The sequence below is a fragment of the Hippoglossus stenolepis genome, chromosome 20 (assembly GCF_022539355.2).
Source record: "Hippoglossus stenolepis isolate QCI-W04-F060 chromosome 20, HSTE1.2, whole genome shotgun sequence".
Taxonomy (NCBI): domain Eukaryota; kingdom Metazoa; phylum Chordata; class Actinopteri; order Pleuronectiformes; family Pleuronectidae; genus Hippoglossus; species Hippoglossus stenolepis.
In genome coordinates, this window is record NC_061502.1 from 8,266,663 (window position 1) to 8,555,020 (window position 288,358).

Here is a 288,358-nt window from a genome sequence, read left to right on the forward strand (position 1 = left end):
CCTTTGAGCGGGAGATGGGTGGTCACTGTGGGAATAACTTGGATTTCCCTTTGAAAAACTGCGGGGACAGAGGTGTCAAGTACAAGCGAGCCAAGAGAAACAAGGAGAGGCTTTGTGTTTCAGCACTAAGCACATAATACAGGATGTGGTATTCCATTCTATCCTTTTCTAGTCTTTATTACGCTGGAGACTGATAGTGCACAGCGGAGAATGTATTTGACACTCGAGTAAAATATTCCTTTTCTTTATTTTTTCATTAGTTGCAGGTATGGCACAAAAAATGGGTGACAAATTCAAAGAAATACAGTGAAAAAAGAAGCCTGATCATACTTTATATAAATATAGAGCAGAAAACAGAGAAGAGTGACAGGTCATCATCGTTACAGGTTGTCAGCACAGAACAAGATAGATAACATCACTGAAACACAGCCTCCTCCACGACCTCCGTATGACAGCAGCCAATCTCGTAATTTCCAGGGGACAAGAGCATGTGTGTGTGTGTGTGTGTGTGTGTGTGTGTGTGTGTGCAGGGGTCAAACATTCAAATGCACTGATGGTTATTAACCTGACATGGAAAGAAGGGGAGTCTGTGTGAGCGTACGTGTTGCTCCGGCCTGGCCTGTGACTCCTGATCAGAGCAGGTGAGAGAGAAGGTGAGGACAGACGGACGAGCGAGAAGAGGTGAGATTCACTCCTACACCAGAAAGAGGCCGTTACCAAGGGAGGTGGCAGTCCCCCCCCTCTAATAAAGTTGTCAGGCGGAGCAGCCTTGGCATCACACGGCTTCTGTCAGTGTAAAACCAGATCTCTGGGGCACGTCTACCTTTTTGTTGGTCTTTAGCGCGGCTGCAGTCGGCCTCCTGTCAACAAGTCACTCACCAGCGCCAAGCCTTTGTGCGGGAGTGAAAGAAATTCACCAAATATTCAGAAACCGCAATTTAAGTTTCACGTTTACGGTGGCATTTTCTTCCCTGTTTGAGTCTTTTATAGCAACATTTAAACTGCCAAAGTCTCTTTGACTGTCGGCTCTGCCAGCGCAGGTCAAACCACAGTGCTGCTCCGCCTGTTGGGCGCCCGTCTGAGCTGAATCGATACCAAGAGAGCTGGGTATGGATAGTCGTAATTAGGACGACCAGCTGCAATCATGAATGTTTTCTTCTCTCTTTTTCGCGGGGGTGATGAATGGCACGATGTGACAAAGCCCTTCTCATAGGTCGAACAGAAAATGAGAACAAATCCGCTCAGAAGGAAATGTGGGGACTGTTCCTTTAAGAGACCCCCGAAGCACTCGGCACCGAGCGGTTAAATGCGAAAATGTGACGATTGCAGCTAAACGTCGTTAAAAACACTGTTCAATGAAATATAATTGGAAACTGCTTGAGTTCAGCTGCACAACTGAACAGAGCTTCACTTTCTTGCTTTTTCAACAATGAGGCAATGTTTTGATTTTAATTCTCCTTTCTCAAATAGCAACTGGCCATGCTTGTACTCGCGGGGATACTTTTCATCAAATTTACGAAAGAACGTGGGAATATTGTTCAGGCATATTGCATGTTACATTAATTAAGTTCAATCTACAGCCTGCACTAACTCCGACAGACCTCAGCCTTTAAATCCTTCAGCACCTCCATTATAATGGTGTTATTGTAAGCACTGGGTACATTCATGCACAACCGCATAATTCATTCATGAAGTTATCGATGCACAAAGGAAATCATCTTTTGCTTTTTTAAAACAGAATCTAATATGAAACAGCATTGAAAACGAGGCCTTGTTTGTTTCCTCAGTGTTCCAGGACCTCACAGTATCCAACGCTGTTGTTTTCTTTCCAGTTTGATGAATGTGAATATTTACGTGACACAAAGGAAGCAGGTCAAATGTTTTCAGTGCTGCAAGGTGAAACTGCATTCAAAGAGGAAAACACCATCTCTGTCTGTGTACCCTGCCCAGCATATACTGCCTCCCTCCTCCCATCCACCAAATGGTTATTGCCTCTTCCCATGCAATAAAGATTGATTTGTGTTGTTTGTTTTCAGCAGCGCTACAAAGGAAAAAAGGCAATTTCTAGCTTACACTGGGACCATTAAAATGTATAGCAGTGCGATACTACCAACTCGAACCCCATATTTCTTAAGGTTCTGTGTTTGCTGAGAGCACAGCTTTACTTTTTTACTTTTTTTGTGTTTTTATAATTCCAGTGAAATTTTCAGGGCTGCACTTTCTGTTGGTTTCACCCGATTACATCATACTGGAAGATGACCTGAAACTTTGTCCACCTCGTGTACAGTTACTCACATATGAGGGTATAAATATAATAGGATCAAAACTTTATCACAATGTACAACTTCACAAATGAAAACATAGATAAATTAATCGTGACGTCAACAGTAAATCTGTATAGTTTGGTCTGAGGCATGTTGAGGAATTGAGGATTTATAGAAAATGTATCAGCAGTTATAGTGAGAAGTATCTGGTTATAAAAGCGACGCTCTGCTGGTTGGATGCAGGGCTGGCAGATAAAACAACAACAATAATCATTGTGATATAATTGTCATCAATAGCAATAAAACAAAGTATATATGGATATAATGTGTATGTTCTGTGTGAGCACAGTGAGGAGGTATGACACAGATTGACCTCAGAAAGACGAGTTTAAAACCACAACCGTCACTCAGGAACCGTCTTTACACTATATGAGAAAATAATGAATTCTTAATAAAAGGAAAGATTTGACTTTTATTGTAATGATTATCGATATTGAACAATCTGAAAATTGTATCTCACTAACATTTTTGGAAATATAGTCCAGCCCTAATTGGACTTTATTAGTCAGCTATTTAAGCCAGTGGTTGTAAGGCAGCCACTTAGTGTGGATATGACCTCAATGCTCCGCCTGCTCTTATACTTTAATAATCTGTATTAAATCAAAGCAGTGTTTATGACTAGTCAGTGGTACTGGATTGCAGTACTGACAGAATAAACTATCAATTTATAGAAAAAATCTATAATAAATAGAGATTTTGCCATTTTATTTTATCATGAAAGGTCTACAAGAGGAAAACAGAAAAAAAGGTCATTTTATTTTTTATAACATCTATAAAAAAATATGGCACTATCACCACATCGGTTTGAGCACTTAAGTTTTATGCTCCTACACGTGTAAAACTTTCTGTGGCTGCTGTAAGAAACATCTGATCGGCTATTTACTGTCTGTACTGGTGGGGAAAACCTCACGTCTGGAAAAAAAAGATTCGGAGCACATTCAGCCCTAAACCAATCAAAACGCTACTTCCACAGCTACAGAAGTACAGCGAACACTGCGAGAAAGCAAACTGTCACATTTACATATTCAAAAACTGTTAATCCCCTCCAATTGTACTTCGAAGGAGCTTAGAAGACTGTTATCAATAAACAGGGCAGAGTGTGTAAGCCACTCACCGGGCTCACGTCCCTCGTATGCACTACAGGGCAGAGGCTGACACGACAGAAACCTAACTCAACGATACGGTGGGAGCTGTTTTACCATCAACACAAATAATTATGCATTTCACCGTCTAATTTCAGTTGCGACTCTGGGAAAATGAGACAATATTTCCTTCACACAGATGAAGATTTTGCAGATGTGTATGAATGTACCCCATTTTTAATACACCACAAAGTTAGGATGAGATGAGGTCTTTCATCTTTTCGGAAACCGACATAATTACGACCTACAAAAAAATGATCTTTTTAGTATGTTAATTGAAAGGGAAGTTTTGCATACTTTTAAACTCCGTTGTTATAAAGCAATAGTTTGATATTTTCTGAAATACTTGTTCATTATCGAGATTTAAAGGTGCTGGGAAATATGTTTTGTGAACTTTGAAAAGAGCCAAGCGAGCTCACCTCCTGGTTCTAGCTCAGTGCAAAAGGGAGTAGTTTGACATTTAGAGACATACACTTATTAACTGGCTTATCCAGAATAAGATCAAATATCTTTTATATCCTTACATTTAATATGAATCTACCAGTAGCCAGTTAGCCTGGCTTAGCAGGAAGTCTCAATGCAGCTAACGGAGAATGAAAAAATCATATATCTCAGTTATTTAATTTGTACAAAAAATGTACAACCATTTGTGGTTTTACACACATTAGTTACTATTGCACGACTATTTCTTGGCCACAAGCAGTGACTTCCTGACATCGTTTTGTGACAACCAATATGAAACTTGTTTTTAGTCTTTAGTTTTTGCACAGATTAAACAAAAGATATATAAAGTGTTAACTAGTGAACAGTCAAGGAGCTGCTGAGAGTTTACTGTCCTAAGATAAGCTTAGCTAACTAATGGACAGATATGTGACGGTACTGATGTTTTCATCTAATTCTACTAACGGTGGAAATGAATGACTCCCCTGGGATTAATAAATCTGAATCAAACACAAGGCAGTTATGTGAAAAATGAAACCGTGTTCCCTCAGACCACTGACAACAATACCAAATACCATAGCTTTTTTTTAATGTCATGTAAATTCTTACAATTTGTTTAAAAGTAAATTTCTCATCATATCATCTGCTGCTTTTCTGCTCACGTCATGAATAAGAGACCAAGTGCTCAGGGTGGCTGTAACAGAAACAGTTCCCAAAACCGTCTTCAGAAACTCCAGACTTAGTAACACTGACAACTACACGGGGCACTTTGGCACTTTTAATCATACTATACTACAGAAGGATATAGCGATAGAGCTAATGGATGATTTTATCTGAACTTCTATTTTTGGAAGTTGTGTCAAAGTCTGTGTCAAGGGTCGGATGGACGTCCGGTTCTCGATGTGTCCGAAACAGCCTGGGAGAGTCTGAAAGTTCTCATCATCGAAAGCACATCCCCGCAAAAATAACATATGTTTTAGTAAAACATTACATCTAGTAAGACCGTAAGAAAAAAAAGAACAACTGTCCCCAGAACTCCATTTACATTCATTTTGATCTGGGCCTCATGGAAATCAAAATACGGAAATGAAAAAAAAGAAAACGTCTGAAATTATCTAATAAAAGAAAAGAAAAAGAGAAATGGACAGCATATAATACCAACATCTCTGTAATAATATCGTACAGACCATAATGCTATGGTACGGATGCCCTGAAATGTTCATCATTCTGCTCTGTTTTGCTTCGCATATTTATCTTCTTTACATGTATCAGTTTCTTTTCACACTTATTTGTACACAGCTTTATGCTCACACATGTACGTGACCCACTTGGACCGACCCAGGCTTCCACTGAAGAGGCTACATACGCTGAGCAACCACAACACCATGAACCTTTAAACCCCCCCCCCCCGTCACGTTTCATGAAGATCTCATCCACTGACTGGCTTCCCTTCGTGTCTCCTTGCATTGTGGTCGCACTATAAATATGAATTTAACGAGGAACAAATGGAACAACTCGCCGTTAAGTGTGGATTTGTTTCCGAAGTGTGGTGAAGCCTGAAGTTGTGAAAGTAGGTCACGCATGTGCGGAGAAATATGAAATGGATTTTATATGTCGAGACCTTGAACTGTTGTGCTTCCTGTACTCCAACATAAAACATTTATCATAAACCTTTGAATAGAGCTTCTTTAACATTTACAAGTTATACAGTTACCAAATTGGTTCTTATGCTTCCATCGGCTTTGATACTTCAGCAATGCAAAGGGAGACAACAAGAAGAGAAAGGAAGTTAAGTCATCTTCAACGGAAAAAATAAGAAACAAGACACAAGTCCTCAAAACATTTGTCATAACCAACAATGAACGGAATTTTTCATTTTCTTATTTTCTCTTTTTTACAATACATTTTTTAAAAACCCCGCTGGTTAAGGTTATGGTCTCAGGTAGATCTTCCACAGTCAATCTTCACAGTTTGTGTAAAAGCAGAGAAACATTCTCGCTAGAGTAATAAAATATCATGACTATTATTATGGTCATTATTATCTTTTATTCTCATATTGTTCCATATAAATGGTGGAGCACAGGGGCGAGGCCAATCCCCCTAATGCAGAGCCTGCAGTCCAAAGGTTCCTACTCCCCTCCCTGTACAACACAATGTTTTATTCAGCAGTTGTTCTTTTCTTTTGTTCAAAAAAAACAAAGAGAGGGAGAATTATGGGAAGAGAGTTGGGAATTAATTCAACAAAGTGTCTTTATCCTCCTGCCTGATCTTAAACTATCCTTATGCAAAAAAGATCCAGGGCCTCACTCTCACCGTTGCCGCTGCTTTTGATCCAAACTGTTTCCAAACCTGTGCTCGGGGTCTGCCAGCACCGCCCGGGCGGCTGCCCCCACATTGAACTACGCGTAGGCATAGGCTTGGGCGCATGCACGCACACAGACACACACTCGCATACAAACACACACACACACACACTGGCAACTGTCCCATCGTCAGCAGTAAGATCCAGGTGTTGCGCGACCCCCCCGTATTCCCTCTGAACGCGTGTGTCCTCCCATCAGCACTTGTGGGGCAAAAGAAACATGTAGAAAATAGCCCATCAGAGGAAACATGAACAGAGATGTGTTCGATGTTGGTTAACGCCCAGGCTCACGATTCGGTTTGTAATCTGAAGGCACTTTGTTTCATGGCAGAAAGTAAAGTGGCTTCGGCTCCACAGGTGGACCGCTGACTGAATATCGGAGTCAGGCCTGACTAATCTGACCTTTCTCTGCCTGTTCCTCCTCTTCCTCCCTCCGCCCCTCTTTCCGCCCCTTCCTCTTATTTCAACTCACAAGCTCGAACCTTCTTCTGCCCTCCAGTCCAGCTGTCTACACCTTCGCTGATTCTTCCTTCGTTTATTGTTCTGCCACCATTCCGTCGGTTGGCCACTTGGACTCGTGAGCACAGTGTTAAAAGATACATAGGCAGCTACAGGGGGAGTAAGCAGACAGAACTAAAAAGTTGCCGGAGTCCTTGTTTATCTACAGTACAGCACCAAGCAGATAAGGAAATGCCAGGATGTGATGTGAGGCTGGGCTTGAGTGAAAAACAAGTGTCGGGGGGGATTGGCATCTGGTGCAAGAAAATGAAGATAAAGATACACAGAGAAAGGTCTGACTCCGTGTATTCGTAAGCAGGGAAATGTTATTTCCATTTGAAAAAGTCAGCAGAGTCTATATTCCGCCTCCCTCCAAAGATATTTTCATGACTTCATAAAATAGTTCTTGTGCTTTACAAACTGTCCTCCCTCGACGCTTGAGAAGTCTTTCACCAAAGTCCAGGCTTCACTCGCGGCCCGCCTGTCTTTGTGCTCGTAAAGACGTCCCGAGTCCTGCACCGAGGAGTGTTTTCTGTAAAAGAGGTCTCTTTAAAAAAATTAGCGCAACTTCTTTATTAATTTTTGTGTAACGTTTTCATCACAATTTTTTTTCTCTTTTATTGATTTGGGTCCCTCCGCGGTCCGTCAGAGGACCCCTGCTGCTTTCAGGATGCATGAATCTTTGGTGATTGGATGCCGAGGATAGCTCACAGACGGTGGGTCTGAATATTTGCCTCTGAGGTGACGGAGAGGAGGGTCACCTCTGACCTTCGAGGAGGGTCATCACCAGGGTGATGCATAGCAGCCATATATGGGAGGATGTTGACGGAGCCTCAGCGCTGAGATCTAAAATTGGTAAAAGAGCAGATATGAAAGTTATCTGTTGTTCATCAACGCTCCAAAGAGAACGACAACACAAAAATGCTTCCAGACACAAAAACAGAACAAATGGACATAAACAAACCAGGTACATTGGAACAAAGAGTCCCCATTGTGGCAAATGTATGTATTCGCTTTCTTGCCAAGATTGATCCTTCAATATTTTGCCAGCTCCCGATTAGCTTAGCTTAGCATAAAGCCTAACATTTGGGAAGCAGCTTGCCTGGTTCTGGTAGAAAAACAGAAACTCTGGTGAATAAATGACAAGTTGTGATTTTACGTGGTGATTTTGAGCCAGACTTTTTTTTGGCCTAATACGACGATTTACTGGCCTGTAGGAAGTTTGTTTTAGTTGCTTGTCAATCATTGGTACTAGACAAAAACATATTCCAGCAAACAAACACCCCCTAAAGCCACATTTCTGTAAAAACTCGACAAACTAAATTAAAAGTGTTAATTTGTGTGCTTTAGGGCAGTAGATCCCAAACCAGCGGTTGGAAGGCCCCAGGGGATTGAGGAAGATGGTTTTCAGAAACCAAATCCAATTAAAAAAAAATTCTAAGGGGCATATTTCAACAATAATTAAGAAATTAAGAAATACTGGTTTCTCTGACTCCATGTGACAGCATCAGCTACAGCAGCTCAGTTTACAGCACCACAGGAACATGTGTGCAACATGTGCACATTGGTGAATTTTATTGTGAACTCACTCAAATCAAATCAATATCTATATATATATATATGCATGATCCTTTTTGGGGTCATGTGCTCAAAACTTTGGGAACCTCTGCTTCAGGTGTTTACCGGCAGAGCCAGGCTAATGTTTCTCCCTGTTTTCAGTCTATATGCTGAGCTAAGCTAAGTGCCTCCCAGCTCCAGGTTCACTTTCAACCCATATTGATCTTCCTATAAATCAATGTTTTCATAAATGTCAAATTATTCCTTTAAGGACCCTGTGATGTCAGAGTGCTATTTGACTCAACATATTCACATGTCAGGTAAAAAAACAATAAAAAAAGTCCATGGAGAGAACAGATATTTATCGCCAATCAGCAGACACAAGCGTTGAATGTGTGTCATGTCTCTGTGGCAGAGTTGACAGGAAATAACACCTCAGCTTGGAAAGTCGTGACAACAGCCTGTTCTGTGTCGTCGAGGAATCGGACAGCGTAGGTTCCTGTGCACCGGCTGGTAATTGACTGAATTTATTGTCACCAGGAAAAAGTCAAAAATAAGATTATGTTTGGACACCAAATTTGTAAACACAGGGAGGGGGTGAGTAAGCAAACTGTTGAAACAAATTTACAGAATTTACAGAAGGAAGACAATGCACGATATCTGTCTCATATATTTGATTGTATATTATTGTTTATAAATAATAACTGAAGATTAACATTTAGTTTAATGTAACCTGTATGACCAGATCCTAAAACACTTTCTCTGAATCATTCTTCTTGAATAACATCCTCCGTCAGTTCAGCCTTCAAGAGATATTCCTCAAATTTTCCCTCCGACTACACCCATTACAATGAATTACTGCTGTTGCTTTGACTCAATGATCCAGATGAGAAATAACTACAATAATAATCTTGGGATAAATACAAAGCTTCTTCTCTTGCAGAGCTAGATAACCGACTCTGAGTCTCTTCTAGATGCCTGCTTATTTCCCACTAATGTCATGACAAATGGAAAAAGATTACCCTGCTTCATCGCTGCTATGTGAAAGGGACGTGTAAGTCTGAGAAGCTTCTGGAAATAATATTCCTCCAATCATATGTAATATGAAATAAATCGCAGGAACAGCTTCGGCAATTTGCTGTGTCCTGTTGTCTCTTTTTACATTTTGTTTGTTCCTACAGCGCAATTACAGTGCTCCACTCAGCCGGCGTGGCTATCACTCATGTGATTACAACACTGTCGCTATGACAACCCCCCCTCGACAAGGTGGTTCAATGGCGGCCACCCTCTTAGATTACGTCCCCTCTCGTAAATCTGGAGCTCGTCAAGCGAGGTGGAGCAGGGGTCCGAGGAGAGGTCAGAGGAGGTGGGCGTGTGGTGCTACTCACTGGGCGGAGGGTCTCGACACTCCCCTTCCTCCAGCGTGACGTCATCGATGGCGATGTCTCCTTCGATACCCGGTCCCCGGACACCTTCCAGGACCACCTGGAGAGAGAGAAAAAACAATATTATTTTTTCCTGCACGGCCTTGATCGTGCACAAAAACAGGAAAATTAATGCCACTGCAAGGCAAACTCTAAAAGTAAGCACACGGTGTAATTAAGCTAAATTGCCCCTTATAAAAAGTAACAGCAGGTGGTGAGTGTTTGTTTCAGTTTTTTATGTCATAAGATTTAAAAGTAAAAAAGCTTGTGGTGAAGTGAGAGTGGGAACAGGAACAAAAAATACACACAAGTGCAGCTGAGGCTATAATTACTTTCCACAAGTGCAGCAGTAAAAATGATGGAGAATATTGCAGTTCTATTTCCGCTACTCACAGAGATTAGGCTTCCTGATGGCAAAGTGTGAGTGATATTGCTTTCTCAATAGCCATGGATCCTGTCCGCCTCTTTGCTTACATTTGGATTTGTGAAGCGCTACATCAACACGCAACCCCCGAGGAAACTAACGGTTCACCGTACACACCCAGAGAGAGAGGAAGATAACAGGGCAACAGTAAGAATGCTGCTTATTGGTCTCACCTGGAAGGACGCTGTCGGGTGGATGCTTACTTTGGCCTGCTTCCAACGGTCACCTTGGTTACCACTTAGCAACCACACGGGACCCTCGGAGGTCGTTTGGCCCTTCTGCTTTAGGAAGGCGTTCAGGGTTCCTGCATGGACAGAAGAGAAACATAGAGGTTACACACACACACACACACACACACACAGACGTACACACAGTCACATGGACCTGTACCGAGCCTTTAGAGAAACCTTGATACCGATTGCGTACTGTAGTGCGTTATAGACTATTTCTGAGGTAATTACCTTAAACCTGGCGCCCTCGTTCCTCCCCACCGTGCTCTAAACAACAACACACTGCTTTTCAGCTAAAGTAGGTCAACAGTACTTCAGGTAACCAGCCTGTTGTCACCACCTTTCAGCATTGTTTGGTCTGTGTGCACGAGTGAAACAGAGTTGTGTGGTCAAAACACTACAGTTCATATTCTACCGCACTTGCAGTATGGCTGCTGACAGGTACTGTATGATAATAACCCTGAAGTGTTTACTCTACAGCTTCCTGCAAATGGCATGTGACCAGCTCTGATAAGGTGCTGAAACGTTGCTTGTAGAGCAATATTTTTTACATCACTTTTAATCAGATAAAGAAGCCGTATTCCTCCATGGTTCATGTGAATCAGAAAATTTGCTTGACTAGTGCAGGGCCTGTTGTAAACCTGCCTGTTTGGAATGGGCTGTTTTCAATATTTAGCATGTCGCGCCAATGACATGAACAGTTTTCGAGATATGTAAGTCACAGATTAAGAGACATTTCTAGAATTATAAGATGGATTCGTTCACGTAAGTTATTTTGCATTTGCCCTCATCATCATCAAACTGTTCTCTGGTGAATAGTGAAACTGAAGAGTAACACACAAACACACACACCCTCACACACACATCAGTGTGAGTGTTGCTCTTGTGTTTATCCGTAACAAATAAAATACACACGGATGAATTGTGGTTTTTATGCTCGCCCACCACTCCTTTAGGGCTCTTTCTTAAATCTTCTGTCAAGGTTTACCTGTGTTTTTGGACACAAAATAAAATCTTAAAGTATAAAGACAGTCTGCAGTGCAAAGAAAGGTGAGAAACTCTGGCTCTGAGTGTAGAGATACTTAAAAAGTTATATAAGATGGTAAAGAATCACCCACACATGGGAGGGAGGAGTCCATTGTGAATTCCAGGGTGAACCTGTGAGTGAGATTGGATCTAGACTTCTAAGCTTCATATTGACCTCTGTCCTCAGCATTTCAATTTCATGTTTTAAGAGCAGAGTCGACCAGATGCAAACGTTAACCACAGGTCATATGAATGATCCAAAATAATTATCACTAATGGACAATTTGTTATGAGAATACCGTATCCATGGAGAATTTTCTAATAGTTTCAAACTCTTTCTGTGCGGTCCAGCTTCCTTTTTCATCCACCTGCATTTCATCTGAAGCTGCACAGGAGAAACTGCTGAATGTTCCTGTTGAACTCTGAACTCTGAATTAGAACTTTCAACTGAATTCATGTAAAACTCTAACAATGAAACAGAAATACAGTCTCTTATTGAGAAGGAAGAGACACCAGGACTGAGTTCCAGCTTCTCCTCTTGTCTGGCTCCAGACTTTGATATGATGTCAGATGATGACACAGAGTGTAACCACTTCCCTCTCCTCCTCTCCAACCACACAATCTGCTCGTTTCTCTATTTGCAATGCAGCGAGACTGTTGTGTGCCAGTGCGTGAGACGGCAGTTTCTTAGCGGTGTGCCAGGAGGAGCAGCATCCAAAGACTCAAATCAGGTTAGCGTTGACACCGTGGAGAAGCTCAGCAGGACCACCGCCCTGAAGTCAAGTGAAATTCGAGTATGGAGAGCGGCACCTTTGCGCTGACACAACTGATGAGCAAAAAACAGCAGCGTCGAGGAGTGTCACCTCGCCCCTGATGCATCTTTGCCACAGCGAGGTGCCTCATTACTGTACAGCCCCCTTCTAAAAAACATCTCTGTGAGGAATGGAGGGAAAGCCGTACTGTATGTCCTTGTTCATATTATCAGCAGAGTGTACACTTTTTCCCAACGACAGCCCAATATCCAGTGAGAGATGAGCTCTTGTACAGAACATGACCTGCGGTTTCATCTCCCGTCGAAGTGTTTAGGATGTCGGAGGATTCTTGCTGAGCTGGCTGGCTTACATTTTCTTTGAACTCATTGCGATGTAGGTGGTTATGCCGGTGTCATCAGATCCCGAGCAAAGTCATGCGCTGGATATTCATCTGGAGTATCTCTGTCTTTTTTTTTTTTACAGAAATACCTGTGGCAGACACTTGTGAAATTTAAAAAGATCTGAGAACAGAAAGATGTGAGTCTAGTGAAAAGGGAGAAGCAGCTCCTAGAAGTTTTCAATTATGGAGTGAGGACGAGCGAGTTGGGGATTGAGGTGCGGTACCACCCTCCTCGCTAATGAAAGGAGGACTCCATTGCTTCTCAGAAGGTCAGACTTAAAACAGACTTGCTTTGCTTTGTGCTTCGCTGGAGACTTAATCCTATAAACAAATGCGACACGGGCTCCAAAGGCAAACTTTGATGTGCGCTTCAGTAATTAAGTGTGACCTTGTCTCAGGTATCCCCCCGCTAGCTAACGACAAAGGAGTTTCTTTGAGCCTGTGCCACTGTTTTCATCAGTGTGTAGGCGAGACTCCTTATCGACTGATTTTGGCCTTTAGCGCTGCCGTGTCACAACTTGACTGTGACTAACCTCAACAGCAAAGTCCCAAAGAGCATCCAACTCCTAGTGTTTCAGGATGGAGCAGCATGCCTCGAAATAACAAAACGCCTTCAACTGCAGATACAACAAAGTTTTGAAAAAAAAAAAGCATTGTGGGGCCGCATAGTCTAAGTGAACATATGTTATATGGACCGTTTGCCAATACGCGTTCATTCTCTGGGTAGAGACTATCACAATCCAACATTCCTGAGCTCAGGGGCAAATTCTCTCACGGCTGGAGAGGCAGAATACTAAATGGAGCGTAGCTATAGAGGATCTGAGCTGGGTTTCAAGTCCTTGACATTTAGCCCATTCATCATAACACGCCACAGTCTGGGCATGGGCTTCACCACAGATGGGGAGGGCAGGGAAGAGAGGGTCTGGCCGGCGATCAATTTGAGCAAATTGGAAATGTCATGGCCTACTCAACCTCGGCAGGGAGCCGGAGGAGCTCTCATCTCCCCGCTGAGTCGCCCTCTGACACCTCTATCCTTACATTTTCTCCACCTCTCCAGATGTTTGGGTCCTTCTCTCCCACCTGGATTCTTACACTCAGCCTTTCCACCGAGGACAGCGGAAAAGTAGCCAGTCTAAATTTCAGCCCTAATGGGGGCTGGTTGTCAACATAAGCCCAAATGGTGAGTTCACCTACATTATGAAAAGCAGATTCTTACCACTGGTTTTGTAGCTGGGCAGATCATTGGGTTATTTGAGTCATGTGCCACAACCTAAGTACAATGGAGCTGGTGTGTGGAGCCCCAAGTTGAGGAAAAAAAATTGGTGTCTGTTTACTCACCGGGTGAAGTGTGTTAAAAATTCTCTCCTCCCAAAAAAGTACTTTTGCATAAAAATCTCTGTAATAAAGAAAGATATTTCCACAGGCTGCAGTTTATCTCTCATTACTGAAGGGAACCATCTGTAAGCCTTTTTATATTATTAATGCAAATAAGAGTCAATAAATAAACCCCAAAAGGAATAAAAACATTGGGATTACAAAAAATTCACAAAAAAAGAAAATATATTTCAAAAAGAATGAATAAGTCAGTGCTCTACAAACAAGAGGGACAGAGGAGGAGAGGAAGCTGAGTGGGCTGGAGATGGAGCAGCAGGTCCAGCAGAAGCTCAGAGTGGAGCAGGTGGTGGGTGGAGACGCTGCTGATACCATCGATGTCTCACTAGAATACGAAGGTAAACGCAGCCAAATGCTCACTGTAAACATTTTATCAGAAGGGTGCAGTTGCCAGGCTGTCGTGATTTTACAGTCTCATGCAGTTTAAGTGTCAAGTTTAATGAGCACAAAAGCGCTACTACTTGTTCCCTCTGTGTTTATTCACAGTTCTCAGTACTCGCTTGTTCTTACTTCGCCATTTTATTTTTGTGAACTACATCATGTTTTTTATCAAAGTAGTATTTCGTGGGTGTGTAAGCAGGATTACGCAATAGCAACCGAATGGATGAAACTTAGTGGAAGGATGCAGTATGGGTCAGGGAAGAATCTATAACATTTTGGTGCAGATCCAGATCAGGGGGTGGATCCAGGATTATTTTTCAATATCTTTAACATTGCAAGATATGTGGCGTGTCCTGAAATTTGCCAGAGAATAATAAATGGATCTTGATGACAAAAGGGGTTTTCCAAACATGTTAAATATTGGATTTGAACCTGTGTCTTCAGTGGCTTTATGTATCTTCCATGGCTAGGTGTTGGATTTGAACATTTCTGACTTTGCATGTCAACCTCAAATGCCACACAAACTGGGCTTGAAGGCTGTTGTGCCTACTGTATAATGCCCGCGCTTGCTTTGCATGTGAACGGATCACAGAGGACGGGTCAGTGGGCTTGTTTAAGACGCAAATGTCAACAGTGATGGTCCTTAAAACAAACCCCTTACTTCTGAGAGAGGCGTCCATAGGAGAGACAAAAGGAGACATTTGCTGGCCTGGTCAATAACAGGTAACAAACAGTCCAAAAGACGATACTACAACACACATTGATGCACTGACCTAAGACTCATTGCTGCTGCACGGTGAGTGACTGGCTTTAAAGGACAGCGTGAGAGATGAAAGGGTTTCACAGGCTTTGGAGTGGATAGATCTGGGTTCCATTAATAATATCTGCAGATGAATGACTCAATTAGTCTGGAAACCAGTCCAATCAGTGAGCTCATGTTCATTTGCTCTTGCGTGTGGGTCTGGCCCCCCCCTCCTGTTTAAACCGATTCCCATCTGTCCTAAAAACCTGTCGGGGCAATCACAACCATTGATCTATAATGAGGCATGATTGATTCGATGACTGACAGAGGAGCACCCAATAGGAGAGCCACCGGAGCGTAGCTGTCGCTGATATGGAAAGGTCAGGTAATTCCGCCATGCAGACTGGATTTATTGAACTGGATGGTATATTTTCTCCAAAGGAAAAACAAACAGCATGCAGAGAGAGCAAAGTAGAGGATGTCATTTTATGTATAAATCTCCACTGAGACAGAATGTGGGGAGAGGTTTGGCAACGCCAGGGTATGAACAAAGTCGGCCAGATTTCCTAAACGTTTATGTCATCTGGAGACTGACGGGATCATAAAAGAGGACAAACTCGAACTTGAACCTTCTTGACAGAGAAATCCCCACTAGTGGCTCTCAGCGTCGTGTGAAGCTGCTGTTTTTGTGCTTAAGATCCAATCTTGCTCATCACTCCCACATTCACAATCTCCACAAACAGTTTGCACTCAGAGCAGGAGAGCTTGTGGTCGACTGATTGGTTCCCTTGTGAATGAAAGTTAAGAGTCAGGACGTGCGCCACAGAGTAGCTCCTTCAGTCACTCTGCCACCTTCAAACAGGCCATGCAAGTTGGTTATCTCCATTCAGAGGGGACTGTGAGAGCTAATGCCCTGGTTTAGTGTGCACACCTTTCTAAGTGTTTGTTGTAAAAATGAGATATAATTTGCATGAGCCATTTGACAGCTGCATTTAACAAAATTTCGGCATGAAAGTGTAAAAGTCCCCACAGCACTCGCAGCAGAGATAAAACTGTCTGGAAATGACTGAAATTCGGTTGCTCACAGAAAAAAGTGCCGCTGCTTTTTTGTCTTCTTCTTTTCACAGCGTGACTCCTGTGTTTCTGTCTCACAAACAACTACTCTTCAGAAACACAGAGGAGAAGAGCCCACTGGGACACACACACTGTAGGTGGCGGACAGCAATTTCAAGAATCTCATCTCTCGGTTTATATATTTCAAAGACACTGTGATGTCCCGCGAATGCTTGATGATGGACTCTTCTCTTGGAAAATAAAATTTGTTGTGGTGCTTCCTCATTGACGGTTTAGTTCGGCGCAGATAAGAACGCATCCCCTTCATTTAGCAAAGCAATTTGAGCTTCACTAGAATATGCTTTTTCTGCTTAAGCAGCCAAAAGCTACAGAACAGTGACAGATTCTTTAAAGAATGAGAGTAATTACTCAATCCTCATCTATTTCCATGAACTAGTGAGCAATGAATTTAATTAAGCAGATCCTTTCTGTTGATTTCTTCAAAGCCCAGGTTTTCTTTGTTACACAAGCTGTGGACAAGGGAGCAAATAAGAAATGTGACGTACCTATGTGTTTTCCATACATGTGGTAGAAGAAGCTGAAGCAGTAGGCAGGTGGGTTGGTGATACCGTAGGGGTTTTTAGGTGCTACGTTGAAGAACGGGCTTACGAGTCGCGCCTGCTCCCCTTCCTTCCGCGGCCTCGACGTCTCAATGTACATGTAGAAACCTGGAAACACAGACATACATGAACACAGGAGGTTACTGGAAGCAAGATTTACACGAGAGTTCATCTTCACACATACAGCAAAACGAACAATTGAGATTCTATGGGATGGAACTTCCTTCACCTTAAACTGGATCTACCATTTGGAGCACAAATGTTATACAGACAGGAGGTACATTTTTTCCAGTGCCATATTTCCTACATGAAATTAACCTGGTAATTACCCATGGTACAAATGAGCAAATATTACAAAATAAGTTGCAGGTTGAAATAAAACTACAATAAACAATTGGAATTACCGTTTGTATGTCGGTTGTATGTCTTTGCCAACAAAACCATGTTTTGTGAGGCCACTGTGACCTTTGACCTCTGACCACCAAAATCCAATCTGTGAGACTAAGTGAACATTTTTACATTAAATTTGAAGACATTTCCTCAAGGCATTCTGGAGATATCGTGTTCAAAAGAATGGGACAGCCACAGAAGAGAAAACATAATGCCTCTACCCAGTGGCTATGGTCGGTGCCGAGGCATAAAAACAAGTATTTAAGCTAATTGCCATATATATCCACTGTAAATACTTATATATGCAGTACAGTTATACATCTGATTATGCCTTATGAAAATCTTTTAGGACGTTGGACAGAGTCATTGTGCCTGACTGGTTAACTGCACCAACTAAAAAATGAGAAAGCTTTTGCCTGGCTGTGTTCACAATCCCATAACTACAGTACTTTCTCGCCGCCTCCTGATACACCAACAATTGTTTTGCCACTGTAAACACGGGGGAAAAGCATTCGTGGTCATGCTCAGCTGCTTTCTCAGCCAGTCTGTGATAGCATGATGGAAATGAAACCTTCCATATCAGAGATAAGGAGCGTGGCTTACTATGAGGGACAGTTCTCTTTTTACTAATAGCAATAACCAGGGGGCAAATCGGGCCGATAACAATGGGGTTACATTCATGCTCCCTCGGTCTGACAGGCCTGAACAGCGGCGGCGATGGCGGCGAGTCAAACAGTCCTCTGATTGTGTCGGAGCCACAGAATCTGAAGCCAATCTCTTCCCTGCCACAGGCACAGGGAAGGTAGCTAGTGAGCGGCTCCACGCCCCTCCAGCCAAAATCAAATGGAATATCTCCCTCATGTTGAATCTCATATCAGATAATTATACGCAAAGAGGAATGGGGCCGGTAATGAAATGCTGGACATTTTGAAACCATTAGGTGATTAAAGCCAATGCATTATTTACTGCTTCAGCTGCTGCTGGTGCCACAGCACCATAACAGACACTCACATTCCACCACAGATATAACTTCTATCATCAGGGTTTCACATGACTTCTGTTTTGTTAATTTGCTATTTAAGTTCTTAAATATCTGCACATCTGAGTCAAATATTAAAAACCAAATATTGTGCAAATTTGATTAGCCTGAAAATCAAAGGTCACGGCTGCTCATTGATTTATTGTAATGCATCAAGTTTAAATTCTCTATAATTCAGTAAAACACTTTCCATCTTATTGTTATATTTCAAAAAGCGACACCATTAGTGTCATGTTTGCAAACGCAGGTACGACATGGAATGCTGCTAATTTTATATCTTGCCAAATCATTTAGCAATTACATGATAATCACACTGCTGTGGCTGTGAACTGTGGGGCTTCCAGTATTTTACGCATTGGATTGTACATGAAACAGTGTGTAGTCAGTGTGTGTGTGTGGTGAGTAGCAGCACACTGCAGATATAGTGTGCTGTACATTTAAATGTGTGCATTCTACCAACTTACTCCCAGTCCAGTGAGCAGGTGCAGTGTTTGCAGAGCCACACGGACATAATTGATTACACTTAAACCAACTGTTTCACTTCCTATTGGTGCATCGGCTATAGAGATAAATTCCCAGCTGAGAGATGTACGAGGGCAACTTGCTCACTGCTGGATGACTATTGAAGATGTTGGTGATTTGTATCTAATTTGTTATTTTATGCATCTGTGGCCAATATTACATGTATGTTGTGAATTTTTTTCTCTACGCGTATGATACATATTCACGGTTTAAATAGTTTTCATATATATTCCAGCTCATTTGACAAATAATTTGACTGTTATTAACACAATGTGCTCCTCACCATGGCATCACAAGTGCAAAGCTATATGAAGGAATGATTTGGCTCATCCAAGGAATGAATCAGCTCTCCCTGGTGCTACGTGTTTCAAGCTTTCTGTTCTATCACTGAACATGTGTGTTTTACAGTTACAACACAGGACGATCCGGGCCCAACATGCATTATACTGTATATTGATAATGGATAACAAAAGCTGGGTTCTCATTCCTCGTCAGCTACCTCAAGTTTTGTTGGCTGAAATAAGAGCTGATGCTAAAAGATTTGATCAACTAGGTAATTATTGGTAACTCTGTGATCTGTCATTTATCTAAAATGGGTTTGATAGGATGATTGACAGGGGAGCGCCCAATGGGAGAGCTGCTGGAGCAATTTTTCTTTACTCTAACCCAAACATATATTTTCTCTAAAAGATGAGCAGCGTTCTCATTTTGCTGTCACTCTGCACTACGTAACAGGTTCGTGCTCTGATTGGTTGTAGGAAATGGAATTGAATTGAGAGGATCCAGACCCAAGCCAGGTGCCAATAACACATTAAATGGGTCTAAATGTGCACTCGATAGCTAAATACATGATATGGACACTGAACAGGGCAGTGACAGTAATAAATGTTGTAAAGTAGTAAGCTAATGATAAGCTCTTTAGCCTTGGAAGTGGAGCTTTGTAAACTACAGCCACGCTGTAACTGGACAATTATTAATCAGGGGAGACGTTCAATAAATGGTCACTTATACCTCTTTTACACCAAAAGGCAATTGACTCCTTTCCCATTGCCAGTAGCGAAAATGTCTGTTTTCTTCCTCTGGTCATGCTCAACGTCACAGCCGCACCGACGACTGAGTTGCTCTCTCACCTCGCCGTCTTGCCAAATTAGCGCTTTCACCCGTATGTCACATTCCCATTAGTCCCAATCGGTGCCGATTAAAACACGTGTAGGTGGCAGAGTCATTTGACCGGCGAGTCAATGCCGAATCCATTCCCATTGCAGGCAAAAAGCCAGATGTGAGTGCAGGCTTTAAACTTAAAAAGGAATACTCACCCTGCTTGGAATCACTGCGATCACCACTAGGCCCGGTGTTGGGTGTGTACTTGGTGTCACGGGTGGCAGCGCTGTGCCGTGTCCAATCGAAATCATCGTTCTTGTCCTGGGTGAACATGCAGATGGGCTCCTCCTCAAAGCTGCAGTGGAACTCTCCTGGTGAGCGACAGAGCAGAACTGGGCTCTTACATTCACATCGCTACAAAAAGAAGTTATACACTTGGCTAGAGGCTACAGTATAGTATGTGAGCAGTGTGACACCTACTGTAAATTTATGAGCTTTTACTTGTGTGTCTGTGCGCGCGCGTACGTGTGTCACAGGGGGATATGCAACAGCCAAGACCCAATTACGCCACACGATGTGGAGAGCAGAATTTCTAAATTAAGATTTGACCTCTTGCTGACTGTGGAGACGTCACGGAGCGTGCTCGAGTTTTCCCTGACGACGGCACGCAGTTTGGTTCAGTTCAGAGAGGAAGTCTCTGCACCGTGGAAACACACTCAACTGCAGTGTGTGATTTTCAAAACTGTTATTTAGAGTTGTACCATGACAGTCCACTACTGGTGGATGGTATTCAATATACTCACACTTACTACCTACGTAAACTACATTACACTAAATACAAATCTCATGTAAAGGAGGTTTGTTTAAAGGTATTAAATGGTTTTCTAGATTGTAGAAGTACTATTAAACCGTTTTCAGACATGAACTCCAGAGAATGTCGGCACGATTGCGCCCGGACGTTATTCAGAATTTACCTTTTACATTTAAAGAACATAGAGAGGTTCTTTGGTCAGACGCCTTCCCAACAACACGGATATCTCCGGAGTGTTCAGGTGGGTGTGGCGCAGCAGGCAGAGACAAGACGTAACGTATTAATTCTGCTGTGGAGATCACGTGTTTTTGTTTACAGCAAGCGTCTGCACAGAAGCTCTCAAATCTCATTGTTTTATCCAATTTGACATCTTTATCGATGTCTTCTACATGTATGGCTCCTCTTTTTCATCCTGACATATTTGTATCCCTTTTGTTTTTTGTTTTTTCAGTCTTGTAACGTGTTAGCTATATGGTGATATTTGGCCATGATCCAGACATTTTACTATGGGGCTGTTAGGGGAAACTCTGGAGAATGTCTGCAACAACAGTCCATCTAACTTCAGTAGAATATCTGGAGTGCGATGCATGTCTGAAAGCAGCTTTACTTGCACGGAACACAATCTGTTGAACTTTTGCGCACGATCAAAAGTAAAAACGTGTTGATTGTCCTTGGATGTTTTGTAGCATCTCAATACTCGGACTCTATGTAATCAGGTTTTAGAATCAACTGCACCTCCCTGCTTCTCTGTCACTCTCCATCCTCTCTGCAGTGGGTTAACAGGTTTGGAGTGCCCCCTCACTCCCCTTCACTTTCCCTTCCTCCCGCTCTGCTCTCCACGCCCCCTTTGACAGCAATTTTTAAACCAGTGGAGAGTGCAGACAGGGAATGAAAGTGTGGGGTTGGACACCCCTCACGGAAAAAAAGAGTAATTGTTACTCCAGCATGAGGTGATGATGGGTCACATGTAGGGGAATGTGTAACAGTGAATACACTAATGAAGAGTTGGAAATAGCACGTGTGGGGAACCAGCCCACTCACTTTAATTAAGGGGTAGAGGGAGGATCAACAGTGTCAAAACTTCTATTTAATTCATGTAACAATCAAAGAAAAACACCTTAAAGAGGACATGGTGCTGCTGAGCAGTGTCCTCAAAGAGATAGTAAAAAAAAAGAGGATTTAGATTCAGGATGCAGGCGTGTGTTCTGATAAATATTCATTGATTTATTAAAACGTAGCTGGGAGCAGTTTGGAGTGGTGACCTTGAGAGGAGCAGCTTTTACTCAGGTAATGGAGGTAACGTAGACGGAGTTGAAGAGTGGGTGGATGGGCCGAGGGATGGAAGAGGGCAGCTGTGCTGCGAGGCAGGGAGAGGAAGACAAAGAGATGGAAAGTGAGAGCAAGAGGGAGAGAGGAGGTGGTGATGGAGAGTGAGGGAAGGGGCTGGGTTGCAGATACTCTTGACTCTTCCCCTCATAGGCACGCAGATTTAAATGGAGGTCTAGCTCCTGGCGCTAGACACCGACGCCCCCATCCACTGTGAGCTAAACTAAATGTTTTCGCCTTGTGAGCACGGGAGAGATGGGAGGATAGACCGAGGAAGGAGGGAGGGAGGAGGTGTGCAGGTAAGATAGTTTCCTTCAGGGATTTAGATAATGATGTTGGTGATTAGGATGTTTGTTATGATGTTGGCAAATGTTTGTGTGCGAACACGCAACAAAATACATATCTATATAAATAAATAAAGCACAATACACAACAGCACACTGCGGCACAGCAAATAGTGATTAAGTTGGATTCTCAAGGTGTGAATTTATAAAGTTTCAAAAATGAAGTGCATTCATAATGGGGCTAAACATTAGCACAGTGCGTGCAAATTAACTCAGGCACAAACACTACATATCTCATGCAAATGAAGTGTCCAAGTGTTTGCAAGGTGTTCTGCAGAGATTTAAAGCTCTCAACATGTCAGATAGCCTAGTTCAGGTTTACTGTCACTTCTTAAAGGGAAGTATTATTTATCATACATTATTTAGCTCTACTCAAGAGAGAGCTTCCAGTGCAGCGTGACATGTTGAGAGTCAGATCTCTACGGGACGTATAGTAACTTTGGGTTTTCCCACTGTTCTCACAGACGCTCTGTGGCGAGAGATGCAAAGAGCGATGCACGTTACTTACTCAGATGAGGGTTGATGGGAGCTGTGAAAAGAGAAAAGGCCAGGAACAGTCATTAGTACAGAATACATTATTTGTGCAGCTGTTAAAAATGTAAAGCACTCAAACTGTCACATTAAAAGAAAGGCACACTTTGTCTCTTTTGTGCACTCTACAGGTTTCTACGCAAGCATTAAGCTGCCGGTAACGTTTCCTCCGGCTGTCAGCGACTGTTTGTCGTGGGGCTGAAGAAAAGTCCACGTGGATAAAACTTTTCACCATCATAAAAACAAAATGAAAGAGGCCCACGGGAGGCACAGAAATATTGTCCTGTGATATTAAAACACTGCAAGCATATTCAAGTGTGTGCGCTCCATCTTTATTAAGCTCTATTGCTTTCACTGATTGCAAACGAACGGCGGACGTGACTGAAACAGGAAGCATTCGCCTGACAAACACAATGCAGGGATTATTTAGGCGAGAGAAAGAGAGATGTCTGGATTTGAAGAGGAAAAAGGTGACAGCAATCCTTCTCATCCTGATATTAAATGTAAAAGACGGAGGGATTAGGACGACCAGCCTGACCACATTAATACGATTATAGCGCAACTGCTTATCATCGCCGCCATTTACCAGCACTGCTGATGTTCCTGTCCAAGGTGACTTCCACTTAGACCACTAAGCCTCTTTCATACTTCGATTTAGAAGCCACTAAATCATACAAATGTGTAATAATCACAAGTGTGTCAGCTAATCACTTTCCTGTGAGATCCATGATTCGTCCTATGTTTTCTATGGACACACAGATGAGGCGTCTCTTTGCATTCTGCCCACCTAACCGTGGCTCAACGCTTCCCTTATTGATAATTTAAGAGGCTACTGCTGCAGCAAACACAGAAAGGTCAAGGGTATCACAGAGAGTTGCAACAAGCCAGTTAGCCGGCACTTCACTTTTTGCAGAGTAAATACCATTTAACCTGCCAAGAAGATTCATGGGCATTTTCATGATCGATTGCTGACCGGCTGAATAGATGCGATACATCGGCCTTTACTACAAAACTATGTTGCTTTGTGATTTATGAAACCTCGCTGTTCATGGGGGGAATTGATTTTAATCTAACAAATTAAAGTGAGTAATAACAAATCATTCCCACAAAGCCAAACGTGAACTTAAAAGCGTGGAAGTACTGCAAGGCGGCTGGAATTGTTCTTAAACTGAAACTCAGGTGGGTTCATTGTGTTGTTGTGTGCCTCATGGAAATGCATGTCCACTCGTTCACTCCCAGTGATGAGAAACGAAAAGATAAACACAATATAAGGCACCGGGGGGAACAGAGGGGAGAACAAACCGTTGCATTTCCAATTGAATCGTGTAAAACATTCAGTGAACTGCGACGCCGCAGCTGAATCCTCGCTGTGAGTGGAAGGCACCCGTGTGGAAAGAACAGCCTGTGCAGCCTCATTGCATAACAAACTTTAATTATCTGTTATGTTAGTGATTGTGAAAATACCTGCATCCCAACAGTCAGTGCTTCCCAGTGAATCTACACTGGGCTGCACACTGTTGCAACAAAAGAGTCTGCAGAGAGAGGCAGGAAATCATCCGGGCTGTTGCAGAGAAAATGTTTCAGATGACAACTCGCAGCCTCAGGCCTGTGAAACGGATGCTGAGTTTTCCGACAAAACTATTCTCTCAGCACCCCCTTCCCTCGCTCCCCCTCTACCTCCCATTTTCTGCGACTCTCCTCTCCACCTCCTCCCCCAATCCCGCCCCCTCCTCCTCTCTCCCCTTCTTCTTTCTTTTAAGACTTTGGTTTAGAAAATATGTTTCGTTGTCAGTTTGTTACCTGCAGCTTGCCTCGACTGAATCACTGCGCCCGAGTCCAGATGAATGTGTCTCCTCAAGCAGTGTCTCTACCCCCCACTGAAGAAATCACGCTGAGCACAGAGCAGGGCCCAGAGGCTACTTGACTACTGCTGTGCACGCACACTCTTTCTCTATCACACACATATACGCAGAAACAGAAAATGTAACTTCCAATTTGGATGACTGTACTGGGTACAGGAAAACAAACAAGGAATAAGATAACTTGAGACTGACATCTGTTGTTGACTCAACCATTTTGTAATCTTTTCAGATATTTTACAGCCTCGTCTCGTAGCCCCTGAAAACATGAGTGGACCTTGAATGCTCTCCTTAAAATGCAGTGTTGTTCAAGCATAGATGAGAAGCCCTCCAGCAAAGGCTTTAAAAACTTCTCTTCTTAATGCTGCAGTTCTCTGTTTTACCCCAACAGTTCAAAAATCCTTAAAATAAGGATCAAGGATGAAATGTAATTTTGATAGTTCTCAAGACAAACAGCCCCAGCAATTATTGAGTGAAGCGAGCTCTTCTGTTGCACCAGGTCATGTTCTCAACCCGCGCATTAGGTGCACGTCTGTCCGACTCCTGGTTTCTACTTTTTCCAGCTGACAGGACTAAACAAACTGCCAGTTGATGCATGTGTGCTTTCCATCCAAATCACCTACTTTTGATTGAAACACAAAGTGAGCTCAGTGACCGTCAAAGGACAGTGGTCCGTGGAGGCCGCTCTGGATACAAACACTGACTTCATCTTGGCAGGGTTCCCTGCCCACTGGCCTGCGGCTGTATTACAAAGCAGCAGACGATTCCTCGGCTGAAGCCAAGTGTCCTCATACACAACAGCAGCTCGCCTTCTTCTTCTTCTTCTTTTTTATATTTAACCAACCTCATATAATCCACACTCTCAGATATTCCCATCCATCATATTTAGAGGGGTCTGGGTGGGGGCCATGACGCCCAGAGAAAGCCCCGTGATGGCTGCACAGCTCCCACCATCAGTTGGAATAATAAGAACGTGGGCAAATGTAATTCAGCAATCTTCCCCTCACGTCTCCCTGACAATAGCACGGGCGTCATCACACTCTTGTGCCCTTCAATCAAATTCTTGTTCAGAGGCTGCTCTGCCCTGGTCCTGCAGTAACACACACACATACACACATGCACGCACGCACGCACGCACGCACGCACGCACGCACGCACACACGCACGCACGCACGCACGCACGCACGCACGCACGCACGCACGCACGCAGACAGACAGACAGTCAGTCAGACAGTCCTTGAACAGATATTTCTTATGTGTTATCCTGTTCTTACATCAGCGAGCCTGTGCCATCTTCAACTGAATCCTTAATGGAGTTACACATGGATGGACTCTGCTGTGGTTTAGATGTTTAGCATAGAAATGAGACACAAAAATGTGGCGAAAAAATCCCAGGGTGAGAAATGCAAATAAATAAAGAAGAAATTATTAATGCAATCATAAAAAAAAAATGGAAACCACGAAGGTTGTGCCATATTATATAACTCATGAGAATACGTGTCTCTTCTCCCTGAAGAAAATGTGTCATATCGTGATTTTAATGATACCGCAATGTGTTGATGTATTTATCTCATGATTATGTAGAGCAGAAATGAGAATGCCCCAAAGCAAAAAAAGAAGGTTGCTGCCAACTCTGTCACCGAAGACGGAAACAAACTTCTCTGGTGATGAAGTGGTTTGGGAATAAAAGGTCACAAACTGATATAATATGTAAGCAGTGTAAGATGGTGAAAGAGGCAACTCAACAGACCTACAGTATCATCTCAAGAATCTGAGTGTGAGGCGATACTGAGAGTACAGCTGGTCTGAGCAAGGTCTGAACAACCAACAAGTTAAAACTCTAATCACACAGCATAACCACATGTTGCCAGGTGGTACTTCATGTGACAGGGAAAGAGTTGAAAAGGAAGAATTCAGATAACCTTCACATGAATGAAAACATGTCTGGACAGCTTTTGTGAGCATCTTTAAAAAACAGATAGCAGACTACACCTAAAATCATGTATTTATGCTGTATGTTGCAATAAATATGTTTTATTTTTAATCATTTATTATGTTAATATTTCATGAATTGATTTACTATTTCATGATATTACATTAAAGGAATCTACCGACCAGGCATCTGTTCTTTGTATTTTGTGCTAGAGACAGCTGCTATCTATCAGCTGTTAGAAGTTACTGCTCCTAAACTAGCTGTCCCCAACCAATTAATGAACAAGCACTTGCTCAGACAGGAATTGGACAGCACCACCAATGGCAGAATAATAACACCCTGACGCCTTCGCTACAGCAGAGAGTAGAAAACACAAGGAGCTGAAGATTTTTGTATTAAGATTAATGTATAAAATGTAATTAATGTGAGATTTAGTGGGATTTGGCCTCAAGACAGGTGTCTCACATATGTCACTATGTGCTGCGTGAAAATGGAATATTAAGAAACAAGCAGTGGTTTACTGTGCCACGATGACAGCAGACAGGAGGCTCCAACAATAAATACTCCTTGAGAGAGAGAGAGAGAGAGAGAGAGAGAGAGAGAGAGAGAGAGAGAGAGAGAGAGAGAGAGAGAGAGAGAGAGAGAGAGAGAGAGAGAGAGAGAGGTGTTATGAGGAACGCCAAACAGATGCTGAGTTTGTCACTGCAGCAAAATTTTAAAGTGTCTTTGGGGCTTGGTGACACAACCATCCTTTATCCTACAGCTGGGGACATTATAACTCTTTTGTGCTTTTTTTTTCTTCTTCCCAGAAAAGCTGCTACCATCGGCTTTATGTGCATCGCAATAATCTTTCCATCCCTTGTGATAAGAAAAACGCGCTACTACTTAGATTCTCACCGTAGGACAATAATGTTAACCCTAACAGCTCCCAAACAAGGTAGTCATCATATTCATTAAGTTTGACTGTTATTTCCATACACACACCTTCCTTTTCATAGTCATGGGATCAGGAGACTATGGCTGTGTCTCAATTCAGGGGCCATCTCCTTCCCTGCGTTTAAAGACCGACTGTGTCACAGCGGCGTGACAAGGCTGTACCATTTCAAAAGCGCTTTTAAATGACAAATGCGTCCTTCCATACCGGAGAAAGAAGGCTCCAACCTATCCCAGGATTCAATATAGAGAGATAAAGAATATCAAGACTATAATTATATAACAACTGGACTATGTGTAGTATAATGATAAAATTGCTAAAGTTTATACTCTCCTCTGTGTGTAGGTGTATTGTGTATTTTTTCAGCAGAGTACAAAATAAAATCATTTGGTTGCAGTTTTCAGATAAAAGGAGTTTTCACAAGAAAATGTTTTTTTAAAGTGTGTCTGAGGTGAAAAACTCAGAAAACTCAGACAAAACCTCAGACAAGCTCTTGTCCTTGGAGTGAAAACATGCCAGCTGGGTTGCTCCAAACCAAGCTGGGATTTATGGCATGTACCTACCTGTGATCACTGGTGCCTGTCTGCTGTCTGCACAGGTACAACTTTGGTTTGAGACACACTGACAAGTAGCTGACATACATACTAAATGTATACAGTATACATAAATCATCCCAGTACACTTTTTTTAGTGTTTCCTGTGCCGTTGCATTGAGAAATGTATTTTTTTCTTGTCTGCATGCTGTTTGTCACGTTTCCATGATGAAAATACTTAAATCCTATTTAGGGACGCTTTCACACCTTCCGTGTCACTTCAGATTATTTTCCAGATTAAAATAACAGGTGTGAATGGTGCCTTGGACCAACGGACCAAAATGTAGGTGGTCCAGTCCAGTTTAAACTGAATCATTGTTCGGTTCGTTTGCAGGAAGTTTAGACAGCATTAAAAAAAACAGAAGGAGAAAGAATGCCTGCAGAATTGCTTGGAGTCTTCGCCTCCAATGATACAATATCTAAATGATGAGGACGTTGGTTTTGCTGGTAGTAAAACCATAATGATGATAATGAAATTAACAAAGTGAAGCTGTCCATTCATTTCCTCCTTGGATTCACTCAAACAGCAGATCCTTTTCCCCCAAAAAATATTATATAACCAAAGGAAGGATGAGACAAAAACATATTGATGAATTATTTCAATTCATCAACTAGGGAAACCATAAAGCCATCGTGTACACAACTTGAGTACAAACAGCCCACAGGTCCCTGTTCCACAGTGAAAGTGAAGTGATGCTGGACTGTTTCATACATCAGTCTTATGGGACAGAGTGGATTGGGCTCAGACCCACATTAGCCTGCTGCAGTGACACTGTGCTGTGCGTGGGAGAACAGAGCAGCCCTAGAGTGATAATTAGTCCAGTCTCTCGTCGGGCAGGAGATTCGCACATCAGCACTGGCTCCCTTCTTTCCTCTTTTTATTTTTTTTTCACTTTGTTCATCTGTATTTCCGTTTGCTTCTCAGTCCCAACTTGGCTGCTTCCATCTCTCCGTCTGTGCCTCTCTGTCTTAATTAACCCAAATTCTCTTCACTTCACTTTGATTGGATTCAATTCGATTCAATTCGGCTGCTCTATCACAGGCCACACAGTATCATGAACCGTAATAACAAAAAGAAAAATAGGAGAGAAACTTCATGTGTACGTTTCTCTTCCTCTCTTTCCCAATTCTCTTTTCACCACTCATGATGAGCTGCAGTGAAACTGAATTATTCACAACTGCAGCAGCAGCAGCAGCAGCAGCAGCAGCAGCACTCAGGACGAGCTCAGCAGTCAGTGATAGACAGAAAACAGTCAGCTGGTTTGTTTCTCAAAATGCACATCTCAAGTACCTGTGCATCTGTTCACTGGCACTGCTCAGCCAAGTGAGGGGAGGGTTGTAGCTTTTGTGTTTCTGCCAGTATCATCCCTCAACCAAATGATTCTACCTCCATTTTCTAGTGATTTCTGACCATTTCACTGCTTTTTCACTCTGTGTAGAAATACAGTGTGTGAAGACGTTTTCTCATTGGCGTGACCAGACTGGTGTGGCATACTGGGGCCCAATCTTCCTACTAATTCCACCAATGTCCTTCTGCTTGCATAAGTGACCCGTTTATGCTTCACACTTGGCATGCAGTACTCTTAATGGTCCCAGGAAGTGCAGTGCCGAGTTTGGTGCGATGTGGACATGCAAACAGGTGGCCAGTGTTAAAAGCTATGCTTTGTTGCTGTCAAAATACCGACCATATTTATTTTGAAAGTTACCAACTTGGGTCTGAAGGTGTGCCGGTTGCTTAACAGACCTCTTATGACCTTGCCAACATGCAATATATGAAAAAGTAACACCCCTGAAGTGTTATTTTTCACTTCAGGGGTGTGAAGTGACCGTATATTGTAGAACTGTTTGAGGTGGACTCACTATTGACAAGGACAAATTCTGGAATAGCTCCGGAGCTTTAACACGGGACAAGAGAAATGCTCATTCCAAACAGGCAGGTTTAGAACAGGCACTTAACTAGTAATTTATAATTCTATTTAAATGATTTAAAACACATATCAAGTTAAGTGAAACATTGCTGTTGCGGTTCAATCTGTCCACTGGTTCTGGGTTAACACATTGTGGCATTTTATTTTGTTAGACGGGCCATATGGAGCTCGACAAGGGCAAAGACCTATCAACATCTTTGACAAAAATTGGTTATATGACAAATATCCCAGGAGACAACATCCTTGTGGGTGAAAGTGAATCAAGCACAAGATGACTCATCTTTGAACAGGTCGGCTTGGTCTTGTGACCCAAACTACATGTTTGAGTCACTCACTGATTCCATGTCAGGATGATATCTCAACCAAGTCAGCCTTTGCCCCAGTCCAGGAGAGACCTGACTCCGGCAATAAAGGTCACGAAGAAGAGACAGTTAGTCAGTTGATCAGAATTCATTTAGCTCAAACTGGCAAGGAGGCAGAGGAAGCTGATGTCAAGCTATCTTCTGATGAGTGGGCGTGCAATTTAAATTATTGTAATGACTTCACTTTTTTACCAGACCTGTCTCATCCATAATACATCATCACCGTGATCATCATGATGATTGCTTAGTGAACTTTTGACATCCAACATGTGTCATGGTGCAGCAGCACAAACTTGTGCTGGAGTTACTTTCAGAGTTCGCTGAAGGATAACATTAACATCTGGAGCTGTAATTCCTCCACCTGCGCAGCCACATGTGTGAGCACACTGAGGTGAACGCTGCTCTTTCCTGCCTGTAACGCCGCTTTTCTCTCTGTTTACCAATCTGCAGGATGAGACACAGAAAAGATTTCGACCAGTACGCAGCACTCACCGCTGTAGGTGATGATACGGATGGTGGAATCACCCTCTCCGAACCGCGTGATGGGGCAGAGGCGCACTTCAAAGGACTCAGGCTTTATCAGCTCAGTCAGGTTGTGCGTCATGAGCTCCCCTTTGTTGATTGCTCCATCCACAGGGATCTCATGTTCCCACCAGCGCTGCAACCCCATCTGGATGGAGAGGAGAACCAAAAGACAGTTGGATCATTAGTAACGTCATTAGCCACTCAGAACTGTGCTGTCCTGATGTACAAACAAATAGGTATTTTATACACAACTGCCCTAAAAAAATGTCAACCAGTCTCTTGATTTGGTTTTGTGTTCGTCATTTTAAATCCTAACTGAGTAAGCTTGACAATCATTGTCCTTAATCTCAGTTTTTTCTGCCAAACCATGTGTCTAGATCTTTGTTGGAATAGCTAATTTAAAAGAAGAAAAGGAAGAAACCTACATTTTGAGCTTCTTTGAATATTCAATCTGTGAATTATTTGAAAGTCTGCAAAATAATCTTTACACTTAAATACAGATCTATAAATTTAAGTTAGTCAAGGTTCTGATGGTCTTGAACTCCCAAGGGCAGATAAAGTCACATGACAAACTGTGAGGTACTTCATGTTTTTAATAAAAGAGACTCTGAGCATCTCAAAGAACCCCCTTCATGAAGATGGAGAAGCTCATGTCCACCAGACTAATGCCATGGCCTTTGCTAGTTTCAGTGTAGCACACGTTTCATCTTTTAATATAGCACCCACATTGATTATACAGATGTGCCCTTTAGAACACCTGTAGCCATGTTGAGGTGTGGACAGGCACATTGTGGGTACATTGTAATACTGAGGCAGCAGAAAGTGTATTTCACTTTTATTTTAGTGGTGCATTATTTATCTGCCGGTTACACACACGTGATGGTCTGCTTGTATGCAAAGTGAAAGAGTTTCCTCTGCAGAGAAGTGTTCCCCAAGCACCTTAACAACAATAATCCACCAAGGTGCAAGCACACCTGCCTTTAACTGTAAATGGGAGATGGCAGTCTGATTGGTTTATGGCATGTCTCGTCGAAATCACACCCACGATTTGTTAAGAGAAGAAGTACAACCCCTTTTGAACCATATGCCTGGTGCAGACCGTTGTACTAGCAGAAGTGAATTTGGACACGCCCTGAATGCAGTTGCGCCATGTGCTTAGATCCTTGAAATAGACCCCCTGCCTTTAGCTGACGACTGTTACAGTGACACGTCCAGGTTCATCAACTTTTACAAAACCACAAGACATCATTTAGTTAGCAACTCAAGGGTCGTCTCCTTGAGCTAGCTCCTGCTGACGACTCTGACACTCCTCCAACCACCCACTGACAGTCAGCCTTTAACTTTATTTTAGAGGGTGACTGCAACCTTGAAACTAATAAAGGGACAATCTCGTGACACAATACAAACATGGTTATCTGTTGTGGCAGATTCTGTGCTGCTCTCTCCACTGATCTCGTACCTTGAATCATCACATTAAAAGAGCGTGAGCGGTCCACAGGACATTCTTCAGAGGAGTTCGCTGCTCGGATCGTGTGACCACAACAAATATGTATTCCTCTCGCCATCAGTGCAGGATGTTCCCTCTCATCCGCCAATTAACCTTGTCTATAGGTGTTTGTCTGATCCGCCAACATTAAATGCTGCACAACAAAAACATTCCTTCTCTCTAAGCTGTTGACAGCTAACTGCTCATTAGCCACATTTACTTTCAAAGGCGCTCGCAGCCACTGCATTCAAAGGCTGTTATTAGCATGCGGCAGAGATATTCGTATATGTGCAGAGAGAGAAAAACCCTGATTCGTTTTACTCATTCAAGACATGCCTCAGTCTGCATTTTGTAAGTACAGTAAGGACAACACATTTGTGCACTGTACATTGCCGCATTCTTTTCACACTTTTCTCTAAATAGTCTTACACAAGGTTTATCCCTTACCTTCGTACAAGGAACTTAAACTGACAGGAATTGTTATACCTCATCTTTGTACACTGCAGAGCACACAGGTGAACTTGTCTTTGGCTGAGTAAGCTCAGGTATCACACAAGAAATGATTAGCTCATGCTCCTCGTGTCTTGTGATACAATGCAGCCCCACCGACATTCAAAGCAACAAAACGAGGGCTTGCTGCGGTGTTCGCTGGGGGCAAAGCGGAGAGAAGTCGGGTACATCTTATCCTTGAGAATCGGTTTAAGGGGAAGAGCTGCACAAAGACAAGATACAGCTTCTGCATCACAATTAGTGACCATACATGCCCTTCTCAGCCAAAGGGAAAAGAGGAAGTGTGTTACGAGCGGAGCGACGGGGAGAGTGTGAATGAAGGTGTGATAGCGGTGAGGCAGTTTGTGTGAGAACAATACCAATTAAGTAATTACTTAGAGTCTGGAGGAGCCACAATTATGGGGTGCAAGTTTTCATCACCGCTAGTTTGCAGGTAAATAGAGTATTTTGTCTGTCACTGGTATTTACAGATGCCTCACTTGTCCCGACCTTTCCTTTGTAAATATTTGGTTTTCTCCGCAAAAAGCTTTGCAATTAATTGACATAAATTACACAGTATTGGCCTCTTTGTGTGTGTGTGTGTGTGTGTGTGTGTGTGTGTGTGTGTGTGTGTGTTGTGTGTTTGAACACTAAAACATGGAAGCATCATTTTCAGCACATTTTGCCATAAGGCTCCCATAAACTTTATTAATTTAACCCCCCAGGTAGTGACTTTACTGATCAGTGGGGCGGAACTTGGCTCGATTTGAGACAGAATCGATTGCTTATCCTTGGTAATCCTGGATGTTGAATCTGAATTTTCTTTTTTTCTGTTAAATTAAGGAATCTGAATTTGGAGTGTCGAATTTGAGCATCTTGAATACTTATAAGCTTGAATTTCAAGAGTTGAATTCAGAGTAAAACAAGTCAAATACATTACTTCAATGCAAACAAATCAATGATACAAATTCAGAGGCTTTTAATGAGGCTTTTAAATTTTTAATTCCGCTTAGACAGATTTGTTTCCACCTGTTTTCTTTGTTTGCTTTCCAGAAAATGGCCACAGCCACAGCATTAAAAAAACACAATTCAGGGAATACAGTAAAACAGTATGCTCCTGTTTTCTCATTAGAACCCATTCTGCTGCACCGTAAACTCTCCCTTCAGACCTATTTACTGAGCATTGCATTAGCTAATGTCACATTTACATTATTTGATCAGTATCAATGGTTCATGTATTCAGATTCAGATCCCATCGCAGGATTAGTTGCAGCATATCTTCCCACAAAGTGCTTCGCCTTTTCATCCTTTTCCTTTAAACCTCTTCATAAGCATTTCCTGTAAATGATGAAGTATCTGTGAATGGATTTCTTGTTATCAGTTCAGATTATATAAAACTGCAGCTGTTCAAATGGTTCATTAAGTTGAAAGTCTGCAGCTGAGACACAAGTGAGACGGAATTCTGAACAAATATTTGCCAGTGGCCCAGTTAGACTCTGATGAAACATGCACTCTGTGGGTTTGTGTTTGCACTTAACATCTTTCTGTTGCTTTGTGAAATTAATAAAATGTTTCTACTGCTTCTGTGTAATAGAAATCACTGTGTAGGTGTCAGGAAAAAAAGAATGATTTCATTTTAAATGGATTTGATTCCAGATTGTGATGGGAGCACCCTGACAATTTACTTCAGGAGGAACCTTGGAGGGTTTTATCTCACCTCATTACTGTTCATGATTCCCACTTTACGTTGCTTTATTTGGGAATGTTCAGGTGGTTATCTAATCCCGTTTTCTCAAAAAGCTTTTAAATATGTTGTTCAGGCTGGTGTAAGATTAAAAAAAAAAAAAATTGTAATTGGGGACTGGTTTGTGTTGTTTTGTGTGTGTTTTTGTGTCTTTGTGTGTGCTTGTGTGTGCTTGTGTGTCCCAAAGCTCCTGGCAGATGGAGGGCCTTAAATGGTAGTTTTGGCAAATGCTGCCTCAAATTCCAAACTCCAAATGGGAGCAAAGGGTTCAATCTCTTATTCAACATCAAATATGAATTGCCGGTAACACAAACAGCATAAATCAAAGTTGAAATGTTGATTGAGGAACACATTTAACTTTCAGACATTTGGAATCATACACATACTGTGAGTAGTGGGGTATGGATTTCACACCTTTGTTTTGATTCCCATTAATGTTCACTGAATCCCGGTGCCTGTGCTCAATTAGAGTTTCTGTTTACATCCTATTACCTTTCATTCTCCACATTTTCCCCAAAGAGGCCGGGTGCCATATTGATTTAATTTCGTTTGAGTGCGGCAGCAGTTCATGGGGTTTTTGTGCAATCTTCAGCGGGATTGATCAAAGCGATAACTGGATCCAAAAGAAACACAGGAATAATCAAAGTGTAACGTTATACGAGCGCTGATCTACTGTAGATTGCCTGCATGTAATTAGTATGGCTCCTATTGATCTGCCCGCGCTCCCTGACTTGACAGATCAATTGAAATAAAAGAAGAAAGACGAGGAGGAGCAGGAGGGGAAGATGGAAGAGGAGGAAGCAGCCGCTCCAAGATGGCAGGATGCGAGTTGAAGAAGTTATTTGGCAGGGATGGGAGACAGCAAATCAAGCTTGTGGACAGCAGAGACGATTTTGAAGTATAGCGGGCTACAGTATCAAAACAAGAGCAGATGTCACACCTTTCCATTGCATCCTTGACAGGTGCAGTGATTTGTGTTTTGTGATTCTCGTCTGTGCTTGCCTTTCAGCTACACCTTCTTTCCCCACTTCCCCCTCGGGTTGACTGTCTGTCATGAGGGCACTGGACGATAACGCGGAGCAATCCATTACAGAGGCATAAGGTCTAGCGGCTCTAGGTATTAATTCAAAAGTAGCGAGAGAAAATGATAATAATTCTCAGGGAACGGCAGGGGAGTTGCCGCTGGATCTATAAATAGATCGAAGTGGTGTAGTCCATGAGCTGGAGCTTGTGTTACTGCACCACTCTTTCACAGTCAGTGAGGGGGTATCTCTGCATTTATTTATTTACAAAAGGAGCTTCTCCTCCCACTTATCTTGCTCCTCTCCTCTCTCATTTCCTCTCGCTCGCCGCCTCGACTCTTCTGCTGCTCTCTCACCAAAAGACATTACAAAAAAAATCGTATTATCTGTCTAAATCAATACTAAACGCTGAGACTCAATCAGTCAGAGGGTATACTGTATAGTAAGTGCTGCCAAAAAGTCGGAATTTTCCCTACAGCTAAAACTCTCTTTCATCTGCGACAATGGAAGATTGCTTGTTATGCCTGGGAGGAAGGAAATAATGGTCACACAGTGTACCCTCTTGAGATATCAAGGCAAGAAGGTGGAAAGAAATTAATTTGCCCAAACACTGATTCTCTGCTAAAAACGGACGGGAGTAGTGATGTTCTCTTTTTAATAAACAAATGGAAAATTGTAATGAGATTTCTGAATCACTTTGGGTCTGTTCAGGCACAAATGCAGATATTATAATCTCTTTTTAAAAAATGGTGCACGGGACCGGCTGAAAAAAACGCAAACGTATATCTCTGGCAAGTTTTCAGACTAACGCCTGGCCGGTGCAAACATGGGCGCCGCAAGCACGGCATCATTTATTACCAAAACACACCAACTCAGATGGTTGACAGAAAAATCATTGCACCACACAAACGCAACTTGTTTAGATTGTGTTTCCGAGCCTCAATTCCTTGAGGGTGCAGAGTGAAACAAACATGAAATTATATTATTCATTGCAAACACAACTGTCAGGCTACGCTCGCTAATTCTGAGCTGAACTGAGATGGATTTAGCATTGCAACATGTGCTATGAAAGAAAACACAAAAAAAAGCAGGGTCCCTAATGGCAATTACAACCTGTAAAGCTGCAGTGTTAACGGAGTTAGTGCGATGGCCGAGACGTCTCACACAAGGGCATTGAGGGAAAACAGAAAATCAAAAGCCACAACACAACTGCAAGAGCCATAACACGAATGCATAGCTGCTAGTATCATTGTCAACATCCATTGTCCCTTACTTTTATATTCGTTGTGTATCAGTTGTGTGGCTTTTGCAGCTGTGTTTTCCACGAAGTCTCATCCACCTTAAGCTAGTGTTCAAACAATCTGAATATGGTGTCACACCTCCTGCTGCAAATATAAAAATATTAAAACCAAATGCAGTCGCCATGAGCTGGGAAATGGAAAAGCGGCAGAGACAGAGGAAGGTACACATCGATTGCCAAAGAGAGCAAATGTAACCATGTCATCCATCAATGCTGTGTGACTGTCATCGGTGGAGTTTACTCTCGTAGCAGGGAAAACAGAAGCTATGCTTGCTCTTCCTCTCTGCGGGGTTCCCTTCCACTCCTCTGACTGAGCATCTGACAGAGAGCAAAAAACAGAAGCACTTCATGGAAACCACAGAACTCACTCATCCGACTGCCCCTGACGGAATCTCAGTGATTTCTGTTTGGCCCACAAAGGCTCATTCACAGCCTAAAAAAAACTGCAGATGTTGACGGACGATGGATCGAGATGCAACATTGTCAAATGAATTACTGACACTTCTATCACAAGCGTAGATTGGCAATAAGAAAGACCTTAACTGACCCGTGGTACAAAGCTGAATTTAATTCATCAGTGAAGCGTCAAAAAGGGCCTGATCACCACCAATGACTCAACGATTGTTGTACCAGGAGCCAACGTTTCAGGCTTTAACAACTCGTGTTCTGGCTGTAACAAAAGCTCCTCTCTAAATGAGTTCTGTGCAGCAAACGTGAGCGATGCAGCCATAGGTTAAAGAGAGAAAAGACCAACAAATCAGCAGGCAGGAGGGCAAGCACCCTGACAGCCGACACTTAGTTATTCTACCTGTTTGATGCCAAGTCTGTAGGCAACAATGCGGTCCACAGCGTTGGGGTTCATCTGGGTCCACTGGAGCTTGAAGCCGTAGATTCTGGGTCGGTTCTGCCACAGAGGGCTGTAGGTGTCATAGTAGAACTCAGGGGCGAAGGCCTTTCCTGAAGAGAGAAAACAGCGATAATAAGACAAAATGCTTCACTGATAATTACCTGAAGGAGGATATGTTTTCACCCGTCCATTGGTTTGTTGGTTGATGTTTGTAGCAGCATTACACTAAACAACTGAACTAATTTCCAAGAAATTCTGTGACAAGAGGTCACTGAAACTTTATTTAACATATATAACAAATATTTTAGATGATTTCCTAGAGAATACTTCATGGATCTTGATGAAAAAAAAAAAAAGATATGTTAAGGGGACTCATATTTATTGAGCGTGTGCAATTTGGTACAGATCCAAATTACAATGTAGTGAATTTAAATGTGGTTTTCATGGGGGGACCTCAGCGGAGGTATGCACTCGACAAAGTGCAATTCTAGTTGAAGATGAAAAACAAAATCAAACCCACTCAGAGGAATTTCAGGGCCCTGTAACAAATCTTTCAAACTCCACATCCCTAGTTTCTAACTTTGTTTTTCTTAAAAAAGTATTTAGCCTCAAAACTAAAGCCAAGATAAACCTAATGACACAACCAGAGTTTTTTTTTAATTCCAGAGACGTCTCTTCAGAGTCACAGAAGATACTGTTCAACATTTTTTAATTCGTTTTTTAATGAGTGAACTTAACTTTATGTGTAAAAATGGTCCCTTTATGATTGTTTAAAAACTGACATTGGTCGCTGATAGCATATTACAACTTGTCTTGAAGAATTACAGCCCATGACAACAGTGTCAAATTTCTTTGTATTTTTTTTAATAAAAAGTAAGGACACTAAATGTTTTTGGGGCTGTTATTTTTTGAAACCCTCTTCGACTCCTGATACCATCAATAAATAAAGTCTTCTGGAAAAAATAAAAATAAAAATAGCAGGTGTCCATGACTCTCGCAGGACTGTAAGAAAAACATTTGTTTCATTCGGACCAAATAAAATGATTCAATGGCAAAGGGTGTGCTAGCTTTTTCCAGGATTACCAGCCCTGTCTTTAGTGAACACATTGATTAACTCACACACATTTGTAAAATGTGAATGCAGGTTTTAACACATTTTGCAGGATTTCCCAGTTAGAAATGTAACAAACGTAATAAGTATACAAATGGAAAATGACAAAAATCAATGTTATTTTCTGAAAGGTCAGTGTAATTAGGGCTGTATTAATATTTAGTAAAGCAGATGTGAATTCCCACTCAAGTCTCAGAATGCTGCTGGGCATTGCTGACGAGCTCTGCTGTTTACACTGCACACAGTTCATGCGTATACTCTTACAAATGTGTAAATTGAAGAATTCGTAAATGTAAACATGTAAATGATTCATTTGGTAACGTAGCTGGAATTCTATTTATACCCGCTCCTTATGATATCCCTGTTGCTGCTTTGACCCAGTTTCCCCCTGAGGATCATTAAAGTTTCATCTTAGGTCATGTGGCACAGAATACATTCATTCATGGACGCATAAAATCAAGGCATGTACTAGATTGTTGTATGTCTCATAAATAAGTAGTATATCCCAAGTGTCCATACAATGCAGTGGCAGAACCTATATCTGTGAGCTAGAAGTCCCTGTATACTCCCCTCGACAGCCTCCTCAGTAAATATAATGTCATACAGCTGGATCTGAACTAACACCGAGATCTGCTCAAACCTTTCTTTCAATAACACATTTTGCTTTGAATCTCTGAAGATTTATTTGCAACAGAACTCTGGCTTGAAGTGAATAAATCTTTCAGTTTTCAGCTCTGCAGTCACAGCATGCAGGTTGATTCCTGACAGCTCAAAATGGGGCTGGCAGAACATTGTAACGAAAACATCTAGAAACGAGCTAACAGGAATTTCCATCCACGCGAAGAACAGTATTTCACCTTCAATGAGGCTGCGTTTGTCCCCTCCCTATTTGGGCTTATTTATTGAAGGATGACAATCCCCAAGGCAAATGATTGTTAATCTCCATGGGAAAGACAGCGGAGCAGCCATTGTTAGCTCAAACAAAAGCAGCACCAGGATTTCATGTGCACACACTGAATATGCAGCAAGTAGCTGATGTATGTCAGCCAATTAGATAAACCTGTCAAGTTAGTTACTGCCATTGATGGATTATGACGGCATCCTGTTCCAGTGGCTTTCTCCTCCACTTCCACTCCATCGTTTTTTTCAAAATCCCTTTTGCTAAGGGAAACAACGGAAGAGACCTCAGCGTCTACATGTTGAGCCATAAACTGTATTTAAAGATGGATGATGACATCATTTGGAGCCAGACTGTACAAAATACCCATCGGATGGACCTGCGGTATTAACGCACACGCTCAACCAATCACGAGTCAGTCTCAACTGTCAATCATGACGTTTCACCCATAGCATCAAATAAGTAATTACAACCAAGCTTACAGGAAAAATCAGCACATGTGAAAACCACATGAAATGACAGAAACGTCTTTGAGGAAAAAATACCTGACCTTTGACTTTTTACTTTGGTTTAAGTCCCATCAACTAACATTGATGAGGCTGGATTTATGGCCTATACTGCAGCCAGCCATCCCTTTTTTTGGAGCAGTCATGTCGTGAATGTTTTTTTATGCAGTCTAGTTGGAACCGGTGAGATTTGGATTGTGCAGCCACACAGTCGACCAACACCTCATACTGCTTATTGTGGCCTTTTCTTTGCAGGGAATTCACCATTTGAATGTCAGTGATTGCCTATTTTGCAGGGGGCACCATTACTTCTCATTGCTCAAGGCCATTGTGGTTTAAAGAAATACAAACAAGCCTGTGCATAGACCTTTCTCCGGCCCTGACAAAGCACCGTGGACAAAGGTCTAACTAAGCAGGTAAATGGGAGATGATGGAGGTAAAACCTAACAGTTATAGTCTGGGTTTGATTTTCCATATAACTGCACACAGCAGCATTTTAATATAATATATGTAATATTAATATATGTAATATGTAATATATTATATAAGTGATAATCTATATTTTTATATTGTGAACAAATACAATAAAAAGAGCAAATCCAATGCTGTGATTCTACACGGGATATATACCTGTGTATACTTTACATGATCTGTGTCATATAGTACGACTGTGTCTTTGAGCCCATATCTCCCAGACCCCATATACGCTGCAGCTTTAAATAACTAAAGCTACAAATATGTATTAATCCACAGCTAAAAATAGTCTCCAACAAATTCTCTATTTTTGCAGTTGAGTAGTACAGTGCTTGGAAAATCATTTAGACATAAAGAGTAAGTATTGTGACAAATGAGCTTGGCACGACAGGCGCCACAGACGAGGTTGGAAAGTGTTGAAAGACGGTGACACACGTTGGTTTAGTGTTTTCATTGGTTGACATGAAGACAAAAATAAGAATAAACCATCCTTCTCTTTTACAAAGAAATCATATGCATAAAAGAAAAACAATGACAGAGCAGGAGGAATCTGCACATATGCTGCTATATAATCATGCACCGTTGGTTGTTAAGTGATGAATATACAGTGCCAATTGAGATAGAATCTACCATAAGGAAAAACAGTATGGGGTCAAACACTGTGGAATTAGACTGGAAAACAAAACAATTACCCACAATACACTGAAATATTTATATGCCCCCAAGTTAAGAAATAAAAAACCCTATACATTTTGAACATAATCATTTACATTTCAAATCCAAAGCAGTGAGGTACGGTGGCCCAGACATCTCACACAAGCTCATTAACAGAAAACACAGACGCAAAAGCCACAACCCAACAGCAATAGCCACACAACGGCTACACAATCACAACGGAAGTGAGGGACAAGAGATATTAAAAATGAAAGGAGCTGAGTTACTTACAGTGGTCAAGTCATGGATGTTGGTCAAACCAGTCGCTGCTTATCTTTTTCAAGTGTTACGGTACAGGTGCTTGGAGCAGCCAAACAGGAAGAACGTACATGTACCGTAAAAAACCTCAAACGGACAGGCATCGTTTTAAACGGCGACTGGTTTGACCGGTTTTCAAAAAACGACGGCTCACTTGACAACAGAAAGAAAAAAAACAACAGCAGGAAGTAACTCTGCTCGCTTCAGTGTCAACAACCGTTGTCACCCACTTCCGTTGTGATTGTGTTTTCAACGTGTGGTTTTGCAGCTGTGTTGTGTCTGTTTCATTTGGCCCCTGACTGGCCTGATCAATTCTCATAATCATCCGTGATAATAAGTCCAAATCAACACTGAGGGCGCTTTGTTCTGCATTTTGGACAATTAATCAGGTTAATGATGCTTTGGGCCGCTGCCTGTAGATCACTTAGCGTTTACATGGATAAAGCTATTTAAAATACAATATTCCAGATCTGGGGGAAAGGAACTCATACATCAGCCAGATAAAATCATTCAGAGAGAAAATAACAAGTGGAATGGAGACAAATACTGTCAATAATTAAGCAGTGTCATTTATTTTTAAATGTTTTATCTTCATATTGCACCCGTAAAGGCCGTCAGCTGACAAACCTGTCTGTAGTAGCTGAGGATGCTGTTATAAAGGCTGCTTCATGTCTTGCTGATATGCTAATGCAACCAGAAAAACATATTTTCTAACAATAAAAGCAAAGGATAATTAGTGTCTGCACTTCACTTGGCACTGTTTCGCTGTATAGAGGCAGCTGTGTTTACAACATACTGTACAGCGAACGTTACATAAGCCAGCCTGGCAGATAGTGTCAGTTTTGCTCATGCCGTGTACGACTGTACAGCGAGGAAAAGGCTGTAATTTGAAGTATAGCAAAGGCATTGAGGTTTAATTAAACTGACTTCTACCCAATGTGTGTTTTTACAAATCGTCTTTAAAGATTCCGATTGTAGACTCATTTTAAAAACACATCACTCTAGGACAGGATAGTACTTTCACATGCCGTACCTTTAAAAGTCATAAAATACTATACTCAGTGAACTTAAGTGTTTCCTACACGGGCGCATGTCTTATTTGGAGAAATGATTATTTTAAAAAACACATTCACAGCAAAAGGCGGAGACATCGTCGCAAATTCACTGGCGAATCGTCGTCTATTCAAATACACAATTTAATTAAGCGAAATGGCCCTCACTCCTAATAAAAGGTTACGTCTGGTGAAGCACATTACCTAACCCACTTACACTGCCTGAAACCGATAACCCTGGGTGGGAGACATCAAACACAAAGTACACAAGACTTAATTGATTTTTTTTGAGATTCTGTTTATAACTGCAGAACCAATGCAATGATTCATAACAGCTCAGTGAAAAAGCCTCCAGGCAGGAGGCTGACCTTGTTTGCAGACTCCCTTTCCATTTTTTTTTAAGGGTCTACGAACATGTTTTCTTCTTCAGGAAAACACTTTGTCCCACCATATGGTAAGTGTTGCTATACGGTCCGGGGCTGATGTGTGATCTCGGCTTTTGTAGCAGAAGTGACATTCACATATGGACGCACAGCTGGTCGAGACAAACTCACCACCACCGCACAAATAGCCGGGTGACTATAGGGAGAAGGCATTAGAGACATTAGAGGACTCGGTGGTAATCGTGTGGTTGTGTCCTTCTGGGATGGAGAGTGAAATCTATCACTGTGGCTTTTCTCCTTTAAGGGAAATGTTGAACTCCTAATGAGAAACTTCCAAATCTATTGAACAAAAAAATAATAAAAAGATTTCTAATGGCGGATCTTGATGTTTTGTCTTCACCCTGTGTTGCTTCTGATTGTATCCTTCATATGTCGGAGAACACTGAGGGCGGCTCAACACCCACTGTTCTGTTGTTCTGATATGAAATGAGCAGAACCCGCCAAAACAAGTCAGGAAATTAAAAGAGAAAGAGAAAATTGCAGGAGACAGAATAGATTGTCTCTGTCCTTCAAGCCTGACAGACTCTCCGTCTGAGCACAGATGACATTATTCATATGCTGCCTTTTTACTCTGACCATGTAATGTCAGTCATTACTACCTACAGGATCCATCAATGTCACCATGTCTCTTTGAGCTGTGGAAAGAATTCAACATCATTCTCCATTTACTGCAGCGCTGAAGTTAAACCCCTGTGACCTGGGTATAGACGATGAAGGCACATAGCCGAAATGCTGCAAACCACGTCTGAGACAGAATTATTCATTTCACCAGACAGTCCCTGAAATTACGACGGAGTTTGAGTGCCACTTAAAAGGAAAGAAAAATATCTAAGATTTCAAGAATAAAGTCACAATATTACAAGAATAATGTTGTATAATAAAGTCATAATTTCAGTCTATGTGTCATTTTAGAATATCAGAAGGTCAGCCTGTCGCCTGTGTTCAAATTAGGAATGCGCAGCATCTTGTTAAGTTATACTTTCGTTTTCACAAATAAAATACTTGACTCATCTGCTCCACATCATCACAAGTATCAGGATTTTGAAAAGAAACCGAGTCTATTTTTGAAGAAAGACCCACACAGACTTGAAGGAAATGTAGTTTTTTGTGGAGGGGGAAATGTTTGGTAGTCGTTGACTTTGAGGCTACCACTGTTACATCTGCATAATATTCAAAGAGGTTTTGCAGTTTCTAAAGAAACAATGAGACTGGTTCAAGGGTTTGGATCAAAAAGGAGTAGAACTCCAGCAACTTCGCTTTGCTCCTTTGTTCATTATTTCTTCTTTGTTTCAAAATACTATGACTTTATATCTCGTTAAATTATGACTTTATTTTGTAATACTACGACCTTCCTCTCAATTACAACTTTATTCTCCGAAATCTCCGGTTTTGTTTTTCTTTCTTTCTGTATTACTACTAATAGAGATATTACTGTAATGAAATTATCTATCACAAGATCCGCGTGTGAAATAAACAAGTGGCATTGAATTTAGATAGTTGAAATGAGGCCATTTCATTGATTCAAACTGTGCTGTGTTGCAAATCACATTGTGTTCCATTGGAAGACTATTTCATTTTAACCTTGTCCTTGTTTGATTTTGACAATGGCCTGGTGGCTTGAAACCTGTAGGCTACGTACTGTTTGTAGATTCATTATTTCAATTATGAAACAGCCATTCTTCTAATTGTTATCTATGTTGTTATCCACTGATTATATTGTACTATATTGTATTGTATTGATTAATTTTACTAATCTAGACTAGTGCAGGTGGTAAATCATCACACCCTTAGCACCAATTATGTATCTTTCCACCATTTTAGAACAGAAGCAGGAGCCCATGTATTGCTTGAGTGAAGGTACAATCTATGAAGCTTTTTGTTTTCGCTTCAAGAGATGAATAAATGATAAAGATAAAAATCACACCCAAAGCATCAAATTGTAGCAGCTAAAAAACAAAGTGTCTAGGGAGGTTATTTAAAACCCACCTCAAAGAGCCAAACAAGCAGACAAAAAAATAAAGAAATCAAAATGACAAAACCATTACTCAGAAGCAGATGATGGATAAAGTCATCACGTAATAAAAAAGACTGAATTCGGAGAAGCCAACCAAGTGGCCTTAAAAACAGAGAGTGTGAGTCACATTAAAGAAAATACGATTCTCTCCTAGTATAAAAATATCTGATTGCAGCCAACTTCAGGCACCGAGTTCCAAAATGTGATTTCTGCATCATTAGGAATATCGGTTACAATAAAAATAGAAACTGGAGCCTTACAAGCACATCATTACTCAGAATCTCAAAATACATACAAAGAATATGTGAACATTGTCCCTGACAATTTCCTTCCTCTTCTAATTGATGACGGGCTGCCAAAGAGAGGGATTATGTGTGAGAGGAATGAGAAATATCATTTGTACTTTCATTGTGCATTTTTGAATTCCAGGAAAACTGTATGTTGTTCAGAAGCATGTTCAGTGAGGGGGAAGAAAGAGGAAGATGTCTGGACTAGCTTTGCATTATCAGTTTGATAGTAATTTGATTATTTTTATGCTGATTGTTTGTGCAATGCGTGAATATCTCAACTCTGCTCCTTAAATTTTGACTTTTTTTTCTTTACTGCCACACCTTTATGAGAATGCAACAGTTAAATGTTGCACGTCCCCTGTATTTTTCAGGTTCGGGTTATACGAGACCCTTGTTTCACCCTATCACTGCTTCCTCAGTGCACATTTGCAGCCTGAGGACAGGATGTAAAGTAAACTGCAGACTCACTGCATCAGACCAGAATGAAATAAGAACAAAAACACAGCCTGAAGACCCAAAGATTTGGGAGAAGCATGAAAAAAACAAACAAATAAAAAAACAACAACAACAAAAAAAAGAAACTCAGGGTTCCCATGACAGAGAGCATGAGCCAAAGCTCAGTGATACACATTACGTCCCTCGGAGGGGTTTCTCCCCTGGCACAATTTAATGGCCAACTTGGCCACTACTGCCAACTCACTGTTTCCACAGATGTCCCAATGGCTTGGCACATGGGCATCCATGCACATGCACACACATGCTCCCCTGGCACACGTAATTTCTGAGGCTTCAGAATATATTGTCCTGAGAGTGGCCTCCTGCCCGACTTTGGTGTGTTTGCATGTGTCTGTCGGCATGGTAACATGTATGTTTTCCACGCCGCGTCGACTGAGCCTGCGGGTTCAATCGAGTCACTTCGGCTTCGGGCCAGAACTGCGGTCTGCTATGTTCTTTATGAAGGAGTCAGGGGGAGAGAGTGGTGAAGGGATTTCCACTGGGGCGTCCACCTGTCTTTACTCGGTAAAGTGAGCAAACCAAGATACCACCTCAATGTAAGAGCCGCAACAAATATTTCATGAGCTTCATCTGGAAGTGGGCTCACAAGTCAAAGAGGAGCTGCAACCTGCCTCTCCAGCACATGATTTATTTCAACCACACTACAGAACATTGTGGATCTCACACTGTGACTGGTGGGTTTCAGGATAAAAATCAAAACAAATCTTGGAGAATAAGAGCTGGAGTTAAGGGAATAGGGCGCGCCAGATTTCATAGATGATGGGAGGAACCAAAGTAGATTTTCTGCACCATGCTCATGCACCCAGGGGGCTTACTAAAAGAGCCTCCATACCTTTGGCAACCACTGAGTCCAGATGGTGGGAATCTGGAGCATTGGGAGGGAGGAATGGAGCGGTGGCGGGAGAGAAGGGGAAGGAGGGATGGAGGATGAAAGGGAAAGAAGGGGAGTGGAGGGTGAGCAATAGCAGGCAAAACCCCTGCTCTGTTGAGAAAAACAAATGGCTAGAGGGTGCTATCTGCTTCTGTCTCCGTTCTGATTTATGACACACAGGAAGAGGGGGGAGACGTTTTAAATGAGAAGGATGACGAATGAGGGGAAGACAACGTGGACAAAGAGAAAGCAAAGTGATCGTAAAAATCGAGTGGAGAAAAGGTATGATTAGAAGACAGCAATAGATAGAGAGAAATGGACAGTATCAAAGAGGAGAGCGACCTAAGTGGCAGAGGATCAAAGTGACAAACACTCCTCCTGTGACCCTGCAGCTCCTGTCTCTAATGGGAGGTCTGGGAGATTGAAACCTTGGCCAGAGTTCCTGCGGTCACTGAGTGTGGCCAAACTAATTTGGTCCTGTCATAACAACCAAGTAGGAGATGGACACTTGGTGCTCGTGAAAAAAACAATCCAAAAACAGAGGCAATCTCAAAAAGGTAGAGGGAAGAGGCCAAGTGCGTGTTATCTGACAGAACGGCTTTTGTACTTTAGGGCAGAGAAAGAGCCGACATGACTGACACGTCCCATTGATGTGTCGATTGTTATTTAGACTGACAATCTATGATGTTATTTCTGTCAGTCTTCCTTTTATTTCATTCATTTTCTGTCACAAGCAAAGGCATCCGAGAACACTAAGGACCTTTGTATGTTTGTGGAGCCCAACTGTAGCTGTCTAACCGGGGAACTGGTTATAGACATGCAGAAGTGAGAATGAATGGAAAACATCTGCCATCAAGAGCCAATTCAAGACGGACAAAGTTGAGTAAAAGTTTTTTTTGTACACCACTGATGTGTGCATTACATTGTGGACCCATCAGGACCTGACGAAAGGTTGGGCTCGGTCACATTGGCAGGACTCTCTACTTGATCTTTTATGCTGCATGTGCCTGTCCTACAATAAGCACAAATAACAAAATGCCTGTCGGGTTCAGGTCAGGCTTGACTAATTTTCTTTGATAGCATTTTTTTCTGTTCTTCTGCAAATATATAGAGCTTTACAGCACAGTTTTGTCATTCACACACACATTCAGACAGTGCAGCACTTTCTCTATCATACACACAGGGGCAATTTGGGGTTCAATATCTTGCACAACTGTCGACCTTCTGGTTAATGATGGACCCATTGAAATCTGACAAGTGGTACATTATGTAACTTTTAAATAACAGGAAATATAAAATGTTAGCTGAACAAATGCACCTAGGCACAGAAGGTTTGTTAACCTATAAATTTGTTGTAATTTAATTTAAACTGTTGTTTAATGGAAATTGCAAATTTTAGAAAAGTCTGACTAACTAGTGTGTTACATACTGTCTTAGCATAACACAGCCTTTCCTCCAAGACTGTGTTACATACTGTCTTAGCATAACACAGCCTTTCCTCCAAGACTGTCTTCCTCCAAGACTGATTCGTTTTTTCATACTTAAGCCATTTGGTTGGATTATAAGTCCTGTTAAACAAAAACTGCACAAAAACTGTGAAGTATAAATTCTGTGGAAGCTGCTCCAGGATCTGTTTGTTTCAAACTTGTCATCCAAGCTACACAAACCATTGAGTTCTAAACAATGTTCCAAGTGAAACATACTGTTTGAGAGTACAAAGAATAAAACATACATCTAACCACTGCCTTGTTTGTCTAAGTTAATAAGCTAAGCAGCCGAAAAAGGGTTTCACGTTGTTTGAATGAAAATGGATTCTGATCCTGCGTTTTTTCCTCAAAGTTACAAAACTAGGACAACAATTGCCCCAGTTTGCAAAACAGGAACAAGACAGATTGTTTTTTTTCCACATCTTCAAACGTTACAAGGATCAGTCTACAATATATCCTGGATGTTGTTATCAAATGCATTACAATCCTTTCAGAGCATTCTTGTTTTACAAGTTTGGACAATTAAAAGGGAGCTGGTGACAGCATTTTCAAACAACTCACAGAGCTAATGTTAGCTTAATTCTCTAGGTAGCTGCAGCTGACAGTCGTTGCAGCAGCACTGGTCTTTAACACAGGAGACTGCTGTTTGTTAACCATTTCAAACTGACAGTCAACATTTGTTTCTTTTAATCACAGATTGTACATAAAGATAAAATATAAACACTGCCTTCACACAGAGTGATCGTGGGGTGGAGCCACAGTAGTCAGGCCCTGCTTTACACAAGCTCGACCAATCACGAGTCAGTCTTCGCTGTCAATCATGATGTTTCAACCCGTTTCTATAGCATCAAATAACTAATTTAAAACAGACTTACCAGAAATATTGAAACTTGAACCCAAACCAGAGTGATCAAATCGACTTAAAATGACAGAAACTGCGACTTTTTTGTTGACGTGTATTTTCACATATTAATTTGGTCCATGTCCCATCCAGTAACATAGAGGCGGCAAGATTTATAACCTTTACAGCAGCCAACAACCAGGTGGTGATCAGAAGGCTTTAGGAGAGCAGTCATGTAGATCATCTATAACCTTAACCACGTGTTTATTATTGTAACCATGACGATAAAGGTATGATAACACAAACCAAGAACGTTCCCTTAACATCGTCGAGCTAGTTTGGTGCCAACAACCAAACAATCAAACAATCCTTTACATCAGCACGGCCCCGTCACAAAAGCTCTGACTTGATGAGTTAATTAAGCAGCAGATTACTAAGAATCTCAAAATGTGAATCTGCCGGTGCTGTTACTGTAAAGTGCATGTGTACAGTGTGATAATAGACATTACAACAATAAGAACAATGTGACAAGTCTTTACCTGTGACCTGGAAGGTGCATTTGCCTGCACCGGCCTCGTTGATGACATTACAGGTGTACTCCCCCCAGCCGTCGCGGTTGAGGCTGCGGATCGTGTACTCCGTCTCATCTTTTTGGGCGTCGAATGCTCCGGCGTGGAGCAGCCGGTTTGATAGAAGCCACTCGAATCTTAGCACACGGGAGGGGTGGGCTCGCAGCACCCTGCAGGTCATCACCACAGGTCTCCCGAGGCCCTGACGCATCTCGCTGTAAACCGGTTCCACTGTCGGCGGGTCTGCGCAAGAGACAGAAAGGCTCAGACGAGTTCAGCTAAAGTTTGATAGGGATAGAAAGGTCCTTCAAGGATGTCAATGCAATGGCAATATCAAAGGAAGATGAAAAAAAGTCGTTAAAGAGGGCATAAAGGAGAAGAGAGAAAAGAGTGAGTAGGTGGAAGATGCACTGAAGTCCATACAAGCCAGACACTATTCAGACAAGGGCCCTTTCGGTCAGACTAGATTGTCTGTAACCCCCTGAGGTATAATATTAACAGAGAAAAAGATCTGGAAGACAAAAAAGACAGTCAGACTTCTACATCTAGAAGGATTAGGTGTGAGAAGAATAAATACATTTATTGAAAAACTCAAACATGGACATGTCATGAAAGTGAAAACAAGGGAAATGGGTTTGAGCGATGTTCTCAAAACTCGGACCTTAGACCAAAGAACACAACATGGTTAGAAAATCACAGCTTTTTCAAAGACAAGCATTTGAATCATACAAGGACAGAAAGGGAGAGAAATATTTCAGAGGACGCTCCAACATTAGGACATGAAAGGGTCTATTGAGCAGAGGGAAAAAGTGAGCAAGTTGTAAGTAAACTTTAAACAATCACATCTGCAGAGTCAATACTACTCAGCCACTAATGAAAAACTGAGAGCAGGCAAGGGTGCGGGAACAAAGTTCTGAATGAAATCAGTCACGCTTCACAGAAAATTGGGAACAGCATGATGAAGTGCATCTCAAGCTTTCAAAATGGAAAATTAATAACTTATTCCAGTGTCTGACAGGCGTCACCTCTTCATCCTCAGATGTGAACTCAGGAGAATGTCTGCTCAATTGGGTCAGGACTTCCTCTGGAGGTTGCCTCCACAAAACAGCAGAGGATTCTCTGCTCACAACAACACGGAAATCTCGAGAGCGCTGAGGTGAGGGGTGCTGAGGCAGAGGAAGGACGTAGCGTATTGATTCGGCGACGGAGATCACATGTTTTTGTTTATAGCACATCAACAAAGGCATCAGCCCTTATCACCAAAAGCTCTCTCGACATCTTCATCGGTGTCTTCATCCTGGTGTATTGTGTTCTCACAGCGGCTCACTTCGACATCCTCTGAAGTGTTTACTAGGGGTCTGCCAGGAGAAACTCCGCAGAAAGTTCAGAGGCTCTCACTCTGAGAGTGCACCCTCAGAGGATAAGTGCTGTAGATAATGGTTTGGATGGATTGAATCTGGATATTTGTTAAATATTTGCTTGATTCATGTGCATGGGGACAAATTAATCTGTAGTTCTTTTTTCTAGAGGACAAAATGGAAGCGCTTGCCTGTGAAACGCACTGAGACTGGTTGCGAATAATTTCCCCGTCTTAAGCATCTTTGCTCTTGACATGCTCACACAGATGCTTGACAAAAGTCACGGCAGGGCTTGAAAAACAACAGCGAACACTGGAGAGAAGAGGCAGAATGACACACAGCCCCTTAATAGCCTGACATCTGCATAATTCCTCTCTGAGTAAAGGAGAGGCGGGGAGCTACAGCCAGGGCTGGGGATGCTACTTTTTAAAATGTAATCTGTTACAGATCACTGATTACCTGATTGAATCTGCGACATAATCTTCTACATTATTCACACCAGATAATATAATATAATTACTGAGCCTTCTGAACTTGATAGGATATGCAATTAAACAAACTGTTTATTAAAATTTACAGCACATCATTTGATTGCACAATTAACGTCATTATCTTCAACCTCAAACAGCCATTTTTTTTAATAAAATATGGGGAAGACGCTGAAATAAATCTTTTAAAGGAACGAGGAGTTGAATGATGAATGTGCTAACTGTGTTATTACAAGAGACAACTTGAATTATTTAACATTTTTTTCTGTTGCACATATTAGAGTTAACCTCAGCCCAGGCTATAGAGCAGGGCAGGTCATCCAGAAGTGCAAAAGCAGAGATCAAACAATATACACCTACATATACCAGTGGGATTTAACTTGTTGCCCTCTATGCTGATTATCACACATCCTGCAATTCACACAGCAGCTACCATAATTAATGCCACACCATTTGATGAGATAATGAGAAATATAATAAACCATCACACACTGGGTGAAAGAAGAAGTGAACTCAAATCTTCCAAGAGAACGAAAAAAAAGTTTGTCAGCTGATGCTGTTCACGAGGTGGAGAGCGAAGTGGCCTTAATCAGCGTAAAAACGAAACAGCAATCAGCTCCTCCTTCAAACAAGCCTTTCCTGGGCTTTCACCCAAACCCAGTGGCTTATCTGTGACTCCAAGAGACTCCCAATCTCTACTTATCACATTAAAATTGTAGGTTTGTTTGTGTCGGTGAATCACAGCCCAGCTCCACAGCCTCCCTGAGTGGCACTACACCAAATTGCAGTAAGTGCATTTCTATTCACACAGAGAGACAAATGAAGACAGGGTTAGGGTCTGCAGCAAATGAAAAACAAATCAAATCTCTTATGTAACAAAAGCATCCTTTAAACAAGGGCACATGCCGCATCCCCCCCCCCTGTGCGTCTTCCTGTGGAACAGCTGCCCAGCAAACATGAGGCGAAAGGAGCAAAAAGGTCCTCTGTAATATTCCCAGAGCAGCGCTCGCTATGGTTAGTGCAGCGGCGAAAGGTGGGAGAGGGCTCGGAGTTGCTGTGAGTCACAGGCCGAGGGAAAACCCTGAGCACTGGCTGAGAAATAATCCATCATCGGTCGCCGGTGGATACGGTGACAGTAAAGTGGAGGAAAAACAACATTTAGGAGCACAGAGACCTTTTCCCCGCAGTCCACGTGGGCTGCCATCTACAGGGAGGAGGAAGCTGAGGTGAATTGGTGTGCATGTGTGCACCTGCATCTCTGAAATACCGCTTGACTGGTTTAGAGTAAACTTCAACTTCAGTCAAAATGGCTTTCGCTTTTTCTTACGTGCACTTCAGGTGAGTGCATCGAGAGAAAGACATGCAAGCCAGTGTATACGTACTTGAAGCATGTATGGTTACCACTTCTTCTATGCATCTGAATGTTAATTTGGTCATTCCTTTTTTAGTCTTCTCTCACAGTATGCACATCTTGGTGGTGGAGGTGTAGTACAAAACATGTGGGAAGCACCACAGCAACATACAAATACTATGTTACGAGTAAAACGTCTGCATTGAGGTAAAAATATTTATTAGCAAAATAAATTATGTATCAGAAATAATAGCACTTAGAGCAAAGAAGACTACAGGCACAATATAATGTTGAGGTAATAACCTAGGTTTCGAAATAATGGCTTAGTTAGAAATAATATAGGTGCTGTGGTCTGTACTAACAAATAAATTCTTGCTAATATAAGAAGGGTAAAAAAAAAAAAAAAGGAATCTTTCTTTCATAATTTATTCCACTCTTGTCTTCTTTGCTGTACGATGGATCAGTGTTAAGCTATTGTCAACAAAACTCAACACAATAAAGGTCCACCTATAAAAGGAAGGCTGCGAGTTTTTTTAATGTGGCCATATTTCAGAGCGTGTATCAAGAGTGGAATTAGAGCTGTGTAAATGGACATTAAACAGATTTAATGAAGGCAGAGGGTAAACAAGGAGGGAGTTGGCAGTTTGCATAAAATGGTGAAAGGGGGAGACTGGAAATAAAAATAAGCCTGTCCCAAATAAAGGTCTGGTTTGGTTTGCCACTGAGGTAAATAAAGACCACTGAGCATTAGATTGTTGCAACAGTGTGTCAATGGCATTAACTGCTCTAGCCGGGGGAGGGGGCGCTACTTTTAACTACCTAATGTAGAGTTTAGTCCAGTCCCACAAGATAAATTTAGGTTATAATGAGTTGATTGTAGGGAACAAGAAAATAATTTGCTCTTCTACACACAGTTTTACTGGATTATTTCTTGCAAAAATAATGCATAATTTCATTATTATGTAAATCTGAGAAGTTTGAAGGGGAAATCTCTCCTCGAGCAGAATAACTAACTACTAGACACATACAATTGGCCTCATCTAGGGTCTGCTGTTTGGTAAGTGGTAAGAAGTCAAAGAGGTCTAGAACAATTGGTTTTGTTTTTACGAGGAATTATACATCAGATCACGTTTTTTATGTAGAATCTTTAGTAAAGCGTACACATTTTCTCTCTGAAATGTGGTGGAGAAGAAGTATAAGGTAGAATAAAAAGGAAATACACAACTAGAGAATGCTGTTTGAGTAATGAGCCTGCTCAGTCCTGGTGTTAACATCCATCCTGGGATTCAAACACACGTGCAAAGCGTGACGTACAGGTCTGGACGCACCGAGGTGTGTCCTCAACGGATCATGAGTTACGTGGCCACACTCTCTTGGCTGTGTCATTGTAAATGCGTCCTGGGCCACATATGAAGGATGTCTTCTGACCTGCTGCAGTTTCATCACGAATCAAACATATTTTATTGCCATGTATGAACAGACTAACTTGTGATTCAGGACGGATGTTAATACCAGGTCTGAACAGGGCCTAGTGCACTGAGTTTCCGCTGCTGATGCCTCGTGTGACATCCGTTCTCCTTGTTCCTCATGTATTCACTGTCTGTTGACATGTGTCGGATTAACACGCGACAGAGCAGCACTCCAGTCTGAAATATTTCACATTTTGCTCACAACTGTGTTCAGCAGCCGTGCGTGGGAGTGTAAAAGAAAAACAAAGGGCCTTGTTTTGGGATGGAAGCAAATGCATCCTTCAGGGAGCATTTCCTTTGTAACATAACACGCTTCACCATTAAGTCTTGATAGAAGAAAAGACATTCATTAGGAAGTCAAACAGTTATATACAGAATATAAAATGATAACCCTGATTCAACTGATTTATAATGAGTCCCTGTGTTGAATAATGTAGGGGAACACTGCTCCGCACCAACGCGCCCTCCTTCCCTCACGCAACAGCCGCAGCAATCAAACAATGAACTTAAGCACCGTCTGCATTACCATACAGTTATTAAAACTTGAGGAGAATTTATGAACATAAATATACAATTAATGATAATCAATGTAAACTCTGCAGGGCGAGGAGTAGCCTGGTGATCCGCTAATGGCTTTAGCTCAGCCATTGACCAAGTTATGAATTATTCTGTCCAAACCGTGTGAAGTCTCGTGTTTACAACCTACACATCCGCTGACCTTTTCTGGTGTGGGTCTGATGCAGCTGGTCAATTCAATATTGTTCCATAAAAAAGGGTTATTAAAAATTCCATCCCCAAATGTGGTGTGCGCGAGCTCCGCCGTAATGCAAAAGATTAATTTGCTGGCGTTAGGCTAATGTGAATCGCTCTAATATGATTCACATTAGAGTGGGCCTCAGGGGCCAGCATTGCGGGCCGTCTTGATGCAGGAAGGAAAAATTAATTAAAAACAATCATCGTGTAATTCTGCTCATCACTTTTGCCCAGACGGTAGCTCTTTATCCCGGTGTGTCTTTTTGATGTATGTCAGATAGCAAGGCCCCTCGCTCAGGGGGACAATCGCATGGTTGCATCAGGCAGGTGTCATGGACGATGTGAGCGGGAGCAGAAGGATGCTGGGATAAAAGGTTCCTGTGCATCTGTGCCGAAGGAGAGCTTGATAACTCTCACTGTGACAGACAGTGGTATCTAGGACAGGACACCACTCTCAGCCTCCGTCTTCCCTCTCTTTTCTCTCTGTTTCTTCACTTCCTCTCTCAAGCCCCTGGACCATGCCAAGTCAGTTTGACTAAGAACATTAGTGTGTCACAGCTTGGGATTTTGGCGTTTGCAATTCTATTAGTGTGACAATTCTAAAGGCGAACGTCTGCCATTCCCTCTACCTCTCCTCGTGGCGTTGCCTCTGCCAGCCAACAGATGCAGGTTTTTACATATCAAAGCTGTTGACTTGCCAGAGTCGTTCCTTCACGCCTCTAATGCTCTTTGCTTCAGAGGACTGTACCTCAGTCCCCTTGATCAAGTTACTAAACGCGGCTTTGCACATGGCTCACCACCAAAGGCGGGTTGCTCATGCTGGGACCTGGAAATGGAGGCGAGAAAAGCATCTCAGAGGGATTGGCTTGTGCTTACACACCATGAGACAGGCCAAAAGAGAAATAAGGCAGGGGGGCATACCGACAGGCATGCGGAGCAAACAACAAACGAAGGGCTGGCTCGTGTTAATAAAGTAAATTCTCACGCTGAAAACGACGAGCAAAGGTCTGTGTGCTTGGCAAACACAACAGAGTCAAGGGTGTGTGTCGGTGTGTACACACGGTGGACACATTTCCCCACTATACTCAGATTGAGTCAAAGCAATCTAGCAAGTCAAGAGCAGATTGTTTGTGCTTTTTAAACTCGGGCTTTGATGCCAACTATTAATAAGTAACTAGAGTCTGACGGGGAGAATTGGCTCTGAAGTGAGAACATGGCAGAATGATTGATTTATCAATACCAAAGCCCTAATAAGCCTCTTCATTATGTGGTGGCCTTTGAAGATGAAGAACACACGAAAGTGCTGTATGACATCAAGAAAAGCAGTGCTTTATTAAAATAATTCTACATAATCAGAAATAATAGCCTTCTTCTGAATAAATTGTGTTGAAAGGAAGAGACAGAGTTTCTCCCTCAGTGTCTTGTTCCGTGTGTGTCATCCTATGATGCAACTACACGCCAAAGCGAATCAACTTCAGGGAAGATTAACAATGGCGTGTGGCGTTCACCTGAACCCTTGGTATCTCATTCTCTCCCTGTCCCTCGCCTTCAGAGGCCTGTCGCCTCCATGTGGGTGTCACTAACAACTCTCTCTCCCTGTAAGTGACCCTTGTCCACTTGTCACTGAAACTGAGGGGGCAGCAGAGGAGAAGAGGACGTGACCTTTTCTGCTTGCATGTCGGAGGAGAGGAATCTTGCCAGAGAGTGGTCATGGTATTGACCTTCCCTATGAAACATGCCATTCACAAGTTCATGAGAATCAGGCCTTTGCTTCTGAAAAAACACAGTCTTCTGGTTTTACTATGGATGTATATCATTCTTGATTTAACTGGGGCAGAATGAAAGGATATAATGAATTTAAAACCCTAGGCTTTTTTTATTTTTACTATTCATCGTAGCTATTTAAGGCCACCTGAATTTATAGTCTGGAGGTCTTGCTCCTCCTCTCTTCCCCCGAGATCATCTGTCAGACCAGACAAGCAGGTGGCTGCTGATTGAAGTGAAACAGTTTTTCTTCGCCCTTTTTCTTGTTATTCTTGTTTGTTTCTGCCTTGTCATCTTTACAGCGAGTCTTCATCCTTGTGTCTTCAGACTGAGAGGGAACTTTGCATCAGTCCTCTTGGCATCTCCCCTCCTCTCCACATTTACCCATGTCCACCGGATGCCGCTGCATTGCATTCAAGTCGTGCCACGGCTCTGTCACACTTCTGCTGGGGATCACGTTTCCTTTCTTCAGCAGCCACCTTTTCAAATACTGTTTCGAGTTGTTTTTGCTGATATATATGTTGTGTTTATGTTAAGTTTTGGGCATTTATGTGCATATATTGTAGATAGTGGTGGAGAATGTTTAGCAGCTTGAGCTCTACTCCTTACAGCACATGTATGATGATTGTGGAAATAGTTTGTGTCTTTACTTCACAGATTTAAATTTCCGTACCAAATGCAGTTCTGGTTTAAGACCAGATGCAACACATGCGTCTATACTTAAGACCGGGTGCGATAATTGCATGCTTCTCCTTTTAGTGCATCTCATAAATAATGTCATTGTTTTCAAGACACATGACTGATGAAATACATTTTGAGAAAGGTAGTTTGTTTGTTTGCACTCTTTCCCTGCAAAGAAGTAGCGTTTAAGACGACGGCTGATGATTGAAGCAGATCACAGCAGAGTTTAATTGACGAAAAAGAAGATTCGGACCCACACGATGTCACTGCTGACCTGCTGACCCAAGACTCAGTTTGCTGATATCTTTGATTTTTAAAAAACTTTCATGGAGTTTGTGGAAAACGCAACGATTGACAATAAAAACTCTCTTTTAGAGGATGGCAATATTCCTATCCAACGCTTAGGTTTTAAAGTACGGTTTCATTCAGTGTCTTAGATATTAATGGGTTAACACGGGTGAATACTAGGAGACGGGAAACAATTGCAATACTTCTCCATCACAGACTTTGAAAAAGAAGTGACACACAAACATAAAGCTTTCTTATATGTGAGTAAAAAGCCACAGTAAACAGCAATGAAATGCATCATCAAGTATTAATGTCATGTCATCTCGCGGTAAATATACATGTTTTTTGTACCCTAACAAATGACTTTCACTCTTCAGAGACACAGTGTGAGCAAAAAAAAGACCCGATGCATAAAGATAATGAAGCAGAGAGAAGTGGAGCAGCGTGACGACAGAGAAAAGAGACGCGCTTCTTAGTCGTTCGTCTTACACGCTACAACCCTGTCAATGTGACCCGCAGCATATTTTTTACGCTTCAAGTTTATTCCTATGAATGCAATTAGTGTTTCCAAAACGTAGGTGACCTACAACACGGTACTGGGCCTGAGCGGAACCTGCACGGATGCAGAGGTAGAACTGGAAACTGCTGCTGCTTACTAATGTGCCGCCCACGCTACAGCTCTCTGTGTAGACACTGCTGCACCAGCCAGATTCCAGTAGCAAATATATTTTGTTTGGAAACCTGCGACAGTTTCGTTTTTTATTTTCTTTCTAATCTTTATCCGTGATGTCTAAATTGTAAGAAAATCCACAATAAAAAACAACTGTATATTTGTCTACCAGCATAAAGCACTTGCATGGTGCTTTTTGAATTTCTTAAATATTTAAATGTACTATGAAGTCCAACAATTTTACAATGTGGAAAATCTTTTTGTGGACATTTTTATATTTTAATCTTCTATAAGAAAAACAACTGTCAAGTAAAAAAACTGCCCTTTATCTTGTGCAGACCTTGTTTAAATGCAACACTTATTTCTCTCTGATTTCCAGATGACGTTGTTACATGTTACTGCACCACAGTAAAAAAAAATATATATATATATTTTCATAAATGCTGCAAAATTGTAGCTTCTGACTAAAAAGCTTTTGGAAAGTTTGGGCTTATTTGCTTTTACCGTGCTATAATGATGGCGCCCTAAGACAAACGGTACGTGCAGTACGTACCCCTGCTGCTCTCCAAACTGCAGCAGGATCACTGTGACCTATTGCTGCTCCTGGCAGTAAACCACTCTCTGCTGAGGGGGGAGCAGAGGGCAGAGCAGCATCATCCATTCTTCAACAGTTTTAAATGACTCGGGCAGTGATGTTATGTAGATGTATTTGAATATTTCACGTAGACTACAGGGAGCAGATTTTTTTTTTTTTTGTTTAAAAGTAGGGCCAAGTAGGGGACAAGTTCACCATGAGGATACTGTGTGAATATACAACAGTGATTTAAACTGGTTTTAAGAAAAGCAATTAGTACCAGTTTTTTTTCCTTTTAATTCCTGCATCCAACAATTTGTTTCTATCCCGACGCACCGTCCTCGCACGAGGCAGCGGATCCGCAGAGGGTTGCTAATTAACGAAGGGCATCTTCCAGTCTAAATCCTTTGTTTACTTTTTAGTGTCAGCGCTGGTGCATAGCAAAGCTACTAACCTTTGATATGGGCTGTCATCTCTGCATAATCATAATCAATTCAGCCAAAAACTCAACACCATTTTCTTCAAAGCGCATCAAAACTTCATTAATTCTCCTAATGCAGCACAGTGGGTAACAGCTAAGCTGAAACGTGAACACCATAGCAAAGAGTAGAATAAAACTCTTGGGAAAAAACGAGGGCAGACTTATGCGCTAATCCTCGTCAGTGAGAAGAAAACAGGGTCTGCTCTTGATTCTGCTCAATCAAAATATTGGTAGTGGGAGTGTCAGGTTTGTTGTGCATGAAAACTTCACTTGAGCTGCAGCCACGATGCTGTTTTATCGGTCACACTTTAAAAGTTTCTTGATATTTCTCTGCAGTCTTCAGTTTGGCAAATTGAATGATGTGGACACTTGAAACATGGCAGCCGGCATGCAGCATGGTAATTGCCACACATTTCACCGGTTCTTTCTAGATTATGGTAAATTGAGAAAGAAGAATGCGTGGATTAACAAAGTAGGCCACAAGAAAAAACAATGGAGCTGCGGTGACGCGACTCCGTTTTTCTGTTTCTTGTAATCACTTGCCAGAGAATGCTAAGCACCCTACATGGATCGCTTTAATTTCCTTCCTATCCATCTCCCATTCTTTTTTGGGCGCAGAGAAACGTCCCCGGCCCTTCAATGAGTGACAGCGCTTTGAATCGCTGACGTTCATTTGCAAATATTCCATTCATATCTCCATAAATGAATACAGAATGAATACTTGTGGGAATAAATTAGCTGCTCTCTAATTAGCTGTTAAGCCAACTTTGAATGTCACATCTTAAAGGATGGGAAGTGGTTTCGCAGTAAGCGGCATTGGCAGGGGGTCCGAGGCCCGAAGATGTGGCGCACAGTCTCCGGGGGTTCTGTGATGCGAGTGCGCGTACACTCAGACACGTGCACACACAATTGTGCTTCTATCTCTGTGAAGACACTCGTTGGCATGACACATTTATCAGCCCCTTACCCCTCACCAAACCCTGACCCTCATAAAAAGCCTTATTTTAACCTGAACAGTTAAATCAAGTCTTAATCCTTATAAGTTGTGAGGACTGGATTTCAAAATCCTTTACTCTGTGTGGTCTATGACTCTATGACTGTTCTTCACAGTTATAGAAGTACAAGTACAAACACACACACACACACACAAACATGTTGACAGATCCTAATAAGCGTGGACATCAGTATCTAGAGCTTTGAGCCTTTGTTAATATTAGTTCTGCTCAGTTCACACTCAGCAGATGAAGTCCTCCCCTCAGCGTAGGAGGTGGAGTTGGAGCTGTTTCCTCTCTCAGACCTGACTGAGGGAACCAGGGGACTGGACTCATTTTACATCCTTCAGTGGGAATGAGATGAGCGCAGATGGGTAGAAATGGGAAAATGCACTTGACACTAGGATTAATCACACTGAATACAAAGAAAGTACATCGCAGTAACAATTGACAAACCGTACACAGATGATATCACTGCTGCAACATCCACACCCACCCACATACATACAGATATAACTACTCACATTGTACGATCAGCTCCACCTCGGCCTCTCTGGGCTTCACGTTGAAGCCATTGTACTGGCTGGTCTGGCAGCGGTACGAGCCCGTCATCTCCCTGGAGACATTAACAATACGCAGCACGCCATCATAGCTCTCCATCTGCATGTTGCCGTCCGGCATCGGCACCTCCTTATCTGCTCGCGACCACAGGATGATGGGCTTGGGCTTTCCTGAAACAAGGCACTCCAGCTCCACTGTGTCACCCTCGCGGGCCACCAGGGGGGACTTGCCCCGAGGGACTGTCAGGTTGGGGGGAACTAAGAAAGAGAAAAACAGAGGAGGGACTGATATGGGGCTCTAGAAAGTCAGCTGGCGGGGTAAGAGGAAATGGTCGACTGCGAGGGAGAAGTGGCGTGGAGGGTAGATGGGGGAGGGGGAGCGAATGAGCATCCAAGTTGCAATGGCAATGAAGCTGAGTCTCAGCCACACACAAAGCTTTGAATGGAAGGAACATGCAGATTTTAGCAGCAACGGCTGGGACTGAACGATATCGAAACTAAAACCATCATGTAGGGCAGCAGTGAGGAGCAATGGCAAACAATGAACAATGCAATGAAGAGTGGACACGCAAGTAAGCAAGCAACCATATGGGTCAAAGAAAATGACCTTTCAACCAAATCAGTCCAGGAACAATGACAAGAACTGAACAAAGGGGACGGAAATAGGAAATACAACAATAAAATCCCTTTTGTTAATCAGATGTGTCTCTTGACGACTTGCTTAAAAAACGTTAATTAGTTCAATGACAGCCACATATGATTTCAATGTTTTACAACTTCATCTTCACCCACAAAGAAACCACCCAGAGTTGTTTGTTTCAGCTACATTCACCAGTCATAACAACACTCCATTAATTAAAAGACGAGTGTGACATTTTGGTAAATATGCTTGTTTGCCGTCTTGAGTAAATAAAATCCATCTTCTAGCACTGCTCACCAATTCACATGCAATATCTCGCTTGTACATAACCTGTACATAAAAGTTTTTACATGGGGTTATGAGTCAAACTATTTGACATGGTGGGCAAATTCACTATCCAGGGTCTCAGCAGATTTTAAAGATGGCAGCCCGAGGAGCTCAAACTGACAGCACGACCTCAGAAACTGTATGATGTGTTAATTAGCAAGCTTTAGAGGTGCTCATGGAGGGATATTGTTACCTCTGGACAGGCCCAGTTCTCACTATTTCCAGGCTTTGTGCTTATGTCTCTGGAAACTAGTCATGAAGCCAGCAACCTCTTACAACAATGAGCACACCAAGACAATGTCCAACCCTTGCCGCACGGTACTGGTGCCAATTGTGCCTTTTGCTTGCTGTACACTTATGTTTCGAGTAGAGGAATTAAGCTAAGATAAGGAATTGATGGGTTGCAAACCTGTAAGTAAATCTGTAACTTGGCTGAATGACATGATGGCTCCCACAAGTGAAGCCAAAGCATCTCCATCGCCACCTGGTGGCTGGCTGCAGTAAAGGTCATAAATCCTACCCTCTCATACACATCTGTTAGTATATGTCAAATAGATTTTTCTCAAAGATCGCTATAAAGCAGACTCTGGGTCCACATGCTCAAGATGGTCAAATTCTATTCTGAGTAATTTAAATCCATTTCAGGATGACTTAAAAAGGCAGAGATGTGCCGTCCATCTTTTTACAAAGTCAATGGCCCTAACTCACTGAAGTAAGACAATAAAATGATCCACCCAATACTAGTATAATAAACACATTCTATGTTCTCCACATCATCCTAAGTAATGGCATCGCATTACCCTTCTAAGATAGAATCATCATTATCAGCGTTACAATTAAAATAATCAGCATCAGTGTCTAATCCTCATCCCATTTTCACCACCACCATCATCTCAACATTCATTATTCTTATCACGTCACCACCACTTCCACCGATGCCATCTCGCTGCAGCTTTTCACTTCCCTGCCCCCGTCCTTATGGAGCTACTCAATCTCATCCACAGCGTCATATAATTCAGAGCCTTTACAACAGAATGCTCCCAAAGGTGATATAGCATTATTGCTGGCCGTGTAACAAAATATGACCCAATAAATATTTTGCCCTTGTTTAACGGACATTTTAGAGCCTGGATTTAAGTTAGCAATGAATAATAAAAGAAGTGAAAAGTGCCAAATTGCAAGACAGAGTGGTAGGTTTGCCTCTGTGTGTGTGTGTGTGTGTGTGTGTGTGTGTGTGTGTGTGTGTGTGTGTGTGTGTGTGTGTGTTCTTAGTTTGGAAAGCAGGAAAACTAGCAGGTTGGATCAGGCAGTCTGGTTCCTCATCGAGCATGCTGGCCAAGTAAATTTGTTTAATTAGTAAACCTGGCAAATTGCATCGGCTCCTAGAGTGCTGTGTGTGTGTGTGTGTGTGTGTGTGTGTGTGTGTGTGTGTGTGTGTGTGTGTGTGTGTGTGTGTGAATGTATTTTTGTGCAAGTCCAAACCAACAGCAGGGTCCAAGACTTTTTTCTACTCCTGCTCCCATAAATAGTTTCCAGCCAGCAATTTGAGGATTGAAAATCTCCTCAGCGGTGATGAAACCGTGTCATGGTTCCCTGATGATTTTCCAATCACTGTCATTCTGCCCAAACAATGCTGGAGCTGGAATGAAGTCAAGCCACATTCAAGTTTAATAGTGATGAAATCTCCAGCAATCTCTAGAAAACGAAATAGAGTCCAGCTGTATTTCATTTGACCCCTTTTCTGTCTGGGTGAAAAGAAACAACCCCACCACCATCGCAATGCTGCAACTGTTGGTTCCTTTTGCCCTTAAGTGAGTCAGTTGGTACAAATCTACTCAAACTACTGGACCTCCACTACCTTGACCTGTATGTGAGTCAGAGATGAATCAAACTGGTAGAAGCAAGTGGAAGCTCAACATGCATCCTTGAATCTAATGTTTTGCAAGATCAAACAGTGACTCATAAACCAACAGCACATTTAAATGATTGTTAATGTCAGAGAAAATAAAATCTTCTGTCTTTGAAAGATGCATGGAAATGTCTTCACACGTTCAACAAGAACATAAAACCTGCCTTAACAATAGCTGCAATGTTCAGGCCACTTGGAGGCAGCAGAAACATGCAGTAAACTCCAACCAGCCATTGTCTATACCACGTATCCTTGAGGGTCAATCCCAGCTGACACTGGGTGAGAGGTGGGGTACACCCTGGACAGTTCACCAGCATATCACAAGCAAACATTTATGCTCACATTCGCACCTACAGGCAATTCAGAGCCTCCAATTAACTTAACCTGCATGTCTTTGGACTGTGGGAGACAGCCGGAGAAAACCCACGAAGGCACAGGGACATGACACTGACATATTGTAAACTTTGAACTTGATAACTCCAAATTTAAGCAACAGTTTCTGCTTTACACATCCAACAGACACTGAGCAATGCAATCATTCATTGGAATTTCTGCGTTTTCCTGTCTACCAGGCGGAATGTAAGACCTACTCTTCTTTTGGTTCAGTTTTTCTTTTCCACCAACTCCCAATAAAGAAATCTGTCTCCTCAGCTGCTAAATGCTCCACTTCCTTCGCCAGCTGGTTGTTTACTTTGTCTGTCTGCTGTTAGTGTTGGACTTGGAGGATGGACTGGTTTCATCAGAGCTTTTTCACTAAAAATAGCTGCGTCTTGTGTCTGGAGCAACGATGATAAGAGTGAACCAAGAGTCGTAATCTGTGGGCCGCAAAAAAACAAAACAATGAGCCGAAAGACGATTTAGAAAAAAAACTCTCCATCGAGCTGAGAGGACGTGTCATCTTCTAGGGAGACCCTTTTTATGCAAGTACTCATTTTATTCATTGTCAAAATAAGAATAATGATCATTGCACCTTTAAACCATTTCCACTGAATATGGAATATCCTGCAATTCTTAATCATTGAATTACGACAGATGAAAATTTGCCTTTTCAGCCATTGTTACCGAAACCTTGGCTGCTCATCAGCTAGTTTGAGACCTCTTCAGGTATGTGATGCATAAACATGCTGCTGTCATAGGTATGGGATAATGGGGACTGGTCGTTCACAGATAAATCTTGGTAATGCTATTTGGCACCAAAGGAGCAGCAAAAATGATCTCCGCAGAGACAATGACAGCAGACACTCATTTCGTTCTCCTGCATTTGCTGATTGGTATTCACACATCGTATTGGCTGAGCTAGCCAGGTGTCAAGAGCTGACATATTTCTTTTCCACAGCGTATTTTTCTCCAATTCTTTCAAACAATTCCTTGGGTCCAAACAGTGAAATGGTGATTTGACAGCAGCAGGGTAGGAGGATAGCAGCAAGCATCCATTAGCGAGCGGAGGAGAGGTGTATTCACCAAGTTGCCATCATTACACCTGGCCCTCTCCCCAGATGAGGCAGGCAGTTACAGATGTCTGCCTATTGGGTTTGGCAGCACAAATGCAGGCCATCCGCTGCCATTGTCTCTCTCCGCACCATCACGCAAACGCAAACAGACACACACGGACCGTCTCTCTTTTGCTTACTCTGTAGCTAGTCCTTCCTCCCGCTCGCTATTTCCAAGTGAACACCCTGCCTCTGTGTGTGAGACTGACCACTGAGATGCTCTGTGTGGCAGAGAGCCTGCTACTGGTCTTCACTGTGCTCTCATTGTGCCAAAGCCATCCAAATGCCAGTGATGCCTGCAGGGCAAGCCCGCTGTGTGCGTATGCTTGTGTAGAGTGCGCTTACGTGGCTTTATGCCTCTGTGTGTGTATGTGTTTATGATGGAGCGTTTCCCCTCTCGCCCACGGGTGAGGCCGTGCTGTGATCCTGCCTCGGTTCCCCAACAGGATGCCTCTCGTTGGTGCTGCTGACAGAAAAGAATGGTGTGTGTGCATGTGTATGTTTGCTTGTGTGCTTTTTAGTCCAAAATTGGGACTGGACCTCCTTGCTTGGTCTCAGTAGCCCCACACATCTCAGGGGTCTCAGCTGGAACGAATCTCCAAGTGTAGAGACTGATTGCTGGAGCCTGTCAGCGGGATCCATCAGCCATCACTGTGTCTGCTACAGCAGACACACTGCAGTATGAGCTGACTGCAAAACATAGAAATACCTGGCACTTTGCATTTCTTTTACAGCAATGAGAGCCAGAGTTGTGTGCACTGACGTCTTTGAGAATAAACAACATCCCGCTGCCCCCTTTTCTGGTAAGTGCTGTGACATCACTCCCATCACCATGGCAACAGCTCTCTCTACTACTGGAACTCCTGCAGAGTGTGCGGATGTATGTGTGAGAGTGTGTTTAGACAGCTTGAGGACAATGAGTTGGTCACAATGTGACAGGAGTCTGTCTCCTCTGAGTTCTGGACCTCTGGGACATAGAGAAGGGTCCTGTTGGTCCATTGTGGCCACATTTGTGAATCTGTGTGTTGGTATGTGTGTGCAGACAAGCATCCGTACAACAAGTTGCTGAAGTGTAATAAATGTCTACAGATGTGTTAAAATTGGCTTAGTGCAATGACAGACTGCAGCGGCAGATTGCTGACCACACTGACATACTGCTGTGTGTGTGCATGTGTTTGAGCTGTATGCTGCTCCCCTGAGATTTTATAAGTTGTCTTACGATCAATCACACGAACCATGAATCCATGTGAGTGAGATTGTGCAGCGGCAGGCTTTAAATACCAACACTCTCATTGGCTATAATCCGATTTATGACCACACTGCTCTCTGTAATGATGCTAGTATTTTTTTTACATTTACCCAACCATAAAGAAATGGCCATTGCCCCAGTTTAGAAATGCACAAACACACACCTCCAGTAGCACCACGTTCTCTGCTGCTAAGCGGTGAGCAGGAGTCCAAAAGGACCAGAGTTTATGTATATCGCTCAAGGGGCCTCGATAGTAGCTAATGAGGGAGGGAGAGTCTTTCTTGTTCGTGTTTGCCTTCCAGATTTTCCCAGCTGGACTGGGAGGTGATTTCCCAGATGGCCACCTCCATAAAGCATGACTTCAGGTGGTGCAGTTGAGGCTGGATGCTGGTACACTGTGAATAATGTACTGAGTTATCCCGTCTTATTAACATATTTTATGGACTTCGCACAAAGCGGACACTCATCACAGTATAGCTGCAGCTGAAAACGCCTATCAACCTTTAATGTTACCAAACCTCTATGAATGTGCGTGTTTGTATTTACAGAGTAATGACATCCATAACCCTCCTCTGCAAAGTATGTTCTGCTGACATATGCAGCCAGGTGGTTATGTGGCTGTCATTATAGAAGTGGCATGGCTGTGGCATCGACTGTTGTCATGCAGCAGATTTGTCAGGACAGCTTCCCAGCTGTGGGACAGCTGTTAGGCCTGTTCATTCCCAGTTCACAGCTTGGGACCATTTTGGGACTTGAATTGGCCTGTTTATCCAATGTTTGGCTCTACGGCTTTAAAATGTGACCATTTTAGCCCACTTTGCAGCTCATTACTTTATTTTGCACCTGAAAAATTATTTTTGGGTTTCATATGTGATTTTATATATCGAACATTTTTGATTGCGCATGTGAAATTCTGTGAAAACTCCACATGTACAAATATAAAGGATGTACAAGGACACTCGGAGCGTGAACATTTCCTTCAAGGTTAACGTCCTATCTCGCCATGTTTAAGAAACCTATAGGAAATTCCTAGATCAGCCTGTTTATCTGCTCCAACACTTAATGGTTTCTTAAGGTTACGCCCCACCCCTCCTCAAAGTTTCATGGAATCTGTTAAGTAGTTTTGTGTAATCATGCTCACAATCAAACAAACATAAAACATAACCTCCTCAGCGGGTGGGATATCACAACCAACAATTTGTGTCCACTCACGGGGACCAAACAGCAGTTGAACTTTTGCTCCGTATAGGTGAGTCAGGACGCGGACCAGGTTTCTCTTTAACGGGGTCAGTGAATTCGCCGCAGAAACAAACACATCAGCACAGTCGACAGCCAGCGGCCACGCAGTCCCTATTAGACTCACATGTGGCACGGTCACTCGGACGATGGCAGCTCACGGTGAATCAGAGTCAACCAGACAACGGTTGGAAGGGGAATAGACGAGAGATGAGCAAGTCTGCTGTGAGCTTCAGATGACTCAAATTCATTTCAGAAAAAAAACAAAAAAAACAGCCTGTACATTGTGATTATTAAACCAGCTCATATTTTTTAATCAACTGCGAAGTTAATTGATTTGCTTAATTCATTAACTGCAGTGATTCTTGAAATTGACAGAAACACTGGGTGCTAATTGCGGGGCTCATCATGGAGGGATTTATCCGCCTCACGAGCAGAGAGAGGTGACTTTCAATCCAGATACTTACTTTGTGATCGTCAATCACACCAGAGATGAGCCGCTGTTTGCGTGCTGACGCTGGGATGCATCAACAGGGACTGTTATCGTCACGACTGCAAGATTGTAATGTGGGTTTCTTTAACAGAGATGGCAGAATCCAGTGTTTATAATAATTACAGACATCGAGTGCACCGAGTGGGTGTCAGCTTTGTGAATTGGAGTTGAAAACTGGCTTTAAATGTCAGAAATCCATCTACAATAACTCCACATGCTATCAGAATCTCTGAGATGGTCCCAATGGTATTTCAAGACAGATACCAAATAACATTTCTTTGCCACAGACGTAGAGTGGCAATAATCGAGCGAGACACACCCACTAAACACACAGGCTAATGAGAGGATTAATCGACTCGACCCTGTTAGAAGTTTATGGGATGTTTTATGTTTGACACTAATGATCGTAACTCTTCTCGACTGTTCCTTTGTCTTGTGCTTCTTAATCCTGACAGTATCCAAAGGGGAGGTCTGTGTCCTCGTTTCCAGACCCCGCTCATAAATAAGCATTAGCCTCGCAATCTCTGGAAGTCCTGACGAGAAGAGAAGTCGCTAACTTAATGAGTGTGTCACGATAGTAAATATTAGTGCTGTTTTGCAAAAGGGAGAAATCATGAAACGTGTTGAAATCTGTGTTCATCAAAAGCTGAAAGAAATGGGTGTAATAAATATTCTCTTTTATCAAGGCCCTGCTGTGGCTGGGACTAAGCTTGTGTTTGGAATCTGGAACCGGGGCCAACGCTGGAACAGCGAGCGAGCTACGAAGCGTTCAGACTCTACACTTTCGGCTCAATCGCTTTCCAACCACTTCCCCAGCACAAAACGCTGGCAGACCTACGGTGTAATCTTCTCTAAACGCTTTTATTAAGACGTCTAATTGCGGCTCTGGGTTTCTCCCTTCAGGAGAACAGGCAGAGGAACAAAAACGGGGCTTATTCACCCCAAAACAAGCTGCAGGCGTAAGGCGAGGCAGAGGCACACGGCGCTTTAGTACACAAGCGCTATAGTGTTCCGCTTAGCGAAGACACTCCTTTGATTCATGGCATCAATCTGACGGAAAGAAACATCACGCATAACAGGCATTCAGCAGCAAAACAGCCCAGTCACATCCTGGTAAAGCAGCAGGAATAGTAACCGGCAGAAGCAAAACTCAATACATTATTTCCAATGACAGGGACAGCTCTATGACAAAGGAGCACTTTTTTTTATAATTCATACCTGCACATCTGACGTGAACAATACAAGCATAAGAAGAGATCACATCTAAGCCTTGATGAGACCTTTCATTTCATACAATTGCACTCATTTCCTCACTTATTTTCTCAGACAACACTATTTTCTTTAAACATTAAAGGGTCTGTGTGAATGCATTGGTGTCGCCCTGGCACTCCAAAATAAGAGGCCGCACCACTTAAAAGATAATGAGGAAACAATCTTGGCGGATACGATTGATCCCACTGTTTTATAGCGTCGGGGATTATCAAAGGATTATCTAACAATAATTATGCATCCAAGGTTGACATGCGGCTTTCATGTTCACGCTGTGAGTGGCGGCGAGGTGTGTGAAAAACAAGATGCCGAGAGAAGAAGAAGGTGTAGGAGTGTGTCTGCCAATGTGTGTGCGTGCAGCGTGAGCATATAAGGGGAACTAAAGCTTGCGATCACAAGTCGCACAACATCACACAACCCCAAAAAGTCACTTATTGGTAGTGAACACACGCTGGTAAAATTCAAAGCAAAAACACATATCTACATCGCCTTCCGCAACAACAACCCATGAAAGACCCCCCACTCCACCCCCCCAACACCACACACATAGAAGATCTGGATAGGGATGAGTGAGCAAGCAGGAAACTCCCAATCGAGGCATCTCTGAGGCGTCGTGTTGCTCGGGGTCACGTCCCTCAGTGGAGTCGATGGGTGATGAGGTAATGCATGGTGACACTGGAACGTAACCACTGGTTTTCTGCTCGTACGCACAAAGACCACCATTCCTGTGCTGTTACACGTTTTCCCTCTTTGTCTCTCTAACCACTGCATTTCCGGCCTGTCGAAGAACATGTTGTTTACTGTGCTAAATGCAAGCTCTCTATTTCTTGCCTCTCAAGTTGTTCCAGGCTTTTCGAGCAGATGGAAACATTTGACAGCTGATTATAACCTTTGATTATTTTTCATATGAGGGATTTGATTATTACTGATGTTACAATAGAGAAGCAGAGGATCTAAAAAAAGACAGGGATAGGCCGCCGCAACACTGCTCTGTTTCAAAGAGACTTCTCCGCATGCCATGATTGCAATTTAAATTATATAGCTCAGTGGACAGGGTGGACTGATATGTTGTGTTATCAACATGCTTTCTACACGTATACAAATGTTAGTCGGAGCAGTGGTGGAAGCAGCCAATTACATGGAAGGACGATGGATGTTTAGTCTCTGATTAGTTGGACTGACGGAGTCGGCTTTGGTTCAGAGAAATAAGATTAAACAGTCAATGGAGTGTGTGGTGCTGTAACACAATGCTGCGTGCAGGAACTGAAAACACAGTAGAATGCAGTGGTTTTCAGCCTTGGACAGAATACTGGAACTGAATCTGGCAGTTAACAATAGTCTAATGAGGATATACATACACAGTCATAACCTGTGGAGGCCGTCCAGGAAAAAGCTTTAAAGGAACAGTTCACCCAAATCTCTCTCTCTCGCGCTCACTGCAGGTAGTTGTGGTTTCATCTGCAGAGGCTATATAAAATACTTGTCATTTTGACGTGAGATTGAAAAATTGAAACTACAAAGCAGCTTTAAATGTTGTGAGAACCACAGAGGAATTTTCTTCCTCTCCTGCTGTACTCAGGTGCATCTTCAGTGACATATGTATAAAAACATCAGCTAGAAACCACTAGCGGTTCATTGGGAAAGAAAATCTGTGAGAATTTGGATGAACTGCCCCTCTAAAGAAATAAATAAAACTTTTTATTATTACTACCATTCTGTTACATTCCAACTTAAAGGAGGCGTATTATGCTCATATTCAGGTTCATATTTTTTAGTTGTGTTATTACTTGAAAACGTTTACTTGTTCTCATGTCCAGCAATAAAATATATTATATTATAAATAACTATTTACAGTGTCAGTTTTTACTTCCAAAGAATTGGCTATGCTAACCTGACTGGACACAATTCAATTCAAATTATATTAAAACTGACAGGATTGACAGCAAAAACTGTGTTTCCTTTAAAAATGTTCTAGTCGGACAGCCTAAGAAACTATAATGTTTTACTTTACTCCTACAATAGTGATTTTCAGTGTGTGTGTGCGTGTGTGTAAAATATGTTGAGGGAGGTGTGTAGATGCTTCGCTGACACAACGGGGTGTGAGGCTCACCAGTTGTGGATGAGATGTTGACGTCGATGCTGATCTCGGGGATGCCTCCTCCCTTCAGAGCGGCCACGCAGGTGTACGTGCCGAAGTCGGTGAACTTGAGGTCTATGATGTCCAGGTTGGTGGTCCCTGGGGAGATGTCAGGGTCCGTCTGGGTGATGACCATACGCTCCGAGCTCCGCAGCCCACGCCCGTTCTTCAGCCAACTAAACGTCAGCTCCTCTGGTGGGGTCGCTTCCACCTAGAACATTCATTACCTAATGTGTATTACACTGAAATGTGACCTATTTTAACTACCTGTGTGCTTGTACTTTTTTTGACTATACCTGACAAGATATCTTGACTTCACGTCCAATCTGTATGTTGTCGTCGTTGTGGTAGGGGTCAGGAGTGATCCAGAATCGTCCCTTTTTCAAAGCTGTGGAAGAAAAATCGATTTCGTTAAAGCTAGATTTACATTTGTAAACAAATCCTCTTTTTCTCTGCAAGTCTTCGACACACTGCAACAACAAACCCTGAGACCTTCACTGTAGGTTATGGCCGCCCTTGTTTTATTGATGTAATTTCTGAGAAGTAATCCCAAAGATGGGGTTTTATGGATTTTTTAAATAGATTTTTTCTCAGCAATTTTATTTTGTTTAATGTCCACACTTGTGCCGTAAAGTGCCGTTATGCACCTCTCCGGTGAACGCGGTGTAACTCTGTCTGTGTGATTCATACTTGCTCAGCATTTGCACACTTCACACACACAGTGAAAGACTGGATTGTGTAACAGCTACCTGAAATAACTGATCTGAGCAGAGAACGATTTTTTTTCCCTCATGCGTGTTACCTCACCACCTAGGTCGTGAAATTGTAACAGTGGTTTGAACCTGAAGTCTAAGTGTAGTCACTGATATGACAACTGTGACTGTTCTTTTCAAGAAGCAAATGAAACTTTAGCTGTTGATGCAGCGGAGGGGTCAAACAGAGAAGTTAACAGATGCTTTGATCAAACATGAATATTGATAGCTGTGGACTGAAGAATCTTACAGCATTGGAGCAGGTGAACGCACACAAAGACACACACACACACACACAAACCTGCACGAAAACACACACATGCACAGTCTGAAATTGAAGAGATACCTAGCAAAATATCCACCATTCCTAATCCAATTTGGTTTGCGACTCCATTTTCGAAGCATAGCTTCTCTGAACAGCAGAAAGAAGATGATTTCATTATAATGCATGCTGTATTGGTTCCAAACCCTGCGCCTACTGTTCAATTCATCTCCTGGGCAAAAAAAAGCTGACGGCACCATGGAAATCTTTTCATCTAGCAATTCCCAAGTGACATTATCATATTCAGTTTGGTAAAGGCAAAATGAAAACAAAACCTGTGTGTCAGATTTAAACACAGGAAATTGAATGTGCAAGGCATCGTGATGCCTGCTGAGCCGCACGTTCGGGGGAAGAGACGAACGACACATGTCTACTTGACGTGATCCGCCTCCTCCCGTTTGAGTCGGCGGGCAGAGGATCCTGTTTGTGACGCATGTCAAATAATACAATCATGTCACACTCCACCCTTTCAACACAAAGTGCATTTGCATTTATATATTTGTATCCTATATATATTCCTATTCTCCAAGGCACTGCCTGTCAATCATGTTGTTTAGAATTCAGTAGTACTGGCGTGGAAACTGTGGAAATCATCATAATGTGGTGTGCTGCATATCTGTGACCTTTATAGATACAAAGATAATACACGGCATCACTAACAACCCACACTTGTTTCCCATTTGGGCTCAGCTCCGCATCACAGTATACATCCAGCACATAAATGCCAACATTGAATTTCCTAAAGCCAACATACACAGTGTAAGGTTAATGAAATATAGTGGAGGCCATGAAGCGAGTGTCTCTATAAGGAGACACATATTCTCCTTCAATTATACATGTGAGGCAGTGAAAACATGTGTGGACACAGTTGTACGCCGTGACATCCCCAGTAGAGCTGGTAGAAAGTAGTATCCACACACACACGCATGCACACACACACTTCTGAGGGAGGGATTGTGCTGTCACAGGTGACAGTGGATAAGCATTTGGATTAACTGCTCTTCTCCATTTCCCTTCATCCTGCTCAAATATATTCTCCCCTCAGTTCAAGAAAGTGTAACACAACCATGGCAGAACTAGCTGTTCTTCACTGCAAAGCCAGAGCTGATTTCATTTCATGAAAATGTCTCTGTAAATATTTTAGATATTAAATTTTGGGAAATGCCCACACACGTAATTTTCAGTGCTGTGGAATAAAAAAAAAAAGGATTGGGCTGAATAAGTGCTCCACAAAATTGGACCTTGTGGCCGATTGAAACTCTGGTGCGGTGCAGATAAACTTTACCGACCACAGGATGTGATGAATCAAAGTTTGAAGTTGGCCCATTGCCCCTATTTAATGACGACTGAGTGTAAATGGTCCATGTTACAATGTAGACTTGATGGTTGGAGTAGATCTGAAGGTTAGGGCCGTGAGGAGCTGAGCACTAATCGTTGATTAGGGCTGTAATCATGAAGTGTTTAATGATTCTCTCCATCTAGAAGAAACTCAACTTAGCACTGTTACACTTTTATATTGAGCTGGTAAGTGACTAGTCAGGTTGGTACCTCTGTGAGATGTGTGATAGCACTTAAGAGAGTGAAGCAGGGCACTCAAAGTGGTTTCTGTGCTACAATCACAGTGTGTTGTCGTTTCAGTGTTTTTCTTCTCAGCCAACATCAAGTGTAGTTCAACTATCCCCAAAAACATCAGCAAATAAAAATGAACCTGAGTAAAAAAATAAGTAATCTTACATTAATGAAGGTTCAATTTGAAATGAATGAAAAGCAATTCATTAACAGTTAGATCATATCAATGGAGAGAACTGAATCGATACCATTAACAGTTTTTAAATTAAAAAGAAGCATCGCACTGATATGTTTTTTTTTTTCATCTTTAAGAGCGTGGTCTTTTAGTTATTGATGTCACATTCAGGATTTCAAAACGCTTTCACTCAAAACTTAAATATACCCTGCTTGTGCTTAGATTTGCTCTACTTGTTCTCAAATGCGCCTGGTCTCAGATATTTTGTTGCTTCGATAGATTTCCTGAGCTCCGGCACCAGCTCTGGAGCGCAGGAAGTTCAAGAGCAGACTTTTTATGCAAAGACGAGAGCTGAAGCTGGGGGGCAAGAAATCTAAGATCAAGCAGGGGATGTGTGAGTGCTAGCGCAGGGTTTTGAGTGGAAGGATTGCAAACTCAGAATTTGCAATCGCTGATAGAATATGTCATTCGTTTTCCAAGTTTAAATGTTACAGAGCCTAGTCTGATTAAGATGCAGGTCAATATCTCGTCCACTACATCATACGTCCGAAAACAACTTGAAATACTTTAATTATTACAGAATACTACCATATAAACCTTTGAGTGTTTTCTTTCTAATTTTGCAAAACTTAGCTTCAAGTACTCATTATTTTCTCATCTTGTTTACACTCAAATCCAGAGTATGTATCGTCAAGTCGTGAGTAACTTGCTACACATGACAACGTTGTAAAATGCGGTGAAAACTCCAGTAGGACATTTTAATGGAATAAAGATATATTTATATCCCTACAAAATGGGCCTGAAGTCATAATACTCCTGATGTCTTCATTGCATTATTGCTTATTCCAGATACGATATTAATCGGGTTTAGTTATTCAGAAAATATTGTTAACCTGGCAGTATCTTATTCAGACAATTGACTTAATCTGGTTTATATCTGAATATTGGTGTCCATATAAACGTTTGTAGCACCCGAATCTGCACAACCACCTCTTCCTCACCATGTGTTTAATATTTAAAATCTGATTTAGTCTATTGAGAGGTCGTTTGCAGAAAAATTAGAAGACATCTCTGACTTACTGTATGTCAACTTTGTTCAGAAATAAAGTTAACCGTGAGAGCAACATTCTCCTTTGACAACGCCCTGCACTTAGCACTTTACATTCAGATTGCACAACTGCAGGTCTTCAGTATGAGCTAACCTGGGAGTGAAAATCTCTGATTAAATCTGAGTGGTCACCTAAGTGTCCCCTACATTTTCCAATACTTCCTCCTCCGGGTGACTCAGCTTTCACTCAGTTCAGCACAGCCCTTCGGTGCACGTCAAAATAGCCAGTGCTGCACATGTGCACTCATGCATATTTCAGCATCGGTTCCCTCCCGGCCTCCTCCGCCTTCAAACCTCCATTCCTGCCATTTTATTTGACCATAAATATTGAATAGCAAGTAGGCATTCCTGTAAATCGACTACATTTGTGTACAAGAGAGATAAGTGGGCATTACTCCCCCCCGGCTGTAGTAAATTTTGCTGGACAGCTGCTGTTACTAAAATGGGGCCTGTTTCTTTATGCATGGGAGAGAATCTAAAAGTAGAGGTGTTTTTAAAAAAGGGGAACTGTGGGGAGGTGAGAAGAGCAGAGTGGTGAGACTTTATCGCATTGTCACTCGTCCTTCTACATTTCTGAAAAGCAATTCATGGCAAAAGTCATATGAATCTTTAACAAAGGTTCTGCCTGAAGACAGAACTTTCCCATTTGCTCTGGAGATAAAACACTGTCTCCAGCTATTGTTACACAATTGCCACAACACCATTAATATCCTGCAAAAGTACTACTGCATTTTATGGATATAAGTATTTTACCACTGTATGTAGGGTAGACAAATCCTGTGAAACATGTACAAATCTATAATAGAGCCTTGTGGTAAACAGTCATGTGCCTGCGTAAAGCAATTGCAACTGGTGCAAGATGCACTTACTGAATCTTTTTCAAAGGTTTTAGTCGTGTCACACAGGCTCCATTAGTGGATTGAGTTTGCTCAGTTGTTATGGAGAAGGATCTGTTAACATGGGAGATCAAATCTTATCTCCACGCCAACTTTGTCAGGTTTATTTAGATCTCTCTTTCCCCTAAGTGGGTTGAGTCACATGTAGATAAAGTCCACAGTCCATTGGCTGCTAACTAGGGCTGCAGCCAAATCAGAATATTTCCTCACATGGCACCTTCCAGGCTTTTAGCTACAAGGCTCTGGTCCTTGCTCCATCATGTGTCTCTCCTGCCTGGCTCCTGGAAGCATTGTCACAGTCCACATCACTCTGGATGACAGCAGAGGAAGTGGAGCTATAGTTCATAACTCCATCATAACTACCTGATGCATAAGCAAACTTAGAACCTGCCAAGGGCCCAACATGGCCGCCAGACGGCACCCAAGAGAGCTTGAATCAGAGTAATGCAGCCCTGTATGCTCACTTAGGCATGTTGCATAGGGCCCTGTCTACCCTTCATGTCAAACCAGGTATTGATGTTTAGAATTTTTATGAAGCAAAATTATCCCTCTGGTCACACAAAGGAGAAAACCATAAGAGTAAATTGGGGGAACAGCAATTGTTGTAAACATTTGATGTCTGCAAATAACAGTAACATTTGGTTGACGCGCTGTGCACATCTCTCTAGTCGGCCTGTTCTGTAAACTGAGCGGAGCAGTGAATCTCCTGGTTTATCTGTGTTTCGCTATACAGCCTCTCCCAGGGCTATATGTTCACTGTGCTATGGTCTAGTGCCTGTTAACTGTGTTCATGAACTGTATCTCAGAAAAGTTGCACATGAACACATATTCATATGCATGAGTATGAAATGGAACTTGTGCTTCCCAGCAGCAACCTCCTCTGGAAACCAGTCCAGTCAATAAAAGGCTGTGATGACACTACTCACTACTTAGTCAAGGTTTATTTACAACTGTGACTAATGTGATTACTGATCAAATATTGAATCTAAGCTGTTGATAAATTAGCCATATTGGGTCATATGGATGTAAATAATGACCTTCAAGTATTCAGACAAAACAAATAGTATGAATCGTATTTGATATTTGAAAATGGTTGACATGGCTCACACTCAGGTAGGCAGAGCCCCTAGCAGATCTTTATCAAGGGCTAAGGGAGGCCAGGAGCAGCTCTAAAAACTGTAGAAAATAACTTTCTCTCTGAGAGATAATGCCAACACTCACTTTCACTTCATTCTGCACAACGGCCAAAGAATTATGGACCTATAAATATGATGTAACCCTAACCCCTGTACATGTTCTCTCCAAACTTTTTTAAAGATAAAAAAAGTGTACAAAAAGCCAGAGTGCATCGTGAGTTTGTCACACAGCTATTTCTACAAAGGAGTGATCTTTCGCTCCAAGCTTTATGAACATTATTTAGTTATTTCTGTTGAGAGATTTGTGGATTCAACTCATTTAAGAGAGTTTGGAGGCAACATGACAAAATAGTTGAATCATGTCCTCTCAGTCTGAATGGACACAAATTCCTCTTCACAGGCTTTATCTGGATTGCATTCAGTGTTTGGACTGTACGATAAATATTCAGCGCTCTGAGCGAGATTGATTTACAACAGCTTGTTAGCTTGGACTATGTGGCATCTGCTTTGCTAGGTGCCAACTGAAGCAAGGTGCGATAAGCAGAATTTAAGCACACAGAGGGAAAAATCCACTGATATATTTTTTAAAACATTGTCAGTATCACAAGCTCGGGGGCACAAAACACAAGTCAGCATATGCACAAACAAATTCTGCATGCATTATTGATGGAATTTTGGAAGCTGGTTCCCTTTTATCATCATCAGAGCTTCTTGTCATTGAACCTTGATTGTGGCAACATGCCAGGGAGTAAAACACCCACTATGGGGACACTTGCAGGTGCTACTTTATTCTGAGTACTATCAGGAGAAGAAAGAGTTCGGTTTCTGCTCACATTTGCATCAGATGCCTCCTGTAGCACATTTTGCTGGTGATTGCAGGCAGTTCTGTGGATATTCATCGTATTCTTTCAGATCATTACCGCACACATTTCACTGTTCTCCTGTTCCATTTTTTAAAACCACAAACTGAAGTGCGTCTGCCTGCAGGGAGCCTGTAAGTATGATTCTCCATAGCTCTAATAGCTTGTGGGAATAATGTGTGGCTTGTACATGAAAAGCGCAGATAATCGCACAAAGAGAAAAGCCTTGGTTGAGGCCTTCTTCTACAGAGAGCTCGTGTCACACAGCAGGATTACAATGCTGCCTCATGGGAGCTTCTTAGCAGGGCAGAGGTACACACAGCCCCGGCGACACGCACATATGTACACACGTAAGGATAAAGACACAAAGGCATCAGAAATGTGCACACACCGCCAGCAACACGACAGGAAAAATATGTCTGAATGTGTGTTTTTTTACTCCCCTCACTCTCTCCAGTGCATTCTCTCTGCCGTTGTCTGATCGAGAAGAAAGACATGCCTCACTCCACTCTGCCTCTGAATCATTATCCTCCTATTTACCTATCAGTCCATCTCATTTTTCAGCCTGCCCTGTCTGTCCGTCTCTCAGCAGGCCTCACACTGTGCTCTCCATTCACTCTCACAGAGAATAGCAGCATGAGGAGCTGAACTCATCTCTCGGAGCCAGATGGATGTCTCTCTAACTGCCACTCTCCTCTGCCTCAAGGTTAAACACAAAAAAAGGACAACGGGCATTAGCATGGTTCAACACACAAGGCATTCCAAACACCTTTCATTTTTCCTGTTATCACTCCATGCATCCCCACATTAGCACCAGCACCTTCCTCATGCACCAGCACCTTTACAATATCACACATGTCCATTCCTTGGTGGGAGAAAGCTAGAGTCCAAAACGCTGCTCTCAACCTTCAGGCTGACCTCCGGCTAAAATGTATGCTAAAAGGGATTCATTTGCACACACAGGCGCTGAATGCACAAACAAAACATGCACATGCACAGTAATACACACACAAATACAACCGCACACAGACAGTCCTGAGGGCCGCAGCCCAAGAGACAGGCCCGCCTGTGCCAGTTCTGGCCGTCCAGCCATTAAATCTGGCATTCATGAATGGAAATGGATTCAGCTTTCCACCCGAATTTATTCCAAAGCAAATTTGATAAGGGTCATTCACATGTTGATTCACATGCTGACAGCCAGGTTTTTACAAGGCGCGTCATGATTGTTTTCTCCCCTACAAACAGTCTGAATACAAACAGCGGGGACTCGCACTGGGAAAAGATTGCATTTTCACTTGTCTATATGTACCAGCAAGCCTCCAATCAGAGTAACAAGGTGTGGATTGTAGCTTGTGTGTTTATGCTCTGATGTGTGCACGTGTGTGGAATTAGTTGTGTCTACGTTAGCGGGTCGGAATGATGGATGTTTTGGGCGTAAAAAAAGCCTCGTATCCAAATTTGTCGGGAAGTCCTGGAGGAATTGTCGACAAAATCCAATGATTTGACGCTGAATTCTCTGCATCACACAGAGGGAATACACACGGCTTTGCATGCATGTGTGTGTTTCTGTGTGTGTGTGTGTGTGTGTGTGCACATGAAAACAAAATGCTGGCCATTTCAGCAACACCATCTACAGACAGCTCCATCTTAATTCACATACTCTCCATTTGAGAGCTGCCTACACTGATACAGAAAAATGAACTGTATGAAGCTACTGTATAAAGTACTGTGACCTGTGTATCACTACTTGGTGTCTTTGTTGAGCACAGAATGGACTCAAGTGGCAGGAGAAAGCAGGGGTTTGACCTGCATTTGAAGACATGTTGCGGACCCTTAATCCATAAAAAGGATCTTGTCAGAAGGGTGATGTGTTGCCAGTAGCCTGCTGGGCTGGCTGTGGAGATGGCCAGGCCCTGGAAGGCAGTCTGGCTGGTGGCACAGTATGGCCAGAGAAACTACCATCTGCTGGGAAGCGATGTGTTTTCTCTCTCTCTCTCTCTCTCTCACACACACACACACACACACACACACACACACACACACACACACACACACACACACACACACACACACACACACACACACACACACACACACACACACACACACACACACACACACACACACACACACACACACAGCCCCCCTTTGGCAACAGCAGTTTGAGAGGGCTTCTCAAGGACTGGAGAGGGGGGTGATTGAGCTGAGACAGGCGCCGATGAGGCCACAGGGTGACCCTACTGAACATGCAGAATAAACTCAGCGTAGCAGAACCAAATATTTTGGTACTTCATGTACACAGGCAGCATGTGCACATGAATATCAACAAAAATGTGCACATAAATCCACAGACTGATTACAAGCATTTCTGCCCGAGTGCTCATAACTTCCACAGTATTTCATCCTTCATGGCCACAGCTAAAGAAAAATATTACTGATTCACAAAGCATGAATACAGTCTTGACATTGAGCTATGTATGACTGTTTTGTTATCCACAGTTGAGATATTTGAAAATTGAATCAACAGGAATAATGCACACACACACACACACACACCACACACACAAAACATGATTAAATCAAGTCACGACTGCCTCACCCTATCCACTTCTCCTTCCTGTCTAGGGCCATCATAGCTGTGTTCCTATTTTGGATTTAGTTCAAATCAAAGAAATAAAATCCTTTTTTTTGTTTCTCGATCCAAATATCTCACAGTATCCACGGTGGAAACTTAGTCCAGGCCGATACCAAACCAACCACGCAGTTCCCTTAATGTGGAAAGAAGCTGTGAGCTTGTTTTCATGCAGCGTGACTCTGAGTAGCATAAGGGCTCGGTGTGATAAAGTGCCACAGACAAGCCGCAAGAGCATGAGCACACAATGGAGAAATTATTCAGATCGAGGCTGCATCATGGACACGCTTTGGCTTGTTAAATGTCAGTGGCAGAGTCAGACATCAGAAAAGAATTATGAAGAGAATGTACATTTACAAGTCCTGTTTTTTTTATCACCTAAAAATTAAACAGGTTTGTGGGCATTGAAATGATTGAGGATAAAATGACAATGGAGCCCGGCGACAACTAAAATCCATCAGAAGGTGTAGTCGCCAGCGCATAACAAAAAGTCGGTAATAAAACCCATGTGATGCATTCGGACACTTTCCTGTCACTGTACAGTTATACAGCACCCCCCCACCCCTCGTCATCTGGTGCATGTTGATCCCAAAATTGCATTTGCGTCAGTGACAGCTCATCAGACTCAGGAGAGCGCCTCTGAGATGTGTGATAACATGCTGAACTCATCTCCTGTCAATTAGCGATGTCAGACAGACCCCTCCTCCTTCCCAACCGATTGTTTCTCGCTGTTTATGAGCCTGTCAAAGAAATGAAATAAAGACAGTAATAGTTTGGGATTTTAAAGCATCTGTTGATGCCATTTAAATTTGTCTTCCTTTCTAATTGGCTTTACTTTTACTAAGTCCAAACTAAATTGAGATGTCATATATACGTACGTTATCTGAAATGTTTGCTTGGTGACAGTTAAAGAGGGGAGGAGATGAGCTGGAAACCAGGAGAGGGGCGCCAAACCAGCAACCAGCAACCACAGAGTATTCTGGTTAAGGGTTGAAACACTCAAGGAAGGTTGGGCACCACCTGGAGACTGCTGAGGTTCAAGCAGACTCGCCATTACTAGACTAGTTGGGGCGGCATTCTAGTGATGAATTTATATAGTTTAAATATATACTGTATATTTCCATGTCATTGAGGACTCTCACTTTTTCTTTTCAGACTGACTTGTTGTCTTTGGTTTTAAAATGTGTGATGACTCATTGACTTGATTTACTCAGGACAGAGTTATAAATCTACTTAATCCCCTCCACTACGTGATTGTCTCTTGTTTAAACATCCGCAGTAAATTACTGGGTCACAGAGACGTCAGCGATGACTTCAAGAGATTACATAAGACTACTGATCGATGCTCATCTCTCTAAAAAGGGGGGGGGGTATCACTGTTTATCTATTGAAGGTGAATGAACGATGTGGTGAATCCTGGACACTGAGCCAAAGTCAGTCCCCACAATGAGAATACAAAATTAAGAGCTAACAGCAAACTCAGCAGGGTCAAGTAACCACTGTATTGGATTTATAGAGCCAATTGGTTGCAGCTTGCACAAATTGAACTGCATAATCAATGACTGAGTACCCTGCATGCCATTTAGTCAGAATAATGCATGTGTGGCTTTGGCAATCTTTTAGAAAGAAACATAGCAGCCATTAAGTGATGCACTGGAAGAACAACACCAGCTAAGAACCTTATTCAAACTTACATACAAGCCACAAATGTGAACAGTGATAAAGCAAATTCACCCTAAAACAGTCAAATTGGGGCAAAAAAACACTGCTTCACTGCAGATACACCAGGTAGGATGAACGCAACGTTTTCTATCTTGACTCTGCACCATAGACATAAACATCCAGCCCGCAAACAATAAAATGTGACAGTATATTGCACAAGTGTTTGAGGAGGACTAACTAATGACAAGACATTTTGACGTAGCTCAGGCAAATTAAAGTAGCAGCATCACAAGCCGAGAAACAGTTCATTCCAGGCGTTCTAAGAAATGTTTTGATGATATTTCACTCAGACGAGAACCACTGTGAACTCCAGACGTGTGTCACATGGATGAGAACATGGAATTTACTGCGCCGATTACCTCCACTGAATCTGCTCTGACTTATTTGTTCCCACAGGGACACCTGACACCTTCTCTTTGATGTAGGCCTCTCAATTTTAAGTCCTCGACTACATGGGCACTTTCACAATACAGAGAAGGGGTTTATCTCTCGGGGGGCTCCCTTCAGGAATGATTTGTTGATGATCTGATTTTCATCCCAGGGAGCATATAGCTGCTTAAATAAATGCTTCTGTGGCTGGGTACAGAGGCAACCTGATGATGGAGCCGCGGCCTAATCTCTGAGATGAAAGCAGAAAAGTCTGTGAGAAGCTTGCGTTTCTGGGCCAATCTACTAAACTCAGATTCAAAAGTGTGCTCCATGTGCGTGTATGTAAGATGTTCTGAGGAAAAGTTCAAATGTAAACAGGATGAGTGGATGTGGATCATCCTGTGAATGCTGTTTCGCCTGCAAGGATTCCACTAATTAATGCATCTTTTTCTTATTCACCTGCAAGAGGTGGCTGAAGTTTCACATTCAGGACGCGGGGATCCTCTGTTATGTCACAGATGAAAGCCTAGTCCCACGTCATCCTTAATCCTGCAGCTTAGTAATAGCAGTTGATTTAACAGTATGAAAGTCAATTTCCTCATGCATTATGTTCCATCTGTGCAGGTCTTATAACAAGACAGCTTTTTTCACTGACGGTAAAATTGCCTGTCTTGCGTATTAATCTTCAAAGTAGTTTTGGAGCATTTCACCGTGTGTAACATATGTCAGGTTCATAAATAAAAAGTTCCCTCTACACTAAATGTTTGCTAAAAGCAGTACTTTGCTATTAATGAGCTCCAGCAAGATCAAATGTTTCTCTGCCTCTTGTGATTCTCAGGTGAGGAGCAGCTTGAAAAAATAAATATTTTCCTAATAATGGCCAATCTGGCAGCAGCGGCCCTAACCCTGCCGATCTTGTTTAATTGGTGTTAGCCACTTTTTGATTCTATGTATTTTAATTAATGGTTTCAAACTTGCCTTTAGCATTGTCCTTGACCGTCTTAAAGTAGCCTGACTGATAATATCTGAGAAATCTGATTGTCTGTGATTGGTAGGTCAAACTGCCAAGCTTCAGATCTGAAGGACATTTGTTAAGACTATAAATTAATTACATTTCAATTTGTAATATGATTAACACGGTAATTCTAATATGAATTACAAAACAAACATTAATAGCATGCATTGCATGGCTGGAATTTTTAATCTCTGAACAAATGACGAGACAAGCAGAAGATAATATCTAAAATGTACAATCATAAAAAAAATATTTGAGGCCCCTGATATATTATACACATCCATTTCATCTATTATTTTGTGACAGTGCACATTGTAACTGAAAGCTCTTGTATCCCTAGTTTTACGCTTCACCTATAATTCAATTTCTTTGTCATTGCTAACACTGGATGCTGGAAGTGTTCGATATTAAACAAAGAAACAAAGAAACAATCAAATAAATAAATAGACATGAAGTGATCATATAAAAACAGTGTACAGCAGTTTTTTCCAGTTACAGATTTTAGATATTTTTTAAATAATTTGCTTTCATTTTAATTATACTGCAATTATACTGCAAATTTTAACAGAATAATGAACAGATAATTTTGAGTTATTCTGAAATAGAGGCTGCAAATGTAAATTAAACAAATTAAACGTAAATTAAAATATCTTATATAACTTAAGATGGTGGTGCATGCTTCCTCCTAACTAGTGTGATTGGCTTTGTGTGCTTAGGGTCAGTGTGAGCAGAAGCTGCCGAGAGGTAAATTCAGAGTTGACACCCTATAAATGTTGTCTGAGAAAGATACACAACTCTGAAAAGTATTTTCTCTTATATAGCAAACAGGAGATAGATTTGCTCGTGTGTACTTGTTGAGCTCAGTAAAGGAGATTGAGGGTAAGGGGGCAAACTCTGGTGAGAACTCCACTTTCATGAAAAATTATTTTATTGCCATTGGGGAAAATACGATTATTAAGTAAAAAAAAAACTCTAAAATGATTCTAAAAGGATGAGACCAAAGGCAAATTGATGAAATACAAATTCATATTGAGTTGAGTTTTAAATATTTACCACATTATTTAACTATGTATTTGTTCTTTTTTTTAAACATTTTTTAAAATATATTCTTCTCTCTGTTTTTTAAAATGTTATTTCATATTGAACACTTTGGGGTTCTGTACATTACACACGCATGCATTCTCACCTCGCACAACAATGGTGGTGGACTTCTTCGCCGGGTTTCCCACATTGTTGCTGGCCACGCAGCTGTACACCCCCGCCTCATCTGAGGAGATGGCGGGCAGCGTGAGCGTACCCCCCTTCACTACGCTCCTCTGCGGCAGGCTTTCATTACTGCTGAGCCAGGTGAGCATGGGGGGAGGCTCCCCGCCTGTGGTGATGCACACCAGCGATACCGTCTGGCCAGGATTGACCACGATGGGATCCTCCACCAGCAGCTTGATGGATGGGGAGGCTGTGGAGGAAGAGAGTGTGGAGCCTAAGAATGACTGGCAGAAGATGGACAACTTTGGCAGTTATGACAATTATAGTATAACTCTGCTGAGAAAGAGCACAGCACTTCATCCGCCTTTTCTACCTTTATGAAGGCAGCTTTGTGCATTGTTGGGTGGAGCTTTGGGTTTCCAGTAGAAATGCGTCTTACCTGTCTTATTGGTGAGTCTGAAGATGACACTGCGGTCGGGGATCCCACACACATTTCTGACGGAGGCGACGCAGCTGTAGTTTGCGTAGTCCTGAGGCCGCAGGTTCTTCAGCTTGAGAATCTTCGTTTCCCCCTGCAGCTCAGATCAAACCAATACTGGTATGAAAATGTGTGTAAAAAACATCAACGGAAGCAAGTAGAAGACATCAAAAGGCCAAAAAGCTCAACGGGAGGGTCAAAGAGATGAATATATACAGTTTTAATGAAGCCAAAAGTAAAAAGAAAAGGCAGCAAAATGTAAGAATATTCCTCTAAAATCACGATTAAAAGTTTCTTTAATTTTTCAAGAAAAAGATTTGTCATCTTGCCGACATGTGGATTACCCTTCATTCTATGTCCCTGCAAACAGCTACTGAGCTGTGGATGGTTCAGCGGGGGAACACTCCACAAAAACAAGCGTTGACACAGAATTTGTGTTTGATTCCAGCCGGGCCTGTCAGCCGTGAGCCCCCAGGAGGGTACGATGACAATGTGAACCTCTGATCTGACTGACTCTAGCGTGAGGGCGCAGGGCAGATTAAAACACGAGTCAGCCTCACGCTGGGGCAGTCCACACAACATGGCAATCACTCGCATCTTTCTAACCCCTTCGTAGCCAGTGAGGCTCAGGGATACGTTAATTGTATTAGATTAGCCATGCAGCCCACACTCCACTTCCTTTCTTCCTTTCTGTCACCCCCTCTGCTTGGGAGCAGATATAGTTAGATGAGGTCTCTGGGATTCAGCCTTTACTCACAGCAGGGGGTTACGGAAGGCCGGGAAGGCGGGGGGGCAGATTGGAAGGAAAATCTATTTGAGAAAATGCAAGGGGCAGAGAAGGAATGGAAAGGACAAACACATTAAACCGAATTGGAAAGGGGGAATTGACAGGACATATTGATGGAGAGATTGAACGCTAAAGCGCACAGGAGCTTCGGGAACAGGATGCCTGGCTGTCGGTAAAGGGCAAAGGAATTATAGAGGAATTTATTGTCGCTGTCACGAGGAAATATTTTATCTCCAGCTTTGTTTTTCCCTTCATTTTAGGGATTACATGTATATATATATATATATATAAATTTAAAAAAAATTAAACCTAAACTTTCATAGCAGCAGGGAAAGTTGTTGACTGCATAAGGGCCAAGAAAATGATTTGAGCAGCTGAACCAAAGAGTGAAAGACACATTTCATTACAGACATGATTGTGATGTGCACTTCAGCTCGGAGATGAGCATTATGTTGTTAGCTGGGGTTTGAATTGTTACCGTCCCATGATCAAGACAACATGCAACAATAGAACATCACACATCAAGAACCCCCCCAGCATAAATGACTATTGATACAAGCTGAGGGTCTGATGAGAGATGAAATTGCTCCATTACACTTTTGATAATTACCCTACTTTGACACACTTTGGGGCGAGAATTATGTAGTGATAGGTGGAAGTGAAAGAGCAGAAAGGACGGGGTGTTTACTCTAAAAGCAATGCTCTGGTCCTCATTTAATCATGAACCAGTTCTACACACAGATTTCAAAATGCCACCTCTGCATTTCTACAGGAACAGCGGGAATATAAAAAACATTTGTTGGGCTGCGTTCCAGTGAAGTCTGAATAAAGAATAACAGAGGGAGGGAAGGCAGAAAGGCAAATTAAACAGTCCTGGACTGAAACAGTCTCAATGTGACCTAATAGGCTTGATTTGGGTCAATTGTGAATTTGTTAATTGTCTCCGGATATTTCAGCCCAATTTGACCATATCACTGAAAAATATGTTATTAGCCATTTATAATAGCACATTAGCAGGAGTTTAGTCAGGATTTATTTAGGGTTGGACTGCATAAAGCTAATCTCTGGGCTTGGGTAGCTCTCAAAGTTTCAGACCCAATTAAAGCTTTAATAGAGGGCAGGATGAAAGATCGAGGAAAAGAGCAAAGATGAATGAAGAGCGGGACGGAGATGGGAGGAGCGTCTGATGAGGCCCAGTTGTTCAGCTTCCTCAGTCCCCTACACCCACTCCATTAGTTCCCAGCCATCTTTCTCCATTTGGCCAAACATCAATTTCACTTCCTTTTCCCCTCCCTCTCTCTTCCTCTCTGTGTTTCCAAAAGCCCTTTTCCCCCTTTTGCACGTCTCTTTCTCTGTCTCGTAGATTTACACCCTCTCTGATGCCCAATCCCCAAATCACATTCAATTCAATCAATTCAAAAACTACAATTCCCTCACTAGTGACAGAACAATCCCACGAAGTCTCTTTGTTGACTGCACGAGGTCTGCTCTAGACCAAAGCCTCTCCGTTTTTCAGATTGTAAAGAAAATCCACTTGCTCTGTTTAACTGATTGGGAAGGGAACCCAAATCTTCCTGCTTCTGCAAAGACTGTGAATCAGAGGCAGTGAAGCCGATATTGCTTTTCATGGCGGTTAATGAGAACAACTTTCACTATGCCACAGCACAGCGAGGGGTAGTGTCTGGGTTTGAGGTACAAACCCCCCCAAGTGCTACAGAGTCTTATTCCCAAAACATGAAGGCAGCGCTATTATAACAGTACTTCACATAGTAATATGTAACCTTTGTAAGAAGTGTTGATTAATTAACTACCAACTGTGACTGACTCATCACTGTAGTGAAACACAGGAAGACTTGATAAAGGTCAACATTTACATATTTGTAGAGTCTGTTTATAGCCCTTTAGAATATGTACGCATGATTCACAATGTCTCATAGTACTGTGCATTAGAATTTTGATTTATGGTGAAAGAAATTGGACGCAGAATTTGGTCTGTACTTCCTCCAGTGTTTGCCTTTCACAAATGAAGAACGCAGCAGGACAATCTCCGGTCAGATGTGTCCACAAGAACACAGAGGGTGGCGCAGCGAGCAGGAGGTAATGTATACATTGTGCAGCGGATATTGTTATTCTCCTTTACAACACATCAACACCGCGCCTCTCGGTTCTCACTGTCTTACTAAGTTGACCTGTTTGTCAGCCTGCCTCCTGAGATATTTGTATTCTTTAAGTTTTTTTAGGTTTTGCATCTGTCATCAACGTACTCACTCGCACGTGGTGAATCCTCCGGAGCATTCTCTGCTGTGTTGTCACATGGGCTCACCTCAACATTATCCAGAGTTTCTACTAGAGGGCTGGCTGGAGAAACTCCGGGGAAAGTCCAGAGCCTCGTATTTGGCCATTTGTGTTCTAACATAATAAACTGTAGTGTAAAGCACTTTGACTGGTCATCACAGACAATTTAGCTCCTCCTGAGAATGTGCACTGCATGTCTGAAAGCAGCTTATGAAACACTACTTTATAAGCATTTTTTTATTTTTATTGTAATGCAGTACACAGGATCACCAGTCACGGAGGTGGACGGATATTGTTCATATCAGCAAAGTTCTAAAACCCAATTCGTATGCTCTTATCCTCCACATTGCCTCTGGCTTACCTGCGTGAAAAATGGCTCGTAGATCTCCACGCCCTTGTCCGAGCCCTGCGTCAGGACCTCCCTCCCGCGGTGCCAGCTGTAGCGGACAGGCGGGTTGGAATTGGCCACGCAGCGGAGGAACACGGTCCTCTCGTAGTAGAACTGTTCCTTAGCCTCGCCTATACTCTGATGCACGGTCACCACCGGGTCGTCAAGGTCTGCGAGAGGAGCACACACACAGAGCGGGGGAAACAGTCAATAAACACTTTTCTGCGAGTTGTTCAATTGATGAAGTCGATCATTTCTTACAAATCAATCAATCATGCTCATCACATTCCAGGCAGAAATGAAGTGTGCATTTCCTCAGCTGTTGTAGTGAATACAAAGAAAGCAGCTATGAGATGTTTGTACTCTGTGATTACACGAGCAACCCCCCCCCCCCAATCAAGATGTTAACCTAAGGGGTCAGGATTCTCATTGCATTATGACGGCCAGTTATTGGCATGTTCACACAGGTCGATGAGTGAGAGGAGGTGAGAGGCCGACTACTTGAACTACTTTAGTCAATAGGAGACAACCCAAGGGCACATTGACTTCCCAGTCAAAGAGCAAACCATGTTCCAAGTCTCTCTCCATCGTGCCCTTCAACCATGAGCGAGGGTGACAAATACAGTGCACAAAATTACGTCTCATCTCCATCACTTCAATGAATATTGTTTGGCCTCCGGATTCTGGCACTGCGACGTGACGCATCTGCTGTCCTACTCATTTCCCAGCAGATCTGATGGGAGTTTTTTACACCAACACTAGACAGTTGGTTATTTGAGAAAGAGCTTGTGGTTGATTAAATGGATTCAAAGTTAATCATCTTACCCGGCTATCACATTAAGCCTTGGCAAATGGCATTCATCATAGCTGTGGTGTCTGTTAGCATGCTAATACTCGCCTTTTAGATTATGTCCATTTTCACCCTCACAGATCATGGGGAGCGAGCTGTTTCCCTTTCATCTCCCACCAAGATGCAATTAGTTTTTAACAGGAGCAAAAATGCAATTTAAGGGATATGATTGAGAGACACTAATGCAAGTTATCCCTAATGCCCAAATTCTAGCAGATAAAGGCTGACCGTTAAAGGAAAAAAGAAAAGTGGTTGAGTGTATTAAAGAGTGAGTAAGTATATCAGTGATTGAGCAACAAGGTGGATGATTGAATGATTGAAGGAGCTGCTGTGTGAGTATGCGAGTGCAAACAGCTTACAGTAAATGAATATCCAAATCCATAACGATTATAAGCCTCCAGAGAAAAAAACTGCACATGCCTGAGGTATTATTAATGGATGAATTCATCACTTTTAATTCAGTGGCTGCCCACCCCTGGATTTGCTGAGGATCAGATCCTAATCAAGGTGCCTGTGGGCCACAGAGCACAGCATCCGGCCCTGACGCGCCGGCCAAAGAATGCTGATTCCTAGGTTTCATTAAAGACATGTTCTGCCCTACAGCTCCTTAATCAAAATCTAGCAGCGGTCAATACTTCATCCAGGATCCATTACAGTGTCTCAGGTAAGAGCAATTACCTTGAGGGGGGTGGAGAAAAAAACAGGGGAGGGAGCAGACAACGCATCGGAGAAGACGGAGCGATAGTGGGGATATTTTAGAGAAGCAGATTGCCCTAAATAAATACACTGATTCATTACAGAGGAGGAGGAGGAGGAGAGTATGAATCCTGCATCTTATCTCTGACTTTCCCCAGCATATGTCTCATCTGTTTCCTGCATCAAACAGTCAATTTACCAAGTGTGGCAGAAATGGAGTGATTCATTGACAGGCCTATCTGCTGCGGGAAAACATGTGTCTCTGAGAGCTGGGCCTGATAGGAGGTTGTGTTTTTTTCACCCCCTTGTGGTGACAAGAGTGTGAGTGTGTGTATCTGTATGTTTGCGTATTAGGCGAGGAGCGGTTTGAGCTATTAAAAGGGCTAAAATGATATGCAGAGAAGGAGTGGATGCAAGGAGCGCAAAGTGATAAATATGGAAATATGGAAATGTACGCACTAGATTAAAATTTGATGAATTTCAAACAAAATTCCACCTCCACCATCACTCTTTCCCCTGTAAGGATGTTCCGTGTGTGTGTGTGTGTGTGTGTGTGTGTGTGTGTGTGTGTGCATGTGTGTGCATGCATGTGTCACCCTTGTGCAATTAGCTTCTGAAGTCACGCTTGACTGATTGTGAAGCTTAAATCCCAGAGCCCAGAGGAAAAGTGCGGTGTGCAGGCAGCCTGCGCCAGAGTTGTTAGGGTTTGTAATTGCAGGTTTATAGGTTCACGGGCCGGTAAATCTGTCCATGTACAGCTAAACGCTCCAGCGAGCTAACCTTAGCATCACTCCTGTTCAATCACGGCAAGTCACAAAGCTCTGAGTTGCTCTGATATCAAGACAGGGTGGGGGGGTGGGGGGGCGGGGCAGCGTGACACACGGAAGTGGGAACGCGAGACACAAGGCAATGCTTGAGTCAGATGAAGTCTGGCAAGAAAAGCAGGGAAAGGTATAATATCCATTTTTACTCCATGTCATTTCTGATTCTCTGGATCTCGAACAAAATCTAAAGATGCTGATTTTCCCGTTTGAATAGCAGACATTAGATTCCTACTTGATGGACCTACCAAAACATTTGTTGGACAAATAGGCACAAGTGAGTGCTTTGGATGAAAGAGAAGATGGAGACTAAAGAAGGTGCTTCATTATCACATCAAACCTTAGCTCTTTCCTTTCATGTCCTCCAACCCTCTCCCCCAAAAAAATGAGCAGACACCTGCACAAAAACTCACACTCATTACCTCACTCCACTTACCATCACACAGCCACCTACACACACGCACGCACACGTAGACACCGGCATCCCAACACACACTTTTTGGGGGGCTGTCTCTCGGGTGTTACTCTAATATAGGTTTGTCTATTTTTTTCTCCACTTTGATGTCCTCCGCTCTCTCCGCCTGATGTTGCTGAAGTCGCCTGGGAAGCGAACACCTATCAGGCTCCCGAACGTCAGCAGTGAGTGACAGAGGCCCCGCGATTAATTTCATCTAATCACCGTCCCGGCTTGATTACCAGTGGGAGCCGCTGATCTGAATGACATTCGTGCAACGCCTTTAATGAGTGAACAGCCCCGTGATGTCAAAAGATGCGCAATTTGCTTATTATTTTTGCAGCAAGGGCGGAAGACAGAGGGGGAGGGGAGACAATCAGAGGGACAGGAGGGTCGAGAGCGTAAAAACTTTTAAATTGCCGCTGTCCAGATGCAGGGTTAATGGGGTGATGATACTGTATAGCAGCTGTCTCCCATACTCATTCTGAATAAGGACGACTCGCTGTCTTTGTGGTGCTTTTTTTCGCAGAAATATGAGCACGAGGCAGAAGTGATTAAAGAAGTTATTACCTGGCAGCTTGCCTTGTGAAGGGTCTCACCTTCAAGCCTCGTTTTTAGAAGCCGTGGTCTAAAAGCAAATCATTAAAAAAAGGGGAAGAGACACCTCCACATAAATACCAAATAATATGTGAACTTTTTTTACATATTGAGACTGGCTTCTGAAAATGTGTCTCCGCTCAGATTAAATGCCCATCAAACGGTGTCTGTGGAGTTTGATTGATTTTTCTATTTTCTTTTTTAAAATATCACTACCACCTTCAGATGAATAACAAGCGCGATAATGTGCAGAGAGAGCACTGGATATGATATTCAAGCGTCAGCGATAATTCCCTGCTAATGCATAATGCATGGGATTAATGCACTGTAAGGAGACCTTAAAACTGCAAACAATATGCAACATCAGTAGATTGTGTGTAAACACAGTACATCAAACGAGACAGCAAAAATAAAGCATGTTACAGATGGCGTGCAATTTCAGTTTGCTGAATGGGGCACTTAAACGCATTTCATTTATGTGGGTCAAAGGGTTACTGAGCCATGTTGGTGATGTATAACATCCTGCTCGTTTGGAGGCCTCTGATGGAAAACATGAACACCACGAGTAATTTACTGTCAGGACATTTCCTTTCCCTCCATCTCGCAGCCCCTTAGCTACAGTGACCTCTATCTCATGGTGACACTCCTTCATAACTAGCTCCTGCTCGCCGTATCTATCCGCCGTCAGCTGCTGCCTCATACTTAAGTGGGATAGTGGTGGAGGACAGATGTGATGGGAGAGTGGGTGAGGGCACGGCGCATCTATTTCTGCAATGACTTCGTGCTGACAATGGTGCCTGTGTAACGAAGATATCTCAGTAAACTGAATATCATTCCCTGAGACACGAGGTGCGAGCGCGAGCGGCTTCACGTGCTGCAGCGCTCCCCGTGCTGTCACTGGGACTAAAGGAGGCCGAGGGGAGAATCCAGGGAGGAGCACGCTCAGGCGGGTGTGTCATACCTGAGTGTGACAGCACACATTTCTCCGTTGAAAAATACCAGAGGTAACTGGACAAGTCATGCAAGGAGGTAGCTAAGTGCATCTCACGCACATAATTTAGATGGTAACACACACATGGCTGAAGATCCAGTGTTGACTGATGTCTTCTGGAGCCATAAGTCATCAGTCAACGATGTCATGACTGATTATTTCTTGTCACCAAGATGTAGAGTACAGTGACAGTCAGAACATCCCTTCTGAAATCACCCCACGTATGTGAATGCATTATGCTCACATGCGCACAAGATTACTGAGAATAAGCAGATTAGGATATTAATTTGAAGTATTTAAAACATCATATGACTAATGCTGAGACTAGCCAGTGCTTATCTGGAGGAAGGTTATGGCTTAAGATTTGTAATTTTTTTTTAACGCTTATAGATTGATTATGGTTAAATTTGTAAGGTTGTCAAATATCTACCTTGCAGGAGTAATTGGCTATTTTGGGAAATATGGTTATTTCACGAGTTTTTAAATCATGAGGTTATAGGATACTGTGTAAAATCATAACAATTTGACACCTGAGCAAACATATTTAACTTTAATTACAGAAGTTAATATTGTTTTGGATAGGAAAAATATTTAATTCATAAATGTACAGTACAATAAAATATTTTCGTAATTTTGTTTTTGTGAATAAGAAACAATCATGCCTAGAAATTATGTTAAGATCATGTTGTTTTTGGAAATAAATCCTAAACTTATGTTAGAATGAATTTGTTATATTTTTAAAATATAATACAAATAGATGGTGAGTACATGCATGTTTTGGGGGATTTTGCATTCAATCAGAAGCTTTGCACTTAATCATGTGATCCCTGTTTTATTAAAACAATGTACAAACATTATTCAAATGTTTTTAATGAATGGTGTGATACAGGTGTTGGACAAGCTGGGTTAAGGTTTGTAAAGGGCAACACACCAGCCCTGCCATAGCTGCTGCTTGGCATGCCTCAGTGCTGATGTAAAACAAGTGCTGAATTATTCATTAGGCATTTCCACATTCCTGTTTTAACTTGAACTTAAATTTCTACTGAAGGAAGCTGCTTTCCTCTCTTTCTTTATAAAATCTCCTGTACTTGACTTCCGCAGCCCCATATACACACACACACACACACACACACACACACACACACACACACACACACACACACACACACACACACACACACACACACACACACACACACACACACACACACCTCTGAGGCCACAGTCATCAGGCCTGGTTAAGTGTAATCACCGCCAATTAAAGCGGCAATGCAGAATGGAGTCAATGGAGCGATAGTGAACGATATAGCATGATACAGTGTTGGTAGTAGAGTAGCTAAAATGGAAATAGAGGACACTGGTCTCGTTAGTATTGGGAGAAGGTGCTCTAATGTACAGTAAAGTGGGCTCGTCCCCTCAAGCTACTGGCAGCTAATGCGTAAGGAAACGCTTTAGATAATATGCAGCATGGATGCATTGTATTTGTGCTATAAACTACAGACTTCTGATTGCATATTTACCCTTTAAGTCAGTGCAATGTAAATGCAGGATGTTTAGCCTTGTGGATGATGTTCCCCTCCAGCCAGATGAAGTCATCCTGCGGTTTAACTGTGGTGTTTAAACGTTTCTTAAAGAGCTGGAGCTTTGTTCAGGGAAGCTGCAGCCCGCCCAGGACTGCTGCGTGTCCATCTTCCTCAGTGACAGCCCTTTTCCAATGATGCTGTCTTTCGAGGAACACTGCACGTCCGCAGGTGTGTGTGCACAGGAGCAGTGTGTGTATGCGTGTGCACAGGTGGACAATGCGTGTGACAAATGGAGGGGCAGACATCAGCAGCCTCATGGAAGAGCATGTAACCCCTCACTTCCTCCTGGTGATGGAGATGAGGAAATAATGAGGACCAGTTCTCCTGTGTATGTGTGTTTGTGTGCGTACGTGCATGTGTGTGTGTGTGTGTGGTGATAAGTAGTAATGAATCTCCTCTTCATCCTCTCCCTCAGACAGTGGCGTCTGCCTCAGCATATCTCCTCTCTAATTCATCTCACTAGAAGACAAGGAGGCCACAGACCACTGGTCAAAACAAAACCACCACCCCCACCTAGAAACCATCCATTGAGCACTGGTGACATAATGGTTTTGTGGTTTCAGCCTAATGACTTTCTTCTTTGTTGGGGCTGGACAAATGGGGAAATCTTTCATGAATGATGGCTTGAAGGCATTTTCTTTACATTAAAAGGAGAATAAATATATGCCTATACATGTATATAATACTACTGCTTTTTTCATACTTGATACCAATAATAGCATCGAGTGTCTACTTAGAAACTAATGAATTAAGTGCAAATAAAGCATAGAGGCTAGAGAGGGATACTTGGCTTATAAAAGTGTGTGTGTTTGCAATAACATACTGTAGTAAATGACTGTAATGAATGAATAGGAAGAGGTTTAAAAGAATTCCACGTGTTGTGTTCAAATGCCGGCCTCCAGTTGGCTACCGCTTTTTTTGACCATTGACGTAATGTCTGAATTACAAGCCAACGCTCCGAAGACTTCTGTTTCCGAAGCTTCTGTTCTATTGTTGCCAACCAGTGAGTCACAGCAACCTCATATCGCATCAGTGACTTTATATATTTATGAATGTGTTTGCCATTACATCAAATTAACTACTTTCTTTAACATATAAGTCATTGGTTAACACTCAAGAATGAACCCTCACTGCATTATGTCCCGTCTCAACACTCCGTTATGGAGTAATGAGCACATTTTCATGCATGCCTCAAGTGTTCTGTATAACACTACATTTCATATAATCATTACTGAGTCTCTTTTTCTTTTCCGTCGTCTCATATCCCCCCATCTCCTCATAAAGAAGAAAAATAAATCAGTAAACAACTATTTGATTACTTGTCTCCTTGGTGATTTGCACAAAGTAAATCTGTGCATATTTGTTTAAAACACTATTCTTCAACAGAATTTTGCCTGAGAACATTTCAAGAATTTTATTCTCATGAGACGCTTTCAAACGTTGTATAAGTCACAGGCAGCCATTAAATGCTGAAGTACAATTTTCAGTAATTTAATGAGTAGAATTCAAGATATATTATTGTCTTGAAATGGCATGAATTATATAATTCAGGAGTGCAATAACATCTGGCACAAAAGACGATTCATAAATATAAAAGAAGCAACTTGGACAAAAACAAAATAAGAAATCATGAAAGCAATTATTTTTTCTGAGTTAAAAGAAAATGACACAAAATAGTAGAGTGGCGTGTCCTTCGGGGTGGTCCCTTCTTTGCTGAATGCCTGTCAGATCACAGCCAGGTCATTGCTGACAAGCATGGTAGCGACTGTCAAAAAAAGGAAATTAGATGTGGAATGTTGCGCTTTCCAAGAGAAATGGACAAAGACAAGCCAGCGTGTTTGAAGGGACACACTCAGTGATGAAAAAGGTCAAACCTTGAGTGTCATTAGAGCTGGGAACAAAGAACAAATGCCAGCTAAATGCATCTGGCTGAGTTTGGGGCTCTCCAAAAAGCACCTTTCATATAAGCAGATTCTGACAGGCACAATGTTGCCCAGGCACGTTTTGTGGTGAGTGAGCTAATAGCTTAGAAGCTAAAGACTTTTAGAAGGAGCCTTGTTGCTACTGCAGAGCTGATAAGGACATTTTAAGGATTTATGCAAACAAATACCATCCAACTAGTCTTTTTGTATGTGGGATTACTGCAGATGTGGATGCCAATACAAGTGGCCGAAAGGAGCTTTCTCCTTTGGGTGGCTGGGCTCAGCCTTAGAGAAAGGGTGTGGAGTTAGGACATTCAGAGCCGCTGCTCCTTTATGTTGAAAAGGGGCAGTTTTCAGGATGCCTCTTGGGCGCCTTCCATTCAAGGTTTTACCTGGCATGACCAACTGGGAGGAGAACAAGGGCCGACCCAGAACTGGAGGGGTTACATATTCTATCTGGCCTGAGGATGCTTCAGGTTCCCCAGCAGGAGATGGAAAGGGAGAGGGATGTCTAGAGCACCCTGCTTAGTTCACAGCCTCCATGACCTGAATTCAGGTCAGTTTTGATTATCATCTGAGATCTTTTAGCTCACCAAAAAAAAGCATTTCCTGGTAGGGGTTAGTGTGTATGTGTTGAATAATTTAGTATGACCCACAAAGGATGATATAAAAATTGGAATGGCCCTTGTTAAGAAAAAGGTTCAACACCCCTATTTGGAAGATTGTCCATATCCAAAATACAGGTGGAAAGATAAATATGAGCAAGCTGTCAGTACATCATCTCTGGCCTTTCCTTACCCGGGGAGAAATTGTTGTAGATAAGAATTAAATTCTACAAGGCATAATCACATTAGCATTTTTACACAACAAAAACACACTGTAAACTGTGTTTTAAGCTCCTGATGAGGAGAAAAACAGAGGCTAGAGACGAGGTGGACTTCACTACTCTGATTAAGGGCCCCTCCTCAAAACAAGTCCTTGAAAGAATAATGGGCAGTCTTGAACTGGCTTTACCTCCATTAACCACACCAGCAAACATTTACATAATGTTCACATAATGTGCTGATTCATTCTATCCTGATTCAAACAAGGCTCCGATAACTCACCCTGGCTGTATCACACCATTCATCACACTAGGTCATTTACATCTAAAAGCACTTTGGAGCCGCGGCACATATATCTCTGTCTACATACATTATGAGATCTTTTGGTAAGATTGTCTAATACATCATCTGGTATCATATAGGATAGCACCATATAGACATACTAGCGTGGTATTCCTCAGTAATTTCTGGCACATAAGTGTTTGTCGTATGAAAACTAAGGATTAAGGTGTCACGTGAATGTTTGAATTCAATTCTAAAGAGGAGGAAATGTGCTTGAAATTGATTGAATAAAAATGTGATATATTTTCCACCAAGTTAGCTTTTTTTTCCTTTCATTTTCCCATATATGTGTGTCCCATAGACTAAAAACATGCATGTTTGGTGAAATAACCATTTATTAAATAAATCACAGTTTAGCAGCCCTGATTGAAGCACAGGAAACCTGCCATACTCAGATTCAGCCAGATGATGTGCATGAGACTGCAGTCAGTAATACACTACATTTAAAGATTTTGAAAGGTGCTTTCTTTTTTTTAATCAAAGAAAACACAAGAGCTGAAGTGCGAGGAATCAATTAAAGAGTGCTGACATAAGCTCACAGCATTAGTATACCCAGCTAACTGGATTACGGCCCTAAGTAGTATATTTAGACCACTGCAGGCTACTTTCAAGGCCAAGTTTATCATTAGCCAATTACATTAGTTTGTGTGATTACAGGACAGGTAAAAAGCTTTATTCACAACTAGCCCATTGAATAGCATTTCACCACAGTAAGGTGGCTATAAGAGGTAATGCTAACAATAGCTCCTCTTTCACTGCAGCAACCCAAGCAATCTTTACAGAGATACTGTTATGTTGGCTAAAATAAACTTTTCTCTTTAAGGTTATTATTTATACTAAATAAATATGAAGTATGCAAGCCAACAGTCTGATTTCACATTTTTCCTTACTATACATTCCTAGATAGCACAACACTGTTGAACCAATGTTGAATCAATGTTATGTTCAACATTAAAATGTCAACCTCAACCAAAATTGTGGTTCGGATGAAGTTTAATCAATGTCACCTTTCTAACTAGGTGCAGTGTAATCCCAGGAGTAACTACATCTATTAAAAAATGATGGTGTTGGTAACATCCTGTTCTTCTACATGCGTCATCGACAGGTGATGATGCAGATATTTGAAACATGAAGCTGGTCAATTGGAAACATTCAAAATTCAGTTGGAGACGTTTTCCACCCACTGGTGTAGCTGTTGTTAAACATTGTCTATATCTATAATCAAGGATTTATCGTGATTTAAAAGAACAAAATGCATGCATTAATACTCTAATTGTTATCAATATTCAAAGATCATATGGGCAAACAGAAAGGTTTGTAGGAGCAGTAGAGTAAAAGCAGTTACTGGAAGTTGAATTCCCATGTTCTGTTACTCAGGGCGTGTCCAGCTCTGAACCAGTGCATGCTGGGATTGGATTCATAGACTGACTATAAACAGGATAAGCAAAAGTGATGGGCCAATGGATGGATCATCTGTTCGTGTATCCATAACATATATATATAATAAAAGCCTTATACAACCTGCAGAAGGTCCGGCAGTTAAATATGATATATTCATTCAATCGGAGTCATAACTCAACCTAATGAACTTGCCTCGAGCACCTGCTGCATCCAACTGAACCCACTAATCGATAGGCTCCCCTGAGACCACCATCCCACACACTGAGATCCCTATACCACACATATACGCAAATAAATTACCTACTTACTCTAAAAGAGCCTTTCCAGGGTATAAAAACACAAGCACAGAGTGCAAATGAAGTAATGAAGGGATACAGGAGTTAATAGGAACTGTAGCCTCAGTCAAAACTAAATTTTTATCACCATGGTGTGAGAGTCAGGACTTTCTCCAAAACCCCTCTGCTTCTCTTGCTCTGCACACACATTTACTCAGGCACATCACAGCAGGGCAGCCCGGATTGTACACCTGATGAGATAGGGAGCGCCAGTTACACTGACCGACTGGATAATGCAAAGCCTGCACGGCCGCTAAACAAACACCATCAGCTGCTGTTTGGTCTCTGAGCTCCTTCATGAACTCCCTTGATGGAAGGCAAACATAAAGCAGAAACACTTCCCGGAGTCGGCCTCGCACTGCACGTTGCTGCACAGCATTGCACAGCTGAGGAGGCGTATGCCAAGGCAAGTTAAGCCTTTGACATGTTACGCGTGAGTCAGGGCCTTACTGGTGGAGAGTGTGTTCATGCATAAGCATGTGCTTGAACCCAATGGTTAGCCTCTATTTTTGTTTTCCTCTCACACGCGCGCGCACACAAAGAAATGGACACACATCCACGCGTCTCAAAATCTAGATGAACGCAGCATTTGCCAAAAAAGAAGAAAAAAGACTCCAGCTCAGACTCCAGTCCATGTGCAGACAAACGCACAGTATCCTCATTAAAATTCTCTGGTGTGTGCAGCAGCAGTGTGGACTAGGGGCTGTGCGAGTCCCTCCATAGATAACATAGAGAAAGCGGCCTATTGTCTTATTCTAATCCTTCTTTTGAAGGAATGTAGTGAGGAGTATCAGAGAAGAGGGAAGATGTGTGTGGAGGCTTCAGTAAAATGATATCTACAGCGCGGCGAGTTGTTTCTCACAATATATGCACCACCTGATTCTCATTATTTCACAGCCACTGACAAACCGGCTCTGGCTGACGAGACAGGCAACATTAATATCGCCTGTCCAACATTAGCATATGGGCAAACAGCTTTTTCTCTCATATTAACTCTGTTGAACATATTTTTCTTTTTTCTCTCCGCACTGTATCTCTGTGCACCTGTCCAGGCGATTTTTAAAGGGAGTTTTTTAAGTGGGACCTTTATCGCAACCTGCACAGTAAATGCTGACCTGGACTGAGTAGGTTTAAGGCATAGCAATTTGTTCTCCATTCTTCACTCTCAGCTGAAACCATTCGCTTTCACTCTCCGTCAGACAATTTGACAACCTGCGTGTCTGGGCACCAGTAACTGACTTGAATGGTGTTGTATTTTTCATCGGAAATAAGTGGAGAGCTACTCTGTTATTTCCTGTGTTGATTAATATAGCAATTATTTGCCGAATGAAAGTGATTTGAATGAATTGAAAAAGGTTCCCACAGATTCTCACAGACTGAGGTGTTGTCTTCAAATTGTCTGTTTGTGTGAGCAGCAGTCGAAATATGTAAAAGACAGAAAATTGTCACATTTGTTTAGCTCAAAATGACAAATGTTTGGCACGTTTGTTCACTGCAGGACTTGATTACTGAAATAAATTCCTGTTAGAAAACTAATCACATCAGGACTAATTAACCCAATCAGAAAACTGTGTAAATCCATTTGTAATATACTGTAAACAGGAATGTTTCAATACCCAAACCTCCTTATTAACAAATGATTTTTTTTCATCTGGCACTTGGGTTGACATTTTGCTGAGACTCTCTCCGATATACGGTGGTCAATGAACTCTGCACGTCTGCAAAAAAAAGCAGCCCCTGCAGATCTCTTACGCCCCCCTCCCCCCTCCATCAGTCATTCAATGAGACATTAGATGCTGCAGCAAAATTAATGCAGCTGAAATTAAATGAAAACAGTGAAAAAGGCTCCCGGTAGGAAAGAGAAGTGAGCGCTTTAAGCTTAAAATCGATCAGTGCAGGAGTTGGGCAAGGTTCTTTATTAACTTTGCCGAGGACTTTCCCCACAGACCGAACTGCGAACAAACACAACTGAGGTGTCAGCAGGTATAAAATGTGCTTATAGATGGACTTCTGAGCTTTGTAAATATGTTAGCTCGGAGCTGGCTCTACAGCTAATATTAGCTCCCCTGGCCTGCAGAGGTCAGTTATTATCATTAATTATCCTCCCTGTCTCCGTCTGCTGCTCAACAGAAACTCTGAATGCAGCAAACTTTTACCTGTCTACCTGTCTGTCTATGTACCTACTTTCAGCTGCTCTTATTCCTTTCATTTAATATCTTGAAGGTGAGTCGAGCAGACAGAGGCTGCCTTGATGATTCCTTTTTTTTTCTCCAGAAAGCACACTTTGATCTAATAAAGTTGCATATAGATGAATAAGATCTCTCGTGCTTATTTTCTAAATCGTAAACAAGACAGTTAATTCCAGGGAGCAGAAGCAAATAAATGGTCTCCAAAGAAAAGCAGAGGGAGTAATAGTGGAACGATCATTCAGATTTTAAGCCTCTTAATGTAAAACATGCCGGAGCCCTTTGTCTGCGGCGTATCTTTCTTTTGCAGCGATGGTGCAGCCCATTACAAGTGCGTGCATTATTTCTTAGATGTAAACAGAGCGCTTTGAGAGGGCACACGCGGCAGATATATCGGAGAGAGACAGCGAACATAATTCAAGGTGTTGTTGTTGGGAGGTCCAGCTCCAAAACACCAGTTTTTGCTAATTAAAAAATCGTAGCTGCAGACAACTAAAAATAGCGCGTACTGCAGCGGTCCATCAATTAAATTCACCCACAGGGGACAGCTATTACATTGCTCAGGAGGAATGATGTGCTTTTGCTGGATGTGCAACATAACACAGTGCTGGCTAATGAAGTACACACATACAGTGTTGCAAGGCCAGATGCAAGGACGTCATCCAGATAACAATTTGATGTGCTACGGTGTAAAAAAGAAAAGCTGCTGAACATTAATCTTGATTTTAGTATTTGAAGGTTATCCCTTTATTATACTTCCAATATTCCTCTTAAGTTCATGTTCAGATTAAATCATTAGCTCTGTTTTACTGTATCACTAAACAGAAAAATTTTACTTTATTACTAGTACTTTATTATTTATTTTTTAAATTGTTATATAAAGATATTCTCTTTACCATTTCCATATTTTATAGTATTCTAAGAAATACATCGATACATATATTGAACCTTTGTTACCTAGCTATTGACCAAAATGATTTAGCAATTACCATTGATATTGTGCATTGAAATGTGTTGTATGTTTTACTTTTATGTTTGTGCCCAATACACCATTACTGATATTAATATACTTACTCATATACTTGAAAATATTTGCAACATATACTTAATGTACAGTTTATATTCTGTATAATCTCATATTACCAATTTAGTTCATTTCTCATCTACTAATTCCACAAATGTCTGTCTGTCTGTGGATCTTATCGGCTTCACATTTGGCATGTGTAGTGTTTAGGGCCCAATGAGGTGCAGTGTTAAATTTGGCGTGTTTGGAGCGATACAAATAAGACTGGAGGTATAAGGTGACGAATAAAATCTGCCCCCAATACATCTGATGCTGATGCACCTACATTTAAACTAATTTGACTGTGTCCACTTGTCGAGGTGAAACAGGACAATCGATTCCAAATCGATAAAAACAATGACAGTAAATCACCATTTTCTTCGACGGATGCTAATGAATCTTCCCGGGCCGTCCAGCGGTTACTGTAAAAATAGAGAGGCTGTGCTTACAGTCGATGGCTGGGTCAGGATAATGAAAGTGTTTTAGCTTAATTAACATTCTCTGGAGAGCGTAGGGGTCTCTTTAGATGCACCAACTCCAAACAGCTACATTGCCATAATCTCATATTACTAATTTAGTTCATTTCTCATCTACTAATTCCACAAACGTCTTACTGTCTGTGGATCTTATCGGCTTCACATTTGGCATGTGTAGTGTTTAGGGCCCAATGAGGTGCAGTGTTAAATTTGGCGTGTTTGGAGCGATACAAATAAACTTTGAATAATCAAGGACTCATAAATATAGGTAACATTGTCGATCATGACAAGAGCACATGCTGATAACGGCACCTGATTCTCCAGTTCAGGGTTCTGCGTACTGAATTGAGCTTCACTGAATTTTGAATAATCAGGTGAACAGCTCTTTGTGCTTCAGGGTTCTGTGGACTCAGTTCGGCAGCAGGTCTGTACTTGCTGCAGCTTTATTACTGCAGGTCACTTGAACACAAATTCAGAGGGAAAGCTGCAACCGGCATCACCACAGGCCAAGCAAACATCCATGTTTAGAAAGAGCACTGCACTAGTTTTAATCAATTTTTAATTTGTCGGTATTTAGTGTTTCAAATAAAGTGTACTTTTAACTCTTTGCAAGTCTCTGCAATGCTTTAAAATATGTACATGTTTGCAACTTCAGTGTATTACGCAATTTACTGCCCTACTGACAAGTTATCTTAACATAGCTTTTACCACCATGAAAACTGACCTCAAAATGCCAGATGAAGAAGTTCACTGAGGAACCACACACTGACTATCCTCAAGTTCTGTCTCCAGATTGTTATTCGGCTTAATTTCCATATCTGCTCCTTCAGCTCTTTAGTGTAGCCAAGGTAAAATGGTGCACTGAGGCAACAAGGCTCTGACTGCAGCTGTTGAGAAGCCCTTGCTCTGCTGCTCCACTATAAGGCCTCCAACAATAAATTTCTAAACACGTTTCAATTCAACAACCTCTGCCCACGTCAGTCCAAATAAACAGGTACAAGGGTGTGTGTGTGGGGGGGGGAGAGGAGAGGAGAGGAGGATATATTTTTTTTAGTTTACAGCTTGGCATAAAAAGCAGAGATTGATAAAGACTGAGCTCTCAAAGCTGAAACTGTAAGACTGGAGGTATAAGGTGATGAATAAAATCTGCCCCCAATACATCTGATGCTGATACACCTACATTTAAACTAATTTGACTGTGTCCACTTGTCGAGGTGAAACAGGACAATCGATTCCAAATCGATAAAAACAATGACAGTAAATCACCATTTTCTTCGACGGATGCTAATGAATCTTCCCGGGCCGTCCAGCGGTTACTGTAAAAATAGAGAGGCTGTGCTTACAGTCGATGGCGGGGTCAGGATAATGAAAGTGTTTTAGCTTAATTAACATTCTCTGGAGAGCGTAGGGGTCTCTTTAGATGCACCAACTCCAAACAGCTACATTGCCATTTCCAGCAGAATGAAACAATGTTGCTATATTAGGCTGCAAGCATTCATGTTGTTACACAGTGCTAATCGTCTGTGTCAGTTTGATTCAGATGTAACATATTTTGGGGAAATGTAAATAATCATTTTGCTGGACTTTCATTTGCAAAATTTATTTTTGTGGGTATGATTTTATAGAAAGTAAAATATATTGGTTATAATTTAAAAAAGAATGTCTAACTGTGCTGCCAGCCTCACCATAGTATGTTGCACTGCATTGCAAAAAGCCAGACTTTGATGCATAATCAGACCTGCGAATAGAAAAGTCACGGCTGGCTGCTATCTGTCTGAGCAAAAAAAGTCGAGCAGACGACGGCCAGTCCTTAGCAGAGTCACACAGATACAGACTCTGATCGTCACATCTCAGGGAAAGGGACCAGTCCGTCACACAAGCAAACAATAATGACTGAGGGAGAAAATCCAAATCCCACATAGAAAGTAATGGAACAAACCAGATATGACATTATTACTGTGAGCCAACAGTGCTTAATAATGTTTGGTCAATGCTCAATAAAATCGTATTCATCTTCTTTGGCTTGTAATAACAAAAAAATATCACTGACAGTTATTGGAATTATTCTAATTTCAGCACTGCATCTCTTAGCCATGAGACTTCAGACTTACAGTAGACATCCACCCTGATGGACTTGATGGCGGGCGAGCCGAGGCCGTTCTCTGCCTTGCAGTAGTAGCGACCTCCCTGGGTCCTCAGGATCTTGGAAATGTGCAACGTTTCATTGAACACACTGGAGTCCTGGAAGCGGTCCGACACACTGCCGGCTGTCTTGGTCCAGCGGATCTGGAGAGAACAAAGGGAAAGAAAAGATAAATTCCTTCCTCCTCTAATTTGACTTGTTCACCTTCTGTTCCAGTATGCAAGCCAATGAACTGAGGCCTCGAACACAGCTTCATTTGCAAAGAACAGAGCTTAAAGGAAGGGGGGTTATTTTACTGTAGTGCAGCCACATCCATTATTGAGCTGACACTTTACACTTTAGAATTCAAAACTTGAAATTGGCTTGTTATGATTTTTTTAGTTGAGTGAATAAATAACATTTAATGGCTTTGTAAACTTATGGACAGCTACACACGCTATTCACACACTGTCAGGGTCAAGTTGGGGTTCAGCATCTTGCCCAAGGACACTTCGGCATTCAGAATGGAGGAGTCAGGTATCAAACTACTAATTCTGGTTCTGCTTAGTGGAGTGTCCTTGGGCCAGACACTGAACCCTAAATTATTCCTGACAGCTGGGCCTGGAGTGTGTGAACGATGTGTGATAGAAAAAGTGCTGTTTGAATGCGTGTGTGTGAGTGAATGTGACTTGCACTATAAAGCACTTTGTGCGATCGATAAGACTAGAAAGTGCGATATAAATGCAGTCCATTTACAATACACGATTTAACATTTTATTTGGCAAATATAACTCTTAATGTTGTGTGACAAATTTCCCGTCAATGGAATATAGTCGACTGGAAAAGTCTCCCTGACCCTGATGTTCAGTGACACTACAATTCTTTGTATTTAAAACTCAAAATATTGAGTCTTAATAATTATGAAAGGCAAATAATCAGAACAAATTGGCACAATAAGTTATGAAATTGAAAATGAAACAAAGATTGAGTTGACCTTAAAATGAAAGAATCTAGTGCACCTCGAAGCTGCCTTGAAATTTTGAGTTTATTGAACGTTTTCATTTTTGCAGTGTTCTGCACCACAGTGTAAACAATGGTTTAATAAAGACGGTCTACTTTACGGTTTACTTATGTGAAAAGCATTGTCCAAAAATCTTCCGGTAACTTCCCTCTTTCCTTTGTTCCACACAAGACTGACCTCGGTGGCTCTCTCAGCATGAGTAGCCTTCACTAACTGATGAGACCTAGTTAGCCCGTGGCATTGAGGTGTAATGAAAGGTGAAATAGTGTTACTCTCCAACATGAGGTTGTAATTGACTCTCTATCATCTCCCTCTCCTGTCCTCATTAAAGCATACACCATGAACAGGTCTATGACAACTCTGGCCGGGGGGCCACACAGCCAGAACCACGGAGTGTAAAGCTCCATTCAATCCCTCATCCTAAGTAAGCCGCAGATGGACTGGCTTTGCCTGCAAGGCCTCACATATCTCTGTCTAGGCAGCGGTGGCTATGAATTAGAATCCAATATCTTCACACTGTATGGTGATAGCATCATCTTGGATCCTGATAACATCCCATTTTACAGAGATAGCATCAGATGGAACAGGGATATCATCGCATGCAGGGATGGGGATTGGGTGCTATCTTGGGAGATTGCAGCTGTGCCGCTCCAACTGTGGGGTTTTAACCATGACAACTCCGGCCTGAGGTCACGACAGCTTGAATTTGGTCGTTTTCCAAACAGACGGCTTTACCTGCAGAGCCTCACAAAGGAAATGAAAGGGTGGGCGGCAAAAACCTGATAATGGTGACCCATTCCAGAGGCTCTCTGTGCAGCTTGGGGATAGAGGATGACAAGGAGCAGTGAAAAGTTGAGGTTCATCCGAGTTTCAGACTCTCTGTCTTGATTTGAGAGTAGAAGAAATAAATGAGCTTAGTCTGAAACTTACAGACTGTGTGCTCCCTTTCATCTCCCTACGTCTCTGAAAATGTTAGTCTACACCTCTGTCTTATTCCTTTATACAAGTGGATATATTACCAAAATAAGTGACTCTACATGAATACTGTCCAGAGATGGCTTCACTTGACCTGTTTCAACTGCACACATCAAGAGAAAGAGCCACTGATCAATGCTAAAGCTGCACTGTCAGAACATCTGGGGCCCCATTATATCAGTTAGGGACATCAAGGGTTCAGCAAAACAATCCCTAAAGTGAAATAAGTTGTGAGCATAATTTAGATGGGGCAAAGTTTTTGAATACTGTGTCACTCGCCTACAGTTTTCTGGATCCTCTCATGCAAAATACAAAGCAAGCTGGATTACGACGACCTCAGCAGAATTCAATATTCTCCCAGCTTATACCCCCCCAAGTTATTTCCCTTTGCCTTTTGTGTAAAGAGCTTTGAGTTTTAGGAGAGCGCAGTATCAATAAGTGCATTGTCGGAGTGACACTAAGAAGTGGGTATTCAAATAACTCCTCACCCTTTCAAAAGGGAAGTGCTTCTGTTTGTTTCACGGGGGCAGCAGACCACATTTTTGGTGAGCTTTCAACTCTCCCTGTAGCCCGGAGCTATTTTCAGTCCGTCACTCCTCTGACTTTTTTACATCTCAGCACCACTACCCGCAGGGGGAGTCCTGAAGTATGCCTGGTGAGAACAGTTTGACCCTCTTCACTCTGCTTAGTGCAATGCAAATACTCTTGATCTGAGAGGGGCTGGCGGATTTCAGCGATATGATAATTGCACCTCCCTGCCCACTGCCAGCCTGGCTGAGGTTTTTTGGCCATTTGCTGCGGCTTCTTTCTCGATCCTCAGCTGAAACTCATAAGGTGAGCACAACTACACACTCGGGAATAATTTAAACAACCCAAGATGTACAACCCAGCTGCTGTTTTCCAGCTGAAATTTATTATTCCTGCCCGTGCCTTGAAATTGCATGCATATATTATTAACATGAAATGTAAATGGAGTCTAGTTTTAATGTTTTTCACCTCACGCAGTTTTAAGAAAAAGGAGTGGTGCATCCATGTTTTAGCTTGTTCTATTTTCAAAAAAGAATCAAAAGTTGACATCACTTAGTTCCACAGGGAAAGGCAGAGTCAACACAATAATAACTCCATTCCCTCCTAAACCAGACACCCCAACAGAAAGATCAACATTTGCTTATAAGGAACGCAGAGGCTCGTCTAGATTAGCATCCTACAGAAAATCCGAGCAGTGTTTGAGACCACACATGCTGCGATGTCACGGCAAGAGCTAATTAAAATGCGCCCAGTGTCTGTTGTTATGCAGGGATCATATGCTGGAGCACGCGTATTCAGTGAATCTCCCATAATGCCTGCTGTGACGCTTCCCTCTCCTCCAACTACAGACTGGTTTCTAATTGCTTGCCATCTTTTCTTTTAGGCACTGATGGTGGTCTGTGCAGCTCAGTGGTGCAGCCAAGTGTGGCTGAGCATGACAATCAAGTGATCAGAAGAGGCGGCGGGGGGTCCAAATCACAAATTGTGAGTGCACAGACTCTACAGGTCTACATTAGAAAACACTGGCCCTCAAAAGAACTGGTGATCATGTGAAACATGAGAATCTAAACTGCATAGGAATCACACACTTAAAGATATTAAAATGAAATAATAATCAGGTTGATTAATAATAATAAATACATTTTCCCAGTACTACCCGTGTGTCTGTCTGATGTAGTTAAATTCATTCATGTGCATTAGACAGTGTGGAGTTCAAGGGGAAACTGCACTTTATATGGCAAACTGTGAAAACAATAAATGGTTTTAAAAATAGAAAGATCAAAAACACCATCTGCTAAAGACACCAGCACTGTAGGCTAACTGTCATGGGAGCATCCAAAACAGATCACATAGTCCAATTGGTCTGTATAAAGTGAAATGTCCCAGGGCCCCAGGTCAGCTTATTTGTACTCGCTGACCCGTGGCGCTGTGAGTTGAATCTGGCTGGCCAATAATTGAAACAAAAAAAAACGGTGTTTGCAATGTGGTGTTGCTGGCTACTGCAGCCTGGTACTCAAACAAAGTAGTGTGGACATAATGGATGGAGGCCAGGGCAGGGGAGACAGGCGCAGATGGCTTCATCATCAGGGACTCTTTGATGTCTGTTCTTAACATCAAAGACAATGAATAAAGCTGGAACATGGTGACCCTGAACAGATAAAGCTCTATATGCTCTCCTCACGCAGAGATCAAGGCAAAGGGTTTATGAGTCATTAAGTTTAATGTACAAAGGGCAGAATCTTGGACTTATTTTCAGTATTCAAACACAAAGTCCAGGTTCCCCTGGCGGATATGTAGATCCGGAGGAGACCCAAACAATCGGGGCAATCTCACTCCTCAGATAACTTTGGTTTTTACCGACTCTGTAAGAAGGAACAAGAAGAAGTAGATCCAGTAGATGGCGGTAATGCACCTTGACGTTGGTTGCCACCCGCCAATAAACCGAACAAAGAAGAAGTTATTTTCAGAATCGATTAATGTATTCACAAATTTTCTGTCTAATCAATTAATCATCCAATCTATCAAATGCCAAAAAATACTTAAAAGCAGTTGACAATTTGTTAATATTTGTCAGGGGGATGGTACCAATGCCAATCATGAATTTCAACCAAACTTAGTGTGAATATTATTTGTGAGTAATATTAACACAGTACAGTAGAGAGCTGTATGCTTGTTGCTTGAAAGCACACAGCGAAGGTGGTGTCCAACAAGTTTATTCTAAATCCTGTCTGCCTGCAGAATTCATGATAGAAAACAGCAAAATAGCAAATCGTCTAATTTGAAAAGTTGTATGCAACTGATGTGTGTGTATTAATCCATCTCAAAACCACTGCGCATAAACACCACTCATGTGTGGATAATACAGATCCGCACACAGAGGAGAAACCACAAGGTAGCATTTTTGCTCCATGTGCACAAATGTGGCCCCATGAGCACGGGACTGTGACGAACCCAATCTCGTCCCCCCCTGTGCACTGGCAACCGCTCAACACTCGCTCGACCGCCAAGTTGACTTTTGATGCTTTGGAGGTGGGAACAGCCACCGATGGGTCGGCCCTCCCTACGTGCTCACAACTGCTCAACACTACGACTTCATGACTCCGTTATTGATTATTCAATTAATTGACTAACAATTTCAGCACTTGCTAGAGGGAGATGAGAGAGACTGATAGAGGGATAGAACGGAGTAGAAATACAGCTTTTATAAGATATGGAGAGCAGGGAGAGGTTTTCATTTTCCTCTTAATCAATTAATCCTTTAATCTATAATCTGTCCAAAAAAGTGAGGTGGAAATCCAGCAGCCTGACATCTTTCAACTTCTCTCTTCGTCTGAATAATAGATTTTGCCGCAACATTTGTTTGAGACGTTCACATTCCCCACAGGATCGACTTTTTTGTTTCCCCAACTTTTTTGTTTCCCCAACTTTTCATCCAATGTCATCGCCAGGTCATCAGACTGAGGGAAAACCACTGGACACAACTTATACTTTGTTTTCTCCTTCTCCTCAGAGAGCATACGTCCCACAAATCCTTCCAGTGACCTCTGCACAACACATCTATGAGAATTCTACTCCATCGCCCCCCTCAAGCCTGCCAGATGCCAACCTTCCCAGTCTTCTTGCACAGCCCATAGTAACGCCTTCAAATGCCAAACCCACGGGGCAGCAGGGGAAAAGGACATATTATACGACGTGTGGTTGACTGACAGGGACATATATTTATTTGACAATTAAATGGGAAGGCAGACAAGTGTTGCGGCCGCCACTAGTGTGATTGTGTTTCATTGTATGTGAGTGTGTGTGTGTTGTTGGAAGCATAAAGGACTTTATTGTTAGAAAGCAAAGCCTCTGTTTTACCTCTGAGGATGGGGGATGGACAGAGAGATCCACCGTGAGGAGGCTGCTGCCTGGTTGGACCCCATCCAGAGACTCCATCAGTAAGAAGGCCTGATGGGCGTCTATGTAATTTTAGCAGTGTGCATATTGATGGACGTTTGAAGACCTAAATGGCGGCGAAATTGCCAACTGCGGCCCCATTTACCCTGTGGCTGGTCCTTTTGGGTGCTGACGTTGGACTTGACACACCACCACCACCACCTCGGCCCATGTTACCAGGGGGAGCGAGTCGTCTCAAAGTCAGGGAGAGAGACTGAAATCTGGACAGTGATGAGGAAAAAAGTAATCTTGTGATTTGCTAATGCAGAACTAATTTCAGCCATTTACAGGGAGAGACAGAGTAGTGTGACGGCTCCCTTGGAGACGGCAGTCCAGATGGTGAGGGGGGCTTACGTTACTGATGGTATGTTAAAAAAAACGTAATTGAGAATGACTCCATATAGTTAGAGGAATCCTTCTTTTTTTATTATTGATGTAGATTTGGTTATGGACAGTAGTGTCTCTACCAATGTCAAGGTAAAACTAAGATGTCCCTTTTAATGCTTTTAGTCACCTATTTATAAAAAAATTTAAAAAAGCACAAAAAAGGGGATTCCTGACCTAATGATCTAGCAACCCCCAGGCTTCAATGGTGATGAGTGAACACAGATCTAGAAAGGTAAGGTATTTAAAGTAAAGCAATTTGAAGATCACCAAACTACACACTGAGCTACGCACTCCTGATTCCACACATCAACCTGTGCTCAGCTCACATTTTCCATTTAGTAGCAGTTTCGAGAGAGACCTTGCTTTACTACAGCTGCTCTCAGTCATGCACTGAACTCCAGATAATCTCCAGGCATTCTCCAAGGCACATGTCAGAGGGAGAGCCTCCAGACATTTACTGGAGTTTCTCCTGACAGCACCCTAGTAAACTCTGGAGAATGTCCAAATCAGCAGGAGATCCTCCGCGAGATTCACTGCGAGCGAGTCTGCGTGATGATGATTCTTCTAACACGCATCGATAAATAGTCTTTTCAGCAATACTGGAAAAAACAAAAGGAAACTAAAATAATTTGGGAGGAAAAGGCAGGGCCATATGCATAGAACAAAAGCGACAAAGATGTCAAGAGAGCCAACCCCAGAATTTCTGTGAACAAAAACACCTGGCCTCTTTAGCATGTTCGAGGGCCTCAGAAAGACACCTGAGGTAGAAGATGAGCGGATGTCAAGAAAACCAAACGATAAACACTTATTATTACAAACTATTAAATAATTTTTTGAGAAACTAATGGTTAGCCCTTTGATTTGACATATGCAAAAAGGCATAAACTGGGGATATATATACTCCTTTTGGTAGAACTACGTTAAGTAGGATGGGCAAATAAATAAACATCATTTTAAGAAACATGGGTCTGGACCAGCAACACCATGTGTAATACACTCTATGTGTAACTCTGACTCTCGACTCCACTCTGGTCATGTGCATAGTACTGTGAAGTGAGTTTACATTTAGTAATGTAGAAACTACTCATTGATGTGCACTGATTTAAACAGCTGGATAAGTCTGTACTGACCTCCATCATGACGGTCGTAAATTATTCATCAATTACTAATTGATTCAACTTAATGATCTGTTTTGAGGGGGTAGATCATGGTGCTGTTTGAATTAAACACAACATGGGTGTCTGTTATTTTGTACGATAGTATTTTTATCAATGAGCGCAGGCTAAGTAACTGAGTAACTCCTCTCTGCGTGATCCAACATAGAGGGGTGTTTAGGGCCAAAAAATGAAGTGGAAGTGGCCAAAAAAATAAAGCGATCAATAAATGCAGCTTTAAATTCACCTCCTTAAAGAAGAGAGCATAAATCTCATCACACTGTTCATCAGATTCGATACTGAGAGAAGAGGTTAATGAACCTCTTCCAGCGTGATGACCACTTTGCCGTCTTTATTGGTATTGGCAGGTCAGGCAGGCGGCTCCTAATGTCGACTGCTAACCTGTGGAGGCTCAGGTGATGATGGTTTAGATGGTTTTTGGTAAGATGGTAAACTGTTGATTTGTGAGTTTGTGGATAGAAATCATTTACCCTGTCAGGCTAGTTTTTGTAACAATTCCATGCATCAGCAGGCACAAGGGATATGTATGTATGTATGTATATATATATTAAGTACGAGATACAGAGCTTGTGTGCACCTCTGAAAAGCTCTAGACATAGAGATATAAATATTTTCCTCGTTCTCACTTATAGTTGGTTTGGGTAGATTTAATTTTCATCTGATGTTGGGGCAAAAAACACCATGAAACTAACTTTGATATGCTAAATCATGCTTATTTTGATATGTTAATCAGGATATGCAGAAACCAGGATATGATGATACATCCTTAAACACCTTGTGTACTTTTAGCTTGTATGTGTCACTGTATGTTTACATTCCTGTTTGTTTGTTTGCAAGATTATGAAACAACTACAGAACCAATTTTATTGAAACTTTCATTGTGAGACCGGCCAGACTCCCAGGTTGTATATACAACTCATGTTGTAGCAAATACATACAACAAATGTTCTGCAGAATTGAGGTCTGAGTGTCTATGTATCGATGTGTAGTCCCATAAAAAAGTGTGTGCAGAGCAAGTACAATTTCCATATTGGTTGTCTGATTAATAAAACGCCCCACCAATTATAAAACCGTTTGCCCCATTAATCCGGACAGGACACAGTGAAAAGTGCACTACAACCTTTGCAAAGAGAACAGATTGATTTTTTTTTTTCTTCCCACATATGCACTTGAAAGAAATAGAAACTCGACTCAATTAAAATGTGGAAACTTGGGGCAACTTGGAACATGTTCTAGGGATTAATATTTAATTCTAATGAAAGGATGAGCTTTTATCGCTGTATTAACTTGAGTCTTTTTCCCGATGAGGTCGCGTACCCTTGTGTTTTTCCACTGACATCACAAAGCCAGCCTTGGGTCCACCGCCACCCCAGATAACCTCCTCGGCTTTCGGAAACCTCTCAGAGTGAGCGTGTGCCGCCCGCGGTCCCAAGACACGACCAGAGGGGGACAAAGCTGACATACTCCAAACTTCGGAGAGACACAGCCGAGACCCGCTGCGCCAAGGGATCTGCGTGAGTCTCATAATGACTCGGGTTCAAAGGAGATCCTTCCTCTCCTGTCACAGCCATGCGTCGCCTTTTGATCTCCCACTCATCCATGCCCTGCACCCTTTCCTCCCCTCACTCTGCTGTTCTTCAGAAATTCTAATTAAGAGGAAAGACATATAATGAGTGCGAAGATGCCCCCTCCACCCTGACAACAGAAGGAGATGAACGGTGCTCCAGAACCTGTCACTAATTTAAGAGGCCTCACCTTTTCAACAGAAATATAAAGATCAATATGTTCTTTTGCATTGACGTCCAGAGGGGAAGTGTACAAACTAATGGCTCTGTTTATCGATCAAAGGAGGAATTATATTAATGAATGCAAATGAGCTCGGCCCTGACCGGAGATAGCGCTGAAGTTCCTTGTCATTCGTGTTATTAAGCAAATTGGAAACAACATTCGATAAAAGTCAGAAAGGTTAGTGTGTGCAAATCCTGCCCGGAATAATACAAGGATGAAATGTGATGGTTGGGTTATTTACGGCAGAGCTGACATTTCTACCTGCATGGATCACGTTCGTTGGCATTTTGTCGTAGCAAATAGATGGGATCTTGTTTCTGCTGCTCGCCTCCCGTTATTAACATGATTTTTATCCACACATTTCTCCGATTTGGGCGCGAAAAGCAATAAGACAGAGACACAGCGAGAATAAATTAAAAGCCTGATTTCTTCAGAAACAAAAAAGTGGAAGGTCTTTGAATTAGATCACATCAGAAAAGTGAATAAAAGAGTTTTGAGGGAAATATAACTCTCTTTCAGATGCTGAGGGCCCATGTGCATTCACATGACCCAGAGTCTTCTCACTGTGGCCTGTTTCTCACTCATTAGGTTTTGTTTTGGCAGCTGTTTTGGGCTGTTTCACGTCTGCACTCTCATTAGACTTGGAAGCTTTCATTATCAACATGCAGGTGCACAATGCAACATAAACCATCAATAATTAAAGGATTAAACTTTTAAGCTGCTGCCACTCAGTGACTTTAATACAGAATTAAAATAAAAAGGCCGCACAGAAGGAGAGACAGGAGGAGAGATGGGATAAATAACTAGGATGTTGTCCCATGATTATTCTTGTTGTGCGGCTGCATGTTGGAATTGAAGGGCAGGTGAACGGATGGCGAGTTACTTACATGTGGCCGCGGATGCCCCGTAACCAAACAGGTGAGCTCCAGGGTCTCTCTCTCCCGGATGGTGTAGACTCTCTCGGTGTGCCGCTCCTCCTCCACATTACAGGCGTGCCCTGAGTGTATAATGCGAACAGTCGGGGGTGCTGCAGAGGGGGGAAAAAAGCACAAAGTGTGTTAGCATTCTGGTCGTTTGTGAAGGGAGTGTGTAGTTTTGCGCAACAGATGGTATATCGAAAAAAGAAGTCGTCTGATTTAAAACAAGGCTCCTTCAAAGCTTGGTGGTCGTGTTTGCGCTGAACACGACAGAGCAAACTAATCAGATGTATTTGTATTTGCTTTTTGGAGCAAAGTCATTTAATCATTTCAGTATTAAGCACTGCTAGGAAAACTGAGCATATCCTGGAATTCGATTGGCCCGGAAATGCACAGTTTAAACAATAAACAAACACAGTAAACAAACAGTAAAGTGTCTATCATACACAGATACTCCCACTTTTAGATTCGGTTCACTGATAGAAGCTGTGCATTTAATCAGCATATATATATATTTTTAGTGAAGCATCAATTCAGGTAATAAAGGACTAAAATTCATATAAGGTTGTTTTTTTCAGCTGAGCAGGAGCACACCTGACTCGACCCATTTTATGAATTACATTTCGGTCTTGCCCCTGTGGTGCCCAAGTTAATGTTAGCAACTTTGTTTTGCTTCATATTTAATCGTTCCGACAATTCAGATCCACAAATACAGCAAGGGACACAGCACTGCAGCATCTTCAAAACACCAAACAGCTGTGACCCTGAAAACAGACACCACATGTCACAACTTTACTTTAGTATTTTCTATCGTAGTCACACTTGAGACATGAGAATAGATTTGACAGTGTGAGTTATGCGATCAAAAAGGATTTAGTCTTTGATTCACCAAAACTAAGTGTTTTATAGGTTGACTTCTGCTACTTTCTTATCAAGGGATGTGTCAAGAGGCCACACGATTTCTTTTCTTGATCTATTTCTGTCATTTTGAGTCAATATTTGACCGTGCAGAGTAACCTCGACATTTGCTGATGCAGGATGTAAGAGACTGAAAATAATCTCCACAGAAACATGGTGAAAGTAGATGTGAAGATGTGAGAAGCAGTAACCGGCAGATATCACTTCCAATTTGAAGATGACACTCAATTTTGAATCTTAACCTAATTAGCCAGTGTGTGCACTGTGCAGCAACGATTCAAATGCAATGTCAAGTAGATGACCAACTGTAAACAACCAATGGTTAGAAGCAATGTGTTTAAATAGCTCTCCTTATCGTCTCTGCTCTGGGAAAATATCAGAATGAATTTACGACTTAGTGTCATTACAGGCCAAAAGAGTTCAATTGCAAAATGTTATAGAAATCAGTTCACTTAAAAAGAAAGAGAAAGTAAGCAGTAATAATAATTGAAAAACACAGAGTCCAAAGTAATAGTAATATTATCTTTCGGACCAATGTCTGAAAGTGACCATATGGAGTGTGTGTGGTGTCCATGTTTAAAAGGTAGATATTTAATTTTGCAACAAATCTCATCTTTTAGCACAATCATTTTAGCATAATGTTCTAATGTTATGCAATCAGGGATATAAAACTGCCAGAAACTGCAATATAGGTTAATCACATTCGCTACTTTTCAGCAGAGACACACACTGAAGTGCAAGTTCAGGACTTTAAACTATCCACAGCTGTTCTCACTGCACCGGGACTTCTCTCCAACACGTAGTCGACAGAAAGTCAGCGAGAGGCAGGAAGGATATTTAAGTTACACCAACATACAGCGAGACATAAGGGATGGGGGTTAAACGGAACGGAGGAATGAGTGATCTGCCTCAAAACGACTCGCTTCCACTGAGCTGTGAAAGCGCCGTTGCATGCAAGCGACCCCTGACAACACTGAGCATCTGTTCAGCGTTTAATTCCTCTCCAACTTGCATGATTTGTGAAGAGGTTTGGGATGAGATGATTTGGGGAGCGGATGCAGGATATGATTAGGAGGAGGAGAACAAATTGGTGGGGGAAAGGAAAAAGAAAAAAGAAAGTCAGGCAGAAATCATAAGGAGTGTCGCGTGGCTTTCATGTCGGAGGAGCAGCTTCCTGTGCGGGCCTCTCTCGGCAGACTCAGCCCCGGCAGCAGACTACCTCGATCCAGGCTGCGATGCTAATGAGCATGGCTGCACTCCTTCCTTACACTGCACTGGGAGTCTGGAGCGCAGTGTAGCCTTAACCACTGGTCCCCTCCGTGTTACCGACCATATTTGTCTCATTCAGCTTTGCTAGCTTCATGTTGCAGATTGATGAACGCCTATACAGATGCTAACTGGTCGCTCATGAAGAATCGTTGGTGCGCTCTTCGTCTCGATCCTCTCTCTCTACATTTGGAGATGAATACAATATGCTGGTGAATCCCACAAGGGCGGATAAGGGCTTGAGAAATAGGCTCAGTGTACGGCCGCGTCACGCAAGGCTGCCACTTAAAACAAAAAGGGCTTAGAAACGAGACCCCAGGGCACAAGCCAAACAAAGTGCTAATGCCATTCACTCCAATGAGCCAGTATCTCTGCAGCATACTATCAGTCCTGGAGGAATGTAGAGAAACACCCCATAATTAATGATCTTCAACTGCCATAGCTGCTGCTGCAACCGCTGCACACACACATATAAACACACACTCGGTCTTTACGCAGAAAAACACTGAGCTTGCAGCGACAAAAGCAAATAACCCTCTCTTAAGCGTACGTAATGAGCACAGTAATGTTCACACAGTCACACATATAACATCATTCAGATCACTTGGCCCAAAGCGTGAACTCAAACCGCCGTCATTAACGCATAATGTCCTGTGTGTTTAGTTTTCATGAAGCCCCTTGATAGTCTCCTGATAGTAGCGACTCGCAGCGATATTCAGAAAAGATATCCCGGAATGGATAATGAGACGTTAACGCAGAGTGGGATTCGCAGGCAGCTTAAAGTGAGACGTCAACGCACTGACAGGTCGGAGATAAAAGACGTCTGCAGGTGGTGGACAAAGCTTTCAATGCATCACAGCGGGACACACACAGTCGGTGATGCTACTTAACACAACACAGGTTTATTATTTAAACTGGGATGCTCTTCTGTGCAGGAAATTATGTAAAAATGTGAACCAAGCATATACTCATTTTTTTGATCAATTAAGTAATACAGTATTTATTTTGTGCTGCTTTAAATCCATGTAATGTTCAGAGGGGAAGGAAGTAATGATGTATAAAATTGCAACAATTGTTTTGCACAGTCTGAGCTCGTGCGACGTATAATAACCTTATCTACTTCAAATTCTGAATTACTGACAAAACAATAAGCATTTATGGATTTGCTACATTTGTTCTTCCTGAATCAACAAGCGTTGCACCTCACACGCTGTACAATACAAGTGTTTGCATTTACAATTGACAAAATGCTCTGTGTTATGGAGCTTGTTATGGTTTAGGTCTATTTTGTTTTATTCTTTTTCACTTAATAGTGACTTAGAGTAAAGTCAGAGGAAGATGATCTGAATCCACCACATGTTTGTGTTGTAATACAGACTCCCCTTTCTTTTACTGCAGTATGCGTAGGACCCAAGGTGAAAGTAGTAAACCAGATAGATTACAACTGATGGAAGGTGAATAATATCTCTGCAGGAGGACACTCTGACTTTCTGACAGAGAGATAACACACAACAATGGTTTGGAGAGATGAGCCAAGGTTAAGAAACTTGTCCAAAAGTAGCTCCACATGAAGACGTGGCCACTGTGACGTCGGGAGATTATAATACTGCTCAGCTCAGATTTGATGATGATAACGTGACCATGATGATGATGAAAAACGTTCATCAGTCATTCATCCTGCAATATTTCCCTCACACTTTTCACTGTATCTTTTTTGTACGAAGTGTAACATAGTAAAAGCCTGCATTTGCTTCAATGTGTCCTGTGGTGTTTTCTTGTAAAAAAAAAAAAAAGTTATGTTGACACTTATCTTATCACTTAACAAAATGATTTGTGTCCTTGAGGTATTTCCCTCCTCGTGAAACAATTTGTTTTTAATACTTAAAATTGTGCATTGTTTACATTATTGTTTACCCATCTGCAGATTTAGCTGGAACAAAATGGGCTCACATTTGTCAAAACATTGCTCTATAGCCCATTTAGTGGTCAAAAACCACAAAAGGTGCCTTTAAAGATAAGTAAAGTAGCATTATGAACAACATGTACTTTACATATCCAAGTTTTTATTGTACAGAATGGCACCTTTCAGATTCCTCAAGGTCAATAACTTTTGTGGAAAAGAAGCAAGATCGGCATTTTAGTTCTGTAGCTGGTTCAAATCGAGATATTTTAAACCATTTTATAGTGTATATGCATGTTTACCATCAATTAATCAATAATCTTTTTCTCTAAGCCACCATCCTCCACTACATTTGTCATTAGGAGGTAACACGCAGAGCAAAATTACAAGATGTTCTTAGTGCATTTCCACCACCAACAGACAATTATCAGAATATGTGTATACTCATAAGTGTACAAACAAAATGATCACAAACATTGCTCCATAGCCCCTCTAGTGGTCAAAAACTCCACGTGGTAACTGTAAAGAAAAGTGAAGAATCCCTGTGAACTATATGTAGGCCACTTGAAATATCCGCGGTAAAGGTATTCATCATGCAGAATGGCCCCATTCCAACTGTCAATGCATACAGTCAATAATATTACTGGGATATTATTATAAATTATAGTAAATATATTTTATAGAAAAGCATGATCAGTGTGTCAGTGCTGTAACTGGTTCAAATCGAGGTAATTCCCACAATTTTGCAGTGTATGTGCATGTTTACGGTCAATTAATCAATAATCAATTATTCTAAGCCACCCTCCTCTTCTCCATCTGTCATTAGGAGGCCACACGCAGAGCAAAATTACAAGATGTTAGGAGAGTGAGCGTTCATGTGGGCTGAGCAGCTGAGCAGAGGTCATTTGGGAGCAATGAGCTAAAAAAAAAACAAGTGTGCTGGTGGCACATTTAGATGTTAATTAGATACTCTTTTCTGATGTTTTTCCTTTTTTTTCCCATCCGCCCAGTCAGGGAATTGGCATTGGCATGAGAAGCACATCTGCCACTAACACTGATGTGAGAAGTGCAAAACAGTGGAGGGGAGAGACAAAAAAAGTCAATGCTTAATATCGAGTGGATCTTTACAGTCAAACTAATGCGGAGTCGTTTGTTTGCTCTACAAGCGCTTGTGATTTCACAGCGCTGTTTTAAATGTCGAGCAAATGTTGTCATGAACCTGTGGGTTAAGATACAGCGTTTGCATAAATGTGCATCTGCGGCTGGAGTGTCACTCCCCCGCACTTCCCCACCCATGTGTGTTCACCCTCTGCAGGCGAACACACAGACACACATATACACAAGCACACGCACACGCACACACACACACACACACACACACACACACACAGCTTCTTGGTGGTTAAAAGTGAACAAAAAAGGAAGCAGAGAAGCTAAAGGCTGGAAGCAGGCGACTAAAAATGTGGCTCTATTTTCTTCATTTCATTATCTCATTTCCATAACGGTGACATAATTTTCCTCTCTGCAGAAACACAATGAGAAAATGTACATGTGCATGTGTGCGTGAGTGCAAAGTTGTGTGAGAGTGTGCATCGTGTCCTTGTGTTGAAGGAGCAGCTCCCAGTGCAGTGCCCGGCCTTCCTTGGAATCAGTCGGGGTATATGGAGACAGCTTTATCCACTACCGCCAGTGGAAATTAAATTGGATTTGGCTAAAAGCACTCTTGTCACCACGGTTCTGGAGTGGCTGAGTGGCAGAGGGGGTTCTTGGCAGAGGCAGAGATGCTAAATTTGACAAACAAATGAATGTGAAAAGGAAAAAAAAGACTCCAACAGCTGGGGCTCGTTGTCGCTGTGGGTTTAATGTTCTCAGACCAACCCCCGAGGACCACTAACCATATCCTGCTAGTTTTCTGGCTCCGTAATCACCGACTCAGACTGGGCCAGCCAGATAGAGAGTAACAGGAGTGAGTGAGACACGCGAGGAGGAAACATATGCAATCTGCATACGGTAACAATTTAAAAAATAATTGTTTCTGTTATCACACCAAGCTTATTATCGATTCTGTGCCAGGACCACTGGAAATAAACGTCTAGTTGGTTATAAAAAGGACTGAGGGGAAAAAGCCAATTTCAGCTGTGTGATAAAACTGCACAATGCCAACTTAGAAAATGCTCAGTGATAACAGGGAAATAAGTTCAGCGTTGTTAAGCCGTCCAAAACAAAGTCAGCACCGTCATGTTTGATGTTTGCCATATGCTCTCAAAATGATGGGTTTTAAAAATAGATTGCTCCAACTTGTCAAGTACTGTACAGACAACACCTACTGTTAATTAACACTGTTTTCACATATGGTCGATGAGGGTTGATGAACACACATTTAAAACATGCTTTGTTGATTTAAAACCAGACTTCTGTCTTGAGTCGATATTGAACACTTCCATAAACACTGCCGAACCAAAAGAATTTCACCTGACGTGGTAAAAACAGCTCCTGCTACAGAAAACTAAATGTATAATTTTTTAGCATCACCATGGTTTGTATTGCATATGCTGCATCTTTCTGTATTTTCAGCATTTCACCTTTATTGACAGGATGTGAGGAAAACCCATAGGGAAGGGCCAGATCGGAATCGAACCCATGGGAGGACCCAAGCCTCCTACGTGCATTATGCGCATTACCCACGCAACCAGATGAGCTAGCTGGTGCCCTGTGTTTCGAGTTTTTATGAAATATCATAGCAAATAGCACAAGTATGGAAAATGTCATAAAATGACACAAACTGACTCAGTAAATTAAAGTTTGCCAACATTAGCAACCATAAGCTACTGGTCACATCAGTCTAGGTAAGCCTGCAGCAGCATGCAACTATTTCACAGTTGAATCAATCCAAGCCCATATTCACAAATTACAATTTGTCTCATAGGGCTTAACAAGGTGTGACACACTTTGTCCTTAACCCTCTACAAAAACTATCAAAAGGACACTATTAAAAGGGGAAAAGAAACCTCAGTGAGAGCGACATGTCCCAGAATGGACAGAGGTGCCAAAGATGCTGCGTATTCTCATATAGTGCAACATTATACTCCTTTTCTATGATGCTTAAATATTTTTAGAGCAGTGGTAATTGGGTTTTTGTCTACTGGGCAGCAGACAATCCCCAATCAACACGTCCAGCAGACACAAAGCCACATTGGCTTTCTGACAAATGTCCAACATTCACTCTGCTTTTTTGCTCTATTTTGGTCGGTTAACTCCTACAGGACATACCTGGCTCTTAAGCTGCCAAACGCTCCACAAATCCAGCACGTAGTTGCTTATCAGAGCTGAGCAGATATTATTTAGTGAAAATAACTGGTTCCACTGAAAAGCAGGTTTACATGAGCAGAGAAAGTAAGAAAACTAGTGATACAATAAAAATGATGAGCTGACAGATAGTAAAACATTAAATCTGAGGATATCTGCAGAGTCCAGGATTAACTCTCTGTGGGTTCATCACAATGTGTGAGTACTTTTGATTCACACAATATTGATTAGTGTACATTTAATATATAAAGGAGCATGGATTATGTTTAACTAGAAGATAGGAGACCCCACCATTATCTACTCCTAACATATACTCACTATATTATAATTCCATAGTGGCCATACAGTAGTAACATAGTTAGATTAATATTATCTTCCTCAAATCTATAAAGGGGATATTGAATCATATTGCATGCTGATAGTAAATTTGACCACGAGGGATTTTGTGGTTAAGACAGTATTTGCTGCATCCTCTCAGATGATGCAGAACATCGCCACAGGTTAGACCCGTGCAAATCCAATGGATTTTAATTTTGAAAATGGGTAAACATGGTACGTTGCCAGAGGCGCTGCGCATTGGAATCTGTTATTTTCCTCATGCCTCACACTTTAGAAAATGGAGGCTTTACACTACACCTGGTTCCTGCTGCAGTATAATTGAGAAGCAACCCATCCATGAGGTCATTCATGTGTGTAAGGCCTTGAAATGGTTTGCCAGCAGCACATGCATATTATTACATCAGGCGTTGTCAGAGCGTATTGATTACACACTGTAATGCACTCGCATGCACTCCAGGGCCCACACTGTTATTGTAAACGAGACTCTGTATAGATCCGGCTTCGCGCTATCAGCACAGATCATCTATCACCCGGTTTGCACTGTTGAGCCGAAAAACACAGACACTCAGAGGGAGCGGCGACTGCAGCATCACAGAGAACATGTTTGTCCGGCAGAAAGAGAGGACTGTCATTATTTGAATCAAAAGAGAAATGTCAGGTGGAAAAAAAAAAGGGGGACATACAGAAGCCTGCTGTTATAAATGAGGTACTTGATGAAAATTGGTTTTCCATATTTGAATTGATATCTGTTTTTCTCATTTAGTTTCATTCTCTTTCGTAATTACTCGTTGTTGCCTCATTCAATGGGTCTCCTACACAATGCAAGGTCTGAATGAAGTTCCCAAAGTCCACTACACTTCTACAGTGAAAGATACAGGCCACGTTATCATCAGCAGTTACCATAGCAACCAAGCTTAATCCAATGGAGCAGGACAGGAAACAAATGAAGGGAAGTCCGAACGTCTTTAAGAAATATGCCCTCTGACATTCCTCGAGACAAAAGGAGAGCTAACTGGCCGTCTCAGCAGGACAGAAGTCAAAAGAAGTTATAACATGGATTAGGTTAATAATCACCCGAAGCTTACATTTGAATGTCCAATAGAAGAGTTCCTCAGACAAAAGTAAAGAAATAAAACCACTGTATGCAAGTTAGAGACAAGTTAGACTTTGTGAGTGTATACCCAGCCTTCTTTCAAGGACAGCCTCAGCCTAGGAATGGCATCACGACTCTTAACTTGATAAAGTCTTAACTGCTCCTTCATGCGTCAAGCCTCCAATAAATGCCTCTGCCCAAAACATAATTTGTAGCCTGAGACTTCATTGCTCCAGCTCACAAGATGTGCACCAGACTTGAGTTGAGATAAGTCATTACCACAGCAGAGGGGGCAGTTTGTTCAATCATTCAACAGACACGGGGCACCATGGGAGCACAACACAACTGTGCACATCTGTGGCTCTCAGAGGGGCTATTTATAGCTGGGCAATGTAGACAAGTACACGCACACACGCACATGCGCACACACACACACACGCACACACACACACACACACACACGCATACATGCACACACGCACATACACACAAACAAACACACATAAAACTTAATTTTGGACAGCCTAACCATAACCTCTTCATACCTAACAACAATCCACATATTACTTCTTATCTTAACCAGGAGCTCAGAAATTGGATTTTGTCTCATTAGGATCAGGTTTTGGTTGCATCAGGTCTAATGGTCCTGACAAGATCAGCGTATAAACTAGGAAAAAGTCCTACAGAGGTAGCAAAAGCGAGTACACACCCACACACACACACACTCACACTCCTTGTTACTCTAAAATTAGGCCAGTGTGAACCTGCCACAGCCCTGCTGAGATGGAAAGAGTGGAAAGAGAGATGACTGTAGAGGGTGAAGGTGGGGGAGATTTGGAGGACATATTACTCGGCGCTCCACAGCAGGGGTTATGGAGCTTGACTGCATACAGCTGCATCCATTATGCTCATGCAGGCTTGATGTCGTGCGAGCCGTCTCGAGGAAGTGACACAAACGAGCCCGGTTTCATGTCATGTATTGACTAAAGGCCGTTAGTAGGTGCTTGGTTTTTACTCCAAATCAAATGTTTGAGGTTTACGCTGCGAGGCGCTGTGAGGTGCTGTGAGGCGTTTGGCTTGAAGCAGCGCTGTGACTGTGTCGTATCTGTCCATGGTGCTGAAGCATACAGCCCCTCACACTCCACTAATGCTGGGAGAGCCTGCTGCAGAAAACACTGCAACACCTGCTGCCTACACACAATGTTTGCATCAAATAAACTAAATCCTGCTGTTTGAGTAGCTATGCCAAAAAAGTGAATGACTGAAAATCAGCAAAAACATTGATTATCACTTAGTTGGTAGTAATTTTTAAGCAAATCTGTGCACTCTGGTTGCTTATAATGGTCATTTTTAAAGATTTTCAAATAATTGATGGATCAATAGCAGATTAAGTCTATAATGTTGACAGTAAAACTGCAGCCTCCTGTCAACTTCATCAGCTTTCATTAATGCTTGAACATTCATGATGGTACTGGCAACACTAAAGACTAAAAAAGAACAAACTACAGTTTCAGAGACCTGGAAACCAGCACTACATAAGAAAGAAAAAAAGAGAAAGTGTTATTAAATTTTGTTCCTGAGTTACAGATCTTCCTCGCTGCAGATACTGTGACTTATCATAGCAGGAAAAGCACAGGTGGAACTAATGTCATCAGTGATGGCTGTGTGAGCCAGCATGCACAGTAATAGGGCTCTGGATGTCTCTCCCCTGAATTTCATGGAGTATTTATATTGATATCAGTTACACTTGTGTTTTTGCGACAAAATGCCATCTCTGAAAAAAAAAAGTTTGTAACTTTATCTTATTTGGTTTTCCAACGATGACCTGATGCTTATTAAAATGTCAACCTCTTTCTACAAGCATAATTTGAAACATTCTTAATAACAAACCTAACATGACATATTTTTTTAATGTTTGATAAAAAAAATTTGAAAATACTGGTGCAAAAAAAAAAGGTGCACAGCTTCTCAGATGTAGAGAAAAAGTTAAATGTGTTACAAAAACAAGAAATGAGATAAGAGTGTAAAGTTAACTTAATTGAAAATTGTGATGCTGTGCTGAGTGCTACACTCAGGCCCCCCCACACACACACACACACACACATTTGTACATCTATCTTAGAGAGGACACTCAATGATGCATTCCCTAGCCCCTCACCCTTAACCATCAAAACTAAATGCCTAACCTTAACCTAAACCCTAAACTCAACCTAATTATAATCCTGACCCTAAAATCAAGTCTTTACCCTAAGACAGTTTATTAAGAGTGGGACAGTAAGTGAAGAACGGCCAAAATGTCCTCACTTTCCCAAAATCTCCTCACTCTGTAGATTGTAGGCTCAAAATGGTCCCCACAAAGACATCAGTACAAGTACACACCCACACAAACACAAACACACACTCACACTCACACTCACACACACACACATTATGAAGTACATTTCAGTGGAAACAGAAAGTTTGATCGACAGTAAAACCTCTGAACTATCATCTGATCTAATGCCTGTCAACTTAAGGTGCAGCCATATGTTATAGGCCCATCAAAGAGAACATGACCAGAGTTCATTGAACATGTCCTTGGCTAGTGTAAGCCAGAACAGTTTTATGAGGAATAAACTTACTGGCCTTTACGAGTACACGAGTGCTGGTGTATTTATTATTTTATGAAAGAAAGACCTCGGCAGCTAAATGACGCCAGCTAGCTCGCGGTATTATCGAGAAAGGTCACGTAGCCCAGGTGTGAAACTACACTTTGTCTGCCAACATCGATACACAGTCAAACACTCAATGACAGAGTATCAGCGTGTTACAGTGAAGTAAGTCTTTGTGGGTTTCTTCCTATCCCATTCTACCAGTCTGTCCATTCACAGCACCACATTGGCATGGCAGGCCTGTTGTGGCAGGTTGATTTCCCTAAACAGCACTAATCGGACATCTGTAGGGAAGGATAAAGCCCAGATTGGCTGTAACCAAGCAGCAGTTCTCTGTTGATAGGCCTAACTCTGGCCAAAACTCACACGATTGGCTGACGGAAGGCAGCAGCTTTCTTTATGGTTGGCTTGCAGCGGGCCAGCAACGGGCTCACCGAGGATAAGAGTATCTGGCAAACCTCAGAAGATTGGGTGCCGCCCGCCAAGAAAGTGTCTCACGATTGGCTGTGGCAGCTCCGGAGAGAACTGATTGTCCTATCAATGCCCACAGCAGAGGCTGGCTGACAGTGCTGCCTGCTGGATGGCTTTGCAATATGCAGCTATCCATAACACCTCCGGGGGGCATCTGTCCATGTCTTTGAGTGCATGTGTGAGTGTGTGCCCGTATACCATCCATAACTTTTCCATTGGGGAGGTGTGCAGCTAAGCCCGGCCAGCAGGCTCCAACACCTCATTATTCTAAGCCAGGCAGGAAATGGGTTTTAGAGATCTCTCACTGAGCTCTGCTGTTGGAAATGAGGGTAACAGGTCTTCCAGTATCAGCAGCACAGACCTGGGGAATGCCTCTTTGGTTCAAGTTAGCTACACTGCAGCACTACACCGAACCCAAAACTAACGGACTTGACACGTACTGTAATATCACGAAACACAAACTGGTACAGTCCTGTGCAAATTAATTTGGGTATGAGAGTTTTTGAGATTTAATGAATAAGGATTTTTTTCTTTTTCCACTGAGCCTTGTTAACTGAAGGGTGCTTATTTTATGTGATATTAAATACAGCTCAGCAAAATGATGAAGATGAAAAATAGCAGTGCCTAAAGCCTCATTAGGGGATTTTCTACATTTGGGTGAAAGACTTAAGTAAGTTAGCTCATAGGCACTGACTGGGGCATTTAAAGCAGGAGGCAAAGAAGAAGATTATGAGGACGACAGAAGAAGAAGAAGAGAATCTGTGCTAATCAAAAGGAAAAGTACACAACTATTAATATGGTTAGCACTGTCGCCTCATAGCAAGAAAGTTTAAAGTCCGAATCCCATTTCTCCAGGGGTCTTTCTGTGTGGAGTTTGCATGTTTTCTATGTGTATGCTTATGTACTCCAGCTTCTTCCCCCAGTTCAAAGACATGCAGATTGGGGCTGTGGTTAATTGGAGAGTCGTCCGTAGTAGGGCTATCACTTTTTATTCAAAATTCGAACATGGGGGGAAAGCTCATATTTGACCTCTAATAACCAGTTCAGTGTCAAAATATACAGTCTAGAAGCGCATCAGAGCACCTGAAGTAGTTTGTCTCCTGATCAAACAGAGGGCGACCACTGTCAACTTGATGTACTGCATGAGCTCTTGACCTATAAGTAAAGTGTGTCAATAATGTTACATCATTTTGCGAAGTGTTTTGGGTTCTACACCTTAGACGTCAAGGTAAAGATCAAAGGGGAGACTGTTTGTCTCCTTTGAACCACGCAACTGCCTTTTAACAGATCTGTGGGCTCACCTGTTGGCAGCAGCAGAGTGGGCACCACAGACGAGCGGTTCGCTATACTCTCATTTGTCCTACCACAGTTTCATAATGAACCAATGAAGCGTGCTCACTCACACTGTTGCTCTAACACATGCTCACACATGCTGATGCTATAATGTTGTTACCGTCCACGCAGACAATCAGGCCTCATAGTTTCAGCTGCAGTTGTGGCGTCAATGCAGTTCTTTCTCTTACCCGAGAACTTATCTTTCACTCTTATTATTCACACTTTGAATCTGTTGCATGTTGTGAGAGTGACCTTCCTGCACAAATTGTAAAGATAAAAAAAAATACATTTAAAAACAAAAAAAAGGTCAAAATGGCACGAGTCAGTCTTTACGCAGGAGAATAAGGAAGCTGACTTCACATGACTTCAGGTGTAACACTCCTTAAGATTTCACTTAAGGCAGAAATAACTACTGACTGTTACAGCGTCTCTATTAAAGAACACAAGAGTATTGTGGTTGAAGTTATAACAAGAACAGATCTGCTGATCCTTCAGTAAAAGGCTGACTTTATCAGCCCACCTACAGTGCTTTGCTCAGCGCGACACGACATCCCAAAATGAGCTATACAGAAAACCAGAAAGTTGTTCAAAGAAACCTCCTTATAAAGCTTGTTAGACAGATAAGACCCCTGCACTGTGTAAAGTGATACAATAAGCTGCTTGCCAACAGTGGCCACCTGAAACTACATGTGCACCGCCCATTAGCCCTGAGAGTGTAACTGCTGCAAACACAGAAGGCAGACAAACAGTAACTCATTGTATCTTTGTAAAGTTAAGTCAGGATTAAAGTTAAGTCAGGATTACAGGTTCGTAGCTAAAAACAGATGTGAGGCACATTTTGTTATCATTTACTTACAATCCAGATTTATTCACTCCAGGGGTTTACACTAAAGTCTTTGCAGCACTTTGATATTTACAGGTTTTCTGTTAAAGTTGGTTTGTTTATCTTCAACCTTGTTAAATCTGAATTTAAGATCTTTAGATATAAAATGTTTCTGTGACATTAAAATTAACACTTGTTAAGTCTACACTTGGAAACTTGAGAGTAGACTCATTGGACAAGACATCTTCCAGCAAAAACTAGAATCCATATTTATAGATTGGGATTTTCTCAATGACTGCTTTTCTCAACAAAAAAATAAAAGAAATAAACTAAATATACTCCTCAGACATTTTAGAGAAAATCTTTAAAAACAAGTTGAGTCTAAAAGAATGTCAATAAATGTAATAAATTCCAAATCAAAATCTGTGTGATGTGTTCTTGTTAGAAATCCAGTAGATATGTCTAGTTCAACACATCAGCTTCACAATACTGACACTAAACATAGATGTTTACTATATGATATGAAATCCACAGCTAATTTATGCACAATCCAAAAACCAAACTATTCTTTGTATCACATAAATGCTCTTAGTAAAATTAGGATTGAGAAAACACGTTTATATTTTTTTCAATTTTAAACAATTCTGAATCTTCTTAACAATCAAAATAACTGTATTCCGCACATTACAGTGCTAACTAAAAGGTTTCTTTCATTGCCTGCAGCCTGAAGAAGGGGAAATAGGCTTTTTATCATCATGTGTTCTAGAAATTGTAGGCGATTAAAGAGAACAAATTGTACTCCTCCTTTGCCTCAAAATCTGTTTTGATGTACCCTTGAGAAAGGCACATGCTGAGGCCACTTCAGTATATTCAGTCAATGGACACCAGTGATACTTGTACTAGGTAGGATATATTGAAATATGAGGATTTGGGGACAAAACAACTAATGGCTAAGTACAGATATTTTTAACTTCATTTCATATTTGGCAAAATAATACATGCATGTGTATAGCTCCAGCTCTAATTGAGACTTTTTAAAAGACATATTAAAATAATATTAGTTCATTCACTTGCACCATCTTCTTTTACCGTCCAATGTTCTCAGCACAAAGACATTAAACAGTATCCTTTTCAAATTCACTTCATAAAGCACTTGATACCTCATCCATCAAACACAATTATTCCCAGAATGGACAGTGTAACTGGATCGTGGCTTAATCAATTGCATTACTACAATGATACACCTGATTTAATTTACTATTCTCACGGCTCTGACGCGTCTGGCAATTCACACCAATTAAAACCGTGTATGTATTCAATATATTTGCTCCTGTTTGTCTGAATGTCAGTTAGTGTGAACAAGATGCTGTGTACTTTCTGAGATTGACTCCGGTAGAGGAAAAGAAAAAAAGAGGGAGACAGGCAGAGAGCTACGTTAAGAAAGTCTTTCAAAGATTTTGTCGGAGAGATAAACAAATAAATTCTTTACTATTGCAACAAAAACAGAAAAGGCATTCAACTAGATGAGAAATTGGTCCGCCAGTGAAGAAAGAACAAGAGAAATGACGGGCTTATTTGAGGACTGGAAGGTAATGAGTAGGATCAAAACTGCAAAGCACATTATAGTTAATTGTTATTTTGATATGCGGTCACATGAAGCACAAAAGCCAAGTGAAGGGAGAACAAGTAGGGCATGTGAGTCGGGTCAGACGTCCAACTGTAGGTGGGGCAAGAGCAGAGGCAGGGTGGTTATCATGGCTGCTGACTTCCTGGCACACAGTCCCATTGAACACCAGCGTAGCGTTTCTAAATGTTAAGCACATTGTCTAATAGTCCATTATGTAAATTGATATTGCTCATTGACTGTTGTCCTCGGCTGCCCACGCAGTGTCAGAGAGAAAGACAGAGTTGTACTCTAACGCAGCGGAGGGCTAATAGGGCATCTCCACCGCTGCTGTGTGATGCTCGGGAACAAAGTGCCAGAACTTTCCATCTGTTCCACATTTCTCCCCACCAACCCCATCCACCTATTAATATTGTTTAAGTCACACTGATAATTAAAGTCTTGTCTTCCCAAGCCGACAAAAATAATGAAGAATATTTAAATTGTAAAAAGCTGGGACCAACCATTGATTGTTGCCAATTAATTTTGTGTGGATCGAATAATCGATGAATCATGTAACAGCTTCAGCTCTAATGCAAAATTACACTATGATTTCATTTTCATAATGTTACACCCCCTGCCTCAAATACAGATATAAGTAGTTTTTTTCTATTTACGTACACCACTGGCTAAAATATCACATTTTATGGTCCATAGGTGACAAAATGTCAAACATTTTTATCATCATACTATTTTTTAACGGTCCCTCACTCTCGCCTTTCCCATCATATTCAACTGCAAAATGTGACTGTGGAAATAATACATGGCAGCATGGTGCCACAGTGCACTTTTGGGTGTTCACCCATGAAAAATCTTTTATCGAGCCAGAATGGCTGCAGCCTCGTAACAGGATTTTTCTTTTTTCCTCAAAATGTAGAAAATCCACATTCATGAGTGCTGTACAGAATTCAAAACAGACTTTTACATCCGTCTCTTGTATGTTTGTTGTGGTTAAAAAACATGTGTCACCCTTTACTTCAATTGTATTGAATTTGGCTATAACACTGTTTAGCCCTGAAACTCCTAACGTGTTTTGAGGACTTAAACACTTCACCCACCCCTCCATTGGAATAGGGCTGAGTAGATAATGAGTGAATTTTCATTGTTGGGTGAACTATCCCTCTAACGTCTTCTTCTTCTTCTTAGTTCGGTTTATTGGTGGATGGCAACCAACGTCAAGGTGCATTACCGCCATTTACTGTACCTCTTATTACCCTATGTGATAATTGCAATAAAAATAGTTGAGCACTTCCTCTTCCCCTACTCGGTCCATTGGTGGGTGGCGACCAACACCAAGGTGAACCCACACATTCCTTCCTTTTCTGTTTGGTTTATTGGCAGGTGGCAACCAACGTCAAGGTGCATTACCGCCATCTACACACTATTTTATAAATAAAGCCCCAAGTGGCATCTACACATTCCTTAACTCCTTAGCGTCAAGGTGCATAACCGCCATCTACTGTAATCCGTATTACCTTATGTGATTGTCGTTGCAATTTTGCAATCCCACTCTGACATCGAGGAACGAGACACAAATCTCTTATGTTACTGTCACACTTTAATGCTCAGAGCATGGTGCACAAGACAACGGTTGGTATATGGAATATGCACACCGATGGGAAGCTGCTCTTTCTCTTTATACCTTTGGCTCGTTCCTCCCCCTCTGGTTGAGGTCGTTTCTTAAGCCAAATGTCAGGATCTTCTGATGACATCAGGGTGGGCACAGAGCCTTAGGCAATCAGGCCAAGATTCATTCAGTCAACAAAGTTTACATTGTACAGGATTCAACATGATCAATACATAGGGGAAATGAACATGATTGCATTGTGCATGATCAAAGGTTACATTTCCCGTACAGTGATACATGTGATCAAATCAGTTGAGCCCTTCCTCCGCCTCTCCTTCTCGGTTCATCACATAGACTCAGCCCTATTTCTCAGACACTATTGGAATGGGTTCTCCTTTGATCTAGAACCTATGATCTGACCTTGTACTTCTTCTGATAGAATAGAATAGAAAGGCTATATTGTCATTGTATCAGCAGAATACAAAGAAATAAAAATTGCTGCTCTAGTGATACATAGACCACAGAATCGAGACACTTCTTGACTGATGGATGGATTTCTCCTAATCCTTTTCCAAACATTCTATTTAAAATAGCAGAGACAGAAACTCAGTAAATCAGTAAATGGTAATCATTAACACATACTGTCTACTGATAGCACTCCTACACATCCTCCATGGCATGACCGACTCCATCCTGATGTCCCTCTGCACCTCCCAGGTCTTCTCGCTTCACCGCCACTCCCCTTCCTTGCTGGTGTGCCTGGCACTATTTCTGCTCCCCATTGCGCTCAGCTACACTCTCTGGGAACACTACACCCTCAACACCTGGCTGTTCGCCATCACCACCTACTGTCTGGAGGTCTGCCTTAAGGTGCGGGCAGTGAATCTGCTGTTGAATTTAGTTTGATGACTGACACGCTCTGATACAGTACTTCCTGCTGAGTCATACAGTGATGTGTTGCTACTTCCTGTTTCTCAACCTGTAAACTTTCAAATCAATTTCTCATAATTGGTTTTGATGGTGGGGTCTCGTTGATTCGTGTAAAAAGGTCAGAAACAGTGACGATTATGAGTTATTTCTCTGTGGCTTATTTGACCAGTTTTGTTTCATAGTGTAACTGTATTTTGACAAAGGATTTGCAGTTAAGACTTGAGCAGATCAGCCATTTGGTGACACAAAACTTCTCAGAACACTAAGTTACGTTTAGTGTTACTCAATAAAACGTACCATTTGTACCTTGAAGTGCATTTCTTTGCTAATTAACTATTTGAAAAGCTTATTTTCTTTAAAATTGTAAATCCAGCACTGATCACATCCATGTCTACTTTGCTGGAAGTCACATCTTGGCATGTAACTGCCACTCGTAATTTAGTGGATTAGTGTAAAACCATTGGTAGCGCGTGTCCTGCATAAATCACTCTCGGAAAAAACAGCTCTGTGGTCTTTCACAGACATCAGTATCAGCTAGATTTGTTGTCAGCTTTTTAGTTTTAGATTTTATGTAAAAATAAATATGTTCATTGTCTCAATTCAAGAGATATATTTATGGTTGTATTTGTTTTTTCATATTATTTATAGTTTTTTTAAATTAAGTTTAAGGTTAAACTGAAATATCAAACGTCAATAACATTTCTTTCTCATGAAGGTTTGATGACGATATCTCAGGGATCATTGCCAAATATTCTTTTTAAATATAAATATTTATTTCACCCAATTTATCGGAAAAACAAGACGGATCTGAACGGGCTCTGCACCAGAACAGAGGCATCGTCATTAAAGTCAAACTTGAATCAAACAACCTGCTCTTGTTAAAGGTGTTTTTAGAGTCCAACAAAGAAAAGAAAAATACAGTTCACTTTTCAGTTTATTATTTGTTACTATGGTATGAAGTACTTGTATTATTTATTATTTAAGACTAAATTGCAGTATTTCAGGTTTGATAAAAAATCGAGATACTGTTCACGTTATTGTTTCTGAAAAACAATGATGGTTCCATGAATATTTGATTCAGTAGACGTCTGCAGCATTGATTCTTAGGAGGACAGCCATGTGTAACTAATTTCCCTCCTTCCAGGTGACGGTGTCGCTGACGGTCTACGTCCTCTACATAGTTGATGTCTCCTATGATGGCCAGTGGGAGAACCTGGATGACTACGTCTACTATGTGCGCTCTGCAGGTAACATCATCCAGTTCCTGTTCGGCTTCATTATGTTAGGAAACGGGGCCTACGCCATGATGTCCCATGTGGGCAGCAAGATCTGTGCCCACATAATGTGCCTGCACGCCTTCTGCAGAATATACCTACAGGCCAAGAAAATCTGGAAGACCTTCATCAACCGCCGCACAGCCTTTGAGAAGATAAACTTCTTGCCAGAGATGCGTCGAGACCAGCTGAAGCACATCGATGACGTGTGCGCTATCTGTTACCAGGAGTTCGTCACCTCGGCCCGCATTACGCCCTGCCAGCACTATTTTCATGCGGCGTGCCTGAGGAAGTGGCTCTACATCCAGGACACGTGCCCATTGTGCCACCAGACAGTTAAAGAGAGGAGCTGGGACAAAGCTGCCTTCTCTAACAACAATGGGGCCTACGCAGCCCCACAGGACGCCGCTGCCGCAGACCCACCGATACCGGAGGCCGCAGGAGGAGTAAGGGAGCGCAACAATGAGCTGCTGAACGACACCGACAGCATAGAGCACGAAGTAGATTAGTGGGGGACTCACAATGACAGCATGCCGAAAGAAGAAGATGACGACACTGACCGAGGACTGACGAGAAAATACTTTATTCCAGAAGTATTGGAAATTCTGATACTAGTAATGTGGAACAAGCTTCTGTTCACATTTTATCTCTCGATGCCTCAAACCTGACGCTCATCAGCTAGTTAAAATTAGATTTGTGTAATCGCATATGTGTGCGCCTGCCGACGTATAATGTGCTTAGACGATGTCTTACAGATACAGTTCGATACACATGCTTGACAAATCATGAGTCAGTCTCAGCTGTTTATCATGACGTCTCAGCTTAAACACTTAAACACTGAAACATACAAACATAACCCTCTGATAAGAACTACCTAAAATGACTAAAGCATCTTTGACAAACATAAACCCTGCCTCCTCCATGTTAGCAGATGGTACATGGACCAAGATAAAAAGTCAAAATACAGGTAAATAACAGTCTCCAGATGGCGATCAAGACGCTTTGGCTTTACGTTGAGGCGTCACGTCGGCTCAAGAATTTGAGAAGATACTTCCTGTTTTGTCCTGCAAGGGTGGAGTTCGCTCAAAATATTTCTGGCTTCACTTGCCGTCAAACTTGAAACTCTGACCTGCAGCTTAGGTGTGAAAAACATCTGGTCTAAATGTTTGTCTTTAACGAACTCGGAGAAGTAGTTGTTGAACTTGTTTGGAGAGCCAGTGAAGCAGCTTTCCATCAGCTCTGCACCAACCCGAGAGAAAATCAGAGGTGTGTCGGATTAAAGGGATTTTACCTCTATCATTACTTCTTGTCCCTTGTGTGACCTTGCTTACATTTGTGTACGTTTGTGGACTCCCTTTTACTTCCTATCTTTGAAAACATTCACTTCCTGCGCCGAAGCTAATCAGCAGTGTGGCTTCACATGGAGTTCAACTCTGGTGATCTTTGACCCACACTAATCGTCTGCATTCGCGTATGTGTGACCGTGACCTCATGCACACCACACAGCTAATCGTGGACGCCCCCTAATACGCTACCATAGGGCTGCGTTCAGCCCGGACAAACGTAACTCTGATCTAAGCGTAAATGGTGGTTCGTCGAAATCAAGCGTTGCAATTACGACAGATGAGATGGCAACGTTTGTCGTTCTAATCTTGGAGGTAGATGACACGAGTTTAAATATTTGTTTCATAAAATACACTTGATGTTAAAGTATCTTTCCTTATAGCAACTTCTAACATCTTCAGTTGATGTGAAACAGCAGCTGCTGCATCTGTAGAGAATTTTACAAAGCAACTCTGACACACCCACCGACCCAGAGAAAACGAACCTCGAGGCTCGTCTACATCGTTTATAGGAAACATGTTGTTCAACCTCGAAATTGTAGAAAAACATTTAGAATGTGCCCCAGGTAAAGAGACAGCGTAGGCCGACATCTCCTTTATGTGCTGGAAGCGGTTGACCAATCACAACAGAGTGGGCCAGTTTGCCAATCAGAGCAGACTGGGCTTCATCACGAGGAGGTCTTAAAGTGACAGGAGCTAAAACCAAGTGTTTGACACAGAGGCTGAAAGGAGGAGCTGCAGCAATGGACAGTGACGAAAAGGAAAGGTTTTCTGAACATTAGAACATGTAAACCTTGTACAGTCACAACACTGAATAAAATGATCAACCCGAAGATGAGCAGAATATGTTCCCTTTAAAGACTTGTTTCTTTCAAATGGAGATAAAGTACCTAAATTGTTTTACGTGTCTGTCGTTAGCCATTTTGTACGAGTAGTTTTGTTCAGTATATGCAATTTTATTTGTGTTTCTATTCACTGGCACGGACTAGAGCTTTCAAGTCAACAAGCAAAACTCAAAAACTGTTCTTTAACAAATTGGACAAATTATGGACACATCATAAAAAGAATATATTAAAAAAGGTAAATAATGAAAAATTAACCTATTATATGGGATATTGGGAAAGTCTCACACTAGACTTTAACTCTGACAGCTTATGGTTCTCTGAAGCCTCTCTCCATCTTAACAAAGTGCAAATGTTTGGGGAGCAGAAATCTTCTTTTTTTTCCTCCATTGGTGGCACGAGAGCTGACATCCAATTGAATAAGATCTGCTTCCCCCTGCAGAAGCATTAGAAATAAAGCCCAACCAAATGGACGGGTCATACATCATTGAGCATTACTCCTGCTGGCCTGTGACTCTAAAACACAAATTGGATTACCTGTGCAACCGCGCAGAATACCAGCATCGGACAGACCCAGACAGACGGATAGACAGACAGTACATATACTGACATGTGCAAAGAGCATGATGCAAACATGATAAAGTGTACAAGTACATTGGGTCTGCAGTTAAAGGGATTTCACATATACGGCACCATCAGGCTCCAGCTCTCTAAGACACACACACACACACACACACACACACACACACACACACACACACACACACACACACACACACACACACACACACACACACACACACACACACACACACAGTGCAATTTGTGTTCCCCTATAATAAATGCCACATTACAGTGATGTAGAGCAGAGGACCACGTCATGTAAAGGTTGCCGTGATGGAATCTCTGTTTGAAGTTGCCGGCCTTGACGTATGAGATCAGATCCTCTAACTGTTTATGGCGCTGTGAATCCAGACAGCATCCTTCTTCTCCTGTAAACAGCCCACTGGACGCCGAGGATTTATTAGCGAGGCGTCCAATAAATCTAAATACTCATCTCTCTAAACAACCCATTTCTGGATTCAGAGTTTTTGTCCTTAACGGCCGAGACCCAGTGTTTTACCACTAGGATCGTCAGTGCTGCACCAGCAGCTTTTCAATAATGAATCGTGGAATTTACAGCCGGCCACTAATTGACCCATTATTATTATTTGAAACAACACATTTTAAATGGAGCTGCAGAGGAATCGGTCCAACCCTGTGTAAACCACAAAGCTCCTGTGAATCTGGAGGGTCGTAAAGGACACAGTGGCTGTTTAAGGTTAATGGGAAAACAGGTTTTTTGTTAGAAGATGCATTAATGGTATGAGTGGTGCAGCAGTTATTAATTTTCAGGCTTTTACATGCTCCTACTTGGATCAACCAACAAAGTAAGTCCAGATACCAACAGTTATATAAGCTGCTGCTTGACATCACAACATTTTCTTGCTGGAAGAAAATCAGCAGAGTGGGGAGTCGCAGCACAGCTTTAATTTCTTACTTCAAAATAAAGTTTTTTACTTTTTGGAAAGTCCTGAACTTTAACTGAAAAAAAATATTAATGATATTAAATATGGTGGTAAATATGATATGAATGTGAACGTTTGGTAAGAAAAAAACAACAGATACAATGTCTTCATGGTATAAAAGACAACAGAAGATGTTTATCATTATGGAGTTTGTGTTTTATTTTCATTGGTCTCTTTTTCTATTCCTCTTCCTTATTATTATTATTATTATTATTATTATTATTATAAGATCCATGTCATAAATTCTCAAATAAGCTTTTCTCTATAATGTCAGAGCCAAAACTGACTTCAGAGCAAAATTCTAATATATTCAGTTTAATGTCATGTGTGACAAAGAAAAGCAGCAACATCAGAAGATGAAACAAGATGACGTTTTAACATTAGATATGACATTTTAAAGTCATTATCAGGATGCTTATCAAATATTCAGAAGAAAACAGGATTAGAAAAAATATAAGATATAGTCTATTTCATCTCAGGGCCGCAAATATGTAATGGGAAATTTGTGTTTTTGTTGTATCTGCTATTTTTGGGATTTAACTTTGGGACAGACCCAGATCTCCTGCTGGTTAAAAAGCCTTATCTGAAATCTGATGCTAAGCGAGTTGACAGCAGCCTGTGGCCACTGTAATCCCCCCAGAATGAGATTATCCCTGTGTGGAAATAGTGGGCGGTGGTGAGCGGGGCACTCCCATCGGCTGTGTGTTGAAGACGGAGCCCACTGAACCCCTGCCACTAATCTCTGTACACTGACACACCTTGACAGGCTGCATATAAACTCAGGCCCGACTGGGCTTCAGCAGGACTCACATCTGGAACTCCAAACATGGACATTAACACCAGCATCTCTCTTCTTCTCCTGCTGCTCCTGAGCTTCTGCAAAGCTCACGATGAAAATGTAAGGAATAATGCACTAAAATAAGTTTTAAATAGTATTCTATATAATGAATGAAACGTTTCCCATAGCTCGGGTGTCCGTCTTTGTCCAGATCTTTGCACTAGACTGAGTTTAAATTCTGTAAAATGAAGTAAAGGTTCATTTTCTCTGCTATTTTTTCACAGGATCATGGTGCTGATAATGGTAAGAGACCAAACCTCTGCACACCTTTTCCCAGTGAGGTCTAAACAAGCTCTATAATGCATCACATGTCTGGGCTGTGTGACATCTGCTATTTTTCTATTCATTAGACACCTCAGTGGACATGTCTGACACGGAGGACATTACTGCAACTATTCTAAGAATGAACAATGGTGAGTATTCAATCGTGACGTTACAAGGACGGCAAGGAAACATTAGTTTCTCACAATATCAGTGCAGATTTTCTATATTCCATGATGGAAGGCATGTTTTTTTGGAGAACAATTTCTCATCTTGATTTGACTAATGTTTTTTTCACAATTGTCTTTTATTGTAATAGGCTCTACTGATTTTATGCTGGAAGGAGATGTGCTGATCCCAAGGACAAGGAACGCTATGAAGTGTTTTGCTGAATCATACACCTGTCTGTGGCCAAAGTCTGCCAACGGGAAAGTGGTAGTCCCTTTCCTTTTAAGCGAAAAATACGGTGGGTTTAAATTTTTTAAGGGAACACGGTGGTGATACTGGACTGTGCATGTTAACACGTCACTGAGTGGATGATATTACTGATTTAATACTTTTACCCACAACTTTAGACGACTCTGAGAAGACAGAGATTCTGGCCGCCCTGCAGGACATTGAATCGAAAACCTGCATTCGCTTTGTCCCACGTTTTAGGCAGACGGCGTACTTGAGTCTTGAACCAAGATATGGGTGAGTCGAAAACTAAAGAACTTGCATGTGAAGGGAGTAGGTCATGCATGTATAGGATACAGTATACAACTATAGTATAGGGATGAAAGTAGAGGGACACTAATGAAAATTGCAGAAGAGAAGAGCCTTTAAAATACGTCCTCTGTTTTGCTCCTGTTACTCTTTCACAATCTCTATTTCTCTCTTTATACGTTAATGTTAATGTTCTGTATCTTTCCGTCGCACGCTGGTCTCCCTTATAATCAGTCGTACTTATGATGATATACAAATATACAATTAAAAGCTGTGAGCTGATAATACTTAAACGTTTGATTACATTTGAGAACCACTGAGCTAAACTTGCTAGCTAGTTAAACATCCTTCTTCTTCACTAACCTGAGCTGGTTCTTACATTCCAAATCATCTGTTGCTACAGCAACAGTAGTTAACTCTTCATCCACCTCCCCGGTGCCTTTATCCTTTTTTCCTTTCTGAAAAAGCTTCTGATATCCACAGCCTTGAAGTCTTGCCTCAGTGAATTAGTTCACTAGCTACCACCAGATGTCAACTCTGTCTCTCTCTCTCACACCAAACACGCATGTGCCAATGTAATGTGAAGTAGATCAGCTGTTTGAATGACACACAGGGGATTCAGAACGTCATAACATTTCAAATCAACAATATCCTATTTTTTTTCAAGGGCTTTCATGCATTAATGGAATTACGTACGAATAGAAACACACAACCGTGCACAAATGCACACGTGCACACACACTGGCACACATCAAACAGTATGCATACATATACACACATCTTTTTAATTCATAAAACATTCATGGCTGTAGCCTTAAATGCCCTTGTATAACGGCTCCCACGCAGCACACATGGCATGAGGGAACGACTCAACGGGTCAATCATTTATAAAGTCCTATTTCTTTATTCTTTCAGCAATAAATATCTGAAAACCAAATCCGATCCAATATGTTTTCAGGGATAATAAGGCAACAGTAACATTTAATTTAAATACTGCACAGTAACATAAGTAAATATGGCTTCCTGTAAGATTGTGTGCTGTGTGCTCGAGTATTTAGGAGACTAATATGCAGCTAAAAAAGATACAAGATAACCACAAAAGGCAAAAATGACGACAAAGATGTGTAAAACAAACACAAAGACACAAATGACCATCAAGAGATACAAAACTATCCTAAAACGCAAAGTTAATTAAATATTGCAGCTGCTCTTCTCATCTTTTTTTTCAGTTTGGGGCTGCTATGTATGTACGCAGGGGTTCAATCCTGTACACAGGTTAAATACACAACAGGCAGGAGTGTACAACAGAGTTTTAAATAAGGCAGGACGTGCTGCTCTGATCCTCATCCCCCGCCCGCCTCCCAAAATGCTGCTCCATCATTTGTCAGTCCCCTCTCGTTGTTAGTATCACACATCTGCAGTTGACAGCCACATCTCGGCTCCCAACTAAACACCATCAGAAAACGAATTATTTAAGCGTGTAAGCACAGGGTCGCTGACAATGTAAATTACATTACTGTTTTAATCAAATGTCAAGTCGCACATTCCATATTAATTATCTCCGTCTCCCTCTGTCTGCTATTAGCTGCGCCTCTTTGCTGGGTCGTGTTGGAGACAAGCAGGTGGTGTCACTGCAGAGGTACGGCTGCATCAAACGCGGGATCATCCAGCACGAGGTCCTGCACGCGCTCGGCTTCTACCACGAGCACACCCGCAGCGACCGCGACGAGTACGTCAAAATCAACTGGGACAACATAAACCAGTGTAAGATCCTCACTTCATTGCCCATGATTCCGATTGATCGATTTATTTGTCTAGTCGATACTTATTGGGATTTTTTTTCTCGTCAGATTTTGTTAACAACTTTCAAAAGATGGACACGAACAATCTCAACACTCCCTATGACTACGCCTCTGTGATGCACTATGGAAGGTGAGAGAGAGCAGACATGTCGCACTTCGGCAAATGAGTCAGTGCTGAATCTAAACATGTTTCTGAATAATTCTGTGCCTCATTGCTATTGTCCATATCTGTAGAACTGCCTTTGGAATCAAAAGAGCAGAAACCATCGTCCCCATCCCCGATGCCTCTGCTGCCATCGGTCAGAGAGGCAGCATGTCCCGCATCGACGTTCAGAGGATCAACAAACTCTACAAGTGCTGGAGTTACCTGGGAAGAGGATGATCGCGAGATGGGTTGATCTGTTTTTGATCTGATTTATCGCATTAATGTGACAGTACGGGAATAAAAAATGAGACTTCATGAATCTTCTGTCTCTTGTCATTTACAGCAAAGTAAATGTATGGTTTTCGGGTTCTGGTGAGACGGCAAGATGGATGTTTAGAGAAGTATTTTACACATTAAAGCTAATTTGCTCATTTTTAGCCTCCAAGACAGCCTGCGTTTCAAAGTTTGATAGATGTGGGCATTTACCAGGAAGGAAGGATCTAGCAAAAGACACTGAAGTTGCATTATGGGAAGCTTACCAACATTAAGGAGTACGTGTCAGAAACACATAATTTTTGACTATTCTAGTTTTATTTCCGAACTTTGTAGCAGTGCAATAGGAAATAGATGGGGTCTATGCTTTTGAGCACTGATTCAGTTACACAACAGTCTGCCAAGGAAGAAAGGTGAAGTGCTTGTATTTGTGTTTCATCAAATCGTGTTTGATTGAATTTCTCAAATGAGCAGCACGGTGATGTTGTGGTTAGCACTGTTGACTCACAGCAGGAAGGTTCTTGGTTCGAATTCCAGTTCCTGTGCTGACTTTGCATGTTCTCCACTGGTTTCCTACGAGTGCTCCGGCTTCCTCCCACAACCCAAATACAGATTGAGGTTAACTTAATTGGAGTCTCTAAAATTGATTGATAGTGAATGGTTGTTTGTCTCTGTCTCTTTGACCCCTCCTCTTTTCCAATGTGAGCTGGGATTGGCTCTAGCCCCCTCGGGCCCCATAAAGGGATAGTTCACCCCGAAATGAAAACTCACTCATTATCTACTCACCACTTTGCCAACGAAGGGGTGGGTGAGTTTTGAGTTCACAAAACCCTTTAGGAGTCTCAGGGGTAAAGAGTGTTAGAGCAGAAACCAATACAACCAAAGTAACTGGTGACCAAAGATTCAGACACCACACGAGCAGTATGGAGGCACGTTACGTTTTTTCTGTTTTATTACGGGTTAGGGTTTTTATCTCAGTTTATTAGGATCTACCTTGTGTGTGTGCAGTAAAAGCCTGTTGAAAATATAGCTCCTAAAAATGATTTTATTATATCCCCTATTGTTACGTGTTATCTTATCTCTTCATATTACTTCAAATCAAACTTGGGAAATACAGGCAAAGACAAAAACAAATTTAATTAGATACCAAAATGACTGAAGGGCAAATACGCAGTGATATTTTCATAATAGAATTTATTTCCATTTTGTCTCATCGTAATTAAGTTTGGGATTTGAACACCAGTAAAGAGCAGAGAGTGTTATCAGAGTGAATCAGTGCTGCAGCAGCTTCACCGAGCTTTGCAGGGCTGCATCTCTGCGGAGAGCCATAGATGTTCTTCGGACCCGCAGATAAACCCATCTCCTCCCAGTCCCTAACCCTGCGGAGAAATCAGCTTTTTTTTCCACTTGGCCACATCCCACACGCTTGAATTTTTTTTTTGCTCTCTCTCCACCCTTTGAAATCCTACGCATTCTTATTCTTCTGTATTCACCCCAGTGAGAGAGAGAGAGCAGCGTTGGGTGAGAAAGGAGTAGCGGGGGAGTGTTCAGGGGGGAGATAAGGAGAAAATGCCTGGGAGAGAGAGAACAGATTCTTATTAAGCAAATTTTCCTCCTCCCATGATGTACGAGCGCACTAACAATCATGACAGCGTTGCATGTGTTTTCTCCGGCGGTCCATCTTAAATACGGCTACAGAGGCCGTGGCACAAGCCGAGCTCGGAGAGAGCCAGTGAATCTGTAAAGTTCAGATGGACACAGAGCCTTTAATGTTTCATAACACAGTTTCAGTTCATATCAATCGTTCTGCCCATGAAATATTTAAGATTTACTTGTTTATTGAAATATTTAACGCTGCGGCTCTGTTCACGCTCCAAGAAGCTCAGAGACTTTTTTTCCAACAGCAATAAATTAAAGTTGTCTTCTTAGAATCCTGATTAAAGTGAAATCACCAATGAGCCAGAGATCCTATAAGCGAGGAATAAACAAGCCACCACTGAACATTGGATGCAACTGGAGTCTAATGAGAGTCATCTCTGATGTAAAGGAAAACACATCATATGGAATATTGGATCTTTTCTTTGATTGTTCACAAGGGTGCCTCCATTGGTTTTGGTGTAACTGAAGCCAAATGATATATAAAATATATAAAACAGAAGCCTGATCTCTGGCGTATTACCTGACATTATACATTACTGACTCATATCTGATAACAGCTTTAAAGCTTTGTCTGTTAGGCTCATACAGATGCTCTTTGACCACACTTTAAAGGGCAGTGTGTATATGACCAGCACAGTCTCCTGTAGGATGTCTGCTCTAATGAGCGCAGGCCAGGCAGAGCCAAATGGAGTCTGATCTGTGGTGTCACTGGTAATACACTGGCCGGCCATAACTGCTGGCTGGCTGAGCGGCTCTCACCAGCACGTTATTAACACAGATCAGAGTACCTGCCTCTCTTCAAACACGATAAGCTTCAACACACAGCTCTCCTCAGTTCACTGTGTGATCTGCCCGTCACCCGCCAATAGGAAATTAAAATGATCTCTCCGAGTGGTGCTACCATCTCTGCCAGTCCAACACTGGAGATGAGTTTCAAAATTGTTCTTGAAGGTTGACTTTAAACCTTCCCAGAAGAAAAAAAAGACCTTCACACCATTTTTTTAAAAGTCTACTGTAAAACAACACACATCTGCGTCTGTCATCTCCACACTGGACAACCACTGCAACTGAGGATCCTCGTAGATATCCTCATACTTCACTCAGTAATAATTGCCGATACAAACATGGTAATGATCTAAACAGGAACGGAAAAATCCTAATTCGTAACGTCTTCATTTGTAAAAATTAAACAAATATAGACTTAAAAAACAATTCAATTTGCAGCTCAGAGAATAACTCTGAATCCATGGTGTGTGATGATATTCAAACAGAAAACTCAAATGCATTGAACTTATTCTTTTCTTTCTAGTTTTATGCGACTTTTCCTTTGGTAATTCAGCAAAGAATCCAATAGAAAGTGAACTTGTGAAATATAATTCAAAAATGTTGCAATTACTCCAACACTTGATTTGTTCTCTAACTTAAGCTGGAGACTTATATTACATTACGTTGAAAACACTTTTGCAGAGAATGGAAATCTTATTTTTTACAAACCTAAAGTCACGTTAGAAAGGGCTCTCTTCACAGTCAGTATGGATAAAAGTAGCCATGGCTGCATCCAATAACTGTTATAAGTGCATATACTGTATGTGCATGGGATTACTGTTAAGTAAGAAAAATGTGAACCTGTCAAAATGGAGCTCATATGAAAAACACAGTTACTTCCTCCTGAACATTTAAAAAAAGCCGAATAGCAAAGCATAATTTAGAAAACAGCAGAGAAAGCTGTTTGTGTGATGATGTGTGATGCGCGACACTCGAGAAAAACAAGTAAATTTAGTCAAGGAAACGCAATCAAAAGAAATAACAGATTGGCGTACACGTTCTGGAAGTCTTTGTTGTTGCCCTTTCAGGCCCAGTCGAAACAATTAGCCGGCCGAGGGATCGAAGAAACCAATACGTTATTGTTAAAGCTTTCATGAAGTTTGACTCAGCTTCTCTTCTGCAGATCTGAGGAGCCATATGCAAACTTCTAAGACGTCTGATCCTTGAACAGCTTCCCCGAAAAAGCAACCGTCTGTTAACGCTGCATTCTCACATCCCATAAATATGTCATGCATTTGGTTTTCTGAAATGGAGTTTGCCGTCTGTCATCCCTTTCAATCCCAAAAAAATGACATTTCAGACGGTAGATCGAGAAGGACAACATGGACGAGCGAGCTGTATAAACTCGTGTTTTTACAGGCCAATGCGGCATTTCCATTTACAGCACCGGCACGTCAAAGAGAAATAATGTTTTAAAGCGGCCTTTGTAAATGTGTAAATCAGACAGAGGCATTAGTCTACGATCCCTCTGAGCTGTGTTCTCTGAGCTGCACCACATCTCTGTCAGCGCTGAGGAATTGCAGCTGTCGAAAATGATGCGGTCCCATTAGTGACGGAATCCAAGCTGAGACGGAGCCAGACAGAAAGGCGCTGTGGGGACAAGATGATAACAAGGTACTCATTGGAGGTTTGAGGGATGATGTTTGTGCATCACTCTCTGTGTGTGTCTGATGAGAGCGGGGGCCAGCGGAGGAGATGGAGGGGTTAAGATAAAGAGAGAGAGGGAGAGAATGAAGGAGGGGGGGAAACGGTCGCTGGAGAAAAAGGATGGGGGAGATAAGATGAGACAAATGGAGATGGGAACAATGAGAGTGGGGAGCAAGGAGGAGTGACTGGGGCAGTAATCAGGGAGAGGCAACAGTGAAATACATGAATCAAAGCGGTGACTGGAGCAATTGAGGTGACCAGAGATGGAGGGAAAGGGAGGGAAAGAAAGAAAGAAAGAAAGAAAGAGAGACAGAGACACAATACTCAGTGCCCTGAGCGGTTGGCAGGTTTATCCACGGGGAGCTACTGATCTCTCATCCTGCACATCATTTCACCTCTGAACTGAGCCATGTGCATCACATTAAGACAAAGACACGTCACGACACGACACGACAGGCACAGAGGAGATAACTTCATTCACTGCAACAGAGGAGGAGAGTGGGCCAGGATATGATGTCATGAAACAGTAGCAACTTTCTAGTGTATTCAATTAATAAGTAGACCCATTTTATAAGACTATCCGACACTTACACAACTTTTTAAATATAACTTACTTACAGCATGCAAAGTACACTATAACAACAATAACTATAACTATTATCTCTATCAAGGAAATAGAATATTCACAGATCACGCAATCAGGTTCATGAGATTCTACAATTACTTCGGTGTACTTCGTGCCAGAGAGCCAAAGCAAACAGGATAGTCTAAGTTCTAATGTTGGGATTCAAGATGTTTTGTAAAGATTCACAACAACAGCTCCTGAAGAAGCAAGAAAACATTTTACCTTAAAAATCAAAAAGAATCCCATTCTAGTGGAGGGTAGTTCTGCCTCCGCTAATTAACCTTAGGTTGTTGAATAAACCTATGTCGGTACAACAAGAGCTATGACTACCTGCAATCCTATTATATATGATCTAATATTGTGTGTATGTGTGTGTATAAAAAGTCAAAACACATGAAAAAAATTGTTTCTCAAAGACGGTTTCTGTCATTTTGGGTGGTTTTTATCTCACTAATGTTTGTTCAAGTGTTCACTTTTCTGGTAACTTTGGTTTTGATTAGTTAATTGAAGCTATAAATGGGGTGAAACGTCATGATTGACAGCCGAGACGGACTCCTGATTGGTCAGGCTTGTGTATCTGCAGGGCCTTGCTACTGTCAGTCCTGCACAGACTCTACTGCCAAATACGTGAGACGACGTCGTTCGTATCCGGGATGTTTTGGATTCATCGCTGGATCGTGGGAGAAGGTGGAGACGTGTCATCCATCTTTACATACAGTCTATGGTTCATGCATATGTGAGCACGTCAGCATGAACTGCATGTGAGCAGTGTATCAGCGTATTTGAACGTGCAAACTAAAGACGGGATAGTATAATTACTGCTGTAGAAATATAATTGCAACCTTGAAATGTGGCAATTAGACAGGTTGTATGAGTCCGACTCCTCTGAGCAGCAGAGTGGATGACAGCTTCCAATCCCCATGAAGTCTTCCAAGACCATTTATGTCATGCCATTAATAGCACCTCTCCAGCTTTCACATGCAGGAAGCCTAGTCTGATTATTCTCAGGTAATTATCATGGCATTAGGCTGCACTTCACTCTCTTTGTCTTCAGTGGACTCACCAATAAAACCCATGTGGATTCTAGTTGTCCACCAGCAGCTTCTGATTTCCCGCTTGATTATACATCCTAGGTTTTCTGGGGGGTTTTTTGAGAATGTGCTTCATTCATTTTTTGGGGATGGCTCCCAAATCACTTTCAAGCCAATAAATTGGACCGTGATTTGCAAACTGTTAATCACGGCACAGTTGTATCACGAGTGCACAATGAAAAATCGGATAAAATGGGCAAGCAGACAATGATGAGATGACAGAAAGATGAATTAATTCCCAACAGCATTAAAGAGTGATCCCCAAAGGTAGGACGTTTACTCTGCCTAAGTGTTTGACAACAACAAAAAAACACTTTTAGAATTCAGTGCTCCCAGATACAGACAATAAGGGGAAATTATGTTCTCTTTTTAATCTAAATGTTTCTTTTTACTTTGTTTACAGCATAATTTTCCTGGGAGGACATATTGTCCCTGCAGAGATGTGGTGCACACTTAAGATATTTTTAACTTAGTATACTTGTATGTTATCCAATTAAAGCTGTAATTAATACAGCAGCATTGAGCTTCCAGGAAAATGTGAAACTCAATGCATGTGACAAACAAAAAGCCAGGATCAAGATCCTTGAAAAGCGGCTAAAGCTTCACAAACAAAGCCCACAGAGGTCAAAAGTCTCAGAGTGGGATTGAAAATGTAATTTCAATGGGATGCACTTTGACGGCATGTTTGTGGGCTCTTCTCTGAGCTGATTGTGCGTCTCCACACATCCTCTTTATGCCCTCGCGCACTTCCATCGTCTCGCTCGCAGACAATCGGAAAATGTAATTTCTTCTCGTTGACTGAATGGGTTGGAGAGCACATGAACGTCCACTCAGGCAATGTATGTCTCAGTCCCGGAGCAGTCCACAAGGACATGCTAAGTCAGCAGAAAGGTCAAACAGTGTGCAGCACAAAGGGTCGTCCGTATTGGGACATTTTGTCTGTTTCTTTGTAGGTGTCCAGTCATTGCTTCAGGGAACTATAGGCAATTGGAGCAATAGCACTTTCACAAACGAGGGAGATCAGAGTTTTTTCTTCCTTTTATATGAACAGCCAGCGTCTGGCTGATTCTGTTCATATTATACACACGGCCCAAGCCACTCAGGGCAAATCTGATGCATTATCCTTCCACTTGAAAATGTGTTTCCATTCAGGAAGAAACTTAACGGGGCTCTCATGTCTGATCTCTTCCCGCTGCCCTCATTGTACTTTCACAGCAAGTGGAGAAACTTTCTGCTCCTGAATGCATCCATTTGAGCTGTGTTTGAAACTCCAAATGGAAAGTTTTCCAGCGATTGTGCAGAGATACAACCGTGAGATGTTAAGAAACTACCCATGACTCCAAAAAAGGAAACCTCTCTGCTCCGGCACAGGAAAATGACTGTGTGCGGTGTTGTGGATGCATCCTCCTGCTCTCTGTTCATCACATCTGAAACAAAACTGGAGAAGGAGGCAACAAAGGATCTCGTAGTTCTTCCAGCAACCCTTGACGTCAGGATTTGAGGAACTGCACTTCCCAGGATGTCGTAAATGGAAGCAGGGAAGCATCTTAGTCTGCAGTCTATTCAAATAATGTGAGGATAGAGTTTAGAATCTCTCATGGTGAGGACCAGTGAGGATGATGCATTACAAAATTGCACAGGCTTGTTAGCCTTTTTTATCAGTTCAGTGCTTCTGATTACACTGTGTGTGTGTATGTGTGTGTAGGTTTGTGTGTGTGTTAGTTTGTTTTTGCAACAGCAGTTTGCGTTTGGATGCAATGACACAAGAGGAGCCTCTTCAAACGAGGATGTGTGCTAAAGCCAGGGTGAGGCTCCTTTTAGTCATTTCCTTTTTCTTTCTCCTATTTGAGTATCTTTGAGTGGCAGTCACACAGTACACTTTGTGTCACACTGATACATTGATTTCCTGCTCTGAGATCTGAAAAGCCTGAGCATATGATTCAGGCCCAGTTCGTGACAAAATAAAAAAGCATCCCGTTTTGAGAGGAATAGCTTTTCGTCTATTTTTCTAAAGTAGTTGTTTGGCGTGGGCAGTCTTCCAAACCAGTTAGTACAAGAAACTAATAGAAATTTTTCCCCTCTTCTCATAACTAAGTTGACATGTAGTTTGCCAGTATGATACCTCATGTGATGAGAGGCTCATTAGACCATGAAATTGAGCAATGTTACCTTCTTCTATACAAAACTGTTGAGGGAAAGACCGGGCGGGGGGGGGAATGTGGCAGAGAAAGTGTTTCTGTGTAACGCAGATAAACTGTCGAGAACTTAATCTCGACTAATAATCATCAGACAACGACGTCTCAGAGAAAAGACATAAGACTTTTTACATTCCGCTCCACTCCCACAGCTTCTCAATTGTCACAGCTGATTCACATCACTTTCATCTGTGGCTGCTCCCTTTCCGTCTGTATTAAGTTATGTCAACCAGTTACATCAGTGCACTCTGAGTGGATGACTGTAGCTGACTGGACCAATTAATAACATTGGAAGAAGAACTGTGTTCCTACATATAATCTACTAGTCGTACCAAAACGAAAAAAAACGTATGGAGAAAAGTAGCATTTGTGCATGTCTATATGTATACACACATACAGAAACACACACACTGAATATATATTATGACAAAGTAATGTAATCAAGGCTTGATATTTTACAATTTAACCACACACATATCTGTTCTAAAATATATAAGATTATTGTAAATAACAATAAACAAAAGAAAAATGGAGCGAAAACTCAAATACAACCAAATAGATAGGACTAGAATTAAGAAAATATACCTTTTTTTTTTACAGTTTATTCTGTAAAAGTTAGGTTTTTACATAGACAGATATCAGCAAACATAAACGCTGATACTAATATGACTACAAAAGGCTCAGCAAATTGGATATATTATTATGTTAATCTTAAGTGATTTGACATAACAAATGTGGGATAAAAGGTGTGTGTACAAGTATATTTAGAGTCCACAGCTAGAATGAGGCCAGCGTCACAAACACGGAGAGGCCTTTCAATCTGAACATGAAGGAAAATGTTGCAGTAACATGCTGGTGTGGGGGTTGTGCCTGATCTGAGAGGAGCAATAAACTTCCACGTTGACACATATTGCACTTCCAGCTCAAACTTACTGCAGAGTAAAAAACACAACATTTGTGAGGTGGCTGCGTGAGGGGTGTAGTAAGGTAATAAAAAAAAAAAAACTGTTTCTCCATGGAGTGTAAAATAGGAGGGTTTGGCTGTGTGCAGAGATGGAGGACAGCGGGGGAGCGCAGAAGGAGTGTGGGTCGTGGGGGGTAATTCAGCTCTGATCGCACGTTCACCGCTGTGAGGCACGGGGAGGGAGGCCAATGCATCACACCGCAGCTCTGTCCAGAGTGCACTCTTATGATTGATCACCTCACGCTGGGCTTTAATTTAAAGTCAAAGGCATCTATAGATACCTGTCAGAGCGGAGCAACCTGTAATGTCTCCTCCCGGGCCGGGACCCTCAGCTCTCCGAGCGAGGAGCCACCAAACACCACGCAGACAGGCATCTATAGATACCTGTCAGAGCGGAGCAACCTGTAATGTCTCCTCCCGGGCCGGGACCCTCAGCTCTCCGAGCGAGGAGCCACCAAACACCACGCAGAGGCTGGAGCCACGTGAACGGTCCAGGAACAAAGGGGAAAGAGAAAGAGAACGAGCCTGGTAATCACTCATCTCGCCGTTTCATTTCTGGCAGCTGTGACAGAAAGTATGAGGTGTCCACCGGTGATTTGAGACCAAGATGGAGTGCAGCAGGTGAGGCCCTGTTAATGCTGAGTGAGTGTACAATGAAAACATGACTGAAATCAGATATGGTACAACCTAAAATTTAGAGGAACATTATATAATTTAGAATTTTTTATCAACCAATTCAGCTAAAGCCTCTCTCAAAATCAGTTTACTAGACTTATTTCGCTCTGATCTAATATTTCGATGGAATCGAGCTGATCTATGATCTTTATTTTCCCACATTCATCTAAATATCAGGGGGAGATTGCAGATTTAGGAAATACAGGGATTTTTCAAACCTCTCTCTTTTCATGCTCGGGTTCCGACGTACGTGGAAATTGTATATTCAGAGATATCGACTGCTCAAGTTATAGAGACTTGGTACTCACTCTCAATAAACCTCAAAAGATCTTTTACAGGGATTTTAGTTGCAGCCTTGATCCAGGGAATGGGATGGGATGCTATTTTGCTTTCCTTTCTTTCCTTAGTGATTTTTTTTAATGATTTTAAAATATTACAAAATATTTTTTGTATCACAAAAAAAATGTCGGGTTATTGCATTGGAGATGAATGTTTTCCTAATGTACCTGGTGAGTCTGCAACTTTTTGCATTACAAATGATAGCAGGCCTCACAGAGACATAAGGTCACACCCTTGAACTGATTCACATCCTTCAGAAATTGCATTTAATTCTTGGCAAAGACTTTATGGATCCTCTAAATCATTGACGTGAGAACAAAGAGTTCATCCATTAGATCCTGTGATTTAAGACCTGAAAGTCTAATGTGTCTAATGTATTTTCAGCTGTTTTACTAAAAGAAAGGGGGCTAGAATTGTGTGCTTTTCTCCTGCACTAATAAAATATTCAAAGTTTTATCATTAATAATAAAACATAACCACAATACAGATCTAATATAAATCACAACTGGCTGAAATTGATACGTCTTTGCCATCTAGATAAGAAAAGTTTTTAAAATCCACTGTTCTCTGCACCACCCCATTCCCTTGCTCTTATAACAAGACTGGTATTTCTTTTTCTTGCGGCCTTGGACTATCACTGAGTTATCATTAAAGCAGACCCTCAGGGTCCCCGCTGGCAAAACCCTATTCTCATTCGTTGTTTGTGACCTCCAGTTTTGCATTCACAATGCAGGACCTTGCCCTGGAGGGCATGACAAGCACCTAGAGGGCTACAGGAAGCAAAGTAGCCTGGAGCGGGAGAGATATGAATATTTGACATTTTCTTGGGTTAAAGGTCATGTACTACAGGCACTGCACAGTACAGACAGCATATGGGCCTGGGATCTGTGGATTTCAGTCTGAACTAGGGACTATGTTTTTGCCAACTCAATATGTTCCTGTCAGTGTGTGGCATTGTTGCACATGAAAAGCCTGATGGGCTAAAGATTTGTAATTACAAACTCCAACAGGAAGTGTCTTTGATGTCCCTGATGATGTCACAGTTTTGCTCAGCGAGTGCCGTTTGAAACACATGGGGGTAAAGGTTGGAGCTGCGACAACTGCTCATCCAAAACACTTCACAGTCAACACTGCACTTCATTCGTTTCCTTTTGTAAAATAGTGTACACGTAATAGTGTGGATACCCAAGTTGAGACGGGCAGGGTTCAAATAGAAGAATGACAAATGATATTTGGGTTCAGATCACTTTGGCAGTTTCTTTTTACACTGTACATGTCTGTAATTAGGGAAAACAAGCACTAACCATGCGTGTCTTGGACAGAGTAACATATGCTCAGTGCAGCTTTAATGAACTGCATCAGGCTCGGGTCGGGTTCGTACAGAAATAACTAAATGCCTGTCCGCCTCGGTTAGTTTTCTCTCAGGCTCAGATGGGTTGGACAGAAAAATGTGGCCCGAGCCGCAGCCTAACTCGTAACATGCCATGTTTATCTAGAGAAAATAGTGTGCTCTTACAAAAGGGAGACAAACCCTCTTCTGTCTGCAGCACAGAGCAGGCCAACGCATTAGCCTTGAGCAAACTAAAATACACTACACCCAGTGCAGAGGAGGAGTGCACGTCTATTTTGTTCATTTCAAGCACAGTTAACTGTCTGATTGTGCCACGTCACCCTGTTGCTCCCAATCTGCGTCTGCACTCGCAAACATGTGCATGTGCAGACGTATTATGCGTCGGCATAAGTGTATCTGCCATACAGAATCACACTTTTATGACACACTCCATTTCACGCTGTAAGTGAGATAAGTGCCTTTGCCCCTATCATCCGACCAGAAAACACAGAGGGAGTAAATCAATGTCCAGTCATGAAGGGTCAAAGGGGAGGTCTGGTGTTGGACAGTGTTAGTCAAAGTATATCTTTTTCTAGGCGAGACTGAGCGTCTTGCTGCTACCAGGCACATCAGATAGCAACATGCTATGCATACATAATGGTTCACTGTTTTTGGAATGGTGGCGCATATGAGGAAGTGGCAGCGTTTAATCACAACAACACAGCTTTCGATCCAGATTTGCATGAATTTAATTATCGGATGAACAATCCAGTGAAGTGCTTGAATATCACCCAACAGTATTTGAATCTTGTTAATAAGATTGCTGTATTATCTGCCACACTCGCTCAGGCCCAGTGTTTGAATTGGTCCGCTGAGAGGAAGAGCCCGTGAATTAAGTCATTTATCAAGAAACAAACACATAATTCTCGATTAGCTCCGATCCAGCTTGCCGTTAAATTGACTCATTTGGGATGAGCGCTCTCGAATTCTGAGTAAGAGTGGACCGTTGCACCTGATACTAAACACATCCACCAGCTACCCTTGATAAACAGTAGTAATTATGTACACACAAGGGTTTGCCACCAGTTCACAGGCAAGTTTATTTTAGAAAACAACAAACTGAGTAACCTAACCTAATATGAATATCTGCTCCTTGATGCAGCTAATAGTGAAGCTTTTAAACCATATTCTTTATCAAATGTATTAAACATGTACAGTTATGTGTTTAATATGGCTCTTAACAACACCTAGTGTTTCAAACCATCTTGGACCTGGCAGAGCCAAGGCTTGCATAGAGTCAACCGTTTGGGCTGTCACTACATCATGACATTCATCATGACTATCTATGACAAGGTTCACACCCTCTAATTAAAGGTGTGCAGTCCCTACTACCAGTGACTGCTTGTAAGTGGGAATCTGGAAACCTGTGTTCATTTTCAAAACCCTTAAACTACCACATCGTCTGCCATTCAGAGACGTCCCCCATCCTACCGTGTCCCTCCATGTCTTTAGACACGCTGTCTACCACACATACTTTTGAGACAGAAATGCCATATGAAGTAAAGGGCTTCTCGCCTCGGGAGTTTCCTGGAAGCCAGGACCACGGCCACCTGTGCCAGCGGTTTGAATGGCCTGGGTACATTGCACTCCCGAGACGCGGTTGTTTCAGCCCCGGTTGTTTCAGCACCAAATATCTGTGCCAGTGGCTCGAACGGCTTGGGATGACCATGGTCTTGGCCCCCAGGAAACTCTGCAGGTGAGAAGCTTCTACTTCATGTTTTTTCTGGAACAAAAATGTGTGTGCTTCTACTGGGAGGTGGGGAAGGGAGGTCTATTTTAGCCCTGCCTATCAGCACTTCTTTCTGGAGGCATTGTTTTTACATTTCCAGCAAGATGCACTTCAGGTAAAACTTAGAGATAAAGTCACACTTTAATGTTTGTACATATTTTGTGTGCACTAAATCAAATAAATGATATGTTTGCCTCATAATTAGAGGCATTTAATGTTTCTTTGCACTGCAGTGTGCCATTACACACAGTGACACCTTGTGACATGAAATCATATGAAGTGCAACAACGTAAAGATATTGCAAGTACTGTCTTTTCCCTGTGCACCATTCAAAACTGCCACATTAAGACAAACACATCCAGCGGTTTAACAGTCAGCGTAGTTTGGAGATCATAAAGGCTTTTTATCGACTCAATCATTTACATTCGCTCAAATGAATGTGAGCCTGTGCGTACATTACGCGTTCATCTTGAGAGAGCCCAAGCCAAACCGGTTCCTGCTCTGTACTTAACGTCCCCCTCCATGCCACGGGCATGACAAAGCTTCTCTAATAGTCAGTGCTTAGTCAAAGTAGGCATCCCTGAAATGTGAAAATCAATCATGGGTGACAGCTCATTTGGGCTATCTACCAGGGGAAGGCAGAAAAAGGGAATAAAAAGGGTAGAAATTCCAATTACACAGTCGATGCCCATTCGCTGCATGGATATGTGTAACCTCTGGCTGGCGTTGTTGACGCCTCCATCCACTTGTATAATGAGCATGCTGTGGGCGTAACTTGTTCAATGGAGATAAGTATTAGAGGAGCAGAGTGAGTATTGCATTGTAAAAAAAGATCCAGGTGCTTTTATGGAGCAGTTGAGAGATGAGATCACATGGGGGCTGCATTATCTCGCTATCACACTGTGACAGAATATTATCCCATATAGCTGGTTGAACCTGGCTACCTTTAGTTCATTAGAATAACTTGAAAACAGCAGGTTACTTTGTGAAAAGCCTAAAGCAATATCAGAGCATCTGAGAAAAAAGTTCCAGCAACAAATGAAATATATGACTCCACCATGTCCCAGACGGACAGTAGCTTACATGATCCATTTAACCTTCTTCCAAGCCACGCAAACCCCACAATCTGTTCATTGACCTTCACGTCACCTGTGGACAGAGCACGGCGACGACCTGCCACAAAGTCAAACTGCTCAAAACTAATGCAATTTTGTCTGGACAATCGAATAAAACACAGGAGCCATTCCCCAGCCTCCCTTCTGTCTCTTCTGCCCTCCTCCAATATATCCTGATGGAGCCGCTGTGTTTCATAAGCGCTGTGGTTGGGCACTCTCAGCAGGCGATGAATGAAAGGCACCTTGGGGAATTTTATGATCCATGACGAAGCGTCCGGGATCATTTTGGATGTATGCATGTGTCACTGCATATTAATAATGGCCTCTGTCTCATGAAAGCGCCAGCACACCTTCAAAAGAGATAATTTAATCTTCTCCCCGCTGAGCCTCCTCTCCTCTCCGCGCCTGCTAATACTTTTCCCTCAGAACTCCAGTCAAAAGGAGCCATCGCTTACATTGTGCACCTTGGCTTTAGGATAATAATAAAAAAGAAACAGGAAATGATAGAGGACGTAAAGCCATCCAGGAGGAGGAAATAAGCCCCCGATTCAGAGCATCGCCGAGGAAGATAAACACAGAGCTGATGAAGAATCTCCTTTCTTGTCTTTGTGGATGTAAATTGAGTGATCATGTAATGTTACCAAGGGGATAGCTGTAGAGGAAATTGACTTTTTTTTTTTTTTTACCTTTCTGGGTTATCTATCCGCTGCAGAGAATTATGTCCAGCCACAAAAAAATTCCCTCATTAAAAATGATCATCCTGCAGTGCGTTCTTTCCCCCTCCTGTCCCCATTATTGCACTGGAAGCCAGCAAACAAGCAAAAGAACAAGAGATGGATGTTCTTAAGTGAGCTCCATGTGCCCTTTATCTCACAGAAAGATTTCATTCTCTTTTAAGAGCTGGCGCCCCGCGGTGGTGTCAACAAATGAGGAGAGCATTGTTGGATCCTGGACTTGTTTATGGGACGCTGAGGCGAGCACAGTCAAAGCGAGAGCTCTGATACTCATTATTCAGTGACTGCACAGCGCAGCAGAAGCTACCAAGCTCGGGAAAAAAACTCAACCTCAATGCTTCACCTCTGATATATATAACGCAACATGATCCGATAATTTCATGTAAAATCAAAGTTGTTAACCTTAAATGTCCATCTTGTTTTATTGTCGTAGAGGACGTGGGGAGAGTAGAGACCCAGCAAACCTCCGCTGTAAAAAAAAAAAGGAGCTCCCATTATGTAAATAGATTCGCCAGCATATTCCCTGTATACCAATAAAAGATTCACAGCACACGGCAGCCACGTATTAGCACACATGATGACATACTGCTGTTAGCTATTCCTTTATGTCAGCCGGTGATGCAAGAGCATTAAGACGCCTCGTAATGCTATGAAAAAGGACATTAATTGTCCATCTCAGGACTATCCATCCTGCAAAAGGAAAAGTCAACGTCAAACACAAAATTCAACTTGGCACGGAATTGCAAATGAATGCAAATCTAGTCTAAATGGAAGAACCCTTAGAATATTAACACAAAGGCTTGATCTCCTGATCTTAGTGGGTGCTGGTTCGACTTGAAAAAGCTTTGCAGTGCAACAAGTGCAACAATTGTCTTGTGGGTATCCCTGAGTACCAGTGATTACCAACAACCGTTACATTTTATCCCCCAAATTGAGAATATTGTCCATTAATTTTCTTCCTTATCAGTTCGCGGCATTTGGAGATTAGCATTTTATTAAGTGTGCCAATATATCTGGGGGGCACCGCATATCTGAGGAGAGCAGCAGGGACAAAACAGAGACCATTATTATAAGTAAAGGATTTCTGGCAAAGGCGCCTGCATTGCATTGTGGCAGCCTGGATTACAAAACCCAAAACAAGCTGCGGAAATATAAAGGAGCAGCTTTGCAAATATCACACAAAGACTTAAACGCAGCCTCTCACAAAACCGGGCTATTATCACCGAACAGAGGAAATAATCTACGTGTATTCAATGAGTTCTTAAAGAGAGAATACACTGGAGTAAATATGATTTATCTTAACCCTCTGTGTTGCAGTGTGTGGTGCATCTCATGGCCGTCGTTGGCCAGAGGTGTCACTACAGAGCAGGGAAGGATCGGGAAGCTACAGGATTTAAATGATGGATTTTTATTGACAAACCCACCTTCTTGTTTTTATTTCTCTTCTGGGCAACTGTGGAGACGGCTGTGAGGCAGTCTTCATAAGAAAAAAGCATCGGAGGATTCGTGCCCTGTTTGTGAGTGAACATATAAATCATCTACTTTAAGTCGATGAAAGTCTTTGACTGATACATATCAAAGCTTCAGCTGCATCAGATGCAACAACATCATTAAAAGGATCTAACTGAGGAGCACATACAAATGTAAGCATCTGTGAATTATGCATATATAGTGGTATATAATTAGTATCAGAAGGTGCCAAAGTTGTCCCCCAGCTGTTCTTTCTTTTAGTGTTTATATATTATTTTGCTGTGTTCTGTTTTTCATGTCTTTTTTAACTTCTAATCTAAAACTTATTTTTTGAAAAGTGCTTCCCTTTAAAGTAAGCGATCTAAAGAGAGTTTTGATTAAACATATAAGATTTGCAAATGAGAGTATGAATATTCTTAAATTTACCCTTTGGACATGTTTAAAATACATATACAAATATGCAGCTTTGAATAAGAATTTATGCATGATGGGTTTTTTTCCCCCAAAAAATAGAATTGATCTCATTTAATCTTAAAATGAACTTCTCCCAAATTGAAAAATCCAGAATCTATGACTATAAAATTATGTCTCTCCTCAAAAGTTTCAGGGTTTCATACAAGTTGCCTGCTACTACACTGAAAAGTGAATTTTGCACACCTGGGTAAGTTGTTTACTGGACTACCAAGAAAACTATGAAGTCCCTGCTCGTGCACACGCATCTTAAACTTTAAAGACATTTAAGGTAAGCACAAAGAAACTTTCCCCCTGCAGCAAGTGGATGCAAAAACAGCTTTCCAGTATCAAACTCTGCATGAGCATCACCCAGCACAGTGTGAGTCAAAAATCCCATTGGGGTAATGACAAGCAAAACAAATCTATGACTGGAGGGGGAACTTTACAGGACTTCATAGAATCTGAGAGACTTTACAAAGTAGATGCACAGTTTAGTAGTCACATCAAGATTCCTCAGACAGGAGCCGTACAGCGTGTACTCATCGTACAGATGATAAACAAAATCACTGGAGTAACAGCTTTGGCTGAGGTAGAAGAGAGGATCGTCCACTAACTAGACGGTCGTGGTTTGATACCCGGCTCCCCCAGTATGGATACCATAGTGCCCTTTGGAAGACACTGAACCCTAAATAGACTCTGGTAGCTGCACTGACTGAACATACTGAATGAATGATGTGTGAAAAGGCACTGCGTAAAGTAGCGCTGTATGAATGTGTACATGTACTTTGAGTGGTACATAAGAGTAGAAAAGCGCTACAGAAATGCAGTTAATTTACCATCACATAGTATCTATCATTTATATTTCTGAGTGTGTTCGGCTATTGTGGGTAAATCAGCCAATCAGTGAGCAGGATCAAATTCATGGCGACATTGGATTTTAATATGATTTGTTAGATTTGTCACATATTTAATTCACTGGATTAGACAAAGACAGACATCTAATTATTTCATCCATTAGCTCTTTCCTAATTGATTTTGATAATAAATTACATTTTAAATGAATTATTTATACTTTGATGGAGGGTTATATCGTCCATTCCTAATTGCAATGTTTCCTTGAATGAAAAAAAAAAAACAACAAACCTATTTGAGCTCGAGCTGCTGCCACAGATCTGTGTGTGACCGTGCAATTTTATGCCATGAATTAATGAGTTTGAGCACATTATGTCATTAGACAGGGCAGTGAGCAGCTCCCACAGCTATTCCCCTCTTGCTGCTTTACTGACGTTATCATCATGGCTGACGTGTACTTCCGCTGCAGCTACGATGACAAGTACAAAAAGCCACTTAATGGCGATATAAATGAGTCAGAGGCCTTCTGCGTCTTGTTTTGTCTGCATGAGTGTGTGTGTGTGTGGGAGAGAGAGAGAGAGAGAGAGAGAGAGAGAGAGAGAGAGAGAGAGAGAGAGAGAGAGGCAGCAATATAGAGGAGCAGAAAGCAAACCCATGCAAGTGTGATCCTCTCTATCTCTGTGAGAATGAACTGCACGCCTCAGAGAGTGCCATTTTATTCACTCGCATCCCTCTCACTAAACCGTGTTTGCGGCTATGACGAAATCCCCTGCTGTCTTTAAGGTTTCGTTCTGTCGCCTCACCTCCCCTCAGGAGCGTGGAGGAGGTGAGAGGGAGAAAGCCTCATCTGTCATCACAGTTTAGATCAGTGTCCTGCCTCCACCCCCACACCCCTTGCCCTCCACCCAAACCCCCAGCAGCATATTATGCAACTTCAAAAAAAAAAAGAAGAAAAACAAGGTCACGGAAATAACCACAGAGGAATCATAGCTAGATAAACAGGAGGGGAAAGGAAAGGAAAGGAAGATCCTCTTCCTCCACTCTCTCTTTCTGCCCGCGCCCATTGCAGTGTGTGATTCAGCAGGAGGTCAGACTAGTGGAAAGAGAGAGCCCGCAGCCTCCAACGCATACAAATGCCTTTGGACACACATTAACACTCAAACAGGCAACATGCACAAACACAACATTGACACATACACGTCAGCCACTGACAGCTGCAGAGATCAGAACAGTTTCAACTAGACACGGTCCAATACTGTGTTCTTGTGTGTGCGATCCGAAAGGTTAATCGATGTGAAGACTAACAAACCTTATTCTGATCCCTCTTTGTCATGCATTATTAATAAAACTGCTAGTTTAAAAAAAAACTTTCCCATGTGAACTAAAAGGACACATTGCTTCTGCATTGCACAGGGGATTAACAATACCAATTACTGCCAAGGAGACGAGAGACGCGTGTGACTTAGAAAAACAGCCAGCAATCTAAAACATATTACGTTGAAGTCCATACTGCTTTGTAAGGAAACGAATTACAGTTGCATCAGAAGATGAATATTTTAATGCTCAATTAGTCACGAAAATGAATCAAAAACTGAGAGGCTGCAGTCACACCAGCAGTTCTATGTGGCTGTGCACAGCAGAGGATTGAGTTAAATGCCAACAGGGGAATGCTACCATGTTCATCATGCTGAGCAGATGCTGTGTTCAAAATTATAGTTTTGGCGCCTAAAAGTGAAGCCAAAAGTCTTGATCGCCACTTGGTTGATGCTGCAGTATAGGTCATACACCCTCTCTCCTCTATGTTAGCAGATTGGACACTGACAAAATGAACAAGTCCAAGTACAAATCAAATTCGATTATGATTTCTGTCATTTTGTGTAGTTCCTATCTCAGTGTTTGTTCAAGCCCTATTTTTTCTGGTATGTTTAGTTTTAAGTAGCTATTTACTATAGTACTATAACCAAGTGTTGGATAAGTGTTATCACAATGTGTTAATATCTGTATCATTGAAAAAGAAATTCAACACTTTACAAACTATACATACTGCAAATACAATTCTCTTTAAAAATAAATAAAAAACCTTAAAGCCCAAAGAGAGTAGCATTAAATCACTGTTAAGATATTAACTAAGACTTATCTAGTCGTATTTAAGACCTAGGACACAATATTTTAAAAATTTTCGGGCCAAAGATTCCGATTATTTTTGATTTTTGACTTTTAAGTCCCTGCAAGAACCCCTGTGTCCGACCTCATCAACATGATGAGAGAAAGCTAGATTCTCAAATATTGTTACATAGAAGTATTTTCGAGATAAAGAAAAAGTGCATCCTTGTTCCACTTGTCCCACCGTCCTTAACATGATTAAAATATTGAACTTTTTCTCTTTGCTGTTGGGTTTCTGTTTGAGCAAAAAAGCAATTTAAGGACGTCATCTTGGACTTGGGACAGCATTTTTCACACTTTTCTGACATTTGTAGATTAAAGGAGTAATTGATTTCATTGAAAAAGTCTGCGAAAGATAAATCTGTAATTAGTTGCAGCCCTTAAAAGACTCTTGGACTGTTGACTGCTTGGAACAATTAATTGGAAAACATCAAACATGGCTGTGGGAATATGCAGAATCATTTCTCACATTTCTCATTTTTATACCGCAATCAATACAAATGACCTATTAACAGATAGGGAAAATAACTGTAGTTTCACCCCTAAAATATCCCGACTGCATGAAGTGCACATGTGACCACTATCATCACAAACACAGCAGCTCATCTCTAAATGTGTATTTAGTATTATAATGTTACACTATAAACATCAGCTAATTGCTCATTATCCTGGTTATTTACATGCTAATGTTGTTGAGCCGGCTTAGTTATTTTGGGGATGTTACAAGTTTGTAAAGTCCACAGTAACTGTTTGTCAGTCCCAAACGGCCAAAGCATCATTAATTAAATTTGGACTGAGTACATTTCAACAGTATGCCAGTGTTAAGGAACATTTCCTCCCATCAGGAACAATTTAACACTCTTACTTTTAAGTACCTGCCCCAGAGCTGATCTCCAGTCCTACCAAAAATCATTTTCATCAGAAATTCAACTGTTCTTAACTAGAAGAACCGTGGTGTTCAGGGTGTGCATCCCTCAGCTGTATGTTTCCCTTCGACTGCCACGCATGTGTATGGTCATGTCATTACATGTTAATGGGCTTCCCTCTGATGCCACGGCAGCGGCAGAGAGACGGAGGCTGTGATGGAGAGAACAGGGAACCATTTGATGTTTGCCAGTTGAAAGAATAAGCCTTCCTTTGGGTTGTGCTTTCCACTGAGGCACGCTGGGATTGAAAGAGCGCTTGCCCAGGGCTAAAGGGGATTTTTGGTGGGCGTCACACATCCAATTACCTCGGTAGCATCACAGAAATCCACGGGGAATGCGCACACAAACAGAGAGATGCACACATTCACTTGGGCACCAACACACGCACAGCAATATGTAAGACGCCCACTGCAGGAGGCTCTCAGCGCATAGGGGGCACAGCCAAATATCACTACCCTGCTTCTGCTGGATCGACTGCAGCGGAATTCATGAATATTATCAGCATGTACTGATGTGAGGCTTTTGATATAAATATGGATAGCAATATGGAAACACCACCCAGGTTCCACCTCTTTGGAGAGTATTATTAATACATTCAAAGAAGCTATTACTGGATTTGCATGGGCCCCTCCAATGAGCCAAGAGGACCTGAGGATCCATTAATGTGTTGAAGTTTATTGGTGCATTTCAAAGCTGTTTAGACGTCTTCTTTTCTGTGGAGAACGCTGTGATTTTCTGGCTTTTTAAAATCCCCACCAACAAACTTTAATAACTGCACGGTCCCACATCAGCACCCTGAATACTTAGCAAAGCCATTCCTGGAATTAATGCATTTAGATTTGTCAAATTTTTCCACTTCTACCTACACAGGTTAATGACTTTAATATTTTCTCTTTTAAGATAAACAGGGGCCCGAAGGCCACTGGGAAATCATGCTTCACCAGATGTTACAGTGAAATTGATTTTGTGGGATATTTATAATTATAATCTTTTTTTTTTCAGTAACGCGAAGCTGATGAACCTGTTATATCTTTTTAGCTTTAAAAACCCTGTGCCACCTTATATAGTAATAATAATAATACAAATAATAGTAATAATAATTTACAGGGCACTCAACAAGAAAGAAACAATAAGTATGAAACAATAAAACATGAACAGAGAAAATAGAGCAATAAAATATATACAATTACGAGAGTCAACGTCAATCATTTTTAAAAGCTGAAGTTAAGAGATGGGATTGAAAAGAAGAGAATTAGTCCGTCTACGTTCAACAGGGAGCGAATTCCATTCTGTGTGGACTCTGAAAGCAAAGGTTTCATCACCCTTAGTTTCGAGGTGAGATTTGGGAGTAACCAGCGAGGCTCCATCCATGAAGCATACCAGGTCAATAAATCTGACAGGTATTTGACTGCGATGAGGCCTTAAAATTTAGCAATTAAATTTCAAGATCCCTAAAACTTTAAGGGGAAATGTACCAAATATCTTCATTTTCTAAATATAAGAACTTTAAACCTAGAAGATTTCTAATCTTAGGGAATACGGTGACAAGTCTCAGATGTTAGATCAATCAAAATCATTTGGTATGAGGGAATGTAACATTTTTGGGTTATCAACTGAAAATACAGGTCACCGATATAGAGTTAACATGTGCATACAATAAATTAATAACAGAAATCTTCCTAAGATCAGATGGACTGGCCATTTTCAAATAATCAGTTATAGATTAAGTGCAATTTTACACACTCATCCTTAATCCCAACTGACTTTGGAGGATACAATCCATGGTGACTGAGGCAGTCAGCTGAAGAAACAAAGTTGCTGTTCAGGAAAGGTTTTCTGCTCAACACAGAGACCTTTGATTACAGCCACAGAGCAGATTTATGTACCCTCTACACCAATATACACTTTAGAAACCATCTTGGGAGTTTTAATGCTGATAAAGAGTCAATGGAAAGCCTTTTCCTAATGATTATTGTTATTGAAATAGCCTCAACTGCCCAGATATGATGCCACTCTGTGAGGCATTAGCAGAACCAAAGCAGTAATATTACTACATGCAAGGGAAAAGGCAATGTAAGGACACAGGGGACATGAAATGGAGGGAAATGGGGAGAAGTAGAAATGATGAAAAAGGGCAGGAGGTCAGCTCAAGCTGTGAATGTGGCATTTGAGGAGGCCCCCCTCGGGCTTCAGTCATCTTCAGATGAAACACATCTAACTGACACGAAAGACAAGGGAAAAGGACCACCAAGTGTGCCTCGCTCTGTATTCACATTTAAAGGCATGTGAATCTTTTTCTTCAAGTCTGGGTCCACTGAATAAGTGATTTCTTACCTTTTAGGGATAATATAAAAACTATCACACCTTACTCACTCTGGCAGAAATGGTCCGAACACGTGTATTAACTCCACACATCACAGGGTGTGATGATATCTTGATGAGCTGAAATTGTACTTTCTTCAAGAACTGATGCTGCGTATAATACAGTTTCAACATGCAACAGCAGTTTTTAATTAATCTGCAATTGGACTTGTGCTAATGTGAAGAGTCTACATTTGGACACAGATATTCCGATATTAACCAGACTAGGAGAGTAGTCTGAATAAGATGTCTGTCATGTAAACAGCATTTTCTGAACCTGAAGTCAAAATAAGCATAAGTCAAATTAAGACACGATGTATATTCTGACCTGAGTTGCACTATGTAGATATGTATACATCTTAATCACATTACAATGTTCTATTGGGGTTTTCACAGCACTTTGCGACATCGACATACGGTGCTTGAAGACACATGCCCTGTGCACAGGATGGCTGGTCCTATGGAGAAGTCACATTTCTGGGGTTACAGAGAAACCTTAGTTATGCAATGTGTTTTAAGGGAAATGGATACCATGAAGTGTTTTAATCGGCACAAACATCCTTATGGCGATATTTTTTTTTAAAGTCATAGGAACATTGGATGTATGATGGATGTAATGAGGCCCTGAGACATTATCAGGCTCAAAAAAAAAAAGGAACTCCAGGCTGTAAATAGTTGATGTGAGCATTTGTTGAGGCCAGGGATTCCAGCAAGAATTTCACTGAAGGCAAAAAGCGTGGGCTGCTTGTGGCAAGGGAGACGCTCTCCATGAGCACACCTCATAGACTGCTAATAACTGAAGGCCAAAGCATAAATTAAAAGAGGATGCACCAAACTGTGAGGAGACTCAGCCAACATACCAAGAGTTTTTTAATTTAAATCTGTGTATTGTTCTCTGCAGCTGAAGCGTGGCTACCACCAACTCCTACACCTACAGTGTATAAACACCGTTTATCTCCAGGTAATGTGAACTGCAACGCTTTGGCTGCGGCAGATGCCTGAATACAGACGAGGAGGGAGACGGCAGTGCATGGAAGTGCACCGGAACTCCAACATCTGCATTCAATCTCGCTCCCAGATTTCTTTCTCCACTGACTGAACTCTCTGTGGAGAAGTGCTTTGCCTACTCCGGATAACTGTGCTTATTTTGCCATGGGAAGCCATTAACTGACAGTGCACGGCTTGAGGTTATCCCCATGGGTGTAACAGCCTCTGGGATATACTGTGTCTGGCTGGGAGATGAAGCGAGCATGACGCTAAAGAGATTAGCTATTACATTGTGAATTTTTGTTAGAAGAATAAGGTTTTTAGGGACTATTGAGATATACAGAGAAAGCCAAATAATACAAAAAAGGGGCTCAGCAGACAGTTGGATATCTCTTTAAAGAGGCTGGGAGGTTTAATGTAACAGCCAGCGTAAAAGCGCACGTAATGACTGCATCATGTGTACGAGGACACTCTGAGGCACGTTCAGCATCCATGATGAGTCTTGCTCACATGGGCTGATGTGTGAACACGGTGGTAAATTACATTGCCACACTTTGCTTCCCAGCAAAGTGTTGCCCTAGATAGATGGAGGGGAAAAAACACGAATAACAGAAAATGGGTACACATGCTCCCACACTCGCACCAACTGCATGTTCATCTGTGTCGAAATTTCACAGTGCCTCTGCAGAGCCGCAGCACAACCTCCAGCAAGTCTCTTTTTGCCAGTAGGTGAATGAGTGGATTTGAGAGAAGGGGGGGGAGCAGAGCATGGATATGTGAGTTTTCTGCGTGGATGGGAGGAGTGAGGAGGTGTCGGTATGATGCTAGTTTATGCAGGAGTGTCTCTATGTGCGGCTCCCATGCTGTCTGGCTGCCTGACGTGGGTTTTGAAGCTCGAGACTCTTAAAGGCGTCATAGTCAACACATTTACTCCGCCACTGTTCCTGCTTGTCAGAGAAGCTTAAGCAGTATTTGCTAAAAAAGACAAGTAGGCATCTTCCTGCAGGTGCCTCACAGCAATGCAACGGTGCTGAATTTGGCAGAGACACATTTGGCGTCTCTACCCCCCCCCCCCTCACAGCCATTTTATCTGCTCCCGTGCGCAATTGTAAGGCTGCTTGCGAGGAGTTTTCGTTTCTGCAATCACTTCACATTTGTTTCAGCGATTGATTTCCTGCCGTGTGAAGAGGAGAACGAGCGGGAGTGGGTGGGCAACGAGGGAGGAGCGAGGCGAGGGAGGCAACGGGGAAAGTCAGAGGATGTGCGATGCCAGGCTCACATACTGTCACCATGACAACAGACATCACTTCACAGGAGCTGCACTTAGGATGCCTGTGTGGGCTGAAGTGACATAGTTGAAGGTTGGCATTAGCCTCTTGTGGGTGCCACAACATACCAATCCTCTCCCGGCTCGCTTATTGCCTCATTTCCTCCACACCGCTGCTAAGAGACGCCCTGTTGCGCTCGTCAGGTACATGTCGGTACTGCTGAGGGACTTGTACTTTGTGTGTAAATGCAGGACCTGCCAGTTTGGTTTAACAAAGATGATCAAATTGACTGACATGCGTAGAGGAAGACAGGAGGAGACACACTAATTCAGTGAGTCCCTTTCATCATGTGCGACACTTTGAAGCTGCCTAGTATGTATAATTCCCTGTGATTTGAAGTGATGCCAATCATGGAAATGATAACTCAAGCTTCGGAAACACTCCACAGACTCTCAAACATATCTGTAAACTATCTGATGTTTTTAAAATCCAAACTAGCGCATGACTCATCAAGTTCCAGTACACAGATTACTTGATTATAGACAGTAGCACCAGCTGAATAGTAATGAAGGAATTTGCCGAATGGTTTAACACTGAATGAATCATCAATTTACATAAGAAGTTTGAACACAGAAGTCTTCACTAACATGTCATCACATTATATGTAACGCAGGAAAGAGGACATGTGCATATCAGCCATTTTCTTCTCTTTATGCACAAATTATAAACCTGACTACAGATATTCCATCCACTCTTATCAGCATTCAGCATGTACAGCCGGATGCCTCGCTCTCTGCATACCGCCTTGTTTATCGTGTAATGCATGTAAAAGGGAAGGTTGCCGCAATGAAAGCATGAATGCCTCTTGTAAGAACAATCAGTTAGGAGGGAGGTGTGGTAAAACTAAAACAGGGAGCGTATTTGATGAGATTTTAATGACCTATCTGCGAGGCAGTCGTTATAAATTGTGGGAACAGCGTAAAACCGAAGCACGAAGAAGAAGAGCTCTGACTCATGAGCGGATCATGTTTAAGCCTATGGGGCCTATTGTTTCAATTACCATTCTCATTACTGCACCAGATCCTTTACCTCAGAAACTTAATGTCATACTGTATACTACAGAATTCACAAACAGGTGTTGATGTTATAATAAAGGTCATTCACAAACTCAACAAGTGTATCCCCTTTTTCTGTATTCTACATCCAGCCAGGTTTTTGTTTCTGGTCAAGTGAATAGAGGATACATGAACTGGTCAAGATGGCTGGTTAGCAGGTAACTGAATCTTGTCTTTCTTTTCAGGGCCTCTCATCACATATAGCCAGTGCTGCAGAATTTATTTCTATTCATCGACTTAAAACAAAGTAATTTTGGATATTTTCACAATGTCTTCCAATAGGAGTCTTATTCCAAGGATCTATATTAGAGTGTGGATTCCCGTCCCAGCAGGTCCCACTGTGCTGGGTCAGGTTCGGATATAACTTCTGAAATTATATATTCGGGTTTGGTCATGTTGGCTATGCTGTGAACTTGAGTTTTTACTCGAGGTGGGGAACATAAAACACAAAACATTTATTTACCAACATAACAGTCAAAAATACTGTTAAAAGCACAAATCATGAGGCTAAAAATAAATCAGGTATAGAAATAAAATCGAGATCGAGATGCATCGATAATCGTTTAATCATTGAATCATAGCCCTCTATATCAGAATCCAATTGTGAGGTGCCTAGTTTTTACACTATACATATGTGTAATTGCGGGAAATAGGGGGCGTGGTTGGGTTCTGACTCAGGCTCTGTGGAGTTCGGACAGAAAATTTCAGCCCAAGCCGTAATTTCATCATCCTTACATGAGTCAGAGCAGCAACATCACAATTAACCCGTTTGGCTTTTTGGACTAAGACACTGCGGCTTTAATTCATTGGAGTTGGACCATGTGTCTGCCAACATGAGGAAATAAACACTATTAAAAGAAATTAAATCACTACAGATAAAAAGCTTGCTGCTGCACCGGCTATATTAGCGGGACCAAGGTTGACAGATCTGGTTCAACTCAGGCCTCCTCCACAGGTTAGAGGCCTAGTGTTCATTAAAAGTAGAGAATTGCTTTTGACTCTAAATAAACCGGGGAACAAGCTTGGCCTTGACATGTACCAGAACAAGACTTAATGAATGAATGACTACAAGATCATTAGCAGCAGCTTTCTGTCCTCAGCACAGTACAGAGCAGGACAAGTAGCTCAGGGTTTGGGGATGTGGGCTTAACAGTTGAAGCAGCCAGCCAGGTTACAATAAGCCTCTTTGGTCCGCGGTGGGGATTTGGCCTTGAATGATCCAGAGGTAAATTGTGTTCCTGAACTCATCCAAATCCTCACAGTAGAAGGAGGAAAGTATTACAGGTGTTCATGATGTGTGAAAAGTAGCCAAAGCTACATTAGACTTTTTTTTTATAGTTTGGAACACAAATCATCAAGAAAAAATATTACACTTGGTGAACACTCATAGTGAAAACATATTCCATTTATCTCAGCTGTGCATGGCTTCATCTTTGCTTTCAACAATGCATAAGAGAAAGGGAACAGGATGAGTTATTTCCTCGGCAGAGGACAGTTGTTAAACATCTCTGCAACTGTACAACCCTGAAGCCTGCGTCCCGTTTTTCCATTCTGCTCACTGCCAAACTATACACAGCTGCATCTTCCAAAAAAGCCAGGGGGGGCAGAGAGAGGGCAAATCCGAGAGTGGCATCCTTCCAATGGAGAGTGCCACCCTGCCATGCAGACACACACCCCACACACACACACGAGCAACATGACCTCTTGGCATTACAGTTAAGCAGCAAGTCACAGAGATAAAATTAAAGGGACACTTCACTGATTTTACATGTAGGAGAAGCATGACACAGTCTGTGGTTGTATAACATCTTCTCTGGCACAGAAAAGGCTTTTTAGGCAACATCCACACTACTGCAACGTCCAAATTACTGAACTAAACTGCACAACAGCTGTTAGCAGACAACAGGGTCAGCAACACTGGGAATTGATTATTCCAAGACTGATGCCAGTTGTTTTCTTCAGGAAGGGAGTCATGTGATTACAGCCTGATGAATCAGCGAAGGCTACGTTGTGTGTGAAAAGACCCAACCAGCATGTGTCTACATTGTTGTTTCCAAACATCTCCATTTCTGCTCCAGACAAAAAAGCAGTCCCAGAGTTTTCAGACTGAAACAGGTCCAGCAGAGCTTCCAAACTTCTCTTTTAGCGTTAACGTGTTAGCGGCTCTACAACTGCAGAGTAGTGTGGACACCAGATGTATCCATAGCACAGTTGATGCGTTGTCAAATGAAAATATAGTCATATGGATGTAGCCTTAAAGTCTGAGAAAACCCCCCTGATGATGTCATAGTGACATCATTGTGGGAAATGTAGGATCTAGCAATTTAGGAGCTTGACTCAAGTATGACTCTGGATACCTCAGCCCCTGTTTAAAAGCAAAAAAGGGCCGTCTCTCACAGGTCCCCTGGCTTTTTGAACATGCACTGCTAAACCTGAGAACAATATTGAAGTCTGGTTTCCAAAATCCACCACAACCAAACACAGCTGTTTCACCTTAATCGCATTGTATTCCAGAATTTAAGCAAAACTGTCAAAGATTATGCAGAGAATACTTAGCAGCGTGCTTCAGACTTAAAGTTCAAACATTGTCTCTGCAGTGTATGTTCAGTGTCAGTCTCAGAGGACTGGGTCCAAAGAGAACTGACATTCAGTATGATTAAATTGGTGCTATCTAAAGCCCCACCCAGGGGTACGTAGTAATCCCCAACGTGCACGACACGTTGTTCTACTCCGACGAATTCCTTCTTACACCCAGCTGTATATCCTCATTTGTCTCTGATTGAAGCACATACACTGTAGACGTCCGTTTGGGTGTTCCCCGGGGGATGGAAGAGGAAGAGACAGAGGCAGAGGAGAGAGAGGGAGACGGGCAGGGAGATAGGGACCCAGAGCGAGAGGGAGGAGAAGAGATAGAGTTATCCATGGTCTCATTACGGTGGGAAATGTGAGGGTCCCGATCCAAGGGAATGATGAAGGACTCCGTGGAGGAGGCCTCTGAGAACCAACAAAGACGGCTTTAGTTTCACTGGCAGAATGCATTTGCATAGCTTAGAAGCCAAAGCGTCTGAACCGGGGCTCATGAAAAGAAACCCCAGCAATTGCTTGGACTTCAATGCAAACGAGAGGGAGCGAGAGAGGGAGAACGCGGGTGGGAGAGAGAGAGAGAGAAGTGGGGTGGGAGTAAAAGCAGTTGGAACTTTTTTTCTTTCCTCTCTTCAGTAGCATAACACAAAACGAGATCAGGAACATCTGCACATCCCATGGAGGTTGTCGTCGACTGACTTTGATGCAAAGAGAACATACTGAGGGCGGTACATCTGCAGATAAAGTAACAAGCACAAACACATTTCCACGCTATCATAAGACTCATGTTCGATTGTAGCTGTTTCATGTTATTATTTAGTGCAGTTTGATTGCAAGCAACATTACACACGCATGTCACTTGAGGATATTTAGCAGGTTTGTAGGCACATCATGGGACATTTCCACCCACTATGATGGAGGAGCAGATACGGGCCCATCAAAGCTCTGGAGAGCAACACAGGAGATGAGCACAGGTCAAGATAATAGAGTAGTTCTCCAGGAGTAGAGTGTGTGGTGAATGAAAGCCATAAACTCACAGGAAAGAAGGGAAAAGAGAGGAAAGGGTGGAAGAGAGGAGGAGTAGAGCAGATGTTGCACTTCAGAGGTGCTTCTCCTTTTCCCTCTGTGGCCTGGAGTCATGGAGGGATGACTAGCCTTCATCAATCCTCTTTAATGACTGTGGCAGCACCACTTAACGCACTAGTATGTGATTTCTTCATTACCGCATCATGATTCCACCATTTAGAACTTGCAGCTACGACGTATACTGATGTTCGTGGATGAAAATAATCACAGAAAATCTAATTTTCCCAAACTCCCCCATTCATCTGCTGTTGGGTTAATTTGGCAATCAGCGAGGCCAAATGATATATGATGCTTTTAGTGCGACAAACAATTTGTCTGGTGGTAGTCATGGCTATCACCGTCATGTTTTCCACTGTGAAAAATAGGAAAATCCACCCTTGCATGATCTTCCACTTTCAAAGATACGACTGGTTCTGTGCACTCTGGCCTTGCCCTCTATAAAACCTGTTGTGGAACTTTACCACTTCCAAGTTACTTGGCACCATTGTATGTCATCCTCTCGCGGAGTTCATTTATTCAGTCATGCACTCGCCGCCTTTCACCTGTGGTGCACAATACTCCACTTCGCTGACCCCCACCACCTCCCCTCATGTGTCAAAACCTTCAGTGAGTACAATGGGAGGTGACGCAGCATGCATGCTGATTTTTTACCACTATCAATAATGAATTTTGACTTTTGAACTTTGCCATTTTCATTCAGACCAGCTCTCCAGAGAAATGCTGTATGCTTTAAACATGAGGTGCTCCTCGCCATTTACCAGAATGTGATGTAAGTTTGGAGTCTAAAACATCTATGTGCGGCAACTATCTGCCATTATCCCTTTTTCTGTTGCCATAGTAATATAAACAGCAGCAAAAACAAAGTAGAATGCAAATCGTAACTGGATAACAAAGATGGGGGGTGTTCGGGCTGCACATCAAATATATAAACCACACAATAGCAAATGTGGACAGTCAGTTGCACACTCAAACAATTCCATCCGATACATCCCAGCCTCTCCTCCTCTGCTGCTGCAATAAGCCCACGAAGCCACACATCCCACTATGGTGTTGCCATAGTGGGATATGATTCCTCCTAATGAGCTTGCGTCTTCATCTGCACGCACACGCTGTAGCATAGAGCGCTCGCTCCCACCAAGAAATCTGCAGCTTTGATCTGACGTTCACGTGATGAGTTGTGATGGCTAGCGACATGCCAGTCTCTGAATATATGCTTGTCTTGGAGACAGGCCGATGAAGAAGATATGGAATTACGTAGAAGCGATTATTTCTTACGACATGTATGTTTGATGAAAGGCTATGCCCCGTGGCTTAACGCATAACATGGAGGAATTAACCAACTCCAAACAACAGCTCCTATACAGGCATAGCATCAGAATGCCTAATCAGTCCTGAGAGGTTTGAAGATGAGGCTAAATTGATTGATTGAAGTATATCAGCTCCACATTTACAGATATGGTTTAATGTAGATGTCTCTGAAACAGGTGTTAGAGCATAAGACTTGCAGTAATGGTAATAACTGTGCACATATGTGAGCAATCATTGACGTGTGCTGTGATTATTCTCCAATTCACTTCCCCCCCTCTAGAGCAAATGAAAGGAAAAAAATCCTGACGCATCATTGGTCAGGTGCAGCACCACGACTGTTCCTGTCAGACTCACAGTTACCTTTTATTGCTACATCATGTCAGCACACACACACACACACCACACACACACACACACACACACACACACACACACACACACACACACACACACACACACACACACACACACACACACACACACACCATCATGGCGACAAAAGATCTTCTTAGTGCTTGGCAACGACCTCTGAATCAGAGCATCCCACATCCCTACTTGATCTCACATTGGCCCGGCACAATCCCTGCTTTGGTCAGAGCCACTGTCACTGCCGACAGGTCAGCTCTGTGCGCCTCAAGGTTTCCTCCCTGGTCCGATGTTAGTGCACATGAATCATTATCTCCTCACTGTGCTGCTGCTGCTTCCTTGCTGCTCATGCTGCTGCTGCTGGGAGGATGACGATTCATAGGAGACATCTGTGCCACTGGTTGCACAAGCAGACAGGGTAAGAGACGGAAATGTGTGTGTGTGTGTGTGTGTGTGTGTGTGTGTGTGTGTGTGTGTGTGTGTGTGTGTGTGTGTGTGTGTGTGTGTGTGGGAGAGTGACAGAGAGACACTCAGACAGACCTAAGGAAGAGGTAGACAGATCAACCACATAAAATCACTCATGACTCTGCCGACTAGGCGTCACAGCAGACGACAGTGCCAGGCCAACCAACCTTCTGACTAACAACTAACACATTACATGCATGCAGGTGACCGGTCTGAAGAGGCGACAGGCTCCAAGACAGCTCCACCAGGTCCCAGCGCAGTAATCTATGAGCGAACACTACTAAATTTAGCCGGCTCACCAACCATCCTGAGTGATGGATTGGATGATAAAAGGGGCTGTGCATGATTGGCTGCACACACAATTTGCTGTATAACCTCAGGGTTGCAGAAAACATTCGGAGCCTCTCACTCAGACGTGACTTTCAGAACCCGGTTTGTCGCCCTCCCATGAGCTGATGCTGCATGATTTTTTTGTTTTGTTTTATTACTGGACCTTGTGAATCTATAGGGGATGAGGGGGAGATTTATGTGCAGCACTGTTTTTACAAGGTCATGATCACATTTGGGTTTCAGGAGAAGCACACACTCACCATACACTCCTTGGCAACGGATGCCCTCCACGATCAGCGCCAGCAGCCCCCAAACACAGATAATTAGATCCATCCTTTTTTTTCACGTTAATCTCTGCATATCCAGCTCTCAATGGCAAGAAGTCCTCTCCGGGGAGGTGCAGCCTAACTGAGGTGCATAGACGCTGCGCTGCTCTGGTCCTCACGTCGACCGACAGTGGCTGTGAAGGTATTTAAAGACTCAGGTGGGGATGGTTTGGATGTCCAGTGCCATTAAGTCAAAATAGCGCAGCGCTGGCGGCACAGTGGCGCCGCGGAGGATGCGGGGAGCGCGCTGCGGAGCCCGGCCTTATCTCAAACAGCGACCTCTCCTCTCCTCCAGGTGGATGCCCTCCTCCTCACAAGGGGGGGGAAACAGTGTGAGCTTCGTCTTTAGCGAAAACCCCCGGGGAGGATAACCGAGGGCGCGCACAGACGCTGCTGACAACGGGGTGAGGGAGGCTCGGTACCCACGGACATTGCTTCTCTATTCCAGCTGTGGCCACGGCTCGCTCCGCGGATGCTGCTGCTGCTGCTGCACTGACTGCACGCTGTCACACGAAGCCATCACCTCAGCCTCACTCAAATTCTCCCCGTTCCCATCATGTCCCGGTGGATAAAGTCGTCAAGCGGAGGATCGTGCGCTCACACAGTCACATCACGACTGCACCGCCGACGCCGCGCGCTCAACTCATCTCTCCCGGTGGCGACGACGAGGGGAGGGTTCAGTCCGGTGAGCAGCGGCGGCGCACGGCTTCTCCTCCAGGCGCCTCGGAGGCGTTCGCCGCTGATGTCCCGGCGTTCCGAGATCACTTTTCCCCCTTCCCTGATGGATTCACGCGACGGTGGGAGCCGGATGTTTCCCCGCCGCGGAGCCAGTTGAGCATCGGTCACGTTGCGCAATACGTGCTGACGGAGCCCGAGTGGCACCGCAAACGGTCTGTGGCTACGTCAAGAGGTGCGTGGCTCCCGGGCGCTCATCTGTATGGGAGAGGCTTCGCTCGGCGTCAGGAAAAGAGGCATGAGAGGCGCAGCTGCTGGAGGATGCTGGGAGAGAGGGAGAGAGAGAGAGGGGGAGAGAAACAGAGAGAGAGAGAGAGAGAGGGAGGGAGAGAGAGAGGGAGGGAGAGAGAGAGGGGGAGAGACCATTGGAATCCAGGAGCTCCAGCTTTGACAGACCCCTGCAATCAACACTCGCTGCTGCTGAATGTCCAGAGATTATCCGGAGTTCGGTGCAGGTCTGGAAGTAGCTTGTTTCCCCATAGGGTGTAATTCACGGAGGGATGAAGGGGGCTCCGACCCCCCCCCCCCTCTGAACCCCAAAATTGCCCCTGATGCAGCAGACCCAGCAGTTTGTTTTTATGATGTGTGATAGATTTCACATCTGTGGTCAATTAGGAAATCTCCAATCAACCTAATCCAGAATCTGAATGTGTCTAGACTGTGGGAGGAAGCCAGAGAGAAAAGACACAACCAGAACATGCAAAATCCAGAAATTTGGGATTCGAACAAGGATCCTTCTTGCTAACCACAGCACCACCCATGAGCACTACATAAATACAGACCATTTACCATTTTTTTTACCGTGCCATTTGACCCCCCCCCCACCCACCCACCCATAAGCCCTTGAGACAGGAAGGATGAGATGCTGTTCATCATGTAGCATTCATCTGCTACATCTAATTTCTCGGGCTTGAAACTGTGATCCGTCTGCGTTAATCCGAGCACCCACTGCTGCTGCCACAGGCCCTCATATTTTTGGTAAACTTTTTTGCAGTACATAACTTTAAAAGTTTTAAAGAGTCAGAGCTAAGTGGTTCCAAAATGGGGTCCCAGTAGGCCCTCAGGGGTCCTGCTGGCAGTTCCAGGGGGGCTCCAGCAAAAAATACTAAAAATCCATTTCATTACATCTGGTTCTAGTGAGTAGAAATATCTCAGTGAAAGAAACTGCAGTGAGGACTATTTGACCGGTGGATTTATTCTCTCCATTGTCCTCCAAGTACAATACAGACATGTGGTCTTACAGAGCATTTCATTGTGAAAAACACTATTTCCAGTTGAAGTGTTGGGCTTAAATATCAATATCTAGCAGGATTTTAAGAAAAATAAAAAGTTGGACTACAGTGATTTCCTAGAAACACAATTTAAATGTAATGGTCTTATTCAGCATGATATTTCCCCCAGTGGAGAAGCTATACTTTTGGGACAAATGGGGATGAACGTCACGAGCAACAGTTTGATCTATTATCAAACAACCAACAAAAGCATGTGGCTATGAATCAGCACTCGATTAGGGTTCACTCGGATTTATGGCGATTAATAATCATATTTTAATGTCTTTTTTATTCCGCTGCCAGCTGCCGTCATTTAGAAGTTACACTAAAGCCAGATTGCTCGCCAGATTTCAGCATCACATAATCCTATCAACATTTTCAACATTACTTAAACAAGTAAATTGTGTTAAAGAGTAAATGTTTCCAGTAAAGCAGAGTAAATAGTGAAACAATTTCATCTGAACCACAGGCTGTCCTTAAAGGGCTGCCTGCCTTCTGCAGGCAGCTGGGGATCAGCTTGGGAAGTGACTAAGTGAGCACCAGTGGGGGATTTGGCGCCCTCTACAGGGCTAAATTAAATGAATCTATTATCATGCTGTCATTGTGGAGTTATGTCAAATTTGAGAGCAGGCTATCATTTTGATCGCCCATACTCACTGTTTAAAAAATAGAAATAAAGATGACATCATGCTTATTTTATCCGCCACATTACATTTACATCATCGTTATTCAGCCGAGCAGTCAATATATGATCCATAGATGACGACCTTATAGTGAAATCAAGGAATAAAATGAATTTAGTATTTAATATTGGACATTACAAATTTATTTTTTGGATCTAAATGATTAATCTTGTCCATCCATTTTATACCACCATTACTGTGGCGTCCTTGGAGCAGAAGAGATCGCAACTGTAATTATTTAAAATGTCTCAGATCATATTTTTCTGCAAATAACTGGTCTTGTTTTGTGAGGAATGGAGAGCTCTGTAATTCTGTCCTCTCCTTAATTCAATATGGTTAACTACATCTCTCTCTCTCTATCTGTATCTTCCCCCTCCCGCTCTGTGAGAGGAGACGTGCATCTGTTTGTGCAGGTGTAAGAAAAACGGTGCTTTCATTCCCAGATGACTGAATACAAATTTCCATTAAAGAATCATTTAATATTGAGTGTGGACTTGAATTTACTTTAAACAAATTGCTGGTGAGATGTTTTGAGTTTCAGGAGGTTTATGTATTCTTTCTATCATTCAGTGCCGTTGTTTATGCATTCATCCATCCATTCATTTTCTAAACCGCTTACACTTTGAGGGTTTGAGCCAATCCCAGCTGACATCGGGTGAGAGCATAGACTGAATATAAAATATGGGCCAAATGAGCAAGATGGAAGTGTTTTCATTGGGGGCATTGTAGCTTCAACTCTGGATAGTGGGAGGAAGTGGAGACGTGTCGGCCGTCTTTATACTCTGTTTATGGGCCAGAGGCAGGTCTCCAGCCAATCGCAGGGCGGACATACAGAGACAATTCACACTTTCAGGGAAGGTAGATTCTCCAATTAACCTGTTGGAGCACAAGAGGAAGCGGGAGTACATGGAAACAAAACCAAAACGTGCACATGTGGTTTCTTCTGCTGTGATTTCAGATGCTTACGGCACACTACCACCACCACTCACCTGCTTACCTGTTTTTCATTATATAAAGGTTTTTTTCACTTATTTGCTGTGTGATTTTCTTTGTTACATGTGCCTTAGCTTTCCAGCCCTCTGTTCTTTGCTTGCCTGTTTTGATCCAGATCATGTTTTGGACCTTGTCGGGGGTGGATTTTACCTGAGCCCGCCCCTTTGTACTTTGTCTGCTAGGATTTTGTTTGGATTGTCTTTTTTGCAGCAAAGACTCTTTACTTTTACATCAGCCTCCTGAGTTGTGCTCTTAGGTTCCTTCTCAAAGAACCGTGACAGCTGGTTGAAGCAAGTGGAGTATAATTTATTTTAATTGCCAACCTCCCACAACTGCAATATTTATATTTCTCAAGAAAAATTCATCTATATATATATATGTCTTCCAGGCCAAATATTTAATATTTATTCAAGAGCATTTTTTGTTAACAAAGCCAGGGAGTTTTGTTTATTTAGGATATCTTAATTTTTTTAAAGATATATATTTTTTTTTTTTTCAGATGTCACACTGAATTATTCTTAAGAATTAAAAGTGAATTGCTCTTTGAAAGGGTGTACTTGCATGTTTATGCTAGAATATCATTATATCAGTGGTATACAATGGTTTCAAAATGATGACAATTATACAATTTATCGCAATATTATAAATAGGCCTACCTTAATATTTTTAATAATGCACCAAGTGAGATGTTTTCTTTTATAGTTTACAGCTTTAGTTCTCTGAGAATTTATTTCATATCCAAGCAGAATTGGTTTTGTACAATGAAATATCTCTAACTAAACGGATGTGTGTGTATACATATGTATATGTAGAGCATAGCCCCGTCGGTTTATTACTGTACCCAGTGTTGGGAGGTTTATTTTTAAAATGTGTTTCACTCCAGATTGCGTGCCCTAAAATGTAATTTGTAAGATACTCTGTCAGATTAGTCAAAGTGAGTATCATTTGTTAAACACATTGGATTACGTGAATGTTGTTATACATTATTATTGCATGTAACACTGACTGAATGTGGTATACACACAATTCTGCTGCCTAAAGTAGACTGAACCCAGAGGCCTGTTCTCCATGTCTCGCTAAGCTGTCATACAATGAAGGTTATAAACCAGATAAGTCAACCCATGGCTACCAGAGCATGTTCACATAAAAGGAGCAATAGTTTGCAGCATAAGACCGATCACAAACATGGGCACATCAACTGTCAGCAGAGCAGAATATCTGATTTACAGAGAGCAAACGGTAAAACAAGAAAAAAACGAAAAAAGTTTTACATATAACCTAGGCTTTAAGCAACACTTGCAGCTGCCAAATGCAGGAAGTAAAGCTGGCAAATGCTGACTGTGCGAATCCGTAAGTCAATAAGCTCGCTGCCCCATCATTACAGCATAAATAAATTTGTGTATTCCACTTAATGGATGTGTTCTTAGATGTATTATTGCTTGTATGGCAATTTTAGCCTTATTCTTTCGCTGAAACCCTGGTGGTGTCAAATGGATTTGTGAGCAAATATAAAGTATATACAAAAACGTAATTCAAAGTGGTAAGTGGGCTTGCTTTCACATCCTATAAATACAACCGGCACAAGCCTTTAGTGCTTCAACCAGTCTCTGTTGTAGGATGATGTTGGTATACAAAAGCACAATGGAATGGCCTGCTGCTTTTCTGCAGCAAATAAGAAAAAAATGAAATAAAGAAGACAGGAGGGGGCCCTCCTACACAGCTGAGAAGCTGGCTCTCTGCAATAATGAGGGTCGCTCATATAAAGCATCTTAAGGGTGAAGACCAGAAGGGCTCTGCTGGTCCGTGGACACTCTACCCTCCTAAAAAAGACCCTCTGGCAATCCGCACACCGAGCTCCATAGGGTGTGCTCCAAGTGGTGATGACATTTTCCAAGGGAGCTGATTGGTCAGTAAGTGGTGGTTTTCTATGCATTCACCTGTTGAACATAACCCGCTCCAGAGCAAGTCAGGAGTTCATGATTAAGTTACTGTGGTGATTTACTGCAGTGAGAAATAAATCACTGTGGTAACCTTGAAAACTCAGGGTTAAACCTCAAGTTACCTCGAGAGCCACAAACCCTGCTCCATGGCACAGGCTTCAGGAGACAGTCTGACGGGTTAGTTTGTCTGGCAAAAAGCATCAAGATCCTTGACCGTATATTTTCCATAGTATTACGTCAGTCATGGAATTACTATTTTATAAAAGATTCAAATAAAAGTATCACCAGAAAAGGTGGTGTTTAACTTGTGTTTCCCACAATTAAATCTGCAGTAGAGCACAGAGCAAGGAAGCTAGCTCGCGTACTAAGACGATGAACTTATCAGTTGTTTAAAAGTTCTCATACATTCATATGTATGTGTTTGGATAGAAATAAAAAAACTCAAATGAGTATAGATTGTGAATGTTGTATATTGGCTAGACTACATGCTAAAAGGCCGATCTGATATCGACTAGACAATTTGGCTAAGTAGATAGCTCATCAGGGAAAAGGCGTTCACCAAACTAAGCATTCAACTCAACTACAACTGCTCCTGTAGTTAAAAAAAATGCAAACAATTGTATTCTGATTACCACATATTTAAATTGTAACTAAATACGGTGGCTCGTATTTTGTTTTCTAAAAACATGTTCTACACGTGTCCTGTAACTCCCCAACACTGAGTGTACTTCTGCATCACCACTCCAATATGGACAGGAATGGGAGGAGGGAGCTTAGACTTAAACTCTCCATCTGTCTATTGTGAGTCTGCTCTGAGTCTTCTACCTCCCTTCTGCAATTTAATTTAGCCTTTCATATTGAAGATGTCTAATGCTACTGCAGTGCACTGACTTTAGAAGGAATGCAATTATGAAGCCCATTGTGAGCCCAGTCTACACGTAGCATCACGATGGGTTTTTTATAAATACAATATGCCCTCAGCACTATTGTAGTTGAAGCCGAATGACATTTCACGAAATGTATTCAGTCATAAAATGGATGAGGTGTTGGATGTGATATGAAACAAGACAATTTGGCATTTGGGGAAGCCTCACTGGGCTTTGCATTCTTCTTCAAAGACCTTAATGACGTCAGAGGGGAGTGTGTGTATGTGTGTTTGTCTAAATGAGTGTGTGAGAAAGAACATGATAGGGTTATGGCTTTGGTACTCTGACAATATTCTGCTCTGGTTGTCATCACACATGAGCAAATCTCAAATGGAACAGCATGTATTTTTCCATCTCACTGCCTTAAAAGTCATCTAACAGCCAGTGGCCACCTGTGGAAACAATTTCTTATATTGCTGTAGCCTGGCGCCCATCTAGCAAGGCTCACTTATGTCCAGTCGAAGTTGCTTCATTGAAATTGTCAGCATCGCTCGGCGAACGTGGCATTTGAAGTGAATGATTACTTTAAACTTTTATCTGGCAAACGGGAGAACGTCGTTCAGCGCACCCTGAGGGAATAGGGAGACAGAAATGACATGGGCTTGAGCGTTTGGATTCAAAAGGCTTTTTATGGTTCCAACAAACTGCAATTATCTGCTCCTCTGAACAACCTGAAGCGTTATTAAGCGCGCCATTGAAATCTGCAACATCCAGAGCACAAGCGCCCATGGGAATATGGGATATACATTTTTGTATATCCATAATATTCACTGCACCATGATATTCACTACATTATACACTCACAGGACACAACCCAGCATCCCCCCCGTGTTTCTCTGTTGACGAATGTTTCAATTAGAAAATAGGTCACCTCCTTGCTGGCAGGAAGACTTAAGAGGGGGCGAAATTTAAAAATGGGTAGATGATTTGGTTTCTCCATGTTACGACTTGTTACCACTGAGGCAATGCCTTGCATGTAGCTGATCCGAGTCCCGCCAGAGGGAAAGGGACAGCGGGTAAATATGCATCCAACAAGAGCAGTCATGACTCTATGCAATTATTGAAGATGTAAAAGATATTAGGGCTTAGTTTTAACAAAAATCACGATGGCTGTGGTACAAAAATGACAAAAAAGCTGCATCTTTGACATGTACTTTGCCATTTACAAAGTGGAACCCAAAATACTTCCACACGTGCGTCATGATTGTCTGCTCAGCACGGCTTTACTTGCTTGTGTCTTCCATTTTTACAGCAAAACAACATAATATTACTAATTTACTGTATTGATTGGTCAAGAGGACATGTAATAGGTCGAGCTGACAGTGATCTACCTCTAATGGATCAGGAGACAAACTGCTTAAGACTGTATGACGCACTTCTAGACTGTATCTTTTGAATTCAACTGGGTCATTACAGCTCAAATACGCACTTTCCTCCCTACGTCTGAATGAATGTACGAATTTCAAATAAAAAGTGACAGCCCTAAAAGATGCAGTCTTCATTTGGATAAGAACTTGACGGGTTGATGCACACGCTGCGTTGATCTCTTAAGAAGGAAAACAAGTTCTTTTATGTATGGGATATCGACTGCATCTGTTCTTAATGCTCTTTCATGCCCTTCCATATGAAAAGAGCTGACTCCGTTTAGATTCAGTGTTTTATTTTTCTGTTGAGGAAAGACTCATCCTCAGGACAGCTTTTTTTTTTAACTCAGTTTAGTCTATAGGATCTCACGCTGAGAGGCAAGCCTGAGCCCGACTATAAAAACAAAAGGCAGTTCCGACAGGCATGATGCGTGTTTCTATTCTACAAATGTTCCCTCAGACACCCCCCCGATTTCCCTGGATAGCGGCACTCTGACACACTCAGTATTCACGGCGGCAGGAAGCCTGTCGGCAGTATTTACACACATAACTGGGGTGAAAAGAGATAGATTTCACAATGAGGTGCAGCGGTTCATGGCAGCTGGTACAAAGATGCCGTCAGAATACAGAAACTGCGGGCCTTTGTCATGGTCCCCAGTGAGATATCAGGGCTGGTCCCAGAGGTTGACTTGTCTTTTGAATTCACTAAGGTGGTGGTGTAATCTTAGTTTCGCATTTTGAGCTTCATAAAAGTTGCCAGAACTGTGTGAGAAGTGCAAAGCTCAGCCTAAACAAGTTTGTAAACCACAAACTATTTTTATTTGCTCATAACAGGACAAAGGACTTTTTATGACACCCTTAAACTGTACTGATTAAAATCCCCACCAATCAATTTATTCATCTGTCTATACTGTGATTAAGAAAAACCTTTTATGTCTCCCTTACCGCAGCTATCCATTTTAACACAGGAGAACTTCCTATTGGCCTATTGATCAGCGGTGCTCCCAAGTGATTCGGCCCAACTCATCAGATTGATTCTGTCTTGGCTGTTTTGGTGAGACAGCACAGAGTTAACATGGCAAGCTACATAAGCTGTATGGACCAACTATACAAATTAAATGACCCACTATACCTGACTTCATAGACAGACAACTGAGATTCACTTCATCTTTATTTTAAAAGGTAAGTAGCAATACACAAAAATGAGTCTGAAGATGATCAAAACCCACTGCAGAGGATGTTCTTGATATTAATGTCACAGCAGTAATGTATCACAAAAGATCAGCTCTGTTCTATTTTTAATTAACTTTTTCCCCTCACCCTATTTAGCGTTTATTAGTAATATATTAACAAAAAAATGTTGGGTAAAAGGTGATGTGAGAAATTGTTGAGCTTAAAAGTTGAGTAATTTAAAAAGAAGGTCTTTTTTTTTTTACTTTAGATTTTTCTAACAAAAAAGAAAAGTTCATTTAATACAATGCAGATACTTCCACAAAACTAAAAAAGGACAATACAAGTTTTGGGTATAAAATAACAAACAAAAAACTATGAAATAATGACAATAATTTTTAAATAGCTAAAGGGAATTGTGCGTTGCTTAGCTGGATGATTCTTATTAGAAGAAAGGACAAGATGGTGAATATCCCTTGTTCATTTGAACGTCTTCCACACAAGTTAGGTCACCAATCACCAGTAGATGTTAGCAGATGTCAGTGACCACCAGCGAAATGGATAAGCAAAAGAGTTCAAGCCATTTATCCAGTAGAACAATAAGTAAAGGGAACACAGATCAATTGAGACCTTCCACTGTTGTTGTTCCTGAGAAAATTCTGACAAATTAGATGCTGCTCTCTTCATGCAGATCGTTCCAGGGAATATACATAGCCTGTCAGTCCGTCAGCTGATCTGAAGTTTGTTGCTCTCTGTCTTTTAGCTGTCATGCATCCACTTGTTAAAATTAGACTGACGTTTGGACCAGTGTCTGGTCTGCAGTGTAATTCAAAGGGCACATTGCTGGATCCCAATGAACAGTAAATAGCCGATGATCTTTCCCAAGGATTGCGTAACATTTGCCTGCCTTTAGCAGATGATAAAGTGTAAAACTTTGTCTTGTTTGCTGAGCAAACAAAGATCTGAATCTTGCAATGCAATCAAAAATACATAAATTATAAATTAAGATTGACTGCTAATTGCATTTATTACAGGAGCAAGGGAAAGCAATCATCAATCAATACAATTTTATTCATATAGTCCATATTCACAAATCAAACCTCAGAGAGAGCTACATGTGAGGGATCCCTCTCTCAAGACGGACAGAAGTGCAATAGATGCCCCATGTACCTGAACACTGGATAAGAGCCATATTTGTTTTGTTGTATTGATGTTTTGAATGGCCAATTCGTTTGAAATGACATGAAAAGAGTGAAACTGGCTCAGTCCAGAGTTTTCGGTTGCATCTTGTGGCCTGAGAAGATTTTCACTTGCCAAGGAGAATAAAGAAATGGTGTAATATGAATAAGAAATGTATTGTTATAGAATTAGTCACTGCAATTGTGACTTATTATGAATACTACTTAATAAAAATATGATATTTCATATAAATACAGCTGTGTTAAATGATATTGGCATTCATTTACTGAGGCTCCATAGGTAAACAAAAATACATAAAAGTACAGACACAAATTATGTACAGAACTGTAGGTGTTAACATGTTATACTAACATTAAGTATTATCAGTACCTGAGCAGGTTTGTTTCCTGAATGGCAGCAGTAAAGCACGGCAGTGTGTGTTTTCAGCACAGTCCTTATCACAAATACCATGATCTAAGAGAGAACAATCAGGTTTCCAATTTAAAAACCCTTCAAATGCATAGTAAATGTGATTCACGGTTTAGTATGCAGCACTACTTGGCTCGGTGTCTGAGAATGTAATTATCTCTCTGTAAAGAAGGTAAAGTGAAGCCCATGTTAGCCTTCTTGTCCTTGGCTGCACCGGGGCAGGAAAGGAAATCTCCAGAACAGATCTCATTCTGGGTACATTCATTACACCACACACTGCACTCGACAGACAGTAAATTACATTACTAACTCCACTTGAAATCGCAGGTAAAGAGTGACACAGAGGAAATCCTCATTCAAAAGTTAACTTCGGCTGCTGGTTTGTATCTTGGCAACTTCGCACCGGCACTAAATTACACACTAACCCAATCTGTACCAGAAATGCTATCACTAATCGCGGTGTGTACATGTGAGTAGAACCGATTCGTATAATTGGGTGTTTCATAAGAAAGATGCCATTACAGTTATTATTTTCTTTATCTGCTGCTGATCCTACGCCTGATTCTGCGTGAAAGCCTCATTGTGGATCAGAGCTCTTTGTGGAACCACAGCAGGGCCAGGGGCAACAGTAGAAAGCAATGAAGTATGGGTAAAGTGGTGTGTGTGAATGAAATACAAATGTCACCCCATTCAGCAGGACAGTATGCCATAGATACACACTGAAAATGAAAAAGGGCCACAATCACTTTAAGCTGAGTTGCGAGCAAACAAATTAATTATTTATGAACAATGAATATTGCATATTGCTCTCAAAATTGTTGTTGCCTCTCCTTCATAAGCCAGCAGATTTGATTTACATGGCTGGATATTCACTTCCATGGAAGCTGAATTCTAATCACTTTTTCTGCGTTGGCTCCGTGCAGCAGCAAAAAAAATCTGCCAACATCCAGTTGATTTTTGTGACACAGTGATAAAATATTCATCATGTATGTACTTTTTTTTTTAACACGTGCGAGATCTCGGCATTTCATTTCTTTCTTGACATTAAACATAAACACGGTCCCTCCATAGGACACGAAGAAAAAGAGTTTTTACCTCGAGCTCAGTCAAGTTTATGTTTCTATCATCTGTGGCCAATAAACAATGTTGCGCCCCTTATTTTCACCCAACATTGCCTTCTGATGTGCCCACTTTAAAAAGCAATCGAGTGGTCAAACAAAGCTTGAAACAGCCACTGTGTAACCATTGGCTTTTCTATTTTGCACTGTGGTTCAGATGTAGGGTAATAATGACTCTGCCATCTGCCCACCTGCTTCTCCTTTAAATTGTCTTCTGGTTTTAAAATACAGGTTGTTCTTTCAGAGCGCCCATTGCTGTTTATTACTGGGGCACGTTCCCTCGGGCTCCAAGCAGCTGCACTGATTTTGAAAATATGAAGTTTGAGAAGCTGATTTCATTTTCTGTCCCTCTTCAGGGTCACGGGGGGCAGCAGTCTATCCCAGTGTGCATAATGGTAATGTTCTTGATCTGGTAATTTCCAGGGGAATCACATTCACTGATCTAGTGGCGTATGGCGTCAATGTCTCTGATCATTGCTGAGTATCTTTTAACGTTTCATTGAACACCACAATCATTCTGAAACCATAATTAGAAGCAGAGCTACGATTTGCTCAGCTTACAAATTCCGACATCAAAATATTTTCAGTTCTCCTGTAGATGTAAACAGCAGACGCCTTTGACAGTGTGTTGGCTGACACACTTGATAAAGTTCTTCTAATGAAAATTTAAAAAAATTCCCACGTTACATCGAGGACTTGGTTAAACTACGATGTTTGTGCATTAAAGTCTTGTAGAAAAGCAGAAAGAACTTGGAGGAAAAACAAGCCGCAGTGAAACCATGAAACACTGAGCGAAACATTTACCACGTATAATAAAATGTGAGATACAGATTTAATCATTGGGGAATAATGAAAACGCTAGAGTCCTGTTATCAAATATTGGTACTCTGTTATATCAGGTTCCATTTCACTCCAATCGTCTTTGGCTCGGAGGTTTGAGGAGTTCGTTACCTTGTAAGACAGAGATGTCTTGATTCGTAGTGATTCTTAGTATTTACACACATCAGGCATAAAATCTACCTTTTATGATCAGAGTTTGAGAATATGGGTTTTTAGTTATTTGATATGAATAATTTCTCAACAAGAAAAATTTAATACAAGGATTTTTGATCCAACCACAGTACCGTGATGATGCAGCTCCTCTGATGCTGGTATTTTCTCAGCTGGCCCATAAAACAAAACAAAACAAAACAAAACAAAAGGGGGAAACTGCTTGAAGCTACTATCACCCACAACCGTGGAATATCCCATCCAGTTATATTAACCAAGCAAGGTCCATTTCCATTTTTCAGAATATACTAAAGATCCACTTATTTAGGCAAAAACTTTATTTATTTGTTTACCTCTTTCTTCCTCAATTTTACTGTTTTTAATTATTTTATATTGGGTCTTTTCATTGTATTTTCTATATATTATTTTGTGTTTATTATATTGTGTTTCATTATGTAATGCTATATTGTAAAGCGATTTGACTTTTGATTTTATTTGGAGATTTGACAAAAGACAGCATTAAGCCCAAGCAGGTCACCATTCAGTCGCAGTCCTAACACATATAGACATCCACATTAACACCGACAGGCAATTTAGAGTTTCCACTTCACTTGTTCTGAATCTGTCTGGCCTGTAAGGGACAGAAAACAGAAGAAGTCCCCACAGACACATGGTCCACAAAGACTTCAGCTGGACAGAGCAGGTTAATGATGATCTGATACTGATTATCCCATCTATCATGTTATGCTATTTTGAGTGTGAACAAACAAACATGAGTTAGCTATTCTTCAGATTGGTCCCAAATGGTCCAGTTTTTTCTCCTGATTCATGTAGCTCTGTAGCTAAGAGCTCAGAAATACTCATTTCTGAATTGTTTTAGAGTGATTTTTCTGATGACCTGATGATTTCAAATCCAATATTGACTCTTTTTTCCATCTGTTTCTTTAGCTCTTATGCACCACTCTGTTCACTTTGTCTCTCTGCTGTTTGGTGATGGGAAGGTAGCTGAAAACAGCATTTAAATCTATTGTAAACACAAAATATTTGGTAGCAGCTTAAATCATAAGGTGGGTCCCAATTCAGGGACAGCTTCCTTTGGAAGACGGCATCTACCCGGCCCAAAAAGGAGGCGGAGTTCACGGATGCGTAGATTGTGAAACAATACGGCCTGATCTACAGACGCTTTCCATGATCTGCTCACCAGCTCGTCCTGCCCTTATTGCTGTTGCCTAGCAATAGAGCTAAAGTTGGACATGACAAGAAGATTTTATTGACCCTTGTTTAGTTTTTTTACATGTTAGTTACTCGGTTGAGTTGAAGCGTGAAACTCAAGCATCGTCTCGTTGTTTGCCAGCGCCATTGCCTCTTTGAAAAAAAGTTTTTTCACCGGACTGCAAGGAATCCTGGGATACGTTGGTCTGAGAAGGATCCTACCATTCAAGCCCTTCGTTGATTCAATTCACAGCAGCTACACAAGGCAAGGTTTATAACCTATAGTGGAGCCAGCTACCGGGGGGGGCGATTGAGGCACTTTGGTTTCACTTGAAGGGAACCATCATGTCCTCCATGTTTATATACAGTCTTTGGCTTGTATCTTTACAATGTCATTACACAAAGTAAAGGGATATTAAAAACGTGAAATCTGCTGTCTTCCTTTTCTAAACTAAAAGACTGAGAATCAATCTGAACTGATTCACACTAACATATTTTGCTTGTCTGGACTTCACATCAGTCAAACTTTGCTGCAGGGTGTGACAGCAGCAGCCAAAACATATCCAGGAAGACGGGGCCTTGGGGAACAATCTCTTTGCAGTGCGTCATGAAATTTTAGAATCGAGCTACTGCTGACTTTATGGCAGCGGATGGATATGAATTTGACCACACTCTCATTTTTTAGCTCCATGAAAAGCTTTGCTGTCTGTGGAGTTTGACTGTAAAGTCAGTGGTTGGAGAAAACCTTTGTTCATTGCACATGCTGTCATTATAAATGTTGCAACGCTCAGCAGCGCAGTGATGCTGCTGGTCAAAGCCTCGTTACATAAATTTGACTTTAAGTAACTTCAAATAGATGAGTAATAATAAAATATTACCACACAGACATATACTCTTGGACCTGATATTAATAATAAATAATAATTACATGTATATACGCTCTTTCAAGCTTTTATCTGAGTGTCTGGGAGAGTGTGTTGGTGTTTCAAGATCTATTTTACTCAACCTTCAGTTAAGTGTGCTTTTGGGGGAGTGATATGAGCTGACTTTGACGCGCTCTGCCAACATTTAAAATATTCATGATGTTGTAAGCTCCTCAGTAACAGAGAACAAGTTTAAGGAGGTTGTTTAAATCTCATCAAACAGCATCATCTCTTAGAACTCGTCTGAAAAATCTCAATCTTCACCCAAAGCAGCGCCTGGGATGTGATCTGCTCTTAGCACATAGCCGGTGAAAAAATAAGTAATATTTAATGCAGAAACAAACTCCGCTCAGTCGGTGTGTATTCCCTGTATTCTGTGTCTATTTCTCATTACTGTGTCCAAGCAACTGAGATATAATTTCCATGATAATTCAGGCTCCTAGACGTAGGTGTTAGCGGTAGGTGAATTCTCACTTCCCTGTAGATTTTCCATGCTCTCGAATAGTAAATCCTCCTGCGGAGCTCATTATGAAATTAGATTAAATCTTTTTTTCTCAGATGCTAATGCAAATTGCATCCGAAGATAAAGCTATCATTGTTTTGCACATCTCTTCATTTTGGATGCCTGTCGTAAGCATGTATGCCACACGCCACATGGATGTTGGAAGTACATTAACTGAACTGGAACTGTGGGCGGATCGGGGAGGGTAGAAGAATACAATCACCTCTGTCTTTTGTCCATAAATGTACACTTAGTTCCTATCCTCATTCATCACATTTTCAAGCTGTCATTTAATTGCCGGGCAGCCATCCAATGCTGCAGACTTATATGTTGTAAATACATGAGAACAGACACGGCTGGCTGCAGAGTGCAGGGGACATAAATGCAAAAAGGTGTGAGAGTATTTGGCGGTTTGACAGCCTGTTCTATAACCTGCTGTGACAATTCAACAACTGATTACTTTGATTGTTTGATACCTTTTGACGCGAGAATTGCTAATCAGACGAGGATACCTTTACACCTCTTGAAACGAGACAGAAATAGCTGAACAGAGGCAATACATATAAATGAATAGCAGTGCAACATGGTATTAGGGTGCATGTGTGTAACGTGTAATCACTCCCATATTTCTTCATATAAACATACTGTGTCCGTGCCTGCGCAGATATATGAGCTTGTTTGTGGGCGTATTCTCTAGCACGAGCATGTTCTCTGGCACTTCTGTGTCAGCGGGGTCGGGGGGCTGGGTGTCAACATGATGAGTTTATCTCTGGAGAGCACGGCCAAGCAGAACTGTGGTTTCGGAGAAGGGCCTAATTATGGAGTGACGCGGGTTCAATGTGCTGCCCTCAGAACTGCTGACCAAACACTTCTAATGGGACAGGCAGGTGCCAAAAGAACATGTGAAAACATGAGGAGTGCTGCTTATTAATAAATAATCACATCACTTCCCCCCTCTCTTCCTCTCTGGCTGATTAAGGGCTGCTCGGCCTGAGCTTCATTAAAGAGCAGAAGTAGCATTACTCTCACTATAGGAGGCTGGCCGCGTCAATAGCTGGATGCTTCAAGGTTTCGCTGATTGTTCAGTTGTTAACATAAATGATTCTCCAAGCAGTGTGGTGCTGGAGACGCTCGGGGATGTGAGTGCGCCCCTAGATGAGCGTATGGGTAAAGGAGGGGGTGTGCAATGAATTATACTCACCGTCTGCATACAAATCGGAGAGCCAGCGACAAGAGACAGAGAGGCCGACGACAGATTTAACATCTCAGTGAGCGTGTGAGGATGGTGCAAACTGGCAGCTCCCACCTTCTCTCTCTCCCTCCATGCACCATCTTCACTCAACCAGCCTCCCCGGTGATGATGATGGTTGTGGTGGAGCTGTGGCGGCGGTGGGCCAGCTGGCATCTCATTGGAAGGGCAGGTTGGGAGGGCAGCCAGCATGGGACTGTTAGAGGCCTGCCAGGGCTGCTGAGGAGCCTGGGCACTGCTCAGCAGGAGGCATAAACAGGAAACACACAGCAGATTTATATCAATGCACAGTACATACAAGAATCTTCAGAGATTACATTATAATTCCTATCCCATAACCCTCCCCTTTACCACATACTCACTTTTAAAGGTTCAGTGTGTAGAATTTAGTGACATCTAGTGGTGAGGTTGCATATTGCAGCTGGATACCCCTCACCTCACCCTCCCCTTCCAAACATGATAGAGAACCTGTGGAAACCTTCAGTTGTCATAAAAACTCAAAAGGTGTTTAGTTTGTCTAGTCTGGCCTTCTGTAAAAAAAAACATGGCGACCTCCGTAGAGAGGACCTGCTCCCGATGTAAATATATAGTATTTAAATATAAAGGGCCCATCCTAGGGTAAATAAAACAACAATTTGTACAATTTAGATGAAACACACTACATCACTGTAGAAACATCACTAGGATTATTATATATAAAATGTCTGCCAATAGATCCCTTTCACCTTATTCTTACACACTGGACCTTTAAGACAAATTGGTTGTTCAGGTCAGAATTTATATAACGGGAAAGTTCTTACGTAAATTGCTGCGATTACAGTAGATTAACGTTTTTAGAATAGATTTTGAAGATTTCAGCTTTGGGAAACTGTTCTGTACCAGTCAGAGTCAGAGGTCATACTAGATGGGAGAGCATAAAACTGAGGGAGTTTTCAAATTAGTTGTGTTCATATTCATAAAACACTGCTGTAGAAGTAGAGCTGTCCTCTTTAGAAATATAACCCAACCAACTTTAGTAACAGCATGACCAACACATATTTAAGATATGCAAATATATAACTTATGCTGAAGGAAGGTTTATCATTGGCATCCTGTGAAAACAAGTCTTGCTACAATATTTCATTATCACAGCCAGTAGCTATATAGGTGGGGATATTTTTTTTTCAATGCATCACGATGCGTACGTAAACAATTCTGCATCAATGCAGAGACAGAACATAATCGATTCATGTTTTCCGCTACTTTAATTTTTTGCATGTTTTCCGCTACTTTAATGTCCAGCTGCTGCATTATTCAAACCACTGCTGCTTCAGAATCAGAACAGACGCACATTTAAGGTCCAGTCGTCTTTTACCGTGTCAGAGTTTCCTGTCAGAGTGTTTATTATTTTTGCAATTTCTGTTAAGCTCAATCTACAAGCATAAATATACAGAAACAAAATACTTTTGTGGCTTCCACCTCCGACACAATTATTTAAATGTCTGCTGTGAAATTATTCCGGTTTTTACTTTTTGGGGTCAACTCTTATAACTTCAACTTCTCTGTTCGGCACACTGCTCTCTTCATGAGACACCAAACAGATGTCCTTATATAGAGAAATAGAGGCGTGGCTATATGCTAATTGCAGAGAGTGGACACGTGCCTGTCAATTTAGAATGATTCTGATTCACAAACATACGCAAGGTGGTGAGAACAAAATTGGCTGGTGCACACGTCATGAATCCGGCGGTGATTTTGCGCACGCACTTAATTTGTGCGGAGAGAAAGAACATTTGCTGATAGACACAAAACCTAAAGTGAAGCTGATTACAATCAGTTGCATAAAGTATTTGACAGATTAAATTCTCAACCTGACGATTTTAGATGAAAAGTTAGAATTTCAGCTCCATGAAGAAATGTCATGTAGTGGACCAACTCTAGCAGTTCTGCCTTGTATCTCTCCTTTGCATCTTTTGTCACTCACAGATAAACACACAAATTGATGGCACAAGATAATTTTTTTTATTAAATCTGTGATATTTCGTTCGAGAGCAAACACTAGCTTTTGTGGAATTTCAATTATTCCCACAATATGTGAAAATTCAAAAGATCTTTTCATCATTTTTTTGTTTGTTAACACATTGACACAGTCGTCCACCCATCTCTGTCTATCACATACTGTGTTTGTCAATCTGCTTCTGTCTGTCTACATCCCTGTCTGTCAGCCTGTCTCTCTGCTCATTAACAGGGTTGTGTGTAGTGAGGCTCAGCGGACATTACATGCGCCATCTATCTGCCAGATGTTATTGCTTACACGGTGGCGATTTCATAAGGTGCTGTGACAATTTCATTAACTTGCTGGAAATCAGACTCTTTCGCAGACAAGGAGGAAACGGAGGGGCACAGGGGGTTCGGAATTTGATACGCCGTTACATTAGCAGGATGGGGGAGGAATACATCACCGAGGAATTACAGGGCACAATAGAAGCAGCAGAGCCGTTTTCCTCTATTTTAATGAGATATGCTCAGCTCATGCCACCTACAGTCCTGGGCTGTAGGTAAATGAAAATGAGCAAGGATCACACGCTGAATTGTTACCGACAAGAACCTCGATCCGTTAGCAATGTGGCTGATTCTCCTATCTGCACGGAACAGTTTGGATTCAAATTTGCAAATTGTGATACATCGGATGATATCAGACACATCCCATTTCAAAAACACATTGTGCTCTGACTGCAGCGCTTGGAGTGGAGAAAAAAATTGCATGGCTTTCGCTGGAGCTGCACAGTCACATGGTTAATGGAGTTTCATTGAAAGCAGAAAACGAGGGGTGATAACCCTCCCTCATCACATTAGTCACATATCGATCTTGACCCTCTGCTGGGTAAAGGTGAACACGCGAGACATAATCCTGTTAGTAGCTCTTACTCAAACCGTTCCCCTGTATAGAGAGGCATTCACGATCAGCATTTCTTTCTGCTTACATCTAAGGTTTCCCTGGAGGAGCTACTCAGCTTGGATCTAAATTTACAAAATGCTGTTTTATTCTGAAGATCACAAGCATAAAAATAAGTTGTCTCTTTGTCTTTGTCACTATTGGAGACTATACCTTATCCATACACAGCTCCAGACACACACATGCACACACTGAAGTATACACAACAGAGTTATTAGCCACTGCTTATGCACACATGCTTTCATACAGTGAATGTACATAAAGAGAATTCCCGACAGCGGTGTGTGATTGCTAAAACAGATGAAGAGATAAAGGGGACTCATCAAAAAGCACAACGCTTATACTCAGTGGCTACTGATGCATAATTCATTACTGATCAAATCGGACAAGTTGTTATCTTCCTGTTTGGGGTTTGTTGTGGAACAATGCTGCGTCTTTCACGGCTGCATTGTCTCCGACTGCTGCAAGAGTGCGAGTCTAATTTCCATTTTTGCAGTTGGGTCACATTAGCATACATTTCTCTATGCGGTACTGTAAGGGGGTAGCAACCAGGGTCCTCATCAGATAGGATTAAAGAAGGGTGTCCACTGGAGCAGAACAGATTTTGGAAGGGACAGGCAGAGAGAGTGAGAGGGGGATAGAAGAGGTGTGCAGAGCGTTGGAAAGGAAGGGACAGGGAAATAGCTGGACCATGAAACATGAGGCTTTGACCTAGCACATGAGTCCTCTGTGGTACATCTGAACCGAGTTATTAGATGGTCTTTGAGCCTCTTAGTGAAAGTCTTATCTGTTCAGCTTTGATTTTTTTCTTTACTCTAAACATTGCTACCTCAAAACATTCATTATCCCGCACAGGGTCACCTCATCACGACAGTTCATAACAGACCTTGAAGCTCAAAGTGCTCAGGAGGTGAGTTGCTACTCATGTAATTTAACTTCATAGCTGCTCTCAGAACAATGTCGTCTTGCCCTTGTAAGGTACATTGGCAAAATTTATGGCATTTTTTGCTCCAACTTACAAACCTGGATAGACCATTTAAGTTACACTCACACAATGAGAATATATTGCCAGACACAGATGCATCGTCACATTCTAAGGCAATGTAGTGTACAGGGGCTGATAGATGAGTTCTCACACTCCGGATGACTGACTTGGATGCTTATAGACACATAGGCTTGAATCAGGGGCCTCAAGAGGAATAGCTTCAAAGGATAATTCAGTTTTTTGAGGGTACATTATTTCCCTAGTTCCTGTCAACATGCTTGTTCAATTACTTTCCAATTACTTAAGTTTTGCCCTTTTCTCTAATCCACTGGGTCCAAGCGGAACTTAATCAAAAATGCTTGAATCTCACCCATTCAAAACAGTTCTTTACATGACATTTATCTCGGGTCTGTTTTACTCCTAACATGATTAAAAGCTGTAAACCTTAGGAACCATTTTTTGTACACATAAAGTGAATGCGCAGTTGCTCCTGCTTGTTTTCTCATTTTTCAAACTTTTTAGCCTTCCTTTGTCACACGTTTAAATTTTCAATTATCATTAGACTATGCTACTGTTGTGCAGCAACTCCCTGATTATGCGGTTTGCACCAGGGACCAGCTGATCTCACTGAAGCCGCCTGGTATAGTGACCACAACAATGGAAATCCCCGAAGAAATCCAGAAGAGGACACAAAGGATGCAGAGGAGGAACGAAGTGAAGAGGGAAAAGAGTTGGATCCAGACAACAGGACTGATGGAGAAGCTCTATCTCCATTGTATAATAGAGAATGCAAGTTTGCTGAAGGATAGGATGAACGAGCTAGAAGAATCAGAGGGACTTATGTGTAAGAAGTGCTATATATATATTCATAAGAGCATGGATACAGGAAGATTCTATGGATTCCATTCGTTCTACGGCTCTCATACTGTTTGGGCTGATAGGATGGAGCGTTTTCGTTTTAGCCGTGGGGCTACGCCCATATATTTCCAGGTAATTCTCACAAACAGACCCTTTATCCAGGTTGGTTGAAGCACCTTTGGTAGCGATTATTAGATCAAGTTTTCTTGGGTATGACAGGACAAGTTTTTTACACCTGGATTTGGGGATTTTCTGCCATTCTTCTCTTGAAATCTTCTAAAGCTCTGTAAGGTTAGACGGGGACCATCAGTGGACAGCCACAGCCTTTGGTCTTTCAAGGATATTTGTTGTCCCTAAACTACCCCTGTGTTGTCTTGGCTGTGAGCCATACTGTGGTCATTGTCTTAAGTTCCTCAGCGCTCTGAACCAGGAGGACATCTATGTACTTTGCTCTGATCAGCTTTCCTTCCCGATCCCTGCCTCAGAAAAAGAAATCCACCACAATGTCCTAAATGTTTCATTTGATACAGGAAGCTTGGAATGTGACAAACACCTTATTTGGAATTCCTGCTGCACCTTGAATGCAGGTTTTTTCTGAAGTAGCGTCCCAGCAGACTGAAAAGACTAAATTTACACATGGTTGACTGATCAAACATGATCACAACAAAAAAACAGCAAAAGCTGAGCGGTCGGTGGGGAATCCAACACTCAATCTTGAACGTCCTTGCAAAGACACTTGGATGATAAAATATTTCCTTCCTCATGGAACAAATTCAGAGCATACAAAATGTTCCAATGTGAAGTTTTTTACCCTACATTTCCAAAGTTTTAAAATTAAAGAAGATATTTTATACTTTTTCAGTTTTTCTTTCTTCTGGTGTGTTATTGTTTTTTGTGTTTAAAAAAAGGTCTGCAAAGTTAAAAAGCTTTAACTCCGAAGTGAAGGGAGCTCCTTTCCCCAACAGAACTGCTCTGAAATGCCACTTCTGGGGAATGACATCATGATTCCCTACATTTGCATAATGCACGGCTAGCTGCTAGTGTGGCACCTCCGCTAATAAAGTCAGGTAAAGCAAGAGCAGAGGCTGACATTTCAGGCACTGTAAGCTGTTGACCAATCACAACAGAGTGGGCCAGCTCACTAGGAGGGGGGCTTGAAGAGACAGGAGCTGAAACCAAGCGTTTCAGACAGAGGCTGAAAAGAGGAGCTGTAGCAATGGACCTAATGGGGAACGTGATTTGTTTTCTGAACATTAGAGCATGTAAACCTTTTCAAGCAAAAACCCAAATTAAAATTATGAAACTGAATGTGAGCATATTATGTCATAATGCATCCATTTCATCTCAAACCATCCATCTTAAAAATAATTTTAACCGAAGATAAACAGAATCAGTTCATGTAAATTCTTCATGTTTGGCTATGTGATGGAAAGAGCAATATTTTGTTTACTCTGTTTGTGGTATCAAATGGACAACAGGCAGTCATTCCGCAGCAGACTTGTTTAAGTGATGAATATTGTATTCATGTCAAGTAGTTTTTCTGCCATGAGTCATTGCTGTATTTATGAGGTCAGCTACTACAAGTCATGAACTGAACGGTGTCATGTGGTTGTACATGATGCTGCACTCAGCCTGCAACGCGCTGCACGTCCACGGCTTCGCTCCTGTCTGTCCTAACCTTCATCATCACTCATAAGAGCACATCCATGCTCGCTCTCCCTCACTCTCTCTCTCTCGAAGAGCTCACAGACAGCCATCCATGATTAATTCACCGACCCATTCCTCTGCTCCAACTGGATAAGTTGAGCACATTAATTATGGACCTGTGCATGTGTGAGCGAGAGTGTGTTTTTGTTTGACATAACTCGATCGGACAAGGCTATCAGAAAAATTTTCATTTTCATATGGGTGTGTGTGGTGGGGAGAGGGAAGCATTAAGAATTTTTATTGAAAATTATTGGTCCACCCATAATACCTGCTCGGAAGGATTCCTCAGAGCAGCTCCATCTTATTACTCTACACGGTGTATAATTATGTTATTGATATTGTGTATAAAAATATAAAGACACAAGAATAAGAATAACTGAGGCTACATTAAGGACAAGGGACCATATCTGTGTCCTAAATGTCCCAACTTTGTTGTGCTTTGTAACATTTAAGATCTTTAGAAACAAAACATCATCTATACTCTCTGAGCACTAATAGTTAGCTATAAATGAAATTCTTATTCAGAGCCATTTTTTCAACAAGCTGAGCATAAGTGCAAAACGTCTTTAGAACTGTGTGCAATGAGCTGCTTATACATTTGTTTTTGACCTCTTTATTTTGTATCTTCTACAACCTGACAGACTTGGATGTAAAGATGTCCGTTGCAGTATATTGCAGCTCTATGGCCCACTGTGTTGAGGAGACATTCAAGTTGGTCTTGAAGCAGTTTAAACTCTCTGCTGAACTCAAAGCTGATCAAGAGCTTACTTGCCAGTGAGTTAGGATACTGAGACTTATCAACCAGCATGGTGCCATTTCATTTATAGACTTGTTTTACAACGGCTGTGTCTTTTAAGGCCAAATCTGAGGTTTTGATCAGTGAAGAAAAAGATCTTATGTCGTTGCAGTTAAGTTTGTAGTCTATTTAAAATGCAATTTTTTAATATGTGACGCACCATGACAGCAATCTGATTTATTTCCATTTCAGACAGAAATGTAAATGTATACTTTTAAATGCAAAATTATCTTTTTAATGAAAGTCCCATTTTCTTACACATGGAAACTGTTTACAAGCTCTATTTTTGTCATGTTAAAATAAAATCTTTGAATATCTGAAAAATACTAAAATATTGAATCAGTTTCAAGTTCTTTGACTCTGATCTTAAATCTCTGGTTTTAATATATTCAATAGACAGAAAAACTAGCTGACCAAAGTCACATTGAAGATGTTTTTTTTTTTTAAATGCAAAAAGGACAAAATCAATCAAGTAGAAACCATATTGACTTTGAGAAAGTTTTGGTATCTTCCATTTACTTCAATCAAATAAAGGTTTAGTTTGACAGTGTGGCACTGACACCTGTGCACACCAGAACTATGGCAACAGCTCTACTGTATGTATTTGTACTGTGCATTTTGTCACTCGTCCTTCTATTGCACACGTTTCAGTGTCTATAACTTAAGTGATGGTGCACGTTTTAAAAGAGACTCTTGATATTGAAAGGATCTGTACTCTACTGAGCGAGTTTCTACTTCTTTTTGGCGCAAAAAAACTGACAATTGAAAATGGTATAATACACAAAGTGTGGCTATAATAGTGTCACTCCCACAAGCAATGATTTGTCCTGTAGCCAAGGACTATCCATTTTAGCCAGGTGGGATAATCCCATGGAGATTCACCGTATTCACCAGATTGAAAAAGACAAGAATTCACTCCGTCTTTCCTTCACGGTATCTCTACCTGGGAGCCTCAGCTCTCCCTTCTGCCGGGGGCGAGAGCCTGTTCAACTTTTTAAGTCAACTCCTCTCTCGCAAAGGGATCTAAATTAACATTGCTCCGTGCAGTGCAAGGCATATGGATTTGAGCGGGGATTTATGATGAGCACAGCGCGCAGTGAAGTTATCAGTATAGAAGCCCTACACAGGACCGTTTGCACTTCAGACCTTCCAGTCAGGTGAAAACTTATTTCTTAGGACATCAGCTTTTATAAAAAAAAAAAACATACAGAGCCCTACAAGAAGCGAGGCTTCATCTTAGCAGGCAGTTTAGTGACCACTACTTTTAATGCAGTGACAGCAGCAATATAATGAGTCCTGAAGATTGCTGATTCTTCTTTATGTGCCCCTCACAGGATATCACAAAAACTCAAGCTGCTCATTATCCATGTGGCTGGAAATAAAATTTCGTGTTGATATGAGTTTTAGGTGTGTTGGAATATACACAGAAATACATGTACACACACAGACGCACACTCACCCGCGTACACACAGACCTAATTCCTCAACCCACTCTTTTCCATCTTATATATTTCCAGCATGACTGAGCTTACCGCATTCCCCTACAGAGCCCTTCTCCAAACTTGTCGAGTGCTTCAGCAAACACTGTGTACTGGGCCAATTAAAACTCCTATGGCGTGGGCGAGGGGGTATGTCAGCATGGGATGGATAGATGGGGCATGACGACCCATTTGGGAACGACCATCTTTTCCCTTTCCATTCCTCCCTCTTCTACATAACATTATTTACATGTACATGCATTATTTACATGTATGTATTTATGTATATTTGTATATATACACACAGACCTTTCTACCTCCTCCCCTGTTTTGTAGTTGCGTCTCCCCTCCTCCTCACTCCTTCCTCTCAATGCTGAGTGTCTGTCACTCCCCCGGTGCTCCTGGGAGCAGCTAATTGCACCTCTTGCACTCCCCTGCTTCCCCTTTGTGTGATAGGATGCCGATTGTGGCGGGGACTCACTTTAAGTGATCAATGGCGCGAGTTGCTAAACAGCTCCGCGCAGAGCTGACTGCCGGGATGGCGGCTGTGGTCGATGCGAGGCACCTCCTGCGATCTGTTGTTTATGCATTTCGACAGGGTTTTCGCACACGCGCCACGTCCCGCACATCATCTTCAGCTCAAATGTTGCTGTTAGGCAAAAAGCACACGTGGCAGCAGCCTTTTTAAAACAATATACTCCCCGGTGGTAATGAACACATCTGAAATGGAAGAAGACAGGAGTTGACGGTTGAATTGAAGACACGTCCACCCAAAGGGATAAAAAAAAATAAAAATATGCAAGATACTCAAGTTGAAAGTTCAACCTCTTTTTCATTCGTATGAAAAGATGCTGCCCTCTCTCATGTGTCGCTGTCAGGTGTCATCACGTTCCAGTTGACAGGGTTGCTGCGCACTTCAGAATAAACAGTGACTCGGCATAAAGGAATAATGACAGAATGTGACAAATTACCACTCACAACTTGTCAATCATCCACACCCAGGGGTTGTTTGTTGTGACTCAAATAGCAGCAGCAAACTTAGTCACAGTGAAGATGACATTTGCAAAGGTTTGGGTTATGTCCTCAGTATGCAAGGAGCTGTTTTTATTCAACAGTCGGCTCCACCAGCTCTCCTCTGAGTATTAACAAACAGAGGAATTCTCTCTCACAGGATTGAGGCAGCGTTTCACACGAAAACGAAGCGGATTGGTGATAATGATGTCTCGTTATCATTTATTCACCCCCTACATGTGCAGACACATTCGACTGCAATGCAAACAAACCCTGCCGATGAACGCATTCAACAATTACAAAAGCACATTCTATTTGTATCCTGGTCTATTTTAGCAAAACGTCTGCTTTCAAAACTCTCCGCACACGGCCGAGGCAGAAAAGATCTTTTTTAAGAGTTAAACCCAGCACGCTGCGGAACAGCCATCAAAAAATTATCTGTTAATGTGATTACAGAGTAATACCCCAGAGGGCTGAGTGTGGATGGTAAAGAAGGAAGTGAGAAAGAGGAGCTATTTTTTAAAGTGGGATGATGTTTGGCAAAAAGCTTTGACATGGCAAAAAAAACAACAAATGAGAGCAGCGAGAGAACAAACGTCTCATTGAGAGATTCATTTGTTGACATTACTGTCTTTTAAACCCCCGGCCAAATGAAAAAGATCCGGTGAAGACAAGCTCCTCGACCTTCTCTGCTTCTCTCCTCCTCACCGCTATCCTGCTGTAAAAAGCTGACATTATCAATGCCTAATTATGCTTCAAGTTTCTCATCAGTTTCAAATCTAACCAAGTAGAAAATTAATATTTTATAATCATATTTTCTGAGCAATATTCAATTCCATTCATGTCTGCTAATGAGAGAGGCGTACATACACTAGATAGGCTGGTGTACTCTTAATTATCCCCTTCTTGACTTCTCTCCACAAGATCACATCACTGGCCGCTTCCTGGGGACCTAAGCATGGAGCTCTGTTTGTGTTTCCGCTCCAAATTAGATTTTTGTTGTCATCCGTCCTCAGCCTTTTTTGATCGAATCAACAGTTTGCATCTAATCCCTTTCACATACTTCAATAAAAACAAAGACCATGTTGTCAGAGCAACCTGCAGCATCATTGGCAAATTAATGACTTTCCACTTTGTGCTGTCAGGTCACGTGGACTTCCTCCACTCTCAGCAGACTGAGAGACGTTAATAATTGATCAACCTGTACAGTTAAAGGACAGGAGGACAGTGCTCTGGCATCATTAGGACATCGATCTAATCAAGATGTGGGCGTATGGTGCATATGTGCCGAATGCAGATCAAGCTAAATGACCAGGCGGCCAAATCAAATTTCTGATCATCCTGTAATGACACTAAGAATAGTGATATAATCTATGAATATATATAAGATGGCAGCAGGGCACTGTAGTGAAGACATTAACCTAAGTGTGCTGCATCAAGCATCCACCCAGCTGAGGGGTTGAGTATTATGTCTTTGTAATTTTGCTTTTTACAAAAGTGCAGGAAACTCAATTAAAAGGTGAATCTTCTGTGTATCTTTTTTAATTTTAATAACAATAATGATATTACTGTAGACACAAAATGAATAGACATGAATATACACAATCTGCTGAATTGAGATTAGGGCAAATATTGACATATATTAAGTAGAGGTAACGCTCATCCAGATGTAATCTGGATGAGATGTCAGATGTCAACTTCCTTTTCTTTTAGTTTGAATGGTGGTTGGCAAACCAGTTTATAGATGCATTACTACCCCCTACTGGACTGGAGTGTGGGGAAAATTGTTTCCTTATCATTATTCCTGTTGCCCATAAGAAATCAATTGGAAGATTTTCAACATTGTTTTTTAACCTATTTTTCAATAAATCTAAAATTTTAGTGTAAAACATTGTTTCCACTATCAGTTACATTCTTATAGACTATAATCATAGTAGACTGTGTTTTTAGCTCCACTTTGTGCTGTATACCGACTGTGCATTTTGGAAAAAGCACTGGTGTCAAATGTCGATAGAAAATGTGGCATTTTATATATAGATTTTACTTTGAAATAAAATGGTAAACTGAACTGAGCCCTGACTAGTGCAGAGAGTGAGTTTTATCACACCGGTACTATGCATTATTACATGTTGTAACATATGCTGGGAGGACACTGCATTGGCTTCATCAAACCGAAGGAGGCCTATATCCTCAGGTCTTTTTCAAGGACAAATTTAAATGAATGTATTTTTTTATTAGTCATTGGATTGATACAGTCACCAGCTGCTTGCTCCTGTTAGTCTCTCACTTACTGTGTTAGTATATCAGTAAGAGTTTATATTTATAGCTTGTAGATGGACGGTAGTCATTGCAGTTGATTCCACGGGCACCACAGCAAAATCCCTGGATAGGGTTATAGAAACGATACAGACTAATAGTGGACAGATTACATTATCACGACCAATAGAAATTATAAATAACATATATAAAATATGCTCTAATATTGTTGCAGCTGTCGTAGTTGTTTCATTGCACCATTGGCAATATAATTCACTTTATTCTAATGAACAGAAACAGTGACTTCATCCACCTGCTTATGGTCAGGGACATTTTTAGCGTCTTGCTGATCATTTGAAGCATGAACTATTGAAACGACTTCAGTCGAACGAAGTCCGCCTCTTGTCTGGTAATGAGCAGAACAACAAAATGCATGGAACTGCTCCTTCTGCCCTCGAGAGGGTTTGCTGATGTGGAAGTTGGTATCGTTTTTAAAAGGCCAGTTATTCAATATACATTGAATTCTTACAGATACTGGCCCACAACCAGCGTCACACTACCAGATGACATTTCGGATGCAGTGTCCTTTAATGGAAACATTGACCATGTAGCAAATAACCACAATTTGATCACTTTTAAACCTCACGATTTAGGAATTAGGGCGTGTCTTTGACAGGCAATTATCATCGATGATATTTCAGAATCATACAGACCCAAAATCGTCTTTGTGTCACCACAGTTTTACTGAAGGCAGGTGATTCAGGCCAGATGTAATTCCAAGCCACTGGGTCTTCTCCTGTTAATTAGATAATGCTTCACTTCTGCTGGCATCACACACTTGATGAACGCAGTCCTGGGAGATTACTTCTCCAGAGCAGCTGACAGGCTGGATTACGTAGACAAATTAATGGCTCTATAATTTGATTTTCCCGGGATTGCAACGTCTAAGTGACTCCAGCAGAGAGGAACGGTCTGAATCAGCCCTGCAGTACGGTGACATTAGCTAATCACATCTGCATGCTAAAGAGACCGCTGGGCCACCGGGAAAACAAAAGGCTCCACAGTGGTAGAGAAATGGGAACGATTTTCTCCAGGAACTGATCTGCAGGGAGACACGGCTGGACTCTCGGCTCAAAGGAGCAGCACGCGGGTTTAACAGAATGAGGTCGCACTGAAGGATGTCAGAGTTCGAGGTAAGAGGTAAATCTATTACAAATGACAGCGGCACGGTGCACTCTGGGTGGCCTCTTGTCCCCGTCAGAGTGCCTGTTACGCCTGAGATCAGCTTCCAAACACTTGTCAGGTGTTTCTGTCAATAGCCATCGACTCCATTAGAAGGCCACGTATGTGCACACAATGCAGAGTACACACAAGGGAGCAAATCTTCAGCTGACGTGACACTCACTCTCTAACCTGTAGGGTGCGGAATTGAAGCTGCTCACGTCGCCTCAGATACACGGTTCACAGCACTAATGTATTGATTTCACAAAATAAAATGCACCGACTGTATACAGATTATTTCAAGCCCGTGGAAACAATGACATTATAAAGAACTTATTTGCTGGTTCACAGTTCTAATAAAAGTTATAATGGCAGCTTTACCACTTGCACAAGTCCCGATGGCATGTAATTAAACTGTCTCATCAGGGAACCCTAGGCCTAATGAGCCTCTCACATTTCAACAAGTAAACTGCTGCTGCGGAACAGTTGTGGGCTCAGGCAACTGCTCCCAATCCATTCTCAGGGGTAATTCTCACTGAATGAAAGTTTTGCAATTTACTTGCAAATAATTTTGGCTCTTCCAAAGCCCCATTCATTTCTTTGTATGTGCGAGTGTGTATTGTGTATGACTGACACTCGGACTCAGAGTGACTGACGCTGAGTGACAGCCAATCAGGTACGCAGGTCTGCCTGTCCAGGAAGTCCCATCTGTGCCGACAGTGCAGATTCAATCAGCTCCTGCGCAGGGGCTGCTATGCACACCGCCCACGTACCGATCGGAGACGACTGCATATCAACACCTAAAAGCAGCTGGCCTTGCAAAGTCTTTATGTTTCTTATGTAACAACAGCAGTATCTCTTGTAAGCACCGAGTGTGGCCGTTCTAACTGAAGCTTGCAAAAAGCTTTAAATCCCAAATGCGGCAAAACTGATTTCAAAGTGAGAGGTCATATTCATCTCCGTGAACATGGTGCTTTACGTGTTATTATTATGAAAGCTTAAATTTCTCAGAGCGTCACGCAGCCACCGGCCCGGGGCTGCATGCCAGACCTCATGTCACTCTTCTTTTGTTCTTCTTTGGCTCATGTGTATTCATGGCTAATTAAATGCAAATAACTTATTTTAGTGACATCATTCATGCATGCACACCAAGCATTAAAAAAGCCTCATTGTGCATTATCTTTTTATTTTATTGAACCGCATTGTGTGGCTTTATGAAAGCTGTTTCCATATGCATATTGGATTTGAACTTAGGAGACTTAAGAGAGAGTAGCTCTAAAGGAATGCACCTTTTTACATTGTATTCTCAAACAAGCCAGATGTTATTTTAGAGAATATTCACAAAAAAATTCAAGGTCTCACACAGGCATTCTGTGTGTATACACCAACAATAACATTGTGAAAAACATCCTTTAAAAGGCACTTGAATAAAATGGGGAAACAACTTCAGCACGTTTACACATGGTTCATCTTATCTGACAGCGGGACGACCGATTTCTATGAGAAAAAAGCACAGGTGTTATACTTGAAACCTCTATCAGGCAGTGATCAGCAAACCTCTTCATCCTGGCACACAGTGTGCTCTGGGGAGACCTCTGGTGACATTTCTCCTCTTCTGCGGTTCACAACGCTGAATTGTGGCCATTTGATCTCTGCATACTCCCCGAGGCACAAAAACGGCTCTGGCATTTGCAGACAAGGCAACAAGGAGAGGTGTGCCACACTGTAATACCATGGGTCAGGATGTCAGGACAAGGCGGGGACGTCACCGCGAAACTGCCTAAATACTCAGGATGTGACTGAGAGGAAGAAAAAAGAAGTGATGAGGGTGCAGATGAAGCTGCCTCCAGAGTTTCAGGAGACATAAAAGAGAAATAGAATGAAGAAGTCAGAAAGTGCATGCAATAGTTGGCAGGGTTGGCATAATGGTTTATTTGTATTCTGGAGGCATTGTACTAGGAGCAAGGATGGGGAACCTCCAGCCTGTTGAAAAATTGAAATGGCCCTTGATAGGAAAAGGTTCCAGTCTTGGAGGATACAAGTGCCAAAAACTAAATGATAAAATGCTTAATTTGTTATTGTCACACACGAATATGTTCCTATCTGATGGCTCTCCTGTCAGGTGTGTCAAGATCTTTAAAAGCATTCAAATATAATTGATATAACTGTTTTTGATCTCCAGCTGCAATAGTTATGGTTTGGTATGATCTAGAAACTTCAACAAAACTAATTGGTAAGGGTCATGAAATATTAAGAAAAAAAGTATGTTGACTTTGGGCAGGAAAAGTCCTCCAACCTAAAAAAAACATTGTCCATCATTTGTTGTCATGGTAACAACAATAAAACCTGCGGCTAAGGTTGTAGAAAGGCCATGGTTTGGTTTAGACAAAAAAGAAAAGTAGTTGCTAAGGTTCAGGAAAAGATCATGGTTTGGATAAAAGTAAGTGCTCTCTCGAAGTTAAGTAAAGAAACAACACTGACTACCAGCTTTACAAAGGAAATAACATTGTTACATGTGCAAACACGATAACATTTACATACATGACATCAAGAGTAGCTCATATTTTATAATGCATTGTAAGACCTTCAATTTCTAAACAATACAAAGTGTTTGAAATCATCTCCACCTCAACCAGCTACAACATTCATGTTATATTCATGAGTGTATGACAGTTATGAAGGTGCCATTCCACACAATGGGGACCTTTAATATTTAACTAGATTCTGCTGCCATGTAGTTAAATATTACCTTTACTTAAATAGAATTTGGAATAAAGGGCTTCAAATTGTGACTGAATCTTTTTTTCATTGTAATATTGCTACTTTTACTTTTGTGTTACTTTTTTAATGTGTTAAGCATGTAGCCCATACACTAAACTGGGTCTGCTCTAAACTTTAGTATCCCTCATCTTAAGAGAGCTGAATATCGAGTATATTCAAAATCGGTATCTTTTTCAATCACTTTCTTCTAATAAGCTCAAGGCACAACTCTTCATAGACTTCCTCCCTCCGCTCTATTATCTTATTAGATTAGAAGCTAATGGGCAACTCCCTCCTGCTTCACACCATTCTTATCAAGTACGGAGAAACTAGCACTCTTCTATCTATGCCTGTATGGGAGTAAGTTACCAATTAGCATGGCCTTTATAACCCCAATTAGCTGCACCAGTAGCATGCTGCCTCCAGCTGCACCACCATATTCCCCAACAACACCAACACCATTTAGACTGCATCCACTGTGGAACTTGCTGTGAGCTTCGTCCTGTATCCAAATGCTGTTTCGTCAAGAACATTTTTGCATCTTAAAAGTCCTTCCTCCTGACAGAACTGAATCAATACCTTGGTGTACTGGAATAATGAAATAGCAGCCCAACAATGCTATTACAAAAAACACAGAACGCTACCGTCTTTATTGAGGAAGATGTGTCTCAGAAGCTCTCAAAGGAAAACAACGGCAATGATAAAAACGCAGATCTTGGCTGGTCTCAAAAGCAATAAAAGGCTTCTTAAGACGTATCCTAAGAAAAGTATTGTCTTCCAGTTTCAAATGAGCAGACAGAAAAAACGAATCAGTCTACCAATAGGTCTCACACTTTGGCAGACGCTTAATCCTGAAGTGAAACTACCCGTGGGACTCTGATTAAAGCTCTTCTCTGGTGCTTGGAAGGTATTTCCACAATTAGAAAACTCACTCAGCATTGGTAGCATCAATAGAGAACAACATTAGCATTGCCCTCACTTTGAATGTTGACCCCAAAGAGACAAGGAGTAAGTCCAGACGGTGGAAACTCCAACACCTTATATAAAAAAATGAGGGGAAAAAAACAAATAAAAAACCAACAGAACATATTATTCTTGCTAAGCTTCCAGGGAAATTGGTCTGTCCAAAATGCATTACTGTATCATCTTACTGAGAGCCCTGTGATGAATATCTTTCCAATATGTGCAGGGAGAGAGAATTTCTATTAGCAAGCTGTTCAGATAACATAGAAGAAGAAGAAAAAACGTGTCCAGCTGACTGGGTAGAGCTCCAGTCTCTTCTGTTGTCTCCTGCTCGCTCTCTCTCTCTCCTGAGGTGCACTGTTCAATCAGCCTCCATTAGTAAATTAGATGTTATCTTCTCTGACTGGATCGATAAATTATCACGTAACAAGATGTTGGACCTTCATTTGCATTACTGCTCCTGACAGCATGTGACAAACTAATTATTTCGGAAGGACCCCTCGCTCCGTGTGTGTGTGACAATTTGGAGTGGAGACATTTTTATGACGTTCGAAATGCCCACAGAGCAACTACACAGAAATCAAAAGCAGTGACTATTAAAAGCAAGCCACAAATAGACGGAGCTTACACAGGAAAGCCAAAGGCACCAATTCTATAATAAAAACGTTTCAGAAGGCATCACATTAGATTTTCTTTTTCTACTCCCTTAAATTGTTGTATTGGGTTAATAAATATAGAACATACGAGTATTTTGTATGTTTTATTAGCTTTCATGTTTGTATGACATGGACCTATTGATTTGATGAAGTGCTTTTATTTCAAAATATGCTTCAGTTCAAAAGTTCAAATTACAAAGTTCAGACGACTTCAATGACTTGATTGCTCCTCCTCGATTTTTAACACATATGCAGGGTGCTGCCGAGGTCAGCAGCAGCGCCTGTGTGATTTTGTGTTGATGTAAAGTTGAATTGAAAAAATGACAGTTGTTGAAATATCATTAGGTTAAGGTGATGGCCTGAATCAGTTGCAACTGCGTGGGCCTGTGAAATTGAAACGGGGAAAAAAAGACACCATGGCAACTGCTATCATGTTGTTCCCGATGAATAATGGCGTGCCTGTCGGGACCAATCAGTAACAAACATGTCACCTTTACATGTGTTAGCCTAATAAATACAAACTTTGGAGCGAGTCGCACGAAAGGTGAGTAATTATGTTGTCAAAAATATAATGCAGTTATAGGCAACTGTGTGTTAAAGGAAAATCTAATTGACAAGAGAAAAACATGTATTTACAGCTTAATAGCAAACGTGAAAAAACTGTGTGAATGACAGTTTGTTGGGAAAAATATCAGTTCTGCTAAATATTAAGAATCATCTCATTGAAGTGATCTTTTGATTAGTTGTCTTCATCAGGCAAACAACCAGTATTACAAAAACAAATTGACAGTTGTCACCTACATTTAACCACCTCACACTCATCTTCATCATGATTGAGTGATTTTACATGACAGGTCGAGGGGAGTGTTTCGACATGTGACAGACAAGTTCTATCAAGCCTTTATAATTCTAAGCTGCACTGAATCTGATAAATAACCTGAAGTGATGCCTTTTAATTAAGTCAATGTTAGTTTGGTCCATCACTGACCAAGACCTCTGTATCCAGCTCTTCTTCTCTGCTTGAGGCTTCCAGCTCATGGCTGCATTAGCTGCTACAAGCAGAAGACACCTGGTTTTCAAAAGAAGAATGCAGAAATGCAAAATGCAAAATGCTAAAATCTCTAATTTCAGCCCAGTGAACACTGTTCATGAAATTGTTAGTCAGACAAAACAAAAAATCTTAATCTCTGGAAAAATCTGCCTTTTTTCTGCACTGTCGTTCACCATTTCCTCGCCAAACAGTTGATCAACAAGTAACTGACAGATAGATCGATAATGACAATAATAATTGCAGCCCCAAATACAGATGAAATATTTGGTTCCGCTACACCGCTCTTAATACATTTTGTTGTATAAATGCAACACTAGAGCTGAAAGAATTCATATATCAATACAAAATTAACCAACAATAATTTTGATAATCCATAAATTGTCACTTTGCAAGTCAAAATGCTAAACATTTGCTGTTGCCAGCTTTTTTAATATGAATAGGTTTTGCATTTTACTATTAAAACTTACGTTGGTTGAATATTATGAGCCTTATAAAAAAAATTTAGATTCAACTTTACAAAGCAAATCCTGAAGAAGAAAAAGAAGGGAAAAAGTCCATGTCTCTGAAACAGATGGCTGCCTACAAATCCCATAAGGCCTTGCATTGATCTGTATGGTTCAATGGAAATAATGATAAATGTCCTTGGATCCAGGGCCTGGGTTTGAATCTAAGACACATTACTGTTTGTACACCCCTGCAAAACTATTGGGAGAGCAAGGCCAACTCATTTGTTTTCGTTGTACACTTAAGACATTGGCGTTTAAGGTCCTAAGATGAATATGACTCAGAAGTTCATCCTTTATTTCCCCAAATCAAGATCTAAATGAGGTAAAACAACTCAGGACTTGGCACCTTTTGTATAAAAGTAAAGGAACAGATTTATGTTAATAGCATTTAATATATTGTAGCAAAGAATTGCTTTCAATAACTACACGAGCCGGAAACCCATGTGCAATGCTTTTCATGCCTCTTACTGGAGCCTCTTCTTCTCTGTTTCAGGATGGTTCTCCCTTCAGTCTCCTCTATTGGGTTAAGGTCCAGTAACTGACTTAGCGGGTCCAAAACCTTCTACCTTTTCCACTAAAGGAGTCTTCGGTTGTCCTGTGTTGGGTCATGCTCATTGCTGCACAATAAAGTTCCTCCCAATTAGTTTGAGTGTATTTCTGTGAAACTGTCAGACAAAATCTTTCTGCAGACTTTTGAATTAATTCAGCTGCTGCCAGTAGTTACATCATCAATAAAGATTAGTGAGCCTGTTCCAGAAGCAGACATGACACCACCTCTACTGTGCTTCGAAAACAACAGTGTGTGTTTTGGATAATGAGCAGATCAATTCTTTCTCCGTGCTTTGGCCTTTCCATCACGTTGGTAGAGGTTAATCATCCGTCCATAAAACTTTGGTCCAGAGCTTTCTCTGCTCCTCTCTGTACTTTGCAAATTCCAATCTGACCTTCCAATATTTACTGCCGATGACTGGTTGGCATCTACGATATATTTCTGATCTCAAAGTTGTTGTTTTTTGTCAAATTGTGGATTGTGAAACCTTCCCACCTGCTCTTTGAAGGTTGGTAATGACGTTATTGTCTGTTTTGGGTTTTTCTCCAACGCTCTTACAATGTTTGTCATCAACTGTCACCGTCCTTTGTCAACCAGTTCAATGTCTGTTGCTAAGTGCACCAGTATTTCTTTATTTATCTCCTTCCTCTCTTCTGCCATCTTAAAAACTGCTTGCTTTTCTCCCACAGACACTGCTCTGGTCTTAATGTTGGATTTTTTTTATAACAAATGCTGCTTCACAGGTGAAACTCAAGGCTAGAACAAAGATATTAAGATCTTTTTAACGTTTTTAATCAATCAAAAATGCAACACCTTCGTAAAAAAAATAGTGGGTTAAAAAATGTCCCAAGTTGTTTAATATGTGTAGATACCACAAACAAATTGATTTTAGTTGTATAACAAAAGCAAAGGAATTTGTCTTACTGTTCCAACGACTTAAAGAGAACCCAGACTGATATATCCTGACATAGACAAGCATGTGTTGCAAAGATTGAGGGGGAAATAATTTTCAAAATGTAAGAAGTAGGTTTTGCTTGACAGAGGTCGGAGGGTAAGAAAACGAGAAGTGCAATATCAGAGGGGGAGAAAAGAAAAGCTGTAAGCTGAAGGTATAAAAAGTCTAACCTTGTGAAGTCGGAATGGAGAGAGAAAAATGAGCAACGGATTGAAAAATGGAACAAAGAGGTAAAGGGGATGAACGCCAGAGAGTCTGAGGAGGAGAGCACAAAATGCAGGATTGGCTGTTGGGTGAAGGGAGCTTTGGTCCCTATAAAGTCACAGTTCTGCAGACTCGTATCACAAGGAAGCTGCTGCCACAACAGATATGAGCAGTGGCTTTGGTACATGAATAATTCACTCAGCAGGAAGGACACAGGGATTCGTGGATACAGTGGACGGACATAACGCACAAGTTAATCCATATTTCTGCGAGATCTGACCTTACACACCCAGGAAATCAGAAGTGGAGGAAGCTGCTGAGAAAGACCATGTATCCTCGCACCTCTTCTTTTGATCTCTGTATTTTATCCTGGCCTCGTTAGGTGGTGCAAAATATGCATCATGTTTTACAAGAGATTTGTTAACATGGAAATGCATGCAAAGCCCCACACGAGCTTTTATCAATCTGGTCAGGAGAGAGTCAATGGGAGAGCTTCATAGCATGCATTAGATAGCGGCTTTACTAATAGGAGGACGGCTGCTAGGAACCTGGCCGACAGGGATTAGATAGAGAAGTGATCACAGGGACGACTTCATCAGAAATGCTGAGGCACCAGGCAGCTCATTACTACTGTAGCAGAACTGCTTCAGCCCAGTGGCCCTACTGTGCTCTATGCAGCATCTCACACACACACACACACACACACACACACACACACACACACACACACACACACACACACACACACACACACACACACACACACACACACACACACACACACACACACACACACACAGGCAGGCTGCAAATACAATATCAATGCTCACACACACACAAACTGAAAGAATCCCATACAATTACACCTACACAAGCATCTGTTTCAAGCAGCACATTGTGATGACAGCACACGACACCTTCTCATAAGTGGGTACACTCCTGCCCTTTGATTTCTGGAGCACTGAAGCTAGAATGCAACTATGTCGACGCAGACATTTTGTATTTCACGCTGAGAGCTGTAGATGTTGCATGCAGAGTCTGAATTACATGACTTTCAAAAAACAAACAAAACACATTTTTAACAAGGTTGAAAGGTCTAAGATCCTGTGAGGACACAAACATAAAAACACCAGTTTGTGTGGCCTCTTGTTGCTACTTGCGTAATCTTATCTTCGGCTCCACTCTGGCAGCTTGTGATGACTCCTCATCTACCTCTCAGAGCCCGGGGCTTCATCCATTGCCTCAGCACAAACACTGAATTGAACTGGAGTTGCATCATACATCAGCCACCCGTACACTACAACCCAGGTATTTACAGCAAGGGATTGTTGCTCAGTAAAGCAACAATATACAGACCAGTACTGAATAATATCAACCATCATGGCTATTGTGTCTCAATTAGAAAAAGACATGTAACTTATGCATCTAGAAAATTATGACTGAAGCTTATTTTTCTTTCCAAAGTCTGCCTATGTCTGATTGCATCTGTTCCAGTAACACATTTTACATTTGTGAAATGATCATTTGTTTGCTTTGTTTGACCCAAGACACTGTGAAGAGAAAAAGGATGTTTAACACTTTTGTCTGATCCTGATGACAAAAGGTTCGTCATGGCAACTGCACATCTCCTGCTTAAAAAGAGGACATGATTGCCAACGTGAGGTAACAGCAGGGGGTTGTGTGCCGTACAAGTGGGTTCACAGCAGACAGTTTAGTTCTGATGTGGCAGAGGATCGACAAAGACTGTTGTGCAACAGAGAGGAGAGGTCTGTTTTCCTTTGTTGTGTTGACAGACTTTCATAAGCAGCAATGCTCCTCCAATAAGGAAGCCAATGAGAAAAATGTGTTCATCATGTACACAAACACAGAAAACCACAGCAAACAGACAGCAGCCATTAGCCATCATGCTTGTCACAACTTGGCCCGACACATTGTGGGCATTAAGCGATCACAGTCTGTTAGATGCCAGATCCAGACTGAGGAGTCGAATCACAATTCATGTGATAAATAAAGACGAATGGTTCAAACAATTGAAATTTATTTTTTTTAGACAAATAGCGATGGGGGAAAAAAGAGCTGCTTCTTCTTGGATACTTCAGGACTTTCAGAGTCATAAGTGCAAATACATATTTGCACATGATATCTTGACTTTAATTCCCACTTGTGGCATTCAGTAGATTGCATACCTCAGCCAAGGCCCAATAGAGGAGCCCTACAGAACCCATATTTAAATTCACTAGATTTTTGGGATCTACACCAAATTGCCAAACTTATATATATATATATATATAGATCTGTGCATGATTCCTATAAAATGTCAAAAAAAAATCTTGCAGTGTTAAAGAAAGTTTGCTTTTTTAGAACGTTCCACTCTGTATAGATCCCCGAAGTTAATAGGGTTATTTCTTGGTCCTTGACACATTCTTCCACCAAGCTTCTTGAAAATCTGTCCAATAGTTTTTTTCCTAATTCTGCTGACGAATATTATTCTGTCGCTGCACAATTAAACCTTAGACAAACACTGTCAAATCTATTGAAAAACCTAATAGGCTTCTCAATTTTAGACTATATACATAGTCAGAACTCTTTATGTGCATCACATTTACTATAGCCCAAAGCAAAGTGCTTCAACGTGTGGAGAAAGTCAAAGCTTTGACAGGTCAGAATTACACAATTTTAATTTAAGCGTTTAAGCGAATGGTCAGTTGCCTTGATTTTTTTAGGGAAATCTGTGATTTTTCACCACATAAACTGGATTGTTGTTTAGAGAACAACCAGTTATCTGTATATAAGAGCCCGTATCTTCAGTGTTTTTGTTCTGCAGCCACTCAGTGCTGCTGTGCATCTTTTAACCAAGTAAATCACAATGACATGCATAAGTACACTCTGACAGGGTGTGTCACTCAAATCAGAGGTTGGAGATGGAAAACAAACCTGTCACCTTCAGATGGCTGTAAAGTTAGTGGATTAGGTGAACATGCAGGTAGATGAGAGATGCTGATAAAAATAGACATACATCTTTACTCTGCCTTCCTGGCATTACTGCCATAATTGCTATAAAATTGTATTTTTGCTGTGCATTTAGATGGGTCTACTGGTTGATTAATATATAGTGAAAATGAAACAGACAAGCTAAATAAACAAAGAAAGGGCTGGTGTTATTTTAGGAGGGTTATTTGTGAATATGTTTCCATCTATTTAAGCAGGGGTGGGGAACATTTTTCCTATCAGGGGCCATTTCAAATTTTATAACATCCTTGGCGGGTCATAATAAATATATCGGAGCTCATCGTTGCTCTGCAGCTCAGTGATTTTGTGTTGTAGTTAGTCAGGCACATCAGCTTGTAAACAACTTCACAAATAGTTTCAGTTCCTTTTGTTTACTTTTATGTCCTGAAGCCTTTCACCGAAAAAAGCCTAAGGCAGTTCTGCAAACTCACCAGCATATTCACAGGGTTTCTATTGTTTGCACAAGTGACATATGACCAACAATGAAAGAAATGTAAGACCTATGTCAAGTACAACAGAGATGAAGGAGTATCAGAAACCCAAAATACTAACACTTCCCCATAATTGAAGATAAGGTGAAGTAGTCTAGAGAAGTATAATCCTCAAAACGCTGTTATTTCACAAACTAAAAACATTATGTATCAGTCTTGTTTGTGTTGGATTGTGTAGTTTTAAAAAACATAATATTCTATGAACACTTTTTCAATATATATTACTCACACCATTAAAAAACCCACAACAATATACTTAACAAAACAAAAGTCTTGCTTACAACACAGAACAAAACTATGACATGCTCCACAAGTTCTAGAATAACAATGAGGCTCTTTCACAAGTGAATAAGGTTTCATCTTCTTAGCTATTAGCTCCCTCGAGACTTTGCTGCATAACATTGTCTATGTCAAAATGTTTTCTTGTAAAACATAAGATTATCGTGCGTTATTATTGTCTTTCTCATAACAGCGATCACATCTATGCAGCTGCAAGTAGGCACACAGGCTTGATTTTGGTTTTAACAAAAAAAAAAACGAATTTCTAAATCAATTTCTCTTGGAATGTGAAATATTGAACATCAACTTCTCTCTTCTTCACAGTCGTGATGACGCTCATCAGCGATAACACGTCACTGATGTATAGTGCTTTTCCTACAACTTGAGTGTGCTAAAGCAGGTAAGGACCAACCTGAAGGACACGTTGGTTTGCTATTATTATAACTCAACAAAATCACGACTCACTCAACAAAATCACGACTGTTTGCTGTCCTGGCTCCTAAATGGTGGAATGAGCTCCCCAATGACATCAGGACAGCAGAAAGTCTACACATCTTCCGCCGCAAACTAAAAACACACCTCTTCCGACTATACCTTGAATAAAAGTTTAAACTAACAATTTAGTAGCACTTAAATGGCACTTACTTAAAGCACTTTGTAGTTTGGCTTTCTTGAAGAAATAGCACTTTCTTGATTCTTGTTGTTCCGGGTTTGTACCATCATGGTTGAATGCACTTATTGTAAGTCACTTTGGATAAAAGCGAAATGAAATGTAATGTAATGTAATAACTGCTTTTATGTTATTTAATGTCTGGAGAATTGCTTTTTTACTGGTCTGCATGGACTAGTCAGGCTGCCAGCACATGCTGCAAGTTCTGTGAATACAGAAAATAATATTGTTTAACTGCCAACAATGCACCTACTGCTGCGACGCTGCTTCACTTCAGCACGGTGAGTGACCAAAATGCCGAAGAGCCATTGAGAGAGACCCCACTGCTCCGATGCTTCTTCAATGCTTGTGTGATATGAAAAACACTAAAATAAAAACCACAGCCATAGAGTCAGGAAAAAAAAGACTTAAGAGACTAACAAAAAGTTAAGTTGCAGATGATGAGTCCTGCTTCTCAAGTTGAACCCACTGCGGATTCCTGCTCATTGCTGCAAGTATTACACCATCATCCTAATCTTTGAGAAAGATGCTGTTTTTAAATCACACTTGGATTTAAATGCAACCCTGTTTAAGCTCTATCCTCAGGTAACTTTTAAGTTCTGCCAAAAACACAACTTATTTCCGACTTCAATTAAACTCCTGCCAATTTTTGCACTGTGGGGTTGTAATCATCTCTCACCTACATTAGGAAATCATTTAATATCAAAATTATTCCAGCATTTGATTGTAAGGGTAATTGTACTTGAAGATCCTGCAACTGATATGAGGTAGAAATGAGAAAAGTATGACTAAAAAGAGAACATGTACTTCACTGATGTTGGTATTAGGTTTACACATCTCACGTTCGCCTCTAAGAACAAGTGATAGTTATTTTCTTGTTTATTACCATTGCTGCATTCAACATCGACTCTGTAAATCTAAGGGGATGTCCTCGTAGCGTGACGGTGTTAAATAAAAACCCGAGCGCTGCGCCTGGAGAGGTGCACCGCTGCCGGCGCCTTCTGCTTGACATGCAGCAAGCGAACGATGGCAAGAAACTGGGGAAATTTAAGCGAACACCTCGATCACAAATTCAGTGAATCATTAATGTATCATATTGTGGGCAAGATTGCTTTCCATTTCATTTCACTTTTATTTAGACACCTTGTTTCATGTGAAAATAATCACAAAAATAAGCAAAAGCAGAAATAATCATATTCATAACTACAGGAGAGCGGCGGATTGATGGTGGATCTGTGTGACTTTATTGGAAAAGCTGAAATGAACAGTCTGTGTTCACCTAGTGTTGCTTCACATTTCATCACTTCTTTGCTCATATGTGGCCTTATTTCTATGTGTACAAAAGCAAACCCCCCCTTATTGTGTAATAATCTTAGAGGAATGTGGCATAAGACACTGCCTACGAACAATTACAGATTTACCAGGTGCATATTCAGGTAATTCATAATTTAATCATATTGTATGCTGTCAGTTAAATCTTATCTGCTAAGAATATTTAAAGGGCATTTTGAACATTGAGTCTAGTTCACACTTCATGTCTGTAATCAGAGAAATAAACATGCATATGAGAGTATATGAAGTCAGTGCAGCTTATATTAACTGCATCAGGGTCAGACATAAAAATAAAAACAGTATGCCTGTCGTGTTTTGGTTGGGCTCGGTTATTTTTCTCCGAGGCTCGGACAAAAAAAAAAAGAGCCCTGAGCAACTCTCAGTTCTTTACAACTGCAATGTCCACCGAGTTTTCACCTCTGCTACAGCTTGATGTTTCCTTCTGAGCAGTATGACACAGAAGAGCAGGAGGATCAGTCGGATTCACAGTGTCTCTCCTCGTGTGTTTGTGATTCAATGTAGTCGAGGGGTTTCTCTTGGTAAAAGATTGTGTAGTATGTGACCCCCCCGCCCCCATCACTAGTCAGTCTTGTATTATGAACTCACAGCGACTGAAAGACTCCCGGTCACAAGTCACGCAGTTTAAGCGCCACATTATTTAACCAAACAGCTGTGATGGGAGGCACCCCCTTAAAGACCCCTATTACCTGTCATCCCCACACGGCATTATCTCCTCACTACCCACGTCAATTCCCTACACTGATTCCGTCCATGCAGCGACGTTTTCTCAGACATCATCTGCCTATTAAATGTAGGCCAGAACAAAAATAAATCCACAATCAGGGAATGATACCCAGTAAAGTGACAGAGGGACAATGTCCCGCTTCGCAGCTGTTCAAACATGTTACCTACTCTCCTGTTGGGGGGCTTCCCATGTAATTACACAGCTGTCACACTGTAATCACACTAATCACTGGTGAATCACAACGAAATGGCATGGGCCACTCGCTCATTACGAGCCATGCCTCCCAGTGATCTGCCGCGTGTTTGTTTTATAATACCAAGGAGATAATCTCCTCGTCTGCGATGAGATTTTAAAACAAAAATCACAGCTGACACTGTTGGAAAGTAGTGAATGTGAACAAAGCCCCCCCTGTCAGTGACAGCCTGTGCAAGATCATACATATGGAAAAACGGATGTTAGCGTAGGGATCAGCAGTTCTATGCAAGTACGTCTGCTGGGGTTTGTTGATCTCGTGAATTAACCTGTGGTCAGATTGATTTAGTGCGGTGTCCACTTTTTGATGGTGGAGAGACTTCACACAGTCGAAGCATGGGAGAAAAGAAACTGTCAAGTTGTATTGACTAAATGCCGGCTGATGTGACAAGTTCAGAGGAAGGGCATTAAACTTTGCTGTCATACGCTTCAGTATAAAATGATGACTCACAAACGGCCTCATGCATGTCCATAAATTAAGTTTTGAATATACAACATCTTTAAAGGTACACACTCAAGCTTATGTTGCCTAATTAGACCTCTCAGAAGTGTGCGGTAGAGTGGGGCATGGATCTAGGTAGTTGTCTGATCTCTTTTTCTTCCACAATAGAAAGCAGCTGATGTTCAGGCGTATGAATTCTTCTACTTTGGTTGTTATTTGTTACCACTTTCTCTGACTGCCTCAAAAAAAAAAAACGTTTCATTTTCGTTATGTGACCAACCTTCAAATGTGTGAGGTTCGTGGTGTGTAAATGTTTTGGTTGTTTTCCTCTCAGACGGATTTTCTCAGAATGTTGGAAATGCAGATTTACTGTCATGTTTTCAGAAACTTGGTAGAACTTCCAGACCAGTGAAAGCCGTGAAGTTAGCTTCCAGAAATTATCTTGCAGGTTTTGCGTAATCTGATCAACTCTTCCATTTAGCCTTTTACATATTTTATATACTAAACTGATATCTGTCACATTTTAGTTAATTCATTAGGAGATTCATTTTGGTGCAAAATCATGCATGGCTTATAGCCCAATTTCAACCTACTTCTTGGGTCTGATCACCAAGAATAAATGAAAACACGTGTGGTTGTGAAGATCCTTTAACAAGGACGTACAGTGTTGCTGAAGCAAAGGGCCTGAAATTAGTTCCGGCCAATATCATCCGACTGAAACCTAGTCGTGCCCTGCACCTTGTGGCCGTCAGTTTGAAAAGTGTCATTATTCCCTGCTGAGGGCTCAGTATTCATCTGTCTCTGCCACTACAAACCTTTTCATTCATCCAATTGATGACATTCATTCACCTTCACTGACCCGGCACACAACACATCTGGCAGCACAAAAAAATAACCTAAGTTTGTATCTGAACTGCAGTCTGTGCAGTTGTCAGTCCTCCCAAAGCCCCAGTAACAGCCTTCATTATAGCTATTCCCCAAATGCCTCTAACTGCAAACTGACTAACTAAAGTTCGCCACCAAGATTGTTTACTTGGAGGAAGGACTGACGTTTATATTTGGAAGATCAAGGTTTGGATCAAAACTCCAGAGTAGGTTTATTTTAGGTTGAGATATTTATTTGAAAAATAATCCTTGTGAAACATCTGAAGGATTTTCCAAAATATTTCAGTGTCTATTTTATGTTTTATGTGGATATTTTGTATATATATGGAGTTTATGGAGAAATTTCTTGATTCTCAGATGCACGTGATGCGGAGACAGAACATAATCGATTCACGTTGATGAGAATTACGTCAAATAACAAAAGCCATTTGAGAAAAACGTATTTGACATGTACTTTGACTTTTTAAGAGGCAGAAACTAAAAATGACCTAAACTGCAGCAAGGCACCAGGTGGCGATCGAGACACTTTGGCTTAATTTTTGTCTTCCATCTTTACACACAGTCTATGGTCATACATGACTTGACTTTTGAATGTCAAACTTCTACCAACAAAACAAGATGCAAGAAATATAACAGCAGCATCAGAAAAAGGTGGCTTTGAGTTGGTTTAATATTAAAGCTCAACATAAGAAAACTGCATACGTTGCCTGCAGGTGGAGCAAGTATTAACATCTGCTAGTTGTTGTTTTTTGCCCATAGGTGGAGTGGGCTGCCAATGAGTGCAACAGGTTTGATAGTACGAGCTTCGCCTTTACAGGAACCTGTAGCTTAAGGCAAGCGTGTTCATGAGGTCCCTGCCTGTAAAACAACTGCAGTGTTGATGCCAAAAACACGTTAGGTGGTAACGTTTTTATAAATTGTATTTCTGCTGCCTATTAGATAGATTTCTAACTGTATACTCACATAAATATGGGCGAAAATACAAAAATAGCCTTAATGCTGCTCACTCTGTACAGAGCTTGCAGATGGACTCAGTGCCAGTGGCAATGCAGAGAATAAAGATATTTTTGATGGTCTTACTCCAGGAATTTTCTGCAGAAGAGAGGATTAAGCAATGGTGAGGTTTTAAGGCCACACACCTTCAGGGCATCTTAGAAGTTAATAAAATGTGTTGGGGAAGTTTATTTATATACCCTGGTGTGATGTATGCATTTGGAATGGCAATGCCGTCACTCTAAACAACCCGTGGGGCTGTAGGAGTACTTAGTTTTTACAGCTGGTATTCCCCATACATTTGTATAATTTCACTCCTCACCATAGAAAAAAAGCATACTCTTCAAAGGAGGTTGTATAAATTGATTGGGTAAGAGCTCTTTCTATTCCCCCACCACAGCAATGTGAACACCAGCTCTATGCATCAGAAATAGGCCTTTTCAGAAGTATGGAGGGAGGAATTGGAGGGGTAGAGGCGGAAAGGGAAGAAGGAAACGCATGTATTCAAACTGGGGGCCTCACTGAATTGATGGGCACCGGGCTTGGAGCTTTTCTGCTGGGAAATAATTTACATAATGGGAAAGTCGTTGGAGTTGGAGCTGAGAGCTCTCCTCTTGTGGGGACCGTCAGCAAAATGGAAGGAGAGACCTTCTATCAGATAGAGGGCCAATACCGAGGTGCTCCGGGAGGGAGATGTAGCGCGGCGATATGCTCTTTTGCTTCCTGTCACCTGCCCATTTCATCTGCAAAACAATTTGCCAACAATCTCTCAGACTACCGCAGCCAATATGTACTCACGAATTAGCTTTTGAAAAGGCTGCCCCAGACTTGCGGGGTCTTCATTCCGCTAATGAATCTCGCACAGTGGTTTCCAGTCAGTTTGTTATGATAAAGAGAAGCCTGATTGATACAAAGAAATATTGGAATTCAGCCAAATTTAGTTTTTTTTGCATCTGTGGAAACCAAAGCAAGGTTAAGCCTCAACCAGACATGCAGGTCCATTCTATTATACTATACAAGTGTCCTTGGGTCTCATGAAAGGCGCTGTATGAATTCAAGTTATTATTATTATTATTACTGTAAACCTCTCACTTCATGGTCGTTTAACCGTGAGTTCAAATTCGGAGACAAATTTATTTCAGCTTTAATAAATACATGAGAGCCCAGATTTAGAAACAGTATATGGCAATATTATCTTGTAATATTTGTGCACATACTTTAGAGGGGCCTACATGAAATATTGCTTGAGCGATATGGTAGATATGGAGGACAAAAGCATATAGACTGCAGCACTGAGAATGTGTCTCAATGCATGATTTATGGGTCCTTGGCTGTTTTATGCAGTCCTATGATGTATGTGTGCACTTACCAGAAAGGAGGTATGTAGCGTAGGCTAGGAATTAAGGATCGAAGTGAATGATGTTTCAGTCATACATTTTTCAAAGGTTTGGGAGGTACTTTGTGGTTTGCTGTTGCCTGGAAAGAATATCAACAGCAACTTTTTCAGGTGGAGGAAGTAAAGTAGCAGGGGAGTATACTTCTTACTGGAATAGGGGAAAGTAAAAAAAAAATGTTGCTCATACTTCTTGCAGAGTGAAACACATGCTGCAAGAATTTTGTTCAGTATTTTACTTATGTAATACCTTATCTTCCAAAATGATAGTTGGCATTCAAGTCTCGATTACTGAATATTAATGACAAAGCCTGCGAGCTAGTTCAGGCAGAAAAACCTGAGTAGCGCTGCATAGAGCTGAGCTTACATATTGTCAGCAGCTATTGCCGAGTCTATTAAAGCTGCCAAACTTGTATCTCATCATGTACTGCAGCTGTAGTGTCTGTTACCACCATCAGGCTGCCTATTCTGCTTCTCACCTGTCTTTTGGACTGTATCTATTGATGAAGATGGATGAGATGCTGCTCGTCACCTTGATGACTGGCACGTTCACTCACTCTGCGACACTGTTACACATTGGCTCGGTGCATCTAATGGCACTGGACAGTTTTGTATCCTCTCCAGTCCTGGCAGAGGAACCCTGCCTGCAGCTTTTTAGCTGTTCTCTGGTGTTGGCAAATGACGTGCTGCGGATTTTAAAAAAGCCATTTGTCCATTTGACCCGAGCACGCCAGTTTGTTCCTTAATGCCTGTTTTAATCAGCGGGTGGCTGGTTCTCAACAATTTATCAACACAATTAGTTTCAACCTAAGTCCTGACTTCTCACAAACAAATAGACGACACGGGTGAATGCTGGGCTTAAAGTGCTGAATATTATGCTGCTTTAAATTTGCTGTCTCTCTCTGCACATCAGGTGAACTCCTTGGCTCAGTACAGAAGCTAAATGTATGATTCTGAAATGGCTTTCATTGTTAAAGCATTTATTATGTGTTTTGGGAATCCATGATGGAAAAAGTAAGACGAGAGAAGATTTAAGGTTCAGTCAAACTGCAGCTCTGTATCTAATTGCTTCGCTCGTGGCTGCATCTTTGTTAACTATTCTTCTCATATTATTTGAATCTGAAGCACTGAAAATGTAACTAAAAATACATAGATCTGTGGCCTTTCTACAAAAAAATACAAAATCTAGTCACAGGGAGTGAACTACAATGGCACTCGCTGCACTAGTCAGAGCTACCGTGCAAATGCTCATCTCAATAAAGTAACATGTCACTCATTGCAACAGTGAGGCTTATTGATGTGTCTGTGGCACAGAGGAAGAAGCAATATCAGACTCTAGCTACACTGAATAAATTAATTGTTGGTTTTCTGTGTTTCATGGGACTTGATGACAATAAGAAATATTATATCGTATGTTTTAATAAAATCAAGGAATTTCAAAATGAAAATATAATTTGTACGTTTTTAAATGCAAAATTACACATGTGGCAGCAGAAAGATCCAAACCATTTTCGCTCAACATGTTGAGTCAGTCTTTGCAAACTGACATCAATGAGTCTGCACTATTTTTCAACGACGCCTTAAACAAGATGTGCTGTAAGTGTTAGCCTTGGTTTGTCTGTGTGTTATATATCGTGATGTTCAATTAATATTCATGTCCAGAGCAGAAATAAATGTCACTTGGTAAATAGAACAGTGGCTCAGCTTTTAAGTGACTTGGCTTACATTAATACATTAAACAACTGATCTTTTTTTAGCTGTACTGCAGTCAACTGTATTTTATGTCATAGTAGGAAATGTCACATTGATATAACCAAACACACATCAACTGATATGGAGAAGCACAATCACAGAGGGAGTATAAAGTACAGAAGGTATGGAAACAGGATAATAATTTATGTACTGTTCTGTCATATTCTTTTATCACAGACATGAGGTATTTATTGCTAAATAAAAGATGGTATGTATTTCTATGGTATATACATTGCATGAATATGAATTCATACTCCACCATCTGGTAATGCCAATAAAGACTTTATAAAGCACAGCCACTGCCATAAAAAACACGACTTTCTCACTTTATTACCACACAATGGAATCAACAGCATAACTTGAGTATGCAACGGGAACCAGTAAAACCACTGGAGAGGACGACAGGGTGAGGAAAGTTTAAGATTAAGATCTGATCTTTTTTCGAAGCTGGTTATCAACTCGGTAAGTCAAACTTATAAAGGGGCAGGGTTTACTGTGTATAACCATTCACAGACATGGACAGCTGTACTTACAGCCGAGCCACATATTTCAGAAACGAGGATCAAACTGTTATATTACAAAAATAGGTGGACTGTTGACATGTGGCCTTGGTGTGAGCCTTTATAAATTGTTAAATATGTTACAGAACACTATTTTAAAAGCATTTCTGACCTTAGGACTTGAGTGGCAAATGCCATTTTTCACGACAGGCGTTAGCTTTCATGTTGCATAAGCTAATTCTTGTGAGACCGTTCATCCACCCTCTCTCTTCCTGCTCTCTCCCATACTCCTGCAGATACAAGGGGGAGAGGGAGACACTGTGTATATTCAGAGCGGGACAGGAGTGGTACAGTGGCTAAGCATTAATTTCGCACTCGCTTTCCTCAACAGCCACATCAGAGATTTGGAGTTTAATGATTTCTGCTGCAGCAGAATAATAGGATCTTTCTTCACGCCACCCTTTGAAGTCAAAGAGCCAGATCGTCGGGCTAAAGACTGCCACTTATGATGTGCCTTAGGTACAAATGAGAGGCATTAGTTTTCTGGACACTCACATGAATACCAATAGCTTGTTCCGTGGGCTGGTCTTAGCTGGCCAGTCACTTCCTATTTCCTCCTATGGAAAAAGAGTTTTTATTTCTAAGTATTGTCTGATGATTTTAGATCTTAATAGATCTTTTAGACGCTGACAATCGTAGAGATTCTGACATTTTCTGACATTTACATTTGGTCTACCCTAATAACGCAGATCCACGCTACATTCACAAACCAACACAATGACTGCCGAATAGATGGCGGTGCTGATTGTCAAATTACATCACATTTCACTCCAAAAGTCTCCCTTTATTGGTGATGTATTTGAAAAGCAATTCAACATGAGCAAACAACATGGCTGACGAGGAGCTGCTTATAAAAATGAACGTGGAAGTGGTTTCTAAAATTTGCTTGGCAATGGTCGTCACTTCTGGAGGTGATATGTCAAATTCAACCACCTTGAAAGGAAGCTTTCAAAAGAACAGGCAAAGAGCTTTTCACTCACGTCAGAAAAATCCCACTCATCTGTACCTCATGAGGTGCTAAAGCAAACTGCGTATTAGAGCAGTCGAAAAAAATATGATAATAGCTGCTAACAATGGAAAGAGGTGACTAAGGAGTTCAAATTATATCCAGGGATATGGTGTTATTCAAAGCAACGTGGGATTTTGAGGGGGACATTATGCCTTTTCAGTTTTTATTTCCTCTATATTACAGGTTTTTTGTGATGTAAAAGGTCTGCATGGTCACAATGTCGCACAGAAAAGGGAGCTCCACCCTCGCACAGAAAACACTGGTCCTGCAGCTCCTAGAAACAACGTGTTAGAAATGTGGCTTGAGACTTTCGGGGTATGACATTAAAGACCCCATAATGCACATCTAGCTTTGCATGCCCCTTAACAAAACCAGGTAAAGCGAGAGATATACATGTCCTATGCTGTTGACCAGTCACAACAGACTGGGCCAGCTGGACAATCAGAGCAGACTGGGCGTTATCAGCAGGGGGGCTTTAAAAAGACAGGAGTTAAAACCATATGTTTCAGACAGAGGCTGAAAAGAGGAGCTGCAGCAATGGACAGATTGAGGAAAGTGATCCGTTTTGTCTCCTTTAAGTCACCGTTGCACACTTTAGATGCGCTTTGATATGCTATGCCAATGTCTTCATCGCAATATTGCATTTTAAATGGTTCAAATAAGGAAGTCCATACCCATGTTTGAGTCTTTTAGCTGCAATATGTTTCAAGGGAAAGAAAAGGTCACACTCAATTACAGTGAGTAAGAGCATTAACGACTGGTTTCTTTGTCACCTCAGAAGCACTCAGTTTAGATTTTTTTCTTTTTCCTCTTCCCAACATTTGTGTTGTTTCTGAACTCTTCTTTTGATTGGGATTGAGTTCTCTATCGTCTCTTTTGTCACTGAAATATTCCGGTCTGAATTATAGAGAGGTTTATTTGTGCTGTAGACCGAGAATGTTTGTATTATGTTCATTAACAATGGGGAAGCTACCTAATAATTGCTTACATTTCTGTGAAAATGTTTGAATGTAGTGTAATTGCATCAGGAGGTATTACATTAGTAAGTGATCATTTTTCAACACAATGTATTATGCAGTTTTCATACGGTGTATATTATTTACTGGATTGATTCCTTAATGATTTTTTTATGTGGTTAACGATGACACTTCTCTAATTACTCACATTTCGTTTACTGATGATTTTAATCATTTAAAAAGCATTGCTCACCTGTCAGATCATGAAGTGAGAATGTAAATAAAAATACATTTAGTCAAAACAATACTTGTATTATTTATTTAATCACAGTTCTAGACAGATGTTATTGCATTACCAGATTGTTGAGAGTCATGCTGAACATTCACACATTCTCTCTCTCTGGTGTTGTTCCTCTGGTCTGTCACCCAGTGTTGTGATCACAAGCAATATTCACCACTATAATGTACCTTTTACAGTTAAATATAAATAATATAAATGCATTCTGCTCATCAGTTTGTAACACTGTCCACAAGTAGCCACCAGATCTCACCAAAACCTTGAAACATCTCACAATATGGTCGTGACAGCTACCCCAAAAGTTCTCCATTGGCAAACTATAGAACATTATATTAATTCAATGTGCATTACTTGTTCTTCCATAAACAATAGAGCACAACCAATTAATCAGATGGTGGATAAAAGTCGGCAGATTTTACACAGACATATCATATGAGTGTCTGTTACCTGATATATGGCAATATTTCACTTCTTATTTATACCTATTTATATGTAAATAATGTTTAAATTCTTATTTTTTTCCAATATGAAAATTTCAGAAAAGGTATGCATATATATCTATATATTTTAACAGTTGCACATCATCTGTTCTTCAGGCTCTGAGCTTAGCTAAGTCTTAGTTTTAATTTGAGTAGGTTTATTTAAATATAAAAAGAACTGTGTCAGACAACCATAAAGTCCATCAAGGACATCAGCCTCAACCACAGATATTAGCAGACATGGTGATACATTAACTGCAGTCTTCATCTCTTGCTTCTTCTAGGATCTCTCTGCCTTTTACTCTCATCTACACCAAGTGAAATGTTGTTCTGTCAGACTGAGATCAGGTGAATGACTCAGCCAGTCAAGGTTATTTCACCTCTTCCCTCTAAAAAGTTATTTGGTGGCCTTGGCTGTATCGTAGCTTTTGTCCTGCTGAATGATTTGATGTTGTCTAATGAGTTCCGATGCATTTGACTGAATGCTCCTGGATTCCTCTGCATTGATCCTGTTGTTTCCGTCACCAAGACAACAGCACCACTGCCATGTTTGAGTGAAGAGGTGGTGTGAACTGGTCCTGAACTGTTCACTTTTGTTCCTCCACATTTTTCTCTTTCAATCACATGGTGGGCAGGTTGATTTATGCTTCATGCTCCAGATTTCTGCAGCCTGGCCTCTCTGTTTTTGAGGTTAACCAGGTGTTTGTGGTGAATCCTCTGCCGCTATGGTCATGGAGACTGCTCATTATTGTTGACAAGGGAGCTGTCATGGAGTTTTTTCTTAACCAGACAAATTATTTTCGGGTCATACAAAAGATTTGCTCCTCTGTCAAACAGGAACATTTTCTAGCTTTCCTGTGGATTTTGGCAAACGTACTTCTTCATTATTCTCCTCTTCACTCCTCATATTGACAGAGGACACCACCTCAATAGCACTTGAAGCAGCACACATCTGCTCAATAAATATCTTGTATCCAAGTGTCTAATTACTTCTGAGCCCTTGCAATTTGGTCTCAATGTGTTAAATGGGCAAAATCCCCCACATAGATATTTTGATATTGATGTTAACCTTCTCATAATGTAGAATTCATTGCTTTATTTCAAATTGAATGTGCTGCAGCACAGACTCTGAAGAACACAAGATGTGTAAGTGTCCACATGCTTACAGTTTGGACTGTATATACAGTCTGCTCCATCATCCATCTTGCCAGCTTATTCTATAGGGGCTTTAGTCAGTGTCCAAAGTATTTCTAAAATGCAGTTTGAAGTTATGTATCAACACTTGTGTCAACACATGAAAACTCCTCATATATCATACCTCACCATGGCTGTGTGCACTGGAGCATTTTACTCTGCAACTACACACAAGCAGAGTGTATTTTTACACACTGTATCTCAAGCTATTGTTCTATTACTGACAGTAACCAAGTGTGGGGGTTCTGCACTTAACTGTGATCAAGCATTCACACTTACATGATATTATATATAACCTTTAATAAAAAAGTATGCTTAAAAATAGTTAATAGTCTTTAAAATTGTAAAAAAAAAAACACACCCTATATCGCAATGTAAGATATGTAACAATTCTTCATTAAATTGTCTAAAAATAACCGGACCTATGTTATATATCATGTTGACTTGGGTACTTAGATTATCATGACATAATTGCATCATATCCACTTTACCTGTGACTTTGTCTGTCTCTATCTCTGTATTGGTCACTCGAAATGAATCACAATTATTCATTGCCATTTGTTGCATAATGTGAACCTGATTTGCACCCGAGTCGTGTTAGGTAGATTTTCATCTGCAAGGGTGCTGAGGACAACAACTCCCATCATCACATGCTGCTTCCCGAATACTCAAACTAGGTCTTTTGCTATCATTTTTATTGAGAGACCCCTAGTGGCTTAAGTTAAATATTGTACATTTAAGGGGAAACTTTACAGCACTTTAGTAATTTAGTATTATGCACAAGTTACAGCCTAAAACAATCAGCACACCTATAAACTGTTCATACACACACCAAGAATTATACTAATACTTGTAAAATGAACTTCCAAACACACATTGTAATTTTTCTGCCACTTCCTCACGCAGGTGAAAGAGCACCATCAGGTAGCTACAAGCTCCCATTTAGCTTACAGAGACTCCATGTGTTTCGGAGAGGAAGAGGTGAACTGCAACCCACGTTTCTCAACTCGCTGCACAACACGACACGCTACATCGTTTTAAAACCTTTGTTTTTTTCCCCATTGCTAATTTTGGTTTCATTGCATGCTGTCATGCAGAGAGAGGCTACAAAAGACAGATGGGATAACATGCATTACGGTCACGAGGTGGATTTGAACAGATGAGGCTGCAGGCTCGAGTCTGCTAGTGCACCTGGACAGCTTACATCACGATCATGACCGACCACTGATATGAATGTAATAACGAGCTACAACACTGGGCTGGTCTCACAGAAATATTCATATCCTCTACTATGATGTATATTCTTGAGGTCTACCAGGCTTTGCACACAGAGTAACAGATTGTCCCTCTAGAATAAAAAAATTCTATTAATCTAATTCCACATTCATATTATTTCTTGTGGTTTGGTAATGGAGGCTGAATAGAAATGAGACATGCAAAGCCTCCCTCCGATCACTCGCTCCCTTCCCCAACATTTCAGTCCACTAGCATTAATTTAATGCTTCGTCTATCTAATACTGTAATCCTATACAATTTTCTGCTATTGTAATTTGCCCATCACCACCTCTGTGTCATGAATCGCAGACCCACAAGTCTTTATTCTTGCCTCAAAACCCAACTCTGCTCTCTCCTATCCCTTTATACAACTGTAAACTTCATGTCAGAGAGTGCGTGTGCGTGTGCATGTGGGTGAAAAGAGCAGGCAAGTTGAAGTTTAGTGTGTTGTGAATGATGCCTCATTCAATCCCCGGAGATGTAAAAAGGTGCAGTCTCACCTTATGTGAACAACTGCACAGACGGTAAAGTGCAAACACAAACATACACCACTCTTTCTGGCAGCGCTTCCTGTCCCTTGGGAAGTGGCTACATGAGAATAAGTGTGAGTGTGCTTGTGTGTGTGTGTGCATGTTGAGAGGTTATTGCTGATATTGGACAGGAACAGTGCCAAAGCACAAACTAGAGACTAGACCAGGTTTAAACAGGGTGGCAAATTACTATATCACACAGCCCAACACTCCTGGATTTCCAGCTGGATGAATTAACTAGATTCTGTCTCTTTTATATGGAAAATAGGTCGCAAATTACCACCTGAGATGAGCTTTGAGCCAGCGAGCCAGGATGCAGCCTTCCGACTTTTAATATGCATTAGATAACCTGATTTTGACATTTTATTAATAGGGAAACTGTCAGCGCAGGGATACAGACTTCTTTATTTAATCACGGATACATTACGGTGGTGATTTTGTATCAAATGAAAAAAAGGTCAATAATCAAATTTTTATGACAATGGCATATTAATATATGTCAGAGAGAAAAAAGGCCATTATTGTGGCCTGCGCATATTCTGCCGGTGAGTTTGTACGGCTTTGCTGTCCTTGAGCGAATTGATTGCACAGCATTGATATTCCTTTCGCATAAATGGGATCGCACAACAACTTAAGGCTTCTCTTAACAATATAAACTCTCTGCTAATTAGGTGTTACACCTCAAAATGTGAGGGACATAATCCTGTTGAGGATCAAATACGACACACAGTTCCTCATAAACCTCTGTGGCAACAACAGGCTCTATGCAGTAGTACAGGACCGAAAATATAAATGGAGATCTCTATTACATAATGCGGATCAAGCTATTGGAAAATTTGCATTGCTCAGCTAACACCCAGAGCATTGTCAACTAAAACAAACCCTGCAAGGATGAAGATAAAGTGACCGTTCCATTATGAGGACGTTAGTATAAGAACAACATTTAAAGGCTCCTGCATGAGGTTTTACATTTGGTGCAAGAATTTCCCTCAGAAAACCCAACAACAACTTTAGAAGGAAAGATACAGAAATACTAAAGGATGCAATGTGCCAACCTTATTATTGATTACTGCAATTTTATGGGTATACATGTATGTCTAACATCTTACAACACCATGCAGGTGTTGTACAAATTTACTAAAATCACAATAAAATCATCCATAAAACTGACACATGAATCACATTTGAGGCAAAGTATACACAAAGAACTTTAGCGAGACGTTTTTCAATCAGTCATGGGGCAGAAAAACAACCCAAGATCACAAAAGACACGAGTTGAAAAGTATTCATCATCTCAAGGACTGTTTGCGCTTTACAGTAATTAGTCGTTAGCTTCAGTCAAAAAGTCCATAAATGGTTTTGTACTGAAATTACAGGAATAAACTCGTGGATTCATGGCTGTTTCATTTTATCAACAAATGTTTTTCAAACTTTGTGTTTGTTGTGGGTTTAGATGCAGTTTGGAAGTTGGTGTAAGCTGATGGAGGAGCAGACCGATGACTTTGGATGGGTAATGCATCATGCTGTTGTGCTTATCATATTAAAGAGAAAAAAATTTAACAGACATACAGAGTCATGATCGTGTGTGGCATCATTTATCATAAATGATAGGTAGAGGGTACCAGTCTTTTCCCAGACGTTGTATCACATCATTCCTATAAACTGGCCACAAGCAAAGGATTCACATTCAACCGATTCTTCTTCAGCGTGATCTAGTATGTGAATTTGTGAACTGCAGTGTCAATTTTGCCATGTTTTAGGCAGTGTTGAAGTTTCTTCTCCTCTGTGGCACAATTATATTCATCTAACCAGTGAAAAGAAGTGAGGAGAGGCTCAGCAGTTCTGCATCAGTCAATGAGAAACTTCAAGTCTTACGCTTACCTTGACCAGGTAAGAGGTTTAGAGGTACCTGTACTGAATGACAGACATTCATAGCATTTTCCTTGTATATCGCCCCCACAGATACTGTGTTAGTCATTGTGATTGAAAGAGTGATTTTTCGTTGTCACTGCCTCAGTCACTGTGTGTAGCCAGCACACACATCATGAGTTGTTTTCTCGTTGGCTCTCCCTCTCCACCAGCATCCTCCTCTCCATCCTTATTTTCAGATAAAGACCGCTTCATCTTTGGAACAAAGTAACAGCTAAATAAATTGTTTCGCATGCATCATTAGTGAGCGTGTACACGAGGAAAGTGAAGGTAGAGAGAAACAGACTGAGCCAGTAAAGAAGAAAAATAACTACTTTAAACTACAATGACTAAAACAGTCCCTGTGACGGGAAGGCACCAAATCAGCCTAATGATCATCATGCACTTGTTCAAATGTGACCATGTGAAATTTCAGATTGCGATTTTAGCTGCAGTCTAGAGTCCTGTGTATTACTCACTGCCATTTTTGAACAAAGGGTTAAGAGTTCTGTACAGGAGCTAAAGTTCTGCCCCATGTGTTGCACCTATAACTACACTCGTCACTGACATCACTGTTTACCGACACAGCCTGAAGTACACTTCTCGGAAAGTGAGAAGTTAGCAACCAACATGTTCAGGTATTGTTAAGTTGCACAAGAATAACGAATCAACACTCTGATAAATACATGCTCTGAGAGGAACTAGAGGTTTGTGATTTCTGATTGTATTTGTGCAAACTAACAATTTGCCAAAGAATGCGAACCCTGAAAAAATATATTTTGGTAGAACCCACAGACGACCACTATTCACTATAACCTTTATTATATCTGGATAATATTTAACAAGGAAAGAGGAAATGCAAATAAATGAAACAAGATAATTTTATCTATTCAGCCTGAAGCACATTAACAACATTTGAGAAAGTTTTTTTTGTTTATTGTAGTATCTGAGTTGTATGCTCTGAGAAAACAGGTATATCCTGTGGTGTTGTGAAATCCACAGGTAAGGATTCCTCGGTAATTGTAAAAATTAAGACAATTATGTGAAGGATTGAGAATCAGTGTGTGTTAGATGACGATTCTCTAAAGATGTGCAGGCACATGCTGCTGCTGCTCACAAAGAGTACACACAAACACACAGTCATGATTGGTGTATGGAGCACAGGAAGGAGGACCCAAATACAGAAACACAAGCAGACAGGTGCAGTGAAGAGACTTGAATGAAGCGATGGCCGAGGTAAAGGTAAACAGGAAGGCAGACAAGGTTAGTGGCAAGAACAGGACTCCTGTCCTGAGGCACGAATGACTCACAGTACAACACATCTGGCTGGGAAGAGGTGGAAGCAGCAGGTTTACGTTCTATGACGAGGAAAATGGGAACAGTTTTTTTAACTGTATTTTACAACTGGCAAAAGTGACTGGAATTCAAGCAAAGTTATTATGTTATTATGTTGATGCTGAGGAAGTTCCTCCTTCAGCTTTGTACCTCACAGGAGAGAAGAGAATGTGTTGCAGTGTTGTTTTTGCACCCTCTGCAGAAAAGCCCTTCCTTACACGCAGCTCTTTTATTGTTAAATATTCTATGAAATCAGCTTGTGTGTGTTCAACCACAACAACAAATGCATTTAGGATTCAGGTGATTCTGCCTCTGCTCATGTTTAACACACACACACACACACACACACACACACACACACACACACACACACACACACACACACACACACACACACACACACACACACACACACACACACACACACACACACACACACACACACACACACACACACACACACACCTTGCTCTCTCATTGTGTCCGGTTCAACAAGGGAGTTATTGGAGAGTCGCAGCCACAGAAGGGATTCATTAATGCTTTGGGTTAATGACACACCCTGATATCAATAATCAATCATGAAACTCCATGTTAGTCAATTGGGCACAACTAGAAATCAATACAATGATGAAGCTGCTTGTCCCTCGGGCTCACCCTGCACTGTGGAGTCTTTCCTCGGCTGAACATAAATCCCACGGCGCTGGACGCTCCTCAGCATTTGCTCAAAACTACTTCCATATCTTATTTTAGTCGGGGATGCGGTGTGTAGCCATCTACGGCTCAGCACACACCTGGAAGTTATCCGCAGTGTCCCTACAACAACTTCAGCATGACAAACAATATCCTGTTCAGAGTTAAACCACTTGTAGAGGAGGAATAAACAGGCGGCAGATGATGTACTGCACAGTTGCTCCACTACGGTTCACATTCAGTTCAGATGAGGCTTTAGGCTGTCACACCATATTTCACACTTTATCCATACCACTGTAAGCAACTTCAAAGTCTGCTGCTCAAGTGATCACGTGGACACATGCGCTTGTTAGATCCTTGCATATATTACAAGGCATTTGTCCTACAAGTGTGACCCTTGTTGGAAAGTTACAATAAATAAAAAAAGAAACTCTATTTACATAAAGATCGTATCTTACTGTAAAGTTGTAAAGAATGCCATTCAATTAAAAATGCTGAAGAGCTGTTTGCATCTACGTAGCTTTCTGAATAATGCTTTTGGTGTGTTTGGGCACACAATGCTATATGAGAGAGGGAGTGTGTGTCTCTGTGTGTGTGTCTGGCGGGGAAAGACGAGAGTTACACAAGGTCATTAGCTTCACAGTGGTCCAGCTGTGCGATCAGGCTCAGGTACACACATATCTGTTCGGACCTTGATGTTTAGCAGGTGGCAGGATGACAGGGGTCAGTAGTATTGTGTCTTGTGTGTGTGTGAGTGGCTCTTAACAGGAAGTGTGTTTTTGTATTTTGGTGTGTGTGTGATAGGATGGGCTTGATATTCCCCTGATTATGTACAACATTTGTTTTTGTACTTCCACATCATGGCTCTGTCTACCGTCTAAATCAAAAGAAAAGAATGTGTTCATGAAATTGAAAACAAGCGCACACACACACACACACACACACACACACACACACACACACACACACACACACACACACACACACACACACACACACACACACACACACACACACACACACACACACACACACACACACACACACACAATAGTCAACCAAGTTTTGATTGGATGGTTGATTGCAGGGACCAAAAAAAATAATAAATCAAGCTCCACAGGAAGTGATGGCACAGCTATTGTTTACATGGCTGCTCTCTGTGGTCATTAGTATTCACATGTCGGGTATGAAATCCAAAGTGTGGGTGCATTTCTAAAGGTTATGAACCAAAGACGATGACATTCAATCTCTGCAGGCAAACAGCCGCCTATCATTCATCAACCTTATTCAGACATTAGCCACTTAGCATGACTGCTCCCTCTAGCATTAGATAGTCTAGATTAATGTGCTATACGGCTCAGGCTCATAAGGGTCATATGTGAACTTTTAACAGTTGTTCTCAGCCCTGCGACTCAAAACATTTTCTGATGTCTCTCAAAAATATATATTTAAATGATGAAATTAATATCAAACGGGTGACGTCTTTGACCAATGTCTTGAACTAAAGACTATTAGTCGACTTGGAAAATATTTGGTAAGCCGCACGCACACGCACACGCACACACACACACACACACACACACACACACACACACACACTCACACTCACACTCACACAAACTACACAGGGCATAAAATGAATTTCACAAAAGGGAACAGTAACCCAGTTACAGAGTTAGGCAGCCGATTCTCAGTCCCACACATTAATCTTCATTTAGTCTGATTCCACCTTTAAATCCAGTAGCTCATCACTGCCTGTGCTGCCTATCAGAGCTCTGCACTGTTGCCATAGCAGTGACTGAGCTCTTCAGCTCTCTCCTCTTCCCAAAATGAATCCGGTTTTATTCATTCTTTTTTGTTGTTGTTTGATGTTCACATTATTTATGTTGAGTGCGTGTAAAGCTTGATTTACTCCACTTGAGGCCATTTTCACAACAGATGCTATGACTTGTCACTGCATGAAAAGCACACGTTACTATTAACCTGGACCAAAATAGGTGAATTAAAATTTCACGTGGTTGCATTTGTGTGAGTGCATGATAATCATCAGACCGATCGCCTGATTTGAAAACCACCTAATACATTATAAATGATATGCTGGGTGCACGGAGATGTGTGGTAGATGTAGGTTACTGTAAAGTCCTGAAATGCAGATTAGATTAGGACCTTGAAACGCCAGGGTGTGCATTTGTGTGTGACAGAGCAGCTGGTGGAGAGGGAGACCCGACGAGAGGTCCTGACTCAGACACAACAGATGATGAGAGAGCAGGGTCCAGGGAGAGATGGTGAAGAAGAAAAAGTTAAACTTTCAACCACAATGCATCACGTAGTACCCACGGTTGCAGTACAAGGGGGATGCTATGCCGTCCGTGTATTATAGGAAATGTATTTTGCAGATTGTAGAAACATAAACAAATGAAAAAGAACCAAACTAGCCTACATCCAATGACATGCATGCCGTTATGATTTTATTTTATTTAATAACATTTTTTGTTATACGAGTTTGCATGTTCTCTCCGTGTCTGCGTAGGTTTTCTCCTGGTTTCCTCCCACTGTCATAAAACATGCAGTTTAGCATAATTGGAGACTATAAAATTCCCCGTAGGTGTGTGCATGGATATTTGTTTGTGTTTCCGTATTTCAGCTCTGTTTTGTCCAGGTTTGTGTGCCCTGTCTCTGTCAGATGGGATAAGCTCCAGTCCCCTGCCACCATCAAAAGATAAACTGTATAGATTATTGATCAAGGGATATTTGCTCGATTTTCTTTTCATATTATTTTATTCTATTTATTTTATTCTATTCTGCTCTTCAGATTGAAATGTGATGACTTAGCGTCACTGAATGTTATCATTACATTCATCTCTCTGGTGTGAAAGGTCCTTTATGCCTTTTATAAGGGCTCTTAATATGTTTTCTATCTCTCAACAGAGAGAGTCTCATCCTTAGGTGCTCATTGAGAGTTAACCAATTCTCCCATGTCCTTTGTGTAAACTAAATCTTACCCTGTACCTTCCACTTTTGGCTTAATGAGAAATGACGTCAACTCCACCATCTGTGCCAGTTTGTAACATCTGTATTCCTAAACAAAGAAAGTGGGTGGGGACTTTTGGATCAGTTGCAACACTTGCGCTGCAGCTAAATCGGGAGAGTGAAGCAGCAGAGGAAAGTAGGTAAGGACAAAATGTGCTCTTGCTGGTAATCAGTGGCTTAACTGCTAATCAGGACTCAACTGATTTATAGCGTTGCTCAATGTGCTCCCGTCGCCACTCAATCACACCAACCCAACACAATACAGTAGAGCAGTTGTTAAGACAAACATCCCATCCCTCCATTAGTTCAACAAGAGTTATTCATTTATTTATTTATCTGGGCACTCACAGGAGCAAGGCCATGGAGATACAGCGGAGGGAGCTTTTTAATCAAGCCCCAGCTCCCAACCGGCTGACTGATGTGCAGCGACGCGTGTTTGTTTATCAAGGGTGCAGCTGCCAGAGGGCAAGGTGATGAGGGAAATTCTCCCTCACTCCCCGTTCCTCTCCTCCCTACACATTGAGAACAGTTCTGGGAGAAAGAAAAAACAAAAAAGGCAAGGAGGATCTTGAACTTTTTCTAACCAGATATATAGCACTGAGTGTAATTAGAAGCTGTCGGGAATGAGGACAATTAAGTGTGGTTTTGGTGTCCCCCAGGGTTCTCTCAATGGGCCAAATTATAAAACGGGTGCAAAAAGATTGATGAGTTCAATGTTTTCCAAATGAGCAGCCTTATACACATAATTACACCACGGAAATGAAGGGATCATCACGATACAAACTCAGGCGAGGGTATGCTAATTGCTCATCAAATGGGAAGGCTGCGGTGTCAGCTACACAACCGCAGTATTCAGAGTAAAAAAGAAGGGCTGAGGAGGGGGCTCTGCTGCTCAGATTAATGTGATCCATCTTCCTTTTGTCTATGTTCATTATTCTATATTCACACCCTAACCCCGGTTATCTAGTCCTGCACTCCGCAGCAGTCGGATGCACAAGGACGTTGAAACAGCGCCGTAACATGTCTGCTATTCATCGCTGCTTCAGTGTGAGGCAGGATTTTTCTGCCGACTACATTTGGCATGTTCTGGATTTTGGGGGAGAAATCGGAAATTACACATCAGTATAAGTGTTGTTGGAGTAGATTTGCTGATTTGTCTGACAGTATTTTTATGCATCTCACTCCTGTGTGCAAAGTTAACATTCAGATTAACTTTCCCCTGGGTTGGCAATGTCACGGTGCAGAGGAGGACATTTTGTCACCAACTAGACATCAGTAAGTAATATTTAGTGGAGTGATCTTGGGGATAATGACATGACTAATTTGAATAAATCCCTCCTCTTCGGTATGGGGGTTGCAATTATCATTAGAGGTTATAGGACGTCAGAAGCAGCTGCCAGAATGCCTGTTAAATTGGTGGAAATGGTCCAAATGTAACTTGGATTTAAAATGTGAGAAAGTTAGACCTTTGATCGTACAGTTCTGATTTTCATTTTTAGCATCAACACTTTTTTCTTCTTCTTTATTTGACCGTGGCGAGCACAGTGGAAAATATTCTGCATCGTCTTGGCTTCGGTCCTCGCTTGACCCTGTGTAATTTAAATGAGGAATTATAGTTATTTTTTGATTTAGTACTCGAATTCAAAACAAATGTAAAATTCTCACTGCCATCAGACCTTTGATATCCTTGTTCTAAGCCGGAGGTGTCAGTGTTACGGGCGACATGTAGGCAGTGGTCTACTTATCAAATCCACAGGAATGGATGGCAAATCCCTTTTTCCCTGACCTTATCTGATATCTGTCCTGCAAACCTTTCAGCTCACTCCTCCTGCATTACATTAGAACATATAGCCTTCAGCTTACCAGGCCGGCGTGTATCCTTCCAGTCTTCCTCCCACATCCCCACATGAATAAGTGAGTGGCCAAGGAAGGGTTGTCTAGATCTCTTTAGATTTCCTCTGGGATGCCCAGTCCTGCCTCGTGGAACACTGTCCATTTAGAGATGCTTGCAAAGGCAGGACTCACATTGCACAGGGTTCGTATGAAAAATTTCATGCAGATTCAACTGCATATTTAATTAGTTTTTCTATGGTTCAAAAGATATGCAAAGGCACTGAAACACATGAACTGCAGCTACATAAGAGCAGTGTTTAAATTTGTGACTAGCGCTGGAGGAAGCTGATTTTAAATGTTACAACAAAATGCTTTTTAATGTGAAACTGAGCTGATTGCCATCAGCTGGGGACGCAAAGCTGTAATGTGAACGAGTGATTCCGAATAGAAAATGAACAACATACAATAAAGCAACAAAGCGGAACATTCACTGGCAACTACAGCGCCAGCTAACAAATATTTTGATTGAATAATGTAATACAATTTTGTGGTCTATAAAATGTCGAACAGCAAAAATAATTCATCCCCAGGTTCAGTTGTTCAAAGAAAGGTTTAAATTTCTTTTTTTGTTGTTTCAACAATTTAAAACTGTTAACAATTATAATATGAAAAACAAAAAAACTGAACTTTACAATTAAAGCTTAAAAATTGCTTAAACAATAAATCAATCCAAATTGTTTCCAGGTAATAGTGTATTGATAACCAAATTGGTCAACCTCAGCTTTATAGGTATATATCTTAATAATCTTTTCAGTCATTACTCCAAGCAAAGATGCAAAACTTTAACTCAATTTTGATTTGCAGTTCTTCAGTTAAACATAAATGTAAAATTAAAATTTTCGGTTTTGGACTGACAGACTATCTCAGGCTTCTTAATAAGTTTCTCCTTGATCCAATAGTTATATCAGATCAAGTAAGGGTATTGTAGCAAAACCCTCAAATTTATTAAATTGAGAATGAAGATTTCTTATTAAATAGAGAGTAGTGTAATTTTCTCTTTATATACACAAGATTTAAAAAATTAATTTCAAAGCCAACTCTCAGTGAGGGTTGTTATCTGAGCCCCTGTGTCCTCCCTCTGAGGCCGCTGGCCTTCCCCATGTTTATAGAGCTTGATGGCTCCAGCTCTGTCCAGCAGTGAAGTAAACATGACACCCAAGTGGACAAACTAATTTTCCTTTTTTTACCCTGTGACGTCCTTCAGAGCACACAGCCCTGTAAAAACCTGTCCCCTGCCCACCACAGTGCCGTTAACCCAGAAATACTGCAGTTACGCATTATTTTTGGCTGGACTGCAACAGCATGATCGGCTCTATAAAAGCCAATGTCCATGACTGAGAAAGAGTGAGCAGACTTTGTGATATAGTTACACAATTAATCAGCCAAATACTACATGAATGTGGTGAGGAGTTTCCCCAATTGGCCGTTGCTCTTTCCAAATGAATTGGCACAAGCAGCTCCAACCACATCAGGGGAAATTTTACCGGCAGCGTTGCCAGATAAACCGACATTTAAGATCCCTTTAGTGATTTTATTTCCAATAAGAACCAAGGAGCAAATCTAGCAGTTGCAAAAACCTCATATATGGGCAAAGCCACTTTCCATAGAAGAGAGCCACCAGTATTGCTCTGCAAGTACGTGCTCAGGCTTTCCCTCTGCATGCATACCTTTCTATGTGTCTCATTCAGTTGACCAGGCAGCAGTTGACACACAATATAAATGAGCTTCTAACTTTCTCCCTGGGTGATCATTTCTCAACTAAATATAGAAGAAATCACAGCACAGCCGTCGTCCTCAATTTAAGTGAAGTGATTTTGTCAGGCGATGTCATGGTTGTAAAATCACAATTTTAGCTGTGCAAGGCTGCAGTGTGGTAATGGCATGTGACTGCTGGTTAACGTGTAGTCATAATGTGCTGCTGTTATAATCACTAACTCATGCGTGTTCCACTGTCAGAGAGACATTGAATGAGATCAGATTTATTGGGAATTCAGCTCTATTGAAATTCTGTATATGTGAACGGTGACAGTAGGAGATAAGCGATAACAACACTCAATGACATCAGTTCCACAACAGTTTCAATACGCCCTCCATTATGTACATTAACTGAACTAGGACCAGCCATATACTACACAGAGCACTTCATGGCCATGTTTACAATACTGGCCAGGTTATTTCCTTGAATAAAAGAAGGGCTATGTACTCAACTAAATGCCAGGACTCTACAATATGAAGCCATGCATCTGTCAGTACTGTCTTCACAATAAAAAACCTTATTCAAACAATGGAGAATGGAGCACACATTGAAAATCTGGTGAGACACCTAGTCTCTAGAAGAGCAGCGCAGCTCACACGTGTGAGATGCACCTGAGACGCGTGGCTAACGTGGGCAGTGTGGCTAACCTGATAACATGGGCGACGCACTGGTGCCACTCACCCATCCAGCACGTCCTGGGCAGAACACCCATAGACTGTACAAGCAACACCTTGCTGAGAACACAAAGGAAGGGGGGGTTTGTGGGCAAAATATCATGCATTTTAGTTCAAGATGCTGGTGTTGGTGTCACATCTAAAAGGCAGTAAATATCAGATATAAGCCTTAAATGATTCTTTCTTTTGTTATATTTCTAGCAACTCAAATGTTCCTTCACTGTTTCTACACTACATTATTTCCTTCATTCATTTAAATGTTCATGAAATGTTTTTCTTTTATGCAGAAAGTTATGAGGAAAGTTAAGAGAGGACTGCTCTTTGTCACTTGGAGTATCATCGGTGAAATAGTGGCCGTCGTACAAGTGGAGTCCAGTTTGAAGTGAAGGAGCAGAACGGGGTAAGAAGAGCATGAAAAACACACTGAGTTCTAAGGTCAGACGTGTCACACTTGGACCCAGGGGTACTCTCCGACTTATCTGCCAGCTGTCACATTCACACTGAAAATCCTGGATTAAATTTAGATATATGTAGGGCTCCATTAATTAGTTTAATTAGTGTGTGTGTGTGTGTGTGTGTGTGTGTGTGTGTGTGTGTGTGTGTGTGTGTGTGTGTGTGTGTGTGTGTGTGTGTGTGCTTGAGACAGAGTCAAAGGAAAAGGGAGAATTGGAGAGGAGGAGAATGAGTGTATTGGCATTAATGTTTTTTTCCTCGCAGTATTTGTCAGTCAGGACCATGGACAGCGCCACAGAGAAATTCTAGCCAAACTTTAATTGAGTATAATCCACACTCTTATGATGGAGGATGAAACCAAATTAAAATGTACCCCTGGCAGCACACTGGCATCTTGAAAAGTATAATTTGCACGTGTATTTATGTGCGTCAGACAGAGCTTTTCAGAGACCTTCAGCGAACTACACTGACATCCATTCGATGCAGGATTTTAACAACAACAAGAGGGTTGTGACTAATAGTTTGGACACATGTGCTTTAGCTCGTGACAACTGAGCTCCAGTGTTAATCATGTCTGGGTTTAAATCTCAAATGAATGAAAATTTCCTTTGTTTAATTATGGCCTTCAGTATAGAAAATTAGAGACTGGGAAGACATAAGCTGTTGGAAGGAGGATAATCTCTCACACCTGCAGGATGACACATTCTCTAAGTCCCTTTAACAAATATGTCCACAAATCTCTTCACTTCTCTTTAAATTGAGGACAGTCTGAAAGATTCTGAGTGGAAATGGAGGAGTGACAAAAATATGTAGAAAATAAGAACACAAATTTGTATAGTACTTTTCAATGCCAAGTGGTTGACAACAAACAGACTTTAAAAATAATAAAGATACAGATAAAAAAGTAAAAGACATCATACGATGAAAGCTTTTTTATAGATTCATGTCCTAAGAAGGGAGATAAGACAGGTAATCGATTCTGCTAGTCTAATTTCTTCTGGCAGATTGTTCCAAAGTGTAGGGGCCCTCACGGCAAAGGCTCCATCTCCTTTGGTTTTCAGCCTTGATTTTGGAATAGCTAGCAACCAGAGGTACCAGAGGATCTTAGACTGTGTCCTGGCTCGTAGGGCGATAAAAGGTCTGAAATAAAGGGAGGGGCCAGCCCATGTCTAGCTTTATGCTTAATTAAAATAATTTAATAATAAAATAAACAGGCAGCCAGTGCAGGGATGCTTAAACAGGGGTGATAGGGTTACATGTTTTGGATTGTGTTAAAAGTCGTATATAAATGGAAAATAGAATGGGTCCTAGGATTGAACCCTGCAGGCTACCATACCACATGTTTGAGGGGGATGAGATTGTCAGAGTCACTGAGAAACATTGGTTGGAAAGGTATGACCTGAACCAGGTTAAGGGCATGTGGGTGATTCCTGCCTACTTCTCCAGTCTCTCAATGAGTATGTGGTGGTCTACAGTATCGAAAGCAGCGCTGGGATCCAAAGGAACAAGGATGGAGGATTTATTTATTTATCTTTAGTCAACAATAGGTCATTGCAGACTTTTAAAAGAGCGTTTTTTGTGGAGGGTCTGAAGACCAGATTAGAATGTTTCAAATAAGTTAAGTAGATAAAGGCTACATCCAAACTACTGCATTTTTGTTTCAAAATGCATCAACCTTGTTACAGCCTGGCATCCACACTACTCCAGAGTCTTAGAGTTTGGCCCTGTTTTAGTTTGAAAACTGAGACACGCACAACCGCTTGCTGATTGGGTCTTTTTCGGTCACAACGTAGCCTTTGCCGATTCGTCAGGCTCCTTTCACATGACCCCCTTCTGTAAAAAAAAATGTCACACTTTGCAATGACACTAGGAGATGACAAATTATTCAAGCAAGATGCAACAAATCCTGTGTGTGTACTCAGGCACATGCATTCCCAGTGTACGCGAGTGGTCACGTGATATGCATTTTAAGTCGCGTTAGAATGGACAGGGATTTAAACTGATACAGAGCCAAAGTGCACAGAGATTCTTTTAGTTTGAAATCCCTGTTTGGATGGAGCCATAGAGACATAAACAAGACGGACAGAAACAAACAGGAAGGATTGGGCTGTGCGCCCCTTCCTAACCTCCATGCTTCGAGGGCTGTGCATTGGTCAGGTTAACCTACCAGCTGTCTCAAGGCAGCTCTTCAACTCAACGCCCAAATGCTGGTGTCTGCCTCTGAGCTTATCAGGCTTTCCCAGATGGTGATTTGAGCGCATGGAGGGACTGAGAGGCGCACTGAAAGGGAAAGGGGAGTGGAGGTGAGTTTTCGAAGATGAAACAGACTCTACACTTGGGGTCAAAAAATGTGACTCCTTCTTTTTTTTCACTCCTGCACTCTTAAAGAAGGAAATGGAAAAAAGTGGGGGAAAGGAGCTATGATGTTTCAAAGTATTTAAAGTAAGGCAGGGGGCATCGGTAATGTTCTTTTAAGAGAACAAAAATTTGTCTCCAAGCTTTTGAGAAAACAGTTCACTACAAGTGAAGGGCAAGATATTGTGCATCCACTGAGGTGTTATAATCAAATCTTCCCCCCAACACTGTCAAAGTATTAAGTTATGTTCAGTCTGCTGCTCATAAGATTTTTAAATGACATTTAAAACATGCTCTACCATTTTCAGGGATCATTTTAAAGCTGGCAACAGTTCGATTTCTTGATTTACCCATTATCCCAAAATTATTTTATAACCACATTTTACCCTAAATATTTCCTATGAACATCATAAATCTGAATAATTTGTTTACAGAATGTTACACATGTTTGTGACAGCGAAACAGCAAAGTGTCATCACGATCAGCGGGGGTTCAAGTGTTGTGTTACCAAATGCGGTGCTACAGGAGGCATCCATGCACGCTTAAGAGCTAATTGACTGTAATGTCATTTTATCTGCTTCAGCAGGTTATTGACAGCAACATCCCAGATGCCTGTTCATCCTTCTGTCAGCTCGTAAGCATGGGAGACGCCATTATCATCTCATTACGGCTCACGCTTTCATATAATCCTGACATTTCCTCTCGCTCTCTCCGAGCTTTGGGAGCTGCAACACTTGGCTGTATTGCAGTGTGTTGTAATGGTGGAATGCAGTCTGTGTGTGTGTGTGTGTGCGTGTGGAAGAGGATGAGAGGTAATAAAGACAGTTTGAATTTCCTGGAGCCACTCAGACAGTCCTTATCCATCTGCTTCTTCTGTCTAAGAACCTCGCAGCCTTTAAATCTCCACATTCTTGTACTTCAGCATAAAAGAAAAACTGCATGCTTTAATACAACATAAATGCTGAATCCACACCAACTATTTAAAAAGAGTTGGCAGTGTTGTTTGTGGAAAGTGGATCCTCGAATGATGCCTAGTTATTACGGAAATGACCATTGTACACTCGGAGAAGAAAAGGTCACCGACAGACATGAGGGATGGGAGGTGCGTTGGGCCGATGGGAGGAACTCAAGAGTCGTGTGTCCGGGATTAATCTTTTCTTCCCAGAGTCACCTGGGGAATTAGAACATGCTTCATGCTGAGAGCAGAAGAAAATCCACAGAAAACAACAAAAAAGAACAATCACATGTGATTGTGTGTCTTTGAAGAAAGAAAATGTATCTGCCCACACAGAGTTAGCCGTTTCCCCATGTGAGGCAGTGATCACATGGTCTTTTAAAGGTGCGCAGGGTCTACAGACGACCTTCTCTCTGAACCGTGTTTCTTTTCATCTGCTGTTTCCAGCGACTCGCCGCTGTGCCCCTTATTAATCTTCCATGGAAAAAAACACTCAGTTTCATCCGAACGCCGGGTGCAGAGGGATATCAGCGCAATCGATGCGAGGAGTTTCTGTGAAGGAAGCAGCAGCGGGTGCCGGTGATGTGGGCGAAGGTGAGAATCTCAGTATGAATCTACAATTCATCCTGTACAGGCTGCAGAGAGAACAGAGGGAGAAGTTCCATATTTCCACTTCAGCAGCCATCAATAGCTCGCAGGCCGTCTCCCACAGCACTGCTCCATGATTGCAGCTGTCATAGGATTGTTAGGTGGACGTCAGGCGAAACTGAGGCAGGTCCCGATCAATGAGCAAACATGGGAAATACAAGCTACTGTAAGTTGTATTGTATGATAGTGTTTGAGAGATATTTTACCCTCAGCGATAACGGATGAAATAAATTGAAATTAGATTACATTTCTGAATATTTAAGTTATTGCATTTTGCATGTATAATAATATGTGACCATTTATTAATCTTGACAGGGAAATAATCAGACACTGCAGGGGATTGCCAAGTGTCTTGCTCAAGGGCACTTCAATAGAGTTGAAGTCTCTTGCATGAAAATCGATAAAATTACAGCTGTGAGCAGCAATACAGCAGAAATACAGCATTTTATAGGAATTGATTCACACGTACAAAGTTAAGAGTGAATTAAATTGTTCAGTGTGTTGAAGTTGAACGGGATCTATTGGCAGAAAATTAATACAATCAATGTATTAATACAAGATAATTTCAGTGATGTTGTCACGAGTGTGTAATCATCTAAATTGTAAGAATTGTGTTCTTTACCCTAGAATGGGCCCTTTATATTTAAATACTTTATATTTACATCAGGAGCGGGTCCTCTTTACAGAGGCTGCCATGTTTTTTTACAGTAGCCCAGACTGGACAAACTAAACACCTTTTGAGTGTTTATGACAACTGAAGGCTACCACAGGTTCTCTTTGTGGAAGGGGAGGGTGAGAACGATAGCGACCAAAAGCATCCTGAGCAGACAACCAGAGCATCTGAGTAGCAGTGTGTGGAAGTATTTGGGTTCTACATTGTAAACGGCACAGTAACAATCAAAGGTGAGGCTCTTTGTCGTCTTTGTATCATGCAACTACCTTATACCAAATCTGTGGGCTCACCTGTGTAGCAGCAGGCACCACAGACGAGCGGAGCAAGTATTCAGCCTTGTCTGACTGCAGCACTTGTGTGTCATCTCAAATTTGTTCGAAATTGATTTTTGGAAAATGTCCACAATGTGGATCTGGAGTGGCAGACTCACTTCATGACCAGCATGATTGTGGTTAGTTAGATGTGTTATAATTTGCAGTACTACTGATACCTCTCAAAACATTGGCTTTCCAGATTGTAAGTAGCCACAGAACTTGTTGGAGGTGGACAGCTTAAAATACCTCCAAACTGTTGAGGCTTATTTGAAGCAATGATAGATTTCTTCCAATCAGAATATACAGAGCAGCAAAAGTAGTTTTTGACAGCGGGTATATGCATATCTGGAGCAAACATACATAATCCATCAAAAGTGGATCATTTGGATTGGATTGGTACAACCCTATAATAATCGATAATAACGGCATAAGAGATTAATGTAACATCAGGGCAAAAATGAACTCTGAAATCTATTTGCTTCTGCTCCTGGGAGTCTTTGCACGCCACAGCTCATGTCACGGAAATCTCACATTTTATACATAACATTCAAAGTGAGACTTTCCATCATTCAGATGGGAGCTTATCATGTTTGCCATATGCTTGCATCTGCATGGCCCAACTCAAAAGCAGAGCATTTTAGTATGAATACATATGTGTCTACCTGCACGGCTTCATAAATATTCTTGACTTCACCATTTCAAATCAGCAGACTAGAACTGAACTGATAGATGCACTGAAACAGATCAGCATAACGTGTCTGCCGGAGGAATATATTATTCTTCATATCTGACAGTTATGAGTACATGGATTTGTGCTTCATACTTGCCTGCTCGGGAGTACATTCTATTGATCTCTCAGACTAACGCTCCTAAAACCTTGCAGGACAGAAAGACTTCAGACACAATCCATATGCAAGAGACAGGATCACACAGTACACTTTAGTTGGGCTTAGCTCAGAGATACACTGATATGATTCGAGTGTGAGAGCATGCACCATGATGCTGATGACATTCTCAGATTCCTGCTGCAGAATTACATTTCCATCTTTCTACTTTACCGGGTTTAATGGCAAAATGAAAATATTGGGACATTATTAATTTTTCTGCTCGCACACACTGATTATTTCTTTCAGCGGCAATACCAACGTTCAAAGCATCACAAATGTTTATGCACTCCAATTTATTTAAATTGTGACACATCAATGACAAATCGAAGAGAAAAAGAAACTCCCTGTACAAAATGTGCGACAGCTTGCTTTAAATTCACATCGGATAAATTGGACCAATTATTCTCCTCCCGTCATGAATAAATGGCCCATTCGGTTGACTCCGAGCCTATGCATAGCTACTGCTGTTGTTTGTACTGCTATTCTAATGTGCCACCACAGGGCTGTGTACTACAGATGTGCCAGAAAAGCCAGGAAAGCTCAGTTAGCTGGCTCCATCCCATCAGGAATACCAAGTACATGTTCAGACTACTCGGGGGATGTGAATACAGATGCCTGTGTTCAGCCTCAGCTCGCTGGCTGGAGGCAGAATGCCACCATATTACAAAAACAAAGTCTAATTGTCTGACTGTGGTGCTCATCAGAGGAAACATGATTCCTCTTGTTCTGCAGAGCTGCAGCTTGCTTTAGCAGCACGGTGCCTCCGTATGCATTTAAACACGGACTGAACACACTCATGTGGACACAGACACACAGGCTAACATACAGTAGATACACACACACACACAATGTGCAGTCATTATTGTATTCCTGAGGCGGTGGAGAGGGCAGCGTGCCCCTGCTGTCGTACATGAGTTAACATGAGTGATATGGCTCCGTGCCTCCGGCCTGGGTTGTCACTCTGCTAAATTGTTGTAATTTTCTTCTTCTGGCCTGGCCTGCAGATGTGCAACATTCTATATTTCACCTCCCCACTGTCCTTAGGTCAGAGAGGCTTTAAAAAACTGCAGCCTAATCCGTCTAATATGGACAAGAGTGTCAAAGGTCGCCTTGGAAAAAAAAGATTTAGCTTTTTAATTTGTTAACCTCTATTCTTCAGATGATATATAATCATACACTGTTCAAAGACACCCAATTGAAGAAATTGCAATTCAATAGGGCATCATGTCAAGCTGATGCTTCCCCTCCCCCTCATTTATTCAAGCCTGCATGCAGTCTTTGCCCCCCTCTGCAGTTATCTCTGGTGCAAAGTGTCATACAGAGAAACATAAGGATTCATCCCAAACTGTTCCACTGCTCTCCACTTCTGTTCTGATCTGACTAGAGGTGATGGAGTTTTTTTATTTTTTATTTTATTATTAAGTATTATTTGAAAACAGACGTCTGAAACATGAGGATTTTCTGAAAAAGTTATTTCTTGGCCTCTAAAACAGATAGAAAGAGAAAACATTTAGCTTTTATTGCAAATCAATGCATTTTCCTTGGAAAACTGAATATGAAACAATCTGCACATTTGTCAACATATTTTCTTCAGTTCAATTGTTTTATCAGGGTTCAAGCCCCTAGGGGCACAATGGAGCAGAAGTTTTAGTTCATTATGAAACCGCCACAGTCTATTGGTAGTTATTGGGAAAGACTGTGTAGCCCTGTTGGTTTATTTTATTCCATTTTCACAGCAGCACAGTAGGTGTGTGAATTCACAATTTCTATTGTTACTCTGTTTGCACATGTAGAACTGAAATTTAATCAGTATTTTTTGAGCTACAGAAACTCATTCTGAAAAGAACATTTTATTCTTGTTGATTACTGCTAGTGGTCAGTTATTGATAATCGGTAATTGCTAAAGAAAAAAACTTACATTCCTTACAAGGTAGAAGCTTGAATACATCACATACAGTCTTAATGAAAACCCTGAGTCTGAAAACTCTGTTTGCTTATCCATGCTCACTGCAGAAGACTAAACAGAGCGGCCCATGGCTCAAAAGATCTATCTCGGCTTATTTCAGCAAAATTACTGGAAGTAGAAGTAAGCGGCATGTTGTGAAGTCTTCTTTGCCCATTTCCATAATCGAAGGCTGGAACATGACTCGGTGAGAAAGTCAGACACATAGTACGGTCAATATAAAAGCAACTTCAAGTCATTTTACAAGGATCTTTTTACTGGTTTGCCGTCTTTATTTGGTTTCATGACCTTAAATGAATCTTAGAATTTTTTACAAACTCAAGCTTGTAAGTTTGCAAGATGGGCCAATGTGTGTGTGTGTGTGTGTTTTCAAGGACAAACTAAGAAAAGTTAGAGCAACAGAGAAAAGGATGATGAAGAGGAGGAGGGGGATGCAGGGTGTGGTGGGGGAGAACAGCAAAGTGTCCATGTGTGCGCAGTCTTGTACTCAGCTGCTGAGTGTGGCTCTCAGGTCGCCATTTGTCCATTCCCTGTTCCAGAGAGAGGGGCGAGGCTCCCTGCAGCAGATGGCAGAGTTATGCTCTGCAGAGGTGAGAAACAGCCCATTAGCCTCACCAAAAATTACAGCCTGCCTCCTCTTTAGTGCTCAGCCTCGAGTACACCTGACCAGACGGGGACTGTGCCTGGCATGATCATCACTCTGTAATCGGACTGTTGAAAACAACAACTCGACAAAAACAACTTGATCGGCTTTAGCTATACCTCCATACTTACTATATGAATAGGGTTGGGTATCATTTGTTTTTTTCAGATACTGCTGCTAGAGCGATACTTCTTAAAACATACCAGCGCATAAACAGTCCCAAAACCAGTGGCTTTTTATTGCTAAGGCCCGTTGGAAGTTGAAATTCAACCTATTAACTGTTAATAGTTTAAAGTATACTTAGCTCCAATATACATATTTCCCAAGCTCTTAAATTAACAAAACAACAATTAATAAAACCAACCCAACTACAATAATACAACACTAAATAACACTTTCAGTGCTTAATACAACAAAATACTCCAGCTCCAAACTCAAAACCAATTGCCTCCCATAGCCCGGGGGAGGCACGCACACACTGGGGACTGATGTGCTGGACACGGGGTCACGCAAGCAGTCAAACAGGGAGCATCGCTCTGCTGTTAAATGTTTCCGTGCGTCGCAGGTGTTTTATTAGATATGCCGTGTTGTTTCCTCCCTTGTTTTCAAACATTTGCTGCATGGTGTCAGAATCAATTCACGTGAAATACAGCCACGCTTTAGACCATTTAGTTTTAGGCACTTTGTTGTCGTGTCGACTCGAGTTTGAGGTAGCTACTTGCTGTGGGCTAACATCGTGCCGAAAGAGCCGTGTAGAGAGAGTATTGCCACCAGAGTTAAGTGTATTGTCAACTAAACACATGTGGGGATGTTCACATTGCCTGTAAGCACGGCAACTATTTCAGTAAAGAGCTCAGGCACCGAAATGAGGCGCCAAAATCTGCACTGTGATTCGGTACTGGCCATGTAGGAACAGGTTTTTGGTACAGAGCCCTATGATCATCCACTCAACAAGGAGGAGAGGTCATCTGGAAACAAACAACAGTATATGAAGTATTAAGAGGGCAGAGGAGAAATATTGTAGCAATTAGATTCCATTAATGTCTAGAATCGCTGCCCTTGGAGTGTAGAATGCCTTCCACTCAGCATTCACGATACTTCCCATAAACATATTATACCAGAAGGAACAAGATGACGAAATGTGAGTTGTCAGCTAATCTTAAACGCCTGCGTTTAAGCACTAAATGTTTATGCCCATTTAGAAACTTATTAACTTCTCGTATTTTGACTGTAACAGCTAAAATATAAGCAATCTGTAAAGGCGAAGCTATGCCCAAGTGGCAGTTATGAGCCTTTAATGCAATAACAAAATGTAAATGACCCTTTTGTGTGTCATCAAATGAGTGTGTTGTTGCCTCAACTATTTAATCAGCTGATAACAGCAGCCAGTGTGCACGTGAGAATGTAATAGTCTTGCTCTATAGGATTTTCTCTTCAACAGCAGGGCGTTTTATGGAGCCTCTTTTTGAATAAGATTTGTGGCAAATTACTGAAATAACATTTCCATTCACACTGTAGGTATTGCAGTCGGAAAGAGGCACAAAAGAACGAGGGACTTGGGAGACTTTTAATGCTTTCCCATTCACTGAATCAGTTGAGACTGAATTAATGCGGCAGCTTTCCAAGCAAAAGACACAGCGTTACACTGTGGGGACTTGATAAGCGTAGAAGGATTAGCTTTCGTTACACTGGAAGAAGACAATTCGAGGAAGTTGCTTCAAAGGGAATTAAACTACCATAGATAGTATATGTTCTACATGAGTTTGGGTGTTTATGGCAGAACCCTCTGACCATTAGGAGGAAACCCACGGTGCACGTCTAACAGACAGAACTGTTAACACCACCCACATCATCTGTTGAGTACGGTTCTAATTTTTACAGGAGACAGCAGTCACACTGAGGCAGCCAGGGGACACAGTATTTTGGGGGGAAAAAGGTTTTTTCCTCTCTGATACAAAGTGAAACAAGAGTCTTTACTACCTGAATAGGAAGATTAAAAAGGCCATTTTGATCGGCTTGAACTTTAAAGGGATAGTTCACCGAAAAATGCAAATTCCCTCATTATCTACTCACCACTATGCGGATGGAGGGGTTGGTGAAGTGTTTGAGTCCACAAAACACTTCCAGTGTCTCAGGGGTAAACAGCATTGCAGCTTTTATGCTCAAAACACACTGAAATGGCCTCGTTTCGAATCGAATATGAATGTCTGGGCTTGCAGACACTTAGATGACACCACACGAACACTATGGAGGAATGTTATGTTTTTTTCTGTTGTTTTATTATGTCTGAAGAAGAGGCCGCCTTGGCTGAAACACTGTTTACCCCTGAGACTCCTAAATTGTTCAGTGGACTAAAACACTTCACCCACCGCTCCATCGGCATTGTGGTGAGTAGATAATGAGTGAATCTTTCATTTTTCGGTGAACTATCTCTTTAATGGTGTAGTAAATTATATTTTCATTCATAAATGAATGTATGGTGTCACAAAGGTCAACCTCATTAATTTAATGGAACATTAGAAATGTCAATTCATGTCATGAAGCCAGGTGCTGCAGACTGATAAGGATTTTTTTCTTAACAATAAAGAAACAGAAACAACAGCACACTGAACGACTGCGCACTGCAAATCTTCATGACTCGTTAACTCCACACATTTGGCCAAGGGAACATGAACCACTACAAGATCAACACTAATGTGTGCCTCCATGCTACGGATCCCTCGATGTGGAAGTGTTCCCAGTGGGTAATAATCTTATGACAACACTGGGGTTTCAAACCGCACCAGACAAACAAGGAAAGATGTGTGTGTAGAGCGCTAACTTTGAGCTTTAATGTTAGATTTCACTGTGGGCAGCCTCACTCTTGTGGTTCACTTGATGGAGTATGTGTGTAGATTACAAGTGTCACCTCAAGATGCTGCCACCTCCAACAGACAAGTTTCCACATGCCTTATTTTTGTTATGAGGTTCTGAGGCGATTTTCACTTTGACAACAAATCCTCATCCACGTCGATCAACTCTCCTCTCGTCACGAGATTTGTTACATCTGTAAAATGTAAGTTTTCATATCGATTAAAACCAGCAATCATAAATACTGACACCTACTCTGGGAAAGGTTCATATCAGCCGTCTTCATCCGTCAACCAATAAATAGGTTGGCCTCAAATTAAAAAGTCACATTGCTAGATAAAAATTAACGAATGGGTTTTACATTTATTAAAAAATTATTAAAGTAGACAGTGGGAAAGTTATGTACTTTGTGTAACACAGGTAACATTGACTACTGCAACCCCCTACCAAGATACACATTGCTGTGTTCTGAAATTACTGGACAAAGCTGCATGCTGATAACCTGCACTCACACACACAACTTGCATAATGGAAAATTTTGAGCTTTTGTATTATTCAGACTGTGTCACACAAAAAAAGTAAATTGAAGCTCATTTAAACCACTGGTCAGCTGTTGTTCTAGTGGTGCCACTTAAAGACCCGGAAACTTAATGTCCTAAGTTATTTAGCAGAAAAGATTTATCAGAAAAATGTGTCAGAAAGCCAAGTTAGAAAGACCATCAAATAAAACAAGCTGTAAAGTAGGGCTCTCTTTCATTTACTGCTATAAAGATAACAGCAACAACAGCAACAACAACAAACTAGAAATGGAACAATGAGTCTTTGTTGGGGGGGCTGACATGAAATTCATCACCATTTTAATGACTAATAAATCATTTTACAAAATATGAAAATATTAGTTTCACAAACATGTGGATATGAAGCTTTTCTTTGTCCCTTAAAGACGCTGAAACTGGATATTTTTTGTAGACTGCACCGTATATAGACGACCATTTGAGAGTGACTTCTACACAATGCAGGCTGTCACAGACTGAAAGTGGATATGAGAAGTTGGAGCCGTATACGCAGACTGGACGTGCGTGTTTCTGTGAGACTGGCACACAAAATGAAGGACCCCTCACACAGGATGTCCATAAGAAATATGGACCCGACTCCCCTAAACTGAGTTCACTTGAACACAGATAAAAGAACCTTAGCTTTGTTACCATTCATGTCTTGTAACATTAGCGTGCCAGTTAGCCTTCTAGAATAACTGCATCACCTTTTAATATATATTTTTGTTTGTTTATATGAATGCCTTTTATATTATTTGGATCCAAATGTTAAATCTGTGAGTGTCACTAACATAACAAACTAACTAGAATAGAGCAAAGATGTCACCTTGGTAATGGTAATGAAAACAACTGGAATATGTCACCCTGCATTTAAAGACAAACCACAGAATGAAATGTGGATTTAAAAAGGGAAAGATGCCCTCCAGAGTAGATAAAAGGACTTCTACCTGGATTTAGAAACTTGTAAATAGTAACTACAAGTCCTACAACTACACACAACACAGTCAGCAGCTACTTACAATTAAGTAAAAGTCAACCAAGGCAAAATAACACAATGTTTACAACACAATGTTTCGCCTCTTATTGTCTCTGTTAGCCAGTTCAGTCCATTTGACCAACAACAACACAAAGACACACACATTCACCGTGTAGCTTTCAACAGTTTAGCCCCAATAGAGAGTATTATATTTGAATGTTGGACTCACAGTTGAAGTTTAAGTGTCCTCACTGCTGCTGCCATTGGCCGTTGTCTTGTTTGTTCACCGAACAGTTTCCGTTTGTCCTCCGGAGTCCGACATCTTCGTCACCAGAGGCTCATCAACTCCACCTGTCGCAGCATCTTCCGGGTGGGGGTTTATCAGCAGCCTGCAGGGGGCGCTGTTTCGCCACCAGCAGAGAATTAGTAAACAGCAGGGGAAACGTATAGAGCCCATGGCACTTGTGCAATAGTTCAATGTTTCATCACTCAAGCACTTTATTAATAGTCACCACTCTCAAGTTTACATTTACTGTTACTCAATAATCCAACAACTGGGAAATGATGAGCAAGTTTTCAATTTCCGTGGCTTAGTTTGTCTTTAGGTCTACATGTATATGTATCCTCTGTCTATTTCGTCTATTATGTCTATTTTTGTTGTGTTAAGTGTACTTGCCTTTCTATGTTTGCACGTGGAGCTGGGAGAAACGCAATTTCATTTTCGATTTTGTTGACAGATAATTCATCACCATTTTAATAACTAATAAATCATTTTACACATAATTTAAGCATAACTGAAAAATGTAAATTTTGCAAACGTGTTGATATGAAGCTTTTCTTTTCCCCATAAAGACACTGAAACTGAATATCTTTGAATATCATTCACTGAAGTGAGGTGAAGAAACATCTAAAAAGGATTTGGAAGAGCTCACTGCCGCCATAATGATGTAGACTGCTGCATTAGGGAATAGGCTACACTCTGCAAGTACTTTTGCATGTAATACGTAAAGTATGTTTAAAGTAAGTATTTACTTACTTTTACTAAAGTAGAAAGGTAAATGTAGTACTCTTACTTTTACTTCAGTACATTTTTGTTATTTGTACTTTCACGTAAGAAAAATATTTGAGTACTTTCTACACGGCTGCTCTATACTATTTGTATTTGCTCCAGCTAAATAAACTTAAGATAGTATTATATGCCTGAAAAATAAAAAATTTAAATATTAAAATCTGCTAGATTCATATATTGATATGGATCTTCACAAAATTATACATGCTCTTAAATAATAGTCCACTATCTGGCTGTTTTTTAAATCAAGATATGTATATTAAATGAAGATAAATGTTGAAAAATGCCCAATGTTCTCACGCTGAGTTTAGTGAGGGATGTTAAGTGGGCCTAGTTTTTCCATAATCCTGCAGGTGAGGCGAAAACATAACCTCCCTGTTGGAGGGAACTTGAACTATCTTGAACTAAAAGCAATTGTTTTAAAGAGAAAACTGCATTTGGTGGGTACAAGGGGATCCAATCTTGAGTGAGTGAGTGAGTGGGAGGACTTTTAGTTTAATTATAGCCATTACTAAAGGCAAATAGCTGAGCAATTCACTGCCTCTGCTATTATGTTAATAAAAAGGTAGCAATTTAAGCTTTAATTCGGAAAATAGGTCAGTGCTATATGAAGAAAATTACTCCTATTATCAAAGGAGAAGCCATCACACTGTAATGGCAGCTTTCTTAGAATTGCCATTCAAAATCCCCACAAAAATGTTTGCAGCTAGGTGCAAATAGATGTGTGCAAGACATCAGCAGCTGTATTAATATGTTCTGAACCATTTGTCTGGTTAGCAGTTACAGCATATTAAAGATTAGCTGGGAGCAGATGAGGGTATTTTGCCACACAAATCCACACGTTGGTGCCTAAATGAAAAAGTGGAGATACTTATAAGTCTTCCCTGAGTCTGTGAATGATCACAAGCAGAAGAAAAATACCTAATTGAAGTAGCTTACATGCATTATTTACCTTCAAATTGGAACTTGTGAATTTACAGTATTTTTCCTGAATTTTGAAACTCTTTTAATGGTGAAAAATAATGCTTTTAATTAGCACTTTTCAAGTCTTAAGTGCTGAAGTGCTTTAAAGTGCAGTTGGCATTCAACCATTTACATGTACAATTACACAGCCCTTCCCTATGTAACACTTTGTCTAGGCTTCAGTGTCTTGCCCAAGGACACTTTGGCATGCGGATTGGACAAACCAGAACCAGCCACCCCACAACCACCCTCACTGCAGCAGCAAACCATGGAGTATATCTCATCAGCAAATCTGTATGAACTATCCCAATGGCAGAGGGACATACTAAGACATGAGAAGAATTAACCGACCATATGAAAAGCATGTGCACACCCTGTCTACACTGTATATACTCAAATTACACAATGAAATATTTTCATTGTATAAATCATCATCATGATGTCATTTATACTATATGATGACGAATGACTGGTTGATCTATATAAGCTGTTGATCGTGTCTCCAGTGTTAATTGTAAAAGTAGAGGCATCGCTGCACTATATGAAAGTACCATACCATGCAAATACCATGATAATGTAATTCCTACCATATGATCCTGAATAATTTTTTGATGTATATATAAATATATAAGCTTTAGGTCATGTCTATAGTCCTGTAGGATACAGATATACCCTAACAAATGCATTTTTCAATCAACTTTCTGACCTCTTTGGCCCTTCTTCATAACTTTGAATATATTATGTGATTGGGAACAATTTTCCAATCAATGTAAGCTTGAAATAGTTTCTCTTGCTCAGTTATATATTATTATATCTTGCAGAATGTGTTTTTCAGACCATATCTCTGTTTAACTTTACCTTGACTTTTGTCAGATCACCTCCAAAAGTTATCATCTGGAGATATCCTCCCAGTTAATGATTCCATCAAGTTCGGTAAATATCCGTCCATGCATTTTTGAGTTGTTTTGTACACAAACACACACACACACGCTCACACAGACACGTGCACACACACACACACACACACACACACACACACACACACACACACACACACACACAGGGGTGAAAACAATACCCTGCTTCCGGCTACTCCAGCGCGCAGGGTAATGAGAAGAGGACAGTATAGATTTCCCCTGGGCTGAGCTGGGTACCTGCACTGTGTTCAAACTGTATACTGCACAGCTGGAAGGTTTTTACAGTTAAACAGCAGCAGAAAGTGTTGAAATTAATATTGCAGGGGAGTAATGGACTTTCATTACAGCTGTGAGGAAGCTTAACCAAGGGGAGCTTATGAGGAAACAGTGAGGCCCCTGTCTGTGAAATGAACGGAACAGAAGCAGGAGGAGTGTAACTGATGTTACAACAGTGCTCAACAAAGTGAGTCCTTTAAATGTCACAGCCGCTCGCTCGCCTCCTGTCCCGCGTGCATGGCCGCACACGCTCAGTTGACCGTGATGTCATTACAGCTCAGTCAAGAGCAGCCGCCGTCACACCGTCGGCCTGCTCACGGGCGGAACGCAAACACCGCAGAATGTGTTATGAGTCAGCTGAGAAATCACCTGCAGAGAATGGGAAATTAAAACGCAGTTTGTCATGAACCTCGCTGGGCTTTAATGTGCTGTTTAGAGCCGTCGGAATGGAAATATGGTGCATTTGATGAAGTTAAATATGTGTAATGGGAAAATAAGAACACAGGTATGCAGCCTTAGCAGCGCAAACCTTGGTTGATGATCTGGCGTAGCACTGCAACATATTCTCATTAAGCAGACAGTTTATCCATTAGGAAGGAAAGCAAAGGCTGTGATGGAACATATCAGCAAGGACAGTACATATCACAGGGTAGCTACACGAGCGCGGGCAAGCAGCGAGAACCACTCCTCATGTATACAAGAGATGCAAATACAGTCCTGAAGATTTCCCTTTTGTGTTCTTCACTTCTTTATGTATAACTCAATTCTGTTTGTAGAAAATCCCAGATACAGGACGACAGTATAATTTGATAATGATTAAGACCATACAGGGTCAAAGATCTCCTCCTCCACATGTTCTTTTATTCCTCTAATCCCAAGCTCCTGCTCGATTTGTGTACCTGGCACTCGTGACTCCTCAGCTTTGACAATGAGGGGTAACTATTGGCTGCTTCCTCCCACTGTAGCCAAAATATTCTGAACATGAACGCTGCTGTTTGCGCATTTAGAGCCAGATTCTTTGCACTAACCACCGTATCAAGGCCCCGATGATACTCGCACGTGACCAATCACGAGTCCGTCTCACGTGTCAATCACGAAGTTTCATCTGGTTTTTATAGCATAAAAAAACCGAATTAAAATCAAAATCACCAGGAAAAATTGCATCAGTGTGATAAAAATGACCTTAAATGACATTAACCATTTATATGACTTTTCTATTTCGTCCATCCGTTAACATGGAGAAGGCAGTGTTCATGACCTATACTGCAGACAGCCACCAGGGCGATCGAGACACTTTGTCTTTACTTTGAGGGGGCTTGAATGTCGTCCATCTCAAACAGGCCTTTAAGGATCTCGAGGTTATGATGCCCTTTTCTCTTATTGGCTCTGCTCACGTATAATTACATGTAATTTTTCTAACTAACAAAGTGTTGTGCTTTATTAAATGTGTATTGACAGAAATTAAAGCTCACAAATTAACAATTTATCTACTTTATCTACAATGACGTGTAGATAAATATGCACGAAAAGTGTCTTTGCAGAAGTAAAGTAATCCTGTGCATCCCAGCAGGAAGGCCTTAATGAAAGGAGTCGACGATGAAAACTTCAAATGCTCAGTGGGACTGAGTCAAATCTCTGCTTTTTTATTGCATCGCAAATGATGGGATGTTTCAGAGAAACTCAGAGTTTCTTGTCAAAGTTTTGACATTTCTTACATCCCCGATGGTTTTTGTCTTTAAATAAAAGGGCCGTCGGCACTGGCAATTCCCCCCCCCCCGCTGTAATAAAAGTGTTCCCAGCTGCAACTCCAGCGCTGCGGTGTGTTATTGTTTCGTGTGACTGTTCTGAAATGTTCAATCTCTGCTGCATTTTGTCTTTATTTTCTTGTTTCATTCCTTCCTTAAATAGTTCAACAGTGGAATAGTTATATCAATGTATTATCACAGGTGCAGATAACAGCACAGGAAGGAGCTAAGCGCAGACAGAATGAAGAAGTGAAGCAGTCTCTCACTTTGAAAATAAACTTACAGGCAGATGGGTTTATAGGCAGGCAGGGTCTAGGAAGGAACGTGATGAGAACAAACCGACCAGGAGATGATGGCTATAGCAGCTTTAATATTGGCCTGGAGACTGGAAACAGGAGTGTGAGTGGCTGATTGAAGACCACAAACAGGCGAGCTGGTGGACATAGAGACCGAGGTGAGCGCCGCCAACTGGAGATCAGGCAGACGGCAAGAACAATGGACTGAGGGTTCAGGCAGGTCAGGGGAAGGTGTCAGCCGGGCCGCAAACTGGGGACCAGGAGCAGACAATACACCATCCGAAACAGCCGAGTCAGGGTCCAGCTCAGGGTACGGCTCGGCATGGATGATGGCGCCGGGCAGCTGAGGATCTAGGTCGCCGGGCAGCTGTGGCTCTTGGTCACTGGGCAGCTGAGGCTCTGGTTCGCTGCAAGGGCAACTGAGGTTTTGGATCGCTGGACATCTTAGGAGACAGACAACCACAAGGCTCATGCTTCCTTCTAGGAGCTCAATATATTTCCTCCGAAAAAGCAAGGCAGGTAGCAGAGAAAAAGATTTGAAGAGGATTTCAAGGGTCAGAATGTGCAGTGGGCCCATCAAATATATGAAAATGCATTTATTTATTCCAAAAGCTTTGTCTTCTGAATTGTAATGCACACACATTTTCATACATTTCTTTCAAACAATGTATATTTTCATGAAGTGTCCTTCAATAGTTCTATTACAGTGAAGGAGTAGAACAGCACTCCATTAATCCATTAGTTATTGGCAATGAGTTAATGAATTAATGAAGTGCTGTCCGGGATTCCACACCGAGTTTCAAGGCACATTGTGAGTTGAGTGCATTGTGTCATATCTTTATTTGTTCTATACAGAGTAAGGTTTTCCGCTGAATGGAGAAAAGGTTTCGTACTGTAATTTTAAACATACACATCAGCAGAACATGCAATTATGTAATTTTAAAGTAATTACATGTCTTTGAAATTATGGTATTTTCTCACTGACTTTACCAAAACTATATTTAGTTTTTCTACATATTATAATGCTAAAATTAAAGTGTACTGTTTCTCAGGGTAATTTAACGTATATGTATTACAGTGAAATACTATTTTAGATTCTATGGTCTTTAACTGTTGCTTTTTACCGTAAAAGCATTTTTTTATCATAAACAAACAACAGAGGAACTAAAGCAATAATTTCACATGACTTTTGAAAACAAACTCACCGCTCAGCCAGCCACATCTAAAGGATGTCAATCAAAATGTTACACCCCAGTGTGAAGGTTAGGAAACCTTTCACTTGTCTTTAAAGAACCACATCTTGAGTTCAAACTTCCTAATTCTGTCAATTTTTGCCCTTTTTTTATTTTCTTGAACTTGCGAGTTGGCAGTAAACAAAAAGGCGTCACTTTTCATTTCGCAGGGCATGTGAGGTGAATTTGTGTTTTACAGCAGCACAGTGGTCAGCCCAGGGTCAGACTGACGTAGGAGGCAAGAGCCAACAGACGACTGAACTGAACCAAAAACAAGGTCAGCAGAAGCAGCTGTTAAGTGTGACTCCAATCACATCAATGAAATGGAACTACTGATGCTCTCACACACAAACACACACACACACACACACACACACACACACACACACACACACACACACACACACACACACACACACACACGTAAGCATACTAAAACATAGCCATTACATTGAGGCTTAAGTATATCAGCTAATAAATTCCAGCTAAGTAGCCAGAGGGACCTATTGAGACAATCCTGGTTGCATTTTGTTTACCGTCCTCATTTAGATGCAGATGGAGCAGATGACAGACAAACATTAGAATCAATTGTAGGTGCTGCTCTGATTCCAGATCCTCAGGCAATGATGCCAACATGTGTGTGTTGACTTCCAAAAACAAAGATGTTGCCCTAAAACAGAGGTTCTCTGTTTTTTCTTTCAGCTGAGGCTGGGCTAAAAAAGAAAAATTCCGGGGACCTCTTCATTTATGTCCTTTGGAATAATTTGCCTATTTTTTACACTTCTACTAAGGTGAGAGATCAACAAAAGAGAAATAGCTATGTAATAAAAATATTCTTCTTCTTCTTTGTTCTGTTTATTGGCGGGTGGCAAACAACGTCCAGGTGCATTAACGCCATCTAGTGTGTTGTGCTGTTCCTGGAGGTACTGCATTCACTTATTTATTTTTTATGTATTCTTACTTGTATGTCCTTTATTTGTGAAGCACTTTGTAACTATATTTTGAAGTGCTATTGAAGTATTATTATTGTTGTTGTTATTATCATTCTCAATATTGTTATCTCAGCACAGAATACCCATATCATGATAATTTTAATGGATGAAGCTGGAATCCTTTCATGGACCCCCTGGTAGTGTGCCATGGACCCCCAGGAGTCTTGGGACCCCCATTTTCACCACTGCCCTAAAATATCTGGTCTGTGCACACGGGTGCTGACCATGCGTGCGTGTGTAAATGTTCCTGTATGAACACGATCCATCCTACCATCTCTATCTAGTCGTACCTTTTTATATTATTTTGAACACTCCCCTGTTGTAAGCTGCAGCACTGGAGGAATAATCTAGTTATCAAGTGGGATTCACATTTGGATGAAACATGACAGGTTGCCTTTGAGGATTCCTCAGATCAAAAGATGGAAAGAAAAAAGTGTTCGTTTTGTTCTAACATTAAAGCTGAATAATGCGACCGACCATGCAGGACAGAATCTGTCCATCAGCCTCCGCAGACGTGTTCTTGTCTTCTCCTCTCCCAGGTCTGACATTCATCCCTCCATAGCCCACACCCTTCTTTTTAATCATGAAGTATTCCTTTAGCACCCTACAGTAGATCAGTCTTTATTGCAGTCATTTCTGCGGTACAGAACTTCCCTTGAAAGCAGTCTAATTGGATGCCCAACCTGAAAGAGACTCTTGATATACCTTGAATCCGGTGAAAAATATGTTTCCTTAATGAGTTGCTTTCATGTCCTGCAGGTTCCAGCAAGACATTCAAAAAAAGAAGAGGATTGCTTGGTGAAATGACAGGGGAGGTATATACACTGACCTATTTTAATGCCTCCAAGGTCAAGTTAAACACCAATTTGAGGTTGTCTTTCAGTATGAAATCTATGAAATTGATTTCCTCAAAAGCAGCTGGGCTGATAAAGTTGCGGCAGTGCTCGGGTCCACTCTATGAAGAGCTCTCTTCTTCTTCTGTGCACTTAGAAATGGGGAAAAAGCATCATTCACTTCATGAGAAATAAGAGTGGATGTCTGTCAGATGATTTTTATACTGAAACTTATAAAAATACATCACCTCACATTTCTGACATCCATGTGTACACTGCAACCATATACAAACTGCAGTATTTCTTATGTTCAGCTTTAATTACAGGATCCCCTTCCATACATGATTTATTTCAATATATTCACTTGTGTTTGCTGTTGTTTTTCAGTTTTATATCTGTGACTGTGAACAGTTGGTGTCTGTTTTATTAAATTGAATTCTCAGCCATTCTCTGCTGACAGTCACTGCTCACCGTGTATTGAAGCGCCCTCATTATGCAAAATGACTGCGGGCAGCCAACATTGAAACCTTGTTGCGAAGAGGCAGCAGCACTTTTGACGGTCGTGCAGCACAGACTTATTTCCTCCAGCCGATGTTTCGGCAGGAGCGTGACGTCTTCACGAGTTGAAGAACAAAACATGTCACATGAAATACGTTAGGTTTGACTTCATGGTGACGATAAGAAACACGGTTGAGGCTGCAGATCAGTGACGGTTTGTTTAAGCTTAGGAAAACCTCCCGGGTAAAGTAAGAGCTGGGCTGCGTTGTCATGGTTGCAATAAAAAGCACGAGGTTAAGGCTGAAACAACATTAGCTTTGTGTTTCATGCTCCTGTTCTTCACTTGGACTCCCCCACTTTGCTCCTCTATTTACTACCTCACCTGACCTTCTCCTTTCCGGTCATTATAAAATGGCCACCATAAGTCCCCTGACATTAAAAAACGTAACAAAGGGTCATTATGAGCTACTTGCACAGAAGACATATCTTGTGTTTTGCACAGAAGGACAGTGTCATCCTTCAGCCCTGAACATGGAGGATGGTAAACAGTGAAAGCTTGGCTAAATATCCCACAGAGCAATGCAAAAGGTCAATGTACTGAGGGACAGATATCAATTGTAAGTGGGATAGACATCAGAAGAGTGCACGTCTCCGCCGAGGACCGACAGTCTCCTGAGGAAACCACATTTGAATCCACTAGATCCAGATTTTTATTTGGATCTGCACCAAATTGCTCACACTCAAAATCAATGAATTATTCCCTGAGAAATCAAGGGAAATGTTTCAAAAGCACCCTGAGAGGAAATAAAAATCCTTGATCCGGATTTGCACCGAACTAACAAGCAGATGCAAACACAGACGTAACCTCCTCGGTGGAAGTGATAAACGGCAGAACCAAATGTGGGCGCACGTAAAAGAATCCAAACGTGTTGTCTTCTCAAAACCAAGCAATATTGACAGTATATAAGGTTAATATTTGTGCTTTACCTCTGGTAGGTCACAGAGGTAAATACATTGTGTGTGTGCGTGTGTGTGTATGTGTGTGTGTGTCACGTTCAATCTATGAAACATGCTGCAAATCCAAACAAACACACACACAGACACACACACAGCAGGCCCTGGTGTAGGAGGAACACAGGGTGAAGGTCCACAACAAGCCTTTTCTTTCATTTTTACCATGTTTATTTGTTTTCACCTACAATTCCCTCAATTTTATAACCTTGGGGTCCAGTGAGCAGCACACATGTAATATAAATGTGTGGGGGGGGGTACACAGTGTGCACTCAATGCAAACGTCTTTGTTTACGTGCTCTTCACACAAAATGATCCAAGACTCCAAAACCCATGAGGAATTTCACTGAGACCAACAGACCCAAACGGATAAGGAACATTACAGACGTAGAGATATAGAGTTTGACAGTAGGGATTTCTGAATAACATATCAAAGAAACCTAGAGACAAGAAAAATGAAGAGTAAAATAAAAATCAGAGGAATATTTTAAAATTACTGTTGCATTTTATTAAAATAACAAACACAAAATTAGGGTCTGATTATTTATCATATCTAGTTCTTAAGTTTGAGGTAAAACAATCAGAAAAATGTTTTAAAATCTGAACATCATTTTACTGTTTATCTTTTAGCTAAATTGTAACAACCATCACTTTAAATAAGGAAAATCCAAATCAGATCTCATTGTTTTTTTTGTCTGAGGGCATGGTCACACATACGCGAATGCAGCAGGTCAAAGTTCACCAAAGTTCTCTCTCCTTGAGAAGCCACACTGTGGATTTGCTTCGCCACAGGAACAAATGTCTCACTCGCCCCCTCACTTGCACAGATTGGAAGGTTCGCCACTTCTCCATTTGTGATGTGTGACCGTGCCCTGAGACAGATTAACATTTGTTTACTACAGTGTTATGGTGGAAATAGTGTTTACTGCTGATATTTCGCCCCCGAAAATGGCACGGGGGGACATGTTGACATGTTTTAAAAGTTGATTTTAACTGGAGGGGGATTTTAAAGGCGGTTGTGCCTCAGGAGGTAGAGCGAGTTGTCCGCTAACTACAAGGTCGCCGGTTCGATCCCAGTCTCCTCCACTCTGTGTGCCGGAGTGTCCTTGGGCAAGATACTGAAATTACCCCTGATGGCTAGTGCGTGATTGAAGTGCGATAGAGAAAATGCTGCACATAGATGCACTGTATGCACGTGTGTGTGAATGGATAATTGGAAAAAACTGTAAAGAGCTTTGAGTGGTCTTCAAGACTAGCAGAGCATTATATTGCTACAGACCATGAGACCATTTACTTTAACCACTTTAAAAACACATGTGTATATATATATAAAACATGGTAGCAGGTGACAAGAGTCTGTATTGTGCTGGTGTCCAAGGAAGATATTAAAAAAAGGGTGTCTCTTACCCAAGGCTTTAACAACTGTGAGCTTCATACAGTAAAAAAAAGAAGTTTATTTTTCTACAACTGTGAGAAACACAGCTGCCTTTGGACCAAGGACACTAACAGTATATAGGCTGACTCTGGCTGTAACTCTTTATAATTAATCAATGACACACTCAATTGGTCACATTATGCATCGGGCTATTTACTTCAGAAATGAGTATCTGCTCTCTTCATCTGCTCTGCACGCCATCTATTGATTTGTTGTCAGCAACTTTCTCTCTTTCTCACACGGACAGTTTTTTTATTTGTCATTAACACATACTGCCTCCCTTCCCTTTTAATGAAAGACCAATCTGAGTGAGCGTTTAAAATCGTATTATTTTACTTTGCAGTTACTACATAGTGTCTCTCTTGGTTGTACTTACTTCCTGTCTCTGTTTGTCTCCCTGCGCCTGTGCCCTGCCCTGATGTGTTTCACCCTTTCCCAGTTACTCTTGCCATCCCTATGTATTAAAGTCTGTGTTCCCTTTACTCCTTATCAGTTTCAGCAAATTAATCCCTACCTGAGGGAGGCAGCAATGTGCCACAGAACTGCAGAAGAAGAAGAATTTCTAAGATGGTTTGGTCTACAGAGGAAATTCCCTGATCGGCATCTCCAGCTTGTGCCGCCATTATTGCTGTCGTCAAGCAACAAAGATGCAGAGAACGTTTTGTTGCACCTTGGTTTTTAAAATATAAGTTGTTCGAGCATCAGACGTCTTGTCGCTTGCCAGCAGCATTACCTCTTTGGAAAATGGTTTGTCACCAAAGCGCAATGAATCCTGGGATAGGATGGCCTGAGTAGGTTCTGCGCGAGGGCCCCTTCGTCGCACTGGGATGGAAGGACCCATTTGTTGGTGGCATTTGAAGGAGCCTTCGAAAAGGGACGCAGTTTGTATATGAAGAGGGACGACTCCCTGAAAGTGAAGCAAAAGTGATAAGTTTGGTTTTAATTTGTTATTTGAAAAAACAAGATGATTGACAGGTAATACAGACTGGCGATTGGTTGAGCGCATGTACTAGCGGGACCTTGATACACTCCAGAATGATTACTGTGCAGAATCTGGCTCCAAATCACGTCTTCAGTGCAAGATGGCAGCGATGGCAGCGATGGATCCAGGATAGTTTGGCTTTATTCCTGGAGAGTGGGAGGAAGTGGCGACAAGTAATCCAATCTTTACCTATAATATATGAAAAAGAAGAAGAAGAAGAAGAAGAAGAAGAAGAAGAAGAAGAAGAAGAAGAAGAAGAAGAAGAAGAAGAAGAAGAAGAAGACTACATGTCAATTTGTCTGTGTTAGTTCCCTCTTGTTTCCCTGTGGATTATATCCCTGCATTGGATTTCATGGATTTCCATTATCCACTTGAACAACTGTGTTTTTCTCGTTTATTAAAGAGCAACTTCACTATAACTCAACTTACCTAACACAGTATTAAGTATGACATGTGTTACATAATGCAATCAGCTTTTCTAGATCACACATACGCACGCACACACACACACACACACACACACACACACACACACACACACACACACACACACACACACACACACACACACACACACACACATACACACACACACACACACACACACACACACACACACATTATATATATATATAAGGATGAAGACAGCTCAGAATTTCACTGCAAAAAGAAAAAATAAATGGGTTTTTAAGCTGCTTGAGTTGAGATCCCTTATGCTTTATGCTCTACAAATCCTCTTTTCCACTACGACTTAAAAAATTAATTAGGGGAAGCAAGTATACATGGCAGAAATTTGCATGTGGGCGATCCATATAATTTTCACAAACACCGACTGTGTAAAAGTAATATTCATCCTTTGTGCACATCTATTGCTCATGTACAACGTTCATGTTGTTTTCCCTGTGAGCTAAAGGAGATTATCCAGGTGCACAGCGAGAGTCACTCTCCTCTCATTCTCTCTCTCTCCTATTAGATCAGAGCGTCAGTCTGATCAAACTGTTTCCTACTTTAAGCCCAGACTTGTCTGTTTCTGTCCATGTCTCCACAGTGCCCTCCGCAGGGCTCCACCACACTGCTGTTAACAGTGCATGCTGTCACACCAATTCTGGACATGGAGATGTGTCGCACATAGGATGATGTTCTACAGTGCAGACGGCGCTTAAAAATACGAGCTGTCGTTACTGCTTTGAAATGGCAGGGTCTAATTAAAGCAGAGTACACAGACTGTCAGCCTGCTTTTGTTTATTTGGCACTGCCTCGGGATTTTCACCGACACCACCACCACTTGTTTTGGTGCTGCTCAGTATGTATCCACGGGGACTTCAGTGCTGCTAAGTGTTTGTGTATGCCAACGGTGCTGCACCGCCACAGCGAGAAACACAGAGTAAACAGAAAACTTTCAAATCTGTACGGCCATGTCATGCATACTGAGTTTCATCCTCGGTGTAAACGAGGCAAATGCAGCTTGATAGAGCATTGTACATATCTGAAATACATTGACAGGATTTGACTTCTAAGCTTCGGTCACACAGATGCACACAAGTGTCGAACATTGATTTTCTCCGGCTTTACAAGAATCTAGCAATGAATAGATGAATACTAAACCTGAATGAAAGTGTTGTTTTTATAGGTTATAATTTATTTTAATTATGACTATTCAACAACCTAACCCTGCTTTGTCTTAACCACAGTGACATAGGTCTTCTGACGTTAACAAAGTACTATTCTAACTAAAACCACAACCTTTCTCTTAATCTATCCAGGTTATTTTTGTGCTTAAACCTATAACCACATTGTGACCGTTTCATAATTTTGATTACATAATGTATTGTAACCATGTTGAAGGTCAGGTACACATGTTGCTGTAGGGTTGTGTGACTGTATGGAAATATAGAAGACAGGACTACTCCTTAAAAGTGGAACCAAAACATCTAGATCCCAAATACATTTCAACCTCACTGATGTATGTCTAAGTGTTCTTTTTTTTCCATACGTCAGATGGCACCATTCATATCTGAGGTAATTTGGGAGATGCGTCGTCCATCTTTAGATACAGTCTACGATGGGGACATATAACCAGTATGGTCTTTTCAGGTCGGAGGACTTGTTGGACTGAGCCTGTAGTTGCACATCTGACCGGACAAATTCCCCATCAGGTCAAGTTCTTGCTCAACTACACAATTTGTGGGCATCAAAATGTAAAATTGTTTAATAATCAGTAACATAGGTGGCAATATACAATGTTGCCATCAAGTTTAATTTCTTAGGCTCAATAAAACATTTGAAACCCAACTGGATTATATGGAAAGTAAACTGTCCCAAAGCTAAACACAGGGCTGCTAAATTTGGGGAAATTATTTTGGAAAAAAGTGGGTTTCAAAAGACAGCAATGTTTGAAATGCATACATTGTCTGAAAAGATGCTAAACCAGAAGAACCAGATTTGGGTCTAACTAGGTCACCAAACAACAGCTATTTCAGGGACAATTTATTCACATAAGTTGCACTGTATTATAGAGGCCTGCTCAACACAAAGCAGACATTAAAACATGTGGTTTGTCCATTTGTACACAGATCAAAAGAAAAGAACATGAATGCACACTGCTGAATTTTCAAGCATATAAGAATACAGTGAAAAAGAATAGGCAAGTCCCATGGTCCAGCTAATTAAGATGCTATGTTAACCACTTGATTACCTTTTGAACTTAAGATTGGAGCTTAGGAACAAGCGGTTCATAGAAAATATATTTGCAAAAGATTCTTCTTCGAAAAGCTTTCACTGCACATTTGCCATTAAATCAACCTCAACACCTAACTGCAAAATCAATACATCATCAATACCGGGACAGGAGACATTTCATGAATGCAGACAGCTTGTCTCCCGATAGATCCTCTCACTATCATAGCAGGATAATTTAATGCATTTATGCACCGCTGTGTGATTGGTATTGTAAAACTGGGGCTGGTGAACACAGGAGCTGAACATATTCCAACTGACATTAATGAGGTATCACAAATTTATCTACACACAAATGCGTTAGCGACAATCGATCAGTGCTCCTGATGGTCGTGGGACTTTGATGAATTTGTCTTGCCGGCTCAGCTGATTATCAAGACGAGAATTGTGTTCTGCCAACGTGTCGGTGAACAGGATGTTTCTAGCGCCATGGTGGGATAGCGAGGGACGAGGAACATCTATGAACCAACTCACTATGCTAAATGTCCAACTTCACTAGTCTCAATTCAGGGGCTGCATCTTTCGGAGAACGCAGTCTACCTGGTCCAAGGAGACCACCTCCTACATGGGCCGCGTAGACAGAGAAGGCTGAACCGAAATGAGACCATGTGGTCTACAAAGTATTTCACCCATTCATCCCACCCTTTTTTTTAAACATGTGTACTGTTAGCTATTCAGGAGAGTTGAAGTGTGATACTAAACCATTGAACGTCTCATCGCTTGCCGGCGCAATTAACCCTTGTTACTGCACAATGAATCCTCGGATAGGTTGGCCCGAGAAGGATCACTTGTCAGAGTCTTTGTTTCTTAAGCATTGAAGGACACATTTGTCAGCTTATTTGAAGGGGCCTTCGAAATGGGACGGACAAAAAACAAACGCAATCAGTCTTCAAATGCAGCCTTTGAAGGATGCAGCCCATTAATTGAGACGCAGCTAAAGTCTCACCAGATATGAATAATTAGCTAAAGGTTAGCAGTTAGCTTAAACTATCTGGAAAACAAAAGACATGCCTTGCACATTCAATAATTATAATAAATGATCAAACTTTACCAGTGTTTAACATTTGCATGCTAACAATAGACTGTTGGCCAGTTAGCAAGCTCAATGAAAGAACAAGCATGTGGATATATATTATCACAGTATATATATAGTATTGAAATATATAAATATAAATATTCTGCATCAATGACTTCTCTTGTTGACATATTTGGCCAAACAAATGTTTAAAGAGGTTTTGATAACTCGTGCCTGTTGTGGTCAAAACCAACACTGAATTAACCCGTCGATTTCAGGCCATAAAACCAAAAACAATAGGTTGAAGAAACACTGCAGAGCTGAGATGAAGTGCAGAGCAAATAATGATTCCCTGCTGCATTATCACCCCCTGCATTCACATACTGTACAAGCAGTCATGCGATCCATGAATATGAAAATTGATTATAGCCACCTTACCATCAATTTAATTGATTTACCCTCACGACATCAATCATTTAAAGGTGCCTTTCTTTTACAATCAGGGTTTTGTGTTATCTGCACAATATCGCTGCTAAAGAGTACATGTGCTGCTTGTTCTGTCCTCTATTTTATTCTTCTATCCCTTTTTACTGTCTTTGTTTCTCTCTTTGTGCTCCTCCTTTCTTCCCTATTGTAGCTCTTCCCCCCAGCTCCCTGCTGACAGCTGGATTACCATGTATCAATGCAGTGCCAGAAACTGGCTGCCAGACAAAATCATGTTTTGTCTCATCCTTGGCTCCAGCAGCGTGATGAAGGCCAACAGCGTATGACATTGGGAACAAGAGAGAGAAAGCCAGGTGTGACCGGAGACAGGAAGCTGATGTTTCCCACGCACACATGTATGCAACATACATATAAGTGTGTGTGTGTGTGTGTGTGTGTGTGATAGTCACGCATTCGTCTGTATGAATACATTGTCAGGATAGAAAGTGACCAGTCTTAAATCAATGAAGTGAGACTTTTATTGGAAATGTATGATTCATTCTAAAGCTGCAGCAAGTTTATGCAAATGCAAATACAGTACATCAGTATCTACATTTGTGTCCGTGGAGATCTCTGTGTATGTGCTTGCATGTGATGTCTCTTCGAAGGACTTATAAATGCGTATTGTCCCAGAGCCCAGGGTGAAATTGCACTGCGATGAGAAAGATTCTCACTGGCTTGCAGGCAGAATATTGGATTTTCCAAAAAGTCAATAAAGGGCTTGATCATTAGCGAATAAATATTCTCTTCCCTCAAAGCTATTTCAAGACTTGCAGTGTCCTATCGCCACTGTGGCTCTTTTATTATTTACAGTGTTGTGCTGACACACACACTCTTACTGCATGTATGAGATGGAAAAGAGGTGCAAGGAGGGGGAAAGTTGCCAATAATATAGAGACAGCTCTATTAAAATGGATTACTTTCCCCTCCCCCACCCTCACTCATCCTCTGCACCCCCCCCCCCCAAAAAAAATAATGTATAAGATTTTCTGCCCAAGCTTTTGCAATAGATTGTTTTTTTTTATATATATAATACTGTTTCTCTGAAGAGTATGAGAGGTTATTTTGAATCATTCGGTAGATGTGAAGGAAGCAATTTGCTGAGGAGGTAAAAACTGTATCATATGGGAATATACAGTATTGCATTCATTATTTGCTGCTCATATAACCGACTTCTTCCTGCTGCAGCCCTCTGACATAGGATACTCAGTGTCAATGCCCAATTAATGACATACTGTGTTAAAATTGAAGACGTTTCCTCATTGATTTTTAAGTTTAAACTGTAGTTGGTACAACTTTGTAGTAGATCCATTACTATTCCCAGCCCATAATTCCTTGATTAATCTGTAATGAAGTTCTTTCAATTGTTCATGAGCTTATAATGAGGAAAAAACTCTGGCTGCTGTTTATCGCCTCCGCTCCGGTGACAGACAGTGGCCGGAGGCATTATGTTTTTGGGTTGTCAATCTAATTCTTGGGAACGCAATTTCTCTGGAACGCCTTGAGGGAATCTTTTAGAATCTGGCACAAACATTCACTTGGACTCAAAGATGAACTGATTTTAGTGGTCAAAGGTCAAGGTCACTGTGACCTCACAAAACCATTATATTGCCAACATGTTATCTTAAGAGTGCCTGGAGAGAATCATTTCAGATTTGGCACAGATGTTCACTTATACTCTCAGATTACAGTAAAAGATTAGATTTGGTGTCAAATGTCACAGTGACCTCAGAAAACATGTTTTGGACTCTTGAACTTGATATCTCAAGTCTACTTACAGGGAATTCATTCAAATTTTGACCAGTTCTCAGTTGGTGTCAAAGATTAATGGTTTACATTTCAGTGGTTAAAGGTCAAAGGTCCCAGTGACCTCATATACATATGTAAACTAAAAATGCAGCAGCTGGCAGAGGAATACAACGGCAGGGCGGTAATTCTAGTTTTAAATAACTTGAATGAGCTGCTGTTATTTGATTCAGATGCTCTGCAGCTCTTTTCCAACAGAAAACATTGCCCCTAGCCATCCCTCTGTTACTGTGTAAAGTAACTCTGGACTTTCCGGGTCCTTCATATGAAGACATAGCCTACAGTAAAAATATTTAATAGTAGAATATCGTCATCCCTGAAATAATACTTCGTCACTGTGGTTGAAGTAGGAGTTACAGTGCGACCTCTGCCCACTGATGACACACGGCAACACTAGAGTTCCCCCAACTGTTTATTGCCCGTATCTGTAGGTCTTTTGTGATTTCTCTTCTTCCATTTGCTCGGATATTGTTTCTGATTATTTACCAAGCTCCAATCCCCTAAACCCAGACAGGCAGGAGAGGACTGATTTGTATTCATCTGGACTTCCACACAACGTGACAGGTGTGGAAGGAAAGGAGGAGTGAATGGGAAAGAATACTTGAGTGTATGTGTGTGTATGTGTGTATATGGGATTTATATATATATATATATATATCTCGGAGTATATGTGCATGTCCAGCTGTGCACATCCATGGGAATATCTGTGTGCATGTGTGGGTTAGTTTACTCCACCTCTACACACCCAGCACTTTCCCAGACCAAGTTAATTGGTTTATTTATGAGGCGAGCGGCAAGAGGAGGCAAATGAAGACTTAGTACTGTTACTTATCCTGACAGAGCAGGATAGTGGAGAGATTAACTATGGGCCCAGGATACAGCTCCTGTGGATTGATGACTACTGAGCAACTGGGAGACAGTTTCAACAACTCTTAATACTAACAAAGTCCCATGAAAAGCTTGTTACCTCCCATGAGTGACCTCCAGTCAGAATAACACACATCAGTTGTCGTTTCTACCCACAACATGGACATCGAGAGAGTGGACTGGTCCTGCAGTAAGACTCAAGTTAGGGGGTTTAAATTTAAAATGCTGCGGTGTGAAATCGATTTTCTGCTTGATATTCGGAAACTCTCGTACATAATCTGCTTAAATGCCAACATTTCTCAAAGACCTGATTAGTCAATTAAAGAGTGAGGTTGTGGGTCGGGGTTTCTGCTACCGCTCTCAGTTTATCCAGTTCCTCTCTAATGGGAAACGATAATATCGGAATCAAATGCTTTTCTGTCGATTCCGACTCCTGCAGAGTCCCCAGAGGAACCATCCGTGGGCCAATATTGTTTTCTATATATAGGCCATGTTACCCTGGAGTTACATCAACAGTTCATCACAATGTCTCAAGGATTTGGTTTCACAGTTTTTTATTTTATATAGATGATACACATTTGTACCTTTTAATCCTAATAACCATAACAGTCTATTGATTCTCCATGACCGTCTTTAATGTCTGCAATTAAATGGGTTTAGCCTTCAATTACTCCGGTTTGTGTTATAACTGTCATATCAATAGACTGGTCCAGTTATATTTCCTGCAGGAAATTTCTCCAAATATGATATCGAGAATCTCAGGAGAGGATAAAGTCATCCTTTGTAAATTCCATGTTGGACTGCTCGAGGGCTTATTTCAATATATAAGTCACTGATCTCCAGCTTGTTAAATGTATTTTTTTATTATTCTATTACCATTTTATGTATCTTACTATGTGACCGTTTATCAGAATCCCTTGTAATCTAATGTTGAACATTTTGCATTTTTGGAATCTATATAAATAAATACAATTTTTGTAACAATTATTTCTAAGTAAGATTCCAACCTTAATGCTTTGGTTATCAATTAGAAATTATACCTTAACTATTATCATTATTATTGTGTTCTGACATCCTTTCAATATTTCATTATAATCTTTAATGGATCTTAAAGTGCTTCTGTTGACATATGCAGTGCTGGAAATCATTACATTGGCTTTCCCCGCACCCCATCATTCAGCCTCTTCATCCCTCACCCATTCTGCCTACTCCAGTTGCAGGATGTTGTTAGCTTGCTGAATCAAGGGGGGGAAAAATCTGCAAGCAGCAGAGCATTTTCCTCCCCAGTTCCTCATCTCTGACTTCAAATTCTGTTGCAGTTAAATAATTGTGGAAACCCTCAAATCCAGAATCAAACACAATTATTCTCTCTGTACTCACATTATTGGCTCCAGTGCTGTATAGTTTAATTTAGACAGAATAGATGTGGAAACCCAGTGTTAGTCATGGGCAGGGTTAGGATTCTAGTATTTACTGTGCTTATTGTTCTTTTCTACTGCTGCATACTAACTGATTCATTTGTTTCTCTCTCGGTAAACCCAGACAGGTAAAGCCCTTTGAGACGTGCTTGTGATAAAAATCATAGAATTGCAGAAGAAATAAAGGAAATTCTGTCTGTTGATAATGAAACTATCCCCCAAAAAAAACAAGCTGAAAAACCTATTCGGAAGCGGTCTTCACGAAGGAAGCAGAGTTTGTGGGCTGCGTCGCTCTGGTCTACAGACGCCTTCTGTGATCGGCATCATCAGCCTGTCCCACCCTTACTGATGTTGCTTGGCAACAGAGCAAAAGTTGGACACAACAAGAAATTTTTAACTGTTCCAAATTGTACGTCTCATCGCTTGCAGACACCATCACTTGCTGGGATAGGACGGGCCAGCAAAGGATCCACCTGTTCGAGTCTTCATTTCTCTTGGATGAAAGGACGCATTTTAAGGAGTCTTCAAACAAGGACAATATGACGCTGTGATGCAATTGGTCTTCAATTGCAGCCTCCGAAGGATGCAGCCCCTGAATTTAGACACAAAGGCTGTATACTTAGTCAGAGTTTTTGTGATGGTCAGACAAAATCTAAAACACTGGCTGTCAGGACTGCACATCATACAAACTAGTTCTCTTGAGCATATTGCTGAATGTAGAGCAGCAGGGCCACATCCACCTGCAAGACGGTGCAGGGGCAAAAACGAACTGTCAGCCCCCCTCTACACTGTCACACTACCCTGCATCAGGTTTGTTGTATATCATTTGGTAGTTAGGAACTACACTTTCCATAAGTGACTACGTTTATATGGACACTTATATTCAGGACTATTGACTTTTTTCAGAATAAGACATTATTTCGATTATGGTGTGTATGGAGTTGATGATAGTATATTGAATTCTTATCCCGGTTTATATGTTACAGAGCATAGCCCAACTACAACTCTCATTCTGTCCAATGCCATTCAACCAGTTTTAAAACCTCACCCTGAGATCATTTAATTTAAACCATTTTGGGTGTTTCTGTCTAATTTTGCAAAAGCTCCTTTTTATTTTTCCATCTTGTTTACAGCCAGGACATGCTTCATCATCAGTTGGTAACCGCTGGGTGTAGATGTCACAAAATGCTGTGGAAACGATGGGATGTTATACGACTATTAAGATGAATACATGTCAACATAATGCACCTAAGATCGTAATACTCCACATGTCTTAGTTTGACTATTGGTTGTTTGGGTATGACCTTATTCGGGTTATGGTAATCGGAAACTGCAGTTTATAAGTCAGTGTCTTTTTGAGACTATTGTTTATATCAGGTTATTATCAGAATAATGGTGTCCATATAAACATCAGGGGGGATGTTGCCATGGTGTCAGTGTGCCAGAGTTAGCCCACAGGGCCACAACATTGGATGAAAATGCAGGCGACACCTTTTCTGTTTCACTTAGTAATTGTTTTTGGTGGTGCGAAAAAGGTCGGCAGTTATTTTAATATCAAAAACAGCCCCACAATCCAACTGGGGGGCAGGTACCAACTTTTCCCTGTACACAATCTAGCCTTGAGGAGACTACAGTGCTGCTACAGCGGGTAATAAATAACCTCTGCTCCTGCGGTTGAAACTGGGAGTTTGACTGTGACACAAGTAATATAAGGCTCCCGGGGAACGAGAGTGTCCCGGTGTCTTAATGTTTTAATGGTCCCATAATCTTTGACCATATTGTTTCAGTCGTAAATGTTACTAAAATATATAACAAGATAGATTTTCGCACCACTGAACTAATTTTAGACGCGTTTTACGAGCTCTGTGGCATTTTATGAACTTTCAAGGGTGTTTTGCCCCGTAGGCCCAGTGAATTTCCAACCTTGACACGGACTAATACACACACTGAATTCAGTATATTAGACAGTTCATTTACAGTCCCCCGAACTACACTTTCTTACTCCAACAAACGGCCAACAAATCAGACTCAACACTAATAAGAGTGCTTGTGGCGTGATTGAAGAGTTCCCTTTTTGAAGCAGACAACGGCAGTGTATTTAAGTTAATGCTGTTGAATAATTACCCACCCTGGTGAACAGACTCGATAGCCACTGCCACTGTTTGCATTCAAATGATTTGCCGGCCAATTAGTCATTATGCAAGGACTTTAAGCACAGACACTCTGGGTGAAATCATCAATCAATTTATGTCCTCGCGACGCACGGAACTCCAGTTTGCAAAACTAACAGCAGACTGGATACCAGTGGTTCACAGATGGGCAAGTATCTGAGATCTCAATGAGTGATTCGGCTGTTTGCCGCAGCGAAAAGAAAAATGGAGCAGAAATGGAGCATATCTCTCTCCATGACAGTATAGTAGCAAATCTCTTTTAGATGCAGGGCCCGTCTCATCTCTTCTCGTGATTTTGTGCAGCCTGTCTTTCCTGTGCCGGAACGCCTCCTCCGCATCTTGCTCCACTCAGTTGCTCGACTCACTTACACCTTGCACGCTTGACCTTTTTGACATTTCGCAGGCATTGTTGTAATTTGTACGCCTGTCACATTGTCACTGTGCTGCAAACGTCAGATGATGCACAAAACTAAACGCCCTGTCTACACTAATGTGGATATTTTGCAAAACAAATTGATTCCCTCTGCGTTTGTGCCTGTCGTCCACACGCAGCAGTGCATGCACCTTTGCTTTGTGGGATGAGCTAGCTCCAGCAACAATGGCCGCTACATACTGGCTTCCCTACGTCTGATTTCCACTGCTTGGTCTAATTACAAATTTGCAGCTACATGTAGCATTACCTCACCACACCATTACGCCACACCCAATGTTACTTTGACAACAGAATTCTTCTCTGGTATTTGACAGATCGCTGTTGTAGACTTTATCGCCACCTATTGGCCCGTATGCATGTTGGTAGTAGGTTTTGTTGTTTCGTCTGTTATTTTGTAAAACCAAGGTCATGTGGACAGAGATTTAAAAAATATATTCGTACAAAAAATATCCATAGTAGTGTAGATAAGGCATGAGATTAAAAACAAATTTTGATAGCTAATGAATTATTTATTTATTTTTTCATCGGGTATTTGGCAGCATTCGCATACTGATTAGGACACCAATTACCATGGCAACAGTGGAAGCTTTGAGGCATTCAGGTCGGCCCAACAGTTTCCTAAGGCATCTGTGGTTGTCTATAATAATGCGTACGATATCATAACTGATCTCAAAAACAACGAAAACATGTATTCGCATATTTTTTCCTGCCGTTTATAGCTAGTGACTGTCAAAGTTCCCAGGAATATCTACGATGCAAAAAATGCGTCTCGCCCCTCTGTTTGACACGCCCTAGCCTCGACTAATGACAGACTGACAACAGCATACTGTGGCCACAAGAGGGCAGTGACACACGACATAAGAGCAAACAGGTGATATCAGATCCTTTATGAGACCAAGTGGTGTTCTGAGAATTAAGTTACGACATTGCCTCCATTTATGTATTATTCAGATCTTTTTTAAGTTTTAAGTGGTTGCTGCCTTTGTCCTGACAAACCTTTCCAAAGATGCAAGGAAAAGGCCTTTTGTTCACATGCAGCCATGTTGGTGAAGTCGATGTATCAGTATATGTTCCTTTGTTGAGCTGCGGGAAAAGCAAGTGCTGTCAGTGCACTCTATATTCATAATAGACCAACTGCATTCAGGCGGTATAAGTACACACAGCCACACACACACGTACAAAAACACATGTACAAAACCCGGCACTTAAGAATGACACACACTCTTCAATATTCCATACTAGTGTCACAGGCCTCACTCCTTTGCTACAAATGACTTTATAGAAAAGGTAGAGTTAGAGAGAGTAGTTATCCTCCCACTCCCTGTTCTAATGGCTTCTGATGGTTGATACATAGGAGCTGGGTAATGACATGCAAACTGCACACCGCGGAGCCAAGGTAATGGATAAAATCTATTTCCTTGTTTCATACATGCCAATTTGGAGTTGCTGGAGTGAGCTTGTTTGGCTGGAGCCATCTACAGTAGAGCTGACAGTAATGAGCACATCAATAAGAAACCTAAAATCTGCCCCCTCAGCCCTCCTGTCCCACCCTCCTGATGAATCGAAGCCTCCCTGCAGACTTTCGCTCCTCGGCCAATTTATACCGTGTGGAGCCGGAAAAGTGTTGCATCCACACGGACACATAATGGCCATAAAATGGATTTGTTTGATAACAGAGCAGGATGTAAAATTTGTCGAGGCATTCACGAGGCAGCGGGAAAGAGCAGTCATGACCAAGCATGTGAGTGTGTGTGCGTGTGGGTGTGCGTGTGTGTGTGTGTGTGTGCGTGTGTGTGTGTGTGTGTGTGTGTGTGTGTGTGTGTGTGTGTGTGTGTGTGTGTGTGTGTGTGTGTGCGTGTGGGTGTGCGTGTGTGTGCGTGTGTGTGCGTGTGTGTGCGTGTGTGTGTGGGTGTGTGTGTGTGTGAGTAGAGAGAGGTACAGACAAGATGCACAGACAGAGAGCCCTGTACACACATGCTGTCGTCGCCATGCAAATAATGAGGGAAAGTGACATTTCATTCCTGAATGGGCTGCCAACGGAGCGGCGGTGGCAATAAAGTCACGGCGATAATGAAATCTCAAGCAAGGGCTCAAACTGAGGTTTTGCAGCTGTATATGTGTGTGACTGTGTGCATTCATCCGCTCATGCACTCAGGCCCACTGTGGGCACATCTGAGTGAAATTAATATCTAGCCGGAGAAGCCTCCGGTGGGTTATGGCTGGGTCGGTGTCGTTCAGGGAGGGATATGCAATCAAACACGCTGTAAAAGAGTGACATTTCACCTAAGCTCGCTGCCGCGTGGCCGGCTGGTGCGTGCAAGCACGTCAGATGGCACCTGTCGACGGGGGGAAGCAATATCACTACTTCAACTGTGCTCTGATAAATGGATTAGCTCAGATTAGCTGCTGTCCACCATGGCAGCGTCACATGGGTCGACCAAGTGTATCGAGCCTCAGGGAGGAGTTCAGGGATAGTTGCCTCCACCAAGGAAGTTATGTGTTCAACTGAATGTGTTAGATATTTAACAGGATTAGCATGAAAAAATGTAACTCTAGGTGCGGGTCAGGGGGCGGATCCAGGACTTTTTTTCCCACTTTATTTAACCAGATTTTCTTAATTTTTTTTTAAGTTTAGTGGATTTCTCGGAGAATAAGATCTTTATGAAAAAAATCTGCCTGAATTAGCGGACTGATATTTATGAGTGTGACAGAGCGTTTGCCACCAGGGCCTACCTGCCCCTCTGGAATGGTTTGCTGGAAGAAATAAGGCTGTCTGAGATGGTGACGTCTATTAAGTCTCAGCTAAAAAGGAAAGGCATATTCCTGAATTTACTTGGGGTGCCAGGCTATTTTGGTCTTTATCTCTATTATTATTATTATTATTATTATTATTATTATTATTATTATTATTATTATTATTATTATTATTATTATTATTATTATTATTTATTTAGAGTGAGGGTCTGTATTTTAACCATTTTTTTTCCTTGTACAGAAGTGTGCACTCTACTAGTGTTTCTTGTTCAGTTATAGGTTTTACCACATGGTATTAATATGATTTTAAATAGGTATCATATGTGTGCATGTGATGTTCTGCTATTTAAAGAAACTTCTCTGCTACTTTATGCCTTCAACTCACTGTCAACCAAACTCTAAATGTAGCCTGTATGCCATGATTGAAGCTGCTCGCCTGCAGGTTATCATCTGCGGTCAGCCATATGCAAATGTGAAACTTATCTCTCTTTTTGGTTGTCCCCACTTTAATAATGAGAGCAATTAGGGATTCAGGTCAGGTGGCTGATTGAGCTGTTGTTATCTCCATTGAGTAAACAAGCTTTCTTTCTTCTCATCCCTCGGCTTCATTAGCAAGCACACCACACGGCTGCATCCTGGCGCTCACAAAGGCATGAATCTATACCTCAAAGTGGAGTCCAGCATAAATGGATAAACCCTCACGGAAAAGGAGGCACAAACACAGGCTTTTATTTGAATAAAGGTTTTAAAAGGAGTATTTGTCCTGCTGCACTGCGGCATGTTTACCCACCTCAATCTAACTTGAGTTGAGTGAAGATCTAATCTAACTTAATCATAAAGGGATTTGAAGGATTCCTCCAGTGCTACTTTTAAAGTTTTTATAAAACACCCTGAAACTCCCTGGGACTGGAAAGAACTGGTATTTATGCACAGGGTTAGAGATACATTATTCTTGTGCTCTACAGGGTCACATATCTTTGATTGTACTCTATCACTCACATGCAGAGCTACAAATAACCCCTATGTGTAGAACAAAGCCACGTGAACGCATATGTACAGTGTATTATATGGATAATAATCAGTTGACACAGCTGATTGTCAGCCCTGACAAAACCCTCAGGATATGAAAGACATCAGGAGCAGTGATGAGGTCTTTATGATAAACATGAATGATACTCAGTAGAGCTCGTACCTCCGCCAAGGCCCAACAGCCTGTTTAAATTCAATCAAGCTGCACTAAAGTACACAAACTCATAGTTATCAGTCCCCTTAATGCTCCTGATTGTTTTCATCCCGATCCATGAATCATTTCCTGAAAGAAAATGTGGGGGGAAATCCTGGATCCGCCCCCTTGTCAAGATCCACAGCAAATTTTAACGGCTTCTCTCTTCGCCCATGTCTCATCTTTCCACCAAGTTCTGTGGGAATCCGCTCATTTACGTAATCTTGGTGACAAACCAACAAACTAGAATGGCACTCAGAAGAGCGTTTACCCAAACTAAACTGTCCTCTTATATTTTAATCAAGCTGCACTAAAGTGGACATATTCATAGATATCAGTCCCCTAAATATGCCTAATATCTTTTTATTCCCAGGGAAATTAGTGAAAATGTAAAAAAAATTCTTGACTCTCTCTTGACCCATGTTGCATCTTTCCACCATTTTACATTATGTTGCTGACAAACAAAGAAACAAACAATTTTTTTTTCACGATTGCATTTTCTTATTTGCTGTTGTATTTTCTTTTCTTTTTTATTTCCCGTTTTTGCATCGTGTTTTCCTATTCGTCATCCAGTTTTCATATTTGTTTTTGTGCTTTACTATCTGTTACAGTGAAGTGTGTTATAGATTTAATTTTGGGTTTTTTGTAAAACCCCAATGATCTCATTGATATTCATTCAGATAAAATAAGAAACAACATTTTACCCTCACTGGCCATTTCACACACATATGACAACAGACGTGGCTTCCTCTTTCATCACCTCAGCCCCCCCCTCCCACTCTCCCTCTCCCTGTGTAAACTGGGAATGCTTTTCATGCTTCATTAAGACTAGCAGTGAGTTTCCATTTAAATCCATTACTTTATAAACCTCAGCGACACACAGCGGTGATGATGTTCTCATAACCCCATTTAAGATTTCATTGCTGCTGAAATGAGCTCTGGTGTAACTCATAAGTAATAATGACATTTGGACCACTGTCGCTACACTTTTGGGCCTTTTCCCTCAACGTCTGTGGCGAAAAAACGTGACACTGATGCTTCGTTGCAGCCGGATTCGCAAACATCAGCGTTAATTCTGCATAACGCAAGAGGACACCAATTCTGTATGTTCCTCATCAAGGGCTGAGAAATGCACTCGTAAGAAAAGCAACGCTAACTCCCAGAAATGAGCAGATTTAATATCTCCAGTTGTTCGCCTGCGCCGACGATGTGAAGTCCATTTGGACGAGTGAAGGCGGAGCAGGCTCCCTCCTGATAGAGCTCGCGGAGGAAATGGCCGTAGCATTTATTGGCGGTGATAAACCTCTTACCGGTGCATTCGTGTACCCTTCACCTCTTAATAAGCTCCGTTCCTCTGAATTCCATTTGGCCACAATCAGCCACAGCGATTTCTCTCCCTCTCCAGGCTAAATTATGCCTCGTACATCATCATTTCCTTGAGCCACAGCAGAAGCTCTGAGCGGAATGAGGTTGGGAAGGGTGTATCGAATTAATCTAAATTATCGGTTGTAGCTTGTTTGAGAAGGACTCTCACGCTGATCTCGGGCGACGTAATGAAGTTGCGCACCCCCCCTCCCACCTCTAACACGAGACAGGACAGTTGGCAGCAGTTCATGAGTAGCATGTGTCACGGGCACAGTTAAGTGGTCACATCCAAGGTGAGGAGAGATGTGTACGGGGGAACCCCTGACCCTCACCCTCATGAATCTTAAACTCCATATTGTCGCCTTAATCTCGATTATAAATAACACGCTGGGGTCCACAGAGGATGAATTATTCATGTTTTACTAATGGTAGTATTTAAAGTTTGTGTCCTGCCTCACATGTATAATGTTAACACTTACCACGTATGAAACATTTAGAAAAGGACTCCTGGGATGAATGCAGACAGGACTTAGCAGAAGCTAACAGAATTGTCTCAGTTAGGAAACAGTAATAGAGAAAGGCCAGAGCTGCTATCAGGGGAGAACATGACACGATGATTTTTTATTTTACAGAACAAACTGTATGTGTAGTATTATCATTACTGTGCCATTAAGACATAATCTGGTTTCATCTGGTGGCTCCTGCTGGTTTATTCTTAAGGTTATGTTCCTGGTTATTGGCAATCAAGTAGGATTTTAAATGAAACAATATGAGTTTTTTTGTTTTATGACATGTTGTCCCAGGTTATACAGCCTCATGACTTTATTCTTGTAATATTACAACTTTGTCATGGTAACATTATGACTTTTTCCTCATTAAATTATGACTTTTTCCTCATCAAATTATGACTATATTCTTGTGATATTAGGTATTTATCCTTAAAATCTTTTTTCTACAATATGGTCCTAATGCTCTGTCACAGATTCTTACAGCTGTTGCCATGAAGCACATTTTTCAGCAGTGGCGTCTTCAATCAAAAAATTGTTATAATTCACATGGTTTTGTCTATAACATTTCTTCTCTTATCAAAACACCCCTTCACCATATTTGTCCTCCTTGTCTGGTGTAGCAAGAGAAACAACACCCCCTCCGCCACATGGTGCGTGGAGCATGACATTGGGTTTAGTTGTTATCTTCTGCTGTGTTTAGCCAACGGGCAGCTCACAACTGCATCCAACAGCAGAATGGATGGAGATGGGACCTCATGTGACCATTAAAGAGCTGCCTGATACATTTCATGCAGGAAACATATATTTGACCTCCTGCAGGGAGTATCTAGGGGAAACAAAATAGGGGGAAAAAATTGCCTTTATGTGAAGAAAAACTCCACTACCATTGCGTCTCGTCGATTTTCATTCAGGCACTTTTGGGGGTTGATTTCATGGAAGAAAACTTCCAGAATTTCACATTTTACACAAACCAAATGTACTGTTGGGCTCTAGATGCTGCTGGAAATCATCGTAGGAGACAGAGCAGAAATATGAAACTCCAAACTGAAACAGAAACAGCAATATGAGGGTTGATGTGAGTGGAACACAAGGATGGAAATACCTTGAGGGCAAAACAGATAAAACTGCCCTGATGCCTGAGAACCCAGCTGCCCCCAAAAGACCCAACCTCACTTTATTTGATTCATTCAACGTTTGAAGCACAAATATACAATAGGCTTGTTTATATATTATACACCATAAGCAAAGACTGCATATAGAGATGAAACCTTCGCAAAAGTGAAGCAGAAGTCCCTTGATTGCCCCCTGGTGGCTGGCTGCAGTATGAGTCATAAACCACCTCCTCAATGTTAGTAGGTGAAACATTAGCCGAACTAAATAGATGGTTTGCAAGTTTGGTTTTAACATTAACATCTTGATCCCACCTCCTGCATGCAAGGGGCACTCCAAAAAACATTTACATATCAAATAACTTTGCTATCTCACTGATTTCCGCATTTTTTTTTTTTCTTTAATTATTTATTTGATGCTATAAAATCGGGTGAAACATCATGATTGCCAGCTGAGACTGACTTGCGATTGGTCGAGGGTACGTATCAACGCGACCTGGATACCATG

The 288,358-nt window shown here is 41.5% G+C and overlaps 2 protein-coding genes across 3 annotated transcripts; one reads left to right on the forward strand and one right to left on the reverse strand.

Moving 5' to 3' along the window:
- Window positions 1-228: 228 nt before the first annotated feature.
- LOC118099632 (MAM domain-containing glycosylphosphatidylinositol anchor protein 2) lies at window positions 229-177,991 on the reverse strand. Of its 2 annotated transcripts, none has more exons than XM_035144332.2 (18): window positions 176,971-177,991; window positions 116,647-116,786; window positions 106,440-106,614; window positions 89,761-89,957; window positions 86,279-86,411; window positions 85,820-86,089; window positions 72,374-72,465; window positions 72,051-72,288; window positions 61,292-61,585; window positions 49,869-50,141; window positions 37,816-37,964; window positions 30,934-31,111; window positions 22,810-22,830; window positions 20,036-20,191; window positions 16,715-16,876; window positions 10,346-10,476; window positions 9,713-9,809; window positions 229-7,613 (listed from the first exon to the last, which is right to left on the reverse strand). In XM_035144332.2, the coding sequence occupies exons 1-18, from the start codon at window positions 177,041-177,043 to the stop codon at window positions 7,525-7,527; spliced, it is 2,868 nt and encodes a 955-aa protein (XP_035000223.1). In that variant the 5' UTR covers window positions 177,044-177,991; the 3' UTR covers window positions 229-7,524. The 2 variants fall into 2 exon arrangements, with proteins under 2 accessions (XP_035000223.1, XP_035000221.1); XM_035144330.2 differs by having other exon boundaries at window positions 61,292-61,612.
- On the forward strand, window positions 140,714-143,953 carry LOC118099633 (low choriolytic enzyme-like). Its single transcript, XM_035144333.1, has 8 exons — window positions 140,714-140,863; window positions 141,028-141,046; window positions 141,154-141,216; window positions 141,384-141,530; window positions 141,640-141,757; window positions 143,355-143,533; window positions 143,620-143,701; window positions 143,806-143,953. The coding sequence occupies exons 1-8, from the start codon at window positions 140,792-140,794 to the stop codon at window positions 143,951-143,953; spliced, it is 828 nt and encodes a 275-aa protein (XP_035000224.1). The 5' UTR covers window positions 140,714-140,791.
- Window positions 177,992-288,358: the final 110,367 nt, after the last annotated feature.

Coding starts and splice junctions, on each gene's coding strand:
- LOC118099633 (XM_035144333.1), top strand. CDS start 140,792: ATGGACATTAACACCAGCATCTCTCTTCTTCTCCTGCTGCTCCTGAGC. Junction 141,758..143,354: donor AGTCTTGAACCAAGATATGG/GTGAGTCGAAAA, acceptor GTCTGCTATTAG/CTGCGCCTCTTTGCTGGGTC. Junction 143,702..143,805: donor TCTGTGATGCACTATGGAAG/GTGAGAGAGAGC, acceptor CCATATCTGTAG/AACTGCCTTTGGAATCAAAA.
- LOC118099632 (XM_035144330.2), bottom strand. CDS start 177,043: ATGGATCTAATTATCTGTGTTTGGGGGCTGCTGGCGCTGATCGTGGAG. Junction 9,810..10,345: donor ACCCGACAGCGTCCTTCCAG/GTGAGACCAATA, acceptor CTCTCTCTCCAG/GTGGTCCTGGAAGGTGTCCG. Junction 7,614..9,712: donor GTGTCGAGACCCTCCGCCCA/GTGAGTAGCACC, acceptor TACCAATTTTAG/ATCTCAGCGCTGAGGCTCCG.